The sequence below is a fragment of the Rhamphochromis longiceps genome, linkage group LG13, assembly GCF_057381845.1.
Source record: "Rhamphochromis longiceps isolate RC_006_pf linkage group LG13, R_longiceps_female_GT1.1, whole genome shotgun sequence".
NCBI lineage: Eukaryota > Metazoa > Chordata > Actinopteri > Cichliformes > Cichlidae > Rhamphochromis > Rhamphochromis longiceps.
Genome location: NC_140569.1, coordinates 5,801,066 through 6,054,745, shown reverse-complemented (window position 1 = coordinate 6,054,745; position 253,680 = coordinate 5,801,066). Strand labels below are relative to the sequence as shown.

The 253,680-nt window shown below is 39.7% G+C and overlaps 12 protein-coding genes and 2 long non-coding RNA genes across 22 annotated transcripts in view; 6 read left to right on the top strand and 8 right to left on the bottom strand.

Annotated features, from left to right (window-relative positions):
• The first annotated feature begins 16,912 nt into the window (after positions 1–16,912).
• Positions 16,913–19,040, top strand: LOC146655275 (uncharacterized). Its single transcript, XR_014914257.1, has 2 exons — positions 16,913–16,956; positions 17,491–19,040. It is a non-coding gene; the product is annotated as an uncharacterized LOC146655275 (long non-coding RNA).
• Positions 19,041–19,183: 143 nt separating this feature from the next.
• LOC146655274 (dual specificity protein phosphatase 19-like) lies at positions 19,184–41,160 on the bottom strand. Of its 2 annotated transcripts, none has more exons than XM_085427272.1 (5): positions 40,847–41,160; positions 38,832–39,084; positions 31,126–31,172; positions 28,822–28,974; positions 19,184–22,599 (listed from the first exon to the last, which is right to left on the bottom strand). In XM_085427272.1, the coding sequence occupies exons 2-5, from the start codon at positions 39,058–39,060 to the stop codon at positions 22,417–22,419; spliced, it is 612 nt and encodes a 203-aa protein (XP_085283398.1). In that variant the 5' UTR covers positions 39,061–39,084; positions 40,847–41,160; the 3' UTR covers positions 19,184–22,416. The 2 variants fall into 2 exon arrangements, with proteins under 2 accessions (XP_085283398.1, XP_085283399.1); XM_085427273.1 differs by lacking the exon at positions 40,847–41,160 and adding an exon at positions 39,297–40,115.
• Positions 40,312–77,556, top strand: nckap1 (NCK-associated protein 1). Of its 2 annotated transcripts, none has more exons than XM_085427270.1 (31): positions 40,312–40,607; positions 54,095–54,205; positions 57,683–57,775; positions 57,878–57,934; positions 58,988–59,130; positions 59,252–59,342; positions 60,184–60,321; positions 60,490–60,538; positions 60,656–60,812; positions 61,035–61,091; positions 61,547–61,643; positions 62,912–63,018; positions 63,115–63,247; positions 63,565–63,646; positions 63,784–63,842; positions 64,046–64,191; positions 64,289–64,421; positions 65,312–65,431; positions 66,449–66,588; positions 67,097–67,228; positions 67,669–67,887; positions 68,495–68,625; positions 68,862–68,959; positions 69,394–69,487; positions 69,902–69,984; positions 71,079–71,159; positions 71,248–71,341; positions 71,426–71,542; positions 74,079–74,188; positions 75,069–75,158; positions 75,379–77,556. In XM_085427270.1, exons 1-31 carry the CDS (start codon positions 40,500–40,502, stop codon positions 75,493–75,495), a joined length of 3,387 nt encoding a protein of 1,128 aa, XP_085283396.1. In that variant the 5' UTR covers positions 40,312–40,499; the 3' UTR covers positions 75,496–77,556. The 2 variants fall into 2 exon arrangements, with proteins under 2 accessions (XP_085283396.1, XP_085283397.1); XM_085427271.1 differs by having other exon boundaries at positions 40,313–40,607; positions 57,689–57,775.
• Positions 77,557–77,647: 91 nt separating this feature from the next.
• Positions 77,648–99,580, bottom strand: LOC146655272 (protein phosphatase 1 regulatory subunit 1C-like). 2 transcript variants are annotated; one of them, XM_085427276.1, is made up of 6 exons: positions 99,425–99,580; positions 97,788–97,845; positions 88,924–88,961; positions 88,203–88,257; positions 84,501–84,704; positions 82,251–82,541 (listed from the first exon to the last, which is right to left on the bottom strand). In XM_085427276.1, the coding sequence occupies exons 1-6, from the start codon at positions 99,503–99,505 to the stop codon at positions 82,486–82,488; spliced, it is 492 nt and encodes a 163-aa protein (XP_085283402.1). In that variant the 5' UTR covers positions 99,506–99,580; the 3' UTR covers positions 82,251–82,485. The 2 variants fall into 2 exon arrangements, with proteins under 2 accessions (XP_085283400.1, XP_085283402.1); XM_085427274.1 differs by lacking the exons at positions 82,251–82,541; positions 84,501–84,704 and adding an exon at positions 77,648–79,354 and having other exon boundaries at positions 99,425–99,578.
• A 3,121-nt stretch (positions 99,581–102,701) lies between these two features.
• Positions 102,702–106,689, bottom strand: LOC146655271 (uncharacterized). 2 transcript variants are annotated; one of them, XM_085427398.1, is made up of 3 exons: positions 106,562–106,689; positions 105,792–105,868; positions 102,702–103,482 (listed from the first exon to the last, which is right to left on the bottom strand). In XM_085427398.1, exons 1-3 carry the CDS (start codon positions 106,563–106,565, stop codon positions 102,769–102,771), a joined length of 795 nt encoding a protein of 264 aa, XP_085283524.1. In that variant the 5' UTR covers positions 106,566–106,689; the 3' UTR covers positions 102,702–102,768. The 2 variants fall into 2 exon arrangements, with proteins under 2 accessions (XP_085283524.1, XP_085283525.1); XM_085427399.1 differs by lacking the exons at positions 105,792–105,868; positions 106,562–106,689 and adding an exon at positions 103,870–103,960.
• A 990-nt stretch (positions 106,690–107,679) lies between these two features.
• plekha3 (pleckstrin homology domain containing, family A (phosphoinositide binding specific) member 3) lies at positions 107,680–126,726 on the bottom strand. Its single transcript, XM_085427267.1, has 8 exons — positions 126,395–126,726; positions 120,136–120,252; positions 119,893–120,042; positions 117,007–117,128; positions 116,584–116,688; positions 115,488–115,531; positions 111,824–111,918; positions 107,680–111,466 (listed from the first exon to the last, which is right to left on the bottom strand). Exons 1-8 carry the CDS (start codon positions 126,432–126,434, stop codon positions 111,357–111,359), a joined length of 783 nt encoding a protein of 260 aa, XP_085283393.1. The 5' UTR covers positions 126,435–126,726; the 3' UTR covers positions 107,680–111,356.
• Positions 126,727–127,491: 765 nt separating this feature from the next.
• Positions 127,492–132,048, top strand: LOC146655269 (kelch-like protein 10). Its single transcript, XM_085428862.1, has 4 exons — positions 127,492–128,022; positions 129,018–129,611; positions 131,364–131,513; positions 131,749–132,048. The coding sequence occupies exons 1-4, from the start codon at positions 127,492–127,494 to the stop codon at positions 132,046–132,048; spliced, it is 1,575 nt and encodes a 524-aa protein (XP_085284988.1).
• A 2,618-nt stretch (positions 132,049–134,666) lies between these two features.
• On the bottom strand, positions 134,667–137,472 carry lhb (luteinizing hormone subunit beta). The gene is made up of 3 exons (XM_085427268.1): positions 137,369–137,472; positions 136,899–137,017; positions 134,667–134,900 (listed from the first exon to the last, which is right to left on the bottom strand). Exons 1-3 carry the CDS (start codon positions 137,451–137,453, stop codon positions 134,667–134,669), a joined length of 438 nt encoding a protein of 145 aa, XP_085283394.1. The 5' UTR covers positions 137,454–137,472.
• Positions 137,473–139,322: 1,850 nt separating this feature from the next.
• Positions 139,323–142,019, top strand: cox20 (cytochrome c oxidase assembly factor COX20). The gene is made up of 4 exons (XM_085427269.1): positions 139,323–139,481; positions 140,192–140,306; positions 141,034–141,097; positions 141,244–142,019. Exons 1-4 carry the CDS (start codon positions 139,449–139,451, stop codon positions 141,386–141,388), a joined length of 357 nt encoding a protein of 118 aa, XP_085283395.1. The 5' UTR covers positions 139,323–139,448; the 3' UTR covers positions 141,389–142,019.
• A 1,595-nt stretch (positions 142,020–143,614) lies between these two features.
• LOC146655265 (solute carrier family 22 member 7-like) lies at positions 143,615–162,097 on the bottom strand. Of its 4 annotated transcripts, none has more exons than XM_085427393.1 (12): positions 161,968–162,040; positions 159,323–159,389; positions 153,573–153,976; positions 153,269–153,372; positions 152,917–153,071; positions 152,612–152,780; positions 152,341–152,461; positions 151,380–151,489; positions 151,007–151,221; positions 149,714–149,822; positions 149,314–149,520; positions 143,615–149,012 (listed from the first exon to the last, which is right to left on the bottom strand). In XM_085427393.1, the coding sequence occupies exons 3-12, from the start codon at positions 153,957–153,959 to the stop codon at positions 148,949–148,951; spliced, it is 1,641 nt and encodes a 546-aa protein (XP_085283519.1). In that variant the 5' UTR covers positions 153,960–153,976; positions 159,323–159,389; positions 161,968–162,040; the 3' UTR covers positions 143,615–148,948. The 4 variants fall into 4 exon arrangements, with proteins under 4 accessions (XP_085283519.1, XP_085283522.1, XP_085283521.1 ...); XM_085427396.1 differs by lacking the exon at positions 161,968–162,040 and having other exon boundaries at positions 151,007–151,074; positions 151,174–151,221; positions 159,323–161,961; XM_085427395.1 differs by lacking the exon at positions 159,323–159,389 and having other exon boundaries at positions 161,968–162,097.
• On the top strand, positions 144,810–147,604 carry LOC146655266 (uncharacterized). Its single transcript, XM_085428861.1, has 2 exons — positions 144,810–144,972; positions 146,880–147,604. Exons 1-2 carry the CDS (start codon positions 144,810–144,812, stop codon positions 147,602–147,604), a joined length of 888 nt encoding a protein of 295 aa, XP_085284987.1.
• A 21-nt stretch (positions 162,098–162,118) lies between the features above and the next one.
• On the top strand, positions 162,119–164,795 carry LOC146655264 (uncharacterized). Its single transcript, XR_014914270.1, has 4 exons — positions 162,119–162,431; positions 162,634–162,720; positions 163,415–163,454; positions 164,345–164,795. It is a non-coding gene; the product is annotated as an uncharacterized LOC146655264 (long non-coding RNA).
• Positions 164,796–187,545: 22,750 nt separating this feature from the next.
• epas1b (endothelial PAS domain protein 1b) lies at positions 187,546–233,315 on the bottom strand. Of its 2 annotated transcripts, XM_085427265.1 has the most exons (17): positions 233,067–233,315; positions 232,883–232,952; positions 210,920–211,110; positions 206,445–206,596; positions 205,205–205,292; positions 201,623–201,741; positions 200,666–200,868; positions 197,665–197,771; positions 193,570–193,717; positions 193,237–193,442; positions 192,847–193,082; positions 192,387–192,497; positions 191,324–191,856; positions 191,016–191,112; positions 190,719–190,806; positions 190,449–190,625; positions 187,546–190,211 (listed from the first exon to the last, which is right to left on the bottom strand). In XM_085427265.1, the coding sequence occupies exons 2-17, from the start codon at positions 232,906–232,908 to the stop codon at positions 190,060–190,062; spliced, it is 2,634 nt and encodes an 877-aa protein (XP_085283391.1). In that variant the 5' UTR covers positions 232,909–232,952; positions 233,067–233,315; the 3' UTR covers positions 187,546–190,059. The 2 variants fall into 2 exon arrangements, with proteins under 2 accessions (XP_085283391.1, XP_085283392.1); XM_085427266.1 differs by having other exon boundaries at positions 190,455–190,625; positions 232,883–233,315.
• A 2,320-nt stretch (positions 233,316–235,635) lies between these two features.
• The window catches only part of LOC146655262 (protein kinase C epsilon type-like), a 99,006-nt gene continuing 80,961 nt past the window's right edge, over positions 235,636–253,680 (bottom strand). Inside the window, exons 12-15 of the mRNA XM_085427264.1 lie at positions 242,976–243,114; positions 242,542–242,730; positions 240,614–240,760; positions 235,636–240,331 (exon numbers count right to left, since the gene is read on the bottom strand). Of these exons, the coding sequence (XP_085283390.1) occupies positions 240,185–240,331; positions 240,614–240,760; positions 242,542–242,730; positions 242,976–243,114 (622 nt within the window). The 3' untranslated portion in view covers positions 235,636–240,184. The remainder of the gene's footprint in view (positions 240,332–240,613; positions 240,761–242,541; positions 242,731–242,975; positions 243,115–253,680) is intronic.

Here is a 253,680-nt window from a genome sequence, read left to right as displayed (position 1 = left end):
CAGATATTTATAGCAGAAAGCTAATTTTTCCATTAATGACAACTTAAGAGGGGTTAATTAAGGCTTAAATTTATAAAAATAAAATAAAATAAATGAAAGGTACATCATGTTGAGTGGGCATTCACAAGAGACAAGGAGTGATGTGTCTGCCAGAGACATTGGTATGTCAGTTACATCTGATGACATGTAGCAATGCCAAAAGTGAAATAACCATTAAATCAGCAGATAACAAATTATCATGTCAGCTTTGAGGCTGACAATTTAAGCAACTCCCATCTTGGATACAACTTTTGTTTTTTCAATAGGAAGAGGGCCATGTGACACATCAAACTTATTGGTAATGTCACAAGAAAAACAATGGTGTGCTTGCTTTCAATGTAACTTTATTCTTTCATGAGTTATTTACAAGTTTCTGACCACTTATAAAATGTGTTCAATGTGCTGCCCATTGTGTTGGATTGTCAATGCAACCCTCTTCTCCCACTCTTCACACACTGATAGCAACACCGCAGGAGAAATGCCAGCACAGCCATCCAGTATCCGTAGTTTCAGGTGCTGCACATCTCGTATCTTCACACCATATACTAATGTGCCACAAACAGGACTTTAATATCACCAACCATTCCCATTTTATTACGGTGTATCCATATAAATGGCCCACCCTGTATATATGTGTGTATGTTTATATATATATATGGTATAAACCAGGATAAATTTTAAAATCTTACTTCTTACATACAAGTGTATCCATAAATCTGCTCCTTCATATTTGTGTGACCTGCTCCATATCACCACTGTTTCCCTCCCTCTCAGATCATCATCTGCTATTCGTCTTACCGTTCTGTCCTCATGCCTTATTACTATGGGGAACAGAGCTTTCAGTCACTCTGCTCCCCGGCTCTGAAACTCTCTTCCTCCAACCATAAGAAATATTGACTCCCTTTCCGTATTTAAGTCACAGCTCAAAACACATCTGTTTAAACTGGTTTATTCACTTTAGTGCTGATTTTATCTGTTGTCAAGCTCTGTTTTGTAATTTTAACTTATTTTTTGTATTTTATGACTACTGTTCCTTTTATTAATTTTGTTCTTTCTAAGGTGACCATGGGTTTCTGAAAGGCGCCCTCAAATAAAATGCATTATTATTATTATTATTATTATTATACTTCAGCTCCTCCCCTTTGTGAGTGTGGACGCTTCATCTCTTTGCTCTTGAATGCTTTGCTTCTTATATTGATTTTTATTGATTTTTATGCTGATTTTTTCCCTTTTTTCCGTGTGAGCTTACCTGCGATAACTTCTGGACACTTGTAGATCATTAGGACTAGAGTGTTCTTAACAGAAACAGCAACATTTTATGGTTACCTTGTCCTCAGCGCTCCGTGTGTCTGTGGCCTAGACACAGCTGAAGCCTGATTACAGCGTCTGGGCACCGAGCAGCCTCAATAGCCTGGAAAGGTGCTAACCGCTAGGCTAACTAGCAACAAGATGCCTTCCCTCTCCACAGATGACTACCACAGCCTCCTGCAGAAGATTGCAGTACTGGAGACAAAAATTCATCGCTTAGAAGTAAACGTGGAGGTAAATGGACTGTGTGGAAATGAAACAACCTTGCCTTTGATTCAAAACAATGGCGATGAGCAAGCTAGTACACAGCTAAGGAGCACAGATAACATGACCAAGAAAGTAGACTCTGTGCATTATTATAAATCCTCAAGTGATAATCCCCCCTTAGACTGTCTTGGTGCAAAACCAAGACATAAATCATGTCTCCTGGAAGGGGGAGGACGTATCACAGGCAGGGCACAGCGAGCTGAAATCTCTGAAACCGACTGGCCTTCACTTCCTACGAGACAGAGAAGCTCTTCTACCCCTGTATACGGGAGGAAACAGGACTGGACAACCGTGAATAGGAAGGTTAACAACAAACCTCCAAAACAACTGAATGTGAAACTGCAGAACAGATTTGCTCCACTATCAAAGGACCCTGGATCTATATCGGACAACCATCCATCTAAAAGCAGCGAAATAAGGTCTGAAAATCTGTTAAAAAGTGAAAGGCCACAGGGAAAGCTAAAGGCTAGGCCTGAAACTCTGATTGTGGGTGACTCTGCCGTAAAGGATGTACAAAGGATGTGCGGTAAGAACACTAAAGTCCTCTGCTTTCCTAACGATATGGTCAACAACCTGAAGGAGAGAATTCTTCAAATTGCAGATGAATATCCAACTGTGACAAACATTGTTCTGCATACAGGGTCAAACGATGTGTCCAAACAACAGTCGGAGGTTCTGAAACGGGACTTTACTGGATTATTAAACTCTCTGAATGCAGCTGTATTCATCAGTGGACCTGTACCGCCGGTCAGAGGAGGAGACGATTCAGCAGGTTGTTTACACTGAATAAATGGCTTATATCAGCATGTGCTGACCACTCAGTGCACTTTATCGACAACTTTAATATTTTTTGGGAACGCAGGCATCTGTTCAAAGCAAATGGATTTAATTTTAACAAGTCAGGGGTGAAACTGTTCACCTCCAGCTTGTTTTATTTCATACGTCATCCATCCGTGCTTGGTGCCAAGGCTGAGATAAACGAGGAGTTATCTCATAAAGAGGAACAAACAGAACTCCAAGAACAGACAAAGCCCAGCAGAAACCTTGAAGAGGAGCTCCATTTGCCCCCACCCGGGAAGAGCCTCAGAAAGGAGAGACATCCATGGCATCTGAGGAAGAGCCTCAGAAAGGAGAGACATCTAAGGCAAGAAGAGGGGTCCCTATTTGCCTCCAACTCTCTCAACAACACCAACGACCAGGACAAGGGACCACGACCTTCCCCAGTCCCCCAAACCCCTGACAGGCCATCACCCTCCTCCCCCTCCCTTTCTCCCTCCTCCCCACACCTGAAATTCACTGAGGTGATGATGGAGCGGGTCAATGCTGGGCTCAGATCTACCCCCCGTCCCAATCCCTTTTTGTCCCCCATAAACCCCCCACCAGAGCGGCCAAAGGTTCGCCATCGAGCCCCACCCTCAACAGAGCAATCGAAGTCACATTGCCCAGCCTCGCCCCCCTTAGTTCCTCTTCATGCCCTGTCTCCGCAGTCTGATGCGTGATGTGTGAAGGGTCCGGGCTGTGAGGATTATGGCAGTGATGACTTTTCCCAGGAGAAGCTGGGACCCTGTTTACTAGAAGGTTTTAAAATTTCTGTACTTTTAGGTGACAGGAGACATGTGGCCTGGTCAAAACACAGAGAGCTGCACTCTAAAAGATCTTTAAACATAGTAAACATACCTTGTGTGCCACAGACTGCTCCCAAACACGAGGGGACAAGTAATACCTCTAAAACACTTAAGTTGGCTTTATTAAACATTAGATCTCTAGCTGGGAAAACATTTTTAATTAATGATTTAATCACTGAGCACAGCCTTGATTTTATGTTTTTAACTGAAACTTGGTTGGACCAAAGTAACAGTGGAGCTGTTCTCATCGAGACGACCCCTCCTAACTACAGTTTTATCAGTGAGGTCAGGGCGAGCAGGAGAGGAGGAGGGGTTGCTGTCTTATTTAATGAATCATTTCAATGTAAGCAGCTATCTCCTGGAAGTTTTCAGTCTTTTGAATATGTGGCTTTACAGCTGAAGGCCCCATCCAAAGTTGTGTTTCTTAATGTTTACAGGCCTCCCAAATACTGCACAGACTTTTTTAATGACCTCAGTGAACTGCTGTCTGTGATCTGTGTTGATTTTGACTGTGTAATTATTGTTGGGGATTTTAACATTCATGTGGACAACCCTCAGGACAAAGGGACTAAAGACCTGAGTAACACTCTGGGCAACTTTGGGCTGACTCAGCATGTAACAGAGGCCACACATAATAGAGGACACACTCTTGACCTACTGATCTCCAAAGGCCTGAGCATTTCAAAGGTTACTGTGTCTGATGTGGGCCTGTCTGATCATTACTGTGTTTTCTTTGAAAGTAAAATCTCAGCCCACACAAATATATCAACAACAGTGATCACAAAACGGTGTATAACTGAACACAGTAGTGCAATTTTTAACCAGGTCTTCCCATTAACACCTGACCTGCCCAGAGGGTCAGTCAATGAGCTCGTCAATAGCTTCAATGCTAACATGTTAAATGTAATGGACACTATTGCTCCCATTAAGGTGAAGGTTATCTCTGGAAGGAAAAAGTCTCCATGGAGAAACTCCACACTGGTGAAAAATGAAAAAAGAGAGTGTAGGAAAGCTGAGCGCAGATGGAGAAAAACAAACCTCCAGGTTCATTATGACATTTATAAAGAGAAACTTCACAATTATAATTTACAACTGAGGAATGCAAGGAGGTCCTACTTCTCTGACATCATCACTAAAAACAGCCATAATGCTCGGGTCTTATTTTCTACAGTTGACAGGCTAACAAACCCTCCTGTGTCAGTGGCAGCTGAACTTCATTCGACCATGGCCTGCAATGACTTTGCCAAATTCTTCACTGAAAAAATCCAAAAAATTAGACAAGCAATTGGTACATCAACAGCAGATCCAGGATATGTACTGTGTCCACCAAAAAACTGTTTAAACACCATGAAACAGTTTCAACCTATTAACAGCAAAGACCTGGAGGACATCTTAGGTCAACTGAACTCCTCCTCCTGCTGTTTAGATGTCCTGCCAACAAGTTTTTTCAAAAAGGTCTCAAAGACTTTAGAGTCAGACCTGTTACAGATCGTCAACTTTTCTTTATTATCAGGTGTGTTTCCAGAATCACTAAAAACTGCTGTAATCAAACCTATACTGAAAAAGGACAATCTTGACAAGACACAAATGAACAACTACAGGCCGATCTCAAATCTCCCGTTTTTAAGTAAGATCATTGAAAAAGCAGTTTCTCAACAGCTCAGTTACTTCTTAAAACAGAATAATTGCTACGATGCCTTCCAGTCAGGTTTTAGACAGAACCACAGCACTGAAACTGCTCTGACCAAAGTGTTTAATGACATATGTCTGAATACAGACAGTGGAAAAATGTCAGTCCTAGTTTTACTGGATCTCAGTGCAGCATTTGATACAGTTGACCACAACATATTACTCAAACGACTGGAGAACTGGACAGGTCTTTCAGGAACTGTACTAAACTGGTTCAAAACATACTTAGAAAACAGGAAATACTTTGTATCAATAGGTAACTTCACATCTGAGCAGACAAGTATCACATGTGGAGTTCCCCAAGGTTCCATCTTGGGACCCCTTCTGTTTAACATCTACATGCTCCCACTGGCACAGATTATAAACAACAACAAAATAAACTATCACAGCTATGCAGATGACACACAAATATATATCACAATGTCACCAGGAGACCGAGGCCCTGTACAGGCTCTTGGTAAATGCATTGAGGAAATCAATGACTGGTTGTGCCACAATTTTCTCCAGCTAAACAAAAACAAAACTGAGGTAATAGTCTTTGGCGCCAAAGAAAAACGATTACAGGTCACCAGAGAACTTCAATCTATACATCTAAAAACCACAAACCAGACGAGAAATTTGGGTGTAGTGATGGATGCAGACCTAAACTTAGAAAAACACATTAAGACAATAACAAAGTCAGCTTACTATCACCTCAAGAATATATCAAGGATAAAAGATCTGATGTCTCAACAGGACCTGGAAAAACTAGTCCATGCATTCATCTTTAGTAGGCTTGATTACTGTAACAGCATCTTTACAGGTCTACCTAAAAAATCAGTCAGACAACTACAGCTCATTCAGAACTCTGCTGCTCGAGTCCTCACTAAGACCAAAAAAGTGGACCACATCAGTCCAGCTCTGAGGTCCTTACACTGGCTGCCTGTCCGTCAGAGGATAGACTTTAAAGTTCTGATGCTGGCCTATAAAGCTCTGAATGGTTTAGGACCAAAATACATCAATGACCTCCTGACCCAGTATGAACCTTCCAGATCCCTCAGGTCATCTGGATCCGGTCTTTTATGAGTTCCCAGAGTCAGAACCAGACACGGAGAAGCTGCATTCAGCTTTTATGCTCCTTATATCTGGAACAAACTCCCAGAAAGCCTCAGATCAGCTGAAACACTCAGTTTATTTAAATCCAGGTTGAAGACTCACCTGTTCTCAGCTGCATTTGAATAAAGCACCAAATCCACACTTTAAGCTTAAATTTCAAAACTTACATTTAACTACTGATTTTATCTACTGTTCTGATTTTATCTGTTTTGATTTTATATACTGGTTTGTTTGTTTGTTTGTTTGTTTGTTTGTTTGTTAATTAGTTAGTTAGTTTATTTGCTTGTTTTAATCAATTTTAAATCATGCTTTTTATTTGTTCTTGTTTCTAATATCTCTGTAAAGCACTTTGAATCACCTTGTTGTTGAATTGTGCTATACAAATAAACTTGCCTTGCCTTGCCTTATTATTATTATATTAGTTAGCTAACTATGCAGTCAGAGCCTAGAATCTCCACTATTAACTAGTCAGTTACAAAGTGAGTTGTTTTATATGTGAACTGAAGTAAAGGTGGAGGTAATTTCTAGTACTTCTGAATCTGTTTTCCATTAGCCGGAATTAGCCTCCTATTAAATATGACAGATGCTGGCTATAGATCAGTCTTAAATCTAACAGAGTAACATGTGTTATAGCTACTAGCCATAGACTGTATATAAGACACTAGAGGTTCCACCCACAGGCGGAACCTCTAGTGTCTTTGACATTATCGACTAATAATCGATAAAACATCAATCATTGTTTAGGTTCAGTAAAGCACACAAGATTGTATGGGTTTGTACTGAAGTGGCTCTGCTAAGTTAAGCCCCAAAGGGAAAACCTCATTCAGTCAGTCACCAACAGCATAGCTTGAAGCCATTTCTTTCCTCACACTTTGATTTTATAGCAGTATTTAAAATTGTAATACTTCTGTTTATAAAGCTGGCAGTCAGTTTTGTAAAATATAAAAGGATAGTTTAAAATGATCTAAGGTGTCAAAACCCAATATGCAGCTGCCAACAGTTTAGTTGGAGATTTGACTTGGAGGGTTTCTTTGGCTAATGGAAGCTAAGGTAGTCTTAAGTTTATAGCGTCAAGCCTCTTGCAAAGACCATCCACCATACAGTACATCAAACATGGTCAGAGTTGGTTACTGAAGACGTGTAGTGAAGCCTTAAGCTGTGTTTTTCACACATCATGAATATGTGGTGTTTCTCACTGGACTTTTATCTTCCTGACGAGTTATATAGTTTACAAAATTAACTCAACATTTTATTCTTAAAACTAGTTGAGCCCATACCTAACAGCAAATGGCTTCTTCTGAGGTCATAGAGCAAAGGACTTCCGATCTACCAGTACTGGTTTTCCAACCATTCTATATCTTCGATATCTTCCCCTGTTGGTCATTATAACAAATGCAACAAGTCCCTACCACAGCGGTTTAACCTTTTATACCTGGAAACTACATCCATTTTTTTTCATTTACAGTCTAAAGCATAGACAAAAAGCAGATATAGTTGGTTTTAGCAGTAAAACACAACTTTTCCTTTGGGTAGAAATTCTCAATTTTATGGTTTTGGTTTTCAATTTGTAAGTATTATCTGAGTGTGTGCAGACAAGTCAGCATTTTCCATGCAAACTATGGGTAATGGCAGCAATCTTCTCGAGGGGACTTTTGGTGCTGCATCCTCTTCAAGACTAATTTCAACTAGCAACAGCCAGCAACCTCGAGCAACTACTCCCCCACAGGTTGGGGGATGTCCAATTTTCCCTGGCGCCCATAGGTTGCCAGGGGTTAGCTGAGCAGTCTCTAGGACTGTGTGATTAATATTAAGCTGGTTGATATGTTGCCATAATGGATGTACTCCATACTGGGGAGACATTACATTTTCTGATGGTCTTTGATCACATTCTCATTGTATCAGATGTCAAGGGCTTGGACCAGATAAAAGGAATTTAGTTGCTGTACAGCTAATGTAAAATATGAACAGGTGGAACCGAGATTTAAGGTGAGACTTTAAAAAATAAAAAGGAATTGAAACTTTCAGTCAGTTGTGTTTTAGAGGCCAGTGGAAGATTTGGTGCCTCTTCTTCGTGCCAACAAAAAAAAAGCTGGGCAGACAGGCGAGACAGAGCTGAGTCACACAGTGCCTCACAAAAAATCAAGATGATAAGAAATAAAGGCATGTAAAACAGTCTTCATATACCTCTTTCAGTATCAAATAGGTTTATTTGTCTTATCAATCCTACCTTTAATTCAACATTTCCCCTCATACTTTATTTAACATTTTTTCATCTGAAAATGTTGATTCTGAGCCCATGTTGTTAAACAAAACAATCACTGTATTATATTCCAGCATAACTCAATTAAACTTTCATTTATAGCATCACTGACTGGTCTCAAATTGAAAAGACTTACGCTGAATCTTAATAGAGTGTTTCCAAGCACTGAGGACCTTTATCTATTTCTAAATTCCTTACTATTCTCACTTTAAGCTTCCCCCAGGGGGAAAAATTTCATAAAAAGCAATGCAGATGAATTATGGATTTGTGCTTTCTATAGAATCAAATAAAACACTTCATGTGCTACTTTAATAAAAACTTTTCAAAATTTAGACTTACTGATGAAAAAAGAGCAAAAATAAATAAAAATGTTGACAATGATAAACGAAGCAGGCCCCTGCATTTTAACAACGAAAAGGCTATTTGCCTTCTGAAATGATTCATTTGAGTATTTGTTCTGGTGTACCACAGTAAGAGTGGTTAGGTTTAAGTAAGGAAAAGGAGGTCAAATGACCTTTTTTATGTTCAAATGATAAAGCTCTCTTGTAGCTGTTGTGATGGCAGCAAAGGAGAAAGTCAAGTGACATTATTATAGAGCTACAAAGTGTGTGTAAAAAGGATCTTAGACTGTAATTCAGAAACATAAAGAGAGCCGGAGTTGGTGCTGCCACACACTCTCACTGCCAGTTTGCCCCAGTGGCCACTTGTCCAATTCAAAGCTGTCAAATCTTTCATAAACTGCAGCAGAACACAAGCGCTCTTTATGCAGAGATGCTCTTGTGGTTTGGTGTATATTGGATAAACAAAAAGGCCTCAGTTTAGGGCAAAATTTGACTCTGCTGCAGACTCAAAATATGAAATAAGCTACGGCACAAAGTTATGCACAGGTGCACTATGGCTGTGCAACTTTATTAAAGGGCTGAGGAATAAAAAAAAAAGTCACCCTCCTAGTGGAATATTGGATTTATACTCTCAGTGCAGTTGAATCTGCTGTCATGAATGAAAAGCTGAGTCAGCTTTAGTTCATGGTAGAAAATGCATCCTTTCTATATACTTCTATGTATGTTGTGTGAATGTGTATTGCACATTGCAAAGTGGTTATTGGTAATTGTGTCCTGGGAAAATTTGCACCCACAACTATTGTTTCAACTATTCTATTCCATATTGGGACGTTTCCGCCATGCTACCTTTAGTAGTATAGTAATACATAGCAAAACCTTTGGAGGAGAAGTCTTAGACAGCATCACAGTACTGAGTTTACATTTAATAGATCAACAGATATTTTAAGATCTGCTGAATTTTCTATTCTTTGACTTAAGTGCGGCTTTTGCTACAGTAGAGCATAAAATTTTGATTGAGAGACTGCAGCACCAGGCTGGTATTTCTGGGACGACTCCACAGTGGTTAGAATTTGACCAATCAAAATAGTTTTACTTCCATTGCTGAGCTTTGTCTACTCTGCCCTAAATCATAGAGTCCCTCAGGGACTATACTGGGAGCTGTCCTTTTTTTTTCTTATAAATGCTACTTCGTGTCCACATTATATAGAGATCCAACATTTCACTGCTATGCCAATGACACAGAGCTCTTTCTCCCAGTAAGCCGAAAGCCAGTGATTCGACTAACCTCTCCAACCTTCTCCAACCTTCTCGATTGTCTATTGGATATTAAGAAAAAGAGGAAAGTTTTTTTTAAAGTACACTCAAACAAAAGAGAAATTCTTATCATTGGTTCAAGTCCTCCCTTTCCTTTCATCACTTTTAATGTTTTTAAGTTTCTTGAAGACGTTTCACCTCTCACCTGAGAATCTTACATTGGTGTCAATTAGTGTCAATTTTTTTATATATTTTTAGTATTTCTTTTAGCACTATTTATATTATTATATTACTATTTATTACTTTATTGTTAGGGCTGTTTTTGTTGTGCATCTGCACCTTATTGTTAATGTCTAAGCATGGGACAGTGTGAAACGTAATTTCAATTCCTTTGTATGGCAAGTACATTTGAAGAAATTGACAAATAAAAGTATTCTATTCTATTCTATTCTATTCTAGTGGAGAGTCCCAGATTTTAAGCCCTATGGCAGTGTCCCCAAGAGGGTCATGGACCCCCTATTGATCCTCTACCTAATCACACGAGCCAATGTTTGAAAATGGGTGCAGGTCACGATCAGCCATGGTTTCGGATGAACCCATTGTGACAAGATTACTTCGTCTAAATTCAGTAACTACACACACAGCCTATTAAGAAGCATGCACAGCATTGCAGAAACTATGGACTCTATTATATAATGATGCAAGTAGAAAGCAATGACATCACCCTTCAGGTTTAAGAAAGCATTTTTTTTAATGGATTGCATATAAAGTGTTAACACATATTTCTTTGTTCTATATTCAGTGGTCTGTTTACACAGCTAACTGGAAAACAAACCTATATTTGAACACTGATTAAAATGAGCTAATGAACATATTGTGGATAATGTAGTACCCGCAACACTAACAAGTGATGGCTCAAGTCTAATTTATGGTCACTGCATTAGATATATTGCACGCCAACTCTGAGGTCACCACAGGAGTAGAAGAAAATGAAATAGGAAGCACATAATACTGTATCTTTTATCTCATCTTTTTAAGCTGCATATTATAATCTGCATAATCTGAAAATCTCCTGTACACACTAATACACGTGTGTATTCAATCTGGTTGATGCAGGAGCAGCAGACAGAAGAGTGAGTATAAACTAGATGTAAAAGTCATATGGAAGCTGGCACATTTCCTGATTGTCACTATTATCTCAAAATCCTGCCTTAATAACTCAAAATTTCAAGTTATTTTTGAATTTCCAATGTTTTTCTTTGAAGTTTGAGTTAGCAAGTGGAAATATTTAGATACCTAGATATGTTAAAATTTGTAAACGAGAGCCTCCTAGTCTGCCTCATTTTGTCACACCACTAGTTAACACCCGTCACTAAATCCTCCACCGTAAAATGCTTCTTTTTAAGGGTTAATCCACTTCACTGATTTGCCACTAATGCAATGATCAGAAGGAGTGAACTTGGCTTTACTGTGAAAATTAAATGACTGACCTAATGAGGGAAGATGACTGGAGATATTTTTAGTAACCTTCAGTTGTAGTTGACTTGAAGCTACTCGTCTTTTAAGCTCTTGCTGCTTGCTCACAGCATTAGACTGTTTCAGATGTTGAAGGCTGCAAATCAATCAGTGTGTTCCAGTGTTTCCCTCTTTGAAGTTTGCCAAATTAATCTTAAAAGCTCCTGACTCAGCTGCATGTTGCTGAACAGTGTACAAAGAACCTTTCTATCAACTACTACTTTGTTTCATTTTGAATAAAACATTATTTTTCCATGTAGGTTTTACATTTGCAACATTTTCCCAGAGCCTGAAAAAGCGGTTTTAAATTTGAAAATGCAATTTCATCACAAAGTAAATTTCCGTTTCTGAGATGGAACATTCTGCATGTGCGCACAATCCAAAGCAAGGCTTGTTTGTCATTACATATTTGCCATCTTTTTACTTCACATTTATTATTCAACATTTAATCATACTACACAGTGTTCTCCTTGTCAGTTGCTGCATTAGATTAGAAATTTGTACTTTCACAAAATGGTCCAAGAATAAAGTCCAAAAATAGACTCCAAAAAAGAAGATGGAGATTTTTGAGTGTTATAACATAACAAAATGAACAACAATTTACGTGTTAACCAATCCTACATTAGATTATTATAGTGTATTTGAATATGCTTTTAATGCTGTAGATATAGGTATGATCACACACGTATATTTTCGGCTTAAAAGAGGTGTGCGTGTGTGCATATGTGTAAGTGGTAAAATAATCTGCAGCCTGCACCTGCCAAAAAAATAAAAATAAATAAATAAAATAAAAATTGATGTGATGTGCCTCCTGGTGATTGCACATCCCAGCTGGACCTAATTAAGTAAAAGTGCACCTAACGACCTTTGGCAAGTACGCCGACCTGCAGTGCTTCACTGCACATCCTCAGGAAACAAATTTGCAACTTTCTGTTGAAGTGTGCAATTATATACTGTAGATTTATCATGGCAAAATATCACTATAGACAGAAACGTAAATATTACTTTAGTTTTCTAAGTAGAACACGGCCCACGGACAAAAAGCGTTCTGAGGCTCTCATCTTAAACTAGTCCTGCATGTTGAACTGAAACTCATTGCTGATTTCCCAGTTTATGTCTCTCAGTTATTTTGCATTCAGTGAGAAACAAAACAAATCCTTTGTCTTGTTTCTTATTGGATGAGTGAATTACTACTTTTGCACTGGTGTTGTGTGTTGTCTGTGGCTCACAGAAGGATTTTCCTCAACAGGAAATTGTCAAGTCCCCCAGAGTCCCTCTCCTGTTTAGTAACCGAATATTGTCGTTGAGCTTTGAGAAAATAAAGTACACAGTAAGCAGCTTATCTGATAAATTTCCTTCTTCTTTGGGTCCCATGATCCATTGCTGAAATAAGCTTAAAATCCTCCCATCGGCTTCACTAGATTAATTTTACACAAATACAAAAATAAAACAGAGTTTTTAACTCCCTGTCCAATTTTCATTGTGATTTGGGCAATGATTTATCTTGTATATACACATGCTTTTGCTTTTATTTGTATAAATGTGTACATTTATATTTTCCCCTTGCATCACATTGTGCTTTATGTCTATATATATATTTATATATATATATATATATATATATATATATATATATATATATATATATATATATATTTATATATATATATATATATATATATCATGGCATATATGTATGTATATGCACTGGAATAATATTGTGTATTAAATGCATGCCTGGTTTATTTCGCAATATATCACTTTTAGACCCATAGGAGGAAATAAACACAAATGTAGGGCAATTCATTTTTGCTATGTGCATATTTTGGAGGGAGGAAGGAAAAAAAATATTACTTGGTGGAGAACAGTATATGCAATATTTAAAAGTGGATGATTTTAGAATCATATTAGTAATATTTTAGTAGGTGTCCAATGCATTCAGATGAAGGAAAAGTTACATTGAGAACCAATATAAAGTCCAATAAATGTATGAGAGATGCACTGGTACATACTGCAAAAGAAATGTCCATCATATTTAAGTAACTTTCCTCATTGTTGAGCCGTAGACATATTAGACTCTTTCTCAAGTGGAGCTGTTCTACTTTTTCTAGATTTTGAGAATAAAAGTTAATTTTGTAGCTTTTTTGCGATGTCACCATTTGCAAAAAGAAGCTAATTTTCCAAAATGCTTTTTTGACTGGTGTGCAATGATAGCAGAATATGTAATACAGTTTGGCTAGTGCCTATCCCAGTGGCCACGGGGTGCGAGGCAGGATACTTCCTGGACAGATTGTCAATGTGTTGAAGAGCTACCACACAGAGACAGACAACCGTTTAGACTTAGAATGACAATGTGGAGTCATGAGTTACACTAACTGTTCTGACTGTATGTCTTTGGTCTGTGGGAATAAGCCGGAGTGCAGACACAGGGAGAACATGCAAACTCACCCAGAAAAGCCCCAGTTATGGTGGTGGATTTGAACCTAAGACTTTATTGCTGTGAGGCAATGGTGCTAACCACTGCAACACCATGCTCCCTTAAATCTAACATATCATGCAGTAATGTATTACTACATTAGACTAATACACCACCTTACTGTGCAGGATTGTTTGTTGGCTTGGGAACAACAAACTTAATAAAAAGAAAAAAGCGTTCAGGTGAGGGGAAGAACTGAGGAGGGTGCAGCATGACCTAGGGTTGAAACTAAGGAAATGCAAGGACCTCCTACAGAAAGGAGCTGAAGGCTGAGCTCAAGCACAACATGAAGGATGTGTGCAGTGGAGGAAAATCACTGAGTTTAAGGTGACAGTCTACCAGTAGTCAACTTCGAGAGAGCAAATGAGCTTAACGGTTTCTTCAGCAGGTTTAGTTCACTTCCTCTGCTGCCTCCTCTACCTCACACCCTGGCCTCCACACATCCACTACCTTCAACACCTTCATCCTTCCATCCTGGTGAGCTCTGTCTATCACATCCTGATCTGTGAGTCACTCTGACGAGCACCTGATTCTGCAGTTACCGAATGAGTGATGTGCAAGAGGAGGCGTACAGAGCACCAGTGGATGATTTTATGGAGTGGTCTGGGAGGCAGAAATCATCTCCTTATGAATGTAATTAAGGCCAGAAAGATGGTGATTGACTTCAGAAGGAAAACGATGGCTACATGACCCATTAATGTGGCAAAGGAGTACAAGTACTTGGGCAAACCAAGCTTACACAGATGGGTCTTAAGCTTTTAAAAGTAAAAGTATCAACAATATCCACAGATCTTAAGTCCAGTGAAAGTGAGTTCCATAATGTAGACACAATGTCTCCTACAGTCCTTAGGCTCGATGGAGGTACCACCAACAAGCAGCAGACCAGTAGTTCTGTTAGTGTAAGTAAAAGGTAAATAAAATAGGGAAGGATCTGACTATTAGTAATCAATTTATAGTAATCACCAAACTTTTGACTTGAACTCTGAACTTTATGGGGATCCAGAGCAAAGACAACAAGCTGGGTGTCACTTGAGAGATTGTAGGATCTTGTGAATAAAAGCATGCACCATAATTTCCATTTCAGGTTGAAACACTATATATTTATGTCAGTCAGAGATCCACAGATTATAAAAACAAGATCTAACAAGAATCAGCAGGTTTATCAAAATTGAATGCCTGATCACATCTAACACCCAGACTCCTGACTGCTGGGAGACTGAAAGAAGTGATAGTTCAAAATTCCGACCACCATGGGGACAAATCATCAGGGGGATAAATGAGAATGTTTTTTTGTGTATTTAGTAGGGATGGGTATCGAAAACCGGTTCTTGTTGAGAACCGGTTCCCACTGTTTCAATTCCTTGGAATCGTTTGCCACTTTTAAAAACGATTCGCTTATCGATTCCAGTCGCCCCGAATGACGTCATCACGTTGAGTAGCGTCTTTTACCCAGTAGGAAACACGGCGCCTGAGCGGCACAAACGCTCAAAAGTTTGGTTACACTTTATGAGAAAGGATGACAACAGGGCAACGTGCAATACTTGCAAAGTAGAGATTTCATCAAAGGGAGGAAACACTACGAATATGCAAAAGCATTTGCTCAAAAAACACGCGATTGCTTTCAACGAATGTCGTGTTTTTGATCCGCTCCGGACTAGCGAAGCTCAACCCAGCAGCAGCGGTAGCGTTTCCACGTCCTCTCCCGTTAATACTGCAGGTAACTAATCAATTAGCATTGCATATTATGTTAGCGCGATTTACCTTATTACAAAACCTGCTATTACTGTGCGTTGCATTTAGATAACCATGATGAGAGAGACAGAGTCTGGCTGGCTCAGATGCTGGCAGTTCTCGCTGCAGTCTACCGGTAGCGTCTCCTTTCAGGCCAGGATAGACGAATGTCACCCAGCAGTGTCTAAGTTTGTGGTCAAAGGCTTCCACTAGGGGTGGGTTTTTATAATCGATTCATCGATTAAAATCGATTCTGGCTTGGATGACGTAAAATCGATTCATTAAAATCCTGAATCGATTTTTTAATATAAATTTATTTTGCCCAAAATGCCAGAATCTCTGGTGACATCTCACAAAATTTCAAGAACCACCAAACAGTTAAGACAGTAAATGAGAGCAGGTACACGGATTCTGCACATAGACTTAAACACACAGCGGGACCCGCGGATCAGAATCAGTTAGATGTCGCCTTTCTCACGGTCGGGGCTGAAAGCCGACAGCTCGCTGATTCTGATCTGTCGGCGGGTCCGCGCTTTGTGTTCACGCCCTTTATGCGCCGATTCTAAAGCTGTTAGTTTGATCTCTCTCCAAACAATATTGACCGAACCAGCAGCAAAAGAAGATCCAAACGCTTCACATAAAATCGTCATGAATTCACTCAGACTTTTACTGTTTTGCTTCCACTGCGATGCACAGCTCTCTCTCTCTCTCTCTCTCCCTCTCTCTCTCTCTGTACTTCAAGAACAGTTTCCCTTTCTTCATTATTCGCTTGCTTGTTACGCACAAGTCTACTGTTGTTTACAGCGCTGTCGCACACTGTTTTTTTCCCTTTTACATTCTTCCGAAAAGAAAACCTCATTTCTGCTGTTCAATACTGAACAAATTTAAACTTTTTAAAATTATTCAAAATGCAAAACGCTTAACGTGTCTCTAATAAAACTGCTGTAACGTCAGAGGTAATGTTCATATGTTGATTAATGGTTTTCTTTCGTTTTTGATGTACTGCAGAATATTTTTATAAATCCCAGGCCAGGAAAACCTTCATGTTTTTCTGTTTTATCTTCAGCTACTTTGACACAAAGGCATCTGCTGTGACGCTCACACCTTTGATAAAGTCTTGCGTGTGTCAGCTTCCTTTTTATTGATACAAAAATATGTAAATGTACTGATCTGAATTATAATATTTCTGACTGTCAAAATTTCCCAGATTTAAATCGAATCGAATTAAATCGAATCGTGGATCGAATCGATTCGGGACCTTGTGAATCGGAATTGAATCGATTCTAGAAATCAGTGACGATACCCAGCCCTAGCTTCCACCCATTTGCCACAGCAGATGCCCCCGATTTCACTTTGGTAAGTGAATATGTTTAATTGTAGGCAGGGACATTACTGGATATTCTTGTGTAATTGCTACAGAATAATTTATGTTAAACTTTGTTATTGCTACAGGAGAATATTTATTTTATTATTTTACATATACATTTTTTTTCCTGGGGACCCTGTGACACCCCATTGAAGAGCCGTAGGCTGTGAATCTCTTAAGATCTCACTGTTGGGTTTGTAAGGCCATGTTACTCCTAAATTTCTATCTTGTTCAAAGAGAAGATATAAAACAAAGTTCTAAGCTAATCGGCTTTAGTGTTCTCCTTTTTAAAAAAAAAGAATCGATAAGAGAATCGATAAGGAATCGAATCGTTAAACAGAATCGAAAATGGAATCGGAATCGGAATCGTTAAAATCTTTTAGACCCATCCCTAGTATTTAGTGACAATAATTCACTTCTTTATAACATTAATGTAGTCCTGAAAAACAGATTGGGCTACATTTGCATGAAATGTACAACAGGATATCATCTCTGGTATAAAATTGTCTTTATGGTTGGTCTAGGTGGAAGCAGATATAAACCAAAGAAGATGGGCCCCAGGACAGAACCCTGGGGCACGGCACAGGATAGAATGGGAGTATAGGACACAGACACAAAGATCCAATCCAGAGCTTTCGAGGTTAGCATAGAAAAGAAGAAAAGGATTTCCTAAACGATAATAAACACTGCATCTAGTTAAGTAGGTTAAATATTTACATACTGTACATGTGATAAATAAATGCAGATGGCACACTTGCAGCAGAGCTTATATGCATGATTACTTTCTTATAAATAATAAATAGTAATTAGAATTTCCTGCCCTGATTATGGCTTGTTTATGACTGAATTTGTTTTTCGTGCATGCGATGGACGCACGTGGAAACCAAAGAGGAAAAAGCAAACCAGGATTCACCATTGTTCACTTCTGCACTTCATCAAATCTAATGAAAGCCTGCAGGCCTGATAACATTGTACTGCTTCAGGGTAAATTATTCCACATCCTGCGTGAAAGCTACCTCTGCCTGGCTGTTAATATTCTCATATTTAGGCCTGCACAGACTGAGATGGTGGTTGGACCCCATGAGACCCCGCAGATGGGACAGCTTGTGCCATACTGTGTGCCGCCACATCCAGACGGTAAAATGTCACAAAAATGTCAGGGGAAACCCAGTTGGCTTCATAGCTGATACTCCTCAGTGATACACCATTGAACAACACCAAAGAAAAGGCCAAACTGCCCTACACTCAAGTACTGTCACAGACTGTATATTGGCACTGTTGCCATTAGTCAGGCATTGGTTCAATATCTTATTCTCCTGCTTTTCAGCTTGAGATTATAAAAAGCAGACTGGTGTATTTATTGGACAGATGTGTGGATTTATTGGGAACAACAAAGCCATAAGAACCAAACATTTAGTTATTAACTGTGACAGGGGCTCGCTCTTTCCAATCAGTCCACGGCTTTAAAGGGGTGTTAAATAATCTATGACCTTTATAGGACCAGTAGGAATTGCAACCAATTTGGCAGAACTTATCTCCTCCTCCAAGTCTCTGGCACAGAACCAACCTCGACCCCTCCTCTTCCCCTGAGCGACGGCGGCCTGCAACTGACAAAAGCTGTGTTCTCGGAAAAGGGTCAAATAAACTTTCTAATGAGAGCAAAAATCCAATGCAAATGTCTCCTTTGAAGAGGTAATCATGTCAGGATGAAAAATACTGGCAAACCTAGTTGTGTTTTTTTTATGCTTGCTACACGGAGTTTCTAAAAAGTACTGAATAAGCTAGATCCTAATTACAGCACAAGAAATTATGTATTTTACCTTTTTATCTTTACTCAGTTGTATATAGTATTTGTATTTGTATTCTATTTTTATCTTATTGTATATTTATTTTATTTTATTCTACTGTATATAGTATTTTATTTTATTCTATTCTGTACAGTTGTGTACTGTATTTATTCTTATTGTATTCTAATTTTTGCCTCATAACTTTTGCACTGTCCACTTCCTGCTGTGACAAAACAAATTTCCCACGTGTGGGACTAATAAAGGTTATCTTATCTTATCTTATCTTATCTTAAAAAAGAACATTTTCACTAGCAAACTCCAGTCAAAATGACAAAGTTTGAAATGGCACTGCTGATAACAACAAACAAAAACTTCTAATGTTTAATACATATTTTATTGTGTCTTTTTCCCTCCTGCAGATCGTTTTGGAGGTCTTCCACCAGCAACCACAATCTATTTTAATTTGTTCCAGCTCTTCCATTTCCTCTGGATCATTGCACTGATAGAAAACACTATGAATCAATTACACAGCCAAAACTCTGATTTTTGTTTGTTTGTTTATTTTGTGCATGCACACACGTTTCTGTTTACGTATACTAAAATAATACCTATCAGCCTATGATTATCATATAGCATGAATACAGTTGATAGCTAACTGTCACTATGACCAGACTAAACCATAAATCTTAACAAGAGGGAGTTTAAATAAAATAAATAATTTGTTTTAAGCCGCCTGCTTGTGTTTGTGCCAATCTACCCATCTCCTAATCGCAGACATGAAAACTTATTTTAAGAGGAAAACCTTCTATATAACCCCGATAAACACTTACATGGCTCATTTCATGCAGAAAAGTTGGAGCACTCATTGTACATCAGGGACATGAGACTCTGTGAGGCTTTATCCAGTTTTTCATATATATGATTTGTCCCCTTTTTCAAAGCACAAACACAATTTCAGCTCAGTAAAAATTATATTTTGGAAAAGTTTCATTGTAAATGTATTCAGAGACTCTGTAGTGCTGAGGTGTGCACAGGGAGGAACAGACTTCTGAAAATGCTGACGCAGACACGAAGGTTCACGTCCATATTAGGACTTAACAGTCATTTCATGTCCTTCACTCATCCACTATATCCTGTGAATCTGCAAATAAGCAAGCAATCTCCTGCGTCCTCTGTATACCAGCAAGCCCATGCTCAATTTAGGTAAATAAACGGTGACTTTAATGTGCTGCTAAAATGCTCATCTGCACACAGACAGTTTCATAACCAAGTTTAAAATTAAAATTGTATGATGATAGAGCCATTACACAACCTATCATTCTTAACACACTGATAGACTGTATATAAAGGATGGTTATGGTCACATTAGATTACCCATTGTAGTCTAAAAAAGACTTGATGAGCATCTTGATGGTTTGGGAGCAGATTTGTCAATCACATTGTTAGCATACCCTGGTTTATCTCCCTTTTTGATTCTAACTGTGTACATTGTTCACAAATTGAACATTTTGTTTTATTTATTAAGAACTAAAAATAGCAAATAAGATTCTAAACATCATCACAAACACATCAATCCTATAGCGCTTATATTCATGTGATACCAAAACCAGCAATGTTATTGATACGTTCGATATTTGGATCCATCTGCGCACCTCTAACCACCCCTAACTTAACAATAACAATAACTAAAAAGAAGCCTTTAACCCCTCCAGTAGACATTAATCAGTCTGCTGAGGAAGTGTTACAGGATCATGAGTCTGCACAAACTCTATTTGGAGCACTTTTGTTTGGAGTTGGTATCTTCTCCCTGTGCTTGTGCAGGTTTTCCCTGTGAGCTCTGAGCTTCACTATGAAAAACATGCTACATTAGGTCCTGTCACTGTGCACTTGATTAAAACACTGACTTACAGCTGGATTATGTCCTCAGAAACTGTACAATGGCTGCCCACTGCTGCTAATATAATACGGTTAAATGCAGTAAATGAGTTTCCCCGCAGGGATCAACAAATGATACCTTACTCTTACACACCGTAACCTGATGATGATGCTGAATTAAAAGTTAAGAGAATATAATGGTAACTCTTAACAGTTGTCAACATTTTATGCTAAACCATAAATGCAATCCTCAGTGCAACGCTAGAGGAAAAAGCCAAGCAAGCATTCAGGTAATTAGGATTCCTCCTTTGGGTGCAGTCTCGCTCCCATCCATCCAATACCCATTCAGATACTTCATTCTGGACCGCAGCGGTGGACCGAGACATTGAGATTACCATCCTTAGAACTCAATCTGCCTCAGTGCTCTGAGCTAATAGTCTAGCCTTAAAAATTACTTTTTAAAACTAGAGAAATCTGTGAGATAGTGAAGGAAATAAAGCAGTTATAGGGGCATATTCACTTGCTTTTGTGTTAGTTTGAACTCCCTAACATTGCTGATTAAGTTGTCTTACAAATATTACATTATATTTAAACTACACTGAGGTAATTTCAACACTCTGGACATGAATATGTAACAATAATCCGTTGTAAACGTTCTCAGCCAGCTGAACAACAAACACACATCTGGCCTGTAGCCTTTATATCCATTCAAACGGTGAACATTAGGATATAATACTTTTGTGTGCTGTGTGTTTGCAGTGTTAGGAGCTCACCCCAGCGGTATTTGTCGATTAGCATGCGAGCCAACTGGATTCTCCCTCATTATCTAACAAGCTAATTACAAGCTAATTATTTCAGGAGACCGGGGTTAGCACATCAACTTTGCAAAGTTGTGAAATTGATAGAGACAACGCTGCAGTGAGGGCAATCATTATAATTGATGGTGTACTTGTTTGTGTAGTTGAGAAAGGTATCAAGTAGTACCTCAGGAAAACCGGTGCGTCTTTAATTAGAAGACAATCTATACTGCAAAGCAAATAGCTGTGTCTAACATTAACAAATCAAATAGTAAGTCAATTTCCCAGTAGAGCTTTAACCATATTTTTTCAACTGTATTACAAAGAGACAATGCTGAAGTTTAAAAATAACACACTTACTAGCACTAGGCATGCAAATGTTTATTACTTATCGGCAGATTCATTTACATAAAAATCAAAACTGCAATGTTTCAAGGGGAGCCACATGTAAAATCAAATGCTCATGTTCTTCCTCTGCCCTGTAGACATATTTGTCTTTTTAGACTGTTTTAGTGTGAGTCAAACAGTTTGGGAGATACTGACTACAGAAATGTCTGCTGTTTCTTACTATAATGGAATTAAATGGCAGTTGCCATATGGTGTTTTAATGAAGACTTAAAACACTCAGAGGCGATGTCTCGTTCCAGAAATATTGGCCTGGTTAGGCAGGCCATGTCATTTTATAAAGGAACTATCTTGTTTTTGCTTTCTACATCTGCCAACCTAAACAAGCATGCAGCTAGCTAACAGTGCTGCTCAACACAGTAGGACACCCGTCACCCTGTCACAAGCATGAGCGTCATTAGAAGTAGCTGAAAACTATCTCCTGGAAAGTGAAATGGTTGGCGAGTGTAATTGAGTAGAAAGAAAATAGTTCCCACATAAAAATGTTTGTGATGTTATCACAGGGCAAAGACTTCCCATTAGTGCTCCAGTTATAATTTTGATTTTGTCACACAGTTTTAAAAGCAAAAAACAGACTTTTAGACCCTTAGGATTTGTATTTCTGTAACTGCTGATAAAAGCCGGGGTTTGGGCGAATCGATGGCCTCGCCAGCTTAACCTGGCTGTATGCATCATCAAATGAAAGCTCCTCCCTCAGCATCAGATACCCAATCACGATGGAGGAAGAGCGGGACACGCCAGCGTTACAGTGGACCAGCACCACACCGCCCTGTGGAAAGAGAATGTGACTGTAAGACCAAAAACAGACACAGTAAACATTAAGAAAAGTCAGGATTTCACATCTCGACTTCAATCACAACCTGTCCTCATGGTAAATTAAAATTACTAAAGAAAATATATAACACTCTAAACATAAAATTGGTCAGTTTCAAACAACCATTTAGCCATTTACAAGATCAGTTTGAGGCTTTAAGGCATTTAAAAACCATGAAAACTAGTACACAGTTATTCAAAACAATTATCTGTTCCTTAGCAAGTCTTAAAAGTAGAAACAACGTCAGGTGCTGGGTCTGTGACCGAGCATTTTCAGTTTATTTTGTATTTTTGATTTCTTATTCTTCTTAGTCTTATTCTAGTTTAGGTTTCCAGTCTACTCTTGTCTTCTGTGTCAATATGTCATGTGTTTCTTGTCCGCATGTCTCATGTTGTCAAGCCTGTGTTGTCATATCTAAGTCTCTCCATGTTTCCTGTTTTATTTTGAAAGTCTTGTGTTTCTTTGTTCAATGTGTTTAGTTTTACTCTATCCCTGTGACGTTGTTATGTTAATTTGTGTCAGCTGTTTCCTCATGTGTTTCCACTTCCCCTTAACACCTCCTGTGTGTATTTAGTGTGTGTGTTTTCATTCAGTGTTTGTCAGGTTGTCTGTGTTTGCTCCCATCACGTCACATCAAGTTCCATGTACTTCATGATTCTGCTCAGGTTGTGTCCTTGTGTTTTGTTTTGTTTTTTTTCCTCATCACAGTTTCTCGCACGTTCCTGGTCAGAATCATGTTCATATCTGTTGTCATAGTTATTATAGTTGAATTATAGTTACCACAGTTTAATTTCCCCAGTTTAGGTTTTACTTTAGTTTTCGCCCCTGTTCGCTTTTTGCTTTATTTTTGTACTCATGTTTAATCAGCCTGAATAAACGGCTCGTCTTTTATTTGAAACGCAGTTCCGTCTCCTTCCGTGTCTGCAATTGGGTCCCACTATTCACTCAAGACACAGTCAGCTCCTGCTGACAGCGGCAAACAATCTCATATGAACAACAAGACTTAGTATTTTAAACTGTATTCATTTAACAAAAATCAATGCAGATGCCAAAATGCAGGAGTGTGTGAAAAACTAAGACCATCTTTAGCACCATTTGTTTTCTCTAGGACTTGTTGTGGAACAATTTTGTTCTTTGTCCCGTCACAGCATTTCAATTGGGTTGAGGTGTACACTTTGGTTTTAAGCTTCCCTGGGAATTAAAAGGGTGAATAGCCGTCAGCTGCTGGTAATCAGATGCACCTGATGAACTGATGATCAGAAAGTGTGACCACCTCTATAAATGCACGTTTCATCTGCAGCATTCTCGTGTGTGTGTTAACATGATGCAAAGGAGGACAGACATCGGCAATGATGTTAAAGAAGCAACTGTTGCTGCCCATCAATCTGGGAAGGGCTTTAAGGCCATTTCCAAAGAATTTTACGTCCATTATTCCACAATGAACAAGATCATTCTTCTGCAAAGGATCTAATTATTTTTTATTATGTCCTGACATGTGAAACCTTAGAAATGAAAGATATGCTTTCTTAGACATGCTTTCTTTTTCACATGACCGTATGGCTGAGGTTTCTACTCCCCACTTCAGTAAAACAGAGTTAAGTAAAAGCATTACACTGAAGTACAAGGGTGACTCTAAGTTCACAAAGATCACTTTGTCTCTAAAGAAGAAATCTGTCAACTAAAACAAAATTTTAAAAAGAATTTGAATGGTATAAATAAAACTTTGATTCACAAAAGATTTTCATACGACGATTTCTCTTAATGTTAGCGCACAAAGTGAGCTTTTTATGTGGCCACATACCGGTCGTGAGTAAAGGTGAATAAATACGTTTTTATGCTATTTATTAAAGCTTAAAGATAAATTTCACTGTATTTTGTATTTTGTTATTTTCTGATTTCTTAATATTCCTGAAGGAGCATTAGACGGATGATGTAGAGCGAGTTGAGAGAGAGCAAATCTGCATCTGGGACTGTGTGAGAATGTGTCAAAAATTTGCACTGTGATACATATTAATGTTGATGTAATTATTTTACTGCCTAAAGTGCCTTGCTGGAAATATTTTTTAAAAGTCTAGCCACATCTTGCGTGCAGGCCCACGGCTCACTTCTGAAGCTCAGTGTATTGACACTTTTTTGTCTCTTTTATTCACAGCGAAATCTCCCGTCGCACAATGAAGTCTCTTTCCAGGCTGAAATTAAGTGGAACTGAACGTGTGAGTGCAGTTTTGATTTTTACTGTCCATCAGTACCCAGGAAGGAGAGGATATTTAAATGATCTTGCTGCAAGTGGCATGCTATCAGAGTGCTTTCTTTTTTTTTTTTTTTAAATATAACAATATCCAGCAGTTCCACTGGGAAAAATACAATTTATTGAAGTGCACACAGAACAATATCTGTATTGTGCTGTATAAGACCTCTCTTTTATAAGTTTCCATCTTTCAGAATGGTTGATCTGCCCTTATAATATCTGTGCTGGTGTCTTCAGTCAGCATTGTTACATATTAGGTCTTGTTTTCCTTCTTTACAAAAGAAAACTACAGAAAACTTCTGCAGACTGAAAATTGCCTGAGCTACATAATCCATCACAGCAAACACAGAGACTTAATTTGGTTTTGTCAGTGTTTCTTGTTTTGCTGTTATTTCATTGCGCTCCAGTTGAGTGTTTTCATATCAGCGCTCACATCACATTATGTTCTGCTTACGGTCAATACACACACACACACACACACACACACACACACACACACACACACACACACACACACACACACACACACACACACACAAGCAGAAAGAGATGCAAGTCCGTGCCAAATAATCCCTTCAAAAGTATTTCATACAACATGTAAAATCACTGAGGAGAAAATTGAGTTAAAGCACACAAAATGTTACTTTGCAGACTACATTAGATGACCCCAGCATAAGCTTTTAAAAGGTAATCAGGCCTGCTACCTCACCTTTGTGCTGAGTTGCAGATAACTGCCTCCTGTAGATGTGTGTAAATGCATCACAGTGAGGCAGCAGAATAGCTGTGTGCGCACACTGACATGTTAAATTAGCCAGCAGATATGAAAGAAGGCATTTTCAGGCTGCATGAATCTCCTCAGGGAAGGTAGATGCAGGAGTTTTTAAATAGATCAGATTTTCTTTTTTTTATGTTGGTGTTGTTTTTCATTTTCATTTAATCTGGCAAAACCATAAAAGCTGACAAGTTTGTCGTTTATATGTACCAATCAGCCACAACATTAAAACCACCTGCTTAATACTGTGCATCGTTCCCTCTGCCTGCCAAATCAGCTCTGACCTGTTAAGGCATGAACTCCACAGACGTCTGAAGCTGTCAGGCACTGAGACATTAGCAGCAGATCCTTTAATTCCTCTAGGTTGCAAGGTGGGGTTTGAGGCCTGGGAAATAGCAAAGCCAAGTCGACACCATGGGTGCTTTGTCATGTTCCTGAAATCATTTGTAATTTAGTTTTGCAGAACAGTTGCATTATCAAGCTCAGAGAGGCCACAAGAGTCGCAAAAGGGGTGTACATAGACACCAGTGTCCAGGCAGGCGGTAACACACACGGACTGATCGTCTACTTGATAATACAGAAGCTAAAATAATAAATCTTATTTATTACCTGATCTAATAATAAGAGGAAGCTCGTTCAACAGCGGTGCAACTAAAACAGCAACAATGTGGATCCCCTTCATTTTAAGCCTGGACCGTGGAATCAGTGGCAGCCATTGATTCTCTGATCCGAAGGGTTCGGGCGCAGAAACAGGGGGTTAAGAGTTCTGAGATATTAAGTGGAGCCATACCATGTAGTGGTTTAAAAGCAATCAATAAAATCCTAAATTGGATTCTGTAGGAATGGGAAGCCAGGGTAATTCTGCGAGGACTGGAGTAATGTATTCGATGGGTTTGTGAAGAGCTTTGCTGCAGTGTTTTGTACTAACTATAGACGACCAACTGCTGCATCATTGAGGCACGTGCGAATGAACTGTGCTATTTTAATGAGCAGGAATTGATTGTGGGTAAGATGTCCTGTAACATGAAATTTAAAGTTCTTGTCAAAAAAATTTAACAGAGCATTTTCAATTCAGCATTTCTAAGCATACTAATTTTTTTTTTTAATTGTTCTTGGAAAACATCAGTTTTATTTTCACACAATTACAACAACAAAAAATACCAGGGTGAATATTATTACCCCCCTGATAAACTGACCTTTTTATTGAGCCATAGAACAAACCACTGCTGTGCAATGATGTGAACTTTGTAATGCTCAAAGCTTTTAAAATCAAGTTAAAACTTTCATTGTACTCGCAGTATAAAAACTTCAGCAAGGGTTTGAGTTGTCACTTGAGAAAGCACCTTGCCAAAAACAAAAGAAATCAGCTTAGACTTGAGAAAAAGAATTATTGATGCTCACAAAGGAGGAGATGGATATACAAAGTTATCACAGCATTTCCAAGTGCCAAAAACAGGAGTGAGAAGTATCATCACGAAATTCAAAGACAGCCACAAAGTACAGAACAAGCCTGACAGAGGTAGGAAGCAAAATATTTCAAAGACTCTAGAATGAAAACTGGTGAAAGATGTGTCTAAAGACCCCAGAACAACTGCCAAGACTAGTGAATGACTTAGGCAAATCAGGGATTGTAGTCACAGAGAAGACAATCACTAGAACACTTCACAGGAATAGACTGCAAGGCAGCAGACCAACAAAACTCCACTTCTGCACTTCAAGCCAGACTGAAATATGTTAACGATAACCCGGAGAAAGATTATGCTCACTGGAAGCGCGCCCTTTAGTCCGATGAGACGAAACTAGAGCTCTTATGTTTGGAGAAAGAAGGAAGAGGCTTAAGACCCTAGTAACACTGTCCCCACAGTGAAATATGGTGGTGGAAGTATTATGCTGTGGGGATGCTTCAGTGCATCCGGAACTGGGAATCTCATCAAGATGGAAGAAAACATAAAGAAAGAAGAAGATGTGGAGATTTGTAAAGGAAGCTTCAAGCAGTCTGCAGAAAAATTGGGTCTGGTTCATCAGCCTTCATCTTCCAAGTTGTTTTTTCACAATTTAGGAATAATTTAATCAGAAATCAACATTATCTACCCAAAACATGCACCTGGTGAACTCCAAGGTGAATCCTACTGACAAAGTCCTGACTTGTATCCCACTGAAAATAGTTGAGGTAAACTGAAGACCAATGTCCATGCCAGAAGACCATCAAATCTGAAGAAGCTTGAGATATTGGCCAAAGAAAAATGGGTAGGGAAAGCTGAGGATGTGCAACACTCGTTGAAGCAAAAAAGGATACACAATTGACTATTAACATCATCATTAGAAACCATTTTGTTTGTGTGAGGAAGTAAAATAATGTAAGCTGTCAAAATAAAAGTAGCATGTTTGGGAAAAGCTGGTTTAAATATTGCTTGCTTTTTTTAGTCTCTGGGAAGAAAATTAGCCCAACGTCATTTATTCCATGGCCCAGTTCTGATGCTCTTGTGTTCACTGCAGGCATCGTTGGTGATGGACAACGAGAAGCATGGGTGGGCACTGTGACCACTCTGCGGATACACAGGTATCTGTGATCCTGTTGACATTCACCAGCCCTCCCGCCTTGGCCCACTTATGGTAAAGAAAATAAAGAATTAAGGGGCAAGGGGAGTAGGGGTAATATTCCCAGAATAACTCAGATTTTAGATCTAGATTAAAGTTATAAATTCACATGAAAGAAAATGCACATACGTATTGATAAAAAACAACAGCTTTCTTAAGTTTTCTTAAAAGGGATTTTTGGTTAGATGTCTGATATAAAGTTTGTGGATAATAAAGGCTGCAGACATTTAAAGTTATTAAAAGCGTGACATTAAATGCATTAATGTCACGCCTTTTAGCCTAACATCAGTCTTTCATGTCTTGCGATTGCATTTTATGCTTCAAAAAGATATTGGAGAAATTTGTGGAGTTCATCTTGCTGAACACAAAGTGTAAGTGTCAAAAACTTTACATCCCATAGGGCTTATTTCTGTAATAATCATAAGTTTATGGATAGTCAGTTGAGCCAAAGCAATGCCAGGGTTGGCCTGCAAAGAACATCATCTCTGCAGAACTCTGCCGCCATAACTGCCATCCACGTATAGAAGTGGATGACTTTATTCTAACTGTGTGTACGTACCTGTTCCCGAGTCTGATCTATGAAGGACCTGCACTCCTCGAAGTAGGAAGTGATCTCGGTTTCTGGGAGGTCCAGGATCTGGAGCGTCTTATAGACCATCTTATCTGGGAACAGGTTATCGACTCCATATGCAACATTTAGCACATGAGATACCTGACAGAGGGGACATGGGGAAGAGGGAGTGGGTGCAGAGACATGAAACTCCTTGAGCAAATGACCCCTGAGCATTGACTTGCTTTAAAAGCTCTTTTTGCCTTGACGGAAGAGTAAGAGAGATATTCTGTCAGCCATATTGATGACATGACACAAGCTGAATGTGACTGAGAGAGGGCAGAGGCACAGGGAGAAAGAAGGAAAGGGGAGAGAGATGGAGAGGAAAGGGTGAGGAAAGCAAGAGGGAGCGAGTGTAGGCAGGGAAGAAGACAGATGGCTCCAATTCATTTTGCAGTATCTGTCTACTCTCACTTAAATTTAGCTTACCTCAGAGGGCTAAATTCTCTCCTCCGTTACATCTCAGCGTCGCATTAATGTGCTCTGCTTTTAGACTACTTGTATCATCTAACATCCTCTTCCGCGTTAAGAGACAAGTTAGGCGTTACACTATATTTTTTATTATTGACAACAAATCCCATTAAAGGCCAAAATCAACAGTGAAATGATCCTTCTCGGAAGTATTGTGTGTGTATCAAAGTCTGATAAATCTCATTCCAGTATGCCAGAGAGCTATATTATTGCCTAAAAAGTATTAAAAACATATCAAACACACACAGTGTGGTTTATTTTCTGTCCTGCTGCTACAGTAAATACTTTCACACTTAATATATATAAATCTGTAGCTGTAAATAGTCCCAACAGATGTACTTATTCCTCCTATTCAAGTAATGTTGGCTAAAAGTGAAAGTGAGCCTCGTTTTAGAGAAGTTTTGAGTCTTGCCACACAAGGTAAAAAGAAACATTTTTACCTTGTTAATTGATTGAGCTTTTAAAATATCCCTGTATGTTCCGATTAGATAACAATAATTTTTTCATTATTACAGATATTCCTTGGTGGATAAAATGCACTTTTGACAAACCACAGTTAATGTAGTTGCTGCCTACAGTGGATTTTCAAAATAAAGAAAATGACATACGGCACAATGATGATAAATAATAGAATTATGTCTGCATGCTAAATGTCTGGCTTTTGACATCCACGTGGGAGTTTTTTGTAGATGGAAAAGTGAATAGGAAGGCAAACGCAGTTAGACTTCAAGCAGTAGAAAATGTGCCTGCAATAAGCCAGACAACCAGAGAGTTGATCACTATCAAAACCATGACTACAGGAAACCAACCAAGCACCAGATGTCTACTGGGTGCTGTTTTCTTTGGCTAAACCTGCCTGGAGCAACTAGGCCTTTAAAAACACATTACATCAAAATATGACATTTTTAGAGTGTGTCTTTAGTTTTATTGATATTTGATCAACCCAGCATCTAGTACAGACAGACAAACTATTGAAGGATGGCAATAGTTTGACAAAACACGCTTCTGTCATTTATATACATCAACGTGTGACTTGGGGTTCTAACTGGGTAATGGATGGTTTGCAAAGCTGCCTCCTGGCTAAAAGTAGGAATCTGTAGGTTGTTTCATGATTGTCCATAGGAGTTCTAAAAATAAGACTACTCTTCACCTTTCACTTTTTAACCAAATCTGCTATCCAGTATATTCTTGCTGGGTTGGGAAATGGACGTTCTACTCTCTGTAGCATCATATCTATAATATGTCCGTTTTACAGTGAGTAGATCTGACATTCTGCCAGTCTCAATGTGAGATTTACCAACAAAATACTCCACTGCAGTGTTTAAAGGCATTGTTCTACTGGTAAGAGCAGGTTTTTATAAAGTGCCTTTGGGCAGGCTGTCAAATCTCCTGAGTTTAATAGCTATCTAAGAAAACCTGAATTTAGACAGCCAAGGTTTCATCCTAGAAACAGGAAGTGAAGGTATTCGTAATCTCTCCAATTCATCATCCTGAGAGTGCACAGGCAGCAATATGCCCATGCCTGGGAGCAGCCACTGCAGAGAAGGACTAGTCACATTTCACTGATGTGGAGGAGCAGCGCTGAGACTTACTGTAATCATTTACTCCCTCTACTGTGCTAAACTGTCACTGCATGAGTCATGAAGCTCCTCTGGCTATTCGCTGGCTGCTGCTGACCCGCAGGAAAGCTCAGCTACATAGCTGCCTCTAATCTCATGTCACTACACATGCTATCACAACAAAGCAAGGGCATGCCCGCCCTATTGATCCCTCTGCACTGACCTTATATCTCTGCAGGGTGTCAATGTCGTGGGCTGCATCCTGAGAGCCTGAAAAGACAGAAACAACTCGATAAGAAGGCAGACAGATGGGGCATACATCTGCCTACCAAGTGTGTTTAAATAAAGCTTCCTGTAGCATGATGATAATTCCTCAGCCGTAAAACTGCTTAAACCAATTTAATAATAGAAATATTTTCAGCACACTGTGTTTATTTACACCTCTGAGAAGTAAAATGTACCATTTGGTCATATTTCTTTACTGGGGTGCTGCTTTTTTGAGTAAAACTTGAATTTTCACAACTAAAAGCAATGCCAGACACTGTGACTGAATGATCTAAAGAAGTGACTTTGGGTTGTGGGGAAACAAGGCAAGGTATTTCCTGGCATTTAATAGATTACAGATGATCAAACAGACCAGGAAACAGCAACTATCTCATGAAAAGGACACCTTTGACCCTATCGATATGAGGATGTTTTAAAGCGGTGCCAAGTTTTGCAGGGAAAGCAAAAGCTGAAGGATATCAGCAACAATATCACTTCGTAAGAAAACATGCAGACACAAAACCCTTTTTGAACAGCCGCAGTACCAAGCGGGGAAGATATCAGTCAGCAAAAACCAAGAGCAAAACGGCTTAAAGCTACAGAAAAAATCTGGGATAGGAATCAGATGATTTGTGTATGTAGTCACACTCGACTAGGCTTAAAAACTGCTGAAATACAGTAGCTATTCAGAGTTATCTGTCACTGCAGAGAAGGAAGTTCATGATTCTTTTTGCGAGAAGAGACAATTTCATGACAATAAACCTTCATCAGCAAAATTTGAAAAGAAATAATGCAGCATAGAGTGTAGGTGGAAAACTGCATTATTATCATTACTATCATTATCATTATTATTATTATATACATATACATAAATTAGCAGATATATATATTCCCTATCACTCTCCCACTCACAAACCCTTTTAATTGTTACTTTATTATAGCTGCTGCTCACTTGTCCCCACCTAAATCACCTCACTGTATCTAAAATAAATGGAACTGATCATGCTCATCAACTGAACACAGAGAGGGACTGAGAACAAGTCAGGGTGGATCACGGGACATTTGAATATTTAGTGAGAAACAGAACACCGGTCAAGAAATCACTGGCTGCGTATATTTAAGCTTATAAGCAGCGCTGTGGAGTCATCCATATGGAGTTACATGCAAAATAACACAGTGAGCAAGGCTGATAATTGAAAAGCATTGAAACCCATTTTGCTAATTGGGAAACCAAATATTTAGATACTTTACATAAGTAAATGGAATACTACAAAAGTTTTGGCAATCACATACAATGTATGTACTGTGACTGTTTTCATTACTTTATTTGTATATCATGGTAATGGATTCATTAATGTGTATATTACTTTAATGTTGCAGTAGGAGAAGATTTTAATTACTATGTATGTATATTAATTACTGTATATTGCCTGAAACTTTCAACTATAATAACAGAGAATTGTATAGCAGAAGATTTATAGTTTAAAATGAGCAAAATAGTAATTATTTAAAGCTTGAAAATAATGGTATGAAGAACAAAAACAGTATTTGCATCCAAAAACTGTTAAGTAGAATGACCTGGAAATACAAGTACTGTAAAGTACTTGAGTAAATGTAGTCAGTTTACACGTCACTAGTGGCCCTATCTTTACCAGTGGTGATAGCACATGCATGTATGTGACATGTGGGCTACTTTGTGTTTGTGGTGGTGTTGCTTCTTTGTTCCTTTGCGTATGCCACAGGAAATACACACATTCATTTAAAGAATATTTTTGTAGTGCCATTTCTGAGTTTTGTAAATTGTCATGCATACATTTTTCATCATGGTCAGAGGAACTGTAGGAGAAGGGACAGGTAGATTGTTCACAGAGCTGGAGGAAAGGGTAGTGATCAAGGCAGTGGCTTTACCCTTTCCAGGACAAGTCATTCTTTTAACCAGTGAACATTCCACTGACGTGCATAGGAAGGATGTGAGAATAACTGAAAGCAAATTACTCCAGGGTGAACTAAGACCAAAGCAAGAAAGAAATCACAACTAGCTTTCTAAAGCAAACCAAATCAGACAATCAGCATATGAGGGAAGCCTTTATGAGGAACACTTACAAAACCTGCTGAAGTGAAGGCAGTGAAAGAATTCTGTCCCTACTAAACTGGCTCATTCCTCAGGGTCTGGTTTTGAAAGGGAGCAAACCCCCTGGGCCAGCCTCTTCCTATGGAGCTCTGAAGTTGATTCAAAAAGGACCAAAATCAGAGAGAATAAATTAAAATATCTCCACACAAATGACAGCAAGTGGAAAATATGGTGTTAATCACACAGGGGTGATTTTAATAAAGATAATCTTTAATTAAAAAATGATATTCCGCCGCCCTTGGCATTCTAGAGCTCCAGGCGGTGCCCTGTCCCTGCCTCTCTGCCAGTGGCAGGGACCAACACACTACTTACCCCGACTGATTTATTATCATTACTTGTAGCCGTGATGGAGGTGGTAAGAATGATTACTTTGGCATTTTTTCCACCACCTTCCCACCTCTTCTGATGCAACCCCCTGGTCAGACATTGTGGGACACAAGCAGGTATAGATATAATGATTCAGTCTTGTTTGTTTTGTATTTGTTTTGTGTCTCTGCAATATCCTTGACCATGCTTATTGTTTTGCAGGCAATAAAGTAAAAAACAAAAAGGCAACAGCACTCCAGTTTCAACTGAGAAAGGAAATCACGCAGGGAGACAGTTAAAATGGAGCAATGATCTCTTTCCATTTGTCAAATAACTCCTCATGAAGACAGCAGTGGAAGTCTTGAGTAGCAGGAGCTGGGTAATTATGTGAGGGAGACATATGGGCAGGAAGCAGAATATGATGGAAGCACTTGCTCCAGACTTTCCAGGGTGGATTCTCAGCTTACTGTCTTCAAAGTAGCAACATTTGCACTCTTTGCATTAGCCAATCCACTTTTACGTAATGCCAAACTCATGGTGCTGAGATGCACATCTAAAGCCAAAGGATTGAGCGTGTGTTTGGAAATAAGCCTGCTCCGGCCCATATGTCTCATCAGTATAGAAGGAGACGATTTACACTGACACATCTGTGAAAGGATGCCAGGATTTTTAGAGCACTTTTTAAATAAGAGTCTGACAGGGGACCTTGTTCAGCGAGTCTGCTAAAGAAGAGTAGACAGATGTCCATCATATTTTTAGTGGTGTGTGGCAGATGTTATTAAAAAATCAATAGACTCAATGTGCTGGTGTTATTAAAGCAGAGGTAGACATGTTTTTAACTTATAATAAATTATTATTATTGCACAGTATAATAGCCAACTGAATATTAATGTGGTCAACAATTAGACTGGCTCTCACCGAGAAGAGGAAAGCACTTTTATTTCCTGTAGTTTTCCCCACGTAGCTGACATGGTGGAAAGTGGAAACAAAGTAACGGTGGATACAATCCGCCAAAAGAAAACGAGCTCTGTTGTTAAAAGGGAAGGCATAAGGTGAAGTGGTAGAGTCACAGAAACCAAAAGTAAAATAAAAGTGAGTATCAAATTAATGGAGAGAGCTCCCCAACATGAGAGGGTTCAAAAACAGCGTTTAGTTGTTACTGTTTCTGTTGTAACAATTACTGCACAGGGGATGAAGACACATTAAAGTTAGGCCCCAGTCATATAGCCTTAGAGGTAAGTTGAAAACCGCCAGTTGCGAGGTTAAAATGTGTAATGCACGATTATCTGCCAGCTGGTTTTTGGCCACTACTGCAAAATCAATCGCTAAAGCCTCATTTATGCAGACCTAGAGAGTTGTCTGTGAACCCAAAGCAACACAACATGCCACTGGCTAAAGAAACTCGAGAACAGATGAGAACCAAAGTGATCTATCAGTCTGGAACGGGTGACAAAGCCATCAAGGAGAAAACTGATGGTGAACCTTCCCAGGAGAAGTCGGCCTATGAAGATTACAACAAGAACGCACCCACAACTCATCCAGGAGGTCACAAAAGAGCCCAGACCTGCAATAAATGAAATCATCATTGAAAAAATGTATTTTGTATTTACTCGGGTTATCAGTGTCTAATATTAAAATTTGTTTAATGGCCTGAAACATTCTAGTGTGACAAATATGACAAAAAACAAGGAAGTCAGGAAGGAGAGAAATACTTTCTTTCATCACTGTACATTTCCCCCGTAGCAACTGAGGGTGCCAGAGCGTCACCAACTGGTCTCCAGGCCTGTGTGACTGAGGTTTTGCCACTTTCATTTTTTAGTTGGCAGACTTTGCCCCAAAACCTTTAAATTAAGTCGATACTTCTTCTATTGATTTTCACTGCATTTCCATTTAGTTATTTTTGTATATCATTATTACATGTTTCTGCTTATCAGTGAAAATTGTATCTGTGTTATTAATTGGTGAGGGAGAATCCTCCCTTAAAGCGACATGTACCATGAAAAAAACTGCAGATCATCCCAATGAATACCCCGCACACACACAGAGAATAACTTCTCTGCTCTTGCCTGCAGATGTTGTTGTAGATGCATTTGAATCAATAATGGGAAAAAAGAGTCCATTTTTATTCTAAAAATAATGAGATTTGGAAAAAATGTGTCTTAATCGATTGCTATTTTTTATATTTTTATCTCCATCCTGTCTCTTAAAAACTAGAAGAGGAACAATCTTTGCCTCCATAGATCAGATGCACTACACACGGTCATTTTTAGGTCTCCAGATAAAGGAAGGGAATTTCTCCTACAGTATGTGTGTGAGGGATTTTTCTTGAAGACTTTTTTTGGGCGTTTCTTTTCAAAAGATGTTCAAGGCCACGGTCAAAGGAAAATAATGTTAGTTTAAGCCAGTGGCTGTAATACTACTACTACTAATAAAAATGAGAATAATAAATTGCATTTATTGAATTATTTAAAGTAAAATGTTCTGTTTCAAGATTCCAAAGTTGCTCATATGAGATACTTCCTATGTTTTATTACCTTCAGTCAAACACAAATCAGTTCAACATTGCATTTGCTTGAAAGATCAAAAATATTAAGCACCAGCACATAGCTAGACTGGAAACAGGGGGATGCCGTCAGCCTTTCTACACGTTAAAAATAGAAGCTCAACAAATTTTCTACAGCACTAGAGACATTTGGGTTAAATGAAAAACACGCAAACCTGTAGGTTTATTTTAATTTTAGAATGTTGCCAGGCATACTATTATACTATGACTCTTCTTTGGCTATAGCTTCATATTAAATGCATCTAAAAGGGGGAACGAATGTCATTTCCATGACCTGACACTCTGCAAGAAATATAAAATCGTAAAACGTTTTTTTTGTTTACTTTTTTAACTGATATTGTGGAGATATAGGAGCTGGTTTAAATTGGATGATATCTATGTGTATGTCAAAATATAATAACTGTCAGTGGATTGTAGCCAGAGGACAGCAACACATTGTAAATATTAGCAATATCACAGCATCACGCCAAAGACAACTGAGGGAGTCTGCACAAAGCCTTCAGAGAGGAACTCGCCTCCAGCCTGACAGAGCTGTACTGTACTCTATTTACAGAATATACAATGAAAATCTGTCACAAGAGCACTGAAAAAAACAGAGATACTCTCACAGGCAGTTACAAAAATATCAGAGAACTATTAACACATGCCCTATCATCCTGTACAGTGTGATAACAGGTTGATGTGACCACTGAGGTACTTTGGGGAATGAAAACAGGTTTTAATGTTTGAAGCGCATGGATCACTGTATGGAAGAGAGTCACCTCTGTTGAGCCAGACAGATGTAATATTTTATTGATCCCTGCTGAGAAACTCTCTCGTCGATTGTTTCTCGCAGTGAGGTCAAAGCGCAGCGTTAGTTACAGATGTGAACAGCACCTCAGAGCAGGGTGGGAATTCAATGTCAAGCTCAAGGACGCTTCAGGATGGATGCATGCTGACATGTGGAAAGCTGCATCCTCCAGCTAAACGGGCAAGTCAACATTTATCTTTGGACAAATTGAAAATTAACAACAATGATTTATCCATTATTAGGAATTAATAATGTTAAGTCATTGCCACAGTAACTGGATCTGCACAGAGACATTATAAGAGTCCTGAATTTAAATCTGTGGGAAGGTTCAGCAACAGTAAAGATGGTGGTAGAGGTAAAATGTCCATGTGGAAAAAAAAGCTTTTTAAAATCTTGTTTTGGGGCAAAATCACATCAACTTCTTATTTCTGTCCATGTTATACCATTTACTGTATATTGAATCCTGCTATGAAAAGCCTGTGTGCTGTCCAGTTGTATCACTGTGTGAAAAGCATGGCTAATATTCCAGTAAATGTACCATTAGAGAGTGGGTGACATGCATCCTGCATGCTCTGTCCAGGCAGCTTCTTCATGTAAAGTACACAGAGTACTTCCGGAAGTGCATATGCTTCTGAAGTGGACTATTTTCTCCCAAGTGTTAGACGTGACAAAGGAGAAGCGTGGAAAATATCTGCCGCTTATTCTCCTCAAATTGTTTGTTCACGTGTGAAAACTGAGGGACGCTGCATGCTCATACAATAACTTGTCAGTTACAACAGAGCCATGTGACTCAGAGTTATTCAACCCCGCTGCCCTAAAGAACGCTTTATATATATATATATATAAATGTTTGCACAGCTGAAGGCCCTTACTATGCGCCTGTGATGGTTTTACTTTAACTATGTTGTTTTACACAGGTTAGCCTCACAGCAAGGAGGTCCTGGTTTGAATCCACCATCTGACCAGGGCCATTCTGTCTTGATTTTTTTTAAGGCTTTAGCTTTGATAAGGCCAGTGAAGACTGACAGGAAAGTGGAGGGAAGAGAGAGGGGAAGACATGCGGCAAAGGGCCGCAGGTTGGACTCGAACCCGGGTCATCCGCTCTCAGCCTTGTGGCATATGGTCGCCTGCTCGTTCCAGCGATCTCAACCGGCGCACCACACTAGACTCTTTTAAGACTCAGAAGCCAATAGGTGAAATCGACTGAGAAAACTGAGCAATTATGCTTGACAGGATATTGACTTACAAATCACAAGATAGCCACATACCCTGTTTTATCACTAATTTTACGCTAAACTGGATGACAATTTAGAAAATGACCATCATGCTCTGTTAAATGAGTCTTGAACCTAGCGACTGAGACCACAAACCCATCAGGAAAGGGTTTACTGAGCTTACAGAAAAAGTGAGAAGTAGGGCTGTTTTTCCATAGACTTCTAGACAACTTGAATTATTTTTGCCCCCTGCCAGCCATGAGAAAGAATACAGGTTTACAACACTTCTGCAGCTACTTTACTTGTTAGACCCAGATACTGTGTCAATTTCTGTTGAACCTATGCATATTCCCAGATTCACTGTTTTCTGTTGAGGGTTCCTAAAATAGATTTGCATGCTTTAATATTCAAAATGCAAAACTGCTGACACTCTATGTGTAATCAGCAGACAGCGATGAGAGATTTCTGTGTTATGTTTTGTGAAAATATTGGTGCATATCAGACAATCTATATGCAGATATATACGTGTGATAGGCCAATAGGTCAACTGCTAATAATGCCCAACAGATATATCGATCTGGTTCTAGAATAGTGCAATCATGTGGTGGGATTAGCACTGAAAAAAAAAAAGCATTTGTAAGAATGGTGCTACAGAGATTACCCAGCAGGAGGAACGGTCTGATGACACCAACTTGGAGGTCCAGGCTGTTATCTTCTACAAATCCACACCCATTTCCATCCTCCAGCTCTTCAACCAGCTCCACATCTCCCTCTCCTCCATCACTCCTCCTCTCCAGTAGCTTTTTGCCTGTCACTGTGGTAACACGCGTGCACTGTTTCTTCAGTCGGTCTTTCGCGAAGCCGTGGATCTCCTGAGCCAGTGAATGCATCTCAACAAAGTTTACAAGACTGGCCTGAAACATGCAAACGTATATTTAGCTGAAGCATTAAGTTTGTAATTGATTTGTTAAGTATTGGTAATGTATAGTTACACAAACTGGGCTAAAACTGTGTATGCCACAAGAAATGTTAAACTGAAAAGGGAAGGCACTGATGTCTGTAACAAGTGAAGCTGATGTCTGAATGTAAACACATCACACGTTAGTTTCTCTACTTTTGTACTAACCTGGTTTAAATGGACTGGATTCAATCAAATTTCCGCAAAAGATTAGACCGCTGTTGCCTTAAAAGGGCTTTATGCCATCGCTGCAGTAGAATCTCACATTATCACAGCTTTATTTTTTTTAATACAAGATAAAAAAAAAATTTAAAAAACGAAACAATCTGTGAGAAAGTGTAAGCTCCTGCGACTGACAGCTGAATCGGAAGCTACGTCACAATGTGATACGTTCAAATGCTCAAAATAAAATAGTAAATTTGTTAGATTTTTAAAGGCCCGGTTTGACTGCTAGAAAATTATACTTCTACTTAATATTTTTTTTTATCTCTGTTTATTGCATTTATTTTGATTTTGAACTATTTTTCATCTTTTTTTTTTGCCCTGTCATATTCTATTTGGTTTTATTGAGTCATATACTCTTCTACTTATTTTTTAATAGCTGCAATGAGCAGAGGTAGTGATAGTGAAACCTGCTATGACATATGATTAGGAGATGATGGCACAAACAGAAAGGACAGGAGGTTGAGCTGGAGGTGGCAGAGTTGAAGATGCTAAGATTTTCATTGGGTGTGACCAGGATGATCAGGATTTTATTTTATTTTTTTAAACGAGTACATCTCAGGGACAGCTCTGGTTGAAGGGTTTGGAGACAAAGTTAGAAAGGCAAGGATGAGATGGTTTTGATATGTACAGAGGAGGAGGAGTGGATATAATGGAAAAAGGATGTTGAAGATAAGATAAGAAGAAAAGGAAGAGCCCAGGGAAGGGAACATACAGACGGTTGATGTGACAGACCCCTATTCTACTTATTTAAACTACTTTGTTATGAGCTGTTAATGTTTAGGTGGTGTACCAAATGAATTTGCCAACTTCTGTTATAAAAACAAATCTTAGCATCATCTGGAAGTATACGCTAAGTCTTTAAAATAAAAAAATTAACGAGGGTCCGTGAACGCAGCATTAGCCAGCCTCGTTGTGAAAACCAGGACAACTCCTCATCCAGGGAACGAAAAAAAAAAAAAAAGAAAAACAGGCAGGGAGACGGTGGGGTGGAGTACAGGAAGCTGGTTGAACATGGGCGAAATTTAATCTAATAACGACATAAATCATAGTTTCCATTTCTTCCCTATTTTTACGGAACAAGACTGCGGAGATTTGTGGAATTTTTACTGGATTGCTTTGGAGATTTAGGCGAACAGCGAGGAGAAGATGTCTCGGGGAGTGATCCAGCCCAGCCAGCAGAAACTGGCAGAAAAACTCACCATCCTCAACGACAGAGGCATCGGGATGCTGACCCGTGTTTACAATATTAAAAAGGTTCGCACACACACGCAAGGCTGTGCCCCCCATTGATCGCATACAAGTCTTTGAACAGATTATTTATTTATTTTTTACGGACATCCCAAATTAACATCAGGGAGATATATGGGATTAGCTAGCACTGATTGCTACTCTCACGGCATGAGCAGTTAGAAGACTTTTAGGTCTCATTTTAGACATTAGGCATTATTATTATTTTACTAACTGCGTGTTTATGTGCGTCAAACGACACTTACGTTATCCCTTTGGTATCCCTGGAAGCAGGTTGTGGGCACAGCTAGCCACTAGCTGTCGCGTTAGCTTGCGGTAAAGCTGGCCATTGGATTTACGACGTGAACTGATTTTCGGTTAGATTAATCAAAATGGGAGTTGATTGTAATGGGTAGCGCGATAAACAAAAAGAACCGAAACAGCCAAACAAGCCCCTTAAATCCCTGGGCCTGCGTTAGTGGTGGAAGCTAGCTGCCGTCGTTGGCCGCTATAATGGCGGCTGCTGCTAGTTAAGCTAACTGCTAATGAAGCTAGGAGTCGGGCGTCGTCTCCCCTCCACCAAGAGCTAAAACGCCAAACTCCAGCTGCAGGCAGCCTGTTAGTTCACCCCAGTCACTGACATATACATAACCGAACTCGATGCTTTTTTCAGACCTAGCTGGCAGGTACCTAGTTTAGCTGGGTACACTAATTGTGGAAAAAAATGAAGCGAAAGTAACGAGTAAAGTCGGTTAATTGGACGTTCGATTGTTATTTTCAACTGATTACCGAACAAATATTTATGATACAACCAGAATCTAATTTTTTATATATATGCTGGCCAATGATAAACGAATGGTTTCATTTGCACCCTAGCTGTATCCAGCAGGCGTTTTGCTTGACTGCATAAATGCTATGCAGTTTGACATCTGTCCAATAAGCTTTTCATGGGTTAATGTTAATCTTTAAAGGCACGTAATGCAAAATTATGTATTTAAAATGAGCTAAAAAACACAAAGGTAAATAAAGCTATCAAGAGATCATTTAGAAACCATCAGCATGACTTCATGTCAAAAACGGCTGTGTGTTGTGATAGAGAGGTATCAGCTGAAACTAAGCTAGGGTAAAGCCTTACTTTCACATAATATCAGTTTTTACCTGGCATTTATTTAACCAGGCAAGTTATTAAAAATTTTTCTTATTCATCTGGTTAAATGGCAGCTTGGAAAAAGTAAAGCCTCTTGAGGAAATTGGGGTCTGTATAGAGAAATTTCAGGGCTGCATTTTCCTGATCACCTTGAGAAAAGGGCTTTAGCCCTCTCCTGAAAGATAATTTATAAGGAGTTAGGGAAAGAGAAGAGAATCTGGCTGCGCTTATAAAATGTCCTTAATAACTTGATGTGGGCTGGTGTGGTGACAGTATAATATCCCAAAGATGAATTACAAGAACCTTATCTGAGATACTTTGCCCCCCTTTGCTTTTCAGTGTTCAATACATAGGAATAAATGGCTTATAGAGTGAAATGAAGTGTCTCATTGAGTTGACACTGCTGGAGAGATGGCCCAGTGTAACTCCTGCCTTTATTAAAGCTTTCTGAGCCTGAACCTTAAGAACCTTAAGGCTGAAAATGCAGTATTGGACAGAAATGATGCAAAAATGAATTATGGCAACCCTTCAGTTAACTGTAAAGATTTGAACATGCTAAAAATGCATAGAGCTCCTTGAAGCAGATTTTATCACAACAGCCTGCTTTTGATCATTTTCCTTGTTGGTATAACACGACTGATAACATATCAGGCGGTTATCAAATTAAAAGAAAAACAAACTTAATTAATGTTTACCCCATCAGCTTTGTTTCACAATCATAATGATTGATTGCTGGATAGTGCATTTCTATGAGTTATGGCATGGTATTATCTCTTTTCCTTTGATACAGGATGCTTTATCCTCTGCTAAAAGGAGGTGACAAGGGACATGCTGATCTCCTTTCCTTCATATTTAGAGGATCAGAATCTCACCAGCTCTTTTTATGGCTGTCATGCAGGTGCCTCCTGATCGACTTTGTGCAGTTGCAAATTAAACTAAGCAAAACTGACATTTTTTGACCATAGCCTTAAAGTTTCATAGCAGAACACACCCAAAAGCATCAAAAACACACCCTACTTGCATGTTTGTGGTAAGTGCCCTAAGGCTATTACAGTTGACTACAAACACACTTAAAAACCAAGACTAGATCAGAAGTAAAAAACAAACAAACTGCATTTTAGTTAACTAATATAAAAAACTAGAAATCATTCTTTGATTGTTTTAAATTTTCCAAGGCAGAAATTATGAGGATGCTTTAGACTGGGATGTCTGTCGAATTATGAGCCATTAGTGTGCTGATGAATAAACATCAGCACACATAATAATTCAGTAAAATAAAAATAGATACAATAAAACTAGTAAACTCATGCGGAAGCTAAAGTGACGTGGTGGGAAAATAAATTCAGTGCCCACATTGATACTACATCTGCTTCTTATTGCAATAGGCTCAGTTATATAAGACACATTTACTAATGTTAACTGACTCTTGCTCAAGTTTTACACTAATGCTTTGTGTGTGTGGGAGGGAAAAAAAGAGTAGTGGGTCTGTTTGTGTGGGATGAGCCTTTGTTGCTTGAGTATGTATGATGAATAGAAAAAGAGGGAGCGAGTGAAAGAGGCCAGTCATATCTTAGCCAGTTTTAACAAGTGAAGAGTAGAGTGTTAAACTGTCTGAAAGCCCATACTGTTTCCCATGTGTAGTTTGGAGGTGTCTTTCTACAGCATTTAATTTTCAAAGCATTATTTTGTTTTGGTCTGAAGGCACCCTCATTGTGTAAAACACTCAGCTAAAATGCCACTGTAGTAATAAATTTGCTTTGAGCATGTCTGTTAAAGTTATAACACAGTATGAGCAGTCAGACACTAAGATTTTGCTGCTGATTACTCTTCTTAATACGCCCTTCCTTTCCTCCCTCCCTTCTTCCTTCCTTCCTTTTTTCTTTCTGTCTGTCCCATCATCTTCATATCTATCTATATTCAAACCTGCCCCACCATAAATCCTCTGAACATATCCACTCTGACCTGTTCATATGTTATTTTAATGCTTCATTTTACCTTGTAATATTAGAAAACGTCCTAGCATCCAGTATTAGCTGCATCCCAAAGCTAGGAATGAAAGAACTGGGGCAGAAATTTGTACCAAAATCCATGGGCTCAATCTTTTGATTTGGTTCTTTAATCTTGCAAACCCTATCAAAGTTTCCTATAATATTTAATCAGTGGAGATAATTGTGTTTGCTTTGTTGTTTGGTTTCTACCTTTGGGAGATAGTAATTCATCTAAGATCACAGCAATGTTCCTATCCATTTTAAGCATATTCACTCATCACACCATCGACTATCTGCAGAAACCCTAAAATCTTTTCCTTAATTAATCTTGGCTGAGCTGGCATTAAAGTTTTTCTTTGCTGTGCTTATCTTTCAGCCAGTAGACCTTCTAACATCATTTTACTTCTTCGGGGTATCTGTTCTTCTTAACCTCACTCACACTCAGCTAACCCCTCGTGCCCCTCACCCCAAAGCTAGTGTTAAGAATATTCAGTCAGTTTCCCACAAATGAATTAAGCTTAGTCCTAAAATAAGAGAAACATTCACTGAAGCATTGAAAAAACACATTTAGTCCAAGACTACAACTTAATCCATGTCTGAGGAACTTGAGTCAAAGGCCTTTAGTTTATTGTGACTAAAATCAAAACTGGCCAATATGTAAGAATGCAGTTGTGTTGCTGAAATGTATAGAAAAGTCTTTAAACTGCTTTTCAGATGTCATGTTTAAATTCAGGATGCACCAATCAGATATCTGGATCCTGTGCAGTTCTTTGTGCACGGAAGAAGCTAACATCTAAGCGCTTGGACAGGATCGATGCGTTGGCTTCTCTCTCATATTTACTTTTATTCAGGTACTCTTATTTACTTTCCTTTGATTATGTTCTGTCAGAGACATCAGGTAAGCTAGGAGCTGGAGGGATGTTGGTTTCACTGTGGGCTGAAATCAGACTAGTACAAATAAATTAAACAGATAATGCTAATGTATTTATTTATTTTTTTAATTCTGTTGTATTCATCTTTGGCATGTAGTATAGTGAATTTGTCCTTTGATGTATTTGTTATTTTTAGTCAAGTTAGAATGAAAGTTGTTTCATTAAACTTTGCTCATAAAATGATGGTTTTCAGTCATTTTCTCACAGTGAGACATTAACTCTGATATCAGATTGGTACTCTGTATTGGAAAACCTTTAAAGCCAAGGATTCCTCATCATGTTGGAAGTGGAAAAAGCTGGATTGGTGCATCCCTAGTTTAAAGTTCTTCAAAGGTCTCTTAAGTTATACCTACACATCTGTGACACCATCACAATTAAACAGCATCTCTGAAACGTTACTAATTTGGTGATTCTTGCAGTACTTTTGCTTTCAAGTTCAAGTTTCAAGTTTATTCATTTATATAGCACTTTTAAAAACAACAATTGTTGACCAAAGTTCTGTACAATAACATAGTCAAAACAGAAGATATACCAAAGTTTGATGAAATGAAGCAGTTTTTGGGAAGATAATCTGAAATAATTGTTCCTTTATGATTCAGGTTCATTTGGGGATATGGATATATATATATATATATATATAAAATTTTCTTTTCTTTTTTTTTTTTTTTTTAATTGTATATTGGTAAAATATCAAATATTTGTAAATTTATTGAAAGTGTTATCACTTTTACCTTCCAGAAACTTAATGCCCCTTCTTCTGTCTTTTACCACCAGCCTTTTTTTCTTCCCCTGAGCTTCAAAACCTTTTTTCGGCATCACTCTGCATTCTGATCCACAAAATGTGGTTGCTTTCCTTTTGTTGCGGAGAAAATACTGAAAAGTATCGCCTGGCCATTAGCTTACCTATTGTATGGTGGCGCAGAGGGGACATTAACACATTAATGAATAACTGCTGGGGTGAAAATTTGCAGGTTGACATTTATTAAAGGGCACACCTGATTACCAGGGGCATTTTTACTCCTCATTTTTAATTTCAAGGCTACTTTATGAGATGGATAAGGCCCAAGACCTCCATAAATTTTACATGGTTTCAGTGGCATGTTGCCCCAAAGAAAATGCAGTGCAAAGTGAATTTCATCAGAGTGCTGGCAAATTTAATATTTTTTTAAATTAATTCTGTTTGATTTGAAGATATAAAATCGGCTAGGGTGAGTTCGCCATTAAGGGAAGAGCCGGCAGTTTTTCAGGTGCTTCTTTTTGCTGACATGTGCTCAATAAGTGAAATTAGCTGTTTGATTTGGATGAAAACCTGCTGACTTTCATCCCTTCATGGCATCACCTTCACGTCTGTCACCACAGACCTCAAATGCCTGGTGTCACTAAAATGTTTCCTGAGGGATTCCCCATTTCCTTTATGTAATAGATGCTACCGGAAATAAAATCTGAACTTGTGAAAACAGAGCCCAGTATTCATTTTAAGTTTGCTTATAGGGCCATGGCTTTGTAGCCAAGCTTTGATACATAAAGACAAAAACAAACAAATCATAAATCCTTAACATTTTTAATTGACTGGCTAACTGATCAATTGATTGACACCATGCAGTTGAATATACTGCATGGTGTGTGTGTGTAAGAAAAGACTCATAATATATATAGATTTAAAAAGAAATGCCATATTTGGCAACATATTCATCATGAATAGAATTAAATACTAATTGAGCAGTGTATTTACTCTAAGCTTTAAACATGTGCAAAGATTAATTCCGAGTGTCTTGTCTTGTTGTTTTCTTGTTAACACTAAGAAAACAACAAACTTGTTTATAAACGCTTTATTAAAATTGTAATTGAAAAATGAGACCCGGGATCTTGGCATGGGCTTTGTATGGTGGTTGGTAGAGATGCCATAGATTATAGCTGCAGGAAAGCCAATAAAAAGTCAAAGTTAGTGAGTAGCATTAGTTAACATAGTGCATGTATTAAACAAATGACATGTATATAATGTAATGTGTTTAAAAAGTGTTGGAAGAAGGTTTGGAGCTGGTGCTATCATGGAAATATTTACAGAGCGTGTACTCAAATTTGGAAACTTCGTACAGAACCAAAGATTGCATATAGGCTAAGTTACACCCATACTTTCCCTATTACCCAGATAACATGATCAAAGGATGAACTGACATGATACAGATTTCACGTCTTAATTTATTGTGCACCAGTATCTTTCAGACAAGGACAAAACAGGCATTACACAGCTTTTCCTGGCTCAGATTTGGCCTTTGTGTTGTTATCTTATTTAACAGAATCAATTCCTTTAGCTGTAATTTGTATTATTTAAATGTGTTTCATGTGGAAATACTGTAACAGATATTTGTGCCTTTGAATGTTAAGTTAGCACATCAGTTGTCACAGATTGCTTGGAAATGCTGGTGGAGAGGGAAAAAAAAAAAAGAAAAAGGATACACTGCATTTAATGTGTATTTGTCAAATCCAGCCCCAGAACTGCTTAGTAGTTGTTGGAACTTGTTTGTTACAACTAACAAATATGTTTTCCTTATATTAATATATCTAAACCAGTTTGAACAAACTCACAGTTTCAGGTGTTTCAATTTTTTGTAGCTAAAACAGCACCAGAGCCATTGGTGTCCAGAAATAAGTGGATTGTCTCACATGTATCAGAGCACCACGGATGCAGTCAGGAAACACTGCATCGTCAGTTACTAAGCAACAGCCAGAACACGAATGTGGAGCAACATTATAAAACTGCAAGGCCCAACTTCAACTTCACACTTTTCTGTGCAAGACAAAAAGGCTTTCCATGCTCTTAAAATGGATGTTATTTTCAATGTGCTGAAGAGCGTAGGTAGAATTACTACACATTGTGTTACTTTCAAGACAGCGTGCGTTAAAATAAGTGTTAATGTGATAACATGTTGGCGCGGCATGATTTTTGTGTTTTTATGTGCTGTATTGAAACGAAATGCCAGAAGGGCTATCCTTAACAAACTCTCCAGCACGCAGGAAACACCTCAGCTGTTGTTTTTAAAACGTGTGTGTGTGTGTCTGACATGGAGAGAGCGTGAGTGAGTGTATGGATGAGTGATCCAGCAGTTTGCCTGGGTGGGCTCTTTGTTTTGATTTCTTCTCTTCTTCTCTCCGTTCCAATGCTTCCCCCCTCTCCTATGCAGCAAGGACAAGTTTGGAAGGTTTGCAAAATTTATCACCTTCCACTGATGAAACCCCTCCCCTTGTCACCCTTCCTCAACTCCTTCCTCTCCCTCCTCTCCCCTGTTCCCCGTCCTCCTCCTGGCTACCTGTACTGATCTGTTGGTCCTCTCCTTTGTGCCTCACTCCTCTTCATCTGTAGTGCTGAAAGTAAGGCTGGGCTCCATTCCCTGTCAATTTTACCAACCCACAATGTTAATTCATTGTGTTATTCATTTGCTTATGATAAAGCATTCAGACATCAACTACATTTTTTCCCCATAAAATAAAGCCTTTTAATTTTAGTTCACATAGACAGTCTTTGAAGCAGTCCCCAAACTAGATTTTTGTCGCTGGAAAAATAGTTAACAGGTGTTTAAATCTTCACCTATGGTGTGTAAAAGTCCAGTATACATGATAAAATAACAACATAGTCCTGTATTAAATTTAATAATACACACAGTGAAAACATTTCTTTAAAAAGGTTTAAAAATATACATTATGATGGGTTATGGATGTGTTTCATATGCAATAATAGTTGTGTATATAATGTGTCAGTAATAGTAGCTATATGTTTTTTTTTTCTGTTTATTAATAGCAACAAATTGAGATTCATGCCAGTAGGTAGGCGTGCCTTCTTCTGTTTATTTGGTATAATTGTAGATGGCAATATCTTGAAAGTACCACCTAAAAAGGGTTAGGTGAAATATACTGTTTAGGACCAAAAAACCCTCTTCTATTATTGTTTTTCTTTCTTTCTAACTAAATGACTATTTAGATAATATATAATATAAAATAAAAATAAGATGTGTATATATAAAATAAAAAACAATAAAATATAAATATAATAATTTTTAAATCTTTGAATGGTAAACAATTAGCTATTGCCATCTTCCACAGTTCATAAAGACTGCTTACCAGCAGAAGTGCCCTCTGGAGCCCCGTTTGTGCAGTGCACTTAGTACAGCATCGTTATATCAGTTTGATAGAAGGATATCATGGCAACCACTGGTCGCTAAGGAAAAATTATTCCCCAACCTGTTGGCAAATGGTTGCTGGCGGTTGTAAAGATGCTGCACTAAAACATTCACTAACTACTGGTTAAGCGGTAGTGAAAATTGGAAAAAGTGCAATACAAACTGGAATGGGCCACCATTTACCTTCAAAGTAAAAGTTGCTTCATTTGAAACATGTTGGTTAAAGCAGTTACTTTGAAGGTGAATGTTCTCCAAGTTTTCTCAGACAAGTCTGCATCTTATATACAACCGCGACAGTCTGCCAGTAACCAGAGCAATCATAAGGAGGATTTTTATGCAGCACCATCTTCACGATTGATTTCACTTGCCAACCAGTCAAGAAATACACCAGTCATAGCAGGTTGGAGTAGTGCTTTAGTGGTTTCATATCACATGAGACCATCCATCCATTCTTTGGGGAACTTTCTGTTTCTTTTTTTTCCCCAGCAGTTAATCCCTCCTTGTGAAAATGAAGGCGCTCACACTGAGAGCAATGACAGACAAAAATGAAATCATCTCAGGGAGGAGGTAGTTTTCACAGATTCTGAAGGGTCACTCAGTAGGTGCCAAGCAGCGTTCAAATATTGCATCCAGTAATTAGCAACTGTAATTAGTCCTCAGATGTGTGCTTCCTTGGCCCGCTGCTAAGTATCCCATGGTCCCCTGCCATATGTCGGTCAGTGTGGGGACCCTTTGAGAAGCTCAGCTGTTTAATTGCTGCCCGGAGTGGAGAAACGATGGTGGAGGCGAGACTGAGGTCTGTTCTGGTATCCAGGCAACAGCTCCCTTACTCCTTCCTGACCACTACTGATTCTCAGCTTATTCCCATGCCCTGTCCCTTCATTCACTGCGCCCCTCCTTCCATCCATATCGCCATCAGCCCCCACCCCACCCCACCCAAACCCAGCCAACCAGCTTATTGCACTAGCCACCACCAGCACTAACAGACAGTCCCATGCCATATGAACTCTGTCAAATTTTAACTAGTATTCATGTCTTTGATCTGTGATGCTAAGATGTTAGTTATCCAATTATGGTCTGTTCTTCTGAAAATAAAATGGTCAATAATACCCAAAGAGTTATCCTAACTGAACCCAAATAAGAAAAAATTCAAGAAAATTCAAGAAATCTCTTTAATATACTATTATACAATTTGAAAAATAATCAGAATTGGGGTTTTGCATGTTTTAGCCCATTAATTGCAACTCACTCGACTTGATATTAGTGGCAAACTATCATTCAAGTAATAGGAGTTTGTATGAAATTTTTCAGTGTGTGTTTCCTCCCTATTTTAGAGCTTTCGAAGGGTTGTGGAAATGTTTTTTGTTTTTTTGATTAATATTTAACTTTAGAGAATCAGTAGAAATGCTATATAGAATCACATGTATGAGCTCTGAAGGTGAAAAGTCAAACCGGAAGCACATAATTAAATTAAGTATATTTTTTTTATTGTGTGTTTAAAAACTTAGCAGTATGTCGCTAACAGACTGGCTGAATATCCATATCAGGCAGCATTGGTCCTGTTGATTGATAAAGTGGCATTTAAACACACTGGGGACTGATGTTTGTCTGTTGTGTCAAATTACTTTTGTGTGCTAAACATTCAAAATTGTGACTTTAAAAATACACAGGCTATCACTAAATGCATAAATAATACATAATTACACACATAATTCTTCTAATAACTGTTACACTCAGTTTAAAACTGTTGAAGTTGCTGACTATGTAGAGTTGTTAATGTAATTTACAACAACTATAAATGAATTGTCTTATGCTTTGAATTTGGGCTAAAACATGATAAAACACTGCGTTTAGCATATCAATGTGATGTAGTAACTGAACAATGTCTTTTCTGCAGTTCCCCGGTGTGAGTCAGAGGGTAACTACATTACAGTTGCAGACATAGTGACTAGTCTGTTGTTGGGTGAACCTAGTGGTGCTGTCACCAGATGAGTGCTGTGTTAGCAAAGCCAGGCTTGTGCTTTTTGCAGTTGCATGGATTTAACAGTCACATCTTGGTTCCTTGTTCTTAACCTAGTTAAAATTCAGCCTGCCTCTCGTACACTTGAGCAGATTTTCACTTAGCCTTTGAACATTGTCTGGCTGCTGTCTGACCTGGTGTGAGAGAGGTGGGCATAAGGAAACAAGCTGAGACTCTAGGTCCATTCTGTCATTGATGGGTCTTGAAACCTTGTTGGTGTTGTGTGTTTGTGTCCAATCCCTTCATAGTGTCCACATGTGTTATGTGTTTCAGATCCAGCAGTAGTGAGTGCGTTTCAGCTATAGAACTGTAAGAGCTAAGCATGCAGAGCAGAACTGGGTTTTGGCTTTGTCTCTAGCAAAATGCATATACTGTAGTTGATTATGCTCGCTGGGTAGACTGGATTTTCTTTTTCATGTCATAGTTTTAGGGAATTAAAATTGTGTCTGCACCATTCTGCATTCCAAGTTGAATTTTAGCAGATACATAATGGTAGCAGCTGCTTATCACTGTTTCCTCTTTAACCGGGGTTAAACCAGCCACAAGCTTTGACATGATTCTATAGTAGCTATTGCCATTTTTTTAAATTTAAAGCGTGATTAAACTTTAAATCCTAAAAGAGAGGGCACTAATTGCCATTGTTTAAAGGCTTCAGAGTCTTAAGGCCAAACCCATTGTCAGTGATGCGGTATATTACAACACAGCTTTAAATGGAGCTACTGCTCGCTGTCTTGTGGGAGTGTCAACAAAATCTGAATCTCCAGCCTGCATTTCATCATGTTTTGATACCGAGGTTGTCAGTGTGAATTAGCATGTGTTGTTGTGTTGCGGGTTCATTTTGTACTGGCTGATGCTGGAAACCTTTCAGCGCCATGCAAACTGAAATCCAGGTTTTATGCTTGTGTTGCTGTTTGCAGGCCTGATGGGCCACTAGCTATGATTTGTTCCTGCAGTGTAGAAAACAGTTCATTTATAGTACAGCTAAGTGTTGCAGTTCTCATTATGGTAACTTCATGTTACTTTTTCTGGCCTTTCTAAATGTGTACTTCCACTTTCTAAACTTGAACATTAACCACGAGGAAGTGAATCCTCAGAACAAAGGGTCTGACCTCTTCTAGGATTGTTCCTCGGTGTTGGCAGCCAATAAACTTTACACATTCACTCTGTTTATGGCACATGCATGGACCACATCTTCCTCACCATTTGCTACTACACTACCCATAATGCATGAGAGCTGTTGCTTCCTGCCAGGCAGTCAGGGCAGACAATTCAACACCTGCAGAGTAAAAGATTAGAATATGAATAAGCAGAAATGTGCAGGTGCAGTGAATTAATTCTGCTCATGTAGGATAGAAAACACTCAACTAAGAAAAGGCTTTCTCTCTGAACACTTATCTCTATCTCTCTCTCGTTCTGTGCCCTACTTTGCCATTTCTCACTTGAAGCCTCCATGTGCCTTTAATTTCTCCCTCCTTCCCATTTTCTACCTATTTTTCTTTCTCTCTTCTGTTTCATTCCCTCTACCTGCTCATTGCTCTTCCCGTCATGTAGTGGTGTTACTAACCACTCAGAGACACAGTTTGACACTGAAACCATTGTAACCTGGGACTCTCAGTGGTTCTCAGCCTCATTTGTGTTGTTGACAACAAAGCTAAACTTTCAGGATTAATTGTTTGTAAACCATCACTAAACAATATTTAACAAAAGTCTTAAAAACTAGTAATTTAACCAAATTGTAATTTCCTAAGGAACCGCCACCAATTGCTTTCTGAAATAGTTAATCATTTATTAAAATACTGTGGTTTGTCTTGAAGGAGGCTTTAGAGGGCTGTTTAATTCATCAAATATTCATTTCAGTTAAAGTTTTAGCTTCAAAAACTATTAAAACAAGATAGATGATTATTATGCCGCATTCTGTTTTGCATCAATGCTTTTGTTTTGTGTTTCAGCCCACCAAATTTACTTTTGTCACTCCAACAAGCTCAAATTGACTCCCTGCCAGGCGTTCAGCTCTTTCCTTCTTATTTATTTTCATTGGAATTAGAATTAAATTTCAAGGAAGTTCACTCAGAGGAAGTTTAAAACGTCTGTTTAGGTAAACGTCTTGAGTAATCGTGTGGAATAATAATAATCTCGTTACTGATCATAATAACACAATAATGCAGATTTTAACTGTAACCAACCATGGTATTTATTATTATAATTTACCCTTTTAAAAACATTTTTTTCATGAAAATGCGTAAATAATTAGGTCATAATGTGTAAAAGTAATCTGTAAGTCAAAATCCCCACTTCATACCTTTCATATGATGTCATAGAATGGACCCTAATATCTTCAGTCATAAGTTGTCATATTTAACTCAAGACAGAATTATTTTTCTAGACTTAAGTCTGGTTGTCATTTAGTTATCAGTGAGGAAAAACATGACATGAGGTTCATAAAGAGGTTTTTAATCTCAATGGGATCTTCCTGGTTAAATAAAGGTTAATAAATAAATAAATAAATAAATAAAATAAAGCCTGGTGAATTATGCTACCACCACCCTGACTGCCGAGTTATATGTAATTTCATATGTACTAAAACAGATATTAAAATATTACCAGTTGGTGCATATTATCAGTTTTAATACCAGAACTAAAATAACCAAGAACTAAATTTCAATTAAAATTCTGTCAGTTATTGGTTATAGGGTTATTATTCACAAAAAGCAACTGTCTAATCAGTAGAAATGAGCAATTTTAAGTATTTATTCTATTTAAAATCTCTAATCTCTACAGCTCAGCAGCTGAGAACCACTGATAAGTTCAGGCTCTTGCTCAGTTGAACCTGGTTTATCCAAACATGAAAACCGCAGACTTCCAAACTTTGTTCAGCCTGGTGGAAATCTACCCTGTCAATCCTTTTTTTGGCATGTGCATCTTAATGGAAAATAAGACTGCACATGCCACTGCATCAAGTTTGTGTGTGTGTTCGTTTTCATGTCTTAAACATGCCTCTGGTTTGGAAACACCACTGAATATATGCAGTGCTGATATTTCATTCACTCAAACGCCTCTTCTGATATCAGTCCTGGGATAAACCAGGTTTCACTATGAGCACTAAATCCAACCCCAGTAAATACAACAAATTTAACATGCCATACTATGAGAAAGTGAGAAAAGGGTAAAAAAGCCAGATGTTTCAGTAGCAGCACTGTACTTGTCATATTTTTTTTCCTCTCTCCTCACGTCCTCTTCTCTTTTCCTCCACAGGCATGTGGCGATCCCAAGGCTAAGCCCTCCTATCTCGTCGATAAGAACTTGGAGTCTGCGGTTAAATTTATTGTCAGGAAGTTTCCTGCAGTGGAGACGCGGAATAACAACGTGAGTATTCCTACGTATACGTCTATTATGCAAAGAGAAGTGGAAGGAAAAAGTGTCTTTTTAGCAGGATAGATGATTTGATTTGTCTTCGTTACTACACACTTTGAATCAAGGGTGCAGCTCTATTTTTATGCTCTCCATATCTTCTGATTGTTGCATTTATAATTTGCTATCTTATTGAAAATAAATAAATAAAAAAGCTCCTGCACTACAAATATAGGGCAGAAATAGACCCAGACACTGAACAGCATGTAAAAGCAGCTGCTAATCAGTTGAGATATAAAAAAAATAAAGTAAAATTTGTATTAGAAGTATTAGTTTACAAACGAAATACTTTGAAACATGACACGTATTTTTGCTAATTTAATTCTATATAATGTTTAGCGAGATATTCACTTGCATTACTAACTTGTTTATATAAACTCTGTCTGGCAATTGCCAAATGATGTTGTTTCTGAATGTGATTTATACTTTTCTTTTTTTCTTTTTTTTTATTGGACTTGTTTATTTGTTTTTTCATTAAGCTTACTTCCCACTCAGGAAGCTACATCACTCTGATTTGGTGCTTCAGTAAATGTTAAGACCATTTTTAGGTGCCTAGCAGTCAGTGTGGGAGATTCCTGTAAGGTAACAAACCATTGTCCTCCCTGACACCATGTGTCAGGCAAATTACTTTTCCATTTATTAATTAAGCCCGCGTGCACTTTAATCTTGCATTGGATTGCTCAGCTAGCCCCAAAAAACTGCTGGAGTATTGTTGACTGCCCGTGAATCGAGTAGGGTTTCCATGTGGCTGGTTGATCTGGTTGTTTGGTTGGCTGCCTGTTTGTTTCCTTGCTTTTGGAAGCTTTGATCTTATGTTGAAGATCTGAGGATTTATTTATTTATTTAAGTTTTTCTCTATTAGAGGGTGCCTGATAATTTTACAATATTACAAAATTTTACAAAAGACATCCCCACTTTTCCTCGGGTGGCCCTAATCCTCTTCCATAGTCATGTGACCATGTAATGCAATTTGAGTTGGGTTTAATTCTAAAAAGAAATGGGTCAACATAGCTGAGAAGATGGTTTCCCACAGGTTTAGTTTTGTGTGTGTGCTTGTGTGTGCACATTTTCTTAAAAGACTTATTTGGTGACAAAGAAACTGAGAAATATAATCAGCTACCTCACAATTATCACAGCTTTCTCCAGAGCATAGAAAAGACTTCCATCATTGGTTCCAGCTCAAACAGCAAGTTCAGTTCGTCCGATGGCGAGACTCTAACCTTTCTACAGAGGCAGCCAAGTTAAATTAAAGACGGCGGCCCAGCCAGGGAATCAAAATATTGAGTAGAGTAGGGCAGTGACTAAACTTTCAAAATAAGAGCAAGGGGAATAACTGCTGATTACCGAGGACTTTGTTCTTTCAGACAAGTTAAAAAAAAATTGAAATAAAAATGAGACAGAATATGCATGAGGATCTGTTCATTTCCAGTGGTGGCTGGAAATAGGCTGGCCAGGTAAAGACTACACTGGTGTGATGGCGTTGGGTATCCAGCATCTCTTACACCTTTGTCAGGTGTGCGTGTGTGTGTGTGTGTGTGCGCATGTGTGTCAAGTGAACTAAAGTCATTGCTCATCAGATTTTTCTTTTTAGCTTTACTTGTTAGCATATGGCGTTTGTGTCAGAGCACCATTTAGCAAAAAGCTGTTTGCGTGTGTGTGTGTGTGTGTGTGTGTGTGTGTGTGTGTGTGTGTGTGCGCGCGTGCGCGTATGTGTGTTTATACTGTGTGTGTAGCTAACTGCTTTATTCAGTATAACTGTGCTTAAAAATGTGTCTCTTATGTTGTTTTTCTGCTTTGTTTCTGTGTTTGTTTGTGTTCTGCATGCTAAACTTGGCTTAATCCGGACTTGTGCTTTTTGGTAAGTTTTTGTATCTAAGTTTCTGTAACTTTTTGAGTTTAATTTAAGCACTTAAGTTTTGTAATATTATGTATTTTTATTTGTACCTGTGTTTGTTTTTGCAGGGGGGGGATTTATTTATTTATTTTGGTTTTGTTTCTTTTTGGTTTTTTTAAAGCTCTTTTGGAGTGTGTTTTGCTTTGCTCAGCTTTCTCTGGCAGCATTTTTATTTTCTCTTCTTCATCCTGTGAATGACTGCGTGGCTAGTTACCCACCTGGCTAGTTGGTTAGGTTTGCTTGATGACTGATCAGCTGGTGTTTGAATGACTTGCTGACTGCATGCAATAAGGAGTGTCACTCAGCAGGTAATCGAAATTGTGCAAGAAAAACTGTTTTGTTATTTTTTTTTTTTTTTAGGAATTAAAAAATAAACAGTGATTGTTCCACTTTTAGTTGACTTGAGCCAAATACCAGATGTTTGAACTCCTTGTTGCAGCAGCAGTGTTTCACACGTCCTACACTTGTCATGTTTTGACCTTTTTCCACCTTTGCCTATTAGGCCAGTTCTGGTTTAGGGTGCGGTTCTGACCTCAGATTGCTCTGGAGCTGGGTTCAATTTACATACAGTATGCTTCAGTCATTTCTAGCATGTTAATACACTGCTTCTCAGGTGCTGAAGTCAGATACTTCATGTTGATTTTTAGACTTTAAAAGATTGATGCAGTAATCTTTTAAAGGTAAACTGGGATTTGAAAACACTTTGTATCCACAGCTAAAGACTCGTATTGACAGTGTTTTATTTTTTGAGGTGCTGTTGGGTTAATGGTTTCTGCTTTGCTTATATAGGCAGATTTTACTTTGGTGAAACATTTCATTACAGCTTCTGGAAAACCGCCACACGGAAAACGAGTTATTCAAAACTTTATTTAACATACAACAAGGTGCAAAAGAAGAAAATTGATAACCAAGTTCTCCTGTATGCAAAGTGTTCCAGAAAATCATTAAATGAAATAAGTTCTTCACCAAAGTAAAATAACTTTCATGTATCTACATGGAATAGAAAGTCATTTTTTAAAATTGTCTTAAGAATAGTTTAGCTCCAATAACTGAATTATTTAGCAGCTGTGTGTGGTTTCTGCCGCTTTGCTGTTGATTAAGTTTCAATTAATTAACTTCAAAATGAAGAAACTCAAGACCTGATGATCTCTGCGGATCCCTGAAGGGAAACCTGATAATTACATCTTTTTAGCTGGGTGGGATAGGAATATGCAGATATTTCTCTTCAGAGTTAATAAAAATCAAATTGTCAAAGAAACATATTTCCAGAGTTAAATAGAACTTAACCAGAGTTTCTTTTTTATTTAAAAGATGATTTTGATGATTCATTTAAGAAATGTCCAAAGTCAGTCCCATCTTTTAATCATACCAGCTGTAAAAGAGTAAACGGTCCTGAGTTGCTGTATGACGTTTCTCTGTGACTACTCTGAAGGGAACACAGTGAAAGCAGTACTTAGTTACTGGAAAACCTAAGCCTCAGGTTCACGCAGCACTTCTAAAATTCACAACTTTGTGTTCTTTGCCATGTGGTTTTATAGCAACAGCTGGCCCAGCTGCAGAAGGAGAAGTCAGAGATTCTGAAGAACCTGGCTCTCTATTATTTTACCTTCGTCGATGTCATGGAATTCAAGGTGGGGAAAAACACACAGTGGCACTCAGGTGAAGCACACGAGGACGTGTTTCTTTTACTTTGGTGGTTCTAATGAAAACATTTCTCTTCGCTCTATTAATAGGATCATGTGTGTGAGCTGCTGAACACCATCGATGCCTGCCAGGTCTTCTTTGACATTGTAAGCAAATATATTTTATTTATCTTTTTTAAAGAATGTGTATCACATGTAACAGGACAATGTTTTAACGCTTCAGAAAACATAGAAAGAAGCCTAAAAAGGAAGAATTACCCACCAGAACCTGCAAAGTTCTGTTGTGGGTCAAAGACTCCCTTTTCCTAGAGACTGAAAACGAGGCCCAAAGGAGGAGCAAGAGTCTAGATCCCACTCAGAAGTCTTGAACTACAATAAGCTGTAAAGTTATTGAAGATTTTTTTTCCCCCCTGACGACTTCTAGACTTAATCCTTTCTTTTATTAGAACCATTAAGTGAGATCTTTCTCCTGTGCTTACCTCATCATGTTTCAGAACCGAAGAATCCTAAAGAGATTCTCTCCTCCCCTTTCTTTCCTCTATTTTTTTTTCATTCTTCCTCATTCCCTGAGCATTCCAGAGCCACAGAAGTATTTATGAATATGTTTTACCTCCAGCAAGGAAGTTAAATGGTTGGTTCAGTTTTTCTGTTTGCATGAAAATGTTACCACAGGGTGGGTTTAGTCTGGGACAAATCCTGGGAGTTAACCTGCACTGAAGTTTAGGATCTTTGAAAAGGATTCTTTATCTTTGTGAATTAGAGCATAATTGCACATTTTGTGTCATACTTTAAAAGATACGCCAAAGTGATAGAATTTGGAAGGTATCATCTTGATGTCCTTGAAAATATTACAGACTAAACTGGATCCAGATCACCTCCGCATGTATAAACTCAATTTATACATATTTCAGAGCAGGAGTGGGTAATTAAAATTCCCCAGGGCCTGTTGGGGCTGTTGTGGGGCTACTCCAGTAAGCTGAACTCAATTCTGCTCAATTTTATCTCTTTAAAAACTTATTGGTGGTGTTCTCCACAACAGTCCCAGTATCTCATATGGCCTCTTGGGAACATTAATTGCCTGCCCCTCCTTTAGAGGAAGTGTTCAGCCTTGATGGAGGTATATAGTCTCTTGTTTCTGTGTAATCGCTGCCTTTCTTGTTGTTTGCTTCATGTAATGACACACCTGTGTTCCCCCATCAGACGGTGAATTTTGACCTGACTAAGAACTACCTGGATCTGGTGGTAACATACACTACTCTGATGATAATACTTTCTCGCATAGAGGAGAGGAAAGCCATCATAGGGCTTTACAACTATGCCCATGAGATGACGCATGGAGCCAGGTAACTGAGAGTTAGATTGATGTGAGAAGTTTGCACACTATTACAGACATCATAGCAGCATAAACTGTTAGTAGAAACAGTTACTTAGACACTACGTCACTACCTCTGTGTGTTGCTGCAGTGACCGGGAGTACCCCAGGTTGGGCCAAATGATTGTGGATTATGAGAACCCTTTGAAGAAGATGATGGAGGAGTTTGTTCCACATGGAAAGGTGGGAGAATTGTTTGTGCATTGTGAAATGTAGGTTTTTAACATTGTACAAATGCAAGATAGTTGATGCAGAGAGCTTTTGGTTTGCAACATCTATACTAAAACTAGGAAAAAGGTTTCTGTAAAGGAACCCGTCTGTTCTGTTCATCCATGTAGATCACTTGTGTATACACCTGTAGCTGTACTGAATAAAAATGTGATGTCAGTACTGATCAAAATAATCACTGGTTTGATTTTCCTTGATCAATAGCCCTGGTATATGCACCATGATCTACAGTGTTTACAGATACTTCTGCTTTTATTGGTTAGTGTTGTTTTTGAATGAGGTTCAGTTGTCATAGCATTTCAAGTGCCTCACTGAGCTTATGTGGCATATTGTCCACAAACACACAGACTTCTACTTTTCAAATCATGCATGACTTATGCTTGCGTGGGAAATCTACGTTGTGACTTCCGTCATAACTGGAAACTCGGTTTTTGCCCTACTCTGTAACATTTTCCGTAACCTGACATGCGCCTCATGTTGGGTCGACACAGCTCGCAGCGACTCGAATGGTGTAGAAGGTTACAGCATAGGGTTGGGGAGAGTTTCCGGTTACGATAAAAAATGAGGACATTTATTTCCTGCAGAAGTCTAAATCAGGCTTGATACTTCAAATAAACTTAATTGAAAACAAAGAGGATGGTTTAACAACTTTCATGACTTTAACAACACTATAAAGGGTTTTGGGGTTTGTTTGTTTTTTCCAAGTTTGCGTACAGTGGCTCTGAAATTGCTGCTTATTTAGTTTCAAAAGTCAGTTTTATACCGGAAGAATTTAGTCCTGTCTCTCCTCCTGCAGTCCCTGTCAGATGCGTTGGTCAGCCTTCAGATGGTCTATCCCAGGAGGAATCTGTCAGCTGACCAGTGGAGGAACGCCCAGCTGCTTTCTCTCATCTCTGCTCCCTCCACAATGCTCAATCCTGCTCAGTCTGACACTGTTAGTATCCCGATTGACTGTCTTAAAATAATCTGTATGATCTGAATGATCATTTAAAGCTTCTCAATAATCTATTAACCTGTTCTGTGCAGGCTTTTGATGTCAGAGCTTCTTTGTGCCAAGTGATACAACTGGAAAAACTGAATTCAACTGTGTCTTTGTCTTTAGATGCCCTGTGAATACCTGTCACTGGACACAATGGAAAAGTGGATTGTTTGTAAGTAGTGTAGAAGCAGAGTCGAATCTAGTGCTCTGATCATGTGAATTGGGTGCCAGATGATCAAAAGGCTTCAGTCTGCAGTTAGCTCTGTATTTCTCTCCGTTCTCTCTGCAGTTGGTTTCATCCTGTGTCATGTGGCGCTGAATAGCGACGCAGCAGCGCTGTCTTTGTGGAAGTTGGCTCTGCAGAGCTCCACCTGTCTCTGTCTGTTCAGGGATGAAGTTTTCCACATCCACAAGGCTGCTGAGGACCTTTTTGTGAACATCAGAGGGTATGAGAATGTGTCTATGTGGACACAGGCAGGCGCTCTTTAACTGGTGCACAATCACACAAACTGTGATCATGTCTCCTTTTTTTTACTTTGATATGATTGTTGAATATCTTTGTGGTTTGAATTTTTATTGAGGAATTTGAAGATTTGATTGTCATTTTCTGTCCCAGTTTTCCCATTTTGCTCTTTTTAAAGCATCCTTTCCTCTTGTGTGTTTTGCAGGTACAACAAACGCATCAATGACATCAGGGAGTGCAAAGAACAGGCCCTGTCTCATGCGTATGTATAACCTTGTTTCATACTATCTCATGCAAACATAAAATACACTCACATTTTATTTATTTTTTTTTCTAATGCCCCCATTTTCTATATTATTAATTTATATTCCTGGTCTTTTATTTAAAGATTTTAACTGTCATTTTAGCATATGCGTCTACCCTCTCTCGGGAAGCTTCACTGTGAAACATCACCCTTTTCTCTGTATCCTTTTTCATGTTTTCCTCCCGTTTTATCCTCCATTCGTCGTCTTCCCCCCATGCCTCATCTCTGCTTTTATCCTCATTACTTATTCCGTCTTCCCCTTTCATCTTTATTCTTCTGCTGTCACTGTCATCTACTTACTTTTTGTCCTCCTGCGGGATTGTCCTAAAAGTGTCAGAATACCATTTAATCACATTGCCTTGTATGTTTTGATGCACTGCTCTGACTTCCTCGGTCTCTTTGGCTGCCTACAGAGGCTCCATGCACAGAGAGAGGCGCAAGTTCCTCAGATCAGCTCTGAAAGAGCTGGCCACTGTTTTAGCTGACCAACCTGGACTGCTTGGTCCAAAGGTAATATAAAAAAACACTGCAAATAACACTCTGTTCAGTTGTAATCATAGACTTTCTGTTTCTTCCTGTTTCAGGTTTAAACCTTCTTTCTTTCAGCAGGACATAACTTTGTTTTTGTTACAAAAACAAGTTGGGTTTTATGCAAGTCCAGGGGGAAATATCCTCTAATTCATTTGATCTATGACCTTATCGCTGGTGTTTATCGTCTCAATCTCTATTTTCAAGTTGTGTGGAATACAACATGATCTTTATATTTTAAATCATGGTCCATATTACTGTCATGACTGATTATAAGGCAGCACATGATTAAGGCCAGGCCTGCCTTATGATTTGTGTTGAACTTCAGTTTCACAATCAGATCTGCCCAGTTTCCAGTGAGGCTTCAAAAACACTAAGCTGCCGAACACATTCAGCTCAAAACTTCAAAAAGTGGTCTTTGCAAAACAATGGTTCATTTCACAGTGGCTCACATAACTTGAAAACAACATGTCAAATGAAAGCGGCTGCAACCTGATGAATTATAAAAAGCTGCCTTAAATACTACAGTATCACCTGTTTAGTTGCTTTTTGTTGCTCGGGATGTTTGCTATTGTTTAAATTGACCAAAACCCATTAGATAGACCTAAACTAATTTCAAATTCATTTATTTTAATTAATTAATTTAACCAGATCTTGTGTACAGAGCCTGAGAGGGAGCTCAGGCAAGCTACAAAGCCACCCTCATTCAGCCATTTTAATGTTCTCTACAGAGCAGGTTGGCGTTTACAGAGATCAATGCAATTCTACAAGTTGCTTTGCCATCATCCTTTCCATGCTCTTAGACTTTAGTGGTATCATTCCTGCTGCCATTGATGTTTATAGTTCTGTACAGGGTGGTTTTCCTGTTGCTTTACCTTTCTTCAGCTTTTCATGTATGTGCGTGGGAGAGCACACAGATCCCAGAACAGGTCCCAGTAAATATAAAACTAACATGGATTGAAATAACCTTTTGTTTTCATTATAGCTGAAATTCAGTCAGGATAAACGGAATAGGTAAAAGAGTGCAACAGATTATATAAAATATGCAGTAAACTACCACAATAACATGTCTTTTAAATTATGCATCATTTAGAGTCTTTACCAGCCCAATTCTTCTAGTGGAACTTGATATACGGCACCAATAGCTGCAAAGCCATTCATAAAGTCTCAGATTGCATTTAGAGATTCTGAGAACGCAGATGCTGCGAGCTTCTCTCTCACCACTTCCCTCCAAATTTCTGGTCTGCTAGGCGCTGTTTGTGTTCATGGCGCTGTCATTCGCCCGTGATGAGATCATCTGGCTGCTTCGACACGCAGACAACATCCAGAAGAAAAGCACAGATGATTTCATAGACAAGTAAGCGTGGACAATTGTGTTTGTGTACACGCGTCATGCCTGTATAAACACACTTGCGTCTTCACACCTGCTGATGTGTGTATGTGTGTTTTGCAGACACATAGCTGAGCTGATCTTCTACATGGAGGAGCTCAGAGCTCATGTCAGGAAGTATGGGCCTGTGATGCAGCGATACTACGTCCAGTACCTGTCTGGGTTTGATGCTGTGGTGCTGAATGAACTGGTTCAGGTGGGAACATTTAAAAAAAAAAATACAAACTCCTGAGACTAAGCATGGTGTTATTGAGCTGGTGTCACCATCCAGCACGGCTGTGAGGCTGCTTATGTCAGGTGTCAGATTACAGGTCTTACATTTACTGTAACGCAATTTTAAAAGCATGTTTTGTTTTTAATATTAATATAAAAATTCAACTTTTTTGTTTCTATAATGCTCTTCAAACTTTTAATGTACTGTATTATTTATTAACATTTTTGTCATATTTAAAAGATGAATCTACAGTGAATACAGTCCTGTCTAATCAGCCTCATTTCCGTTTTATTTTACAGAACCTGTCTGTGTGTCCAGAGGATGAATCTATAATCATGTCTTCATTTGTCAACACCATGACTTCTCTCAGTGTTAAACAAGGTAAGACTGTTAAATGGAAGATCAGAGAAATACCAGGACGAGTCGTTATTTTTGCATTTGCACTGGCAGTATTGATCGTAGTACAGTTATTAATAATTAAAGTTACTAAAATACTGAGTGTGATTTGTGTGTTTCAGTGGAGGATGGAGAAGTGTTTGACTTCAGAGGCATGAGACTGGATTGGTTCAGACTGCAGGTATATACACAACTTTCATGCTTAAATTCTTTTGAAATAAGTCTTTCAAGGAAACTATGTTATCCTTGAAAACTAAAACATAATAAAATATTTAATGTGATATTAACGATCCTGTTCAGTAAGTCGGGGTAGTGCAATATGTAACAATAAAGAACTTGGATTTGTCTTTTATGCCCTGCTTGTGCTGTTATTCCTCTCTCTAGGCCTACACAAGTGTCTCTAAAGCCAGTCTCGGTTTAGCCGATCACAAAGAGCTCGGTAAAATGATGAACACCATCATCTTCCACACAAAGATGGTGGACTCTCTGGTGGAGATGCTTGTGGAGACATCAGACCTGTCTATTTTCTGGTGAGACACTCATGTGAAACTCTGGTAAGTCCTGTGCATAATTCAGACATAAGTTTAAATATGTATATTTTCCTTTTTTCTCTGTTCTTGTGTGTAGCTTCTACAGCCGTGCATTTGAGAAGATGTTTCAGCAGTGCTTGGAGCTTCCCTCCCAGAGCCGCCACTCAGTCTGTTTCCCTCTGCTTTGTACACACTTCATGTCCTGTACACATGAGCTCTGTCCCGAGGAGGTAAATACACACATGCATACAAAAACCCAGTTTGTGTGATATTCTTTTTAATTTTACATAATGGCGCCTGTAGATGGGGAGATGAGGACATTTGAAAGTTTCCCAAGAATAGATATCTGTGGGTTGAACGGAAGGTACAGAGGAAGGAGGATAGATGGGGAGATGTAATGAAGGGAAATGCGTAGAGGTCTAAAATCAACCGAGACACATTTTCTTCTTTTTAAACGTAATCGAGGACGTTATCAGCACGTGTTGCTGCACTTCAAATAGGATCTCCTAATGGCCAATTCTGTGTATGTTTGATGGTATCAGTTGGTCAAAATGTCAGCAGCAAATGTTACAAAAATGTGCCCATTTGGTCAACTTTTAGTGAATTTTCCAAATATAAAAATGTGGAGTCTTTGACTTCCCAGTTTTAATCCAATTTCACACTCCGATGATTTAAATGTTTAAAAATTAAAGGGGAAAAAGGAAAAACATGGAAGAAGAAGAAGAAACTTTCCATGTGAAAAAACTCACAATACAGTTCAGGGATGTTCAGCCAGTCGAGTGTGGCTTTAATCAATGCTGGTTGGAAGTGAAAAGCAAAAATTGACTCAGTATAGGCATAAACTGAAGGACACTGATAAACACACTTGTTATTGGAACCAGCAGACAGTTGGGCTTTCTTTTTTTATACCCATCTAAAATGCATCTAAACAGGCACCCCGCAGTAACTGTTTTGGTCTTTTTGAAACAGATTCTACAAAATTCAATACAATTTTTATCATTGACTGACAGCCGCTTTCCCCTCTGAGCCTGGGCATCAGGCGTGATATGTGTGATGATTATGCTGTTTTGATAATGATTTCACTTTGAGTCTTTTTGTCTCTTCCTACTCTCCTCCTCAGCGTCACCACATAGGGGATCGAAGCCTGTCGTTGTGCAACATGTTTTTGGACGAAATGGCCAAACAGGCCAGAAACCTGATCACTGACATCTGCACCGAGCAGTGTACACTTAGTGACCAGGTAGGAACACAAAGCCAACTGTTTACAGGGACAGTTTGACATTTCTAGCTTGAATACAAATGCTACAAATTACTGATCAGACTGACAGTGATACAGGTTAACAATCTGCGTCAGCCAACCCCTCCAACACCCTCTGTTTGAACGCTGGTTAGACGCTGACAGACTTTATTGAGAATAAAATCAATCCAAAGATAAACTGACCAGTTCATCTGGTTTAATCTATACTTAAACTACTGTCAGGGTTTCCACTAGGAACAAAACAGCAGGGCTACAGTTGTGCAGACTTCCACACAAGAGGAGAAATACATCCGGGAGTTTATTTCCTTCTTCCAGTATGAAAAAAATACTTTATTTCAAGGTAGAATCAGGCTTTGTAAAATATTTTGCCACATGTAATTGCTACATGTCGATTCAGTTGTAAATTATCCCTTTTTTGGGCATTAAGAAATTAATTGCTGGCTTATTAATGTAGAAACAATAATACATGGTATTGATAATTTTGCTATTATGCAAGTTTGACCCAGTACTGAAATAGATTCTCAGATCGACCAACACTTTGCCATCAATACCCAGAGCATAAAATGATGTTTGTCCATATAAATATTTAGTCATTTGTTGAAGCTTGTTGTTGTTAAAAGCTCCTTAAATATGTCTGTCAGTCTCCTGGTTTAACTGCCTAAGAAAGATTACTACTGCTTTTCTTTTGTCTTCAACATGAGATGAAATATACCTCATTTATCCCAAACGTTCAAAAAATCCACAACCTTACTTAAATAAAATACAATAGCTAAAAAAAATGAGAGCAAGGCAAAACAAAATCAATCAATAAGTTAAATGAGGAAAAAAGGAGCTTAATAAGTAAAATTTTTAATAAATTGTAAAAATCATAATATAAAACAATAATGATTCTTTAAACAAGTAAAAAGGTCTCATGTAAATCTGAAGAGCACTTTAAAACAAAATATCAGTGGCTTAATAATTGTAGTGAAATGTTGTACCTTTTTATTTTTACCTTAGCTGCTTCCCAAGCACTGCGCAAAAACCATCAGCCAAGCTGTGAACAAGAAGAGCAAGAAGGCGACGGGGAAGAAAGGCGAGCCGGAGAGGGAGAAACCAGGCGTGGAGAGCATGAGGAAGAACAGACTGCTGGTCACCAAGTTAGTACAAAAAGAGGGAACGTGAAGATCTGAATGTTTTTGAAGGATCTGCAGAGCCACAGTCTGCCTCTGTCTGTTCTCAGGCTCAGCTTATTCTTTATGCTTCTTTTAAAAACTCATTACTGTTGAGTGTGTTTTAATTATAGTGATCTGTAATTGTTTATAGATTAATAAGTATTCATCTTTGCTCATGCAGTAAAAATGAAAATGGTAATATTTAGCTGTTTCTTTCTCCTATAAATAGTTGAAATATTATTTTTTTAACACATCAAATCTGGCTGGTATTGTTTTGAACCCTCCACCGTGTTGTTATCACCGTTTCCCAGACGTGTCAGCGCTTTCCAATTAAGTTTTTATATTTTCACCTACATATATCTATACTTCCTTCATTTTAAGTCTCATAGTTTTGCTCTCTTTTATTGGTTTTATTGGTATTGTTGCTTGTTTTCTCTGCACAGATCAGGTTTTAATCATATCTGTTGTTTATGTGTCTCCTCCCGCCCCCCAGTCTGGATAAACTCCACACCGCCTTATCTGAACTCTGCTTCTCCATCAACTACGTTCCCAACCTGATTGTGTGGGAGCACACTTTCACACCGAGGGAGTACCTCACCTCGCACCTGGAGATCCGATTTACCAAGTAAATAAGCACGCACGCATGCTTTCATAGTGAAGGTGTATAATTACAGATACATTTGTCCAATTTAGAGTTGCATCTGTCGACCTCGCAGCCCAGCTAACGCTGCTCTTCACCACCTCTGTGTTAATTAAATACTACATGTACAGCTTTCAGTGAATAGGAAAAAGTACAAATTACTACCTCATCATGACATGACAGTAATTATTAAGCAGTGCACAGTCCAGAGGTTGTGCTTTAAGCTGTTATTTAAAAGCAGATTAATTGAGCAGTTTAGGTGTAAACCGCTTTGGTGTTTCAGAATGAAAAGTTAAGGGATTGCAGCTTTATGATCGTTAAAATTAAGGTAATTAAAGTAAGTTGTGCAACTTTGAGGTTTAAAAGTGCTCTTACTAAATGTACTTTAACTTAGGCATGTCTTATTGACCTCTGATCGTGTCCAGGTCCATAGTGGGGATGACCATGTACAACCAGGCTACTCAGGAGATAGCCAAGCCCAGCGAGCTGCTGACGAGCGTCCGAGCATACATGACCGTGCTGCAGTCCATAGAGAACTACGTCACCATCGACATCACACGAGTTTTCAACAACGTCCTCCTGCAGCAGACGCAGCACCTGGACAGCCACGGAGAGCCCACCATCACCAGTTTATACACAAACTGGTGTGTTGATTTTTAGCACTTCTGCAATTCTCCAAAAACATTGTTAATAAAATACCAAAAAATGACACAGCAAAGGAAGCAGAAGTGTAATTTGAGGAGGAAATAAACAACAAACAACGCAAATAACTCACTAGACTTTTCTCAGTAGTTTTAGATGATTGTTTTTTTTAATCAGAGCAATTTCTATTCTCCTCACATCCAGCTCCATGTCTTTATTCTTGGGCTCTACTACAGTAGCTTTTTTCGGGGCCTTAATTCAGCCTCTCTGTTTACCTTCTGTCTGAAACGAACAGTTTTGAGTGCACCCTACCTTAACTTTCTTCTGAAAAGTTAGTTTAGTTAGTTTAACATTTAATTTATTATAACATTTAGGAAGATGCACTATTTAACTAGAGGACCAAATAAGCACATCCACACCAGTGAGGGGTAAATCCTGAACCCAAAACAAGCAGAAAACCAAATAAAAAATTTAATAGTTTGCAAGCTCAGTGGCTACAGTTTTACTTATTTATTATACCCGACAGACCTTAATGGAGCCCAGCTTGTTTTTCTTTTGAGGACCAAGCATGTAACCTATACTGAGACAGCATCCTGTGTGTGTTTGTAGGTACTTGGAAACGTTGCTCCGCCAGGTCAGTAACGGACACATCGCCTACTTCCCCGCCATGAAGGCTTTCGTCAACCTGCCCACTGAGAACGAACTAACTTTCAATGCTGAAGAATACTCTGATATCTCGGGTACAATCACTCAAAAGATTGTTTACTCATACAAACACACTTTGTGCATGAAAATGTTAGTAACTTGGTATTTATGACGACAAACAATAAATCAGCTATAGAAAAACTTTAATGTGGGGTTTTGTGTATTAATATAAGTTTAGAGTTTAGCCATCTTGTTTTTTTTCTGTTCCTCGTCTTTTTTTTTTTCTGCTGAAAGTTTATTGAAAGTGTTTATTTTTTTGCTTTTTCCACAGAGATGCGTTCCCTGTCAGAGCTCTTGGGCCCGTATGGTATGAAGTTTCTAAGTGAGAGCCTGATGTGGCACATCTCATCTCAGGTTGCTGAGCTGAAGGTATAAACATGTCCACAATCATAAAGATATACTCACATATTGAATAATAATAATATAAACTGTTATACCAAGTTGTACAGGTGATATTATTAGTCAGTGAGTTTTATTCAGATGAGTGATTTCTTTTTCCTTACCTGATGCGTCTCTGATTCTTTCTTTTTTTAAAATATAATATTCAGAAAACTGATTCATATATTTGTAATCTTTTGTGAGAAGTCCGAGCAGTGTGCCTGGCCTAATTGGGGATATCCCTTCTTCCTTACATCAGAGAGAGCCAAAAATAGGGAAACAAATTGGTTGATGTTGAGTGTTTAGTGTAGTCTGACGCCTTCCATGGTTTCATTCATAACCAGGCTTTTTTTTTTCTTTTTTAAAAACTTTGACAAAATGTTCTTACATATATTTATGTTTTGTTTATTTGCGTTTCTCTGTAGAAACTGGTGGTAGAAAACATGGAGGTGTTGACCCAGATGAGGACGAGCTTTGACAAACCAGACCACATGGCTGCGCTCTTCAAGAAACTCACCTGTAATTACTAACACTAACGCTAATACTTGTGCTTACACTTACTTGGCACAGATCTTTGCAGCTGCAGTTTCATCATGGTGCCAAACAATAAGTGATTATCCAAACACGATGGGAGTACTTATGCCACTTTTTGTGTGTGTGATATTTAGCTGTTTACAATCAGCAGCCTTGGCTTGTTTCATGTCAGTGTCTCAGTGTCAGTCTCTTATTTGAGATTCGATTACATCTGTGTTAAACTTGCCATCGTATTGAAAGTGGTTGGTTAGAAATGACTTCAAGTTAGTACACTTGAAGTACAAATTGATACACCTCCTTGCAAGTTTATTTTTGTGACTGGTGAACTCCTGAATTAACACTGATCACTGTGACAGCTGCTGTAATTCCACTCACTCGCTGTGTTTTCTGTTTTTGTAGCTGTGGACAGTGTTTTGAAGAGAATGACCATCATTGGGGTCATTTTGTCCTTCCGCTCGCTCGCTCAGGAGGCTCTGAGAGACGTAAGGCACACATAATCATATACCACTTTGAGGTGATAGATACTGGCAACTTGTGTCAATCAAGGTTATTATAATTAACTAAAACTAAAGCTGGATGTGGAAAAAAATACTGAAAAAAAATTAACTCAAACAATTTTGTGAACTTGAATAGAATAAAATGAAAATGTAAAGGAAAGTTTGACTATTTACGATACTGTGACACACCGTGGGTCAGCTGCGTTTGAAAAATTAGTTTTTATTGTATTAATTTTCTCTGAGACATTCAGAGTAGTAGCATGCAGTAATAATTAAAAAGACTAAGATGAACACGGAAACTAACAAGAACTAAACCGAAATAAGAAAATCCACTCTGGAAACTAACTGAAGCTAAACTTCATTTAAAACAAAAAGTCAAAACTAAAACTAGAAAATACAAAACTATAATAATGTGCATTTCTTTATTCAGCTTTGGGGCATATTCATGGCATTAAAATACAGTCATTTAAAAATGTTTTCATTTAGAAAGGTACAGTAGATGTTGTAGGCATTTTAATATTGAACCTCATCATCTTTTATACTGTAAATGGCCAAAATCAGTCTTACTAGACTGTCTCATCGACAATCACAATAGCTTGCATTATGTCCCTGTCAGGTTAAAGCTGAGTTATAAGCTGAGTTACATCAAATATGAATTAAACCTGGCTCTGATTCCAGCTACTCCCCTCTTGTCTTTTTAATGATAAATATCATGGTTTATACTTACAAGCTTTCATGTTCTTTGGTCCTCTGGATTTAGCAATTTAGAAGTTGGAGTTGGACCAAGTTCCAGAACTGGATTAACTGACCTAAGCCTTCTAAGACTGACATTTAGCTGGTTTCCGGAAACGCTGCTTATTAAAAGTGAAAGGATAAAAATATCAGGCAGCACTCTGAAATCACACATTAAATTAAGACATTCAGTGTAAGTGTTGAGGTACACGTTTATTGGCCCTTGCTCATTCAGTCTGAGATTTCCTGATAGTGGCTGCTGAAAAGCACACTTATAAATATTTTAGAGTATTTCCTCTTCCATCTTTCTCCGTCTTAGTGGTCTGTGTCGGTTTTGCTTTTTCCAGGTTTTGTCCTGTCACATTCCTTTCCTGGTCAGCTCAGTGGAGGATTTCAAGGACCACATTCCCCGAGAGACGGACATGAAGGTAAAACACACTGACGGGCTTGTCGAGGTAGATGCGCTTCCGGATGTCCCGCTCTTTGCGTTCATGTGGATGTTTTGTCTGTTTCCAGGTGGCCATGAACGTTTACGAGCTGTCCTCAGCAGCAGGTTTACCCTGTGAGATCGACCCAGCTCTGGTGGTGGCTCTGTCCTCTCAAAAGAGCGGTGAGTCGCAAACACGGTCACACACAACCACCATCCAGGAGCCACGCAATTCATCTGTATGACCATCACGATGTTTGTCTGCAGAGAACATCAGCCCAGAGGAGGAGTATAAGATCGCCTGTCTGCTGATGGTCTTTGTGGCAGTTTCGTTGCCAACACTTGCCAGCAACGTGATGTCGCAGTACAGCCCAGCCATCGAAGGTAGGACACCATGCTCTGTAGATTTGTTAAGAAGATCTAGTTAAAGTGACTCTCTCTCACACAGATTTTATGTTTGCAGTATGAAGTGCAATAAAGAGAAGGCACGAAACTTCAAAGACTCAAAGTGGCGGTTCATCCTAAAATCACATTTCTATATTTTTCCTGTGGCCTGCAGTGCTGTGTCTCCATCTAGACTGTTTTGGTGTGAGTCAGCCAGCTCTGTAGATATTATTAGCAGAGATGTCTGCTTTCTCTTGATTCTAATAGAAAGAAACGCTTCTCCCATTTTGGTATTTAAGGTGCCAAAAAGTTCATTTGGAAAAACTCAGCATTAATGTCTCTTTCCACAAATTGTGACCCAGTTACTCGGAATAAACACACCAACCTTGCAGCGAGCATTTTCATGCAGGGACTACTTTCTGCCTTGCAAACTATATCTGCCAGTCGTATCTGTGTGCAGAAAGAAGTCTGTCGTGCGCCAGTGATAGCGAGACAGGATGTAAAATTAATGGCATCCCCCCCCTCAAGCTGAGCGGTAATGATAGCTCGCTGCTTGCTTCATTTATATGGAGGATGTAGGCAGTGGAAAGAAAACGTGTAAAAGGCTGGTATTGTTTAAAAATGTTTTCCTTTTCCTTTTTTTTTTTCTTGTTGTTGTTTGAGAACCACAAAGGAAGTGCCACCTAGTAGACTGATTTTTAAAACACTACAGGCCAGAGGTGAAGAGTGTGGGCAGGGTGGAGTTGGCAGCCTCCCTCAAGATGCTCAGATTTGTTTGGTTGGGAGTGACCAGAAGGGACATGACTAGAAATGAGTGTATCGGAGAGACGGCACAAGTGGAGCTGTTTGAGGACAAAGTTAGAGAGGTAGGATGAGATGGTTTGAATAGTGGAGTTGAATATGGAGCTGCCAGACAGGAAGGAGAAGAAAAGACCGCTGAGAAGATTCATGGACGTAGTGGTTGGCGAGACAGAAAAGCATGCTAGACACTAGAGTCGAGAGGAAAAACATGTACATCTGATTACTGGGTTAAAAACAGTAACATGACGGTGATGCCTTCAGGTCAGGGGTGTGGAATAATGAGTCCCGGAGGCCAGAAGCCAGTTGGGTCCACTGGATCTGTATTTTCAAAAGTTTTCCAGCTTTTTCTGTTGGTAAATATTGATCTTCCCCACTGCCATTCACACTACATGAAATACTTATGTAATAGATTAATAATTAAGTGAGAGAAAAGTTTCTGTTTTTCCAGTATCTCCACATTTCTAATGCTGAACACTCAGTTTTCTTATATTAGGATAAGTCAGGGATTAAATGTTTAGTTGAATGCGTTTCCACCAACAGAAAGGGGAGTTTCACTGGTTCAGCCCACTTAAGATCAGAGTGGGGCATTTGTGATCCACGATGTAAAATTAGTTTGACATCTCTGCTTTAGGTTTCTTTGTTTGTTTAACCCACATTACAAATCTTTATGTTCACTTTTGCTGTTAGCCTAACAAGCAGCAGTTACCTTCTGGAAATTACAGATGCCATGCATGCATTCTGCTGCACTCCAGGTGTGTTCTTTTAAAAAAGTGTTTGGCTTAATGACTTGACTTTGGTTTGAGGCCGGCTGAGACTCTATGGGAGGAAAGATTCTGGAGTAATTGTTGTGACTCAAATGATTACGGAACAGAAATTATAATACATGATGCACTTAAGTATATTTGTGATACGAATTGATTCCTCTCCATCATTTTGCCCTCCATTTCCTGCTCTAATATTCATTAATAAAGGGGATAATAAGCCCGTCTTGTGACTCACTGCTGGGGGAAAGAAATTCCACTTTGTAAGAAACAAAATTTACCACGTTCAACGCGCGAGACAGTTTCTGCATGCAAATGACGTCGACCTTGTGCCCCAAGATTGATTTATGTGTGTTCATTAGAGCCATATTATCATCTTCATTATGTGTACTTTTTAAATAATTAATCAGTTTTAAATGTCTGTTTAGCCCATGTGACCCGTGTTTGTTTTTATTTATTTGCCTGAAAGATTCATTCAGTTATACAGACTTGATATTTAGATCCACGGAGGGGCATCGCTGCAGATACATGAGGCCTTTTGATGAGGTATCGAAGAGAGTTATAACTCAAGGTCGCGAATTATCAAGACAGTGCCACTTAACAACCTTGAAATGAAAGGCGCCATTGTTAATAAGGTACATTTGAAAAGGATAATGAGTTGTAATGGGCTCCACCATTGTTAGTATGCAGACTGTGTCCCGACGAGTGATTGGTTTTGCCGGGAGCAGGTCTTAACACGTCGCACCGGTCCAGCCACACTAACCGTTCTCTAACCTTACGATTACACGCGCGTTTTATATTCATGTGCTTGTCATCCATGTCACATGCGATACAGAAATGAAGCCCAGGATTGACAGATCCATGTTTTATAAGCCTGAAATTTCCTCTGCTGTGAAAGTCACATGTGAGAAATTAAACCGAGTCAATAATCTCTCCTTCTTCAGCTAATCGTGTGTGTTTGCTGCCTCCTACAGGCCACTGTAACAACATCCACTGCCTGGCCAAAGCAATCAACCAGATCGCTGCTGCTCTCTTCACCATCCACAAGGGAAGCATAGAGGACCGCCTCAAAGAGTTCCTGGCTGTAAGACACTGCATTTCTGTTACTCTTAGAGAACTTTACATTATAACTGGGGTTTCTCTAGTGTAGCACTGCGCTGTGATGGCAGCTCTTTAGGGCATCATGTCTGCATTCTGACGTAGAAGATACGCAGAATAATTAGATTCATTTAAACTTATAGGGGGATATACAATCTCTCATCATAATGTCAACATCAAACACGCAATGTAACAAATTAAAGGAAAAACCTACAACTGAGGTATCCGGTGACTATTATATGGCTTGGAGCCGTTATTCGGGTCCCCTTTCGAAGTTATCCTGATCAGCTCTGTCCTTTGATGAAACCTTTTTATCCTAAAGGGAATGGTCTCTTTGAGGATGACAGTGTCCCAAACCTTGGGTCATGGACTCGCTGAATGGTTTGATGTGTATGAAAATTATGTGATGTAAGCAATGACCTTCATAGTCTTTGGATCTGAGTCCAGCTGAACATCTATGTGAGCTTTTTGGTCGTCACCCTTATCAAAATACCAGGTATCTTTCAGACAAATGAGTTTCATCCCTCGAGTTACAGCAGCTTACAGAATCTATTTCAAGGAGAACTGAAGGGCTTATGGAAGGAAACTGTTATCCCTAGAAGACTTTGTATTGTGGCTCATTATTACCAACAGTCTGTGTTATAAGAAGTACAGAGTAGACAAGCAGTCATGAAGTGCTTACATGTCTTTGAAGCTCCAGTAGTTATGCAGTTAAGTCAGATTTTCTTTGATAAATTTGGAAATGGTGTGTAATTTCCCAATTTTTGTCAAGAAATTCTAAAGTTTAGTTAAAACTGATACGAAAACAAAACCGAAGCTTGACTTGAGAGACTCTTAACATCAGTCTGTAACATGTTTCTGTGTAGCTGGCCTCATCCAGCCTGCTGAAGATCGGTCAGGAAACGGACAAGATGACGACACGTAACAGAGAATCTGTCTACCTGCTGCTGGACATGGTAAGAAAACTACGTACAGGAGACTTTATCTGTCGACACTTGTTCCTCTTTTAAAAGTAAAACATCCTAAAAAGCAACTATCAAAGCTATATCAGGATGTGAAAAAAAAATGGATTCAAGTTGAAGTGCAGAACTATTTTTAACATTCAAGTTTACTTCTGAGTATTACCGTATATTTCCAATCGTCTAAGAGTTGTTCTGCATTTCGTTTCTGCTTCAGATTGTGCAGGAGTCTCCCTTCCTCACCATGGACCTGCTGGAGTCCTGTTTCCCTTACGTCCTGTTGCGAAACGCCTACCACGCCGTCTACAAACAGAGCATCAGCGCTAATGCATAGACACACACAGACACTAACCACACAAAGGCATACCTTATAGTCTGCTATTGAATGGGGGTACAGACAAAACAAATACACACTACCAGAGTACACTAAATCCAAACTAAACACACTAATCTATGCCTACAAAGCCTCAGCGTGTTCGGACAAAAAAGCAACACTGTCGGCATTTAACACTAAACGCGTAGCATTGAAAACAAATCCACTCAAAATATAAGAAGAGCGTATGAAACACAAGTGCTCAAATTAAAAAGAGGAGGGAAAAAACACAACATATGAACAGAAACACGAGCTGGATGAAGTTGGGGGATCAGTGTCTTTATTTTAATCGTACCGTTTCCATGATGTTGCCAGGGACCACGACCATAGCAACACAAAAAATACATAATGTTTGGTTGGTATAAAGAACAAAAGTATAAATATATAGTATATATATATAGTTGACACTAAAATATTTTTTTTCTCCTTTGTTTTTTTTAGTTTTTTTAATTTTGCAATGAAAGTTTTGAGAACTTTAGTGGCCAGCTGATAACTACTATGTGGTGATGGATTTTTGGATGCTTACTTTGAGAATGCAAATGATTCTGATGTTTTTGTGGGGTTTATTATTATTCTTATTATATTTCTTTTATGGATGCGGGGTGAGGATTCCTGTGTTGATACTGAAAGACATGTTGCTCGTTAATCTGAGTTTACACACGCGTACAGATACACAATCCTGAGCAGATCTACGGTTCCAAACACTAATCTTCGACCATTTCCTAGCAAACAAACACACACACACACACACACACATATTCAGACGGACACACACTTGTATAACATGGTGATGTTTTCTTTCTTTTTTTTCTAGCTAGTCGTAACATGAACATTTTGTGGGTAAAGATATAATATCTGTATTCTACTTTGATGTGAAGCTGTCTGTTTTTAATGTTTATGTTTTGTTATTTTTATGACGACGACAATGACGATTTGCCAAATGTGTTGACACTAAAAAAAAGAAAAGTGTGTATCAGGGCTTGGAAGGATTGGAGTGTTGACAAGTGGTGAGAAATGCCGGTTTTTTTGGGCGTTTTCAGTGTTTGACGCCAGCTCTGCGGCAGCTCTGTTAAACTCTTACAGTGGGATCAAGCAAAAGAAAACACTTGCAAGTATTCCCCTCAGCTCCCCTGACTGACGCTGCAGTAGGTGCTACATGTTGTCTGCGGTAGAGTAAAACTACAAAATAACCCCTAATCAGAACGAGTCCACTCGTGGCTCCTGGAAAGGAGCTTCGTTGTTCTTTTGAAGCCCTACTGAAGCAGCTGGGGGAAGCACGCCTTACTCAAAGGCACCTTAGCAGCAGCTGATGATAGCTGACCATCTATAGTCCAGTTATATAACTGTTTAACTTTAATACTAAGGTCATTTTAACCACCTAACACTAATAAAAAAACATAAGATGAACTGGAGCTGCAATAAGAATAAAAAACAATTATTATTCACCCTCAGTGCCGCTTTCACTGGATTTGCAAATTCTGGTCGAAGGGGCATCCACCAATGACTCTTACATATTTGCGACGGTTGTGTGGGACCTTAAAGGACAGATGGACAACTTTTACAAAGTGCAGTCTGATTTTTATTTTCTTCCTCAATCAGAGCACAGCAGGGGCTACGTAATGAGACACAAACCTTACTCTCCTTAAGTTAGCCCTTTGCTAGTGTAATACTAACCCCAGGGCTCTGTCTGAAGGTTCATTCTGCATACTACTCATGACTTTTAACCACTGCTGGAGTTATTCTGCAAGTGGCTGCAAAGTGAAGTCATATTTACAGAACGTAGCAGGAACACAGAAAAAAAAATGTTCAAAAAGGTGTTTCTTCTGTGGCGAGTCAGTAGTTTGCATTATGAGCTTGTAAGGACAGCTCCGTGGACACATTCTGCCATTTGATGTGGAATGGTTGCTGTTTTACTTTATAACTTCTTTTTTTTTTCTTCTCTTTTTTTTTGTGTTTCTGATTCCAACTTGTAACTTAAAATGACATGAATAAAATAAACTTTAGGGCTGTGTCAGACCTGAACTCTGAGTGTGTGCCACTACCTGCGATGAATGAGGTAAAAACCAGTAAGTATGAACACACAAGGGTAATTCACAGTCAGGTGACAAGTTAGACTTTACGCAGCAGGTAACCAATCTACTCAGGACTCCTGCAATGATCTACAAGTAAACAACTGTTCAAAAAAATCAATAATAAGATGTTGCTTTTTGTTACTTCATGTTATTTTATTCAATTATTCAAGATTTTATGGCATTCCTAACAAAACTACTTTGGTAGCCTTGCTGTGTCATAGAAAAGCCACCAGGAGGCATCCAAGATGAAGACAAAAAGTATACAGTAAATTCCTGGTGGCTGAGGGTGTAGCATATATGTCGTCAAATTTGACAAGTTATTGCAGTTATTTATAAGTGCCGGTGATGCCGATCACGTACGCAGAAGAAGAAAAGCATATGGTAATGAAAAAACATAACTCATCTTCAAAGTAATCCATTATAATAATACGTGGTACATTTAGTAATTCCTCATCAAATCCAGTTTATTTGAAGAAAAACAAAAGTAGATGTAGACAAATGTATCATGATGCAGAATTGCAGCAAATTAAAGTGGCAGTTTCCAGTGCTTGGATGCAGATTTTTGAAACCATTCAGTGAGTAAAATGATGAAAAGCTATAATAAGTGATTTGATTCCTGCAGCAACAAACTGCAGGAATCAAATCTCAAGAACACTTTTAAAATTAAATGCAACACAGAACTTTTACATGGTGTGCAGTTCAATAAGACACAAAAAGAAGGGGGAGGGACAATGACCTTTGCACCTGAGTGTAGCCAGTAATATTTGTGCTTTTCCAGTTAGATGGCAGAATGTTTGAGGAATGTCTTATAAACCTTTAGGGTCAACCCGACAATCAATGCAACCTTCGATCAAAATACTGCAATATTTATTGCAGTATTTTGTGTGTTTAAGATATGCTTTGCCTACAAGCTGCAATCTCACGGTGGACATTTTGAAAACTTCTGGTGGGAAATGTATGCAAATTAAAAATAATACATGTATAAATACATATTTGAAAATCCTCCTAATCACGTAGAAGAGAAGTTGGATGATAACATTTTTGCTATATTTTCATTTATCCTATATTTTTGAAATTTGCCAACTGTGTATTAGATCCCATGTTATATCTAGTTGCTATCCATTGTAGTTAATGTAATTAGGTAGAATTAAATGTACCTAGATTAATTTCCTCCTTGATATTTAAAAACTTTAAAATGATATAAAATGTATAAACAAACAATTGTATAAACAATTTTCCTTCATATATTAAGACAAGCTTGAGATGATAATGTTTCGTTTCCCACCAGAAGCATTTAAAAATCTGGGGCAGTTTAAGGTTCTTTTTTTAATCACTTCTGTTTAAGGAAAAAACATATTTCTGCCCTTATTTATGAACTAAATCTGAGCTCATTTTAATTGTTATGTACTTGGGTGTTAGTTGTGGTCAGGTGACTGTCAGCTGGGCTGTTCCCCTTTTGTTTAAAGTGAAGGAGATGCTGGTTGAACACGTTTCTTTACCTACTGTGATTAAAACCTTAACTGAGCTTTCTATAACCTCCACACAGGTCAGCTTTCCCAACAAGCCCGGACATGCACAGTAGGTGCTTGACTTGGATGGAGATGGATGTTTGAATCCGTCTTGGGGTTTGTCCAGAATATCCACAAATAAATTTGGCCGCCTGTTCAGTGCTGAGGTTTCTCTGCTGGACTAGTCGTCCTGAGCGCTGCCTTCCTCCTCTTCCTCTGGCACAGAGCTTTCCAGCTTACCTGCACAGACACACGCGACAAATGTACCAAAGTCTGCTGAGTGAATTTCAGTTTCTACTGTATTTGAATGATTCTCATACACCTTGAAGGTGTATGCATTTGATTACCTATGCAATGAAAAGAAACCATTACATGATCATAATATTGTCATATAATTAACTTGAGTGTAGCACTTCAATCTTTTGAAAAGCTTTCTGTCGTGTTGTCAAAACACTAGAGAAGCTCGTGTTTTGACAAAACAAGAGAAGCTTTATATATTAAATACTTAATGAACGACAGCTTTACAATGTTATTGTTATAAAGTCGATGTCTTTGGCTTCTGACTACTGAAATACATTCATGTTCAGTAGCACAAACGACTCAGAAACATATTTAGAAATGGTAAATGGCCTGTATTTGTATAGCACTTTACTAGTCCCTAAGGACCCCAAAGCGCTTTACACATCCAGTCATCCACCCATTCACACACACTGGTGATGACAGCTACATTGTAGCCACAGCCACCCTGGGGCACACTGACAGAGGCGAGGCTGCCGGACACTGGCGCCACCAGGCACTCTGACCACCACCAGTAGGCAACGGGTGAAGTGTCTTGCCCAAGGAGACAACGACCGAGACTGTCCAACCCGGGGCTCGAACCGGCAACCTTCCGATTACAAGGCGAACTCCCAACTCTTGAGCCACGATCTCCCTTAGTGGATCAAAAAGGCAAAGATGTCCAAGTATTTTCTGTTTAAACTATTTTTTCATGCCTGTTATGCAGTTATTCCTCAGCCCTGTAAGCTCCCACCCGACTCCTCCATGAGCTGCACGAGTAGAGTTAGAGCTCAGTCAGACTTTTATGTTTATTTCTTAGCATTTTTACTCTTCTCTCATTTTAAAATATTTTTTTCTCAAATCAATAGAATAATAACATAAATTAATTCTTGTTTGAGTCTTATCAAGGCAGTGGTTTAAATGACACTGAGCCAGCTGTAAGGTCACATGTCTGACATCAGCTCAACTTTTGAACTGTAAATCAACCAAGATAAACTTTGAGAAAAGCTGATGGTTATTCAGAGTTGAAATGTTTGCCCAGAACAGGAAGAGACCTCTGGCAGAATCAGGAGGGGCAGCTGTCAGCTGCAGCTGGAGGGTGAGGAGACGGAGCTGAAAAGAGAAGCACGGCGAGATGACCAAACCCAAACTACAGGTGAGAGCAGGAAAGGTAATGACACTGCAATTATGGCTTATAATGAAACACCCTGCTGTCCACGCAGAATCTGAAATAGTTATTTGTGTTCATGGACATGAATTGTCAACACAAATTTGTAGATAATGTGTTGGGTTTCAGTAGTAATCAGAAACATCTGTGACACATACTTTTTCTAGATAAAGCTTTGCAACAGTAACCAAGAAACCAGGTTTTAAAAACGTGACAGACACTGTGGTCAGTGCCTCCAAAAAAGTCAGTACATTAAAAAAAAAAAAAAAAAGGTCTTACAATGATACAAAAATCTGCTTGTAAACTCCTCCTACATGATCTGGCGCACAGGTACATCTTCCACCCCATATGATGACATCATCATGCTTCCCAAAATTACACATTTGTAGCTCGTGCTCCTATAACACCTTGTAAAAGCATATTATGATTTTAATTGCATGACTGTAACATGCACTTATATCAACAAGCCTTTTATATACACAGTATATCGTGACGTTAACTATTTGACTACTTCACAATCCGCCTAGCAACCACCTAACGATGGACTGTGTATTAATAACACAAATGAAGTGTGAAAATCTGAGATGTGTGTGCCACATTGGGCTGCTTTTGTGAGAGTGAAGTGATTTGTTCCACCATCAACCTTTCCAAACACCAAATGGGAATTCTTAGATTTTTAAAAGTGGAAAATATGAATTTTGCCATTATGTCCATGAATAAGAAGTGCAAGGAAAGAGTTAACCTGGTGAGATCACAGTAATTGATGAAGACCTCCTAATTCTCATTAACTGGAGGACAAAAAATAAAAATAATGAACACACAAAAGTATTTGGTAGCGCTTGCTGATACCGTACAGTTATCATAGTCCTCCTTAGTATTCCAAATACAGATTTGTTTATCCATCTGTTACTGTTACACCGTGTAAAGGCATCACTACTAATAATAATCATAACCATTGTCATAATGATATATCTGTACTTATAATACTGCATAATTCTTAATAGTGTGACATTATTATAAGATGCTAAGTATTTATATATAAAAAGTCCTTTATTTCTCTTGTTCTTTTTTCCATCCATGAGTCAAAATGTCAGGTTTTCTGGAAATTTTGACTTTCGAACTAAAACTCCTAACTCAGTTTTGCATTATGAAGGCAGTTTTAAGCTGCCTAACCTGAACTTTTGCCACTTTTGACAGGATGCAGTTTTAAGCAGGATTCAAAGATAAACCAGATAACGATGCATTTAACCACTTGTGATAGTAAAGCCACTTCTTCTCACAGCACATCCTGTCTGTGGATTGTTTTTATTTCCCCCCTCTCACGGCCTTGGGATTTAAAAACACCAGGACTCGTGCTGCATAAACCAAGCACTCCTTTACAACTCCACATGTTAATGCAGTGATGTGCAGATGCTGATCTCCAGATAGTCACGCCGCTGCAGATATAAATGCTTTAATCTCTTAATGGTTGTCTCAGTCTGCTCTGCTCTATCCCACATGGCTTCATATTTAAAGGAGAGACAATAAGACATCGTCAGACATTTTGTTTTTTGTTTTTTTGTTGAGGAAGGAAAAAAATGTGCTGTTGCTTAAAACCACACTCAACATGAAGCCAAACCCCAAATGCAAAAATGTTTCAGCCTAAACGTATGTTTCTTTAAACGGTCTTGAGAAAGTAGGACAAAGACGTGCTTGAATATAATCTTTATTTTTACAGCCAAAGTTTTTAAAGTTGGTACATCCAGCTAAAATCTTTTATGTGCATGTGTGTGCGCATGAAAGCGCGTGAGAGCTGCTACCAAATCAAATCATACTGCATATAGGTGTAGCATAAGAGTGAAGCAGAGTGTTAATAGGATGTGATGAACACCAGTGAGAAAGATGAAGGGGAAAGTCTGTTACTGAGAGACGAGGAGATGAAAGGCGGCTATCGGGAGACAGAGTCCGGACTGGACACTTCCTTTTTGTGGTCACATGACAAATCTGAGAAATGGGAAGAGAAGAGGAAGGATGGAAGAAGGCACAAGAGTGGAATATCATGCAAAGCCACAGGAAGATAAGAGAGGGAGACACAGGAGTTGTGCTGTTAGTAGTCTCTTCTCAACAAATTTCAAATCACAGACTGTTAGTATGGAAATGTGAGCATACAGTGAAGGTTAGAGGATGTGCATCAGTGATTATTTTAGAGAAATAGCAGATTTTGGACACTCAGGATTTGAGTAAAAGCAGCAGCTGTTTACAGTCGCAGTTCTTCCTTTCTAATAGACTAGCTAAGAAAAATATCTGCTTCTTTAGCTGCTCGATGTTCAGCTTTCCTCACCTGCTCGTATCTGACTTTCTGTTTGCTGTGCGTTGCTGGGAGGTGGTTTTCTCAGGACTAGGCTGCGGTGGCTGATAAGAGCAGGCAGCTGAGAGACTAGAGCTTAATTTATAGTACTGCATTGAATCTTTGCTGTAGTGATCGATGTCGTTTGAATTTATACACTGGTGTGTCTGCATAACTCTGCTGTCAGAAGCAAAACTCCGCTAATAAATCCTGAACAACAGTTAATTTCATGGCTATACAGGAAGGAGAGAAGACTTAAAGCTGAGTGCAAACACAACTTTGAAATGTTTTTGCACTGGCAAAATGCGAGCTTGTTTATTATTTTAATGAGAAAACTCGATGCAACTACATCCCATTACAGTTTGTTTCATGGAAATATTGTCCTTGGGCTAATCAGTAAACTGTTTGCACTGCATCTATGCACTCATTATCGTCTATCCAAGGTTCAGTTTCAGTGTACTTTAGTGCACAGTACTGTAAATGTCTTTCTCCAACACTGTAATATTCCTCATAGTGGATCCTGTGGCCTTTCTGTTGGGACACGTAATCTCTCCAGCTATACCTGAGTCTTCTCTCCAAGGCAGGAGGCGCCAGTCTTATTAAAAAAAGGCACTTCAACAGTCTGCTTTCAGCATGAATCCCCCCCCTTTTCTAACTATGCTGTCTGTGGCCCCTGGAGGATCTCCTGAGGATAATGGGTCATGCTTGCTCAGAAGATAATTACCCCCTTCAGCCTGACCTTGGAGAGGAGCTTGCTCACAAGTGTCTGACCAGGCCTGAATACATGGGTCCTAATTTAGAAAGGAAAATAACATGGATCTGCTGGCCTGTAGGCCCATACCTATTATTATATTCAATGCAGTACTATAAATGACACTGATATAGTTTCTGCGTATGCAAGCATAGCTAGATCTGCACGGGTTCAAGTGACACAACTTTCTTCACCGGTGTTGGCCAAATGTTTGTGCTGTTTAATATCCCTACACCTGAAGGTACAAAAGTCATAACAAACAATTACTTTGTAGTGAAGTGAGCGTTAAAAACAGTGGAAAGTGTTCAGGTTAGCAATTTAAATAGCATCATCACTGATGGGCTATTTAATGTTAGGTCTTTTAGAGGACTGCACAAGCATGTCTGCACTGGCTGTTTCCATATAGTCCAAAAGGTAATACCGTGCATCAATGCAAATATAATTTTGTTTCTTGTTATTTTATTTTATGACACTTTATCTGCAGTACTTGCATGCAACTTAATCTGGCTTTTGCTGCTGGCAACTTCACAATATCATAATTTAGTCTTGAAATGAACGTGTGTGTGTGTGTGTGTGTGTGTGTGTGTGTGTGTGTGTGTGTGTGTGTGTGTGTGTGTGTGTGTGTGTGTGTGTAAGGCCAACTGTTTACTCCAAAAAGTCAGATTATGGTATGAGAACTGTGTTTTGGGTTTCAATTTTCCTCTGCCAACATTTAGTTGGCATGGAAGTCACTAAACTAGCTGACCTTGAAGTCAAAGTAAGTCATTATTGTGTAACAACTAGACAAAAGTGATTGGTTTGGGGTTTTTTTGGAGTACACTGCTGACCAGTTGGTGTTATGTATGCCCAGCTAAAAATATTTTACCCCCTGAACTGTTGCTCTCTGCCATTCCTCTCTCTTGATTGGCTAACAGCAGACTCGCCTCATTCCCATTGGCTTCCTCTGGCCCATTGTGATTACCCCACATTGCAGCGGTAACATAGAGCTCTGCTGTGACTGGGCTGAGCTCGCTGTCTGTCTCACAGAGCCCTGCCCCCAGAAGGTGTTGCTCCACCCCCAGCTGAAGCTCTGAGGAGAGAAGAGCACCTCTAGTGGAGATACACTTCAACTACAGGCACATCACTTTAGCGCAGGAACGGCTCAAGATAGCAAACGTAAAAAGGAATTTGTAGAATGAAAATGAAAGGGACCAAATTAGAAGACCAAAAAGTTAAACTGAAGGAGAGCAAAACAAATTGGGCTTCTAGTAACATCAGAGTTAAACCAGAGGAATATGTATCACTTGTAGAAGAAGTCTGTGAAGGTTCTCAGTCATCCAGTTGAATGTAGTCTAAGGAGCTTGGAAACAAAAGCATCTGGACCTTTTTAGGTTTCTTGAAGATCATCCGAGAAGCTTCTTTAGTTCTAAAAGCAATTGGTAGAGACATCTCTAAAGGACTGATTGTGACCCACACCCATTTTCACACCTTGGCTCATGTGATTAGGTAGAGGATCAATAGGGGGTCCATGACCCTCCTGGGAACATTCACATAGGTCTTCAAATCTGGGACTCTCCACCAATTGCTCTCAGATTTGAAGAAGCTTCTCGGGTGAGAGGTAAAAAGTCTTCAAGAAACCTAAAAAAATCCATACGCTTTTTCTTTTCAAGCTCCTTAAACTATCACTTGTAGATTTTTTGCAGTTGCTGATATACTGTAAAAGTTTAGGCTGTTAAGGAAGAACTTTTGTATTTTATAAGTTTGTCAAATATAATACTGAATCACACACAGATCAAGGTTAATATAGTTGGAACTAAACTTAAAAACTTAAAAGTGTATTAATAATAATTGTTTATTGTTTGAATTAAAGGTTTTTGTTTTGTCAACAGTGTGTGCCTGATGAGGCTTTAATGAAATATAATATTTTTTAAAAAAAAGTACGACAGTGAGAGAAAACATATTAAACACCGCGCTGGGACAGTAGATTTATAAATAAAAAAAATTTCCTTATCCAACAAAATGTAAATGCTTGCTATGGATTTAGGGCATAGGCAGTTACTCAAGAGACTATTAGCCACACACACACACACACACACACACACACACACACACACACACACACACACACACACACACACACACACACACACACACACACACACACACACTCCCTCTTTCACTTAGTCTTACATACACACTCACTCAGCTGGGATCAATAAAAGAAAAGCTTTTACAGTCTCCACTTCCCGGAATCAAGTCAGTGCTGCACTCTCTGCCCAGACGTATATGTGCTGCGTTCTTTTTCTTTCCTCTTTATAATTTCCCCCCTAAAACACACACCTTTTTCTGCGTACTCCTAAAGCAGAGTTGTCCGTGCTCCCCGGATATAAAAAAATCACCAGTGTGTTTTTTTCCCCCTCTTTTTTCTCAATCAGCCTCTCCTGTTCTGCAGCAGTTGCATCACTTCCTCTGATTCCTGCTTTCCATGTGGAATCTCTATAATAGTTTCATCAATTATTCAGCTCCAGCGACGATAACAAAATGACAAAAACTGCTACAGGAAAGTCATGCTAAAAGACATCAGACGGGTGCTTTTTGCATTGTTTTGCTGGCGACAGCTGAGACGCTGCCTGAGTTGACAAATGAATCTGTTCAAACAATTAAGTCCCTGCAAATCTGTGCTTCTGATCAAAGTATTCATCAGACCATTATTCACAGCCGATTATGAAGCGGCAGGAATGAATGGGCACCTCACAATCTGAGGCCATGGTTCTCAGTTGGAAAAGGGTGGAGTGAAATGGTAAATGGCCTGTATTTGTACACACACACACTGGTGATGGCAGCTACATTGTAGCCACAGCCACCCTGGGGCGCACTGACAGAGCCGAGGCTGCCGGACACTGGCGCCACCAGGCCCTCTGACCACCACCAGTAGGCAACGGGTGAAGTGTCTTGCCCAAGGAGACAACGACCGGGACTGTCCAAGCCGGGGCTTGAACTGGCAACCTTCCGATTACAAGGCGAACTCCCAACTCTTGAGCCACGATCGCCCAGAGTGGGACAAGTTGCTGCCCTAAGTAGACGAGTTTAGGTCGTATCTCTGAGTCCTGTTCATGAGTGAGGAGAGAGCAGAGTGAGGAGCTGATGGAGGGATTATTATTAGGCCTAGAGTACAGCATTTCTATGAACTATATTTGACATAAGTGGTTATTAATCCATCCATACTTTAAAGAGGACCTCTTCTGCTCAGTTCCACCTTCATAATTTTGTAATCTTGGACTCTAGAATTCCATGATTAACAGTTCAGAATCATTTTTATTCATGTTATGCTGGGGCCCTTACTTCATCGTCTTCTGTCTGAACCAGGTTCTTTTGCCTTTCTTTGCTTTTAAAGCCACCCTTCCTCTAGATTTTGTCATTGGCTTCTCCTCATAAGTAGAAGTTTGAACGCCCAGAGCCGTGTCCATCTTCCTGAGGACATGTGCTCTCATCCCGAACCAAGACTAGAAAAAGCTGTCTGAAAATGAGCCTACAGAGGATTCTTCTTTTTTAAAAAACATTTGCTTGATTCCCTTTAATATAAACACCCACCGCTGTGGTAGGATATATATGTGAGCGATAATAAAGGAAAAAAGACGAGCCATTAGAAGTAACCCTGACTATCTTCTCTCTGTCACGCTGCCAGCTGGAAATCAGATCACAGGCTGGGAAAAACAGGGCCAGAGGCTAAAGAACAAACAAGGCTAAAACTCAGACTAAAGAAAGGAAATCTTAAGAACAACAAATATGTGAAGCAAAACAAGCAGAGCTTCCATCCTAAAGGCAGAACATACAGATACCACAAAACTTAAGAGAGGAGGGAAGAGACTAGTGTGTACACAGCTGCAAGCAATGACACTGCAGACATTAGAGGGTATCGTATCAAAATTTTGTAGAAAAAAAAATCAATAGACTGAACGAAAATACACGCATAAGGACAAGTTTGTAGCTTTTATTCTGACTATAAATCATGTGTTAGTTATTGAATATTGCTGGTTGGATAACATTTTCTAACAACATGCGGATTGTCGGCTCGGTCTCCCTCAAATCAGACTGATTTTGATGATGCCAAAGAGATACAATAAAGAGTCTGTTGCTAATTATCCAAAACTTTAAGCTCGTCTGAGTCAAAGATGTGTAATTGATTTATAAAAAAAAACATCAACAGTAGATGCTTTTATTTCTGTTTCTGTGCCTTTTCATAGACTACAAAGACAAACGCTGTCGCAGCTCCTTAAACATGTAGAATCTTTGCTTTTCTATCAGTGATGCTACATGTCTTTCATTATTGTTTTAATGCACATTTTGGTGTCTTTGTTGTTTCTGGTGCATCTCGTTGGTGTTTTAATTATAGGAAAAATGTGGCTTTTAAAACAATAGATAACATTTGGGCTTGTGATGCACCACATAAATCCTCATAATCCTCTCCTCGAGGGAAAACTGAGCTTTTATGCTTTTTATAGACATTGTACACATTTGGGGTTTTTTTTTGTTGTTGTTGTTTTTTTTAATTAAATGGAGACGAGGCTGGAACCAGCTGTGCATTTACCTTTCATGGAGGGTGGGGCATAGGTGCTCTGCTTCCTCTGAGAGGACTCTGAAGCCTGCAGAGCAAAAGAAAAGAAAATCATCTTTGTGACAAAAGTTCAAAATGAAAATTCTCCTCTAACCGTCAAATGACTGAGTGGAGTCCAAACATATCTATTTATCTGCTGTTGTGAATCTTTAATCATAAAAATCTTCCAATAATTGTTTTTCATTCAATAATCAATACATTATTTTTTGCAGTGAACCATGGCTAACAGTCAAATGGTTTGAAACATGAATATGTTTTTAAAAGGATGAAAAAAACACTTCATTATAATGGGTGGTTGCCTCCAGTTCATCTACACTATGATGTTAAAGTGATAGTTGGATACAGTAATACAAAATCAAAATTTGATTTTTTTTCTAGATTTATTAAAGATTGTCTAATTTTTATAGTTAGTATTTTTAAATTCCTTTTTTTCATAAAATGACTGAAAACCTTAAAGATATTTTGCATTTCTGTCATAGATGAGACTGATTACAGTCATGTGAAAAAGAAATGTAACTAAAAGGTTGTTTTGCAGTACTTTATCAGTCGCTAACATCGTGGAGGTCTTTTTTTTTTTTTTTTTTTTAATTTGCTTATACAGAGAAGATTATTATTTTCATCTGACAAATGTTTACCTGTTGCTGAGTTTCTCTTTTCCCTGTATCTGTGTGCATTTACAACTATATATACAAACCTGTGAGTCTCCACTGGCATTGTTCTGATCTCCAACATCTGCAGGAGAGATAAAACAACAGAAATTGAGCTTTATCCTTAAATCCATTTGCCATAACCTCACCTCTTTCTTTTGATTCTTTGCTTTCTTATTATCAGGTTTCCAGCTCAGTAGTGTGAATGCTGGCATTAAGAGTTCTCATGGGGGGCGGGGTCTGCCAGCTAGTTCACACCACATGGGTAATGGGTAGCGGGTTTTTAGTAATTTGGCTTCCTCTGTGGCCTGAAGCCATGCTGTGATCCACTTCAAAAACAGCACAGCTGCAGTTTGTACGCTTCCCAGTGCAACATGTACTGGTGCTGGTCGTGTTAATCAGTATTGATCGCCCATACAGGCATGGAGGGATTATGAGAGAACAGGCCCCTGGTCATGTAAAAAGCCCCTCACCAGTATGCATGCAGTAACAATACACCCACACGGTGTAACAGTTGCTATCGTAATGCAGTGTATCACCACATGGCGGCGCCTCCTGTCTCACGACTGGTGTCACCCCCTTTTTTGTTCTTCTTCGCACTCCTGTAATGGATGCTCCCGTGTGTACGCGGACTAGTGTGCTCTTCAGTAATGTGTGGTAGAGGTAGCACTTATTTTTGATATTGTAAATAAATGAGTACTTTTTGGAAAGTCAGAAGCTGTTGCTCATTCGCTATCCACCTGCACACCTCCGCGGCTGGCTTCATCTCCACCGCATGTTACAACTGGCGCCCGAACTTTTTCCCCTTGGACTTCAGACGATTTTTGCATCCCGCCGAGGATTCTTCTCTTCTAGCACGTGAACTGTCTCGGAAATCCCCCAAGTTTTGCGGACGCTCGGACGTTTTCTCCAGCCATGGCCGCAGCCTCAGCTCAGGTGGGACCCGACTAATTTCTGGATACCGCGGTGTGCCGCTGCTCTGCTTGGGAGAAAGAAAAAGAGAGAAGCTGACTCCGCGACGCGAATGGACTCCGTGGATTTGTTATTTGGACGTGCTGTTGGTTTCGTCTTCTAAGGATTAATTCTTCTGTGGAGAGCCTGGACATGGACATTTCTGCTGGCTTTCCATTCCCCTTTCCCTCTGCTGAGACTGACTGTAGCACATGTAAGTGAGAACTTGGCCGACTACAACCGTTGGTGCTGGTCTTCGGCTCAGTATAACGAAACGATTTAAAATTAATCTTTGCATTTTTGTCTTTCTAGTCTGATCTGACTCTTTTACTACTATATCAATAACTACACTGTGCCCTGGAGCGGCTTAATTTTTTTGAAATCACAATGGCACACTGCCCAGACGACTCTGACTCAGACATGGAACTTACCTCGTTACGCCAGATAGTTGAAAATGTGACTCCTAGCCTTAGCCAACAAGTGGTGGAGTTAAGAACTGAGGTGAATAAGCTTAGTGATTGTTTACGTGACTCACTGAACATACAGCAGAGTTTACTAAGGCAGTGGGACCAACTCACAATGGGGAGCTCTCCCCCTCCTGCAGTCCCACAGTCTCCTGTTTTCCCAATGGCCACATCGACACCTCATGTTCCTGCGAGAGACAAAACTGAACCCACCAACAGTACCAATCCGTTCCTGCCCAGCAACCCATTTCAACCTACAAATCCTTTTCTCCCATCTCACTCACTTGAGCTCAGCAGCACTTCCAGAGTGATTGCGGCAGCTTTACATCACGCAAAACTGGAGCCTCCTGTGTATGCTGGGGACGGCAAAGTGCAACCTGAGGACTGGTTAAATGCAGTTGGCACATACAAAGCCTCATTGAACCTAACCGATGGGCAATTGCTAAACGAACTGCCACACTTTCTTGCAAAAGAGCCCGGGAAATGGTTCAAGGCATTGAGCTCCCACATCACATCATGGGCTCAATTCTGTCAACTGTTTAAGACAGTTTTTCTGCCCTCCGACAACCAAGAACGCATCCTGAGAGGAATTTTGGATCGTGTTCAGGCTCAGGACGAACCACTCCCAACCTTTGTTGCCCACATGTTGAGTGAGTTTGACAAACTGAAGAGTCCTCCACCTGAAAAAGACAGAATCGACCTAATTAGTAAACATGCTCTTGAAAAATACAGAGTTGCCCTGTATGGCGCTAATGTCACTTCTGTAATGGACCTGCTGCTACGTGCTCATGAGCTTCACTCAGTGCTTGGACCACAAAGACCACAGCCTGCTTTATGTAGCAAAGACAACTATAAGCCTGAACCTTACTGCTTCAAATGCTCTCAGCCAGGGTTCACCACACGCACCTGCCCAAACTGTAACACCCAACCTCATTTGCCACAACGAGCCTCGAACACCACTAGGCATGGCCCAGTCCAGCCATTGCCGGCACCTGGCCCCTCTGACCCTGGCCATGAAAAGGTGGAATTAAGCAGCACCACATCCCAGCCACAATACAGGCAGTCGGGAAACTACAGGGGGGGGAGGACATTTCACAGAGGCCAACCTTCCCCCAGTTACTAACGGAGCCTCACACGCCCGATTCACTACAGGGTGGACACAGTCTTGGACACTTGGAAGACAATTTTTCACAAGTCCACTGGAATACCCCACTAAGAACGAAAGTGAACTTCAATGCTTCATCTGTGGATGCTACCCTCGACACGGGTGCTTCCCTCTCGGCTGTACGAACAGATCTCATTCAAGTAAATGACTCTCACCCTAGAAACACAAGTGAGTGGAATGGTCCTGCAGTTAACCTTGCCAATAATGCTCCCTGTATCCCTGACGGTGTTATTTGGCTCAATATTGGATTCATGAACAAGAACTTTTACCAGCGTTTTGCAATAATACCAGATTTGTCCTCTCCTTTCATTCTGGGAATGGATTTTATGGCAAGAGCTTCTGTTTCTATTCACATTCCCACTAGAACCGTCTACATTGAGGACATCCCCTGCCCACTCGCAGACGATGAAGAGGACCTTCAAAATGATTACTCACATTCACCTGGAACACTGATGTCTTTGGACTTGGTTCGCTCAGACTTAACAGCCAAACTGTCTGAAGCAAGTCTCTCAGAGAACAACAAGGATGCTTTACTCAATCTGCTCAGCAAGTTTAGCTCCTTGTTTGATGGTCAACTTGGTCGAACGGCTCTCACTGAGCACGCCATAGAGACTGGCAATGCAACACCTGTCAATCTCCCACCCTATCGCACGTCACCTGCTAAGAAACGTGTGATTGAAGAACAAGTACAACAAATGTTGAAGGACAACATCATTGAACCTTCCACAAGCCCTTGGGCAGCTCCTGTAGTCATTGTAAATAGAGCGGCCACGGAACCAAGGTTTTGTGTGGACTTTCGAGGGCTCAACCAAGTTACCCGAAAAGACTCTTATCCCCTGCCTCGTGTAGATGAGTCTTTGGACTTTCTGGCAAGAGGAAAGTTTGTCTCGACATTGGACTTAGCGCGAGGCTATTGGCAGGTTGCTGTAGCAGAGGACTCGAAGCCTAAAACTGCCTTCATCTCTCACTGCGGTCTCTTCCAGTTTCGGGTGCTGCCCTTTGGGCTCTGCAACGCACCTGCAACTTTTCAGAGACTCATGAACTCTGTGCTTGCTGGCCTCATTTACAAAACGTGCGCAGTCTACCTGGATGACATTGTTATTGCCTCACCTACCTTTGAACAGCACTTAGTGGATCTTGAGGAGGTGCTGGGCAGACTCCAGGCTGCTGGCTTGTCATTGAAGCTCAAAAAGTGCCAATTCTGCCTCGATGAATTCACCTTTCTCGGGTACCGCATCACATCATCAGGTGTTAAGCCCGATCCAGACAAAGTAAAGGCGGTTAAGGAGTTTGATACCCCAACCTCAGTGAAACACGTCCGTCAGTTCCTTGGCTTGACTGGCTATTATCGACGCTTCATTCAGAATTATGCCCGCCATGCCGAACCTCTTCACGCCATCACCAGAAAGGACAATGCTTTCCACTGGGACGACAGCTGTCGAAGGGCCATGGACACTTTGAAGGATCATGTCACATCAGCCCCGATCCTGTCATTTCCAGACTTCAACCGTCCCTTTTCCATTCACGCCGATGCATGTGACATTGGTCTTGGGGCAGTGTTGATGCAAAAGGATGACAAGGGTCGTGAGTACGTTGTGGCTTTTGCTAGTCGCTCCCTTCACAAAGCTGAACTCCCCTACTGCACTTCAGAGAAGGAGTGCCTCGCTGTGATATGGGCTCTGGAACACTTCCGCCCGTATGTTGAAGGTGTTCATGTTACTATCTTCACTGACCACAACAGTCTCAGGTGGCTCATGTCTCGTCAAAACCCAACGGGCCGACTCGCCCGCTGGTCACTTCGTTTGCAGGACTTTGATTTCACAATAGTGCACAAACCTGGTGCACAGAACAAAGTTCCCGACGCACTGTCACGCAACCCTTTGCCTCTGACCTGTGACAGGCCGACTGATCTTTTACCAGATCATGCTGTTATGGGCAGCCTGGACATTCGTACTCTGCCCCCCGTCATTCTGGCTGACCGTTCACAATTGAGACAGCTGCAGTTAGACGATCATGTCACAGGTCCACTCCTCAGAGACATTGAAGCAGACTCTCTGAACAGCTCGGACAATGCCACCTTGTTACAGTATGTTGTGTATGACTCTCTTTTGTATCACAGAGAACCCAAGTCCACATGTGCTTTGCACCCTTTGAAAGAGCTGAAACTGTTTGCCCCTACTTCCATTAGAGGCACCTTGCTGGACTATTACCACGACCACCCCACAGCAGGTCACTTGGGTGTTTCTAAGACATTGGCTAGACTGCGTTTTAGGTTTTTCTGGCCCAAAATGGCAGCTGATGTGAAACACTATGTGATTTCATGCTCAGTGTGCCAACTCACCAAGCCAAGTCAAAAAAAAGCAGCCGGTCTTATGGTTCCCATTGTCCCCCAGAAACCCTGGGAGTATGTGGGTGTGGATTTTGTTGGGCCACTTCCCCGCACCCCCACTGGTAATGCTTATTTGATCGTGTTTGTTGACTATTTGACTAAATGGGTTGAAGCCAGTGCTGTCAAAGAAGCTACATCTCAGGTAGCAGCTGGTAAATTCGTCACTGACATTTTTGCTAGACATGGTACACCCACTTACCTGATTTCTGACAGAGGGTCTCCTTTTGTGAGTGAGCTTTTTGAACATGTTGTTTCTGCATTAGGCTCGGTGCACAGACTCACTACGGCATATCACCCTCAGACAAATGCTACTGAACGCGTCAACCGGACTCTGAAAACTGCAATCCGCGCTTATGTAGGTGATAAGCACACATCATGGGACAAGTTTCTCCCTCAGATTTGCTTTGCTCTGCGCACCGCCCCTCATGACAGTACAGGTTTGACTCCTGCCATGATGCTTTATGGTCGTGAGTTAGACACCCCGCTTGACCTTATCACTCAGCCTTCTACAGCAGGTGTTGATGAACCGGGTGTGCCTTACCCTGAGACTCTGAGAGCCTCCCTGCAGGAAGCTCACGACCACGCCAAAGCAGCTTTGGACTATAGCCATGACAGACAAAAACATTACTATGACTTGAGACATCGACATGCCACGTTTCGTGTTGGTGACCTTGTGAGAGTTAAGACACACCCCAGGTCAGATGCTCAGTCTAACTTTACTGCTAAACTTGCACCACTGTTTCAGGGACCATTGTGTGTATCTCAGAGACTCAGTGATGTTAATTACAGGCTCACTTGGGTGGACTCCGGTGTGGATGCAGGTGTTTATCATGTTGTGAACATGCAACCGTTCCATACCTGGGACTCTCTCACTTCCAAAGAACATTCTGTTTCATCGCCTGCCGAGAGAGAGACCGCAGAGGGTCTGAACTCTGACTCTCAGGCCCACCCTGGCCCCCCTGCAGACACTGACATTGGCTCTGAGCCATTCCCCTTTGATTTACCGGACATTGACTCTTCTTCTGGTGTGGGCGCTGTTCCAGAGAGTGTTTCACCCAGATCTGTCCAGCACCCAGCTGCTGGTGGACATTACAATCTCAGGCTCAGACGTTGCCCCAGAGTTACGTCTGGCTGGAGCAACAAAAGGTGGACTAATGATTTTCACACAACCAGGCTTGATCTGAAGTGAAATGTTCTGGTTAAACCTGTTTGATGCTGTCTTGTTGCATTGCTACTTTGAGTCATGATATGTAGATGTTTCTGTTTGCTCTACTTAATCCAGTTTTATGGCTCTTTAGTGCGTTAAGGTTCATTCTTGGCATTTACTTTAAAAACAAAAAAAAGGAAAAAGTGAAAAAACTAAGAAGACTGATTTTCCACTGTACATGTTCGTCTTATTTTCACCAATTTCATTTTTAAATGGTCTTTTGCCCTGTGTGTGCACTAATCTTAGCTGTAACCTCTATGTATAGGGTACTGTTAGGTGTGGTGTGTGCTTTTCCAGCTGTGTATGGCTGAGGACAGCCTTTTTCTCACCAGGGGGGACTATGTAACAGTTGCTATCGTAATGCAGTGTATCACCACATGGCGGCGCCTCCTGTCTCACGACTGGTGTCACCCCCTTTTTTGTTCTTCTTCGCACTCCTGTAATGGATGCTCCCGTGTGTACGCGGACTAGTGTGCTCTTCAGTAATGTGTGGTAGAGGTAGCACTTATTTTTGATATTGTAAATAAATGAGTACTTTTTGGAAAGTCAGAAGCTGTTGCTCATTCGCTATCCACCTGCACACCTCCGCGGCTGGCTTCATCTCCACCGCATGTTACAACGGGAGGAGGTGCAAAACAATTCAGTTTTGAGTCTCTGTGGTTGTTTCTTCACCATCTGCTCGGATCTTTTTCTATTATTTCTGCACCTACTTTTGGCTGTCAGATTTTTACTGTGGTCAAAACATGTCATTGCTATCTATAGAAGATTTTGTCTGTAGAGAAATGAATTAGTTATTTTATTTCATTCTTTATTTTTGGCAAACACATAAAACCTAAATCACAAATTAACAAAAAGAACAGTTACCGTTATGATATTATTGATGAGTTGAAATATCAATATAGTATAAATACATTTTTAAGCATAATTTTTATTTGTCAATAATGGGATCTGTATTTTTTTTATTGCTTTACATCTGTTTCTGTTGTGCATCTTGTTTTGCTTGATTTGCATCTCTTGGCAGTTTTTCATGTTATTCTTCCAACTTTTCTGCTTTTTGTATTTCTGTGTCTGCTTTGATTTAACAGCCTTAATCCCACTCAAAGCACCAAAAGCTTTTAGTGCCAGGAACCTGTTACAAGAAGCTAAAGGGTTCCTATTCTGCTGTTTGCCTGTGTTTCCACTGCACTCGTAAAGCCTGAAAAGGTTTATTCGGCTAAAATAGTAATGACTCTTTCTACATGTGTGTTGCATCTCAGCTGACTCCATCTCTGTCCTCAGTCTGTGTCAGGGCTGCAGGTCTGTGCAGTTTAGAAAATAACATTTTATTTCTCCAGGTGGCCACCACTGCTTACTCGTCCTCGTGCTCATTGAAACCACAGACTGTATACAAAAGATGGATGTAGTATCCAGATCTTAAATTATGGCCTGACTGTTACGATGGCCACTGTGACAGATTTGGTATAAACACAGAAAGTGCAAAAGTAGCTTCTGGATTGCAGCGCTTTTAACCTGCATCCCTATTAATGACCAGTAGGGGGCGATTTCTCTGTTTGCAAAAACAAGACTGGCTGTATAAAAGTTTGTGAGAAAACACAGTAGAGCTGCAATCGCCACTCCTAAAGTTCCTAAATTTTTATAAAATATTAGTGACTCTTCTGAAACTTGTGGGTTAAATAATTCACTGTAAAATAATAACACTCTGAATGCATCAGGAGTAACTCAGGGTCGGGTGCCTTGCGTAAGAACACTTTGGCTTGCAGACCGCAGCCACAGTAATGTTTTGGGGTTTTTTTTTTAACTTAATGTGAAACATATCTGCCATCATTTCAAAGAGTGGAAAAATATTGAAACTAATTAGCAAATTTAGAACATTGGGTCTGCAGTTCCTGTCCCAGTGACCTTATTTGAAACCATGTGGTTGCTTCTTGCTTTCACAGCTGCCAGCTGCTTCTCCTCCTACAGACCGTCGGGTGAACTGACTGAAAATTAGGAAGAACTACAAATTTAAAGTGGTTTTAGGTCATAATTGGTTAATGGAAATGGTGAGATTAAAAAGAATATTCATGTTTATACCACAGACGATAAAACATTTAGATTTATGTGCAGCCTCTCTCAAGACTCTCACTGTTGTGTTTTGAGTGTCATTTGCTAGATAAAGAGGAAGGAGTGAAAAATAACCAAGGTTTAAAAATGAAAACAGTCCTTTCTTTAACTAAGACTTGAAAATCATGAGCTTTAGATTCTTTTTGTGCATAGCATAGCCAATCATGCACAGAAAGATCGAGATGATTTGTGGCTGCCCTCTGCTGAGAATATTTCTCTCTGTGTGTTGAAGATACTGAAGTTGTTTCTGTCTGTCTCGCTCTCTGGCTTTTTTTTTCCCTTTTAAGCAACATTTTTGGGATTTTTCTTTCTTTAGAAATGGACAAAATGGCAGCTTAAAACCAAATCGGGCGCCTGCAGAGCTCAGTGCAGTTGTAATGGGACCAGCCTCAGAGCTGAGCTCACAGAATGGAATCAGCGTGATTATTCAATCAGTCGGTTCCCATGTAGAGGGATTTATAACAGCTTAGAGCACAAACACACACTCTGCAGGCATCCATCAGCCCGCTCTAAACACTCAGATCACTTACCAAAAGTAATCTAATAAAGGTTCCATTACAGCTGCTGCTTTTCAGCAGCCCGTCTCCCACTCTACCTCTCACCCTTTCTCATTTCCTCTTTCCCTGTCTCACCTGTGCCAGGTTGTCTGTAGATCTGCAGAGTGGCAGGAGTTGGTCTTCTGCGGCGGATCTGAGGTAAACACACACACATTTTCATCATTAACCCTTGAAATCATTCGTTGGCTTTGGGAACACTAACTTCAGTCCATTGTCCAAATAAACCTTTATGAAAAATACCAGCTGGAACAAACTGTCCCGACTATCGCAGTGTAAAGAAACACAACGCTGTGCATCTGTGTAAATGTAACAGTGTACTCTTATTAGCAGGGTGAGGTTTATGGGTTTATGATCCCCAGTGCATATTAAAAATACAGTCTGCTACTTAAACTTTTATTACTTGATTCAAGGTTTAAAAGCACATCTTTCCCACAAACCACGCTGTGATAAAGTAACTAACTAAAGTAAACTAACAACTGCCTGACTTAATATTTATTTTTCTACCTCATTCTTTGGAAGAGTGTAATATTGAGGACATTTCAAATCCAAATTTCTAATTTTTAAATGCAACTCGTAGTCTATATTCCCAAAGATTTAATGCGCAGACACTTTGGCAACAGTCCCTAACCCTTGCAGTGCATGTTTTCTGGGTTTTCCTGGCTCAGAACCAGCCTGTGGGTGTACAACTGCACATTGAAGTAAACACTATACAGTAAGGGCATTCAGTCTATAATCATATATGACTAAAAAGATCACTTGACCCTTACTGGAAGGTGGCTTTTCAGGAAAAGAAAAAAATGATAGCCAGTAGTAAAAAATGCACACTGTCGTTCATTGTTTATTTGACAGGGAGAGGTTGGTGCGATGGTATCTCTTAAAACCATCTGTGAAATTTATCTGTGATTTGTGGGAATGCTGACACTTTCTGAGGCAGTCACTCCCCCAACATTAGATGCAGGGGGCCCTAATCAGTCACTGTTCATCACCAACTTCCTCAAACAGTCCATAAAGATGTCAGGAAAAAGCAAAGAGCAGCAACTCCCTGATATATGACGGTTAAGCTTGTTTGTAAAAGCAGCTTATGCTTCTTCCTCTTAGAGCCACTCAGGATCAGCTAAAGAAAAAATGTGCCTCTGCCAGGCTTCTCCACATTTGAGGAAACGGTCAGTTAGTAAGAATTATCCCATTTTACCATGAATGCCTTTGAACCAAAGTAACCTAGAAGAAAAGGTGAGCAAGATTTCTTGGGATTTCCGTCATCAGCTACTTGTAAAACAAACAAGGAAAAGCATTTCTGATTCCTGGAAGAGATGGGAGTAAATACACTATGTAAAAGTTTATGGAAGTTACAGTAAATAAGTCACTGTTAAATTATTTAAATGGTATTTCAGTGTGTATTTTTTTCTGTAATTCTTCATATCATTTATTCAAAGTCACATAAATCTCCTGCACTTAAACGCCTGACCAACAGATGTGAAAACAAAGCACTTAAAAGTGTCACATGCACTGCAGCTCAAACACAGCGTACCCATTAAATACACATGCTGTCAGCCAGATACACAAACGGCCGTTTTCATAATGCCGACTTGCGCACATGCTCTGCACCCACACACCGAAAATTCCTGATAACACACGCAGGACATAAAAGCCCCATTCAGCTCTCACATGCATGAGCCAAACTCTTTGGCCCACACATGCTCGGATACACTCACATGTTCGGCAGCCTGTGGGTCAAGCTGTCCCTGCAGCGGAGGCACAGCGAACTGGATCTTCTTTGGACTGCTGGGCTCCATTATTACTGACTGAGAGATAGAAAGAAAGACAGAGGAGAGAGAGAGAGAGTGGATGTGTGTGTGTGTGTGTGTGTGTGTGTGTGTGTTTGTGTGTCAAGGAGGGAGGGAATAGAGAGGGAGTGTGGGAGTGGTCTCCTCTTGGCCGATGTGGTCCATTATCACTAATTGACAGATGTGACGAGCTAGAGAGAAAATGAGGGGGGAGCAGCCAAGACAGTGCAGTGTTTTCCGAAACAACATCTGATATTTACTGAAATAGTAAATTTACTCAATTATTTCCAATCTCATGATATTATTCTGTTCATAGAGTGCAGATGTGCCTGGCCTGATCTCACATGTTCACTTGAGCTGCTTCAATTTACAGCTTTCACTTCACCACTAGAAGCCACATTTAGCCCCAGATCAATGCTATTTGAGGTCTGTTACGCTTGAAAGTTATAAGAGTATGGCATTGATTTTATGATGGAAAAAGACCATGTGACCAAAGATGGCAACAACAGGCCTCCATCGTAACTTTTTCTCAATTTAGCAACATGAGTAGGAATCTGCAGCCGTGCTCTGCTTAGGCATGGTGGAGGAAAATACTAGCACTGAGGTTTTGCAGGTATATCATGGCCACCTTATTAGTTTAGAATGCTTGTATACAGGTAGATGACAACTTAAAGGGAAAGCCTGAAACCCTTGACCCCTGCAGGGAGGATATCTGGTGAATCTGTTATGCTACATTTGGTTTGGGTGCTCTAGAGTGAAGGTTTGCTGTAAATCGATGCAAAGCTGCTCTGAGGGATCACATTTATTCCATAATGAAATATTTTTGCCCTGATGGGAGTCGTCTCTTTCAGGATGACATCCATGGGAAACGAGGATGAGGATGAAAACGGTGTGAATCATCTGCCGTGACCTTCACAATCACCAGATCTCAGCCCAGCAGAACACCCGTGGGAGATTTTGGACCAATTTTATTTTAAACCATCACCGAAACACAAAACGACAAGCTGTGCTTTATGCCTCCACAGAATTGATGCCAAGCTGCACTGAAGCTGTTCTGGTGTTACATGTTTATTTTATAAAGCTGCTACAATAGTTATTCCGTTTATTTTGTCACCTGTCTGCATCTTTTCATTTAGAAACCAAGAAAAGAAAATCTTAATGAGATGCTAACGTTTTGCTGCATACAGAGTTTTGCCACCAATGAAAGATTTCATTAGTTTGTGTAATTTTTAAATGGTGAAATATAAGAGGAAAATGCACGAGTTTAAATAATACATTTAATGTGTGGTGAAGTTATAGTTTTGGTGTTTGATTATAGAAGCACGTATAAAATCATTTTGTATGTACTGAGGGAAGTTAAGAGTAAAAAAAAAAAGGAAGAACGGGAATGAAGAAAAGTCATCCTCCCCTTTGGTTCTCTGCAGATCTGCAGCATTTACATGTTCTACCCCTAACTCTGAAAAAACGCCATCCTTTACCATCAATGACATCAGTGCATGTTTGTGCGTGTGCTGGCAGCCATAGTGGAAACAGTGTGTCGCAGTGGAGACATCTGGAAACTTGGTGGCTACTGTAGGTGGAACAAACCACACACGCATCATACAAAGAGCCTCTTGTTAGTTTTTTCATGCACTTGGAAACCGTCCAATGCTGTTCTGTGAAGGTGAGACAGAAAAGACTGTTGTGTTATCTGCAGCGTACAAGCACCTGCATTTTACCCTCGTAACAGTCGAGTTCCTCTGTGCGGGGCATGACGTGAGATCACGGGTAACATGTTCTACCAGAATTGCTGTGAGTACTTGAGAGGATAATGGAATACATTAAGGAAAAAGGAAAGAAATGAGAACATCTGACAGATCGCTAAGAGCCGATCTTATCTTGGTCTTTTTAGCCATTTAAGCAATGCAGTATCCATCAGTCAACTCGTTTTGGTCCAAAGTAAAAAAAACAACAAAATTTTAGATGATATTATCCACTGTAAAAATAATAATAATAAATATCCAAGATAGATGTAGAATAAAATAATCAAATATGCTAAAAACCCTCAGTCTCACTCTCACCCACAAAACACCATACACATTACAAAACCTTTGGTAACCACACCAACCCAAATAATGTATATATAGATAGATATAGAATAGCGGTAGGACTACATGCCTTTAGAGCCAGAGTCTTAAGTTCGAGTCCCAGTATATCCAGTAAGGGGCAGAAACAAGAAGGCATTGGTAGGCAAGAGATGAAAATAGGGTGCTCTTGAAATGGGTTGCAAATGTTGTCTATAGGCATCTTTCATACCCAACAGCCGCATTAATGACAAAAACTATTAGCAATAGTCTTCTTCTGACATTTGTAAGAAGGGACTGCTGTCACGACTGGACAAGGTACAACACAGGTTGGGGGGAGAGAGATATAATCACTCCCACCTGAGATGTTATTTATCAAGACTACCATAATAAACCCAACATAAAAATCAGAATAAAGGATAAAACAAATGTTGACTGATGCCGATGAAAGAAATTTCGTAAGAATGTGTTGTGGTGTATCTAGAAACTTTAGACCAGAAGGAGACACAGCGAGAAAATATTACTGGATCCAGGCATATCATTAATGCTCGATGTGTAAATGTCTTTAATAAAAATCTATACAGCATTCCAGGAGATGACACGAATTCTTCAGGGGTTGCTTCAGAGCGAGAGTCCAGCATTAAAATCTGCCAGATACAGAGGCACTGGCTTTGGTGAAATCTTGTGAATGCAGCTGAAAGTAGCAGAATTCTTCATGCAGGTCATCAGAATTCAGATTTACAGCTTCATCACGAACACTTTCACCTCAAGACAGAACAATTTATTACAAGCTGGTACTTTCTGAACCCTGGTGTTTGAAAAGGCCTCCCACCTACAACTGATAAAAAGTAACTCATTTCGTCGCCGTTTTGACGGATACTTTACTCAAGGACAGACTTCCCAAAATGACATTTAACTAAAACTGTAATATAAAAAAAAATACAAATTTGATGATCGAGCAGTCCTTATGTGACTCTCTCTTGTTTATAAGCCCCTCCTACTAGATGAGGTTTCCACGCAGGATTCAAACAAAACTGTCCTTTACGATTGCATGCATGTGATGTATGCAGGGGAGGTCCACTCTCCCAGACAGGATTATTGCATTATTGTTTACAATGACAAAACATTAATTTAATGCCTTATATTCACATTTCTTTATTGGTTTTTTCACATGCTTAAGGGCTGTATACAACACTGCAGGGCACTGTATTACCAGGGCAGCTGTGTACTGCTGTAATGACTCCAGTGTGTGTGAGGAAAGTACATACAGTAATAACACTGGCATGGTTGTGCAGTAAGTGTTTGCAGATGTGTGCAGGATGCATTTGGAGCCTGAAGAGGTGCATATAACATAGGAAACGTGTGCAGAGGTGGAGGTATATATTGACCCTGACGTACGAGAGGAGGAATATAGTCAGGCTGAAGATGTGGTGGCTGCCGCGGGCATGGGAATGGTACAGAGGGAGGGATATTGTCTCTTCTTCCTAAGGTTCCCCCTCTCTCTGGTCGGCAGATGGTGTAGGTGGTGTCATTCTTGTGTTTTTGGGGCAGCACCTGGAGGTGAAGGGTGGAGGTGACTTGGCGAGGGTGGGGCAGGAGACTGACAGACTTGGTTAGCCGAGGTCTTTTGAGCATCCCCTTCATCCTTCCCTTATCCTCTGGAGTCTCAGATGTCTCCGCTCGCCTGTCACCATCCTGCCCTCCAGAATCAGGTTCAGCAGTGTCTTCACACACAGGCCTCACTGGTGTCTCTTCTACGACGTTCCCAGTAAAGCAACTGCTGCTGGAACTGGACTCTGCTTCTGAGTCGGACTTAACCTCTGATCCAAAGTCTTCGTCAGATGAGCTGGACTCACTCCTGCCCCCCCACCGAGACCTGAAGTGTGCCTTGTGGTTGTAGCAGTCAGGGCAGCGAGATAGACTCTGGAGTTAGAATAGAATAGAATAATCCTTTAATTGTCCCACAAGGGGAAATTTGGTTGTATCAGCTCACTTTGGAGTAGAATCAGCAGGAGATAAGGACATGCATGCAGGTCCTCCTCCTACAACACTGAAACAATGCTGGCAATTCCCCAGATTTACACAAATATTGTAGAAAAGAAAAAACATTAAACCTGTTAAACTGGACTTATAGCCTCAGTATTAACATTTTGACTGCTGCCATGTTTGTTAGGATCCAGAAGCGACCATATTTTGACTAGTTGGAAACATCCAGGACTTAAAAATGAAGCCGAATTTGGCCCTAAAAGTGAGTCAATCCCAACAGAAAATACAAGGCCCACCTTTTCTGGATTGATAAACTCTGCTTACCTGTGTTACTGAACTTGAGCTCGCATACGATAATATGGTTTGTAAGAGCATGGAAAAGTCGCTGATGAAATGAACTCAGGCTTCATAGATACAGAAGGAAAATTCCTATTATGGTTAAGCCCCACCCCTTCATTTTCAAACCTGTTGTTTACAGGAGCAGCCAATCAGAGGACACTGACTTAAGGGAATTGAGGGCTGAAACAAACCTTTGTCTGACAGATGCAGAATATTTTGAGCTGTGAGTCACACAAACTCTACCCGGATACAGTCTAAGAATTTAAAAACCAACAGATCTCTTTCAAGCGGCAATTTCTCACATCATTTAAAAACAGTCAAATGTCACATGTCTGAACGATTTCAGACCTGTGGCACTCACCCCCATTCCCGCCAAATGCCTGGAGAGACTGGTCATTAAACACATCAGAGCTGCTTTTCCACCATCCCTGGACTCGCACCAGTTTGCATACAGGGAGAACCGGTCAACCGAGGATGCGATCGCCACAGTGCTGCACACATTACTGAAGCACTTGGAACACAGGAACACCTATGCACGGCTCCTCTTTGTAGACTACAGCTCGGCTTTTAATACCATCCGGCCATACAAACTCCGTCCCAAACTCCACCAACTGGGACTTAACTCCTCTCTGTGCAACTGGATTGTGGACTTCCTCACTAACCGTAGACAGAGTGTCAGAGTGGGTAAGAACACCTCTTCCACCCTTGTGGTCAACACCGGTGCCCCTCAGGGGTGTGTTCTGAGCCCTCTGCTATACACTCTCTTCACCCATGACTGTATTTCCTCCTGCGCGTCCAATCTCATTGTTAAGTTTGCAGATGACACTACAGTGCTCGGACTTATATCCAACAATGATGAGACAAACTATAGGACAGAGGTGCAACAACTAGAGTCATGGTGCCACGACAATAACTTGGTCTTAAACACCAAAAAGACCAAGGAGATCATTGTAGATTTCCGGAAGAGGGGTCATAACAACCATCTGCCTCTCTTCATTGGCAGTGAGGCGGTGGAGAGGGTGAGCAGTTTTAAATTCTTGGGGGTAACTGTGACCGAGGACCTGTTCTGGGGCAACCATATCACCTCAGTTGTACGGAAGGCCCAACAGCGCCTCTACTACCTGAGGAGACTGCGGAGCGCACACATTCCCAGATCTCTGATGTTGAACTTCTACAACTGTGCCATCAGCAGCGTTCTGACGTATGGATTTCTAGTGTGGTTCCCCAGCTGCACCAAGGCCGATCAGCAAGCACTCCAGCGGGTGGTGAAAGAAGCTGGCAGAATTATTGGAACAAGTCTGCCAGAGATCAGTAATATCTTCCCCACTCGCTGTCTGAGGAGGGTGCACAGTATCCTGCGGGACCAACATCACCCTGCGCGCCACCTTTTCCATCTGCTGCCCTCAGGGAGAAGGTACAGGTCTATACAGGCCAGAACATCCAGACTGGCCAACAGCCTGTATCCACAGGCTGTGAGGCTCCTGAACTCTCTGCCCCCCTCTCACGGACAATAACCATATCCAACTTCTTAATAGCAATGAACTGGTCTGCATTGGTGCATCATATCTTTATTCTCTTCCCCCTCCTGCCCCCCCCCCCCCTCTTTCTTAAATAGATAACTATCATATCTGATATCATATCTCACAGTACAATAATATTGAATGGGTTGCATTGTTGTATTTTGTCATGTTTCTCAGGTCTTTGTCTGAATTTCTACGAACATTATTGCTAAGGATTGTCTTATTGCATTGGAGTCACACTGGGTTAAATATGTACACTTGGGTTTTAAGGGGTATTTATTATTTTCTTCTTTTTTTTTGGGTTGTATGGAAGCCCCAAACGCAATTTCATTGTTCTTGACAATGACAATAAATAAATAAATACTAAATACTAACATAAGTTAATACCTTTGATTGTTTTTGACGATGTGCTTGATTGTCCTCAGTGTTTTGTTCAGAATCTGAGTGAAGTCCTCCAGACTCGTCTAGAAATCAGATGGAGAAGAAAACGTGAAGGAAATAAGATGCACAACTACACGCATAACAAAAAAGAAAGACAGGTGGTTATTTGTGTTAGGGTTTTTTTGAAGCTACAGTTTGTTGAATTCTAGATTCTACATGAATATACAAACGCACAATCACCTGTGGCCTCTCATTACACAACATTTGAAAACACCTGTCCTACTTCAACACACTAGCAAGAAGTTGAATGGTTACATTTTCTTAGCTGACAATAAAAAAAAAAATACTACCAACCCATTAATAATCCGTATTAAAACTGAACCCAGTTGGAAAACAAACCAGAGAAATTACACTTATTTACTAGTGTTTGAGCAAAATGTTACAAATCACATTTAAGTGACTGAGTCTGGGCTCAAGTACTTTGAGATTAACAGGAATTCACATTTGCTATTTGAGAACATATGAGGTCATGTTCATTTTGATTTAAAGTCGTTTTGATAACTAATGAATGATTTCAGGCTCAGGATTTTTTCTGTCAAAGAACAAAATATGTCCTCACTCAGTTTGCAGCAGTACAGACTGAGCAGATTAATTGGTGAGAAAAACAGTCCTAACCAATTTCAGCTGTTAACCCTGCGTAATGTGTGGCATAGTAAAGTTTGTACTTGCTACTTCTTAAGATAACAAGTTATTCATTTATCACAAAGCGCACTCACCCATGCTTCCCCGTTCTCTGCCTCAGGTCCGGGATACTTCTGCTTCACACACCTGCGTGTCTTTGTGCAAATGAGTGTCAGGTGAGGGCGTTTTGATATGTGCTGTTTGAGGAAGAGACACACTGAGCTCATCGCTGTCAGAAAATAAATAAAATAAAGAGCCGACTTCCAACCACAGATCGACACACACAAGCACATATGCATACACACACCTTTTGTAAACACGCAACAGGATCATCGTCCAGGCCCCTCCACAACCTCCCACCAGCTGAATAAACACAAAGCTCCTATTAAAAGTCTTAAACTGCTGTTGATTTATGGGCAGGTAGTATATGCATGCGTGTTAAAGGTCTATATAAACCCTTAAATATGAAAGGAAAAAAAAACCACCTTCAGTTTCAAACATTTCTTTATTCAGACAATGAAAATCTGATCTGATACAACCACTTACGTCACTCAGAGACAGTTAAGGCATGAAAATCTCTGCTGGTTTGGCCACAACAAATACAAAATAATCCGCAAGAAGAAAAAAAGAGATTTGGGAGTAACTCAGGAGTGTAATATTTAAGCTTCGATCTCTCACATCAGAGCTTGTTGACTGAGGTGTTTAAGGGCAGGATATTTATTTATTTATTTATTTGGGGGGGGTTCCAAAGAATCCTGAACACATGAATCTACAGCTAAACAGTTCGCTTAGCATGGAAATGTGGAAAGGGCGGCTTACACGTAACACAGTCAGCCTCCCCGTACTTGCAAAGATGACTCATTAAGATATGGGCGGGATCTCAATATCTGGATGCAAAAGAACAGCAAGAAAAACATCTTTATATTTATTTTAAAATTCATATATCTAGAGTTTGTAATATTCTTCTTACATAGCTCAGCAAATATATTCTGATGAGTTCTCTCCCCTGCATTCATCAGCTCATTGTTTATGCATGGTCTACGGCTTCTCTGGGCACAGGGGCATGGATGCTCCCACCTCCTGCTCTTTGAGAAATTCCCAAACCAGCCGAGAGCCACAATCTCTCCTGAGTGTGCTGGATCTGCCCCTGGAAGTCCGAACTATGTCAGCTGGCTCTTTCAATTCAGAGAAGCGGTGTCAACTGTATTCTGTCGGTCATTAACTGAAGCTCACGACCATAGGTAAAGGTAAATCTAAAACTTTTTTTTAAAATTCACTGTATTAATAAGTGATTCAATAATAAAAAAATTAAAAAAAAGTCCAGTTTTTGATCGATTTAATCTATCATCTGTGTTATTGGACAGAAAATGGATCATATATGAGGCCCAAATATGTCCCGAACCAGCCGGTGGACCACGTCAGTAGTCAGAGAAGCAAAAGCTCATTAAGCGTTGTTGTCGTGCTATCAAGTCTGAAAATTTGGCAAAATGTAGACTTTATTTTATATGGGCCCACACAATGATCAAATACAGATCTACCAGCTCTCTGCAGATGAGAGTAACATCACAGGTCAGTGACAGGACATGAAGCTAACATCCAAAGTTTAAACTGTGTGCAGCTCTGATTATACACAGGAAATGCACCTCTGGGTCTTCATCACAGAGAGTGAACAGACATTCGAGTAGAATAATACACAGAAGAAAAGTTTCAAGAAGTTTTCATATATTTAAGGCTGCAGCTTTCAAAGTTTCACAGCCATCACTGTTTCCAACACGCAGTACCATTGTCACTATAATCCACTTATTTAGTTCTCAAATATTTTTTTAAAAAAAGACTCTGGAGTGCAAAAGTCACCACATGAAAGAAAAATGGATGTTAAGGGAAAGTACTGTAAAGTTACCAGGAAAACTGTCTGTTTCAAAACACCCACAAAATTCACAAAGCTTAGGATACAACAGACGTGGTCCATCTAAATTGGCACGAGTGACGTTAAGGTAAACACAAACGCACTACGGCATCAAATATTTGGGGGGTTTTTTCAGTTCAGTATTCTGCCGGGAACGTTGGTGAGCATCACTGTGTTTGCTTTGTTTTCACATGACTACTTTTTCTGTGTTTGAACAACAACGCAAGCGTGGCGTGACGTGACACGACACTGTGCAGACTTCAAAGGTGATGTGTGAAGATTTGGGACAGCCTTCCTCGTCTCTCACACACGCACACAAATCTAAATGTCTTCTTCCACTCAATGTGTCACTTTGACCTTTAGAGTGTCTGAGCCACAGAAAATTATATATCTTGTGTTTTTTTTTTTATTTTCTGGTGGTGAACACTGTTTATCCTGCTGTGGATACTATCTGAAGGCAGTTTTTCAAATGGCACAAACACGTTTTTTCCTCCTTGCAGCTCCTCAGAAAGAAATTTACAAAGACAACACTTTGCAAACAATACATCATCGTCTGAAACGTTAAGCTTTACATATTTTTAAAGTTTGATAAGGTTTTGGGAATCAACATGTGAAAATCAAACACTGTAAACGTTTGATCACCAGTGTGGCTGCAGTTTTTAGATGACTGCTGCTGTCTCCTTGCACTCGCTCCTCTGCGACGCCGCTTGATCGCCTCTCGTGTGTCTGAACAGTTATACTTCTCATGATTTTATACTTTCAGGAAGTGAACACAGTCACAGGGAGGCAAATCTGGGGAGTTAGACAGGTGGTGAGCGAAGCCTGAATGTCTGTGGCTGAAAATCCCCACAGTTCAGATCGTTGCATCTGAATCTCCTCCCTCAGACACCTCAGGATGTTACAGCAGAACTCTGTATCCACAGCCTTGTGCTGGGGAACGAATCCATGATGCACAACCAGATAAATGTTGAAAAAAATGCAGAGCGTTCTTCTAAGTTTCCTCAACCTGATGTGCTGCCTTTGGACTTGGAAACTCTGGTCTTTGACTGGAAACTGCTTGGTCATAGCTAAAGATTCAGCTCTCATCACCAACGATGATCATCCACAAACTCTGGATCAGTTTAAAGTAAAAGTTGATGTTCGTTCTTTGCACTAATGTGAGGTCCATGGTGAAGTCACACAGTGAGAGTGGTCAGAATGGAGGAAAGAAAAAGACATGCTGAAAATGACCTTAAAGAGGAGATCAGATCACAGTAAGGTTCAGATAAGGTTTTTGATTTTTACGCTTCAGTTTCCGGAACCTTCTCCAGTTTTCCGTGAAGCTGAAAATGACAAAAACAAAAGAGAAACGATGTTGCCAGTGTTGGAAACGCAGGACTGTAAAACAGACTATATGTCAGTTTATACACAACACTTTGGTTCTCTCATTTGAAAAGGCTGGATAACAAGTGTGACTGACTGGGATGTGGCATCTGTGGTGACTCTCATTCTCAAAAGGCAAAGTTTTTATCCGCCACCATTCGGTTGTTTTGAAGAGAATTTTGATGAACAAGTGATGAATGTGACCAAGAAACAGAGGACAAATAACTGAAAAGTCATAAGTCTACGAGTGCACCTGGATGATTCTCCTTTCTGACTTTAGTAAATTACAAAACGACCTTCACAGTTCCACAAAGACTAGGCAGCACAAAGAGTCGCCCCCTGCTGGCAATCAAAAGGAATGCAGCTTGAAGGCACTTCCGCCTCAATTAAATCCCAAAACTGAATCCATCTTCTAAAACATCTCCTAATCTGACACAGTGACCACACACACAAATATAATATGATCTGAGCTAGCATTAATGCTTCAGTCATGTCAGTGACCGATTGCTAAAAAGCTCAGTTTTCATATTCACCCTAAAATGAGTGGTGTCAGGGTCACATCTTCAAGGAAATAATTAAGAAATTCAAAGATTTGCTCACATTCCCAGCTAGATTATCTGAAATTTAGTATTTCTGTTCACTTGTCTTAAGAGTTTAGGTGAAACTCGGCTCAAAACGAGGACAAGCTGCAAAGAGCGTAACACGGTCCAGGCTGAGCATGACCGCCTGGAAAAAGAAAGGTGGCAGCTTTAATGCAGGTGATTATGTTTTGGCAAACATCTGAAGACACAAGCAGACTCGTTAAAGCAGGGACGGAGAGTGATGGAGAACGTTTTTTTTTTTTTTGCCTTTGCTTTCGGCAATGAGCTCAGCTGGAGGCCTGGAAGAAGAACACAGAAGACGGGAGGAAAGAAGTAATTTGGGGCTCTTTAGGAAAAGCCAGAAAAATAGATGCTTTTGCGTCACAGTTGCTGGATTTCAACATCCTGTCTAAGTGCCACTGAACAAAACTTTTGGCTCTGCGGTCAGTTTTTGGATGCACAAACAAACCTCAGAACACAACAAACCTTCAGTACATTCTGATTAAAGCAGCCCTGGCATCTAATTGTTCCAGAAACCAGGAATTCATAGTTCATCGTGTCCACACTGCGTCATGGAGCTGCCTGATACAATCATCTGGTTCCAGCTGAGGAAATTCGCTGGATCGACTGGGGATACTTACAATTTTCCTTGAATCCAGGATGTGGACTTCAAGTACAACTACATGACTACAAAAGTATCCATGGTTAAATCTGAAAGGTTAACAGTGTGGAGTCCTCTCACCTCATCAGGTTAAAGCTTCATATAATTCATACTCTCAATTTCTCGAACTTCAGCTTGGGACTGAATTTCCGTCAGTCTAGTGTATACTGTGCAACTGAAAGACTTCATGAAATGAAAGCTAATGAATCCAAAGTGCTTTTGTTTGGCAATTAGCTGAGAAACAGCTTGTGAAGGACGTTCCTACAACGAAAATGTTCATCCTTGGTGTAATGGTGTCAGTATCTCAGCAAATAATGATCTGGTGGCGTTTGTGACATCTTCTAGAGTTTATCAGGGTTTGGATGGGCATCTTGGGGTCTTCAGATGGAAAGGTCAGTGTCTGTGTCAGTGGGCGTGGTCTTTGGGCTCACACTGCCTGCCCTCTCCTCGGGAATGGAGGACGAGTCACCGTTGAGAGCAGGCAGCAAACCTGGAAAACAAAACAAATATATTAACAGGTGGGTCGCTTTCATTCAGGATTCTCAAAATCGAGTTACACAGCGGAAAGTGCAGAAAGCTACAAAGAACGTAGTTAAACCACTCACTGAAACAGCCATTGGTAAACTCAACCAAGGGTCATACAGGCTTTAACTCTCAGTACTGAATACAAAACATGTTTTCAGCTCAGTTGTAAGAATTCATATTGAATGTAACTATACCTACTTATACTAATTAGCTCATATAATATCACTTAAAAACTTAATGTGTTTAAGTCTCTCTACTATTTTCTCTTTATTTAGTTCTGAAGTGTCACTTATGCAGACTATAAAAAGATGTTATGTCTTACGTTCAGTATCATAAACCGAGCTGTCAGAGTTGGTACGGTTTCTCCGCTGAGTTGACCTTTGACCTCCACTCACGTACTCCTTCAGTACACCTGACCTGAGGAGGAGGAGTAATGAAAAAGATTGAGAGAAACTGAAAACTTTCTCACCGCAGTAGTGTTATTTAACAAGTGTGTCTTACAGCTGTAATTTAATGGGGAGGTTTTGTGAACAGTAAAAAAAAAAAGTCATCCACAAATATTTACCCCTATTAGCCAGAAGGAGAACAAAACTACCAAGAAGTAAAAGGAAGAGATGTTTGGACATCTCTGCTCAGACTGCTGCCCACAGGACCCTGACCCTGACAAGCAACAATGCAAGCTTTAGCTGCCCTCAAACAACAACAACGGAGAATCTCAGCTGATAGGATTTAGCAACACAGTGTCAAACAAATTCTTCTCCAAACTTGAAATATTTTCAACTATTGTGTGTTTGTCTGACTTCCCAATACTGTGGTCCCCGCCAACCTTGACAGAAACATGGTTAGGCGGTTAGCCACCGCATACAGCATTTGCTTCAGTATTGTTTAATTTCAGTCATGGCATCTAGTGTCTGCTTTATTTCCAAATCTAAGAAATGGACATTTATACAGAAACTTCTTTTTTCCCCAAATCATTATGTTTTGAAATTATAGAACTACACTGCTGATGCAGCACAGCCTGTCACGCATCTGCACTGCAGTCAAATGAGCCTTTGTGTGGCAAATGTTTATGTCTAGATTGGAAATAAGGCAGACACTAGGTGCCATGGTCATTAGAATTATGGAAAGGCAGCTTATTAGGTGCTTTTCCATAATACTAAGACTGCCTTATTTCAGCAATTACCAATCACATTTGATATAACAAGCAAAAGTGACATCGGACTCGACAGTCCTGTCCAGTTAGAGATCAAACTGCAATCAGAATCGTGCTAAATTATATAAATAAACATTTCTAATGCTAAAGAAGTCCTGAACATGTGAGAAGAACTCTTACATATTTATACGAAGCTTCCAACTGATTCCAGCTTAATTATCAGTTGTTGAAACAATAACAAAATCTGTAAAAATAAATGAACTATCTAGACTGTCAACTGCTCCTTTACAGAAAGCAAGTTTATTAAACTGATAACTGAGTTAGTTATCAGCTGATCAGAGTTAGTTCAGTTATTATTAATTATTATTGTGTTTTTTCTTCTTATTATTATTATTATTATCAATAAATAATATCATTACTATATTCAGGGTTTGTTGAAGAAAAGCAGCCAGTGAGTGAGTTATGTGACCTGGGATTTCTGCAGTCCAACTACAACAGAAAACCCAGAGTTGCCTCCAGTTTTCCATTAAACCTGCTTCTGGAGCAAAGCCCCGCTTCCATCTGAGACGATGCAGGAGCATTTGCTCATCACACAATCAGACTCCAAAACACAAGAACATAAACAAGCTGTCGTTACTCATTAAATAAATGCAATATATAATCTTCATAATACTGTACAATTTCCACTCAGACCACTGGGCTGCTTCATAGCCACTCACTGTCGTAAACATTATTACTGCACTCATATTAATCTGTCAGTCTTGTGACTCAGCACTATCACACTGGACTTTACAGGTTGTGCTGTAAATATTTAGTTTCATCCTGATGTCTCATGTGTTCAATTGCACATCAAATCTCACATAAAACCTTTTTTTTTTTCCACAATCATGAGTTTAAATTTTATCGCTTGCTTTGCTTTTTGTCCTCTTTACAGAGAATGACATCCTCTGAAAGTTAAATGAACCAGCAACAAAAATGAAGGGACCTTTAAATCCTCACAGTCATTTTCATTCAACAGATTTGAGAAAACCTAAAGAACTAGTTTGGTTTCTGAGAAACTGGTGAAGAGCCGTTACATTTGATTTGTAAAGGTCAACAACAACAAAAATTAAAATATTCAGTTTATTTTTTGCATGGTGTGTGAACAGCTTCCCCCCCAAAAGATCCAAGACACAAGTACAGAAGGAGTAGAAACTGTTGTAAAGCGGAGTGACGTATGAACACTTAACCTTGAAGTAACCAAGTGAGGTGTTACAACTTTTCACAGGTGTGACAGGGTTAATGGGTAGTTAGGTGGGTCATTTATTTTTTGTTTTAACACTGTGGACAAATTTTTGGTGTAATTTTCTATGTGCAAAGTGATGTTTCGCAGTGAAGTGGTGCTCACGAGAACTAGCAGACACCTGAGACCCAAACTCACGATGAAAACAACTAAACTGACATTTTGTGAGGTTGATGCTTTTGTGCCCAAAACATATTACTGATAAACAATAACTGAATATTGTCATGGGAAAAGTAAATAGTATAGGCATCATTAACACATAAAGCTGTAAGGAAAAAGGAAAAAGGTTTCCTGTACAAAATCTAATGGAGTCATAAATGAACCCACTCAGTCATTTCAGTGGCTAAAATAGCAGTCACTTGAGGGTTTAACAGGTTTTATTTGCTTTAATAATACCTGCTGTCTATGCTAGGCATTAATGTCAGCAGATTTTAAATCACTAAAGTGAACAAATGAAGTTGAGTCTGATAAATATCCTAACATCTATTTCATTCTTATGTGATGCAGCAGTCATCAGCAATTGAAAAAGCACTTACTTTATAATTTTAACATCTCCCAGTAACAGATGTATGTAACACCATTACTTTAAAAAGTGTCCTGCCATGCATCTCAGTCCAACCATTGGAACGAGACTTTTTACAGAATCCATCAACAAAACATGATTTATTTATTTTTTTAAAAAGGCAATCATGCTACACACAAAACAAGTCACTTTGTTGAATTAGCTCTCAGGTAGATGGTGACTCTGCTGTCAGAAGGTGACGTGTGTGCAAAGCACTGCACACGGACTATAAAATGCCAATATGTGACAATAATAATTAGTGTGTGACGTGTCCATCCTCCAGTACTCTTCAGTACCTGCTGTAGTAAAGTCTACACTGAGTTGTGCCAGTTCAGATTGACATATTTAAAATACTACATTTCTGCCTCCTGGAGGCCAAAATCAGCATTCCAGTAATTCCTTTCTTATTTGGAGAACAGGGTCAGATTGAAAGCTTGTACAAATTCAAAAACTTTCACGTAAAAGTCTGCTTCCTGTCCAGGATGATTTTTCAGTGTCTGTACTGAATAATTTTACTTTAAGTAGTAATACTGAAACAATGCTGTGCATGTTTGTATCTACTTTATTGTTCTTTAACTTCCTCCTAAAAATTCTAGTTTGAAAACTCTGATCGAGTCTTTGCCTCAGACTAAACGATCCACCCTAAAACCAGCTTATTACTTTTAAATCTGTGAAAACACATTGAATTGAATTGCTTTTAAAGGCAAGTTGTAACACAATGCTGTAACTGCAAGGCATTGTGTGCATGACATTATGATTGGAGGCTGAGCCTGCATAAAAGTTTGAAGCTAGAATCGCCCCTGGTGCATCCAAGGGTTTTTTTTCCCACGTAAAGATCTTTGAACAACATGTTTGTAATAAATATGCTTCATAAACAAACTTGAGTATAGTCTACAAGAAACTTTAAATGTGACTTTGAATGAATTTAAGTCACCTCTTTTTTGTTACAACTTTAAATTCATGATGGTTTGTGTACGTGTTTCACTCACCTGTCAAAGCTGTATGTTCCAGGGTGACTGATTGACCGCTTCATCTGTACAGAAAGTGACACATTTGGTCATTTAGATTTTTTTTAAGTTCAATTAAAACCTGATAACAATTTCAAGACCTTCACTTTTGTTTTTGTTCTAAATATCTCTGATCCCTCGATGAGCTGTAAAATGAGAAAACATTTAGACTTTAAGCCATTTTGTTAACTTTTTATTTCCATCTGGCACGTCTAAATAAAGACCTGCGTCTTGAGCATTATTGGAATTATTCTGTTGCAGATTAAGATTTTTTTTTATTATGCCTGTAGGTATTGGTATTACAATGTTCAAAGTACAGTGAAAAGAATACAAAATAAGTAAAAGGAAATGAAAAGTGTCTGAGACTAAAAATGGAAATTGACTGAACAGTTTGATCATTTTTGTGCATTGTGTGAGGGTAACCTGAGTGACTGGTGCACCTTTCAAAATACAAAACAGAGTCATCACCTTATAAAAAAAAGTATTGGTCTGTTTATAAATGAAACAAGTAAAAGATCAAAGTAACATTTTTATTGAATTCTGTTCGATTTCTTTCTTACTGTAAAAATATAGTAAACTAATCAGTGAAGATAACATTTTGCTCGAGGTCAAGTGTTTTCTTTACCTCTCCTGTCACGTCTGCTTCAATGTTTTACCCTGAGTGTATGAGTACAAAATAAAATCTACAATAAAACAATTATGCCACACTGTTATTTGCCAAGTCTACAACTACACAATATTTCTATCCAATTACAGAACGCCTAATGACTCTGGTTTTGTGCACCAGAGCACTCTGTACTGCTGAACATCACGGGCACATTGTGAAACTCGAACAAACCATAGGAATATAAATGAAAAAAATCGGTCGTGTCAACAAAGATACAAAATTGTATTTTATTTTACGGAGGATGTTTCTTCTTGAATATTATTACTCATGTTGTATTAAACATCTTTTATCTACTGTAACTGAATAATTAAACAACTTTTGAGTTAGAGAAAATAGATATTATTGACCTTTTTTTTTATTAATCTAAACCTAAATTACAGGCTTTTGATTAGCTAGAGAAGGTGAAATTACCCTTTCAGGAGGTCGGAGGTCAGGAGTCAAACTGTGATTGGCCAAGGTCATACACTCCTCCAGAGTCCTGATGAAAGTGGCACATGTGGCACTGAGGAGCGAGGCCTGAAGACACACAGACGAATAACCAATCATCTTTTTTTTTTTTTTTACTCACATACCTTCAAGCTTCAAACTGAGAAATAATTTTGATTTAATTTTAGACATCTTTCTGCCTGATGGGTCTTTTGTGTGCACTAAAGGTTCCTTTTTTTTTTTTTTTAAATGGTAAAATGCCTCCTTTTTAAATAATTTCTTTCACATATACACAATAAAGCAAAATAATATCATTTAAGTACTGAAAAAAGAAACTCTTATAATTTGAGTCTAACTTTGAAATATTGTAAAGATAAGTTTGAGGTAAAAAGAACCCCCGTTTCTTACCTCAGAAGTCGGCGCGGTCTCTGAGTCAGCGCTGTACTGTGATTGGATTGTTTGGACCTGCTGGACGAGGAGGTCACAGTACAGGCGGAGTTCAGACATTTTTGTCTTCAGACAGTCTGGACCTGACAGACAGAAGTGTTGGGTTCAGGAAACTAATAAATGTGTACCTGAATCAACTAAATGATGCCACTGTTCACTTCTGTTTTATGTTAAAATATTTAAACAACTAGATTTCCATGATAATGTACATGGAAGGGTTGCAGAGTTGGACGACCCTTCTCCATGTCTTATTCGATTTTGAGATGACCAATAGTAGGGCTGCCACAAACGATTATTTTGATAGTCGACTAGTCACCGATTATTTATGCGATTAGTCGACTAATCAGATCATCATCCACTGGACGTAAAACTACAGCTTATTGCACCAGCAGCATCTGCTCTTATATAACTATCATTAGCTTACAGCTTTAAGCTTTTAAGGTGCTAACTAAAAATAAAGACAAGATGATAGTTTATTCAATTTTAATGAAATTTGCAGATTGTTTCGGTAAAGTTTAATAAACTCCTTGCTATCTAAAATATAACAGGACACCGGAGTATATTCTCCAGCATCTCACACTTCTGATAATCAGCTGTCTGCTTGACATTTATTCAGCTGTGTAAAAACTATAACTTTAATCTGAGACAAACCGATTTACTCAGGAACAAATAAAATACAAAAAAAAAAAAAAAAAAAAAAAAGCCAAACAACAACATTTTTAATTTATCTAAGTGACTCATATATATTTAACCTGAGTCGCGAAAGACGGCGGTGGGTTTGAAAACAATTTGCCGGGAGTCCGGTGTTCTCACGGCGCTAGTGACCTAGCCCCCGGCTAGCTATCGAGCTAGTGGGTAACAGACGTCTCCGAAAACGTCGGAGCGCTTTTGAAAATATGTGGTGTCCTGATAAACTGAGCCGATATTTGAGGTTTACACAGCTACATTCTCGCCTGAAAATATGTTAAACGTTTATTTTGTGACCCAGAAAGAATAATAAGAGTAATATTAAAACTAACTAGCTACCGCCATTGTTGGAAACTAAGCTGGGCCGCGCTATGAATTCTGGGACACAGCTGCTTCTTCTTCTTCGGGGTTTAACGGCAGCTGGCATCCTTGTACATGCTGTGCTGCTATCTTCTGTTTCAGTCCGTTATTACACTCTTAAATCCTGCTATTATTCCTGCGTCTTTTGCGATCTTACAAAGCTTCAAACGACACGTCGACTATTAAATCAGTCGTCGACGATTTTGATAGTCGACGTAATCGTGACTAGTCGACAAATCGTGGCAGCCCTAACCAATAGTCAATATCACTATCCACACTCCGTAATGCATATTGTGTCAAAATAAAATCAAAAAACACAACAGTAGTCTCTCACAGGATGAAAGACACTGAGCAGCTTATTTTGCAATTCCAGAATGAAATAAAGTAATATCAACAGGAGAATCATGTTCACATACAATAATGAATGGTTAAGTCTGTAATTAATGACCACAGGTGGACAGCTAAATGGCTAAAATGATAAGTCATAGCTGAGGATGCACCAAGGAACCTGGGAATCATTCCTTACAGTGTTTAAGGTAGACCTGAGCATTGTATGGCCCTGGCCTCATGTGGCCTTTACCACACAGCTGTCAAATAGCTCAACCTGGGCAAAGCGTTAAAAAGCGTCTGGGGCCTGAGGGCAGAAATTTATGAGATTTTATGAGAAGAAATGTGAGGACATTCCAGAGCTCTCAGATGCAAAAAGACAGCTCTTTGATTTGCTGTTGATGCAACTGTCCTTCATTTTTCCACCTCATACTTTGATCCTGACTGAGTAAAATAGTAAAGCATTTTGTATAAAGTTAAAGGTCTTTAAATTTTTTCAAAAACAATACAATTTGTTCGGTTTGTTTTGGGAATGTTGATTAAACAGTTATGAAAGGCTGGAGTTTTTATTATGTCTATATCATGTTTTTATTGCCTAATTGTAAAAGCCACTGCTACTGCTACCAGCAGCAGTTTATAAAGAGATAAAATTAATATTGAGCACAACTAAATTTAACTCATTGGTGTAGCCCTTCACAACAAAACCAGTTTCTTGGGGAAAATAATTGTCCATCCTGGTTTAAGGCAACATCAGGCTTGACCTAAATATTGCTTTCCTAACTTTAAAAAATAAAATAAAACTAAATATAAAACAAGACAATACATGCAATACAAACATTACTAATCTAGTTTGTAAGATAAAAAAATAACACCAGGACCAGGTTATATAAAACAATCTCATTAACATGCTGCATACTGCTGTCATCTGCAGTTGCTGTTTCTCCTTTTTATAAACCTCCTCATTTAGCAAACAAATCATATACAGAGCTGCCAATAGATAGCAGAAGTGAAATATTTAATCAAGCTGTTTATAAGGTGCTGTTACTGTAAATGTAACAAAAAGTGTAATAAAACTCTCACTTTATATATTGTCTCTGACCAAACACAATGACCGAGCGCGAGAGATAAGCCAAAGAATTACGGTGGTCTGAGTCTTTCAATGGTGTCGGCTCACCTGACCTCAGCTTGCAGTCTTTGTAAACACACAGATAAAACTGCTGGTGTAGCAGCTGTTAAATATCTCTGAACTGCTAACCATTTCCTCTTAAGTCTCTCTATGCCACATCAGCTGTCCCGTGGCTGACATGTGGTGAAGTACGCACAGAATAACATTGAACTAGCAGACTGGGCTGCTTGTTCTTTTACTTTGTAATTTATTCTAAATTGTTGCTGACTGAAATGGTTTCCAGTTTTTGTTAGGTAATTTTCCCACGGATCAATCCTGAGAAAAAAGAGCAGACATTGCAGACTTACCTTTGTGTTTGTTACTGTCCAGTGTCCCAGCTTTGGATGACCCCAAAGCCACGAGCCACCTCTGCCTCTCTGCAGCGTTCACAGCTCGTACGTAGAAATGCTGTTCACCAGGGATTATCAACTCTAGACGGGTCGTATCTGTCGGATGAACTGAGACATAAAATATGAGGAGCGTTAGTGTGATGGATATGTTTGCTTTTGTGGCACCATGAGAGAGAATGGGTGAGATATAGAGGAGCTAACCTTTAATGTCACATACGGACATCTTGATGGATCCTTTGCTTCCTTTGCCAACATCGTCCTCGCTGTCGTAATAAGAGATGACTCCGTTCTCTAAGACGAACCAGCGAGGCTGCCATCCTGAAGATAAAAAAACTTACATGTTTAATACAAAAAAAATCAATGACAACACTGACTTTATAATTCCATGATTTTTTAGGTTTTATATATTCTCAAAATTGCACCCGAGTTTTGTTTATTTTAAAATGATATTTAGTTTCAATTTTACAGTTTAACATTTGTTTTTTGTTTTTTTTTATTTTAATTAAAAAAACATGATGTAGCAAAAAAAGGTTGGTTATGGAACAAAAACATGCATAACAAAAAACAAAACAAAAACCTAAACAAATTTTTTTTAAAGATTCTGGCACTAGATTGTGACACAGAGTAAAATTAATTTAGTTGCAGTTTTAAACAAGTAAAATGTGTCTTTCGCAAACCTGGAAATTTCATGTACAGCCTGGACAGTCAGAATTTTCAAGGCCAATATTGATATCTGGTGATCTAAAAATCTGCTATATATGCTGATATTTTTCCCCTTTTTAGACATTTTCCCACTAGTGGGCAAACTATGCACCATCAACATCAATATTTCTCCCGTCACTTCCTTCCTTACTTTTTAAACTTTCATTTTTTGGCTGTTATCAGTGCTGATAAGGATATAATGGCCAATAATCATCTGTTGTAAACATGAAGTTATGATGGCTCAAAAAAATGAAAAAAAAAAAAAAGAACATAAAAAGACTGACCTTGATATTTGCATCTGCTATCAGCCACATTCCTATTTTAAACATTGTAATTTAGTAAGTGGTACATCCCTATTTATTATTGCCCAGTAGGTTTTCTTGATTTGACTGGTCAACAACAAGAGAAGATAGTGATCAAACTCATGAAAGCCACTTTCTGAATTTTCCAACTCTACAAGGCAGAGGACGTTGCTGAATATACTCTATCTTATCACCTTAACCCGATTGTTTAACATCCACAGATATTCAGTTTACCATTAAATATGACAAAGACAGGGGCCCATACTTAGAGGTTGAATCAGTGCATTTTGAAGCCAAAAATCTTGACCATTTCCTGCTTCAAGTGTCTGAACTCTAACTCTGACTATAACCGTTTTTGGCAAGGGATCATACAATGAAGTGAAAAGGGAAATTTAAGTCTCTTTAGAAATGTCCCTTCAGAGGAGATTGTTCTGATGACATTCAGTTTCCAACTGACAAAAAGCAGATGACAGTGGGAGTGTTTGAGGTCACAAGCAGTGTATAGTTTGTCCTCCGCCACTATTATTAATAGACATGTTATGCTGGCATCATTAAGGTCAAACACCACTTCAGGTCCTGTTACCATGCAGCTGGTTTACATCAGAAGATACGTCCCTCAGTGGTTGTGTGTGGCTGTCAGTTCTCCTCTGAGCAACATTTAAGTTAATGCTATAAATACCTGGCTCCGCCCTGGAGCCAGGCCCGGGGAGGGTGCCCGAGGGCGAGCGTCTGGTGGCCGGGCCTTAGTCCATGGGGCCCGGCCGGGCACAGCCCGAAGAGGAGACATGGACCCATCCTCCCGCAGGCCCACCACCCGCAGGAGGTGCCATAGGGGTCGGGTGCATTGTGTGCCGGGTGGCGGCCAGGAGCGGAGGCCCTGGCGGACTGACCCCCGGCTGCCAAGACTGGCAATAGGGACATGGAATGTCACCTCTCTGGTGGGGAAGGAGCCTGAGTTAGTGCGTGAGGTTGAGAGGTACCGGCTAGATATAGTCGGGCTCACCTCCACACATGGCTTGGGCTCTGGAACCAGTCTCCTGGAGAGGGGCTGGACTCTGTCTCAGTCTGGAGTTGCCCCTGGTGAGAGGCGGCGGGCTGGGGTGGGTATTCTAATATCCCCTCGGCTTGCTGCCGGTACGTTGGGGTTTTTCCCGGTGGACGAGAGGGTTTGTTCCCTGCGCCTTAGGGTCGGGGAACGGGTCCTGACTGTCATCTGCACTTATGCGCCGAGTGGCAGTTCAGAGTACCCAGCCTTCTTAGAGTCCCTGGGGGGGGGGGGGGGGGGGGTGCTGGAGGGTGCTCCACCTGGAGACTCTGTTGTCCTGCTGGGAGACTTCAATGCTCACGTGGGTAACGCGTGGGTAACGACAGCGAGACCTGGAGGGGCGTGATTGGGAGGAACGGCCTCCCTGATCTGAACCCGAGCGGTGCTTTGTTATTGGACTTCTGTGCTAATCACAGTTTGGCCATAACGAACACCCTGTTCGAACATAAGAGTGTCCATAAGTGCACGTGGCACCAGGACGCTCTAGGCCGTAGGTCGATGATCGATTTTGTAATCGTATCAGCAGACCTGCGACCATATGTTCTGGACACTCGGGTAAAGAGAGGGGCTGAGCTGTCAACTGATCACCACCTGGTGGTGAGTTGGATCAGGTGGCGGGGGAGGACGCTGGACAGACCTGGTGCACCTAAACGCGTAGTGAGGGTGTGCTGGGAACGTCTAGCAGAGGCCACAGTCCGCGAGATCTTCAACGCACACCTCCGGCAGAGCTTCAACAGCATTCCGAGGGAGACTGGGGACATTGAGTCCGAATGGACCATGTTCAGCGTCTCCATTGCCGAAGCTGCTGCATTGAGCTGCGGCCGCAAGGTGGTTGGTGCCTGCCGCGGTGGTAATCCCCGAACCAAATGGTGGACACCAGAGGTGAAGGGAGCCACCAGGCTGAAGAAGGAGTCCTATCGGGCTTGGTTAGCCTGTGGGACTCCGGAGGCAGCGGACAGGTATCGACAGGCCAAGCGGAATGCGGCTCGGGCAGTGGCTGAAGCAAAAACTCGGGTGTGGGAGGAGTTCGGAGAGGCCATGGAAAAAGACTTTCGGACTGCCTCGAAGAGATTCTGGCAAACCGTCAGGCGTCTCAGGAGGGGAAAGCGGTGCTCTACCTGCACTGTGTATAGTGCTGGCGGAGCGCTACTGACGTCGACTGAGAAAATTGTCAGGCGGTGGAAGGAATACTTCGAGGACCTCCTTAATCCTACTGACACGTCTTCCGAGGAGGAAGCAGAGTCTGGGGATGAGGGGAATGACCCGCCAATTTCCGGGGGCGAGGTCACTGAGGCAGTTAAACAACTCCTTGGTGGCAGAGCCCCTGGTGTTGATGAGGTCCGCCCCGAGTTCCTGAAGGCTCTGGACGTTGTAGGGCTGTCCTGGTTGACACGCCTCTGCAATGTTGCGTGGAGATCAGGGGCAGTACCTGTGGACTGGCAGACCGGGGTGGTGGTCCCCATCTTTAAGAAGGGGGACCGGAGGGTGTGTTCCAACTACAGGGGGATCACACTCCTCAGCCTCCCTGGGAAAGTCTATGCCAGGGTGCTGGAATGGAGAGTTCGTCCGCTAGTCGAACCTCGGATACAGGAGGAACAATGCGGTTTTCGTCCTGGTCGCGGAACACTGGACCAGCTCTTTATCCTCTCCAGGATACTTGAGGGTGCATGGGAGTTTGCCCAACCAGTCTACATGTGTTTTGTGGACTTGGAGAAGGCATTCGACCGTGTCCCTCGGGGTGTCCTGTGGGAGGTGTTGCGGGAGTATGGGGTGTCTGGCCCATTGCTACGGGCCATTCGATCCCTATACAACCGTTGCAAGAGCTTGGTTCGCATTGCCGGCAATAAGTCGGACTCGTTCCTGGTGGGTGATGGGCTCCGCCAGGGCTGCCCTTTGTCTCCGGTTCTGTTCATAATTTTTATGGACAGGATTTCTAGGCGCAGCCAAGTGGCGGAGGGCTTTCGCTTCGGTGGCCTCAGAATCTCATCTCTGATTTTTGCAGATGATGTGGTTCTGTTGGCTTCATCGGGTGAGGGCCTCCAGCTCGCACTGGAACGGTTCGCAGCCGAGTGTGAAGCAGCGGGAATGAGGATCAGCACCTCCAAATCTGAGGCCATGGTTCTCAGCCGGAAAAGGGTGGAGTGCCCACTCCGGGTCGGGGATGAGTTCCTGCCCCAAGTGGAGGAGTTCAAGTATCTCGGGGTCTTGTTCGCGAGTGATGGGAGAAGGGAGCCGGAGATCGACAGACGGATTGGGGCTGCGGCTGCAGTAATGCGGACGCTGCACCGGTCCGTCGTGGTGAAGAGGGAGCTGAGTGTAAAAGCGAAGCTCTCAATTTACCGGTCGATCTACGTCCCTACCCTCACCTATGGCCACGAGCTGTGGGTAGTGACCGAAAGAACGAGATCGCGGATACAAGCGGCGGAAATGAGCTTCCTCCGAAGGGTGGCTGGCCTCTCCCTTAGAGATAGGGTGAGAAGTTCGGCCATCCGGGAGGGGCTCAGAGTAGAGCAGCTGCTGCTCCACATCGAAAGGAGCCAGCTGAGGTGGTTCGGGCATCTGACAAGGATGCCCCCTGGGCGCCTCCTGGGTGAGGTGTTCCAGGCATGTCCCACCGGGAGGAGGCCCCGGGGCAGACCCAGGACACGCTGGAGAGATTATATCTCTCGGCTGGCCTGGGAACGCCTTGGTGTTCCCCCGGATGAGCTGGAGGAGGTGGCTGGGGAGAGGGAGGTCTGGGTGAGGTGTTCCAGGCATGTCCCACCGGGAGGAGGCCCCGGGGCAGACCCAGGACACGCTGGAGAGATTATATCTCTCGGCTGGCCTGGGAACGCCTTGGTGTTCCCCCGGATGAGCTGGAGGAGGTGGCTGGGGAGAGGGAGGTCTGGGCCTCTTTGCTTAGGCTGCTGCCCCCGCGACCCGGCTCCGGATAAAGCGGATGAAGATGGATGGATGGATGGATGGATGGCTATAAATACATTCACTCAAGTCCTGTATTTAAGTAGCTCATTTGCTACTTTAAACTCTACTCTATTACATTTTAGAGTTTACAGTGATAAACATTTACTACATTTATAGTTCCTTTGCTCTAAACTGGGAGCTCCATTTCTGGCATCCTTGGTGTGATATATCCACTAATATTTCCTTCTTAGGTTTAGACACACAAATGTATTTAATTTTATTTACTCTGTGAAGACCCACTCGACCCCACCTTCTTTTCAGTCTATGTGTGTGTTTATTTCCATTGAGCAACACCGGCAACATCTCGGCCTTCTGTGCAGGTCCGCTATTAAAGCTCTTAGAGCTTAGTTGATGTGTAGTTCTCTTCCCTGAGAAACATCCTTTGGATTTTGGTTTCTTGCACTAAACAAGATTCCATACACAAGCACTTTAGTCATCGATTCACTTACACCACTGACCATAACAGCTATACACAGCAATTAGCTCACCTACCTACTTTGTCATTTGATTTGACAAATATAATGCTTTTTATTGGTATTTGTATGCATCTACCTTTCTGTCAAGCCTGCACAGCCCAGTTTGTGCAACCATGACAACAGGGAAAACTACTGGCTCCAGCAAATATGAAATCTACCAAAGCTGAGTTTCATATAATCTAACTTGAGGCCTTTGGATCTGAGGAACGGCTAAGATGCCTTAAAAGCACGTTGGTGCACCGCAAAGAACTAAATGCACTTTCCAAGAAGAAGGTGAATAATTTTAAGACAGCAGCATTCACCAAAATGACCTTGTTTTGTTTGATTTGCAAACATACACCACCACTACCACCAACAACAACTTTAGTTTAATGAAGATATTCAAAACATACTTGTAATTTGTGTAATGTGGCTATTGTAAATTGCTGAATTATTATGACTTTTGCCAGTAAACCTGGCATGCAGTGGAGATTGAATAACTCTGCTTCCAACTGTCTCTAAAGATCATGACAAACTGACTTTTAAATTCTTCAATGCTTTAATTTAATTAAGCGCTAAAGACCCATGTGTAGGTAAAACGGTGAACATAATAAATGCCGAAACTTGTATTTACTGTTTCTCCACGTCTAATTACTTGGAATACTTTGATAGCTCAGCATTTACAATCTAGTGATGTCTTACATTTCACCATGTCGACAAGGTATATCATGACTTTTAATGCTTTAACTAAGTTTTTGCAGCAGTACCTTGGCATTGGCATGACGCTGATTAGCAACATAATTCTGACAAAATAAATCCAACATTACATTAATTTACAACCAAAAACAGCAGCCGCACAGTAACATGTACAGTTTTAATTTAATATTAGCTTGTTAGCTAACCTGCTAATTTAGAAACTTGTAACATATATAAAATTGGCTGACATTATTCAATACTAACACGGCTAGTTCAAATCAGTTTTTAGAAAGACTCACCTGTCATGTAGTTCGTCCATTTGTAAAGTATCCCCTCCATGTCTTCGTTTCACATCGGCTAACGTCGCTAGCCTTTTCCGTAGCCAGGCTAGCTGCAGCCGAACACTAGCTATATGTAGCTAACGGTCGCAGTAACCCTTGGTTTTCTGTGTAGCACCGCTGGTTATGTAAAACATGAATGAAGCGTTTGTGGTTTGTGACAGCTGAATGACAGCGTCAGCGGGTAAAAATAAAGCTGAGGTGTTGATTTGTTCTGAGCTGCTCGGAAACTCGACGGCTAACTTCTGGCCACTCAGCTGATGGAGAAAAATATCAACAAACCACCAGCTTCTCTACGGAGTCCCGGAGCAGCCATTCCACATGAACGCAAAAATACAAAAAGGAAATTTGCTTTGAATTTACGCAAATATTTATTTTTTTCAATTTTATGGTCGTTTCAGTTAAAATATATAATTTTTTCTTCTACATTTATTTAATATCTGTTTTTGTCGCTGATATTTTTTATAAATATTTTATTTGGCAAAATATATTTATGTACGTTCCTAAAAAATGCAAGGCTTGCAAAATGTCATACATACAATTGAATTTACTAAGGTAGAAATTGTGATTTTGTAATACAATTTGGTTTATTTGTAATCCTTTCCCCGATTAATTAACGGAAGAACAGAATGAAGCACTATGATTTTCAAATATAAACAGACTAGTGACACTTTCCAGGCAGCATAAGTTAACGTAATCGGTAATTTAGAATTTGATAATGTGAAATTCAGTTATTATATTTGCAGCTATTTAATGCCTGCTGTCCCCTGTCGCCCTAACCCTGTTACTGTATAGGAATATTTGCTACAATGCCTAGACAACTCTATATCCTTCTGTCTGTCTAAACATAGCAGCAATGCTGAATGTTTTTCTGGACATGTCTGAATAGATGACCTTAAATAGGAGACTGCCCATTTGAAATCAAGTCATTTTAGATTTTTGTTACTTTAATTTCATATCTCTTTGATCACAGCTTGCTCAAGTAAGCATGCAGCTGAAAAATTCTACAAATGCTATTTAACTATGAGCTGCATGACATCAGGTACTTTTTAAGTTCCATGACAGAGAGACAATGTGAAAATGTTGATCTGAATCTGCACAGGGATCTCTTCTGCTACAAACCACTACCATCAAACAAGGTCTACAACTTCCCCACTGTGTCTCCAAAAGTAATGAGCCTCATTTTGGAATATGCCTATACCCAATCTGTTGTGGTGACGGAGGACAATGTACTGGAGCTGTTGGTGGAAGCAGACAACTTTATCGTGACTGGCGTCATTCAAGCCTGCTGCGACTTCCTGGAGAGGAAGCTTTGTGTAAATAACTGCGTCAGTATCTGCAATCTGGCACACTTACACAACTGTCCTGACCTCAGGGGAAAGGCCTATCTCTATATCCTCCATCACTTTGAAGAGGTTGGTGCACTCTCCTTGGAGTTCCTGCAGCTCTCTGTGCAGCAACTATCAGATCTTATCGAGAAGGATGAGCTCAATGTGAAGCAGGAGAGCACTGTGTTTGAGGCCATTCTCAGATGGATCAACTATTCCCCTGTGGAACGTGGGTGTGACATGCCCGCACTGCTCAAGCAGGTAACTGAAAATGGGATATCAATTTAATTCCTCCTCTAAGTGCATTTATTTTGTTTATTACTCAGTGAGGGGCTGTTGAATGAATGGTAAAGTTTGAAAGTATAGAAAGTAACTTCCGCTGTAGCACTTTGAATTAGGAATAAAAAATAAAGCATAAGCTTGATGCCTGATGCAAAAAAAGAAGTTTGATTGTACACTATTGTGTTTACAGAGTTGGGTGTCCAGGCCGCCCACCTGCTCACCCATCAGCCTTTTACGGCTGACGTGTAAAAAGCTAAAATTGCAATGGCAAAATTACTCAAACTTAAGGCTTGGTAATAGAGTTAATGTAGGAAAATCATTCTTCTTCATTCTTAATCACATTGGGGGGGGGGGGGGGGGGGGGGGGCTATTTCTAATTCACTTGGGAGTGTGCATCAGAAGGTGCTCATCATTTAGTCCTTAATAAATTGTCAAAGTATTATTTACACTTGCATCCAGATAAAACTGGCCGTTGTTTTGTAGTTTCAGAAGTGCATTATTGATAATCTGTCTGAACTGCACTTTAGCTTTTCTGACAGAAAAGTTGACTATGCCCATAGTGTTCTGCCAGAACTTACTGACTGGTCCTTAGGCATTTACAACAGGACACACCCTCATTGTGGGACCTGTTTCCACAGCAGGAGGTTACTCAGTGCTTAGATAATGGCATTGACACTTGACTGTGGCACCCCTGCTTGTTTGGAGCTAATGCCATGACCTGCCATTGCTGTTTGGCAGGTGATGCTGTGGCTCTTTACAGGTAATGTTAGGGTCTTTAAGGGCAATGCCACAGCTGATTGGAGGCGATGCCAGGAGCTACCATAGCTATCTGGGTGATTCCATGACATTTTGATTATAGAGATAGTGCTATACTTCACTAATGTGTGGTGGCATGGTGGCTACGTCCAACTCTTATATACAGTCTAATGTTGTATTTCTTGCCTTTTTCCCTTATGATTCTTGTTTTCATCCAGGTCCGCTTACTATTAATGCCCACTGAGTACTTGGTTGACACTGTGAGCAGAAATGATCTGGTGAGTAGTAGTCCGGCATACATGAATATGGTAACCACTGCCATACAGATGCTAAATGAGTCCAATATGGAGAGACCTCTGACCCAAACACGCCTGCCGTCTGAAGTCTTATTGGCCGTTGGTGGATGGGTGAGTCATTTCCCAAGTGACAAGATTGAGTTGTACAATGTCCGAGCTGACCACTGGGTGCCGCTGAGCTGGAGACACAATGCTTCTCTGGGATTCTACGGTTGTGCTTACCTCAATGGATGTATTTATTGCATCGGAGGTTTTGATTTCATAAGCTATTCAAGTCATGTGAGAAGGTTCAGCCTCACCAGCCAAACCTGGACAGAGGTGGGCTCAATGCATGAAGAGCGGGGCTTTCTCAGTGTGGCCACACTGAATGGCTGCATATATGCTATGGGAGGGTGCCGAAAACAAAAGAAACTGAAAACTGCAGAACGATATGAGCCTGACACCAACCAGTGGACTATGATTGCATCGATGCACAAGCCCAGGACAGAAGCTGGTGCTGCAACACTACACGGTAAGGTAAGTGGAATTGAGGTAGTGGAAGATCTCTGCCATGTTGGTTTTGTGGAGAAAGTGATGGACAAAGTTAACTGGTAATGCTAACAACCTTGGTTAACAAGCTGTGTCAATAAAATGTACAGTCAAATAATTCCATTAGAAATGCACCAAAAGATGCCAATGCCTTAATCTGTCAGTACACTTCCCAAAGCAGTCACAAACCCAAATTTTAGCTAGGACGCTATCCATATGGATTAGTTTTTTTTTTTTTTTTGTCTTTTGTGTCTGGCTGTAAAAATGATTTTTAAGGCTATGTAGTTGGATTTACAACATATGGGGATTTATTATCTTTTGGAGCCAGCCAACCAACGAATTTATGCACTGGAACATGAGAGCACAGTAAAATATTACTTTTCTGTGAGCTTCTGTGCAAAAAAACATTTTTTAATAGTCTTATAAATCTGGCCAATGGGAGTAATTTTTAAAAAATGATTTTTTTTTTTTAGAATAATGTCATGAGTATTGAGAAAGACATTCTTTCCTTGGTTGGTACTTTTTTTCTTGCAAACTTATAACAATCCTGCAAAGGATTGTTTTGGTTTTCTTGGTTTGGTTGGGATCTTTTTGTTAATTTAATCTCAGTAAATATATGTTTTTTAAAAAGAATATTATGGCTCGGCAATTTCTTTATTCCTGTTTTATTTGTTTTGCTTAACATGGCACTGATTTGCAAATGTACTTTTCGGCTTGAGGGCTTAATCATCACTGGACCTTTCTGTGGAAAATATGAATAGTTTATGAATTGTATCAGTTTTATAATATTTTTTAAAACTAAATATGTCTATTACCATTAATCCAACAGCTCAGGGAGAAGGTTAAGGTTACTTCACCCTCAGATCGTGAAAAATAGTAATTTTACAATTTCTGCATCCATATTTTCCAAGTCTGCAAAATACAGAAAATAAATGCAGCAAACCTCTGCTAAAACTAAATGTTTTAGGATAACACCATCATTTTTAGATTTTTACTACTATTATGCAAAGTAGCTACACAGAAATCTGATGAAAACATTTTTTGTTTTTCACAAGCGCATGGCACAACATAGAAGAGCCACCTCCACGGGACAAGACTCAGCAGTCCATCTGCATCTTAAGGATAAAGGACACTCTTTCGAGGATGCCAATGTTCACATTTTGGACAGAGAGGACAGATGGTTTGAAAGAGGAGTGAAAGAAGCCATTTATGACCACTGTGAGCGACCATCTTTTAACAGAGGCGGTGGTTTACGACACCAACTGTCTGCCATCTATAATCCAGTTTTGAGTTCGCTTCCCAGACGCCTTAATGCCCACTCACACCCTGGGCCATCTGACCTCAGGAAATCACATGATAGGGTGGGGCCAGGTTTCACAATGAGCTCACCTGAAACCCTGGCTGATTGTGACCCACACCCTCTTTCACACCTTGGCTCATGTAATTAGGTAGAGGATCATCAGGGGGTCCTTTGTCTCTTTTGGGGGGACACTCCCACAGGGCTTAAATCTGGGACTCTCCACCATTTGACTCTTAGAACTGAAGAAGCTTCTCGGATGAGAGGTGAAACGTCTTCAAGCAACTTAAAGAAATCCAGATGCTTTTCTTTCCAAGCTCCTTAGAATACGATGACATGGATGACTGAGAACCTTCAGACATTTTTAGTGTTTTTAAGTATTTTCTGGAAGCTGAAACATTTAATTCTATTAATTTTGACTTAAACATGATTTTAATTTCTAGGTGTACATTTGTGGTGGTCTTACTGGAGATGAACCTCTGTCATGTGCTGAGTCCTACAACCCTGACACCAACCAGTGGACACTGATCACACCCATGGAAACCGGGAGGACTGGGGGAGCCGTGGTCGCCTACAATGACGAAATCTATGTAGTAAGAAGAGCTTAAAACATACTCTTACTACGGACAGAAATTCAAACATGGAATGTTTACTGTACCTGTATTTGGGAGTCTGTATTATTTTCCAAGTACCATGTACTGGATTATTGGAATGTGATTTCTATAATTACCCTAGAATCAGATATTTTGGAATCTGGAGACCTATTTACTTTTTTTACAACAGAACATTTTTACGTTACAGACTGTAACAAGTCCTTTGTCTGCACAGGTTGGTGGCTTTAACGGTATCACTCAGTTGCGTAGTGTCATCGCATATGACCCAAGAACAAGACACTGGCGCAACGTTGCTCCCATGTTACACCCTCGCAAAAACTTCGGCATTGCAGTGCTGGAGGACCAGCTGTATGTGGTTGGAGGTTTCCACAATGGCGGCTCATTCTGCAATGTGGAGTGCTATGATGAAAAGACCAACAGGTGGTACATTGTCAGCGACAAAGGGATGACCCAAGGTGCTGTCAGTTGTTGCGTTCTGAAGCGACACCCTGATCTGACTGCTTATCTTTCATAATTATTTCACATAAAGAAATAAAGAAATACATTTTTCATCAATAAAAAACTGGCTGTTTTTCTGCTTAAGATCCTGAGGTCTGACATCCCAGTGAAAAAGTCTCTTTTAGCTGAACAGAGAACTTGAACTTTCTTTTCAACATGATGGGCATTGCAGCTTCCACGTTTTATGGCCACAAGGGAGGTTAACAGCTATGATATTAAGATCCCATTGGTAAAAGTCAAATCGTTTCTTCACTAATAGGTGATCCATTCAAGCCGCCATCTTCATCTCTACCACCAGCGTCTAGACTCCGGGGGGTCCTGCCCTAATCCCTATCACTGCTCCGATTCCATTCTGCCAGGATGGACTATCAGAGTCTAACTGGCAAATACCTCAAATTGAATTCTGCACATTAATAAATCATGTTCAGTTCCTTTGATTGATCTCTCCTTATTAAAATAAAGCTGATGTGTTTTCTGAAACCCAGTCTGTAGAATATATTCTGGCATTTAAATTTATAGCGTTTGAAATTATTTTGAAACACAGGAATTTACAATAGGAACCTGTAAATGAAATGCCCTTTATTTTGTTTGAAGTCGTTATGGCAGCATGAGAGGGCTCAACATCTCACTAAGGCCTTGATCACATGCCCAGACATCAGTCAGTGATCCTCTGGCAGCCCCAGCTCATGAAGAAAAATGTGTATTCCCAAATCAGTTGGTGAGTGGTTCCTGGAGGTTGCTACGTGAAATACTGTAGGGCACAAAAGGATATGCTTCATTTAAAGCCTCCTTGTGATTGCTGTAATTGCAGGCAGATTGTTGCCCATAGGGGAAAAAGTGGAAGCATGGAAAAAAGTAACTTCTTTGCAAATACTTGCCAATTACCAAAAAAACTGATAAAAATATGAAAAATGTAATGTAACCTGGAAATCACTGCAGTACCAGTGAACGGTCTTCATTTCCAGTTTACATAAACTTTTTCAACTTTCACTGCCACTTTGTGACTTGTTGGAGAGTGTTTGCAGAAAAGTTGGATACTTTTATCTAAATTACAAGAGACAATCAGTGGCAATCTGCTGGCAAGCCAAGCAATAACAAGGTTTTTTGTCCAAAATCCTCTTAGCGACCATTTTTATCAACAGCTAGCAACCACTCACCAACCAGTCAAGGAATATACATTTTCTCTTTAGACACCACTGTTTAGCTTGAGATAAATGCTTGTAATAAAACTAGAAGTTTAACAACATATTATAGCTTTGGTACAAAAAAGTGTTTGTTAATTCTTTTGTCTTATTATTGCTTCTGTTCTTTAACACTACTCACCTTTTTCCATGACATGGTCATAGGCTGTTTATAAAACATGGACATAGTCAGCATGATGTTGTCCACTGGTTTGTGAAATCCCATTTCTGAAACCACAAAATGAGCATTTGGACCAATTCATCTTTGATGAAGGATGATGCATTTTATCTAGCTTTATCTAGCATTCTGTGGCCTTTCGACATCTTTACCAGCAGAGAGAGGACAAAGAACTAAGTTAAAAAAAAGACTCTGGGGTTTCAATTGACAGTACAGTCACCTCTGACTTAATTAATGTTGCTGCACAGAGTTATCTGGATAAATTTAAGTAATGCTACCCCCATTTGCACAGTCCCCTAACTAAAGTGCTTCTCCAAAGTAAAACCACACATCTGCATTGGATCTGACTCTAGGTCCTTCTCAGACCTAGAGAAAAGCTTCAGCATGGAACTAAGAGAGCACAGCGTTGTCCTTACTGCCACAGTAAGGACAACACTGGGATGGGCATTATAACATCTCTTGGTGAGTCACCTGAGCCACTTCTATTCACTGTAATCACAAAACAACCCGCAGGAAGAAAAATACACATTGAACATTTTTGTCAAGTTGATACCCTTATCTTCAGATATGAAAGTGTGATTACTCAAAGCAATATAAGCAGGCAACGGAGCTCTTACGGGCAAAGACCATACAAGTAGATGTACATGGTGCACCACCCATCCACTTAATCATCCATCCATTAAGAACACCAAATCCTGATTAATTGACACAGACAAACCTTTTGGAATGGACTTCTGGATCTTGTGTTTAAATGTGCACATCACATCATTTACTGTGAGCCAGCTCAACCGTCTTCAATGTAGTTTTCTCGCCTACTTTAATGTCCAATTAAAGTAGATAAAATTCAATTAGAGTCACAAATTAGAGTTACTAAGGCTGACTGTAATCGGATCTACAGTTTATGAAGTGAATGCATCATGTCACATCAGTAAGACTTGAAACTAGCAATGGGACATAAATTCTTCATAAACTGTTGAATTGGGTTATATATCACTTTACAGAAAGAACTTTTTTCCATGTAAATTTTACACAGATGTCATTTTGAATGTCTGCTGGCCTTAAGATATGAGGAACGTTAAAGTTACTCCAGCTGTGGAGTCAATTTTCAGATGTCAGGCGTCAGTTACCTTTTATCTTTTTTTAAGACACTGTTTGAGAGAAATATTCATCATGTGTTTATTTCGATAGCAGAAACATATTTTACTGGTTGATTCTAAACAACAGGGCAGCTTCCGTATACTCTGTATAATGTGTTTAAATATGATTGAGCTTCTTTTAATAGTAGAAAGGGATGTCATTCATGCAGAAGTCAGGTTGCAGACTCTCAAAGGTGCAGTCAGATGTGTCCATGGCACAGCGACCGCAGTGGCAATTCAAAGCCACAGGGTAGGTGACGATCGGGTCTACACCAGGTGGGCAGTCAGGAAGCTCAAATGTTTTATAGTACAGGTCCCGGTATGTGCACACATGCTGGTACACATTGCTGAATGGTATCTTGATGACAGGGTCCTAAAGGGAGGGGAAATGAAAACAGTGTCCTTACAAAAATGTTGTTATAACACTACAGAAGCAACTGTTTTTAAAGGAGCTTGCAAAAGAAAAGCGTCTGGACTTCTTTAAGTTAAAGAAGTTAAAGTTAAAGCTTTTCTTTTGCAAGCTCCTTTGACTACGATGACCTGGATGACTGAGAACCTTCACAGACAACTGTTTTTAAACAAGAAATTCACCTAAAATGTTAAATGAAGTTTCAAAGTCCTGGTTTTAGGCATAAAGTCTTACTGTTAAACTGTTGTGCATCACAGTGAGGGAAAGTTGATGCTTTCAATGAACCATGTGCCAACACAGTGCAGGGGAGCTACCTAAACGCTACTCCCACAGAGGTTGATTATCTTGTTAATAGTGTTACATCTTCGGTGCGTTCAAGTCTGCATGTGCTCCTCAAATTTAGAACCAATGGACTCCCTGGTATAACTCACAAATGTACACCATAAAGTCGTAAAATTTACTTTTGGTTCTGAGGGATTTTTAAAAGTAGAAAGGGAGGCAGAGCCTTCAGCTTTCGGGGCCCTCTTCTGTGCAACCAGAGTCAGACACACTCTCTACTTTTAAGGCTTAAACCTTTTGGGTTTTTTCTTTTCATAAAGCATATAGTTAGGCTGGATCAGGTGACTGAATCCTTCCTTAGTTACACTACAATAGGTCTAGCCTGCCAGAGAGGCTTCCCATGATGTGGTTTTATTGGATTTATTTTCTTATGCTCCACTCTGCTTTTAATCATTATTTATTATTAATCTTTGGCTCTTTTCCACAGTGTGTCTTTTTTCCTGTCTTCCTCCCCTCACCCCAAACCAGTCACAGCAGATCGCTGTCCCTCCCTGAGCCTGGAACTCCTGGAGTTTTATTCCTGTTAAAAGGGAGTTCTTTCTCCCCACTGTCACTAAGTGCTTGCTCTAAGGGGGGGTCATCTAATTGGTGGAATTTTGTCTGTATTATTATTGGGGTTTTTGCCTTATTATATAAAGCACCTTGGGGTGACTGTTTCTTGTGATTTGTTGCTATATAAATTAAATAGAATTGAAATTTAATATATTCCTTTACTTTTGCTGAGAAACCAGAAAGTTTTTAGTATCTGTGACACAGATACAGGTGAAATACACTGACTTTCTTCCCAGTTTAGTCACTTACATGTTTATAATAAAGGTCTGGAGTCACATGGCAAATATACTAGACACACAGCTTGACTTTACTGCAAACAGCAGCTGGCAGCATGTTTGTGACTTCAGGAGTACTTAAACTTAACCTTCCTGATTTCACCACAATAAAATCCACAGACACATCAATTGAAATTGAAAATAGCTTGAAGCGGCAGCTAACACATTCTTAATAGCACGTATTTTTTTAAACCACAGATTATGCAGTTATACAGGTATTAGTTTTTGCTGACTGATAAGCTTTAGAGGCACCATGACTGACTTGCTCAGAATATTTTCCCAATTTGTATACGCATGAAGTGGAAGTTTTGCATAATGTGTATCAGTGCATAGCATGTGGACTGTAACACCAGTCAGTATAGGTGGTGTCTGTAACCAGCAGCTGAAAATGTAGAAAAAAGAAAAGAGTCTGATATTAATATGTGGTAACACTTGTAAGTACCCTGTACTTTCTGGGGTGCACGTTATGTTATGGAGTGACTACGGTGCAAGTACCCTACACTTGCAATTTGTAGGCAAGTGCGGGGTACTTACAGTGTACATGTTTCATTGTTTCTTGCAAAAACCTGACTTGTTGCCTTCAAGATGCACATAAGTACAGAACACTTGTGCCTTATTTGCAGGTCGGGGTATAAAGTGTTACCTCATATGTTTTTGTAAAGAATCAAATAAGCCCTGATTGTATTATTTTTTGGTTTTGGGCCTCCAAATGATTTGTTTTTATCTCCTGATTTTTGCAGCTTTGAAATTCTTTTTGGTTTATATTTCTCTCCTTTACACTCATGAACCACATTACCTTGGTGATGCAGTGTCCACTGCAGATGGTTGTCTCCACTGGATGACAGCTGGGACAGCCCTCCTTCTCCAGAGACACTGTCTGGTTGATGAGCTGACAGGGCGGCAGCTGGAAGGCCGCTGATGGTGGAATAAGTTTTTATTTGGTTCCAAAAATAAAAGCCTAAAACTTGTTACAGATTTTGGTGTTTGTGATGTTTGTGGTAATACAGGATGTCATGTAGCTTTTAAATTTGTTTTTATGTACAAAACTGGAACAACACAACTGGAACAAAACCATTAATTCTATATTTTTGTTTGTTTGTTTTCTATTATTATACATTTCCTTTATAAAAGCCTTGCACACATATAAATATATGTTATCAGCATTTTTAATATAAGAATGAGAGAATCCTCCGCCTTTTTCACAATATTTCCAATAACATCTTAGATCAATATAAGCTTCCTACAATAATCATACAGTTCTCTTACCTGCAGGAGATAAGATGAAAGTTGAAGCTCCAACAAACAAACTCAACATCAGTGCAAGGAGCATTCTGCTAATCTGTGCCATCATTCTGTAGGCGTCAAGTTGCATTAGTTAGTCACTTAGTTAATTATTCCTTAAGACTTTTCAGCTAGCAAACATAATGATGGGGGGCATTGTACAAAATAATTTTTAGACTATATTGGGTGTAATTCTAGTTTCAGTGAGAAAATTAAAAGGTATTGTCCCCTTATTGTGTTCATGTTTCAGATTAAATAAAGAATAAGCCTTTAATTGGGTGTTACACCACTATCCCTGGTGTAAATCTGTGTCACTAACATATCTATACATAAGTAAAACATAAAATATATGCACATAAATCATTAATAACTCATCTAATATCTATTAATTAGGTCAGCATATACTGCAAAAACACCAGCTTTTCTATTAACAATTTCAATTTCTTGAGCTCCGTGTTTATAATACTGGAGCAGGAATACAGAATAAAGTTTTAAAGCTAATAATATAGATATGTAAATATCTATATAGCCCTCCACATTTAAACAGCATTCATATAAATCATCTGTCTGCTAGTAAGAGCAGCATGTCTTACCTCTCCGGTGGCTGCAGGCAGTGTCTGGAGGTAAGCTGCCCAGCTTTATAAAGGACACAGGAGTCAAGTATCTAGTACCAAACAAACTCGTATAGGATATCAGTGTTAATCCCTACTACCTGTTTTTATTAGAAGGATAAAACATTTAAACCTTTTTTTTTTTTACTCACAAGCTGGCAGAAATATAATTTTAAGAGGAAAATTTATTTTTAAAACCTTTTTTGACACAGAAGCACCAAAAATGTAAATGGTTTTCACCCAGTTCTAAACATGCAGTCTTCGCTTTAACTATTAAAAATAAAAGTCGGTTCAGAGAATGCTTAAAAATCTGTTCAAATAACTTTTATAATATATTTGACACAAACTTTAAACAATGTTTTACACTGTTTATTAGTCTACACCTCTTCTTTCTAGTCACTCCCCCTGTTATAGGTACAGTGCTCAAGTCTTTAATCTTCCTCTTTCATTTTTGTGATATTCAATCAGACTCCTAAAGTGATGTAATAATAATAATTACCAACAAAACAGGATGACTGCTAATCTGTTGCGGATGTAGTGAAATAACCTTGTTTTTAAATGGGGGATCATTGTGACATGCAGGCTTCCTGTTTGATGTTGTTTAATGGAAACGTTTACCCTGTCACATAATTCCCGTCAGGATTAATGTTTGTGATAGGTTAGGATGACACAGCAGTGTGACTTCAGTTTCTTTTTCATTTAACTAATTAACCATTTATTTACTGTATCCATTTTCTATAACACATAAAACAAGGCAGCACAGTCTGTATTTAGAACACATTGTCTTCAACCAGTTTACTGGAGTTTTTTTTTCCTTAAAGCAAATAGGCACATCTACAAGCTGAAAAGTGATTGCAAATGTCAATGTTCTCTGTTTATTTATTTTTTTAGTTTTATATATATATATATATATATATATATATCTGCTTATATTGGCAAATAGCCTGTAGTAAACACTACTGCAATCATTTTTTGTCAGTCAGTTTTATATATCTTTCATTTATCATGGGAAAAAAATTCAAAAAATTGGCAAAGAGGGCAACAGAAATAGTAGAAAATAAATAAATAAATAAAACAAATAACATCACAGTTCATATTTTAAGTGACCGAAAAGGCCTGGGTTGATTACAATGTAGGCACAGTAATGAAGAGTCATAAAGATACTTGCTAAACATGTCATTACTGACGTTTTATATCTAACCCCTTTATAAATCCTGTTCACTACTAAGTAGCGATATTAGACGTGAAAAACACAGAAAAACAACAGGAAATCATTTTTTGCAGACGCCGGAACCACACATCTTTAGTACGTTTGAGTCGGCGACTTATAGGGAACGGACCATTCGACAGGTACGACGCATGCGTATAGAGGCAATGTTGTTACGAAAGTGATTATATGTTTTTAATATAAATTGAACTTGCACGTTGAAGAAGGACACAAATACGGCGGCTATATGGCAGGAGAAGATAGGGAGACTCAGACCAAGGTGAGAACTCGAAGGGACTCGATGGAATCGCGGCGGAAACGCATTGGTGTTTGCAGAAGGTCAACATCAGCCGATTTGATTTAGCTTGTTTAATTTGAACTGTAGGAGAAAATGAGGAAAATATAAGTTAACAAAGAGCTCAATTCGAGTAATGACAACAGGCCAAACGTTTAAATTAAGCAGCAGTTAAAGAGGACAGCTGGATGATACATAACCTTCGTGAGACAAGACGCTTCAGACAAGACCCGATTTGGAAATTTGGTGCTTAAAGATTAACTTTAAGTAGCAGACATGAAACCAGCATCCCTGTTAGTGAGGCAACGATTTTCTTAAACAGTATGGCAATCCGAAAACTTCGGCTTACGGATTATTGACCCTATTATTCAATATTTCTGTAAAACGCCTGTCTGTGTTCACAACAACACATTTAAATGAATAAAAAACAATGGACTGTGAGTGGTGTGACTGTGAGTACTGGAAAACATTAACGTGCAATAAACTGTAAAGATATTCTTTTTGGCATCAATGGATTTCTACCCAGTGTGGGGAAAATGTTGTAGGTGCCCGTTGGTCACCATGAACATCTGATTATTTCCTAACTGACAAACACAGTGTTCACACAACATTGTAAAGCATTTATAGACAAAGATGGAATTCGTTTTTGGAAGAAATTAAGATCAATGTGTATGTCTTTACTGTCTGTTCTTCAGGGTCTGAGGCTGCTGGGGATCCTGGATGTCCAGAACACTCCTTGTGCCAGGGAGGCCATCCTGCATGGAGCTGGAGGCTCAGTAGCTGCTGGGCTGCTTTATTTTCTGGCTACTAGTGAGTCTTGAGTCTGAAATGTCTCTGAATTTACTGCTTGATTGTTTTTATTACTGTCACTCAAATGTTAAAGTACAGATACTTTTGGATGCTCCCTTGCCACAAGAGGTCGCTACAGCAGGTAACTGTAGTCAACAGGGTTTATAAAGGGGATATGCACAAAATAAAGAAAGGATGTGTTTTGTAATTATTTTTATGACGCTGCATTACTGTATCTACATTATAATCAATACAGTACTTTAAAAAATACTTTTTGATAACAATGTGACTTTATCTGGATAAAAACAGAAAATCTAATAATCACTTTACCAAAATCTGATCGCAGCTTCCACCTTGTGAGAGGGATGCTGTTTGCGACTCAAAATGACTTTATATGTTTCACGAGTAATCTATTTGGCAAACATATCACGGATTATAGGCCAACAAGTCACTTAGAACAGTTTAAATACAGGCAATCATTTTTTTGGCAAATAACGTAAATCACCTTTTGGCACAACATGCAGTACCCTTCCTGACGCAGCATCAGAGGGGACGTGTGTCACGGTTCGCATGTGGAGTAATTTACTATAATTTTCTTGTACAGTTCATCATGCAAAGCCAAAACCTCTTGATGTATCCAAACCTTAATACACATTTTATGGTAGTCCCTTTAAACAGAAATGCAAGTAAACAAAAGTTATTCCAGTTCGTCTTATAGTTATCTGACTCGTTTTCTTGTTTTCCTCAGGTCGGGTGAAGAGGTCTTTTGATGTGGGATTTGCGGGTTTTATGGTCACCACACTCGGGTCCTGGTAGGTCTTAAGGACACAATTTTTCTTCAGTGCCTTTCACGTTTTAGTCAGAATAAACATTTCTGTTTTGGCTCTTTCTCGCCTGTCTAGCTTGTTTACTACTTTGTTGTGTAACTGGAATGCTCCTGTTTCTTCCCACTGTTAAGGTTTTATTGCAGGATGAACAATGCTAAGCTCCGTGTGCAGCAGAGGCTGATACAGGAAGGCATCAAAAACAAGGTCGCGTATGAAGGAACTGTTATGGACCCCACAAAAAAAGGCAAAGCAGAAGCACCTTCAGGCCCCTCGTGACCTCTAGCTCTTTTCCTCTCGGAGGACAAAAGAGAATGCAGCTAGGCTAAACAGACCTAACTGCGTTTCTCTGAATTGATGGACAACATTATTAGAAACATTTCATGGATGTTTTTCTGTGTTGGATTGTTAAGGAGCTCCTTCTCTGTTATTGAAATTCCTTCATAATCTGAAAGCGCCAAAGCAAGTTAGTTTCATTTTCCAGTCCCTGACATGATGAGTTTGACTCATTTTCACTGTATCCTAATGCTAAACTAATAAAAGAAGTACTGATTTTGTTTTAAAATGATGATCAGGTTAAGTTATTACTGAGGTTTTCTACACATCAGCCTCTACATAATGTAAAATGGAAACTGCTAGTGTGAATCTGTTGTTTTATGTTATTAAAGCAACAAAATCAAAAGGTGTATCAGAAATGAAGGAAAATCAGGATGTACTGGAGTCTTTTCAGTGGTGTTTATCTGAATGTGCTGAATGAAGCGTCTGTGGGAGAAAGTACAGAGCAGCAGGATTTGTGACTCAGTCTTTAAATCCACTGTATCCCTGAAGGTTTGATTATTTAATGTAACAGTTACATGCTTTCGAAATTAAGATTAAAATTAAAAATCAAAACAAAGGCCTCATATAGAAATTGTAATTGATCTTTTTTTTATTATAAACTTTTCTGTGATTCAACTATTAATAAAATTACTGTGAGCCTTAAATTTAGGTTTAGCTTACATTTTGAGTCTGTTACCAGGGTAACAGTTTCTGTGATCCTAGCTTACTGGCAGGTTTTCTTTATTAAACAGAACTTCTCTCTGACTCCTCTTCTGAAGCTGCAACTGAACCAGCTGACCGAGGCTCTTTTTCATTTCTGCAGTCACAAAGTTGCCATTTTGATATTAATTTGTTACTTTTGTTTGTTTAGTTTGCATCAGGCTGTCAGCCTCTTACTGTAGTGATCACGTATGTATGAAATTTCAAACATATACGATCTACGAACAAGGTCATCTCAAGTTACAGCTGAATTCAACTCAAGAATCACATGAAAAATTTGGTTGACTCCTGCTTTATTTATAGAGTTAAATTGAGTGCAGATAAATGCTGACTGAGTGGAGAATGCTGATTACGATGACTCATTTTCCCTTGTGTATTATTTATTTGTTTCTATGGGGCTCATGGTCCACACTCAAACACATTTATTTGCCCTTTACAGCTGAATTAAAACTGAGGTTCTGCAAGCTGATCAGTTTTTCTGGAAATTCAGTTTCTCATTTCTAGTCAGGATTTTTTAAACCTGCTCTCTGGAATATAGCCCCAGATCCTAGCTGGATAAATGTGTTTGCTACATGTTCAAGTGGTTTTATATTCTTGGCACACTGTTATAAAATGTTGGCTAGCAAGTGTCTATCTGTCCTTCCTGTTTGTAGTACTGCAGGCCATTGTAGGTCCATTCTAATATCAAAACGGCCTCTTTAAAAAATATTTAGTATGTTTTACGACACATATTACACTATTTCAAATGCTTTTGGTGCCAGAAAATGTTAGTATGCCCTCCTGTATGAAATCAGCTTGCTTTTTGTCCTTAGTGAGTTCCTGGTACCAGCTACAGGACATGCAACAGGAGTGTAAAAGTAGTTTTATATCTCAGCTGCCTTAAAAAGGAAAAACTGGAAAATGAAATCTAAAACATTGTGCAGAAGAAGTAAGATATGCAAGGCTACATCAAACAGATCAAATTAAGAAGGGAATCATTGTTCAGTCCAGGTTCCTGTTCAGCTCCTGTATATTTTACTCTGATGCACAATGTACAAAGAATTTCTGCTCACATTCTTCATTTACATTTTTTCTCCTGCATAGTCACATAAAGTAAAAACCTTTATCAGGTTGTGTAGCTAATACTAATCTAATGAACATGAGATTCCATTTATTGTTATTTAGCGCATGTGAAAAGTTTTGTTTTAGGTTTTCTATCCGATCAGTTTTAGAAAGAGAAAAATCATTATTTACCACTTTAGCAAGTTAATAATTTGTTCTGTCTGATCACTTTTGACCATTTATAGCCCTGAGCCTTGGAACTTCAAAGAAAAAGACAAAAACAACAACAACAAAAAGAACATTTAGAAAAACAAAGCAGAAAATATGGCAGCATTTTAAACAAACAAAAATAAAAACAACTACCATTTTAGGAATTACAGTATTTAATTTAAAAAAAAAAAACGGAATAATTTGAGGGTTTTTTGATTTGTTTTTGTTGCGTTTCCTGTTTTTTGGTCTGTTTTGCCCTTGTGAGTCATATATTTGATATAAAACAACTCTTTAAGGCAAATAATCCTCCTGGGTAAAAATAAAATCTAAGCCCCTCCCTTTAGAAATAAAAAATAGTGCGACACAAACATACAGAAATAAAGTTTACATACAGGCTGTTAAATTATACTGATATCAGTTTTTAATGCAAATCTTCTCATCCTGCTGTGTCACAGACACGAACACCAACAGAGGCTGAGCACATCCACGCCTCATTCAAAGCAGCTTTCTGAGCGCTGTTGAGATCATGAGGCTCAGCACAGCAGCAATAAACAGCTTTGTAAAAGTTCCATGACACGTAGTTTCACAAGAAGACTTAATTCACACACCAGACATGTTACTCAGACACATGGTGTCTGACATTTTAAGACGGAACTGACATATTTGAACAGTTTTTGAATTTAATCTGGAAAAAAGGCTGGGATCACACCTGAAGTGGTTTTGACGCATGGCAGTAAACACGACATACACCACAGGTAGGACATGAAGAAAGTTATTAAAAATGATAAAAATACAGTCTGTCCTTTCTCTGAATTCAGGATTGCAATGGATGTTTTTAGGATGCACCATTTAGTTCCATTATAATCTAGACCTCAAAAACGGGTAACTCTCACTCAGACGTTCTGGATGGACAAGTAGCACTGCAGGGAAGCAGAAAATTATGTAAATGTGGGGATGAATTGTCTCTTAAACGATCTCTAAACTTAACTCGCTTCTCTGCTGCTGTCATGTTGGTATGTTCCGTCAGTTTGATGACAAATATATATTTATTTAGAAAAAAAAATAACCATGTTAACAAAAAAACATTTTTTTTCTTAAAAGGAAATGTGCTTATATTGAAATAGAGTTCAAAGGTCTCATATTAAATTAAATGGGAGCTCAGTGCATAGTTTAGACAGAATCGTGGATAGCTAAGCACTGTTATTCGTCTATATTGAGGTTTGTGTTTAAGGGCTCACGTGTACATATCGGATGTGTTTATCTGGCACATTAAAAATGATTTTGTCCTTGTGTTTTTGCATACTGCAGTAGGTGGTCACTACAGCCTGCTGCCTTCACAGCATCACCTCTTTGATCATCTAAACAGCTGAACACATAAAGAGCTGCTGTGCAGCCTCTTATAGCTGACAACATGGTGACAATAGCTGTCCCTGACCTCGTCATTTCCACTTTTAATGCCACTAATAACACCGCCACCAATGTCCACTTAGCCAAAGTGATGAATTGGCTGACCTTCAGCCTTGGGCTGCCCGCCATTGGACTCGCTCTTTACATCCTCAAGAATCTCTCCAAAGGTTTGTCTTCTCTGTGTTTAAATATGTCTTGTGATTAGAGTACAGCCTTTCAGAGCTAAAGATGCAGAGGTTTGAGTTAGACATTTTGGCTAAATCTGGGACAAAGTTGGCACTAGCAGTGTGTGCAGCACAGTATATGTTTTTTGTTTTGTTTCATTCTTGGGATTTTATCACTGTGCATCACTTTAACCCCCACTTCTAACTGCTTGTCACCACTGAACACCTTTTTCAAGTGTGGCTAATGGAAACCAAAGAAAATAGCCCCTTCGATCTAACATGAATTGTCTTTGATTACTTTTACCTCAAAAACTGGGCAGATAACAGCTTCTGGGCACCTCCTGTGCATCCTGCTGGACACTAGGAGGCAGTCAAATTTCATGTAAAAGTAAAATTTCATGTCTTGCTTTCAGCAGTTGTAAATTTACACACAAGGTAACAGCTAAATGTAGACAATACAAATTTGTTTCTTCACCCTGAATATATAGCCACTATTATAAATCTACTGAGCCACTAAACAGGTAAACCAAAGACAGTGGAGACGATTGTATCATATCATCAAAGAGGGATAAGGAGGCTGACATTTGTCTTCAGGAATGCAGCGTATGCTCCCGACAGGTTGATATCACAGCTAATGTGATGGCAGCAGCAGAATACACTGATCTAAATGGGACTGCTTACTGATGGCACCAAAAAGACCTGAAACAAAATTCAACACAGACACATGGAGATAAACTCTGGGTCTCTGGCATCATAACAGCCTGGCTGATAACCTTCAGGAATACTTCTTGTACCAGAAACCTTCAAACTGTTAGGTGTAGAACACATGCCTCACAGAATGTAAAAAGAAATGAGAAGAAAAGCAACAAGCCACTGAACCACAGCAAAGGAATCGTAGGCACAGATATGTAGTGGCTCTTAACACACTTTAAACAAATAGCCCAAATTACTGGTGACTGTGGTCTACGACATGCACATTCAGTGGAGAAGGGGTGATTAAATGCTGCCTCCTAAAAGTAAAAGACTTTCAGACAGGTTGTTAAAGCACAAATACGATGAATGTGATATTTTGCGCTGTGCCGCATACATTTAGAGAGGAAGCGTTAAACCTTGTTTAAGCCTGCTGACGGCTAACTGTTATCAGATGTCCACAGGCAAAGTTTTGTTTAAGCTACTCAGCCTGTGCATCTGTTTCAAATAACTATGTATTTTTTTCATTGGGATGAATTTGATAAACTATTTGAAGATCATCTGAAATTACTCAGAAATCTGATTGTGACCCACACCCAGTTTCACACCTTGGCTCAGGCGATTAGAGGATCATCAGGGGGTCCTTTTGTCCCTCTGTGGGGGGACACTCCCACTAGGTTTAAATCTGGGACTCTCCACCATTTGACCTTAGAACTGAAGAAGCTTCTCGGATGAGAGGTGAAACGTCTTCAAGCAACTTAAAGAAGTCCAGACGCTTTTCTTTGCAAGCTCCTTTGACTACGATGACCTGGATGACTGAGAACCTTCACAGACATACTCAGAAATCTATGCTTATAACAGCAAACATCAATCTTCTTTTCCCTTCATCCCCCAATGACCTTGGCCACGTCTCATAAGTAATCTGCAGCTATACAGTAAAATACAAGAAAGTAATGTGAACCCTTTTGAACAAAAATATCGAGTATCTGTGGGACGTGCTGGACAAACAGTCGCCAACTGCTAGTGATCAGGGACTTCTGCGCTTCTGAATAAATATCTGAATATCTTCAGCACTTCTGTTGGATCAGCAAATAATGGATAAGCACCTGTTTCTAACAACATGTCATCATCTTGATAGGTTTTAGTATTTCCTGAGTACAAGTGAAGTATTTAATAGCAATAGCTCAGCAATTCATTTAATTTCTGTGTTTGTTTTCCAGGTGGGAATAAAGTTCCCATGCACGTCATCTTCCTCCTGGTTTCTGACATCATCAGTTTCTTCGGACGTCCTGATGCGAGTCAGAAAGTGGACAGCGGGTCCACGTTCTCTGCCAATCCCACCGACTTCATCTTATATTTTGGTGTCGTCTCCAATATCACCCTCATGCTGTTCATAGCTCAGGAGCGCCATCTCCAGGTGGCCTACCCACAATGCCTTGCCTGCTGCACCAGTATCAGGAGGCATCCCGTAGTGGCCTTGGTAGCATGGGCTGCCCCATTCGCCATCCTGGCTCTCGCTGTGCTACAGTACAACCTCTGGTTCGCTGTGGCTCTCCTTGCTCCTTTCCCCTTTCTCCTCTTCTTTGCTGTGGACTCATGGAGGGCTCTGAATTGCTCCAGATCTAATCCTTCATCACCAGAGAGGAGAAGGACAGTGGTGGGTATCGGTGCAATCTGGGCCAACTACACTGTCCTCTATGTCCCTTTCATCCTCAACCTCCTTCTTGAAGCTCTGTCCTTGACAGAGGTGGTGAGCTATCTGGGGCTAGTGTCTCACTTGCTGCTCTACCTCAGCCCTCTGGTGGACCCTTTCATCTATATATTCATGAATAAGGGTCCCAAAGAGGTGCTGCAGGCACTGCCCTGCTGCCAAAGGTGTAATCAGAAAGAAAACACGACACCCACAGTGAACACTGTGTCTGAGACAGTAGAAACAAGACTTTGAAGAGGAAATACAGGAAATACACAAATCTGGCATGGGACAGTTCATAAGTCTGTCAGATTTCTGGAAGAGATTTTTAGTCTGAGGCATTTTACACAGGAATGATTCTGTTACTCTAAACTTGTAAAACTATAAACTACTGTAAACACATAAGACTGCAGTTATGTGCGGGCAAGGAGAAGAGAAATCTGATAGCAATTAGCTTTGGCAAGACCACACAAGTAGTGTCAATGAAAAGTGTCAGGTTGAATATAATTGGATGTTACAGGTCAGCTGGTAACAAGGTGGTTGATGAGATGGTAAACAGAATGAGAGGCTCCATTCCAACACTGAAATAATGCATATAGAGAAATCTGGCTCTCAAATCCTTCCTCAGCCATACGAGCACATATGCACAATCAAAATAAGGGTCACTGGATTATCCATTGTCCATCATAACTGCAAAGCTACCAACACGGTCTACTCATCTATTTTAGCTTATCATAACGTCTCTCTCTATATCTGAAATGCTTTGTATTTGTTTGTATTAACACTTGCTTTCTTTCATTGTCAATTTCTTTTTATAAGTTAGCGTTCCTTTTTAAGTATATTTACAATTGTAGGAAATTGTTACCAGTGCTGGAAAATCAACTTTTCTTGCAGGAATGTGCACACACACACACACCTGCATCTAAAGGGCAGCCTAAAAAGCGAGCTGATGGCTGTTCCCTTCAGGATCTTGCTGGATACATTTATTTTTGCTGTGTTCTCATATTTTAGTTAATGCAAAGCTCAGTATTGCTGGATAACTGTAAAAAGTACAAGTTGAAATGTAATGAATTGTCTGTGTTTACACTGAGCAGTAAGGTCACTTTTGATCACCTGACAGGTTGTTCTAATATTAGAACTGCCTCACATACATTAAAAATAACACGGTGAAGCTCTTCCATACATCTTGCATACGTTTTTTTTTTATTTAAAAAAAACAACTGTGAAAATGTAAATTCCTGCTGATTTGTACAGTTTTTAAGATCTCACAATACTTCTTGCTTCATGTACTTTATTAAACCTATAAATTTTATTGTACTTAGATTTGAATGCAGTTACACATCTATATTTCTTTTGTTTTCCTTTTTTCATTTTGTTTTTCTTTTCTTTTTTTCAATTGTGTAAATATCAGTGGGAAACTGTCTCGGTATTTAAAGAAAAAGGTCCACATATAAAGTCTAATACAGTGCATCATCTTTTAGATCAAATGTAACTGAACATTGGTCAGTGCAATTTTTTAATGTTATAAAAAATGACATTTATTCTTTCTTTTTTTACATTTTTGGTCAAAATCTCTTTTGATTTTGAATTCATTCTTCGTTAACCTAATTGTGACTTAACTTCTAGGAAAATAAGCGAGGATTCCTTGGATACATCTTTCTTTCTGAAATTAAAAAGAATGGAAAAAAATGAATACAGACCAACATAATATTTAAAATAAGTTAAATAAAACATCAGTAGCTCAACAAAAGGCTTAAAAGTCTTTAAAAAAAATCACACAGCTTATATTTTAAATAACTTCATATATATATATATATATATATATATATATATATATATATATATATATATATATATATATATATATATATATATATATATATATATATATTTATTTATTTATTTATTTATTTTTACACATTTAATGTATTAATTTAATATATGTATTGTATTATGTCACCAACCTTGGATTTTCTATGTCATCAATTGTCTCAGGCAGCTTCACATTCAGTGTTTCTGGAAGAAGCAGAGCCACTAGGCCAGAAATAATGGCTAAAGAGCAGAGGATGATCTGAGGAAGAAGAGTCCACACATCCTCCAGCAGCAGGATGAGTGGAGCAATTGATACTCCCAGACGACTCACGAAACTAGTATAGCCCAAACCATTCTGCCTGATAAGACAGAAAATAAGTCAGAGGAAGTGAAACCTCTGTAACCCTGCTGAAGGCAGACGAGTTTATAGACCTTAGGTGATCTTTACTCAAATAATAATTAACATCCAATGCCGGAATAATGCATAATAATCCTACCAAATAAAAACTAACTGGCATGGGTCAAGGGATTGGAAGTAAGTGAATCACTGACCTGGTCACGGTAGGGTAAAGCTCAGTGGTGTAGAGGAAGATGGTTGTAAATGAAGCTTCTGAAAGGCCTTTTCCAAGTGTGGCAACAATGGCACGCACGTGCCACAGATCTAAAGAAAAAAAAAGGAAATAAATAAATAATCATTTACATTTAGTTACTGTGAAACAAAAGGGAAAACTGATCACTGCAGTATAAGCTGCAGTATTTATTCTACAGCAGTGGTCTGGTAATCTAAGGATATAACATCTGTAAATAAAAGTGGAGCATGGTTTTAAAGTCTTACCAAAAAAGTGCCCTAAAAACCTGCATTCTTTCTAATGGCCAGCAGAAGGCTTTTGTGAAAAAGAAATCAAGTAGTGATTGCTTGTAAGTTATTACTTGACTAAAAACTTAAGTGATGACTAAACAGTCTCAGTCACAAAAATCTTTAAAAAAGTCTAATTTACAGTAAAAAAAAAAAGATAGTAATCCTTCAGGTAATGGCTACATTGTGATTGACAGGTACCATTAAATACAATTTCGATGCCAAAACTAGCATACAAATTAATATCATAGTAAATGAACAATGTATGCTGGGAAAAAAACAGGCTAGCAGAAACTAGCAAGCTTGGTTAGCCGGGTCCTGTATGTGTGGAGTTTACATGTTCTCCCTCCCGCTGTGTGGATTCTCTTTGTGTACTCAGGGCAAATCCCAGAGCTTAAAGACAAGCATTTCAGATTAATTAGTGACTCTAAATTGGCCATAGATGTGAGTGTAAGTCAAAGGTTATCATTCTTCGTGTGTTAGCCCTGCGATAGACTGGTGACCTGTCCAAGGTCTACCCCCCTTCTCCCAAATATGACAACAGGGATACGCTCCAGCCCTGCGATGACCCTAAACTGGATGTGTTTTCAAAAAACAGAATGGATGGATGGCTGGATGGACAAATAGATGGATGTATATCTTCACAAAATGCCAACAGGCAAAACTCCCAACTCAAGCCTTCAAATCAGTGATCCACAAACGACTGGCTGTAAAAACTGCATACACAAGAAAAACTGCATTCTTCCTCTTCCTGTAAAAGAGAGCACATTAAAATCTCACGGTATGATTTTATTGTGCTCTCTTTTACAGTGACCCTGTTTGGGTGAATGAATGCACCTGAAGTGAGAAGTTATTGGTTTCACAAAGATACCTCTGCTAATAAAATGAGTGCACTTTAGTTTTCACAGTATTACAAATAAACAAACCAGCCTGCAGTCTGTGCGGTTACAAAACTTCTGGAAAACAGGTAACAAAAAGCTCTCAGTGACCTTTGGGAATAAAGATGTTTATCCCGATGCAGATCCCGGTCAGTAGCAGCGTGCCTGATTGGCATTTCCTTCGTCCAATGATGTTGAGAAAACAATAAATTGTGAGCTTGGCAGGAACTTCAATGGCTCCATAGATAAAGTGTGTGAGGTACATATTCAAACCAAACCCAGTGATGTTCAAGCTGATTCCATAGTATGTTGAGGCGACTCCATACCTGCAGAATATAAAAAAGTATTTTTATAAAACCTACAGCATTCAAAATTCAACTATTGAAAAGAGATTTCTGATTAATTCAAAATCTCAGAGTAGTAGATAGAGGTAGTTTATGATTTATATAATTGTTGTTGGTATTGTCTTCATGCTGATACACACCAAACAATTCCAAGTAAAAAAGTTAACCATCTCATTCTCGGTGTTTTGACTAGGTGGAAGTACGTATAGTTTTTTGCCTGGTTTTCCTGGACTTCTATGTTGGAAAGAGTCTGTAGAAAAACAGAAATAATAAGCAGTTAAACATGGATATTGATTTCTGGGCTAAATCGAAATTTTTATTGTTTTTTTTTGTTGCTATTTTAATATGTTGGTTCGAAACAGGTCTCTCTTGTAAATGATACACAGAGTCTCAATGTTTTGTCCTTCAGAATGCTGAGGCACAAAACTCATATTGTATTGTATTGAAGAAGGTGATGAAACAGGAGGAATGACTGCAGTTTTAAGCGGTCTTTCAAGAAAAGTTCATTCAAGAACTCTGGAGTTTCACAAAGTGTGGACTAAGGCTGATGTCACTGTTTCAAGAGCCACAATCCACATCAAACCACCCCTGAACCAGAGACAAAGTCAGAAACATGTAACTTAGGCTAAGGAGAAAAAGAATTGAATTGTTGATCATTGATAAAAAGTCCATTGAACATCAAAGTTAAAGAGTGTGGATGAAGAGTGCACAGTATCCAAAGTGTGTGAAGTCCAATGTGAAGTTTCTGCTGTCTGTGATGATTATACAACTGTCTACCAAGAGATTTCAGAGCATTTCTTTAGTCTGCTCACAAGCTTTGTACAGATCCTGAATCTCTTTTCCAGTAGGAGCTGGCGCCTTCTCACAGTGCAAAACTTTTTGCTTGATTAACCCATGCAACTTAACTTATGTACTTAAGTAGAATTGTCAGGTATCTGTACTTTACTTGAGCAGTTTTTTTCTGACAACTTTTTACTTTTACTCCCTACATTTTTAAACGATTATCTTTACTTTCGACTCATTTTCTTACATTTTCAAAATGGGCTTGTTAGTTTTGGTTTGACGTATTTGAGGGAAGTTATAAACGAAGCCCAGCCTTACCTCTAGTTTTTCTCTGGAAAGTTTTTGTCTTCTGTTGATGTTTGCACATTTGTCAAGATAAAACTGGGCCCTTTCCACTTTACCATTTGCTAAAAGCCAGCGAGCAGATTCAGGAATCCACCTACAATTATAATCATACAAAATAATCAACCATTAATTACAACGATTATAAGTCAGATGTGGGAAATACACTTCCAAAAAATGTCATGAATTAATGTTGTTATGAATAAAAAACATCTGTTTTGTTCCCCTGCTGTTGTACTTCACTTACCACCAGGTTAGAACTGCGAATCCTAACGGGGCTGTAACTGTCATGGTCAACGTCCGCCAGTCAGTGAGAAGAAAGGCCATCCCAGCCAGCAGCATGTAACCTACAGACCAGGCCAGGCTGCCAATCACCCCAATAGTTGACCTATGACTTATGTCAGCCCACTCAATGGCTGAAAGGTATGAAAAGTACCAAAATGAATGATTATTAGTTTATTGTTAATTATGAATTTTAAACCTACAACAACTGATTTTAGGGGCGCAACATGTGATGTGTTAACATTTTTTGAAGGCAAAAAAGTCATTTACTGAGAACTATTGAGATGATGCTGATTCCTGTCAGTGAAAATCCAGTGAAAAATCTCAGCACTGCAAACAGTATGTAGGAGTTTGCAAATGTGCTGGAGAAGCCGAACACGATCGACAAAATGTAAGAGACCAGAAGCATGGTTTTTCTCCCATACCTGGAAACAGCACAGGAAGTACATTTTCCCATAACAACCTACAAAGGCCTCAAAGGGGTTTCACAAATGTAAAAGTACAGTCATGTTTTTTAAGTGTGGTTTTGACCAAAGAATTATCACAACTATTATTCCTTGTGCACGATAAATTGAACAATGGAAAAACAAATGCATATCCAGCATAAAGTGAACTGCCTTACTTATCACAGAAGAATCCAAAAGCTAGGGCTCCGATCATAACTCCAACGAAGAATATTGTGTTTGTGGTTTTTGTCAGGCTCTTTTTATCACAGACAAGGTTCCACTGGGAAAGAAACCCACAGAGGAAAGCATCATTTAATTTGATCCATTTAGGTACTAGTTTCTTCTATTCAGGCCAATGTAAGGGTCAATATTTTTTTAAATAAAATTTGAATTTCATGACAGTCAATTTATGTCACACACTGTGCATGTTTTTTGTTTTTTGCAATATTAGTTTTTAGTCGTACACTATTTTTACTGTACCTCTGTGGCCAGCGTGGAAATGAAGGTGGAATTGTCATAAACCCATCCACTCTGACACCAAACTGTGGGCAGGTCAGTGCGGTTGGAGTTGTTGGATAAAAGCTGAAACTGAGGCTCTGCGAACATCTCACAGGATTTCGGCTCCCCATCTTCTCGTACAGGAAGGCTGACAGTCAGTTTCTGCTCCTGAGTTAAATTTCTGAAGAGTTCTTCTGAAGACTTCTCCAGCGTGCTAATGTCACAGTGGTGAGGGGGCACAGCAGCAATGAAGTTATTTAGTAAGAAGTGACAGGGGAGAACCATCCGCGAGGTGCACAGCAGGATGAGGATGGCGATTTGGAAACGCCCAAACCCATCGATTTCCTCGAGGATGGTCTCAAACTTCATCTTTGCTCTGCTTATGACTGCAAAAGTAAGAGGTTTAGAGTTAGGCAAGGCAAGGCAAGGCAAGTTTATTTGTATAGCACAATTCAACAACAAGGTGATTCAAAGTGCTTTACAGAGATATTAGAAACAAGAACAAATAAAAAGCATGATTTAAAATTGATTAAAACAAGCAAATAAACTAACTAACTAATTAACAAACAAACAAACAAAACAGTATATAAAATCAAAACAGATAAAATCAGAACAGTAGATAAAATCAGTAGTTAAATGTAAGTTTTGAAATTTAAGCTTAAAGTGTGGATTTGGTGCTTTATTCAAATGCAGCTGAGAACAGGTGAGTCTTCAACCTGGATTTAAATAAACTGAGTGTTTCAGCTGATCTGAGGCTTTCTGGGAGTTTGTTCCAGATATAAGGAGCATAAAAGCTGAATGCAGCTTCTCCGTGTCTGGTTCTGACTCTGGGAACTCATAAAAGACCGGATCCAGATGACCTGAGGGATCTGGAAGGTTCATACTGGGTCAGGAGGTCATTGATGTATTTTGGTCCTAAACCATTCAGAGCTTTATAGGCCAGCATCAGAACTTTAAAGTCTATCCTCTGACGGACAGGCAGCCAGTGTAAGGACCTCAGAGCTGGACTGATGTGGTCCACTTTTTTGGTCTTAGTGAGGACTCGAGCAGCAGAGTTCTGAATGAGCTGTAGTTGTCTGACTGATTTTTTAGGTAGACCTGTAAAGATGCTGTTACAGTAATCAAGCCTACTAAAGATGAATGCATGGACTAGTTTTTCCAGGTCCTGTTGAGACATCAGATCTTTTATCCTTGATATATTCTTGAGGTGATAGTAAGCTGACTTTGTTATTGTCTTAATGTGTTTTTCTAAGTTTAGGTCTGCATCCATCACTACACCCAAATTTCTCGCCTGGTTTGTGGTTTTTAGATGTATAGATTGAAGTTCTCTGGTGACCTGTAATCGTTTTTCTTTGGCGCCAAAGACTATTACCTCAGTTTTGTTTTTGTTTAGCTGGAGAAAATTGTGGCACAACCAGTCATTGATTTCCTCAATGCATTTACCAAGAGCCTGTACAGGGCCTCGGTCTCCTGGTGACATTGTGATATATATTTGTGTGTCATCTGCATAGCTGTGATAGTTTATTTTGTTGTTGTTTATAATCTGTGCCAGTGGGAGCATGTAGATGTTAAACAGAAGGGGTCCCAAGATGGAACCTTGGGGAACTCCACATGTGATACTTGTCTGCTCAGATGTGAAGTTACCTATTGATACAAAGTATTTCCTGTTTTCTACGTATGTTTTGAACCAGTTTAGTACAGTTCCTGAAAGACCTGTCCAGTTCTCCAGTCGTTTGAGTAATATGTTGTGGTCAACTGTGTCAAATGCTGCACTGAGATCCAGTAAAACTAGGACTGACATTTTTCCACTGTCTGTATTCAGACATATGTCATTAAACACTTTGGTCAGAGCAGTTTCAGTGCTGTGGTTCTGTCTAAAACCTGACTGGAAGGCATCGTAGCAATTATTCTGTTTTAAGAAGTAACTGAGCTGTTGAGAAACTGCTTTTTCAATGATCTTACTTAAAAACGGGAGATTTGAGATCAGCCTGTAGTTGTTCATTTGTGTCTTGTCAAGATTGTCCTTTTTCAGTATAGGTTTGATTACAGCAGTTTTTAGTGATTCTGGAAACACACCTGATAATAAAGAAAAGTTGACGATCTGTAACAGGTCTGACTCTAAAGTCTTTGAGACCTTTTTGAAAAAACTTGTTGGCAGGACATCTAAACAGCAGGAGGAGGAGTTCAGTTGACCTAAGATGTCCTCCAGGTCTTTGCTGTTAATAGGTTGAAACTGTTTCATGGTGTTTAAACAGTTTTTTTGGTGGACACAGTACATATCCTGGATCTGCTGTTGATGTACCAATTGCTTGTCTAATTTTTTGGATTTTTTCAGTGAAGAATTTGGCAAAGTCATTGCAGGCCATGGTCGAATGAAGTTCAGCTGCCACTGACACAGGAGGGTTTGTTAGCCTGTCAACTGTAGAAAATAAGACCCGAGCATTATGGCTGTTTTTAGTGATGATGTCAGAGAAGTAGGACCTCCTTGCATTCCTCAGTTGTAAATTATAATTGTGAAGTTTCTCTTTATAAATGTCATAATGAACCTGGAGGTTTGTTTTTCTCCATCTGCGCTCAGCTTTCCTACACTCTCTTTTTTCATTTTTCACCAGTGTGGAGTTTCTCCATGGAGACTTTTTCCTTCCAGAGATAACCTTCACCTTAATGGGAGAAATAGTGTCCATTACATTTAACATGTTAGCATTGAAGCTATTGACGAGCTCATTGACTGACCATCTGGGCAGGTCAGGTGTTAATGGGAAGACCTGGTTAAAAATTGCACTACTGTGTTCAGTTATACACCGTTTTGTGATCACTGTTGTTGATATATTTGTGTGGGCTGAGATTTTACTTTCAAAGAAAACACAGTAATGATCAGACAGGCCCACATCAGACACAGTAACCTTTGAAATGCTCAGGCCTTTGGAGATCAGTAGGTCAAGAGTGTGTCCTCTATTATGTGTGGCCTCTGTTACATGCTGAGTCAGCCCAAAGTTGCCCAGAGTGTTACTCAGGTCTTTAGTCCCTTTGTCCTGAGGGTTGTCCACATGAATGTTAAAATCCCCAGCAATAATTACACAGTCAAAATCAACACAGATCACAGACAGCAGTTCACTGAGGTCATTAAAAAAGTCTGTGCAGTATTTGGGAGGCCTGTAAACATTAAGAAACACAACTTTGGATGGGGCCTTCAGCTGTAAAGCCACATATTCAAAAGACTGAAAACTTCCAGGAGATAGCTGCTTACATTGAAATGATTCATTAAATAAGACAGCAACCCCTCCTCCTCTCCTGCTCGCCCTGACCTCACTGATAAAACTGTAGTTAGGAGGGGTCGTCTCGATGAGAACAGCTCCACTGTTACTTTGGTCCAACCAAGTTTCAGTTAAAAACATAAAATCAAGGCTGTGCTCAGTGATTAAATCATTAATTAAAAATGTTTTCCCAGCTAGAGATCTAATGTTTAATAAAGCCAACTTAAGTGTTTTAGAGGTATTACTTGTCCCCTCGTGTTTGGGAGCAGTCTGTGGCACACAAGGTATGTTTACTATGTTTAAAGATCTTTTAGAGTGCAGCTCTCTGTGTTTTGACCAGGCCACATGTCTCCTGTCACCTAAAAGTACAGAAATTTTAAAACCTTCTAGTAAACAGGGTCCCAGCTTCTCCTGGGAAAAGTCATCACTGCCATAATCCTCACAGCCCGGACCCTTCACACATCAGACTGCGGAGACAGGGCATGAAGAGGAACTAAGGGGGGCGAGGCTGGGCAATGTGACTTCGATTGCTCTGTTGAGGGTGGGGCTCGATGGCGAACCTTTGGCCGCTCTGGTGGGGGGTTTATGGGGGACAAAAAGGGATTGGGACGGGGGGTAGATCTGAGCCCAGCATTGACCCGCTCCATCATCACCTCAGTGAATTTCAGGTGTGGGGAGGAGGGAGAAAGGGAGGGGGAGGAGGGTGATGGCCTGTCAGGGGTTTGGGGGACTGGGGAAGGTCGTGGTCCCTTGTCCTGGTCGTTGGTGTTGTTGAGAGAGTTGGAGGCAAATAGGGACCCCTCTTCTTGCCTTAGATGTCTCTCCTTTCTGAGGCTCTTCCTCAGATGCCATGGATGTCTCTCCTTTCTGAGGCTCTTCCCGGGTGGGGGCAAATGGAGCTCCTCTTCAAGGTTTCTGCTGGGCTTTGTCTGTTCTTGGAGTTCTGTTTGTTCCTCTTTATGAGATAACTCCTCGTTTATCTCAGCCTTGGCACCAAGCACGGATGGATGACGTATGAAATAAAACAAGTTGGAGGTGAACAGTTTCACCCCTGACTTGTTAAAATTAAATCCATTTGCTTTGAACAGATGCCTGCGTTCCCAAAAAACATTAAAGTTGTCGATAAAGTGCACTGAGTGGTCAGCACATGCTGATACAAGCCATTTATTCAGTGTAAACAACCTGCTGAATCTCTCGTCTCCTCCTCTGACCGGCGGTACAGGTCCACTGATGAATACAGCTGCATTCAGAGAGTTTACAGTATTTAATAATCCAGTAAAGTCCCGTTTCAGAACCTCCGACTGTTGTTTGGACACATCGTTTGACCCTGTATGCAGAACAATGTTTGTCACAGTTGGATATTCATCTGCAATTTGAAGAATTCTCTCCTTCAGGTTGTTGACCATATCCTTAGGAAAGCAGAGGACTTTAGTGTTCTTACCGCACATCCTTTGTACATCCTTTACGGCAGAGTCACCCACAATCAGAGTTTCAGGCCTAGCCTTTAGCTTTCCCTGTGGCCTTTCACTTTTTAACAGATTTTCAGACCTTATTTCGCTGCTTTTAGATGGATGGTTGTCCGATATAGATCCAGGGTCCTTTGATAGTGGAGCAAATCTGTTCTGCAGTTTCACATTCAGTTGTTTTGGAGGTTTGTTGTTAACCTTCCTATTCACGGTTGTCCAGTCCTGTTTCCTCCCGTATACAGGGGTAGAAGAGCTTCTCTGTCTCGTAGGAAGTGAAGGCCAGTCGGTTTCAGAGATTTCAGCTCGCTGTGCCCTGCCTGTGATACGTCCTCCCCCTTCCAGGAGACATGATTTATGTCTTGGTTTTGCACCAAGACAGTCTAAGGGGGGATTATCACTTGAGGATTTATAATAATGCACAGAGTCTACTTTCTTGGTCATGTTATCTGTGCTCCTTAGCTGTGTACTAGCTTGCTCATCGCCCTTGTTTTGAATCAAAGGCAAGGTTGTTTCATTTCCACACAGTCCATTTACCTCCACGTTTACTTCTAAGCGATGAATTTTTGTCTCCAGTACTGCAATCTTCTGCAGGAGGCTGTGGTAGTCATCTGTGGAGAGGGAAGGCATCTTGTTGCTAGTTAGCCTAGCGGTTAGCACCTTTCCAGGCTATTGAGGCTGCTCGGTGCCCAGACGCTGTAATCAGGCTTCAGCTGTGTCTAGGCCACAGACACACGGAGCGCTGAGGACAAGGTAACCATAAAATGTTGCTGTTTCTGTTAAGAACACTCTAGTCCTAATGATCTACAAGTGTCCAGAAGTTATCGCAGGTAAGCTCACACGGAAAAAAGGGAAAAAATCAGCATAAAAATCAATAAAAATCAATATAAGAAGCAAAGCATTCAAGAGCAAAGAGATGAAGCGTCCACACTCACAAAGGGGAGGAGCTGAAGTTTAAAATGTCAGAAAGTTAAAGATGTGAACATGTATCAATACAAAGACTGAGATTACTCACCTGCATAAAAAGCTGCATAGGGTGCATGCACTCGAGCTGCAATGTCCTCTTCTGAGTTCTCTGCCCCCTTTTATATGATAGGTTTGGATTTAAGCTCTTCAGAAATTTGCCTGGCAAACTGACTTGATCATTAACTTCAGGGTGACTTTTGAACATCATTACATTGCAAAATATGTCAAAGTCCAAGTTGGTACTCCAAGTTACACATTGGAGAAGCTAGTACAAATGTCAAATGCCCCTTAACCCTCCTGCTACATGAATGTAAGGACAATAAAATTTAAATAATGCAAACCGCAAAACCAAGCAAACAAATGATCTCCATAAAAAGCTTGTGACATTTCCCTTCATAAAAATCAGTAAGCGAAAGTGACTCTGGGAAAGGACAAAATGTTCTTACTCTGATCTCCGTGTCTCGGGGTCTCTGTGTGGGTACCTTCTACAAAGTTCACAGTTCAATAGAATGCAGATTTTAAGGCAAATGCCTCAAACAAGCTAGGCTGGTTAGTAACCCATCCACTGATAACCCTCAGCCACATTTTAACTTACAAGTGTTAGTCCTTCTTCCAGGAACAATTGAGCTTCAGACACGCCGCACTCTGCATACGTTTAGGAGAGAAATGATGTAATGCTCGAGGGTCACTAGTCAGCAAATATGACAATTAAAATAACTGATTGGATAGCACTTCTAAGATATTAATTCTCTCACAGTTTACACCTGTGTACATTATTAAATTAAGATTTAGTCATGAACTGTTTTACTTCACATCTGTTTCTAATGTATTGATGTAAAGTAAAGTAAGTAAAGTAAAAATTTATTTATATAGCACCTTTCAAGATAAAAATCACAAAGTGCTTCACAGAAGCTAAAACCTAAAAATAAAAATCAACCAAAAGCAAGTTTAAAACCATGGTCGGCAGCGGCAAAGCCAAACACAGGCGCCATCATACCGGAAGATGTTTCACCTTTAACAATAACAATGTAAAAATCAGAAACAGATACAAAAGAGTTAAGAAATACTACTTTAATTCACACAGATAAACGAAACATGTCAGTTTAATCAATTACACAGAATAGTACAACATGTATACATGTTTTTTTTACTTGGCTACATGTGTGTCAGTGGATGTTTCAACCATCCATCCATCCATTCGCTACCGCTTATCCTTTTCAGGGTCGCGGGGGGTGCTGGAGCCAATCCCAGCTGTCATAGGGCGAGAGGCGGGGTACACCCTGGACAGGTCGCCAGTCTGTCGCAGGGCCAACACACAGGGACAGACAACCATTCACACTCACATTCACACCTAGTGGCAATTTGGATTATCCAATTAACCTATCCCCACAAACTGCATGTCTTTGGACGGTGGGAGGAAGCCGGAGTACCCGGAGAGAACCCACGCAAACACGGGGAGAACATGCAAACTCCACACAGAAAGACCCCGGCCTGATGGTGGAATTGAACTCAGGACCTTCTTGCTGTGCAGCAACAGTGCTAACCACCGTGCCGCCCTATGTTTCAACCAACCAAGCTTATTTAATTATTTAAGTGTGTAGAGCAGGGGTGGCAATTCCAGGCCTCGAGGGCCGGTGTCCTGCAGGTTTTAGATCTCACCTTGGGTCAACACACCTGAATCACATGATCAGTTCATTACCAGGCCTCTGGAGAACTATAAGACATGTTGAGGAGCTAATTTAGCCATTTAAATCACCCGAGGCCTGGAGTTGCTCACCCCTGGTGAAGAGCAACAATAGAGGAACTGCAAATGTTACAAGCAATTCCATTGAAGAACCATCTGCACACTGCACAAAAATTACTTTTCAGGTTTACAATTTCCTGCTACTTGGAAAATTAAAGAGTAGAGGCCAAAAGGTCAAATATCATGCAATTTGAATTTGAAAATTGCATTTTATGCTGGATACTATTACAGATCATCGAATCCTCACTGAATCAAAATTAAATTAATATTTAAGAAAGAGGGGGCCTCTGAAAATTAGCATCTACTTCACCATTTTTGAAAATAGTCAGAGGTTAAAATGTATTTGAGTTATTTCTGGTTTTAGTAAACAACTTTTGATCAAATAGCTGAACCACTTTTTGTAGCATTTTATATGTTTTTTTTCCCCAGCTACAGATGTGAGAGACAGAATGTAAAAGTTAGCAGTGCCATGCTATCATGGTGCTTTTGTGATTTTTGTTTGGGAGTTGACCTGCGCAAATACGCATGATGATAAAACACTGTAATTTGGAAGTTCAAAGTTGCATCAGCAAGATATTTCCTCATGTTCAAAACATTCTCCTCATTGAAATCATATCACAAACATCTGTGATGATTTTAAGCAATCTGGCAGGACAACATTTGGCTATGATCACTTGCAAACCTGTAAAAATCATTCTAAATTTGGGAATAAACATGTCTTCAAGCATGAGATTGTGTGGGTGTTTTTATGGGGCAAAAAAGTCCATCAGAGGCACAGTTCTTAAGTGGAGTAACGCACATGTTCTAAATATTGGGATATATGTAAATACACTGTAGATATTTTCCACATCAAGTAGTAATAGATGAAAAAAGGGAAAAACGCATAATTTTGTTTTGAATAACTTTTTGTAAGAAGAATTTAAACCATTAACTTACATTACTCAACTTACCTGCAAAAGTCTTGAGCCACTTTCTTCTTTGCTTCCAAGGAGCCAGAGTTTCTTGCGTGTTTTTAAAGTGTTCTTGAGAAATGATTCTTCAAACTTTCTGAAGGTTTTTTTGTTTGCTTCTCAGTTAAGCCACTTACCACTGACCCAGGGGCGGAGCGTGGGGGTGGCTTACTGGGCTTAAGCCCGGGTTGTTTTGTCAGAAGCCCGGGGTATTTTGGAGTGCAATTTTTTCATAGTTAGATGCCTGGCTGACAACTGTATAAAACAAAAAGTACACACAATATTCGAAGCACATAGTGCACACTGTGGGAATTTACGACTGTGCGTGAATCCCCCCCTGATATTGGTATGATCCAAGCTCAGGCACTAAGCGACTGAGCGAGGGGGCGGGGCAGCTGCTGCCCGTCAGTGCGCTGTTGGAGAGACGGAGCCAGCCATACTAAGGAGAGCTTAAGTTTGACCAGGTACCAAAGCAAATCATTCGTACCGTACAAATAATGTAAATATGACGGTGCATCACGAAAGATTGATATCAAACTGATCACTTGACCAATATTACGTTACTTGCTCTTCAAGTGAATCAACAAATGGCGAAATGAAAAGCCGAACAAATGCTATTTTTTTTTAGAGATTCTTAGCTTACGTGTGTTTATTTCATATTTTCAGTTCTTACCCTCCCCGACTAAATCGGTTTCAGTTATGTACTGAAATATAAGAATGGACATTAGAGGGTTCTTTCAAAGAAAAACTCAGGTAAATGTTATTTTATATATTATGCTTTGTATGTTGTTCAGTATATTTGTATGCAAAACAAGAGGAATTTCAGTACACAGCAGGATATTCACATTTGTAACCAGATATTTACACTTTAGGGAGAAAACATAAAACATTTTTACTGCACAACATCAATTTAGAGTAAACTTTTGTTTTAGATAAATATTGAAATATCTTTTGAATTAGTTAAATGTCACAATAAAGAGAGACAGAGCTTTCTGTTTTTTATCACTTTCATCAAATTTAGGAGTACATGTACACTAAGTTTATTGTTAATTAATAAGAAAACTCCAGACGATTCCATTCTGAAGAAGCTTCTGATAGGTTAGTAGAGTCCATGTGAGTAAACAGGTGGCACAGCTGTGGATGCATATAAGGCAAAACACAGAGCCTGTTTCTGTGACATGGGAAAATCAAGAGATGTCAACCAAAACACCAGGAAAAGAACTGTGGAGCTCCATAAGTGTGGCTCAATTTTGAATACAATTTGGTGCCATTTGCAATTAAGAAATACAGACGATTTCTCTCTTTACTCTTAAAGTTAACAAATATGTTTTTTATATTTATCAATCTAAAAAAATAAACATTTAGTCTGATTTGATGTTACAATTAAAAAGTGTTTGTGTTTTTATCTGAAGAGTTTGTAAATATCTGTATATTTGATGATTGTCAGCACAAAGAGGGAGAGAGGAACAGAGAGGGAACAAGAGCAGGTGAGACACACATGTTAGTCAAATGGTTGTTTACCAAAAGTATCACCGTATCATAGGTACTCATGTATCTCATACCTAGTGTTTCTTTTTAGGTTTGTTATTTTTCAAATTCTATATTTATTAAGTTATGCAGGCTTGTTTGCACAACAAGGCTAAATAATTATATAAACCTTTCTCAATCTAAATATTGTACTTTGGTAAAATTAAAAAATAAATGTAGTGCAGGTCTATGATGATTTTTAGTGCTACTATCATCTAGTTCTGATTCTGGTTCTGTCTTGGTTAAGTCCCAAGTAGTCCTGATTTTGAACTGTTGTAGTCCTGTTTTAATTCTGGATCAGTTCTTGGTCTGGTTGAATTGGGGTTTAGTCCCTGTGTCTTGATACAGCCCTGATTTTGTTCTGCCTTGCTGCTTAATTAAAAAACTAGTTTAAGGTGTTCTGCACATGTGATATATATTTTTCCCTATATGAAGTCATTCTTTTTTGAACAAAACTCAAAACAGAGCCAATTAATCTTTCAGTCATTTCTACCCCCCCCCCCCCAGGGAAAAAAAAATCCCACATGCATACTATCCTTTTGGGCTAAGCCCCGGGTGTTTCAAATGTCTGGCTCCGCCTCTGCACTGACCTATCAATCAATCAATCAATCAAGCATAAAAAGGCACCTAAACTCAACAGACAAACCAATGTTGAGAAGTAGAGCAGAGCAAATAAAGAATTATGCCTATTTTTTCTTCAACAAAACATATAAAAGTGACCATAGTGGCTTTTTTCATAAGAATGCATTGGGTTTTTCTTTTTTACTCACCTTTTTTACTCACTATGTGTTAATAGACCTCTCTGCATTGAATTGTACTTCTTATTAATCTCTGTCTCTCTCTTCCACAGCATGTCTTTATCCCGTCTTCCTTCTCTCACCTGAACTGGTCACGGCAGTTGGCCGCCCCTCCCTGAGCCTGGTTCTGCCGGAGGTTTCTTCCTGTTCAAAGGGAGTTTTTTCTTCCCACTGTCACCAAAGTGCTTGCTCATTGTTGGAATTTTCTCTGTATGTATTATTGTAGGGTCTACCTTACAATATGAGGCGACTGTTGTTGTGATTTGGCGCTGTATAAATAAATTTGAATTTAAAAAAATTACATTAAAGGTATATAAATGTATAAATTATAACTGTTGGCTAAATTTGACAATCTGTATTTATTAACTGAGCAAGTGTTTTGTTTTAGTCATCTGAAACTGATTGAAGTCATGCTCAAGTACAATGGGTATTCGTTACGGTAGTGACCATATTTGGACACTAGGTGGTGGTGTAGCCTCTTCTTATAAAGATAAATTAAACTCAGCATGCTACAGCAGGTGAAATGACAGGATTAACACACTGAATAAGTAATAAGCTAGTTTGTCTTCCGTATTTAACATTATTTTCTCATAATTTCAGAGTGTCTAGTGCACTGGTCAAACGCACAGGACATAAAAAGGAAAAAAAGGGATACAAGTCCTTTTGGACTTTGTTTGCGGTTCACTATTTTGTTAATCAAGCATTAAACAGAATAAACCAGCAGCCCACACTAAAAGCAATTAATGTGACTGATACACAGCAGCAAGAGTTGTAAGAAAGCAAAGAGTCTCTACGATACTATATAAAAGTCCTCAAGCAAACCCTTTTAAAAGGGAAAAAAAATCGCAGAAATAAAGGGTTGGCACAAATGTCACGTGCAAAAAAAACGTCAACAGCTCATTCTGGACAGTGGGTGACGGATTGACCGTGAATATATAGTAACTGTATCCGCACAAAACTGGAAAAATAAGGCCCTTAAAAACTTTTATTATCTTACATTCTTTCTGTGTGTAAACGACTGTTGATTAAATGCATCTATACTGAAACTGGAGAAATATGTCCCTTTGGTTTCAATTTAACAGGTAAACCTTGTTATCAGTGCATTTCACTTCAACCCATTTCAAAGGATGAATTAGAGTGGAAACTGTGAGCCGGGCCTGCTCGGATCACTTCTGAAAGAATGGTCAAAAATTCCCATAAACACACACTTAAACCCTGTGGAAAGCCTTCCCAGAAGAGCTGAATGTCAGGAGATCCTGAAGCCTCAGAACATGAAGAAAGGAAAATATTTACATTTCATTTTAACATCATTTGTTATTTAATATTTTTTATCGCTTTGTTCTAAAATTCAGAAATTGGAAAAAAAAAAACAAGAAAAAGTCAATTAATTTATATATTTTTAATGTTTCCTAGTTAAGACAATACCAAAACTTAAACACACTGTTTTGAATAATCATACATGTTCATTTATTTTAAAGAACATGTGAAGATTTGTGTCAACTCAGAGAGGAAAGCTTTCTGAATGTATATACACGGAGAAGTGCTTTCTAAATGACAATCTTTTATTTTTTACATAAAGTTCAATATTGAGTACACATACAGACAAATACACACATGAAAAGCATCTAAGCAGTCAAAGAGAGAAGCGTTCTCATGAGAAAGCTGATGTTTACCCTGCGGAAGCTATACAGTCTGCACCGTCTGTGGCTTTCACTTAAACACACACACTGACGGATGAAACGTCTCCCCGGCCATATGTCTGTGTGCTTCCCCTACGCACAGGAAGTGCCCTCGAGGGCGCCGAGAGGTTAATGACGCCACACTAACACAAGGTCAGAAAATGTAGCACATTGAATAACAAAATAACTGGAATGTAAGATTTTTTGCTTATAACTTTTCATTTCTGAATATAAAGATGAATAAGTAATAATAGTATTAAATTAACTAAAACTCAGCATTTAAATTGTGACAATTTACTTAGAAGACAGAGCTTTGTATTGAGCGCCTCTTTGGGCCATCGAAACCACAAAACCACAACTTTGCTATTCTGGTTTATTCTGTCTGCTGAGACACTGCCATTTTTGGCCAAAGGCATTTATTTTCATTGCTTGAGCTCGGCGACATACAGCAGACAGATGTGGTTGTGCAGTAATTGGTGCACATAATAAAGCACTTAGTAGTTAAAGAGCAAGATATTTCTGTAAGGAACTAGTAGACACCATCTGCTACAATAAGCAGCTTTATTTATACAGCACAGCTCTTCAACAAGTTAGTTCAAAGGTCTTTACAAACACAGGGGTGACAAAAAAGCCAGAAACAATATTAACTGCTTTAGCGTAGTGTTGGGCCAACTCATTGTACCAGAACAGAGTCAGTGCACCCTAGCAGGTGTCTGAACTCAGCTGGACAGATGAACATCAATATTCTAAAAGGTTTACAGTGGAGGTGGAGTGCTTTCTCTAACAAGTCACTCCAAAATGTCACATTATTGTTGAATTTGGGTGAGATCTGGTAACTGTAATTATATTATTCACACCATTTTTTAAACCATTCACTTTCTCCCATGGGGCTTAAAAAAGAATCATAAAGTAAAGGTTATCGCTCATAACAACTTTGTATTATTTGCAAAGGATCCATTATTTTTCCTTATACTTGTTGTTTGCCACCTGTCTGTAGGTGGAGCAGCAACCTCTAGTGCTGAAAAGCTATGAAACTCTAATATAAAAGTACCTTTTAATGTTGGCAGTAATCCATTCGTTTTTTATATTGAAGCTATTCTGCTTATTCTCAGCTTCATATTTTAATTCTTGGAATCCACTACAGTTGATTTGAATAAATCCCAGTTTAGAAATGAAGCATTTTTATGTTATACTTGGCCATGATGCAGTCCTTCAGCTCATTTTGCATGAAATAAGCCATTTTTGCTACCCTCCCTTTAAATCAACTTTCTTCTGATTGGCTCTCCCTTGCAAATAGAAGGTGTGAAGAGCATGTAGGCAGGGTTTTCTGTGCTCAAAGCCAGAGCTGTGTCTGGTGAAAGTGAGGCTGATCTGGACAGCACACCACCTGCGGGCCCCGACCTCCGACCCCAGCTAGGTAGATCTCTCCTGCACGTTGTCCACCACCCCAGGCCGAGCACATCTTTCCAACGCTTCAACCTCCGGCTCCAGCTGGGCAGGACCTGCTGGCTCTTCAACCTCTGAGCAGGTGAATGCACAGGTGGTGGGGGTGGAAGTTGTTCAGCTGAGCTCCTCCAGGGAACAGGCACGGGTGCAGGCTCTTGCCGGGCACTAGCTGCTCCCACCCATGGAGTGTGTACAGGTGCAGAGGGAGGCTGTGCCTTGGGTGCCCTCACCCTGGGAACCGGCACAGGTGTCAGAGTAGACCAGACCTCAGCCACTCGCACACATTTGGGAGACGCCGGTGGGGATGGCCGCGGTGCCAGATCCTCAATCACCTGCATCTGGTGCTCGGTCCGCTTCTGCGGCTCCTCCTGGTGAGGGTGTGCCACAGCTGCCTGTTCCTTCTGCATGGCCTCTAGGTCAGCCAACATTTCAGCCAATCTTGGGTTTTGTCACCACTGTAATAAATCCACGGCAGACCTGACCAAGTTTCCATGATTTTCAGCATGGCAGCAGTCGAACGCACACAGGAACAGCAACACAAATTCAGGACCTAATACAGACTTTAAAGCCGCGCTGCAGACCACGCTCTGCCACACACTGCCTTGTAGTTGTTTTGCCTCAGCCAAACAGTTAAGTTGTGGTTTACATCCTTGTCTGTCCACCTATGATGCAGTATACATATGTAGTCAGTAGTGGCCAAAAACTCACCTTTGATTACCATATTGCATTTACTTCATCAATGAATCCAAGTGAACATTTATCCTAGATTAGCACTGCGGGGTCTTTACCTTACTGGTAAGTGGTGCTATAGGAATAAAACTGAACAGATCTAAAGAAATTGTTCCTGACATTTGGGTTTGTTAGAACAGGACGGCTGGGTGACCACAGCCCTTTCAACACAGGGCTGACAGAACTTTTCCTCCATATATTAAAAAATACAATACCCAAAATAAAACATTAAAATAAAAATACATCAAGGCAGATTACTATACTAAAAATAAAGATAAAAGTACATTTATTGGGTTTGTTTTGTCAAACTTTGCTACTCAAAGACAATGAGGAGCAAAGCACAATTAAAAGTGCTTGTTCTGATGGCAACTTTAAACTGTAAATAGTAGCTAAGTGTCCACACTTGGGGTTTTGTGTTTTCTAAACAATGTGAGGACGCTTAAACTCCATGGTTCCAGGACATCTTTTTTCTCTGCTGCCATTTACACAACTACATTCACGCCTCAAAATATCTTAAAAGTGTATTTTGTGACCCAGAAAGAGTAATATTACAACTAAGTAGCTGCCGCCATTGTTGGAATTCAACTTTTGCGAGATCTCGCAAAAGTTTTGCGAGATCCCGAGTTTGTTTTGCGAGATCCCGAGTTTGTTTTGCGAGATCCCGAGTTTGTTTTGCGAGATCCCGAGTTAGTTTTGCGAGATCCCGAGTTAGTTTTGCGAGATCTCGCAAAACTTTTGCGAGATCCCGAGTTAGTTTTGCGAGATCTCGCAAAACTTTTGCGAGATCCCGAGTTAGTTTTGCGAGATCTCGCAAAACTTTTGCGAGATCCCGAGTTAGTTTTGCGAGATCTCGCAAAAGTCCGTCTTAATTTTTTTTTCTCCCATGTCCCCTGTGGGGCTCCGTAATAAAGCAATAAAGAGGACTGAAAAACAGGGACAATGAAAAGATAAGGGAAGAGTAAAAAAAACACCATTTCGGTCAGGCTAAAGTTTGGTGATGTATTTTAATGATCCAATCTGTTTGATTGCAACAGATTTCTAGAACAAAATAAAAGCCTGAATCTTACCGTAGCCTTGTATCATCTGTTGTTAGACTGCAGCACAGTGTAAAACTAAGAAATTACTTTACAGTCTCATTTTATGGTAATTCCTCTGTAAAATCACAACTCAACACTATTGTTTCCTACTTCTGAGGTACTTGTCTAAGTAAGAAACAGAAGAAAAACTTTTTCTTAAATCTCTCACCAATTATTTCTTTATTTACAGTGTGTGAAGGATGTGTTACAAATGTAGCGTTTTTATGTTTATTAATAGGGAATTACCCCTGACCGCTTTGCCACCCTGTCCCATCAAAAGGCTTATTTTTGTCGCCTTTCCTGATCAGGCAAACTGGGCTCTGCTGGGGTCAAACAGTAGAATGATTAAATAATCATTGCATAAGCTCTTTGTCTTTGTGCTTCCCAGATCAGAACAGTTCCTGAAAACAAAATTCTAGACTGGAAATGGTTTGATTTGGCCAAGCATTGTATGAATGCTGAGTAACTGTATTCCCACAGAAAACAGATTGTCAGAACTTATGTGATGTCAGATAGCCATTGTCTTACTATGTCACAGTAAAAAATAGCTGGGTTCCAGTGTAGCAAACATTGCTGATTATTAATAAAGAATTAATTGTTTTGAATAGCCATTTCCCCGAATGGGGAGGAGGGAGAGATAATAAAATTACACAGAAAGCTGAGACTTCTCACTTCAACAAATATCTGCTGTTAGTCAGTTTTACTGTTTTACTTACCATCAAGGCAAAAGGTTTTGGCAATGGCACAAATTTTGTGTTTCATTTTACTGCTTCAGTTTTTATTTGGTTTATATTTGTTGATGACATTCACACAATGCTAGCATCACAGGCTAAACACAGAAATGTCACCAGCATCGCTAAGGGGTCAAATTTCGCTAGCTGACTGGTCAGGTCCCACCCCCAGGTGTGTGTAGCTGTACTGAGCAGGGATTTTTCCTCAGCAACGTTTGCTGGACAAGGATTTGGGTAAAGTAAATGTTTATTGGATATTTATATGGTCTGAAGTCAGAAACAGTTAAATAAATAAAAATTTTCAGACACCGTTTTGAGAGAGATAATGAAGTTCATATAAACACTGAATTCTTTGGAAAGTATTCGATTGTGTTGATGTTTGGCTGTTTTTGTGTGCAGCCAAGATTTTCAGTCTCATCTTTGGTCAGCTCAGCTTTTCTTGTACTGCATCTCAACTATTATCTAGAATTGTGGCATGGTTAAAATCACTTGCTAATAATGACAATTCTCATATAAGCACTTTTCCAGTAACGCTGTTCTGAGTACCGACATTGTTCCTTATATTTCTATCACAAAGACAGGTGCTAATAGCAGCAAAAAGTAGCACTGACCTGGTACCAAAACTGCCTGTGCCAAAGTCAAAGGAAAAATGGACATCTGTGAATATAGGAGGGGCTAGCACAAGATAACTGACCTATTATCAGCATATGCCCCCAGCATATTCTACCTGCTATGACTATTACTTCAGTGTATGCTAGTAATGCAATGTAAACTTTGGCCTGTTGAAATGTTGCCAGTATGTGATACCCTGATGGAAACTTCCAGTCATGCAGAATGGAAATCAGACACCAAGCTCCTCTTAAAGGAACTACGTGTCTTTTAAGTACATTTTGTCGTCTTTAATTTTTACTTGGGATTTAGCAGAAAGCAGTTCCAAAGTATTACTGTCCAAGCATTGGACACATGCTCCTCCAGGGAGCCTATGTGTGCACAGCAGAATTTATTCTCTCCACTATATTTACACCAGAGCAATCTCTGCTGTAGAGATAGCAGAGATCCTTAAACTATAATTTCAGCATCCTTTAAAGGAACAGTCTAAGGAGCTTGGAAAGAAAAGCATCTGGACTTCTTTGAGTTACTTGAAGACGTTTCACCTCTCATCCGAGAAGCTTCTTCAGTTCTAAGGGTCAAATGGTGGAGTGTCCCAGATTCAAACCCAGTGGGAGTTTCCCCCCAAAGAGGGACAAAAGGACCCCCTGATGATCCTCTACCTAATCACATGAGCCAAGGTGTGAAAGCGGGTGTGGGTCACAATCAGCCAGGGTTTCTGGTGAGCTCATTGTGAAACCTAGCCCCACCCTATCATGTGATTTCCTGAGGTCAGATGGCCCAGGATGTGAGTGGGCGTTAAGGCGTCTGGGAAGGGATCTCAAAACTGGATTATAGATGGCAGACAGTTGGTGTCGTAAACCAGCGCCTCTATTCAAAGATGGTCGCTCACAGTGGACGTAAATGGCTTCTTTCACTCTCTTTCAAACCACACCCGCTTTCACACCTTGGCTCATGTGATTAGGTAGAGGATCATCAGGGGGTCCTTTGTCCCTCTTTGGGGGGAAACTCCCACTGGGTTTAAATCTGGGACTCTCCACCATTTGACCTTAGAACTGAAGAAGCTTCTCGGATGAGAGGTGAAACGTCTTCAAGTAACTTAAAGAAGTCCAGACGCTTTTCTTTCCAAGCTCCTTAGACTACGATGACCTGGATGACTGAGAACCTTCACAGACTTTAAAGGAACATATAATGAGAAAATTAATTCTAACCGCTGTTGGGATCCAGTAACTTGGTTGTCAAAACAAGATGTAAGGTATACCACGACTCTCTTTCTATCTCTCTCATGTTATAATCTAAAAGTGCTCTCTGATTTTAACATGGGAAAGTGCCTGTTTGTTTACAGCGTGATTCGAGCTATACTGGGGGGGGTCAGTCCCAGCTGAAGCAACGCAGTGTCTTGGGACTGAATCGGAAAAAAACAAACTGTTCCTGGATCAGCTTGTTGGAAAACAAGCTGAGTCCCCACTGCATTAGGCTAATATAAGAGTGGACAGAGAAAGGTTTTGACAGAAAAAAATGACTGAGTCAGGTCACACCCTTACAAAAGTTAGTTTCCTCTTTTTATCAGCTTATCTGTTGACGCTTCTCATAAGTAAAATAACTTGTTTTTGAGGGTAATATGAAGCTTTGAGAAGCTCATAATATTATTAGCAAATATTGATTTGATCCGAATAATAAATAAATATATATAAATTACTGACAGATGAATGGTAAAAATGGTAAATGGCCTGTATTTGTATAGCGCTTTACTAGTCCCTAAGGACCCCAAAGCGCTTTACACAACCAGTCATCCACCCATTTACACACACTGGTGATGGCAAGCTACATTGTAGCCACAGCCACCCTGGGGCGCACTGACAGAGGCGAGGCTGCCGGACACTGGCGCCACCGGGCCCTCTGACCACCACCAGTAGGCAACAGGTGAAGGACACAACGACCGAGACTGTCCAAGCCGGCGCTCGAACCCGCAACCTTCCGATTACAAGGCGAACTCCCAACTCTTAAGCCACGATCGCCCAATCTTTGAATCTATTTCATATCAACTCACCTAAATGACAATATATAACCTGATGAGACTGAAGAAGTCACTTGGATGATGACGAAACATTTCTCCCACTGAAAACGCTACGTCCAGATGAAGCGAATCAACTTTTGGAGATATCATGGCTTGGTGCATTAACTCCACTGGTTGCAAACTGAGTCACAGTGAGTTTAAAACCTTACTAAACACTTTTCTGGTGTGATACAAACTACAGATTGACAAGTTGGTACTGTATGAGCATGCACACCAAGAATGCAGTGCTTGGCTCAATGGTCCCAGTTTGGTTGCAGTAAAAGTTAATCAAGACATTAAGCTCAAATCTTTGTTTAGGTAAAAAGAAAAAAGATCTACTAGCGCTGCTATCAATCCATATTTTTAATGTTGTAAAGCATTCAGTGAAACTTCCGAGTTTCAGCCTTTTACTTTTACTTTTTCTGGATGTTCAAAAGAAATTTCAAACCAGTCCGTTGCAAAAAAAGATCAAATTTAACTCCCCGTGTAATTAACTAACACATATTTGGAGTTAAGCTTTAGGTAAGGTTTTCAAATAATTTTTTCCCCAAGAAAATATATTGTTTAAAATGGTGAGCTGGCATTTAATGACCCCAAGTCGGTTACCTTGCACCGAAAAATAGGAGAATTTTAGTGATTGATGCTTGAATTAATGCTGGTTTCACTTGAGTTGATGAACAGCCATGCCCAGACAATGCAAGTAGCACCTCCTGGCTTCCAGCAAACCTGACAGGTGATGATTCATCTCTTCAGATAACACCTTTCCACAACCCCAGAGTCAAGTGGGTTGGTGTTATTCATTTCCCATGGTGTTCCAGGCAGTTCACTGCCAGAAAAGCATGGCATGCAGCTTTAACTGAAGCTATTTTTGATGCACGTAATAAAAGCCACAGCCCTTCAAGGCATGGTGGCATAGATAAAGGGACTTGTTGACTGTGTTGAAAATGTGGTTTGCCAGAACAAGCAATGTAGTGCCTGCCATTTGTCCTTCTTCATCTCTCTCTCATTGGCTGCTCACTTGTTTCTGCTTGTGCTACTTTTCCAGACACTTTTTAATATAGATTTGGAGACCCATCTCACTTGTACACCCATTATATCATGCTAATGTGGTAAGAAATATGCTGTTTGGTGTCTTCAAAATAAAAGCCTCATCCTGGTTTGATAATCTAATTTATTATAGTCAAGCAGCATTACATTTTTGTTTTTTCACCAGTATGACTAAAAGTGATTAATTGTAGTAAAGCTAAAAGAATAAAGTGATACCATAGATATGAAAGTGAACTCAACAGACCAGTGGCAGACTGCCATCTGAATCACTGGGTCTGGTGGCCTGAGATTCATATTAACCTGTTGTTAACATTTAACTTGTCCAACTTGTCCAAAAAAAGCAAGAATGAGATACTCTCTTGCTCATCTGCCTACAGGCTTTCTGCTTTTGTGGCAGTATCTGTGGTGCACCGTAGTGCACACCAAACATGCACTTTAGTGCATGTATGCAGCCTTGCGGTACAAGCCATACATACCAGCTTCTCGTGCAGTAAATTTTAGTTTGCCACATGAAATGGGCAGAGTGAGAGATGCACAAAGCTGCAACCTGATGCTGAATACTTTACCTGATTTACATTGTTTCAACCTAAACTTATATTAAGTGTGTTTGTGTGTGCATGTGTGATTTAACTTTGCTTACCTGCTGAATATAGATATTCATTTTACCTTTGTAGCCTCTGATTAAATGGAATGATCCTTTTCAAAAAGTGCTGAAAGACACCACAAAAACTCTTGTTGTAGAGAAAGTCGGACACGCTTTTACTTTTTAAAAATTATATTAAATTATATCACTACATTGACAAGAGGAGTTGCCCTCAGCTGGCCAGTGGGCCAATGGGTCAACTGGTCCTACAAGCACTGACAGCAGCTCATTCATCCATTCTTATTGCTGACACTGTATTACCCAATCAAATCTCTTAACGCAAACACCCCACCCCTACCTTCGTTGTGTAGAACAGAGTTTAGTGTGAAAGAAGTGGTGAAAAGGTGGAACTGAAAAGATAAGAGATAAAAAGAAACTAAAAATAAATGCAGCACAAGGTGTCAAGTTAACTGACATGTTACCTGAGATTGTTGCTAGCACCAGCAGTGGAAAAGTGCAGGAGGAGGGGCCACGACCGCAACCCTAGAGACGAAGAGACGGAGAAGTTTGACCTGCTTTGACCTTGAGCCACTGCTAAAGTGTAGTTTTTAATTGTCACATGATGCAGTGCAGTGCAACTGAACTAACCCAACACCACCTGGACTTGTTAAGTCCAGTAGAAGAACTATTTTGAGATGAACTTTTTTCTTTTTTTTAAGTCAGCCTCAGCTGGTCATTACAGGAATTGCTGTTTCTTGACACTTCCTTCTACTCATTTTTCAATCCACAAAGTTTGGCAGTTTAAGAACATCATGATTGATAATTACATTAATTACAATAAATTCTGTACCGTGACACGCATATTTCACAGGCAGCTGTCTAATAATTTAACACAAACAACAACAAAACAATTCCAAAATATTAGGCACTAGTAGAGAAATGATACTAAGTATAATTTGGAAAAGATTTGGTGCCATTAAATGTTCTGCAGAAAGCACTGGATAAAGACTTGCATTGGAAACCTGAAATGAAAGGAAGCTGGTTGGTCTGCGTCGCCGGTTCCGCCCATTTTTACCTCCACCGTGTTTTCCTGGCTCCCTACCTGAAGGAAACAAAACACTCTGAATCAGCATGGAACAAAGGGATGCAAGATGTGTGTGTTGTTTACCTGCAGTCCTCTCTGAATGGCCCATGCATGCATTTGTATGGCCAAAAAGTTTGGGTTCCTGTCTTGATGCAAAGGAAGGAAGAGGTACAAAACATTAAAAGTTGAATGTATTTTGGCTGATAAGCCATCAGGATGTGCTGGCATAACACTTTACAAGAGCCTCTGCCGTCAGCTCCCATTGCTTTAATGACTGGGAAAAATTCTGTCATCATTTGTTTGAATTATGGGAAAACACTGAGCTAACTAAATGCAACAGGAATACTCCAAAGACTTTTGTTTGGTAATGGTTGTTTAAGTATATAATCTGCTTGTGAATCAGATTATCCTGTGGAGTTCATGTAAAAAAGATGGACATAGCTAGCAGGTTTGAAAAGAGAGGCCAACATGGAAATTTCCCCAAACCTGCAAAGTCAGTGAGAAAAGGATCCCACTTCTTAATTACTTCCCCAATGAGGTGTTGTCTCAGTTATTTGCACTATCAGATTATGTCTGGTTATTGAAGCCTTAGAGGGTACAGCAGAAACATTCAGTCAAGGCTCAAAAAACTCACATCACCACAAGCGTGACATGTGAATCATACATCTGCGTCAGATCTACACCATAACCAGAACCCCATTTTAACCCTACACCACAACCTTCTACATAATCTTATGTGCACCTCCCAAGAAATGTAACTACATGGTTGACACAACAACTTGAATGGTGCGGAATATATGTATTCATAGCTGCTATAGTCAGCTGCTGTGTAGGTGTAGCACTTAGAGGAAGCTGAATATGTGGTGGTGTTTGTCTCATCCTACCTGAAAAACTTCCATTACTTGTGGCTTTGTGGTTTAGTTTATCCTCAGCATTGTGACCTGAATGTGGCAGAACCACTCTCACCAGGGAAGCAAAAATGTGGCGAGACAATAAGTCTATAATTGCCTTTCTGTACCCGTTTTGGTCTGTTTGTGTGGATCTCTCAGTATTTCCCAGTCAAATAGAGGATGTGCGTCATAATGCAGCATAAAAACACAGCAACAAAAGCACAACAACAAAGGTAAAGCTTTGAAAAAGGCTTTCCATGCAACAGGAAAGTAGATCAGACTGTCATCAAAAGGTTTTTAATAGCATGTGGAACATTAATGGTGGAAAGTATGCCCATCTTGAGTTTGCATTTAAAATCAGGTGGAACAAAGCCAAGTATATTAAAATGATAAAGTACAATTCATTACAGTTCATTTGTTAAACTGTACAGACAGATAGAAAACAAAAGACACAAAAAACACCAGCTGTCTTAATGAAACTGGGCCACCACATTCCTCCACAACAGGCAAACTGGTGTTCTGGTGATGGTGATGTTCACTTTGTTTCTGTTTTGATAATTGTGGTGCTGGTGTACAGCACGGTCAGTCTTCTACATTTGTGCTGACGTTAATGCCCGAGAAGGTTTAAAACTCTGCAGAGTTACTGATTTTGGTGACTTTTACTTACTATGCACATTCACACTCCGGGACCTCACTTTGTAACTTCAGTCTGTCACTTCACGCCTGAGATTCCTAAATGCTTCCACCTTACAATGTAAGTCCCAGATCTTCTATTGGTGAGTTTCAATCTAGTGATTCAAGATCACTAGATTGAAACTCAGTCAGATCACAGCATATACTTCAACAATCCATACATTTTCTGATGTTTATCTGGGTATGGGTCGCGGGGCAACACTTTAAACAGCCACGTACTCCAGCTATTTTGGTGAGACATTGAGGCGTTCCCAAGCAATCTCAGAGAGATAATCTGTCCAGCATGTCCTGGGTCTACCCTGAGGCGTACTTTCAGTTGAACATACCTAAGACACCCTTACCTAGGAAGCGCCTGGGAAACACCCTAGGCATCCCAGACAGATACCTAAATCACCTCAACAGCCCCTCCCAAATTACCAAATTCCTTGTCCTATGTTTAAGGGAAGAAATGCGGTGAGGAAAAGGATTGATATCCCTTTTTTTAACGATACCATTCATTGGCCATGCAAGTAAAGTTTCTGCAACAGCACAAAGAAAGCTGCCAGGTGCTCCTAGTGTAGGATTAGAGTTTTTCCTTTAATTTTTCACCTGGTGTGTGTTGCCTCAGCTTGGCCAAAAGTTAGAGTTAAGTAGGAGTTAAGACGACTTTGTCTCAAACAGAACACTTTTTAAAAAAAAAACTTTTATGCAAATGTTAGTATTGTGTAATTATTGATTTCAAAGTGTGTGTGTGTGTGTGTGTGTGTGTGTGTGTGTGTGTGTGTGTGTGTGTGTGTGTGTGTGTGTGTGTGTGTGTGTGTGTGTGTGTGTGTGTGTGTGTGTTTAACAGGAACAGCAGTCTTGTTATTTATTTATTTTAAGTAAATGTTAATAGTCAGACGATTAATCATTTTCATGAGGTAATCACATGGAAAACAGTCTGCAAATATTAAGATTGAGTAGAAACACTTACTTTTAAGCTAACCTGAACTATGACAACAGAACGCTTAATTCCAAACTTTAACATTAGACTAAACCTGAATCCCCAAAACAAACTGAAACCCGCAGATTTACCTTGTAACATTTCTCCTTTGATCCCGTGCTCACAAAGATGGCGCTGCAAGAGTACACACAGCGAGCGAGGAAGACGGAGGGACCAGCAGCACAGAACAGGCTGTTACAGAATGTTCTTTAATTAAAATGTTTGAAACTGCTAAATGGTCTTGAACTGAGCACTCGATTGGCTCCAGACCAACTCAAACACAAGAATACACACGTGAGCGCGCACAAAGTTGCTTGTGCAAACTCAAATCATCTGGTAAACAGTCCCGCCTGCCACAGTAACATTTTAACAAGGATGAGTACACTACATGATAAAAGTACACCAGCTTTGAAAAATGTGACACAGCTGGCTGTCAACCAGACGTGGAATGTAAGCAACTTTATTTAATGTGGTGGGTATTTACAATGCAGTTTTAATGTGCAAAACACACCATTATTTATAGTTTTGGAGCTTTACTTGTTTTTAGATGAAGTGAACATTAATTCCACATTATAATCTTTCAACTGATCTGAGAGGATGATGTTTAAATATGTCAGGTTGAAGTTCAGCAAAGCTGTGCCACATGTACCTCTGTGACATGTCATATTTTTGAACCGTTAAATACATTTGAGATGGTTTTCACTAGCTGGGACCACATCCTCATTTTAGGTTTGACAGCATTTCTAGTGGACAATGGCAGATGGCTTGAGCATGAGTTGAGGCTGTGGTTTGGGGAAGGCCTCAGAGGGGACTGGCAGCGTCTACTGGGCCGGGCAGATCCCCATGTACTAATGAGAAGTGAATATATTAAAAAAGTGAGGTAGGGTGGGGCATGAAAATGAGAGCAGCTTGTTGTGCCAAGGAGGGGGACACATATAGACAGTTCTCTGTCTACAGGAAAAAGCCATTTGCCTGCACTGTCCTTATGATACAGTTGAATAGCATATGATTTGTTTGGTTTTTTTTTTTTTTTGTTTTGTTTTGTTTTTTTTTTTATTTAGGACAGTTCTGATTTCTATTACTTTTCAAACATTATGACAGTCAAAAGGAATATTCTTCAAAAAAAGAAATTCAGACATAACTATGTGTTATCCTCAGTTATCTGACTTGACACCACAGGTCAGCCCACAGCAGCAGTGCTCCAAGCTTCAGACTCAGACATTCTGAACCACACCAGCGTAAGGGAGTGCTTTAACAGTCATTAGCAGGATGTGGTTAAGGGATAAGGGTAAGGGATATTGTCATGTCTATTTTTGCTGAGGTCATGGTGGTTTGAATGTTTTGTAAAAACCGGTATGAGATAGATATCTAGAGAATACATCAAAAATAATTACATCGAAAAGGTAGGTTTTATCTAAAAAGATGTTTAACTGGGGGGGATCACATTTTTATCATGTACTCCAACAAAAACAAAAAAGATGATTCAGTTGGTGAAGAATGTCAAACTTATCTATATCACACGTACTAGGTTTCAGCTTCTGTTAACTATTTATAGATGTAAGCTTGTCACTTTTTTTAGGTACACCTCTTCAACTGCAAATATCTAACCAGCCAATCATATGGCAGAAACTCAGTGCAATTAGGTATGTCGATTTGGGCAAAACGATCTGCTGAAATTCAAACCAACCATCAGAATGGGGAAGAAGGCTGAATTAAGTGATTCTGAATGGGGCATGGATGTTGGTGCCAGACAGAGTGGCCTGAGTTTCAGAGAAGGTGATTTCCTGCACAACTACCTTTAATATTTACAGAGATCAGTCTGAAAAGGAGAAAATATCCGGTAAGCAGCAGTTCTGTGGGTGAAAATATGTTGTTGATGTCAGAAGAGAATGGCCAGATTGCTATAAACAGATAGGAAGGCAACAGTAACAGAAATACCACCTCCTGCTACCAGGATGTGTAGAAAAGAATCCCTGAATGCACAATAGCAAACACATGGCAGCAGCAGAAGACCATACCGGTGCAGCTGATCATAGGAAACCGAGACTGAATATCAAATGTGGACCACAGACGATTGGGCAATCACTGTCTGGTTTCATGAGTTTCAATTTCTCCTACAAAATTTGGATGATCAGAATATTTCATAAATGTGAAAGAATGAATCCATCCTGCCTTGTGTGAACAGCTCAGCCTAGTTGTGGTGTTGTAGTGGGGTGGAGGATATTTTCTTGACACACTTTGGGCAACAGCCTGAGTATTGTTGCTAACCATATCTCTTTATGACAACACTGTACCCACCTTCAGCAGGATAACACCCCATGTCAAAGTTCAGATCATCTCAATCTGGTTTCTTGATCATAACAATGCGCTCACTGTACTCTAATAGCATCCATGGTGAGCACATTTCAATCCGATTCAAAACCTTTGGTCTTGAGGTGACTGTTGCAGTGCGATGCCATATAAATAAAAGTGGACATGCATCATGACTGCAGCCCACAAATCAGCAACTGTGTGATGCCATATCAAAATGGAACAAAATCTGAGGAATGTTTCCATCATCGTGTTGAATCTATGACATCAAAGAAAATAAGTATAACCTTGCAGCATGGTGTACCTAACAAAGTGGCTGTGTTTCTGCTAGTTGCATACAATTCTTGTACAGTGGGGCAAAAAAGTATTTAGTCAGCCACCGATTGTGCAAGTTCCCCCACCTAAAATGATGACAGAGGTCAGTAATTTGCACCAGAGGTACACTTCAACTGTGAGAGACAGAATGTGAAAAAAAAATCCATGAATCCACATGGTAGGATTTGTAAAGAATTTATTCGTAAATCAGGGTGGAAAATAAGTATTTGGTCAATAACAAAAATACAACTCAATACTTTGTAACATAACCTTTGTTGGCAATAACAGAGGTCAAACGTTTACTATAGGTCTTTACCAGGTTTGCACACACAGTAGCTGGTATTTTGGCCCATTCCTCCATGCAGATCTTCTCGAGAGCAGTGATGTTTTGGGGCTGTCGCCACAGATTGTCTATGGGGTTGAGGTCTGGAGACTGGCTAGGCCACTCCAGGACTTTCAAATGCTTCTTACGGAGCCACTCCTTTGTTGCCCGGGCGGTGTGTTTTGGATCATTGTCATGTTGGAAGACCCAGCCTCGTTTCATCTTCAAAGTTCTCACTGATGGAAGGAGGTTTTGGCTCAAAATCTCACGATACATGGCCCCATTCATTCTGTCCTTAACACGGATCAGTCGTCCTGTCCCCTTGGCAGAAAAACAGCCCCATAGCATGATGTTTCCACCCCCATGCTTCACAGTAGGTATGGTGTTCTTGGGATGCAACTCACTATTCTTCTTCCTCCAAACACGACGAGTTGAGTTTATACCAAAAAGTTCTACTTTGGTTTCATCTGACCACATGACATTCTCCCAATCCTCTGCTGTATCATCCATGTGCTCTCTGGCAAACTTCAGACGGGCCTGGACATGCACTGGCTTCAGCAGCGGAACACGTCTGGCACTGCGGGATTTGATTCCCTGCCGTTGTAGTGTGTTACTGATGGTGACCTTTGTTACTTTGGTCCCAGCTCTCTGCAGGTCATTCACCAGGTCCCCCCGTGTGGTTCTGGGATCTTTGCTCACCGTTCTCATGATCATTTTGACCCCACGGGATGAGATCTTGCGTGGAGCCCCAGATCGAGGGAGATTAGCAGTGGTCTTGTATGTCTTCCATTTTCTGATGATTGCTCCCACAGTTGATTTTTTCACACCAAGCTGCTTGCCTATTGTAGATTCACTCTTCCCAGTCTGGTGCAGGTCTACAATACTTTTCCTGGTGTCCTTCGAAAGCTCTTTGGTCTTGGCCATGGCGGAGTTTGGAGTCTGACTGTTTGAGGCTGTGGACAGGTGTCTTTTATACAGATGATGAGTTCAAACAGGTGCCATTCATACAGGTAACGAGTGGGGGACAGAAAAGCTTCTTACAGAAGACGTTACAGGTCTGTGAGAGCCAGAGATTTTCCTTGTTTGAGGTGACCAAATACTTATTTTCCACCCTAATTTACGAATAAATTCTTTACAAATCCTACCATGTGAATTCATGGATTTTTTTTTTCACATTCTGTCTCTCACAGTTGAAGTGTACCTCTGGTGCAAATTACTGACCTCTGTCATCATTTTAAGTGGGGGAACTTGCACAATCGGTGGCTGACTAAATACTTTTTTGCCCCACTGTATGCAACTAGCAGAAAGACTAACTCCCAGGTATTATTCAAAGCAGGGTTTTCTTTAGAGAAGTTATCATTTAAGGTATTTTTGTAACACCAAAGCTGCACATGTATATATTATATTATAAATATGTTCATTATTATTACAGCAGATTATATCAGTAAGAAAGCTGAAAAGATATTCATTGATAATTTATGGCAAAGAGGTGGGATTAAATAAGTGCACTTCTTCCTGCCCCTTTTCCATATGTAACTGACTCAGAACAGGTGAAGCGATATTGAAATTTATTTTTGCTTTATTTTGTTAGCATTTTTTTCTTTTCTTTGCTAAATGAACTTCTGTGTATTGTTTACATGATCAAAATAAATTGAACACAAACAAACATAATGGAATATCTTTGGATTTTGATGAAGAAAAAAAAAAAGAATCCTCAATTTTTTATTTAGAGATATATACAGGGAGTGCAGAATTATTAGGCAAGTTGTATTTTTGAGGAATAATTTTATTATTGAACAACAACCATGTTCTCAATGAACCCAAAAAACTCATTAATATCAAAGCTGAATGTTTTTGGAAGTAGTTTTTAGTTTGTTTTTAGTTTTAGCTATTTTAGGGGGATATCTGTGTGTGCAGGTGACTATTACTGTGCATAATTATTAGGCAACTTAGCAAAAAACAAATATATACCCATTTCAATTATTTATTTTTACCAGTGAAACCAATATAACATCTCCACATTCACAAATATACATTTCTGACATTCAAAAACAAAACAAAAACAAATCAGCGACCAATATAGCCACCTTTCTTTGCAAGGACACTCAAAAGCCTGCCATCCATGGATTCTGTCAGTGTTTTGATCTGTTCACCATCAACATTGCGTGCAGCAGCAACCACAGCCTCCCAGACACTGTTCAGAGAGGTGTACTGTTTTCCCTCCTTGTAAATCTCACATTTGATGATGGACCACAGGTTCTCAATGGGGTTCAGATCAGGTGAACAAGGTGGCCATGTCATTAGTTTTTCTTCTTTTATACCCTTTCTTGCCAGCCACGCTGTGGAGTACTTGGACGCGTGTGATGGAGCATTGTCCTGCATGAAAATCATGTTTTTCTTGAAGGATGCAGACTTCTTCCTGTACCACTGCTTGAAGAAGGTGTCTTCCAGAAACTGGCAGTAGGACTGACAGTTGAGCTTGACTCCATCCTCAACCCGAAAAGGTCCCACAAGCTCATCTTTGATGATACCAGCCCAAACCAGTACTCCACCTCCACCTTGCTGGCGTCTGAGTCGGACTGGAGCTCTCTGCCCTTTACCAATCCAGCCACGGGCCCATCCATCTGGCCCATCAAGACTCACTCATTTCATCAGTCCATAAAACCTTAGAAAAACCAGTCTTGAGATATTTCTTGGCCCAGTCTTGACGTTTCAGCTTGTGGGTCTTGTTCAGTGGTGGTCGTCTTTCAGCCTTTCTTACCTTGGCCATGTCTCTGAGTATTGCACACCTTGTGCTTTTGGGCACTCCAGTGATGTTGCAGCTCTGAAATATGGCCGAACTGGTGGCAAGTGGCATCTTGGCAGCTGCACGCTTGACTTTTCTCAGTTCATGGGCAGTTATTTTGCGCCTTGGTTTTTCCACACGCTTCTTGCGACCCTGTTGACTATTTTGAATGAAACGCTTGATTGGTTGATGATCACGCTTTAGAAGCTTTGCAATTTTGAGACTGCTGCATCCCTCTGCAAGATATCTCACTATTTTTGACTTTTCTGAGCCTGTCAAGTCCTTCTTTTGACCCATTTTGCCAAAGGAAAGGACGTTGCCTAACAATTATGCACACCTGATATAGGGTGTTGATGTCATTAGACCACACCCCTTCTCATTACAGAGATGCACATCACCTGGGGGCAGGGATAGCTCAGTAGGTAGAGTGGTGGCCCCATGATCGGAAGGTCGGGGGTTCGACTCCACTGAACGGCTACCCTGAGGTACCCCTGAGCAAGGTACCGTCCCTACACACTGCTCCCCGGGCGCTGCACTGGTGGCTGCCCACTGCTTCACTGGGTGAATGGGTTAAATGCAGAGGAACTATTTCCCTATGGGGACTAACAAGCTCACTTTACACTTTACTTTACACTTTACACCTAATATGCTTAATTGGTAGTAGGCTTTCGAGCCTATACAGCTTGGAGTAAGACAACATGCATGAAGAGGATGATGTGGACAAAATACTCATTTGCCTAATAATTCTGCACTCTGTGTATATTACTATCTCTATCTCCAAATAAAACATACACACATATAGTTGATGAATAAGGGTAAGATCAGTATGCTTTAATAAGATATCAGTGCAGAAACACAAACTTCTTATTGGGTTACATTCCCCACATTGTTGTAATAATAATAATAATAATAATAATAATAATAATAATAATAATAATCATCAACATAGATTTTAAGCATATTTTTTTAAAAAAAATCAAAATGGTATTGTATGACATTGACAGAACAGAATACAAGTAGCTTAACATGGATCCCATAAGGAAAAACAAAAACCCTGTTACACAAGCCAAAGATAAAATGCGGATATCTTTTTAAAGAGGAAGCGCGATGAGTGAGTGGATTAACTCCTGAATGATTTGTCACTTTACCCTTCAAGCAGCACAGTATGTTGCGCACTGGTGATAAGCCTCCTAGAGTTAAAACACAAAGCTAAAGACCCAATGATTTTTTTTTGGGTTAGCGTCACTAATGCTCGTGTCTCTTCGACATTTCTTCAGGGAAGGAGTTTTTGTTTGTTTGTTTTTTGCTTTTACCCCCTTTAATTTCCGACTTTGCAACATATCTTAGTTGTTGTTTTATTTCAACACTGGACATACATTTCACCTATTTGGCATTCAACAAGTTTCATGGTAGCTGCTGAATGCTAACAACATAATAGCTTTTAATTTTCTGACCAAAGCTAGTGGAGTTTTTTTTTCCTTCTTTTTAAATCAACTTCCGTGTAGCCAACTTTTTCCACATGCATTACCACAGTTTCTTTCTTATCTGATGAGGTCATTTAAACTCATCTGAGGTGCTGTTCTTTGTCGCTGTGCATATTTCCTCACACTAAATACATCTTTGGTTTGTAATATTTCACTTACCACTGAGATTCTTTACTAGTTTATATTGCACATAAAATTTGCAATTAAAAAACGATAACATGCTTCAAACATGCTGTAAGGTGCTTTTCTGGAAACCAATGTTTCTATATTTTTATATATTTCAAACACTGTACATAATCCTACAAACATTATTAGCATTTAATTGAAGCCTCTTTTTACTCCAAATATGAAAAACTTCCAATTTAATCAAGGGTATAAATGGCCTCTTCTTTTGGGTTGAAAAGAAACATTTTGGTAAAGTGAAAGGAGTGAAGAGGAGAGGAGAAACAAAGAAGTGATTTATCAAATTGGCAAGTGGAGAAATATGGCGCAGGTAGGCAGGCTGAACAGGAAGTCTGTCATTTCATTTGTCCTTCAACTGAACTTCACTTCTTTACATCTCCTCTTATTTGAGATTGTTGCAAATTTTGATCAAGTTTTGGTTGCAATTTTACTGTTAAAACTCTTCCTCCTGACAGATTTGGCCTAATTATATGCGGTTAACTAGAGGAAATTTAGAGGTAATTAATTTAGAAGTAATTGCCCATTTTCATTGTGTAATTACCTACTGCATTTTTTTTTTTTTTTTAATTGTTATCAGGACTGTCCCCTTCCTCTTTTTTGGCACAGTTTCAACATAATCTTTTGATATTTTACAAAATTATGCTTGTAACAGACACCTTTAGCACCACTCAGTACCAGAAAACCCTTATAGGCACATGAGCGCTGACTGAAGCAGCATGTTGAGACACTATATATTAAAATATAAGAGCTTAACATTACAGTCAAATCTTTTTTCCCCCACCCAACTAATTCTAAAAACCCACAAGCAGCCTCATTAGCAAACAGGTCATCTGATAAGCCTCACACAAAGCTTAATTTGTTATCAAAAGGAAGGATTGGTTCTAATGGGATTCTACTCAAATCCAAGAGACTGGCTCATCACTGCTGATCAATTAGGATCGAAATAGATCCCAAAAGCTCTATTAGGTTTGGGTATATTTAAGGAATAAGTGAAAGAAAGCTACAGTGGCGCAAAATCTGAAGAGTTATCATCAAAATCATTCCAACTGTGAATGTTTTCTCCAAATATTATAAAACACATGACAAATTTGTATTTAACAATAATCTATATTTCTTTAAAAAAAAAAAAAAAACTTTTGGGGGTTTTATTTTTAGATTGATATCTTCTACTTGGCTGCGAGAAAATATCTCAATTTCATATCCAAATTTAGATTCATGCAGCAAACAGGAGAAAAGAATTTACCTTTAACTTAAGATGCAATGTCAAGTTAAGATTGCATTTGATAATCATCCCCCGCAGACCTACAGTATGCCATCTACAGAGCTAAAGGAACAAACTGTGCACTTGAAGGGTGACCTCGGTATGTTGAGACAACCATAAAGTCATAAGGCACATCATAATGATTAAAATGAACTTGAAAGAAGTTGAGCACATCAGGCGGAGAACATCAAAATACAGTGTTAGTGGATCCAAGAGATGTAATAAAAGTTCTACAAATGACAATGATACAATGTCTATGAAGCACCTTTTGCTTTTATATATGCAACTGGAAAACTATGTGATTAACAATGTGGCAACTTCACCTTCCTTACAATATTCAAAATGCTACATATCTGAAAAGTGAAACTTAGAAAACTGATATTTACCTCTTGTTTTGTTGTTGTTGTTTTTTTTATCTGATTTTTTTTCTTGTTATTTTTAAAGCAAGAACAACAACAGTACTGGCCAGCCAACAGATTCCATGGATATTTTAGGATAGAATAAAAAAAAAAAAAATGCCACCACAACACAGAAACAGCACAAGAAGAAACAGCACTGTGAGGGACTGGCTCTAACTGCATCTATGGGGGGGTAAGGTAAGGACAAAGTACCAGGACACAAACACGAAAAACACCATCTTTAACATTAGTTCTGTTTTAAATACATAACATATGTGTACAAAGCTCAAAGTGGTCACCACACAGAGACAATTACCTCAAAAATATAGACTGAGCTTAAGAAAATACTTTGAGAGGAAAGAACAGAAAAACTGTATTTCACTGAAGACATACTGACAATGTTTGGATGAAAAATTAGTTTCAAAATCTGCTCTTATGGCAAGTAATAATCAAAGCCTTAAAGCTTTCTGTAACTGGCAGCCACTTGGTTTGTGAGTAAAGAAAAACTGGCCTTGTCCTAATCTTTAAGAAAATTATATAAACTCCACTTTCAAGTCATGTCACAGGCTGCTGTACTGCATTAAAACCATGGCTGCTGCTATGTACATATGCATTGTCTGAATGAGTAAGTGATCATGTCAACGCTGCCGTCTTTACCCCGTCTGTTATGTGCAGCGGTGTGCACAGGAGGTCGGGGCGGGGGACGACATCCAATCATGATCTTTTGCCCTAATAAAACACCAAGGGGCAACAGAGGTTACTAGAGCCGCTTAAGCTAAGCGCTATTTCGGCTCTACTGGGTCCCCCAAAAAAACACCCCTCAGCTGCCCGTCTAGACAGCTCAAGTGCCCACCTGATCAGCTAAAGTGCCCTTTTGATCCCTCCCACGGCACTTGTGATTAGCCCAAGTGCCCCCTGTGTTGGGCTCAAATGCTCTCCAGTTGGCTTAAAAGAGCATACCAGTGACAAATCTCACATACTTTACCACCTGACCATTCTCTAAGCATTCTGCAAACCACATTTCTTTTTCAAGCTGTGCTTCCTACAATGATTGTACAGCTTGTCTGCTAACAATTTTGTTGTGTACTGTACATAATTCAAACCAATAAGTGTCTCAAACTAAATGTAAAACTGTGGCACGACAGGATTCAGCAAATCATGCAAACTTTTTCTTAAAGCTTCCCCAAGTACAGGTGCAGGACAATAACGAAACCAAAACACCCCCACCACCACACAAAGGTGTCCCCCTTTTTCAAACAGTCCCTGGTCCCCTCATAGTCTGTGCACACCACTGGTCTGGTCTTTATGGTTTCCTGTATTGCATAAAATGTGTGTTAGCTAATAACATTTAATCATATGAACTCTTACAGTGTGTGCATGTCACATTCCTTTGTGCAGGCTATTGATTATGTACATAAAGTCTAGCTTTGTTACTGACAATCTAAGTTTTAGCTCAATGAAATAATTGCACAATAAGAAAATAACCCTGTATCCACACAAGCTACACACCTGACTGAGACACTAAAGTGAGGAAAGCGTGTTTAGACAGATTTAAGATGAAGATGTTAAATCTTAAATGTTCAGATTACATATATTGCAATATGTTTATTACAGTGTCAGAGAGAGAGTGAGAGACAGAGAAAATAAGAGAATGTAGAACGTTGAGTAAGAACTAAAGAAGAAAAAAAAAGGCAGTGTTAATGTGGTGAAGTGTCCGGTCAGTTTGGATTGAATAAACTGGGGGAATTTCATAAAAGCTTCAATATCTCAATTCAGAAAAAGAAGAAAAGACTATTTACAATAATGATATGTCATTTGAAACATACAGATCTAATGCTACTAGTTTATCTACTAAAGCAGCAGAGATATGCTACAGTGATTTATGGGATGGATTCAGACAAAATGAGGCAGGCTGATGAATGTGAATATGTGGAAAAAGGCTTGAGCAAGGCTGGGTATCACTTTTACTGCTTCCGATTCTGCTCGGCAGTTCTGGTTCTGGTCATAGCCTTTCAAATAAAGCAACCTTTAATTCTCTAAAGATTAAAATAATACTTAAATTGGAGTATATTTTAAGTCTTGGGCATAGAGGAAATGAAATTAATACAGATTACCGCAAAGTTACAACATTACATCTGGCCGCACTGTAAAGTACTCCAGTCCAGCATATTGCACCACTATGATTAAAAAGAAATCATCTTTGGGTGTCCGTAATGAGAATACAATAGTGTAAAGGATTCTTAAGAAATCTTTAAAATGGCTACAATTTACCACAGTTCATGATACCCAACTCTTGCTTGAAGCTTCAACTGCGCTGTGTCTACAAGTTGCTGGTAAAACATGCAAATGTGAAAGAAGACCGTGTCTCTGTTCATGTGTAGGTAGTATAATATCATCTCTTCTGAGCCAAATGCTTTAGCTAGAAGAGCAGTAGGGCTGGGATCTGAGCTGCATAGAGTCCATATCAGGACGTAGGTCAGAGACCCACTGCTCACAGATTCCCGCTTTGCTAAACCTAAGCAGGAATCGGCTGGTAGTCAGGGTGATGTGGCTGTAGATGTTTGAGCAGAGCTGGCCTTTGAGGCAGGTTTTCTTCCACACCACTAACACCCCTTTACACCAGAGACCCGAGTTCAGGATGTGTTTTCAAACATAGCTTTGCCACCCTGTTGGCATCTATACCAAACCCGGTGAGATCCCAGTGTCAAAACTCTTAATTAATGTGATGGTGTGACCATTGTCATGTATTAAATGTGCAGCATTGACCTTTTTTTTTGACCAGTGATCGTTTGTTATACATGCGGGTCATTTGATGTTTGGCTCAATGGTGGTCAACCTGCATCTGATATGAGTCAAGAGCTTGGCAGGGAAAGGGGTGCATGTGGCTTGACCCTGATAACTCAGCTTGGTCTACACAGAGAACTTAAAAAGGGATGGGGAAAAGAGTGTGGGGCTAAATAAGGCAGGATGTGGCCATTAATACCATTCTCTATAGTTAGCTGAGCTTTAGGGCTCATAGAAGGCCTAGAGGTACAAAGGTAAAGAAAGGCTTAAGTCTCGTGCTGCAGGTTGAGGCTCAGGGCAGGGAGTAAGTCCAGGTTTATGTCGGTGTTTGAATCTGGGGCTCTAGGTGGCCTGGTCCAGGGCTCTCAGCAGGTCACAGCCCTGGAGGAGGTGCAGGTTGCCCTGCAGCGGGACATTGACCTCGCAGTCATAGCGGGTCAACTCCGGCAGAAAGGAGGGTTCAAATGAAGGCCCCAGCAAACGACTGGCTATGCCTAGAAAATGACAGAAATAAAGAAAATCCCTGTGTGTCAGTGATTTACTTGTTTATTTGAATTAGAAGACCACTTGACATGAGTAGATTTAGTCAGAGCAAGATGTTAATGGCCGAGTCATATATTCTGCAACGTAAAAGTACTTTAAATTAAACAGAAGACTAAATGAGTGCTTTAACTGTCCACACAGTGATATTAGCTGACTAAAATCTGTAAATGTTAGTAATTCCAGCTCACCCTCACACTTGTTAGAAGGCAGCATGTTATACTCTCTGTAGTCACAGCTCTTTTGGGGAAAGCCTTTTTCATTTCGACCACTTATCCCATTTCCTGCGTACAGTGACTTCCTGTGTTGTTGCAGCGAGTTGAGACATGGAGCCATGTTCCCTGGCATCATTCTCGCCATCTCCGACTCTGAGAGGAGAGAGCGAGAGGTTAAAAAGGTGCAGCTGATGCGTGGAAGAGATGATAAAACATGGTTTCCATCCATTTGCTGCACAAGCATACCTGCCAGTGATCCTGCACAGAGGGAACGATCCATGCAACTGTCACTCCTTATCTTCTTCCATATGAACTCTGGCAGCTTGCTTTCACCCTGAAACAGTCATACTCAATTGATTAGCAGGTTGTGCATGCAGATATTTTTTTAGGCAAACTATCAAACTCAAGAATTTAAATCGTGGTTTGGAAACTAACATGCAACCTTGCGTGGAACACTAATGCCTCAAAATAATGCACTGTTACACTGAATACTTTAAGTTGCAGTGGAACTTTTGCTGTACGGTAGGAGTCGGAGGAACTCACCACAGCCATCTGGCTGAAGGAGCGCTTCATACTGTTGGCCATGGCCACTCTGGCTGGACTCATGTCTCTGTAAGCTTGTACAAAGTTGTCGATGGACCTGCATACATAAAGTGGATGAAAAAAATAATATTAATAATAAATAATTGCGGCAATAATAAAGAGAATTTGGTGGTCAACACCCTTTTTTATTTAAATCATGTTGTTAAGGTTTTTATTCCTTATTCCTTTTAGTCTTATATTTTCACAGTTATATGCATCAAGTTAAATTTTCCTTGAGCACTAAAATAAGAGACTCATAGTTAAGTCACCTCTGTTTCTGCATGCCATGTGGCATGTTCTGCTTGCAGGATGGCCGTTCTTCCAACATCGTGTCCATCAGACAGGCTTTGGTGGGCCGTGGTTGTTGTTGGTAAGTCAACAGCGGGTCTGGTGGCCACTGCAGATTCTGACTGCCACCCATGGAGGACAGCGGGGAGCTGGCCGGGGCCTGGTATGGGGAATTGTGCAGATGCCCCATCATGTATGACCTTCCATGGGGATCTGCATTCCCCTGGCTGGAGACTCTCTTTTCCCCTCCAGCCCAGGATGAAGATGTCGCACGCTGGTAGTGGCCTGGGGATTGGGAGGAGGTGGACAGGGGCTGTAAGAGGCTGGCCACATTGTTGAAACTCTGCTGGGTGGTCTGGTTAATTTGGGGCAGGCTGGTGTTGCTCCCCATGGATCCTGCTGGAGCTGCCTCCAGGGGCTCTGACTCTGTGACAATGGGATTGAGCTGGAAGTCCTCTCCATCCATAGGGATATAAGGAGCCAGAGTCTCCAGGTCCAAATCATTCAAGTCCCTCTGGATAGCAGAAATAATTTTTGTTTTGTTTTTTCAACACAAATATTTAAGAAAAGAGATCCTTTTAAGCATTTGGTGAAAACTATAAATTATTGCTTTAGACATGTGAGTATTTGTGGCTGAGATAATGCTGCAGTGTTCATAAACTGCCACTCAGTTTAGACTAACAGGATTATGATGATTACATTAGGAACTCAATAATAAAAACATCATTGTGAGCACTAATATTTTATCAGCAGCCACTCAAATATGTAAACCACTGATTTATAGTTTTGTTTAATCCAGTACTCGTTAAATTGAAGAAATACTAACATAAAATGGAAAATGTCCTGGATGCTTTTCTCACAGATTTATAAGCTAAAGGTCAAAGACACTATAGCAGTAAATTAAAAAGCTAATGATACAGAATACATATGTTGAGCTGGTTAATTCAGGCTTTTTTCTTTGTTTGTCTGAGTTAACATAAAATTCACTAACTCTACACAACTTTGGTCACACACACACACACACACACACACACACACACCTACCTCAGTGTTTGCAGAACTGTCTCCCTTTGTGTCCAGAGCAAACAGCTTCTCTGTGAGCTCCACCCTCAGGTCACTCTCCACTGAGCTGTAGTAATCATCTGGGCTGCTGGGCTGCAGAGGTGAAGGACAGAGGGAAGGATGAACAAAAGGAAGAAATTAGATTTGGATGAGAGAAGTGGAGAGAAAGAAAATGATAAACACAGACAAAAAGGACTAATACATAAGAGAAACAAGAGAGATGAGTTTTGACAAAGGCACTATTCACTGCTACGAGCCTATTCCATCCAAATAACCACCCCCGTTATTCTCACACACTCTGCCCAGTTTTAGTGACCTCATCGCACACTGAAAGAATAAACCATGGAACAAGTGTAACCAACCAGTCACTCGCTCACTAACTAATTACTCTTTTCAATTTCACAAACTGGCTCTCAGTCGTGCCCTGTCGCGCTGTCCTCACCGTGGAGCAGCTGCTGAGGCTCGGAGTGGCGCTGCCCGGTGGAGGATTCTGCTGCACAGTGAACGAACCACCGGCCATTTTACCCACGTCCCCTGGAGCTGCAGTTGGGGGTCCAGAGGCATTGGAGGCAGACTTGTGGCTCTCACTGGCCCAGGACGGTGGTCCCGGAGGGGCCATGGCTGAAACAGACACCTGGGAGTATGCTGGCTGCTGGGGCTCTTCAAACTGAACACGACCTGCGAAAAAGAATCACAAATTTGAGCCAATTTTTTAAAAAAGACAAAAGGAAACTGTATTAAAAAGTTGTTTCTGCTATATTGTTTTTGCCAAAGTAAGGTGGAAGAATACTGTGACCATAACAGACACAGTTTTACAGAAGTAAATACTGACTGAAGTCGAGGGAAACGATCGCGTCTCCAGGTGTTGGAGCAAGCTGAGCGAGATCTTCCGGCTCCTCTTTGAATTCACTGAAGAGGGCATCTCCAGGCTCTCCGCTCATGCCCACTCCAGGACTGAAGAAGCTGCTCATGTGTCGTGGCTTGAACAGGGACTCCGTCTGCCCCAGGGACAAAATCATCGACTTCTCCTCAATGTCACTACGGATTGGAGAAAACACAGCAAATTTGAACTTTGAGATATAGAAATCTGAATATTTTATGATTAAATCCAGGCAAAGATGGCATTTAATTGAGGGAAACTTGGATTAAAAATGAAGACTCTTACCTGAGGACATAGTTGATGCACACGATGCACTGCGGCTGAGAGTTGCGGCTGTTATAAATGACAGTTCCCTGGGTTTCTACCCAGACGTAACCCCCGTTCTTAGCCAGCATACGATACTGACCGCTTACTGCCTGACCCTTGGTACACACTGCATAAGGAAGAGAAGAAGAAACAAAAAAGAAGCTATGAATAACATTGGCGTTATTGCTTGCAAGTTTAAAGCAGATATAAAACAATTTTCCTGAAACTGTGAGCATACTTCCTTTATTCTTCAAAAGTGGCACACTGATTTGACTCGAAAGTGAATGACACTGAAACAATAATGTCAGGATCTGGAACATTACATGTCTTTAGTTTTAAAAGTCTCCATCTTTTACTGGTCAGGGTTTTATTAAGTCATTTCTCCATGTTCACCTTTTGTTGTCATTTTTATTAGAGTCTTTACATAACGATTTAAAATGCCATGAGATGACTGTTGACTGGCACTAAATAAAACTGCGCTGAATTTGATTTCAGCTACTGTCCTCAAGTGTACAGGACTGCTTTAAACAGGGCCAATGTAATCAGTGTTCTTCCTTATTACTCAGAAATTACTCACCGAGAGTACTTGTTGAGTTTTTGTTGTTCATGCGTAAAATTGTGACGCGTTCACATTGTTGTATAACCCAGTGAGTAATCTTCTGATGAGGAAACAAAACCAAAGAGAAAATAAACTGACAGTTCTTTTCAGTCTGTCGATGTCAGTGACAGATGGACTGTTTAATCTTCTGTGTTGCAACTTTCCAATCAAAGGTCACATCAGTAGTAAAGTTCATAAGCCTCAGGCCAGTCAAATTAGAAGACGGTGTAAACCTTCAGTACTACTTATTAAAAGATTTATGTGAGTTTATGTATATATTGGAGCTTGCATGTGTACTTTTGACCATGTGTGTATTAGAGGAAATCCAAATAAAGTCAATTTTTGCTTTTTAAGGTTATTAAAAGATCTATTCTAGGAAGAGAACAGATCAAAGAAAGTATTAAATTCATGCCCATTTGGAGTGCCTGTAAAATCTTGACCACAACTGTATGTGGTGGATTTTTATACTTTGTTTTTATTTAGGTGTTTAAAGTCCAGATTGGCTAATTATTTGTTAAATATTTGCATAATCCTTTAAAAATCAAGCAAATATTTGTAAGCGGGATAAGGCGGGATGTTTGACTTTGACTCGAGAAGGAAATGTTCTGGCTACAGTCCAAAGTTCAGCACTGGCGTGGGAAAGGCGTAGGAATGGTCACAAAGCGTACATAAGGCCAGTGACTCCCTGTGTGTGTGTGTGTGTGTGTGTGTGTGTGTGTGTGTGTGTGTGTGTGTGTGTGTGTGTGTGTGCGCGCGCGCAAGTAAGACTGTTGAGAAAGCTTGGAGGGGACAACACTGCATGTAGCAGAGAACACTGTTAGCATGTGCTGATCGACAGGCTGGTCACGTTGGCCGTGAGAGCGGCTCGTCTGTGTTTGTGAGACGTTCAGATGGATAGAGAGTCCTTTATCTTGGCAAATGTCAGACAGCTAAGGGCTGCGGATGCAGATGACTTAAGATCAGTGGAAAGAGAACATGGCTAAAAGAAAAAAAATTCACATGCAGCACACTAAACAAAAACCCGAGGACTACAATCCTCTTTCAAGTCACTTTTTTGGTTTTTGTTGACATGCAAAATTAAAGTGCAGCGAGACCAAAAGAACATGTCTAAAAGGTCAACTTTGGAAGTGCAAAACTTCAAAAGACAACTTGGTATCAAACAATCCCAATATGTGCTGAAATATTTCTGTTTCAAGCACAATGGATCTGTTTTTTAAGCCTATTGTTTTTTTGTTTTTTGAGCCAACCTTTCAAAGTAAGTCTTTGATTTAAAAAGTCATAATAATTTGACTTTTGTGAATGTGAGTTACTTTGTTTTTTGTTTTTTTATTTAAAAAGAATGCACTTATTACCCCAGATGCTTTTAGATATTATTACTTTGGGCCTGCGGTGTTTTTTAATCCATCCAGACCGTTTCAGTGTGAATTACCATTTTCGGAAATATTGTCCATGTTCTCTTTAATACTAAAATATGACAGCCATATTCTATACTTCTTATGGTTATTGAAGTATCAAAAACAGAATTTAAAAATTTGCATTTAAAATTGCACAAAATAAATCGATCTTTAATTGTAAGCAGTTTCCCCCATAAACTATTTTCATTCAGTTAAACTACACCCATAAACTGCATGATTGTGGAGAAAGACCCAACTGTGATGAGAGGCTCGTGCTTGGCTGTATGCATTAATGTCATCCAGTCTCTATTGAGGGTAATGTTAGCTAGCGGCATGTTTTATCTGACTAGTGAATGGAGAAAATTGTAAAACCACAATTTGTCTTTATGATTTTGGACTAATTGAGTGTGGAAAAAGTTGTTGGTTTATTTTATTTTTTACTTCATGGTAAGACAGGGAGAGTGCTTTTAGTTTAATGAAACAGGCAGCAAAGACCTGTACAGCTCTGAAACTCACACCATTACAATCTAGACTGAAACACACCACTACAGGCTACAGGGGGAAGTATTTGGGTTGTACTGCTTCTTTAAGTTTCTGCTTGACATCTTTTTAAATGATGAAAGTTTTGGATGAAAATATTATTTTCTGTGAAAAGTAAAATATCAAATTAGGTACAGTTTTGTGTCTTGATGCATACTCAATCATCCAAGTAAGGAAAGTTGATTCTGGTCATCTGGATGTAGCGAATCAACTTTTTGGAAAGTACAGTTTTACTTTTCAAAGAAAATATCAGGATTAGTGTTGGCCCAGATATGCCAGGAGGGAAAAAAAGAAAAAGAAAAGCATAATCCTCTTTGTAACAAGAGCATTTTTTGCTGTGTACACACAGACACACACACACACACACACACACACACACACACATTATGTTGCAGGGGTGGTTTTAAGGAACTAAATTACCACTTTCCCTCGTGCACTGTCAAAGCCTCTAATGATACAGTACTGTCAGTGAAGAGAATAGCCATGACACTTCAGAGCCTTGTCCGCACACACACACACACACACACACACTTATTAGATTGTAATAGAGGCCACCTGGTCCCCTGTCCACTGTGTTTGTGGCATCAGATGTGCAAACCTCATCAGGCCATCAGTGGATGCACCTAATTTAATAACAGACATCTTAATACCATGTTGCTGCTCTTTACATACACACAGACATCCACATATGTCTAAACAAGGATAAATGTATTTGTCTACCTAAAACATAAATAAAGAAAATAAAAATAAAATTTAATGAAACAAAAATGTCTGACAAGAAAAACCCCAATATCGTCACTCAAACTTTAGGCTGTATTACCAGCTGACTACAAGCTTGAAGCGTTTAGCTGATCTGGCTAGTGATTATGCAGTTTTTACATCCTGATCACTAAAATTAGAGTTCATTTAGGGAATCCTTCAAAGTAAGTTTGGGTGACCATGGCTCAGGGGGTTGGGAAGTGCATCTGTAACCGGAAGGTCGCCGGTTCGATCCCTGGGCTCTCTGTCCTGGTCGTTGTGTCCTTGGGCAAGACACTTTACCCTACCGCCTACTGGTGTTGGCCAGAGGGGCCGATGGTGCGATATGGCAGCCTCGCTTCTGTCAGTCTGCCCCAGGGCAGCTGTGGCTACAACCGTAGCTTGCCTCCACCAGTGTATGAATGCGAGAGTGAATGAATAGTGGCATTGTAAAGCGCTTTGGGTGCCTTGAAAAGCGCTATATAAATCCAATCCATTATTATTATTATTATTATTATTATTATTAAGTGCCTCGAATGTGCCATTTCAAGATGGCTGCCAATACTGGCAACCATGCAGAAAGGCTCTAATTATTGTTTAAGAGTTGCTCCATATTTCATCAGGTTTTTGAACCAATCGCTTACTGCTACGAGCAAAATCTGAGGACACGCAGGCTTAGATCTTAGCTAAAGGCTAACTACACGTGCAGATTGTGTTCATAGCTGAATCACCGTGGCTTGTTTTGCTTCATATTTGATGTTTGAGGCGTTCAAAGTCTTTTTTAAGGTCCGAGCATGTACTTACAGTTTTGATGACTCTTGGTGACACTGTCTGAGTCCAAGGCATGGTAGAAGTCGTAGATGGAACGACCCAGCAGATCCTCGGGAGTGTAACCCATCAACTCTGTTACCCTGGAACACAGACACAGACATCTAATAAGACACGGGCTTTTACTTATTATTTGAACTTTTCTCACATGTACGACTCAAAACACAAATCCTGCACTTCATCCTGAACTTAAAAAGACATCATGTACCACTTGGAAATCAAACTGAGCGGTGGATAGATTTCCAAAAATAAGAATTGCTCGTTCTGTCTCCAACCTCCCGGTGCTTCTGGGAACAGCTAATCTCTCGTCTCTCATCACAAGTTCACGTTGTTAATCAGGATTTTGTTGCTGGCTTTCAATAACCACGTTTATAAAACTCCCTTTTATTTCTCTCCAACTCTTTCGCCAGTAAGTAGAGGTTTTGAGAATAAATAACAGGATTACTGTAATCTGATTACAGGTGCACTAATTTAAATGAAGTTTTTGAGTGCTGAAAATAATTACATACTTAGCTTCAGGCTGTTTTGACAGCAAATAAACTCAAGTTAATAACGTATATAAATAAGTGTAATTTTGACTTCACTGAGAAGCCAACAATTAGGCTAAGGGTCAAAAGCAGAGCCTCTTCCAAACAAACTGTGCTGTGAGAACATGATCCAAACCTACAACAGGAAATGGGCCCCTGAAAACAAGGTTTTATCAGGATAAGGAGACCGGGGAGGGTAAACTGGGACAGAGAATGAAGATAAGTTGTACTTAACCCAAATTAAAGTGCTAGGAATGTGATTTTACTCCAACTGCCACCAAAATGTTTTCACTCTGGCATGAGGATAGACTCCAGAGTTTAGGGATAGGATACACTGCAGCATAAAAAAACGTTTCAAATTTCCAGTAGGTATAAATGTACTCTTTCACTCCGTTTCATCCTATTTGTACCTCTGATCATCACTCTCAACATTTTTTGATGTCAAATCAGTTAAAATACAGTTTTCATCATCTATATTGCCCTTTGGATAGCTTTGGAGGTGTGAAGCCAAAGTTTCATTGAGATGAACAGTCAGCGGATGATGATGATGATGATGCGGTGGATTTATTGTGTGAGGGACAGAGTGAGAGGTCTGGTGATGCAGACCCTCAGATTGCATAACGCTGACAGATGTAGTGAGGAAAGGGAGGGAAGGGAGGAAAGGGAGGGGATGAATGTCTGGAGGGAAGAGGAGTACATAGGCACAATGGGTTTAAAAAAAAAGAAAAAAAAAAAGAGACACATGAAAAAAGGAAGAAATGCATTAAGGCCAGAGAGGAGAGTCAGAGTGGGGAAAGAGACGAAACAAAAGCATTAATAAAACATGGTCACAACTAAAATAGCTTCAAATTATAACAATGATGATTACGATGGTGATTGCTTTCTTTTCTTTCCTTCCATTCATTTCCTCCATGTTAAGTAAGTACAAGCGTTTCACTGTTATTTTTATGTTATTTTGTATCACGGTGTACTTTACATTATTACAGATATAAAAGTAACAAATGACAGGAAGACCAAAGCAGAGGAGCACATTACCCTGCGGGCTATCGTCTGCATACAAATGATTTTATACAAATGTTTGAATTAAAACTCTAAAATTAATTAATGCAGGAATCAACGCTACACAAATTGTATCTAATTTAGTGTAATATTTGGGTCAATGTCCCTGTATTACTGATAAATCTACAACATGCACTGTAATAAGTAGTGATTACTTGCATGACGTTTCTGACTGACACTTAAAAGTAACATAGTACACACAGAAGTGTTGTCCACGTCTAAATTATCCAAGTTGTATAACTTTAGAACTTCCCTTTGTGTCCTTTTGTGTTTGTATTCCTTATACTGTAGAATTGAGAATATAGCCAATAGCCATACGTCATTTATAAAGCTGGTATTTAATCATAAAATGGACTTTCTTACTGTACTTAGTAAATTATAAAGAATCAACAGGGATATTGAGGGGAGGAAATAATTGTTCTTCTTAGGTCAAGCAGAGTTTAAGCAAACTAGAAGGTTAAACTTCTGATTGTTACCCCTCTTGAAGAACTAATTATTCCTAAGTGATAAGTCTCTGTTCTTTCCCCCTCTCTCTCCTTCTTTGTTTCCTCCATCTCTCACACTGCCAGGCATGAGCTGAAGAAACTTTCCGTCCCTCCTCTAATGAGTGTAAGTCTCTGCTGAGCCAGGAGGGTCGACCCACCTACAATAAACTCATTTGCGTAATTGGAGAGAAGATTTAGGCGGCTATTAAATTGCACTAAAAAGGGTGAAAAAGAAAATGGGCTCTTGTTTGTAGTGCGGTCACGCACAGACCTGTGCATGCAATACACAAAAGGAACATTTCTCTTGCATGAGAGGCTTGATAAGATTACAGATTTGCGTGCATGCGATTGTGTAACACCAATCTGAAAATGCATTGTGTTCCCTTCTCGTGCCAGTGGGAAAGAAATATCTGGGCGCAAACTATGAGGTTCTTTGGGTTTAAGATAGCCGCTTTTCATGCTAACCTACAAGTGACGAATGATAACTGACACAATGTCAGATGTCATTTTGTTTGGCAGCTTTAAAAATGTTTCAGCTTTAGGCTTGTTCACGATCTAATCCAGGGTCATTAACACTTGGCACGCTCTGACAACGTCATGACAGCGCCTTATTAATTTATGTTTCATCACCAACTTCTATTTTCTTACCTGCTAAGTCAACACACTGCAATCGCTCAAATCTTCTGTGTGTGTGTGTGTGTGTGTGTGTGTGTGTGTGTGTGTGTGTGTGTGTGTGTGTGTGTGTGTGACAGACTTTAAGGGTTGTGTTTTAATTGGCAGCAATGTGAATCTGCTGCTCTACTGAACTCTGCTGAGGTTCAAACCAAATATAGGTGCATAAAAATATATTCACCGAAGCATATATTATCATTTAATACAAAATCTAAAAAATATGTTTCTGCCTACCTCTCGTCACAGTAGGTGAATTTCATGTCCATGCTGTGTCTGCTCAGGAAGGTCTTGCTGTCCAGCGGCGTGTCGATGTTGGACGGGTGTGGTATCGGTTCGCACATCAGGACAGCGCATGTGAGCGGAGGCTCTTTGAAGCCGCACAGCACTCGCGGAGGGCAGCTGTTGTACATCCTCAGTTGTCCAGTGCAGTGAAGCACCTGAGGAAGAGCAGCAGGAGTGTAAATGGAGTTTACACAGTGTCAGAGTTACCCCTGTGGTGAATAACATGCAGCCATAGCGCGATTATTACAGTTTTCCCTATCTGAGTGTTCATATTTACCATGACGCAGACACCTATTGTAGTGGTCATGTCTTTTTTGGCCCCACATTAGTCGATATTAATGGCCAGGGCTGCAATAGGTTCTTCAAAAAACGGTAAAGTACTTCTTACCTTTGAAAATAATGCTTTGCATTACTGCTATACAACCCAGAGAAAGCATTTCTCTACACTATTTGTTACACTACTTGTGTTGCTGCACAAGATTGCTTGTGGAATTGCTATTTAAGGATATAACATTAAACTTTTAATATGGGCTTCTAGACTCCTACCAGCATCATGAATTGCTCTGGATGATGGAACTCCAGGCCTCAAGGGCCAGTGTCCTGCAGGTTTTAGATCTCATGCTGGGTCAACACCTGAATCAAATGATTAGTTCATTACCAGGCCTCTGGAGAACTTCAAGACATGTTGAGGAGGTAATTTAGCCATTTAAATCAGCTGTGTTGGATCAAGAACACATCTAAAACCTGCAGGACACCGGCCCTTGAGGCCTGGAGTTCCCCCAACCCTGTTCTAAAATCTAAACCCTACTTGTGTCCAATATGTGGCTAAATCTATTCACAATGTAATAATCTCATTTTGTGTGTGCAGTTGCTGCAGATGTGATGCTTTGTAGATGTAGCAGTTGTTACCTTCCAGCTGGCTGACTTGAGGTTGACAGTGCGTCCTCTGTTGGTCACCGTGCATTTCATCCTCATGAAGAAATCTCTCTCTGTGCTCAGCTCTTTGCATTTTTTACCAAAGCCACTTCCTGGAAGACACAAAAAAACAGTGTGTCAGAATTCATCATCTGAATCATCATACAATAATACAATGTCACTGAGCAGGGGCAAACATAAGCATTTAAATGATTCAGATCCTGCTCTTGTGAACAGCTTTTTAGCTTTTTGCACAGTATATAAAATTCGCTTGACATTAAAGCATAATAATATATGGATCCTATAAGTATGAGGAGATTTAAAACAAAGTTCAGTGTCTTTTGTTTTTTTTTTGCAATATAATAAACTGGAAGTTCACTCCCTTTATCTCCCTTCCAGCTTAGTCACAGAGGACTTGGAAAAATAGGCCAAGTTGTTACATCATAAGGTCAGAGTTCAGCCCCGGAGCTGCAGCCACAAAGCAAAGAGAAGTGTGTCTTTTGTCAAACTCCACGCTTAAAAGTGTGTCTCTAACTCCATATGGTTACACTTGAGCAAAACAAACACCACATAAATGTTTCCCCGACACTTACAAGCACGTTCATGTTCAGATGTGAATGAGTGTGGAGTGAAAGTGCGTTAAATAGAAAAGGTCTATAAATCAGAAGGTATTGTTCTGCTGGTGTGCTTTGTGGCCACTGCTGATAAGAGTTATCAACCACAGCACAGCGAGTGTGACCCTGTGTGTGTGCAGGAGAGAGGGATGGAGTAGAAAGTGGATTCACAGACAGAAAACATGTAGTATGGGTGTACTTCTGGCTCTGCTTTGCACTGCGTGTGTAACATACTAAGGTCATTATCTCTACCCCATAATGCCTTGTTCCTCTCTCAGCGCCTTTCCTCGTCTGCTCTTCCTCACGGTAGCAGCTCTTATCTGCTTTCCTTTGCACATGTCCTTTACAACTCTACTTTATCTGTTTATAGGTTCATCTCTGTATGACCTTTGAACTTTTGTTCTCATGTTTTTTCCCCCCTTGTGGACCCATCAGATATAGAATATTAATAACCACACTGTTCATGTTTTGAATTGTTTTGCATAGATCATTTCTGTCCCACAAGTAAAAGCAGGAGAGTTGAATGGCTCTGTAACAGTAAGAGCTGCAAGGCTGTACAAAGCATGTGGAAGATAGTAAATCTGTGTAACACCTGACAATTTCAGAAGAATGATTTTTCATCCTCAAGTAAACTCAGAGGATATAGATGTCTGAGGGTCCATTAAATACTTTGGTCACTCCTAGATAAGACAGCTGCTGACAACAAGCTGACAGTACTGTGGAATATTATCGTCCTGTAGGAATGATAGGATTTACAGGCCCCTGAACTTTCCCCTAGCACCAAAGCCAGCCAAACACTTCTAACTAATCTACATTGGCCTCAATATTGAGCCACAGGTACATGAAGTGAAGAACCTGTCCAGGCTATATTAGACCAAAGGTAAAGTGCACATGTCTGCAAGTATGCACGGTGTGTTTAAGTCAGTGTTGACATCACCCACACTACACTACAACACAGCAACCACGCTTGAATCTTCCATATGGACAGCTGTCTATTCACAGCTGTCTGCATAAGTATCTGCAAAAGCATATCAGCAACTGTGCATTCAGTTTTCGGAAGTTCAAAGGTTTTTAGGAAGAAAATGGGCAGGGATTTCAATAACTCCTGAATAATCATTTAAGTTAATTTAAATTCCTTAGATCCTAAAAAGTGAGCATTTATCTGATGGAATTAGCCACTGACATCAAATCGAGTCAACGCCCGGACCAGTGAGACGTTTTTGGGCAGCACAAGGGATTTTGTTAATTATGTGTATCCGGGAATAAAGGGCATAAAAGGAAAATTTAAAAAAAAATCAATTAAAAAAAAAAAAAAAAAATCACACTATTAAGAAGAAGAAAACATGCTTATTATGACTTAATGTCATTAAAAAAAAAAAAAAAGTCAAGGTTAACACAGTCATTACATCTCTCGGCCCACATGACAGGAGCTGGAAAGTAAGCCAAGCTGTTACATGACAAGTGAGAGTTCAGCCTTGGAGCGATGCCTCAGAGCCAAGAAATTAAGTGTCTCTTGTGTCAAACTCCAAACTCACAAGTCTTTATCTCCGTATAGCTAAGGTTGAGCAAAACAAACACCAGACGAACATCTCTTCAGGCCAAAAACAACTGCGTACGTTAATATGTGAGTGACTGAGTGAAAGATTTAAATAGAAACAGGCCTATAAAATATAAAGTATTGTTCTACTTGCAAGTTTTGCGGCCAGTGCTGATAAGCGTTATCAACACTCTGTGTGTGCTTATATTCTATATATACATGCAGGGGAAAGAGTTCGAATTCTCAACAAAAAATAAATAAATAAAATAAAAATCACAAAATCCTGCCTCAGAGTTTGTTTGCGTTAACATCAGCTGATGACATTTTATTTCACTGGAGTCACGCTGCAGATACGCAACACCAGTGCGACCACACATACTGAAGTAAAGAAGTCACACCGGTGTTACTTGTCCACAGAAATGTCCAGAAAGCAGCAAACTAACACAAGATTGGTTTATTGTCTTTTATAATTGAGGCGACTGTTGTTGTGATTTGGCACTACATAAAAAAATTTTTTATTTGAAATCAGAAACAACTAGAATTAAAATACAAACTCTCACATGATTGGGGGAAGTTTACTTAGATTATGCCTCCAGTTATCCAGCATGGCTGCATGACTTCACACTTACATAATCTCAAAATGCTGTGAGTGGACCTAATGAACCACTGCCACGATTTCAAATAAGGAAGTCAGAGTATGTACAGGCAATTAATATGAGGCACACTCTCGGGCTTAGATAATACACAGTTTAACACAGTTTCTTTTGCTCTTGTTACTGTATGATGTCATTGTGAGTAGATTTCCCAATATGGTCATGAAAGCCGACTCAATACGGAGGGTGACCATAAATGAGGAGGAGCTGATTTCAGACAGAGTGAACTGAAAGGCGAATTGTTCCTTTACTAACAATATGAAGCTGGTAATGAGTATTACAGGTGACCTTTAAATGTTTCCAGTCTGAATCAAAGCTTAGGAATCTTGTCTTCTTCGAAGACTTAACTATTTGTATTGTGAGCATCTTTTAAGTGTATTTGTTTTTTTAATTTTTTTTTTAATTTGCGTGGTATTAATGCTCTCCAGTGAGTTGCTTAATTTGTTTTCTGTTACATACATTCTATGATCTCCTCATGGTGACGTGGGTGGGACAAAACATCAACTTTGTACACAGGATATCCTATTATCTAATGGGCAGCATAGCTTGTGAATTGCTGAGCAAATTTATTCTTTTATTGAGTAGATAAGACTCCACAGACATTCCTCTACTTTATTTCAGGGGGCATTTTCTGATAAGGAGGAGAATGAAAAGATCACTTGTCATGTCAGAATGACTGCATATTTTTTTTTAATCAGTAAACCATAATCAGGTGAATGTAACAGTTGTCATAGGTGGATAGAAGATAATGCGTATGAGACTGTGTACTAACCAGTCGTCTTCAGACTGAGGTTTTCTCTGATCTCCTCATGGTCGCATGGGTGGGTGAAGTCAAAGATGCTGTGACCAGTAAGCTCCACCTGAAAAACAAAAAGCAAACAAATAAATAAAAATCCTGAAATAAGGAATGTTAAATAAAGATATACAATTGCCTTTCTGTTACAGTTTTCTCTACATTTTACAGTAGTTGTTCCATCAGTTAGACATGCTGCATATTTCTTTTTCTGGCACCAGCACCAGTAGTTTTGTTTGGGATAAATAGATGAAGAGGGGGTAGTGAGCGTGAGTAATGGCGGCCACCATGAATGAACAAATGCACAAAAGTGTGTCACCTCCAGAAACACAGAATGCTTCAACACTAAACAAACAAAACTTTAGCAGCTTGTGATTGTAATCCTCCGATAACCAGTCAAGCTGCACTTTCTATGCAGTTTATATTTGCCCCATATAATATAAAATATGTAATGAACACACTAAAAGAATAAAATTTGGACATCAAAGACAAGTGTCCAACCAGAAGTGAAATGTGTTCTCCTTCTGTTCCACAGCAACGGTGTAAGGAGTGAAGGAAGACCACTAAGTTTTTGGACAAATCTTCTACCACAAATGATTTTCTTCCAGAAAATCCACTTAAGGGACATAAAGTTCAGGCAAATGGGTCACAAGGAAAGCCTGAAATCAGAAAGCTGAGGGCAGCGTAGGGTCGCAAAGCAGAGCTTTTGTTTCAGCGTTTACAGTAAACTTCTCCTTTACGATTTGCTGTTTAAGTTGGTGCCAGAGAGGGTGGGGAAAGAAAATGCACAATGTGTTTATAGTTGAACCTCACCGTCTTGACTGAACACACACTGCTGGCATAACAGGCATTTCACATAAACACACCCCTCTCTCTCTCCTGAGTACCCGTTAACATCCACATCTGCGTCCTGTCTGACTGGGTTAATGTCTTTCTTCCAATCTTCTTGAGAAGTTAAAGAAAATTAAAAAAAATCTATCCACATGTCACGTGCAAAGATGTTAGATGTTGGTGATGTTTATGACCTCTCAAAGCACTTTAAACTACAAGCCAAATTCACCTGTATTTATATAGCACTTTATTCTGTGTCTGTGGACGCCCCCCCGCAAAAACAAAAAATAGCATCAACTATGACTGCGTGCAAATAAACAGGAACTGATCACATTTAGAAGTGTCTGCACTTGTCTGTTTATTTAAGTGTTCTTTAATGGCTGTGTACCTGCGTGAGTCCCATGAATTTGTTGATGTTCTCGGACAGGAAGATCATGTCACCATCTGATGTTACTACGGTGATGAAGCCCTCCAGAGACTTCAGGTACAGGCTGTCCATCTGTCCGTTGTCCTCGCCGTCGCTGCTGCTGCTGCTGCAGCCTGGAGGGAGAGGCAGCAAACAGGAGACGCTTACAAATTGTTTCTCATTCAGTGCTGATTATAAATGGATATCATTGTGAATCTGTGTGTGTTTGTGTGCACGCATCAGGCTTGTTTTCCCTCTTGAAGCTTTGGCTCGGGGACAAAACAAACCACTGTAGCTTCTTCCTGCATCTCCGGCCACCCCTGATGCTCGACCCTGACAAACTGCAGGCAAACTGCTCAAGCGGTGCCCGCTTTTAGGACATAACTTGCAATTATGCTCAAATACACTCAGCGCAGTATCCAAACATTTACACACAGTGACTCCAGTCTGTCCACAGTGTCTTGTTTCAGCTAATTGATAGAAAAAACACCTCTAGCCTCGAGCTGGCCCCAACTCAAGAGGCGTATGTGTTTGCAGACGCTGGCTTCACGCTGAACAAAGCCCAGTAGTTGATGGGGGTGGAGGGTGGGAAGCTTGCAATTCCTCTAGTGTGTTTCCCTGAGATAAGAGAGAGCAACTCTCAAGGCTTCCAACAAGGCCTGGGGCTCGAGTTTGGAGCTGGGCCCAGATAGCATTAGCCCCTGGAGGACCCGGAGCTTTCACATGGGCCCCAGGGAGCTGGGGAGACTCTCAAGGCTCTATCCAAAGACCAGCGCCACCTTTGGCCTAAATACTAAGCTGTGATTACCAGTCATTTGGACTGAGTTGCACTTTTCTTCTCTGTGCTGTTCTTTGGTTGCGTAACTGCCCTCGTTTCAGAATAATGGGGAGCAGAACAGAGCGTTTGATAGGGACAGCTGCTGCTAAGAGAATCATTTCCCCTCTATTTTCTGACATTTGTCCGGTCATACTGGACAGAATGAAGGGACAGAGCAGTGAGGCAAAATGAGTTTCTCATAATATGAACTCAGAACATTATGTGACTGTCATAGTGGGAATTCTTTTTCCACCATTTTCCTGTTCATCACGTTTGTAAAGACAGAATATCTGGTGCATGCTTTCACATGCCAAACAAAAGAGATAGTATTCAGGGTGTGCTACACATTAGGACGCCACAAGAGAAAACCTTGACAATGTCACCTACCCGATGTGGGCTTCAGGGACTGAGGCTCAAATGAGCATCTATTTTTGGGGTTAGGATTTGATTTTAAAACGAGGAGAAGAAAACGTGAAACTGAACAAAAACAAATATTTTCTTTCTTTCTTGTTGATAGAGCCTAAACTGTCAGAATAGTTTTGTTAGGTCAGTAAATGCCTGAAGGGAACCAGTACCAAATATTTAGACATAAATCTAAAAGTAAGGCACAATTTCGATAAGTACCATTAAAAAAACAAAACAAATGCATGACACACAAATTGTGTTCTGAAAAGATGAGAAATATTCAGTAATGAACGCAACCAAGAATAGAAAAAAAAATAAAAAAAAATCCATATGCAGTTGGAGAGTTGTCTGTCATTTATGCACATGTTACTAAAGCAGTAACTTAATATAAAAGCACTCTACTGAAAACATCTGTTATAATAGTTGTTTGGAAATTTCTATATTTTTCCCCTTATTTTGGTCAATCTGCTTTTTATTCTACTCCTTATCCAATCGTTAGGGTTGCTGGAATGCTGAGCATAATAATTTACGTTTTTAAAAAAAAGTAATATATTATGAACTCAATTGAGGGAACTTGCAATTTGCCAGAGAACAAATGGCGTACAGATGAAAACAAAATATTTGGCCGCCTGATCAAAGGGCAGTAAATCAGTATATTTCCCAAAATGTAGGACTCTACTTCAAACACAGCTGGGACCTCTGCAATTAGGAACGCATATGTTTCACAGTATTTTGATCCAAGTTAAGTCAAAGTCAAGACAAAAATACAGCTGAATCCTTTGAGGTATCTCCTAATCAGTACATCAAAGTTCATCAGGTCCCAACTGAGCGTAAGTTACTTAAGGGAGGTGTTCCCTACAGCGGCTCTTGGGTGCATATACAGTATGTTTGTGTGTTTGTGAGGGTGCATTCCAGCATGTTTGGCGCCAAGGCAGTCGGCTGTTATGGCTAGCAGGGGTAATGCCAGCACCAGCCGAACGATGGGCAGAGCTCTTCGTTTCCTCCGCAATCTCTCCTTCCATCACGGAGCAATCAGACCGGCCTGATAATGCTGTATCTGCAGCTGCATCTCACGGATCTCCTTGTGCTCTCCTCCCCTCTCACCCGCTGCTTTCCTACCCTCATTACCTTTACAGCTCCTCCCCGTGCACGCCTCCTCCTCCTCCTCTCGTTCGCACTTGTTAACCTCTCCTTTACATACATCTCATACATACTCCCCCCCTTTAACACTTCTTTATCTATGCGAGCACGTCTGACAACCGCTACTGGAATTTCAGGAAATGTTAATTACCCTAAATTGGTTGTATCACCCAAATGACTTTTGAACCCTGCTTTTGAGTGCTTTGAGAAAGTTTCAGTAGCTACCATTGTGTTTGGATAGAGGCAGATGTTTTACAGGTGGATATCTCAAAATCTTGGAATTTGAAACTGAAACCATTTGCATTTTTATCTCTTTTTGTGGTTAACTAACCCTTTAACCTCAGGCAAACGCGCAACGAATGTGCTGCTGGATTGCTTTTTTTTTTTTAATCTTTGTAAAACACCCTGATTAATTGTTCTTTTTTTAGTGGAAACGCAGCCCATATTCCACATCTTTATCAAGCATCGATTTCATTTGTGTAATTTGTGCGCTAAAATCCTACTTGAGATGCTAAATGAATAAAGAAACGACACATAAATGCTCTGATTAATGATAGTCTACAAAGAAGAAATGGGAAGTAGTCATCATTGTTGTTTAAGGAAGCACTGGTTGAATGCATGGCTATTTCCTCTGCGAACAATGAAAGTAGTCAATCATAAATAAAGAGCAATAAATAGAAAAATCAAAAGTTACATAAGAATAGACTAATGGCAGTCTAAAGATTTACAGATAAGTCTAAGGTATGGCATTAATCACAGTGCTTTCCTGTGTTTTATTACTATGGTGTCGTAGAGCTGACAGCTTTTATTAATTGCTATAAAAATGGTTTTAAAGAAATTATAAATCAGGTCAGCTCACAAAGTGTGAATGATGGGAATTATTTAAATTACATGCCAACATTTTTTTTCTCCTCCGTGTGTTATAATGACACAGTCAATAAAACAAAAACCAAAAACAAAGACAGTCATTTAAATCAGCGACAACATGAATATTGCTCATCTATACACAAACAGCTTTGACTTTAAAGATATCGTGGGGAAGTTTACCAGCATACAGGTGTCAAAGGTTAAAACCTCACTTTACCGCCTCCTCCCCTGTGTGAACTCAAGTTTTCTAGCTCTATTAAGGAAAAATAAACATTTTTTAACAAGCTGCAGTGCTGACAATTGACGTTGGTTGTTAAATTTTGTGGTTCTCTGATCTCACTTCGAGACACGGACGCAGTGGAGGAATTCCAGAACAATAGGTCTGATTCTTTGTTAAGCTTCCTCGGCTTCTAATTTTAACTAAGACGAGAGGAAGGAGGAGAAGTGCAAAGAAAGACGCCAGCAAATACTTTCCTGCTTTACTGGACAACTCGACATAGCAACAGACACACACACGAACGTGCCGACGCAAATCTGTGATCACACGTCAAAGAAGCTGCTGGAGGGAGGTGGTGTGCCGTTTGAATTTTTTCTCCTTTGTGTAACGAATTAAGATTCACTGCACGGAAGCTTGCACCGATTTGCATTTAGAGGTGTGTGAAAAATTAAAGGAAAAAAATACATATGGGCTTGGTAAAGAGCTGATGTGCTGTAAGAACAGCACATCTTCAGAGCACCTTGGTATTGACACACTAAGAACTCTACTGAAGGGATGGCCAATTCTCCCAAGTTCATTCTGTTCTCCTAGAGGTAGGGAGTCCTGTCTGAAGGACCAAAATCGTACATATTTGACAGCAAAGACCAATCACAGCATTGGTGGCAACAAAAGTTGCCTCAAGGTGCTTTATATTGTAAGGTAGATCCTACAATAATACATACAGAGAAAATTCCAACAATGAACAAGCACTTTGGCGACAGTGGGAAGGAAAAACTTGCTTTTAACAGGAAGAAACCTCCAGCAGAACCAGGTTCAGGGAGGGGCGGGGCCATCTGCAGCGACCGGTTGGGGTGAGAGGAGGATAAAAGACATGCTATGGACATGCATATGCCTATGACTATGTTCATAACTGAAACCAAGTCAGGAGTCTCAATTTCTCCCTTTAGTTTGTCACCCATGTGCATATTTGTGTGAGTCTGTGTGTATCTGCCTGTGGTGTAGCGTTCGTACTTATGGCGAGCAGCTTGCGTGTACGGAGGAAGCTGATAGCGAGCCTCATGATGGATGCCTTGTCCAGGTGAGCGCTGACGCTGTGGGATAAAGGCAGCTGGTGGGCCAGCTCGTAGAACACCTCCGTCTCTTTGCTGCGCCTGCAGCGCGCTGCATCGCGAGACTTCTCCTTACGTCTCTCTGAGCTGCTCCTGCGCCACAAAACAGACAAATGGTCATTTAAACATGAACAATGACACATAATCATACGGTTACTCTGGAAGTCGGTTGGCTTAATGAGACAGTCGGTCTTCGTTAATAATTATATTTCAGGTTCTTCTGTATCATTCAGCAGTTAATCTTCCATGAATGCACTCACTGTCTGGGGTCTTTAAAATTTCCTACTCAACCTTGCTGCGGGCACACCACAGCATAAAGAAACCAATCTCATAAATCCCCATGTGATTCGACAAGCACCAAATGTGCCCGTTTCAAAGGGGGTTCGCTCACAAGTTCGAATACAATGCATCATTCAGTATAAATACAAAGAAGTGGTTGGTTTATAAAGCTTTTCTGCAGCCCTGAGGTACAATAATTGCTCTTTTGTTTTTTTCCCCCCTGAAAAACTAGGACTTACATATTTCCACATCAGAAACAAACTGGGCCATGTTGAAATATCAGCAATATCAGAAATTCACATCAATGATACAACAAATAGAGCTGCAGAAATGTTATTGCGCTGCCTTTGTTTTTGCAACCCAACACACATGAATTCACTTTTTTGATAAAGTTATGCAAACATATTCAGTATTCAAAAATTGCTTGACTTGCTTCTTAAAGGACTACGATTGAACCTGAATTTCACTTTGTGTGAGCTTGACACCAGTTATTGATCATCATACACAGAAACATACACCTCAGCAGCTCCTGCTTTTGGTATCGCTTCAAAGCCTATCAGTGTCTGTCAGTACAGAAGGGGACGTCCCTGTTTGAGATGCAGAAAGCCAGTTCAGTTCAGCAGTTGGCAGTCAGGCTGGTTTAAGTTGCAGAAACAGTTTCCGTGTAATGGAAAGAAATAACTTGTATAACGAGTAAAGACACTGCAAGGCAGAACTACAGAAGGAACACAAAAAAGATGTATTTAGAGATAAGAAAACAATAACTTCTTATGACGCGACACCATTTCCTTCACTTCCTGCATGAAGAGATCAGTCACCAGGTCACTAACACAAACACTGTATATCTATGAAAAACACACATATGTACTCGCTGAAACAGCACACTTCAAAAATGATCAAAAGATCCTTTTATGAGAAAAGTGAAATGTGGAAAAAAATGCATTAAACTTGTTATAAAAGATGTTCATCCTGGCTTCTGATTTGAATACTCACTAAAATTCAGTCCCTAACCAACTAAAGACTGGCTTTTCTCAACCTTTTCCTCTTGATGTTAAAAGAACAATTACAATATCTTAAAAATAACCATCCCACTGGTAACTCATTCACCTCCTGTGTCCACTTTCATGCATATTTTTGTTCAACTTTCTCATTCGTATTTGGATTTAGTGAAACCTATTGAGCAAAATTCAATTTGAACTTTGCCAACAGGAGGATTATACAGCGTGTTTGGAGTCTGTGTTCCATGCGAGGAAAATGGGTTTTAATAGATGTAAATTGGTCTTTAAAAATAAAATTTAAATTGGAAACCTGGTTAAAGACGTGTAGGCAGGTGATTATTTTAATTTCCTCTGGTTAATGCATTTGTTGTTTGAGGGAGAGAGCTTTTGCTCACAGCACCGAGGTTCCAAGATAAAAGCGTTTACTTCAACAATCAAATTGCAATCTGAAAATCTTTTCATGGCGGTCAAGCTATAGCAAAAATGCCGCCAACAAAGCCTACACAAGAGCGGGCCAAATTATGTCAGCAAGCAGAACTCTGGGTAATTTTCCATGGATATGGTTTCTTTTTTTTGGCTCCAGGCTCTGAAAAAGAAATGCATCAGATTTGGACGTGAAAGCTCAAATAGGCAAACAGTCCTAGTTTAATCGCTGATCCAAGACATCAGCACAACAATCCATATTAGGACATCACACGTGGAGTTTGGCTTTATCTGGGCTCCCTCGTATGCTCAAATTCAACTCTTAGTCACTGGATACCGTCTGCACAACATGGGACTGGTAAGGTTGCGCAACAGGGTTCAGATTTATATGAAAAAGCTGCAAAGCAACAGCAGCAGGGGAAGAAACTGACAGAAGAATGCTGCCGGATGGAATAAGAAAACTGTGGTAACATCATAATAGCAGACTCATCATGCTCCATTTAAATCCACTGAATCACCTCTGCTGAAATACCTGGACAGGAACAGCATGATTATGCAACAGGTGTGACTATAAATAAGACAGTGACCAATATGTGTTTTTTTTGCAGTTACTGCAGTTTCTCACTCAACCACCTGGGGATTACTCCAAAAGAGACAATTGTCATAGACTTTCATATTATTTAGAGTCTGTTACAAAAATCAGTTTTCATCTGTATAGCTGTTCAGAATTACTTGGAGGACTTTTTTGTTTTTCTAATTTATTCGTTAAAACATTTTTAAGGCTTAAAAGTTATACTCTCTTTTGCTAGTTTATTGTAGTTTATTGTATAAATACCCATCTATAAAGTCTTGGCTCCAGTTCTGGTGGTGTAGTACTTTATTTGGGCATTAAAAAGCAGGTATCTGCACCTTAAGTTCATAAAAGTGTATTAGCTTGGCTCTGGGATATCAATTCTCAGGTAAAACAGCATTTAATTCATTTTTTTAAGTAACAAAATTCACTTTAAAATTTCTTGAGTAACAAGACAGAAACATTTTTACAATCTCCATCCTAAAATGCAGAAAAGAAAAAAATAAAATAAAAGTTCCGATACAATTAAGTGGGACCTTTCCTCATACAGATTTAAATTGAGCATTTTGTTCTTTAACAAGAGCCAAAAACAGGTTAAGTTAAAAAAAAAAAAAAAAAGTGCTGTGAACAAAAAGCTTTTTTACCCTCAGATCTGTGAGCAGCCTCTACGGAAAATATAACTTTACAAACCACAACAGGCGAGGTGAAGCTCTGCTGAACTTCACATGCCCTCTGTCAGTGGTGACACGATGTGGTTTATCAGACTTGATCACATCTGTGGCAGAACTGCAACATGCAGGGCCAGAAAGAAAATGTAACAGTGCAGAAGAAACAAATATTTTGGCACCAAGGTTAAAAGGTAAAGAAGCCAGATGCCTTCACACCGTAAAAGATCTCTTCTGAAGCGGAGACTTACAACCCACTGAGATAAGAGAATAAAGTGCCAAATTAAACACCTGATGAAATACTGAACCAAGTGAGACGACTATAGAAGTGTTTTCTTGCTATGACAAGGTCGAACAACAGAAAACGTCCTGCATGCCCATATAGAAAGTGTACATTGAACCATTCAACCGTTGTGCATACCGATGCTTTACACAACACAGCAGCTAAATGCCAGGAAAAATGGCAGTCGTGTGTGTTCTGGACGCGTTTACATTATTCCATACAGCGGAAAGTACATATAAGAGGACATTTTATCACCACTTGGATCAGATTTACAGTCTCGGTGAAGGAACTCTGATGGGGGTGGGATCACTGCTGTTTTAGGACACTGTGGGGCTTAAAGTGTTTTTACTGACTCTTGTAGATTTCAATATATTACTGGTTTCCAATATTCAGCTTACACTTTATTTAAGATACTTTAGATGACTCTTGGTGAAAAACACTTGCTACCTTTGCATGTGTATTGAGTGGTTTTCACATTTCCATGAGCCCTGGCTCGATGACACATATCCCTTTACCTCAGGAAGGGCATCCAGGGTAAAAAAAATTATTTAAAAAAAAAAAAAAAAAAAAAAAAAAAAAAAAATCTGCCAAATCAAAGATGTGGAGTTGCTCACCGTCATGACCCTTTGTGATTAAGTGTACTGCCAAAAGTGGCTTTTGTTGTGCTGCAATGAAGGGATACTTCAGAAAAACTAAGTTATGATAATACTCAACAGGTGCTGAATGTGTTCATGACCTTCCCACTGGAGACTACAAGACATAAATGCTTGTGCATTAACATAAGATCGCTATGATGTACATTTATCAATTTATGTAAATAAATGTTCTGAAAATATATATCCAAAATCAAAGTAGAAATAAAAAGGGTAAATTGGCATTTTATTTTCTATTATCAGAATTATTTTGTCACATCGTTTCTATGGAGAGCAAAAACTGCCAAAAAGTAAATAATCATAAATTATTTTATTTTTTGTAACTTAACTAAAACAAATTCTAGAAAGTTTATAACATAAATTTATAGTATTTCTGATTTGATTTGCACTTCTGTTAAATGACCATAATGTTAATTCCTTATATCTGTTTATGCTCCAGAGACAAATCCCCTCCTTTTAACAGACAAGATTTTTAAAAACATTTTTTTTTTTTTTTTAAACAAAAACAGGACCAAATCATCTCTTTTACTTAAACATAAAGCAAGAGCGTTTTCAGTGGTTCGCATTACAAAATTAAACTTTTCCCTGCAGCCAAAATCTGGAGTCCACAAAGCGCACAAACTAGAAAATCCAACATGCAAACACACATTAAGGACAATATAGCATACAATTAACAGGAAAGGCAGAGCACAGAAGCACCATTATCTTATCTCATCGAGTGTTATGTCCCATCAGTGCGTCTCCCTGCTCGTCTCTGAGGTTTAAACTCATTAACCCCGACTGTCAGTCACTCAAAGTCTCATTACTGATGAGCCAGCAGACTGCTTCCACTCAATCAAGCCAACTGAGAGAACAAACTTCAACTAGCTCCTTGATGTGTGAATGTGTGTTCTTTTGTCTTTGTGTGTGTGTGTGTGTGTGTGTGTGTGTGTGTAGTGTGCCACTCTTTGATTGTCCAGGGCCATTGTTGCTGAAGATCCCAGCAGACTATTTCAGTACAGAAAACAATGGGAGTCACAGCGCTTCACCAGGGCATTGCAGCCTTCCGATGTACTCACTGACCCCTCGCTCATATTCACAAACGTGCATGCAAACACACGCACCCACCTGCGCGTGCATGTGCATACCAGAGGTTAGAGGTCAGGTGCATCTACTCAAGTAAAACTTTAAAAAATTTCCAGTATTTTTCTTCTTCCTACCTTCTCTTTCCTTCATTCCTCAAATCGTTCCCACAACGATTTACTGCAGAAAATGTGTTCACTTTGACCTGCAGTAAAAGATAAATCTGGTCTGACAGATTTATTTCATCTTGTGCTTCAGTGACTCAAATCAAACAAAACCAATGCTGGTAATCAAGTAATGCCGTTTCTAGAAGAAAAGAGTCTTGTCAGATACCTCATATTCAATTATTTTCCACTTACGTTTATTATATATGTATATGGGTTTGTTTGTTTTTTTACCTTCCCTTATGTCATTCTTTGAATATATTTAGGCAGTAAAACTACGTGACTAAGTTTGCAATCATGGCTCGGGTTAAAGCACAATGCATTTATGACAGTATTGACTCAAATGCATCACATCCATTTCAGACCATAAAGCACTCCTACTGAACTCTATAAATGCTTACAAAGTGTTTTACAATGTGGCGTCTGAGTCCTGAGCGAATTGTTGTTCCAGTAGTAAAAATACATCAAGTGGAATGTCTCGTCTTAAGAGAGAGGGCCATATTGGACAATTTGCCAACCAAATTTACTCAATACTATCTCAAGTTCTTGTGTGGAATTGCCTCACTTGAGTGAGACAGGAAGTTTCCTCTTCTGAAGCCTGATTTCTGGACATTGAAAGTTACTGCGCAAACTTGAAGTGGCTTAGATATTGACCCAGATTGGTAAATGGAGGTAAATGGAGTCTTTCCTGTTTGCTCCATCTCTTTTTAGGGTTAACCCCAGCTCTTAGACTTTGCACCCTACTCATGCAGGACTCCTGATCTGATACATTTATTTAAAAAGAAAGTCTTCGGCCTACAGTACCTGCTCAGACTTGCCTTTGCATTGCTGCATTTTGTATGTTTTGTCTTGTTTTGATACAGTTTGAGATGCTGCATAAAAAAGGAAAAAAGATAGTTGGTAGTTGCTGCTCGATACAGACGCATATTTGAGAAGACAGTCTGGCTGCAGAGGGTACCGAGTTCATGCAATCAAGCCATGTGGAAAATTCTGTACGATCAGCCAGTCGCTGCCCTCCTCAGACTCTCAGCTCATCCCGAAAAGTTGGATCAAACATGAAAAACACATTAAAAGGGCTACTAAAGGACATTATACCGTTTGCGCCACCCTCTCAGCTCCTACTGGCAGGGCCTCATCTTTTAACCTTGGGCTACGCACACTAAAGCAAACAAGCCAAAGGTTAAACATACCACAAACCAACATACCACAAGTTTCTGCCACTTCAGAATGACACACTAAACTCGCAACCACAATATATAGGTACACATACATGTACAGCAAGGTGACCTCCAGCAAGCTGACAATGATGATCCGTCAGTGCTGCAGTCATAAATACTATTTTGAAAGCTGAAACACACCTAAAAGAAAAACCCAAAACAGCACACTCACTCACCTCAGGCCAAAACATGAATCTGTTTGTTAAAGCTTCTGAAATGAAAACATCCCACAAGTTTCAGCTCCAACTTCTATTCTTGCCATAAAATGATGTAAAACGCGGAGATAACATTCTTTGTTCTGCTCCGATTCATTGGCACATCCAAAAGCTGCTTTTAAAAAGGCCTACGAGAGTTGCAACCAAAGCTGAGAGGGGGGAGATGCGGGTCACCAGCTATTTTAATCATCAAGAACTCACGCAAACGTGGTATGAGTAGCTCCAAAAGGATTTCTGTTTGTGTTGCGTTTGTGATGGAACAGATGATTTGGTTTCGTCTGTTTCTCCTCTCTAAGAGGGCGACGTGGTGTGAGATCTGGGTATTAAAACAAGTAGAAAACACATATCTGGCATTCTGAAACCTCTGCGAGAGAAGTGAGACTGTCACTCTAAACCACAGCCAGTCACATGCTCAGGTACATGCAAAAGGTACACGAACACGAGAGGCAGAGAGAAACATCAGCCTGACTCACACTGAATGTAGAGCCCTGAATGTGACAATACTAATTGTGGTTGAAAGGCTGAAGATGGAAATAGTACTTTAGCAGCAGATACCACTCAGAGATACTCAGTCCCTGGAAAAGCCAACCTTCATACTGAAGTATTTTCATACCTGCAAGGCCATCAACTTTCCTTTGTTTGCTTGCAGTAGTTGTGACTTAACTGGAAGTTGTGGTCAAGTCGGCGCCACTGAAGCAGACGTCATTTTATGCAACTCGTCAGCCTCGCACACTCACCAGTACTCTGTGTTGTGTTCAGATGCAACACTTGCTGGGAAGCTTTCGGCGCCAATTATCTTTGTCACATTGTCATTCCGAATACCAGTTGAGCCAATTCTTTTAAATCCGTCTCAGCATATTTTCTGTTTCACTCACATTGCAAAATAATGACGTCAAACTCGTTGCAGAGCAGGGGAGCGTTTTCACATGCAGGCCGCTTATCCTACTCTGTTTGCACATTGTTCATACACAGATAAGAAAGCAGCTTCTTCAATTTACCCTCCTCCCCTCGACACACAAAACAGCAGAAGAAGTCATTACTTTAACTGACAGCAGCGTAACACTAATCAAAACAGTGGAGGAAATAAAATTAATCACAGTGAAATAAGAATAGTAGAATACAAATCACGTCTATTTTGATTTGTGAAATTAACTTGTGTATTTTTAAAATGACTTTTAATGGTTTTTAAAAAAAAAAAAAAAAATCTATAAATCATTTGGCTCTGGCAGTAATTTGTCATCCAACAGATCCACACTTGCTTTTATTGAATAGACTTCAAATGACCAAATTTGCTGCTCTAATTATGTGTAAGTCATGTTTATAACTTTCACTTGGCTCTCAAATCGTTTTACAAGCATCAATCAGAATTATGAGCCGACAGGCAGCTTCGGAATCGAACAATGCAGCAGAGCCAGATGTTTTTCAACCTGAAGCGTTGCTACTTGGAAAGCAAACCTGAAATCTGAATGTGGTACAACAGTCCACACCCTCGGTCCTCATTCATTATTTTTCTCCCCCTTACCCGCAAGCTTTTTTCAATCACTTTTGGTACTCTCGCTGCGATAAACTTGCCATTGGACGCCTGCAGCCTGGAGCGTAAGGAGGAACATGTGCACGTACACTCACATGTTGCCCAGTCGCGAGATTATTTTCAGGCCTAATCGGAACAAAAACAAAGAGGGCAGAGCTGCTGCCGCTGCTGCTCTCGGACATATTGTGTCTGTTCCCCTCTCTGCTGGCAGTAATGAGGCCGTTAATACAGTTTTCCCCTGCAGCCCTCTCTGTCTGCACAGCACAAAGCTTCATCTGTTCAGATCTGCATTCAAACATGAACAGATAGAGAGCGTGGTGTTCAGGGTGATCTGACACTGCATCATATCTCATGCACTAACGTATGACAATCTTATGTAGATTCATGTACAGTAATAAGCATAACAATCTCTCTCACACACACACACACACGTTAACATTTAATTGAATCTGTCCAATTCTTATTTTTAGGTGGTTAAAGATTTATTTTTGTATCTTTGGAAGGAGGTTTTAAGGTTTCCTGCGACAGAGATTTGATTTAAAGGATCATTTCAGCAAATGTGAAGATCCAAGTGAAATTAAGCTTTAAAAAAAAAAAAAAAAAAAACTCCTTTTTTTAATTAAAAAAAAATTTAAGGCAAATCTTCCATTTAAGAATGGAAAACTTTCATCTCGTTACACATTTATTTCTTAATTTTTACTTACACAGAACATCAATGCCCATTCTTTGGACATAATGTAATGGTGTGTTATTACAACAAGGCCGAGGTTTCCATCACTTAAAAGATGCAAACAGATACAGCTGGAATTAAACGCATCAACAGCAGGCGAAAAGAATTCCACAAAAGCCTTTAATCTGAGTAAGCAGAGTTTAAAAGACACGAGCTCATTGCAGGTTTATGATTCATGACTTATGTAAAGACACAACAACAAAAATAAAAAAGGTGGATAAGGGAAAGGGGAGGCAAGAGGAGGAGAGACCCGAGGCGGCCGCCGGTCATAGTGGCAGAGGAACTGAACTTCAGGTAAGAAGTTATGACCTGCTGTCTATCTGTGTCAGATATAAACCAAGTTTAGTTGTAGTTTGTTTAAGTTGTGCTGACTTTTTACAGGCGCTTAGAATAACTGGTACTGCGTACTAGCTAGCATGACGGAGTTTATATACTGCTGGGCGGGTGCTATGAAGTTACTGATAGTAAATTTTATTTTATGCTTAAGGTTAGTTTCTCAAACTCCTCAAAATCTTAACAAATTGTGCCAATCCTTACATGTTGCACCAGGCTGATTTATCATCAAAAGTGGAGAAGTCTGTGACAGAGGAGACAGAAGAGCAGCAGAGAGAGAAATAAAAGAGCAGGAGAGAGAGATGGAGATGGAGAGATGACTTTATGTCATCCATGAGGGATGCATTTGGCATATGTTTCACATATTATAGCCCAACAAGTTACTTATAGCAATTTAAATACGAGCAATCAGTTTTTGGCAAATACCGGCTATTTTTGTGTTTCTTTTTATCGCTGTGTAACTGAGTTCAATTGAAAGCCTGCATGCGCTAGTACCTCTTGCCACGAGTTCCCAGAATCCTTTGCGGTTTTACCCCTAATGACGTCACATTTTTGGTGGGCCGGTGTCTGGTCAAAATGCCCGGGCCGATTTTTTGTCCCAGTCCAGCCCTGCATATTGGTACCATTTAACCTCCCAAATCTTTACTTAAACTGAAATATACATACATATAAATATATTCCTGCTGTCTGGGAGATGTGTCTTTCTGTTGACACCAGAAACTACAACATGCAGGTGCTGTTAACTGAAGAGACACTAATCTACGAGTTTGTTATTCAAGTTCTGGATTGAATCTTCAGGTTGTTCAACAAGCAGCCCCATAAACACACGAACACAAATGCCCAGAAAACAGGTCCTGACTCCTGCTGTGATTGTTGTGATAACAAGCCAAAAGGTGCTTATAGGAAACAGATCCTGTAACCAGAGCAGGTGTCAGGCTGTGTTAGTGCGAGCAAGAGTGTGCACGTGAGTTTGTGTGCGCATGTGAGTGTGCTTCATGGACCATTTGCTCTTTTGCCCAGTAACTAAAACTGTTCTAATCAGTTTGTTGTCATTTCCATCACTCTCGCCGAGTACAGATCGACAGATTTCGTTGACTCTGAGGCTTGAACTTTTGTACCATTCCTTCACCTCTTCTTTAAAGATCAGTACAGCTGTATGAAGATCGCTATCAATTCCACTAAAACTAGATGAAGTGTGAACTAGATGAAGTCTTGTTGTGCGCAGCTTTGCTGAAAAGTACGCCGTTTACATGTCTGTCTTTGGTCTGAATTTAAAATAAAAAAAAGAAAAAGAAAAAAAATATTTATATAATTAATATATACATACACACACACACACACACACACACACACACATATATTAGTTCTGATTTTAAAATTAAATTTTCATTATTTAACGATGAATAATTAATCTTTGTTTAAAAAAACAAAAATATATTATGTTGATCAATCAGAAGAGGGAGACTAATAGATTTAAAAGTAACCAAGTATTTTTTTTAGTGTGTTACTAAAACTATAACTGATGAAGTAGTCTTTGGAGGAATGTTACAAAACAAGAATACTACTACTACTATCATCATTATTTCTTAGTCATTTATTTCCCCGGGCAAAAGGGAGAATACACACTAAAGTCTCACACAGGCATATTGGCACTTATTTTTTTAAGTGTACTTTAAAGAATGTTGAAGTCTGTTTGGATATTTTTAGATTGTGCTTATGGAAAACATGCTGCTTTCCACTATAAAGGTGGTCTAGAGTCAGAAAAGGCCTACCCACACCCATAATGCACACACAAACAACTTAGCAGACACACACACACACACACCTTTCCTTGCTTACAGTGGGTCTTCCTGTAGTTGTGGCGCCTCGCCGAACAAACACAGAGCAACAATACAGTACTGGCTAATCTGTGATCCTAAGGAACATCAAGTTCTGGAAACACAGCCAAACAGGCATTTGTCTGTGTGTGCATGCGCACACACACACACACAGGCGAACAAACAGCTATCCCAGACAGGGGCCCCGACTTCGCCTCAATCAAGGGAAGAACGATGCAGGAGATTGCTGATGATTCCGATAGTCCATGAAAGAGAGCAGCGCGCGCGCGCGCACACACACACACACACACACACACACACACACACACACACACAGTCACTCTGGCACAAACAAACCCGCCCACAGCACGCTGATGGTTGGGATAGACTGGCTGATTGAAAGAAGCACAGAGGGGATGGAGAAAGGGAAAAGGCGAAAGAGAGGGAGGCCACAGGTGGTGTGAGGGAGGTCAGCTGACCAGACTAGAAACCCCGCTGAGAATACCAAATGAGCTGAATGGCACAAATCTAAACATTTAGATAGAGAAGGCAAACTAAAAGTAAAAAGATTTACATGGTGAGTTCAAAATCATTTATTTCAGCTCATCAGAGAAAGTTAAAAAAAAAAGTTTTAAATTTTAAAATGAATGGGTTATTTTGTTGCTGTCTTTTTTATTATCATTGTCATTGTTACTGTATCCAGATTCTCCAAGACCTAATTTATGTTTTAATTAGTGTTCTATATAATCACAATAACTATGTCAACAATGTCATTTTACACAGTGAATTGTACTATTTTACAGTAAGAAACTGCTGTTGTACATGAGAGTAAGTGCACTGTTAAAGTCTTGTTCATGGCTCTGTAGAACCAACACATTTACAACAACAGCAATCAATAACCTAAACACTTAAATCAGTAGAGCACTAAAAAGTTTGGGACGCGGTCCATTTTCTTATTATAACTACAGATGAAAAGGGATGAGCTGACTGCTGACTCAGTTAATGTGGTGGGGCAGATACAGATGGCACCTGAGAGAAGCTTTGGTGGGTAAATCTGTAGTTTCCTGTACTTTATTGGAATTTAAGTGTTATTATATAAATAAATATTTAAAAAAAATCAGTACTGTTGGGGGGAAAAAACAGCACCCTTAGTCATGATGAACAAAGTTTTTCCCCATGTGATCTGAATTATTGCCCCCTGATGAGATAATAGCCGACCTGAAGTGATTAACTGCTACAGGTATTTGTGGTTTAAGGGTCTCGCATGGAAAAACTGAAGAAAATCCAGTTCCTAGCAATGATAAAACTGTTTCATTACTCAAAGTTTCTGAAGAAAGATAAAGAGATGATTAAAAAGAGAACGTAAGGAGAAAACAGACTGTCTTTACTTTGCATGTTTTTAAACGCAAACCCAATGAACAGAGGACTGACTACAGCAAGATTACAGCGACAGGATTACAGGAGGAATGTGAGTGTGTTACTGGTTTTCACTTTATTATTGCTTTCACTCAAGTTTCTGACATAGTTGTCAAGTCAAGGTTACTCGACTTCAAAAGCTGCGAAACTCATTTTGGGGCATTTTTAAGTGTTTGCAAAATGTTTTTCTGGCAGAAAAAAAATGCACCAGGTGAAGGTCAAAAACAAGCCCTGATTTACTGTTCCGTCCTGGTTATCGGCTCTTGACCTCCGGTCCCGTTTTGCAAATTCACCTTGAACAGTAAAAGTGTCGAGAGAGCTGAAAAGGACATTCAAGGAAAAAGCTTTTAACACACAGGAGGGGGAAACAAAAGGGAACAGTAATCTCTTTCAACACAAAAACTTTTCAAATGACAAAAGTGAAATAATGACAACTGTTGTTCTGGAGAGATATACAAGTTTCCTGAATTTTTTATTTATTTATTTTTTTTTAAAACAGCATAAACTCCACTGTGAAATTAAAAAAATATATATACAATCTTACAGAGCACTACAAAGTGACTTTTGCTAAAGTGCATTGTATTCCAGACTAAGAGGACGGTGTCTGGACTTCTAAATTTGTGAATGCGCTCTAAAGCTCCAGAACAGTGAAGCACGAGGGAGCATGTGGAGGCTTTTTCTGTGTTTGCTTTTAATGAGTGCATGAGGTGTGATCAAAAAATCCCCATAAAAAGAAATAATCTAATCTGATTTCTATTAGGCCGATCTCCCTATGAGGCCATCTCTTTGTGCACATACGTTCTGTTCTGACATGCAAATCTGCACAATGGATGTGGGTGGTGACTGAAGACCGTTTTTCCACTGCACCTGCTCACATACAATGATACACCAAATCTTAGACACCTGTGGACATGGCAGTAGAACTCTATATTGATGTCCTGATCCTGGAAGATGATTGGTGCATAAACTGGTTAATGTGGAAATGTGGGATAAGAGTCTTAACTGGAGATATAGCTCTCATCAGCACTGATGACCCCCCCAACATGAAACTCGGGTCACTTTACAGGGTGAGGTTTTCCTCTAAGAGCAAGTTTGAGGTGAAATTGTAGATGCATACGTACAAGTCTTCAACATGAACACTTGAATACATATAAATGTAAAAGTTTATGCAGCTGCACTGTGTTTAAGGAGCATGAATCCAGTCTTTATGCAGTGCAGTTAAAATGACTCTTCTGTTGAAGTTAAGGGAACTTTATCATTGGTTACAATAACAGAAACAAGGCTGCGGATATGGAATGATTGCGGTCAAGCAGATGTTTCGGTGTGAAATAGAACAACAGAGGTCCCTTTTTAAAATTCCCTGTTTTGCTGACATTTCCTTCCACCCTGACTTCTTGCTACATGGACTTTTTACTTGTGTTTTTTGTGGGAAATGCAAATATGTTTACAATAAAACTCCACAGGGCATCTTTAAAGTTAAGGAAAATGTGGCTACAGTTAGTTACGATGAGTTTCAGAAATTGGTAAATAAAGCAAAATCCCTTCTGCACACAACTTTCTATGTCCAGCTTCTGACTTTGAAGAGCAAACATTTCACAGTCACTCTTGAGGTGAAACGGGAAGTCTACAGGGAGATGGAGCTCAGCCAGGTGACATACAGGGGATCGTGGATCTCAGCCAATTTGGTAGCAGAGGAAAAGGAAGAAGGGGAGCTGGCGGACGGGAAAAAGGAAATGGCAAGGAGACACAGTTCTGAAAAAGAGGAGAATGTGGCGAAGCAGAAGAGGCAAAGAACAGAAGTGTGGTGGGGAGGCCGTGGCAACAACAACAAAGTGAGCGGGGTAAACAGCGCTGTCGGGTGTCCAGAATAAATGTGAGACAATGTGATACGAGCGAAAAGCAAAAAAGAAAGAGGTTAAAGACAGGAGGAGGTAGCGTAGGCGGGTGAGAATGAATGAGATAAAAATAACAATGGAAAGATATAGAGAGGTTTCCCAGACCGACTTCTCGCCTCCCCTGCTGTTTCCCCCTCACTGCGCAAGGGTCTGATGGCCAAATGGGACGCTGGACTGTACGTACGGCTGACCAGGGCCCTCAGCAGTTAGCAGGGTCTCAGGTTTACCAGTTTGTTTATTGCACACACTCACTTTTGAGCTCTTTTTGCCATTGAAAACAGAAACATTCTTTCTTTATTTAATGCTTGATATTTACAGCTCGTTGGTGCACTCACTCACAGACTGCATCTCTAGCTGAAGAAACTTACAGTTTAATTACAGAAAGAAGTGCAATCTAATTTGTTTAAACACTCAGAGTGTTTGTGAAAAATTCCCCAACACTAAAAACCTGCAGATAAGATAGTTGATCGTTTTATGTCTAATTATGGTTGATGAGTTTTCTCATTTAACTAATGGTTATGATAGCCAAAAACAACAACCGTTCCAACAGTCTGAGTACTTATAAAGAAAAGAAACTCATTTTTAATCATTTAAAAAATAAATAAAAAACAGCCAGTTCCCTTTTACCAAGGCTGTGTCATGCTGATTGTTCCAACGAGGGAACAACACCGTTTTTTTTTTTTTAAAGCTGTCCAGTGAATTCACAGCAGGTGAGTGCTCATCATTGTCCTCCTTTACTCAGGCAGCTCCCTCTGCTAAACCAAACCAGCGCGCTTCCAGTAGTGAGAACACGTCTGACACAAACCATCCCCTGCGGCGTGATACATGTGAGAAAGAGAAACCTTCAGATAATTCAGAACTGATTCTCCCAGCATTTTCCATGGCTCATGTGTAAAAACAGCTTGTGTCAATAAGATCATGTTCAGTAAAAAGCAACAAAGTAAAACAAGCACTCTGTTCACAGGCATTCCCACTCAATTCACAGCACTGTATAGAAAAAATGAAATAAATCCACACCTGTTGCTGGAAAGTAACAATCACTGACATGCACTTTTATTAACTTGTAAATTCTGTCCTTCCTGCTCTGTAAGTGCTCTCAGCGCTGATGTGTTAAATAGCTGTTGGCCAGCCGCCTCTTTCTGAATCCACACATGCTTCTAAAGCTTCAAGTCCACCGCTGTCCGTAAGCAGCAGCAGGAGAAGCAGCGGGCTCGCTTAAAACCGTTCACCCAGAAAGAATCACTCACGGTAAACCACACAAGTCACACAGCTGGCAAATGTAGCGTAGCTGTGTTTGTATCACTTTGCTACTTAATAACCCCAAGCCTCTCTCTCTCCCCACTCAATCTTTCACTCGCTCTACCTCGCTTTAGTTTCTCTTTTTGTTTGGCCTCTATTGTTTCGGTCCTCATCTTCCTCTCAAATTGTTTACCCAGAGTAAAACACTGAATAAGAGCTTGACAAACACAAACAGTGGACTCTCAAAATAAATGGACACATTCCTAACCACAGAGACTCAAAAACTGACAAACAGACTGAAGTGTCTTCTAATGTTGCTGCTGGTACCAAGCTTTTGTTTGTTTATTGAGATTCTAACTGAAAATAACTCACAATGGCAGAGCCAGCGAGCAGCTCATACTGTAGCACCCCCCTCCCCTCCACCCCCTTCTTAAGGGAAGCAATAAATTCTGCCCATACTTGATATTGAAGACAAAGTTCAGTCGAGGTCTGGGAATCATTGCGAGTTGTTAAGAGGCGCTTCTTGTAAGTCATCAAACCAAAAGTGTAACATTACCGGTAGTATTATTTAAGGTCACGTTTCCAGCTTTGTCACACTCCGGGAAAACCGTTTTGGGAAATCCCAACACAACTTAAAAAGAACCAAAAAAAAGGAAAGGTAAAGCTTTCCTTCTTTAGACTGGGCAGTAAGGAAGATAGATTTTAGACATATTGTTCCCAATATGAATTATTTTAAAGAACTGAGGATTTAGAGTTTCAAACCTCACTAAAGCACTCTACTTGAGTTAATGTACTTAATCACTTCCCATCTCTGAATACAACAAACAAGCTCCAATTTTAAGCATTTGGGCTTCACCCTCTCCGTCTTTCCTTTCACTCCTCTGTCTTGCAGCGGGCAGGTTGCACGCCTTCTGTAAGTGGCGTGATGTTTGGGTCGGGAGGCCGGGTTTGCCCGAGGTTAGCACACAAAAGAGGCACGAAGGCTCTGTGCCAACCAAGCCCTCGGCCCACTGTGGAGCACTGCGAGGATGGGAGGCACTGAGTTGACGGGCTTCTGTAATCTGACGCAACGCCACAGCTGCTCCTTCTGCACTTTACTCATTGGTCTTTAAATGCCTCATTGATTTACGCTCATCTATAATCACCTTTGCATCCACTTGATTATTCTTGATTATTTCTGTCCTCCCTTTTGTGTGCTCTCTGTCTTATCTTTGGCAACTTGCTCACCTCCCTCACCCTCCCCTCTCCTTCCCGTGGATGAGCATAAGAAAGCAGGACACAAAGATGTAACAACAGCAAGAATATGTTGCCAAACTGGTGTGTTTAGGAGATCATTAAAACCACAAATCAGGCTTTTAAACTACTCGCTCCACAGCACCAACACCACTCAGGATAAGGTTCAACATGACCAATATGATGAATGTGAGCAGTTCTAGCTTAAAAGCACTGCAGCACTGACAGCTCAAACAAGCTGCCAGAATTATTCAGCAAGCATTAACACTGCCTGATGTCAGATCATCAAAAGGTGAGTCCAGCCCACTGCATCAAAACTGCATTTTACACTTTTCATTATATATTACTCTAATAATCAAGTTGCAGGTTATACTTGGAGCAAATCATAAAACTGTTGCTTGTTAATTTCGTCCAAACCAGAAGTTTTTCAGCCTCCTGACAGGAAAAAACAAACACGACCTGTGGCCGCTGTGACGATCTGCTTCTTTGATTTACGATAAGTTGTTTAAATGACACTTGTTTTTACAAAGTCATTTGAGCCGGCCCATATATTTTATAAATGGATGGTTCATTAAATGTCAATGTTTTCCATATGTACCTCTTAAAACAAACAAAGGGAAAATTTGGAGGCATTTCTTTTTAAGTTATTACAGTTCAACTGGTCTGAGGTTTAAACTGGGCTACATGCGGTCCATAAAATAAAGTGATTCTAGCTCAGCATATATTCCCTCAAAAAGAAAAACTTTTCAGACATTTTCCCGTTGAGTCTTTGGAGTGAGTGAAAGGTTACAGACAGACAGCTTAGTATGTACCATCTCCTATAAAACAGTCATTAAGAGAAACTAAACTCAAAGTCATTAAAGGTCTTAAATTCATTCAGCTATGTTTTGGTGTGGAGATTAGAAGAAAAAGAACCCCACAGCTGTCATATAAACACCTCAAAGACACCATAAAATGTGGTTCTTGTTAAGATGACTTAACATGCACATGGCTACTAGTTGTTTTTCCTCCTAGAATTAAAACCAAATCATCTCCTCAATAAATGCAAAAGTTTTATACCTAGAAACTGCTATGATAAGGTTCTTAATATATTTTTTTAACATCCACAATTTAAATTGGCCCATTTTGTTATTGCTAGAATATACAGCTACACCCCCACCAACTATGATAACGGTAAAATGTCCTCCAAAGAGACAGAAAATACACCCGAATGGCTCAATCTCTCAGCAGTCATGTAATGTATATCTGCCTGGCAGCTGCCCTGGACTCTGACCTTTGAGCATTGTTTCCAATGGGATCACATGCTGAAAGAAGCGAGAGGAGTTCCTCACAAGCCCACAACTTATTTCTGGTATCAGTAGACCAACATGTAAAAAAAAAAAAAAAAAAAAAAAAAAGGAGAAAAGAAGCTATTCAATGTATTCAGTAGCGTGACAAACACTGCTGGTGTGTTACGGAGTCAGGTTGTGGTAACGGCTTTCTGAAGTTGTTACAAACCAAAGTAAACATACAAGTGTACACTATGTCAACCACTGTTATACATAACAAGAAAAATACTAGTAATGTAACATTACTTGTGAATCCAGTTGAGCAATGTAAACACTCGGGTCTAAGAAATGAATAAAAGAAAGCTACAAAGCAATACAGTGAAGATTTTTTTGGCTTAAATGATGGAGAACATTTTGAACTTATTGCCGATTATAGTAGTCACACTAACATAACAGGAAAAGTTCACGATGTGAACGTGGCGCAGACATAAGAATATAACAGATCAGGTGACTTGGACTTACAGCGTTGTAATAATCATCATCGCAACTCAACAAGTAACAAAATCCAAATTATTGTCGCAAGAAAATTATGTTTATATTATTGATAACACAAAATATGAGATGCAATTCAAAAATAAGAGAGAGCTTTACTTTCCCACTGATGTACGGCCGACACCCTTGCAGTCATTGTTATTTTGGGAATTTCAGCTTGCCTGGAGGACATTTTGGGGTTTTGGGAGCACTGCTGGCTGCTTATACAAACTCAGGAAGTGTTTCTTTGCTCCAAATCAGAAAGGTGTGGTAACTCTACCAGCAACTAATATCATCAAGACTCAGAAAAGATTGCAGTGACAGTTCAAATCAGCGTTGACTCAGTGGATGACAAGACACAAAGCTGGCCTTACGCACACAGACTTTATCAGATGTTTTTCACCCAGTTCAAGGCTCTTGTAACATTTTCGGGCTCCTCTTTTCGGGCTCTTGTGAAAAGGTACTCCTGAGAGGCTATCCTGAATTTATTTGTGCCTTTAGTTTGAACTTTTTTTTTTTTTTTTTCTTATTAACCGATTTATCTGATTACGTTTCTTCTGTTTTTCTAAGAACTTGTGCGACTGCTTTAACTTGCCGAAACTCGTAATGGCAATGTAGAAAAACCTAAAAAGTACCCAGTTTCCTCCAATTTTGCTTTACTGCATTCTCAGTTTTGCTTCAAGGGGGAATGCATTTTCTCTCTGACAAAACATCTTCCAAGCAAAAAAAAAAAAAAAAAGGCAAAGCCCGCATAAGGTGGAAGCTTGATCCAAAAGATCCAAGATAGTACATGTAGGAGACAAGAGGGTTCAACTACAGTGTGAAATCACTACTTTTCCCCCTCATCAAGTCTGTTTGTTGATTTGTGCATTTTCTTTTTTAACTTTCAGTTACTGATGAAGTCCCAACCCATCAAATTTTTGAATATTTGCCTTTAAAGTTCCAACTGCAGAAACATAAATGATTAATCAGTTATTAAAAAACACTTATTATTTTCTCCATTTGCAGATATCTGACAGTTCATTTTTCCTTCTTCCATGAACATGTTGGGCTTTTACAAAACAATAAGCAAAAAAAAAAACATCAAATACGTTCCAGCTGTAGCTTTAAAATAGACACGCACACCAACATATAAAGAAAAATCAGTGACTCTGTGATGAAAATCTTCTGAAATCTTTTTGTGTATCAGGATACAGAAAATATGTACCTGCCGGACAAGAAGTCAGTTCATCACATCCACATGATTATTATTAATAAAACCAGTGAGAGACACCGGATCTCAAATAAACACTGGCAGCTGTCATGAATCAAAACTTACCAAACCAATTATGACTTCCAGGCAGCAGCAGTGACAACATACTACTGTGTGACACAAAGACAAACACACACAGAGCACACCAGCGAGAGGACAAACACCAGTGAACTCTCACACACTTACACACACACGCTTTTCATGTGCAGCCTGACAGAGACACACTTGCAGAGATCCTTTTCCCTAAAATGGCCGATAGGTCTTCAGTGGGAGCACAGAGGCGTTGACCAGTCAGAGGAAATGCCCTATACTCATCTCACTTTCCATCTCCCCAAGTCATTTTCTCCCTCTTTCTCTGAATGTTTTCACCCCTGGCACAGTTATCCTGCCTTAGTCCCCTGCTTTGTTCACCTTTACGCTTGATCTGACAGACAAGAGTCAGAGAAAAGAGTCCGAGGTGCACAGGACATACAAGCAGGTGTCAAGCGAAAACAGCTGCACTGGTTGAAATCAGTTTTCTTCTCCAGGTAGTGTGAAAGATTAATTTGCAGAAAATCTCTGGGAATCTCTTAATTAAATATTAAGTTGAGCATCGTTTCACGCTCTCACCAGGAATCAACCAGGAAACCTAATTTAGAATTTCCCACAGGTAAGATGTTAAAGCTAACTGGCCTGTTGTGACCACACAAACCAAGACAGGCTGAGACGAGTAAAGCATTATTACTAAGCCTGAGGCTTCATGGCTACTGATGAACAATTAACAACCAGAAAAAAGGGAATAAAGCCAGGGAAACTGAAGAAACCTGAAATATTACAATACATAATTAGAGCCAAATTATAAACAACTTCACTGGTCAGATCAATGCTGGGATACACTGACCTAGATAAAACATGCACAATTATCTCCTGTTTGACTAGTTACAGGACAAGATTATCATGCTGTGTGATATGACTAAGTTAAGAAAAAAAAAAAGATGTCACAGCTCTATGAATGCTGCCAGTCATGCCGCCAAATATCAGTTTTTGAGATTTTGGCTAAACATCAGGTGGTTAGAGCAAGAGCAAGGTACTGCAATATATCTGCAGGTCTAGAACTTTCCTGATCAGGCAGTCTGATATCTGCTGTAATGACTGATTATCCTTTACTGATGCCCAGCTTCTGTTAAAAGGAGGTTAAAGGTTAAGAGCTTGGATTCTCTCCAGAAAGTGCTGCCTTACTTAAAAAAAAAAAAGAAAAAAAAAGTGTGGTGTCTTTTTTTTTTCTTCTTGTTACCACTTGTTCAAAAGTCCATGTAGATCTTGTTAATATTTATACATTCATAATGACATGCACCTTTCTATAGTAAGCTGCTACTTCGCATGCAAGTTGAGCCTTCTCTGTGTCTGCTCTGCATCCTGTGTGCAGGATCAAAGTGTTTTATGTGGGTTTAATTATGCAAGAAAAATTTTCTTCATATGAAACTTCATAACTTCCATTTAAAAAGATTACAAGTGTTGTGCATAGAGGTATTTACACACATCCTTTTTTAAAAGTTAATGGTTTGTTTACAGGACCACTTAATGTGGAAATTAGTCAGTAGTGGGGTTTAACCTTAGAATGAGCGAGAAGCAGATCAGAAATTGTATTAAATTTCAAATTTGAATATATTTAGAAAGTATTTTAAAGTCCTTTAAAGTTCATTCGGGGTTTTAAAATATGCACAATTCAATGTGACTGCGGCTTCTCGCAGTGAAAGCCAAATCAGCTCATTTCCAAAACAAACGCTCGGTTCAGTTACAGGCTAAACCGGCCACTTGCCTTCCAGCCCCGGTGCATCAGAATTAATGCAATGCTAAGATTAAAGCTGTGTGAAACCACCGCCTGTCGCTGCCTTCCAAACAAGCAGAGAGCGCAAAGCTAGGCCAAGTCACATGCAGCACTGCAGCAACAGGTCCCTCTCTGTGCCACAGCAGCCAACTGTCAGGCAATTTCTGCACTAAATAAACAGCCTCTGTTATTAAATCCGCGAATTAATAAAGTCACATCCAAGCGGAAGGCAATTAAAACCGCAGAGAGGCTGAAGGAGAGGAGTGAATCCAGTATCTCTTACCTCTTTTTCTCCTTTTCGGCTGTCATATTTTCGCAATGCTGTTTCCACGACAGTCTTGAGTAAAGTCCAACTTTAGAGTTAAAACAAAATTATATTAAAAAAAAATAGGGAGACGAGAAAAAGCAGGTTTAAGACCGAAGTGCGCAGGTCACAAGGAGCCCGCTGACAGATGAAGTCATTAAACCTGTGAAGCGTTCAGTTAGTCCAGGCTGGCGGTGATTGAGCTGGGGGATTGGGGCCGTACAGTCTCAGAACACTGCCGAGGATTGTACAACCTCTCACCCGCTGAGAAAAGACTCCACACAGGCTGAACGCTGAGCTGCTGCTGCTGACAGAAGCCGCCCGCAGGTCCGCTTGTCAAAACTTTTCTTCGCTTGCTGATATGCAAACTCCCAGAGCTGCTCTGCCTCTGACCTGAGGCTCAGCTGAAGCTCAGTCCCGAACAGCTGATTGGCTGGAAATGCCACCGGGAGACCACCCCGCCCCTTTATTCAGCCCCGCCCCTCCCACTGTGGCCGCTGAGCTCCTTACCTGTTTTGTGCAGGTTGATCTTGTTCCTACAGGTGAGGACGTTATAAAGCTCCAGTGCGGACAATCTGTAGATAAAGTCGCTTTTTGGCCTAAAAACTAGCCTACAGTAACCAGACTAGAAGTATAATGTAGTCACCTCTCACTTTAATGTAAGCTTATGAAGCTTTACATGAAACCATGATTACGACTGTTCTGAGAATTTATCTTTATGCCATAAACACACAGGATCAGATTGTCTCAAAAGTGAGTTTTAACTCTTTAACAGTGTATCCTAGTTCTGCTCCTTTAAAGGCACAGTTTAACTACTCGTGCGACCTTTCTAGGAGAAACTAAACTTTTACTGGAGGAAATGCTGTGTCAACTTAGACTAAGAAGTTTAAAAAACAGTCTTAAGTTTGCCAGAGTTTGCCCATCATTTATAGTTCATGTATTAAACTTAGGAAATCCTAATCAGGTAACGCTCAACCTCCAAGTTCAGTAAAATTATGTCTTACTTGAAAGTGAATTGACATTTTGAGACCCTTGGTCAGTAAATTCAGATTTTGAGTCAGGTAACTCATTTTTTTTTTACCATTTCTGCTTTTCTAGTGGTGAAAAGCCTCCACAGAGTGGGATGATTTTCTTTATTTAACAACTGGATGCATCTGGATACTGGAATCAGGGCGACGGCCGCGGTGATTATTCCACCGTCTCCACGCTCGCTCAAAAAACACGACGACACTCAAAATGCTATTGTTGAAACTTTAAAATGTGGAATTCAAAACCAGTGAGTGATGTCATGGTCATAGTCTGCATGTCATAGGTGTGTCATGACTATGATACATCTACAATCTGTTGTTTGAAACACACTAATGTCACCATTGCACAATACAACCAAAATCTATAGTGTTGTAGTTTGTAGTACTGTAAGTACTGTTACACAACCTGTTACACAACCATTATTGTGTGCTTTAATTATTTAACCATTGTCAGCATTTTTTCTTTACAATGTTTGCAACCTAAGGTTGCTTCACACACGAGCACGTGCGCGCGCGCGCGCGCGCGCGCACACACACACACACACACACACACACACACACACACACACACACATATATATATATACACATTCCATGGTTCCAACTTCCAACCATGGAATTCTTGACATTTTCAGTGTCTTGTGTCAGATTAAAATGCCGCGGCATGCAACGTCAGCCTAACGTCATTGAATGACCTGTGGTCTTAGTTAACTTGAAAAGTATAAAATGTACTAAATGTTTTTACTAGAGTTTTAAGTTGGATTAAGTAGGACAGGAGTCAGTCCCGAGGCCCGTGCACGAGAAGCAGCCTCGCGTGTCGTCTTCTCTTTGCCTTTCTTATCACTGATCTGCTGTCAGTCTTCACAGCAGTGTTTCCATCGGCGACGCTCCAGAACGTTCAAAAAATGTCAAAAACATGGAAAGTATATTCATCCAAACTCATTTCTTCCACTCATTCTTTAATAGAATAATGAAAACAGCCTGCTGCCCTGCTTTTAGCCTCAGTTAAAATGGAAATCTTGTTCTGGGTTTTACGTAAAACTTAGATTTTCTATATTGAATCTCTTATCATGAAAATTTTTACCATTAAAGTCCATACAAGTTCACCATTTGCACTTTTCTGGCGGTTGCCGTTTGGGAGTCATTTACTGGCATTGTCCGCTGAACTAGAAAACAGATTTCTATCTATGCTGCAGGTTGTCAGGTGTAGATGTAACACAACTGTATCAATTTGTGTTTATGTGTAAGCACCTGCAGAACAGACCAAGAGCTGGCTTTAAATATTCACTTTTTCTAATTATGATATGTAAGGTGTACAACTAAAAACCAAAGTAGACAGCAATAAACAGCCTGCGTCACAGCTATTGTTGCTATTCTCAGCGAAACATCAAAGATGAGCTGTCGTTTTAAGAGCAGGTTGCACCGCATTGTTCAGAAACACATGCTTTGTGTGTTTAACATTGTCCTCCTGAGTCAACATCTCAAATATTTCAGATGGAAAAGATACACATACAGTAGCTTCTGCTTTTTGCTCACTGTGATGTAATATGGGGAGCAAATTATAAAACATATTTTCATCTGTTTTTTTTGACACATCTGAAATCAGTGCAAAGTGAGCATTAAAAATCATAGGAGCTGAAATGATACACCAAACAAACAGCCGTCTCTCTTTGACATCATGATATTTAATTCATTTCAAAAAAATTAAAATACACCTTCACATCCTTTTAAAATACAGTACATTTGGCACGTAGCGCAAAAGGGCGAAAAGAAAAAATCAACATAAACACACATGAAGGGCATGGAAATAATTCATCAATGAACAAAATGTACAGACAGAGCTTCACAAATACAGGGACTGCGAACAAACCGCATAAACATACAGTAACACTCTGCGGGAAGATGAACGTTTGACACTGTATGCATCATAATACTGTATCCACTGTTTGAAATCAACATCATGCCTCCTTGTTTTACATTTATCTCCAACCGCCTCCATCGCTGATGTGACAACGAGTGAAGATGAGCTTCCTACATGAAGGATGTTTTTGTTGGAAATGGCATTTAACATGGAGGACTAGGCATCCCTTTCTAGTTGTAGTGGGACAAATAGTTTGACTTTTTTTTTTTCAAATGAAAGACTAAAGCAACAGGAGACACGAGAGAAGAAGAAAAGTTGGACAACGTTAATCGATAGATCCGCTGTATTTACAGTAACGCATCTTCAGCTCTTTAAACTGCTGCTACAGCATGGGTTTTACTGCTACATGAACGGTGCTGCTTGTTGTGCTATTCTTGGACTTTAATGAAAGCTCATTTAAATGTTATCTGCATGTGAATAAAATTAGATCACAACTCCCACAAATTACCACATATGTAACTGTTTTAGCACGATTTGAAACCAGTTTCGCAGTAACGGTCTTATGTTGTCATCTTTTGGCTGATATTAGCCAATCACAGCTGTATGTTGTCAGATTTCTTTCTTTTACACAATAAAAAGAAAAAGCATAAAAGATGCTTGATGACATTTATAAATGCTGTCATCACACAGTTTGTTCAGCTTTAACTGACTGGCGCTGGTACCGGTCCAAAAAATGCAGTATCACCCTTGAAATGTTTGAGCACTTCGTAAGCAGAGGCTTTATGGGAATGGATGGGGAATCATTTTGGAAATTGAACATTTATTCTATGCCGTTAACATCCCTGACACCCTGCCTTCTTCCTCTACTCTGTGCTACCTTAAAGGGACCAAAAGTAGCTTCTGAGATACTTCTGAAATGTGCTGCTACATGTCTGGTGGAAGTATTGTGCTCAGTGGACACAAGCAGCTCTGGTGTATTACCGGGACCAGTCTTGCTCCAATCATAATGCTTTTTTACACACAGCACTCAAAATCTTCAGATCTGAGAATGGCGTGTCTGAAAAACACTCATCGTGTATCCCTGTAATTTCAGGGTGATATCTTGAGGTTAGGCAGCTAAAACGTGGAGATGAATCGGATTTTAATTGTAACTGCATTTTCTTTCTGTTTGTTTCAACAAATACAAAAACATGATAATCAGCTGTTATTGATTTTAAGTTGTTATTTTGTGAGTTGTAAATTAAATGCAACCCATCAGTGCCAGTGCAGTAGTTTTGTCCTTGTCTAATTCAAAATCAAAGTCTTTGGCCAGCATCATCCATCCAATTCAGGGTCAAGGCGAGCTGGAGCCTATCCCAGCTGCCATAGGATGAAATTGGCATTTTGGACAGGGCTAACACGTAGACATCCACACCTACGGCCAATTTAGAATCACCAGTTCACCTAACATCTACTATCTGCATGTCTTTGGACGGTTGGAAGAAGTACCTGGAGCGAACCCATGCAGATGCAGGAAGAACATGCAAACTCCACCCAGAAAAGCCATAGCCAGATGGTGGATTTGAACCTGGGACCTTCCTGCTCTGAGGCTGTGTGCCCCATGATCTGTCAAGAAGATCTAACATGTTCCAGATATTTTAACAGATTACCTGCAACTGCTTCTGCCCCCAGATAACCAAGGATTTCTCAGCACAGAACCGGGGTGTTGTCTCCCTTGTGGCTACCGTGTTGGTCTATGTCCTCTCCTACTGGAGCTGTTGTTGCCTCTTCGTGATGGGGTGTCACACATATGGGTGGAGGCTGCCCCTGTCAGACAGGCTTTAAGGTAACAGCCCAGCATCCCTCACACCGTTCGATTAATTTTGTCATTTATTTGTTTTGTAAGAATCATTCTAAGTAAGAATTAAAACTACAAATGACCAAACTAAATGGTCACCATGACGAGTTAAGAAAGGTGTTGATGTCCACAACCTGCATGGGACAGGTTAAGAATACCAACTCCTGTGACCTCCAAGCACTCCAGTGTTGCACATTTCCTTAAAATTGAATTTGAAGTTTGCACATTTACTCACATAGCAGCTCAACATGAAACGTGCACTTGTGTTTGAGCATCAAGGAGAGTTTAGATTTGCTCCAACTAGTGGTGCATGAGCCCATCGCGGTACAGAGACTACTTCCTGTTTAGCTATTTGGGAACTGTGACCATTATTTACACAGTTCTTTCTGAAAAAGTACAAGGAAATTAAAGAGCACATACGCTTTAGGTATTAGTCTATTAAATAGGCTCCCAGTAAACTTACGGTCATGTTTGTGTTTATTAGTGCCCTTATCATCATAATTTCTGTTAAATATGCCCTCAGGGGCACTTATTGATATGTTTACATAAATGATTATTTTTTATAGGATCTGAAGGCAGATTTCAAAGCTTCAATCTACTTTAAAGTGTAGCCATTGTTTTTCTTATAATAGCACGCTACTTTCTGCGCTGGCTGCTCTTGACAATATTAATTTTTGGCAAATATCTTTCATCAGTGTGTGGCAATTACATATGAATGTGAGAGAAATGGTGCTGAAATGCTTATTTGATGGTTTCTGAGAGAACGTGGTGAATACTTGTCACTTCTCTCTGTGAGCTGAACCTACTGTACTTCTCTTCAAATGCAGGAACAACGGAAGAAAAAAGAGCAAAAAAGATAGAAAACCCCCCAAAACTCCTATTTCAGAGTATTGCACATGGAGTTTTCTTTAACATTTCTGGATTCTTTTCAGCTCCCTATAAAGGTATCAACCTGCAACATGGAGCAAAATCGGTCCAATTTCTTCCTTATTTGAAGCTTATTTTACTTCCATGTTTAGGCCGTACAAGAGAGGGGAGGAAGAGGAGGGTCTGATCACGTGAGTTTCACTGAAATCTACAACATGAAATTTAAAGATTTCTAAAAACACAAAAAGAACAAGACAATCCAGTAAAAACTACTCAACAAAAACCAAAAGAAATGTATCAAATTAAAAAAAATAAGTACAACTTGATGGGAAAACGGGCTCTCCTCGTATGTACACACACACACAGACACACAGACACACACACACACACACACACACACACGCACACACTGCAGAGCAAATACATTCAGTTGAACACATTCTCCTCTGTGTACGATCCTCGACTTTCCTGTGGAATCACGGGGGTTTGGTTTGTCATGTTAGAGACAGTAGGTCCAGTACATTCACTGGTAACACAGTTACTGTACACACACGCGCGCACACAAGGCATTTCAAGAATAAACTGGTCAAAAAGGTGTTTAAGGAGCTGACCCAGGAAGATTTCGCTCCACAAGGTGCATCGAGAGAGTCAGTAACAAGCACTTCAGCTAAAATGAATCGTGTTTTTAAAGGGCACCTCGGACGTTTCCGATTCAGCTTGTTCCAGCTTGTTATTTGGCTTTACTAGACTAGTGTCTCCGTGTCAAGTATCGTGTTATATGCAAAACAGCTTGTTAACACTGTAAGCAAACCTCATCCCCATAATGGACACTCCCAGTAGTAAGCTACAGTAGTACCATTTGTTTTTGTTTGTATTTTTTAACGAGGAACTGGAATGTCGATGTTGAGAAGCTAAAAGAAAGTTAGTAACGGAGCACAGCAGAACTACTGACATAATGCTAAACTCAAATTTAAAATGCCAAAGTGTCACTCCAGTGATGCCTCTTCTCGAGTTATTATTTAAGGTAATGACGCACTGACGAATACTGAGACTAAACTTTTAACGTCAGAAAAATCTCTGATTTCTCACACCTCCTTTCCACACTTCTTTCCATAACGAATAAAACAGTTTTCAAGATATTTCTTGTTTAAATACAATCATTGGTTCAATGATTTTTTTTTTTCATTTACATACACGTAGGAAGGAAAAACACTGTTTAAACACTGAGACACAGGACGCAGCACATCATGTAAAGAAACGACTCTCTCTCTAGAAGAGGTGTGCAACAACACATGCATGCACACTTGTACACACATGATCTTATTTCTCTCTCACTCTCACACACAGAGAACATGTATCGCCTTTGTATCTACTTCAGTTTGGTTTTGTCCGCCGCGCTGCCTGCTTTTACAACACATCCGAACCAGCCGAAGGAGCATCGGGTCATTTCTTACAGTAACTGACCTGAACTTGCATGCTGCTTGAGGTCCATGGGATATGCACAAATGGACAAACGACAAGAGCACAGAAACCATAATGAGTAATACAAATGGTCTAGTATATTTCCTGGAGTGGTCAGAACCTGGAACAGCTCAGGAGGCCGTGTTTCTTTAAATACGGTGTCTTTGAAAGTTTTTCAGGTGTGGTGTGGTGTTTGTGGTTAATGTTACACATCGGCATGTACGTGTCTAGGCTTTGGTCTCATCGCCAAAATAGGAGAATCCTTTGAACTCGTCTTGGTTGATCTGCTTGATGATGCTCTCTTCAACAGGCGTCAGAACGGGTTCCTCACGGGTGAAGTCCTGGTCAAAGTTATTGACGTCCCTTTTGGTTTTCTGGAAGGAAAGGAAGAAGAGATAAGGTCTTCTTTTGGTGGATTTAGCCTTTGGACATGAAGTAACTGGGTGTGCAGCAGTGTCAGCAGTCTTCAACAAGTAAGATCAGTGTTTGGTCATTCAAAGAAATTGCATTTTTGCAACAAAGGCTTAACTTTAACTTCTTCTCTCTACCTTTGAACAGAATAGTAATAATCTTCACATTTTTGCATCATCCTCTGCAAACAGTCTACAGATGCTTTCCCCCACAGTTGCTTAGTTACTTAGCGTGTGTGTACTCACGATGCGAGGTTTGAACGGTGGTCTGATCTTCCTCTGCTCCAGCAGCGTCCAGTCAATCTCTCTAAAGAACGGGTGGAGTTTAATGGCCTCCTCCAGACCCTGAGCCATCACGCAGCCCAGACGCTTGTTAGGGCTCTTAGTCATAAACTGACAAGTGCCAGAGAGAAAGAGGAGAAACAAAGACGAAAAGAAAAAGAGTGAGAACATTTTAAAGGATATGATTTAAAGAGGGAGATTCACTGCTGAACAAGAATGTCTTTGTGAAGGAAAGAAAAAACTAAGACAGGGTTTTAAGTCTGTTTCACTATTCATTTCTATTTCATTTCCTGATTCTAGTCTTGTAAGAAGCAATTAACAGGTATCATTTTCAGAGATCTCAGACTGAGTCAGAGGAAGATTCGCACAATAAGGCCAAAAACACCAAACATCTAAAAAAGACAAAGTTTTGTTTCAGAACAGAAAGTAAAATTAAAAATCTTTCATTTTTTTCTGACTCTTCAGGGTCTTGCTGCTGCTCCCCAGAACACACTACCAAATATAAATTACCACTGATGGAAATAATCTTCTTCTAATATTGTGTTCCTACCTGAAATTAATTTTTGGCATTACAGTTTGCTCTTTTTCTAATGCAATCTTTTACGTATAAAGGCAAAAAAAGGGCTCAGGATGGGTTCAGATCCAAAGGTTTCTAAAACAGCATGTGAAGAATCACCATATTTTCAAGCAGAAAAGGGGAAATTCTGGGACTATTAGTTGCTTATTCGTATAAACGATACATAAGAGCCATTGCTTTTTATTAAAATGCCTTCAGGATATTTCGCATGTATGTTAATTAAAAACTAGTGGGGCAGTAGCGCACAAGCTGTTCATGTGACTTGAAGTCCTTCAGCTGGATGACATGTCCAATCAGAGCCCATAGCACCGGTCAAGTGACCGGTCAGAGTCCAAGACACTGTCCAACATAAACACACACTTTCCCACAAGGCTTTGCAGTCAAACTGTACCCACAGCCAAGGTAAACGCAAAGCTTGTGATGGAAAAACTGGATGAACAAATACACAAATGGACAAGTGGTGCTGCACACACAACCAGTAACACACAGAGACAAAAGTAATAGAGAGGGAATTATCTTATGTTGCTTTAGTGGAGGAACAGGAAACATGGATCAACAAATGACACTGAGAAAAAAGCAGCATCCTCACTCACATGTGAAAAAGAGACAAAAGCAGGGAAACACGAGGACAATTGTGATACACTCTACTTGAATCCTTTATAAAGTGAAAGTTTTAGTGCTAAAACAAACAAACAAAAAGTAAGAATTATATAAGATATACACAAGATCTAATTATATATCTTATGTAGCATAAGGAAAAACACAAGAAAAATCATGAAAGACTCAGAAGACGGTAGTAAAAAGGGTGATTTGATTATGTTAATTTGTGTTCTTACTAAATATCCAAAAATGTCACCACTGGAATTATCATGATATGTGGAAACCATTTCTTTCTGTCTTTGTGGAATCTAAAATTGGTTCAGAATCTTCAGAATAATCCCCAAAGTCTGGACGCCGCATTATCCACATAGCAGACTGCGTAAGTCAGGAGTGTCCAACTCCAGGCCTCGAGGGCCGGTGTCCTGCAGGTTTTAGATCTCACCCTGGGTCAACATACCTGAATCAAATGATCAGTTCATTACCAGGCTTCTGGAGAACTTCAAGACATGTTGAAGAGGTAATTTAGTCATTTAAATCAGCTGTGTTGGATCAAGGACACATCTAAAACCTGCAGCACACCGACTCTCGAAGCCTGGAGTTGGACACCCTTGGTGTAGGTGAACTGTTTCTATTTAATCTGTACGAAACTACTTAAATAACTCATTTGCTGGATGTCGACAACAGCGCAAACAACACAGTGCCACAACTAACTGACCGCTCTTAGAATGGACACGGCCTCCTTGCTGAGCCAGACCGGATAGAGCACGTCATCGTGGAGGATGGACTCAAACAGGTCGTCTTCGTTATCGGCCTCAAACGGTGGCTGTCCTGCCATCATCTCGTACATCAGCACCCCTAGCGCCCACCAGTCCACTGAAGGACCATAATCCAGCTCCTGGAGGATCTAAAAAAAAAAAACAGAAATACTCCTCTCAAGCCCAAATTGCTTTTATATACAGTTTATGAAGACGAGCATTGGTCCCCCTATTTAGTCTATCTTAATAAACTGTCAGGGATGGCGTGCTTGGTTATAAAAATACCTGTCTAATCACAGCTTAGTGTTTAATACTCAAGTGACAAACTCAAGTGTTAAGAAGATGTTATGTCTGTTGCTCTGTTTATGCATTGTTTGAGTGTTTCTGGGGTTACCTCAGGTGCTATGTAGTCCGGTGTCCCACAGAAGGTGGTGGTGGTGACTCCATTGAGAATTCCTTCCTTGCACATCCCAAAGTCTGCCAGCTTACAGTGACCCTCAGCATCCAACAGTATATTGTCCAGCTTCAAGTCTCTGCAGAGCGGAGAGGTTGTACGGATAAATAATGACAGACATCTGTGTTGTATAGCTACAGCGTGTTTCCATATTCAGAAAGATGAGTCAAATATAGGCATAGTAAAAGCTTTTCAGGAACAGGGGAAGAAAATATTTGTTTGCAATGACTCGGAAAGCAAACATGTTAGTTAAAGCTACAGTTATATCATGCACTTTATTTCACACAAGAGTATATATTTGAGAAATCAAAGATATAGCCACAGTTTTATAGTCACAAGAAAAAATAATACAGGGAACGGCAGGAGGACGGGGGGCAAAGAGAGAAAGTTAAGGGTTGAACAGGAGAAGCACGTAAAGGCAAAAGAGAGAAAATGAGAGTCACAGAGATAAGAGCAGCAGTGTTGAAAGATGACAAGGTTGGTCATGAATGCAGCCGCTCTGGGCTTGATGGTTGATCGCTACAAAAATGTCAACATGTCCTCGATGCAGCCACTGCAGCCATTCAGCCCGAGGTGTTTTCATAAATACAGTCGCCCTGACAAGCCAAAAAGGAGACGGAGCGTGCGTGCTTCAGGTCGAGAGCTTATGCAAGTGTTCTGTTTTTGTAAGCTCCAAAAATAAAAAAGGGAGTTGCACAATCCCGTGCTGTTGAAAAGTTTGTTCTTTTCTGTCCCACCGTGTTTTTGTCTGACGGAGCGTTAAAAAAAAAACCCTACGAAAAATTCAGATATGCTAAAAATGTCTATCTGGTTCCTGTCCATTATATTTCATAACTACACTTATATAATTTTTTGTCATGTGATGTATTTCGCAGTCATCTAACAGGTCCGAGCAGTTAGGAGATGCATCTGGATCTCGTGCAAAGTTAAGCCGCGAATGCTATGCTAATGGGAAAACTAGCGTGACATGTTAGATGCAGCAAAGCCTGACAGCTGGGTTTGACCACGTTTTTGCATAACAGTTACACTTGGAGTCAGGCTCAGGTCACAAAAAATACTGAACGTTTTCGTGCTTTTTTTCAAGTTGGAGTGATTTTCAATTGAGGAGGGGAATGTAGTGCACGAGAAGATGATGTTTAATGTTGCGCTGTTTTCACATTCATTCGGTGATTAAAGAACATTCAGCTTCGCCTGCCAAGAAATCAATTTTTTTGTGCTTTTTGTTGTTGATGAATGTTTGCTTTCATTTCTCTGAAATCCACTGGAAACCCTAAACTCTCATCAATCCGAGCTGAGCTGCCCAGAACAACCATGGTTTTGTCCCGCTGAAGAGCTGGACGCTGTGCCTTGCCAAAAGGCACACTGGCACAGCAAAGAGCAGCACTTGTTCTGTACTTTCCCAGATGAAAAATTACAACTGCGACCCCCCCGGCTGCCTGTTTGCATATCTCACCCCAAGGCGACTCCCTGCACATTAATTCTGCGCTGCCTGTGGAAAGGTACAAAAATCACATATGAATTTAATGCATTTTTGATTGAATTTAAAGGCATGCTGACGTTAATCTTTGTATTACACATCACCTCGGTGCAGGAAATTCAATATTAAGTGGCTGCAGGTGTTCAGCAGCACTAATGGAATGATATTTATTAATGTGAAAATGCTTTGTGGGCTCAGAAGTGGGTGTAAACAAGAGCTAATAATCTATGTTGCAAACCAGAAAACAGACAAAATTTATATAATCTTTGTGAGTATAGTTATGTCTTTAATTAATATACTGTAGATTAAGAATCCGTTTTCATCATCAAACTTAGATTCTCTGCACAAATCTTCACTGCTATTATCACAAGTGATGAAGTCTTTCTGTTAATAATTGGTAGGATTATGGTGTTATGACAGTCAATGGATGCACGGCAGCCTGGATCGGAATGAAAAAATAAAAAAGGTCTCTGGGCTTTGAACCAACTTCTTTATTAAGATTAACGATCAGTACAGCCTATAAATGTATTAGTTTTTTATTTGCAGGAACAACTTTCAATAGAGATTTCACATTAACATGTCTTTATTACTTTACTAATAAATGCTATGGTTTGCTCGTTTCATTCGTACAGTGTGCTCCTTAATATCAAGTCTGAAAAACATGTTCGTTGTGTTCAAACAACACAATAATCAAAACCATAAAGCATTATTAACTTATGTCATAAAGATTCAGGATCAAAAGTTGCAGTATCAGAGTCTAACATTCAGTTAATGCTTAAGTACGATGGCTTGTATTTCAGTCTTTTATTAAGTCCAATGAAAGCAAATGATAAAATGTATCATCAGTAGATGGTCAGGGTGTACGAGATATACAAATCTAATTGTTTGAGTTTCGCAGCTTCAAAGTCGATTGAATCAAACGGTGCGGAAGGTGGGGAGGGGGTCAGTGCATGCAAGGTAGTAAAAAAAAGAATAAAGCCAAGACAGAAGTGCAAAACACTACAGCTACTCAAACGGACACTTCAGGGTAGCTCGCAGAGATTGTGTTTAATGTCTCCAATCTCCAAAGCTCCGTATTGAAGCAAATATAAACGTGTTTGCAGACATTTAAGTTGCATTGCGACTTAAAGGTATACATCTTTAGAAATAAGGTTGCTCCATATCACACTGCCCAATGACAGAAATACAAAGCAGGACCAACATGTAAGCCGCCAATGATGATTCAATAAAAAGGGAAGATAAAAAGGGACCTACATGAAGGTTCAATATTAACGTTTTTGTATTCAGGTACCTCCGTCTGTTTGATAATATGCATTCAGTGCACTGGATCCAAAAATCAACATCTATGATATTATCCCTTTGCAAACTCTGAGGTCAATAAACAAAATTCTTACTTTAGGCAGCAGGTGAGCTTTTACTCAAATGTTCAAATACAAACTATTATTTATTATATTTATTTATTTATTCATTTCTAATGAATAAAGCATTACGAAAAACTGAAATTTTACTTCATAGAATCTCCTGGGATGGAATTTTGTAGAAGATTGTATCTTATTGTATCCAAATCAGTATCAAGTCATTTTCTTTCTGCAGGGAATTCACAGCTGTAGTTTCTTTTAGAGGAGCTGCAATAATGCTCAAAAAGTTGTGCCAATAAACAGGAGCTGCTCTGCTCACACTGTCAGGGGCTCTATTTGGAGTTCACACACACACACACACACACACACACACACACACACACACACACACACACACACACACACACGGCAATCAGGCCCAATTGAGAGCATTTCCTGTGTTTCATGGTAATCTTGAGTGATTTTTCCATTACGTCCCCAGCGGCAGGGCCTATGCTCTATGACAGCTAACCCTTCTCTCCCAACTCTCTTACCCCCATCCTTCCATCCCTCCATCTCCTCATCTGTGTGACTATATGTTCCAAACACACATCTGGTCAAACATACAAACACACACAGACTGTTGCCACTGTATATTTTCTCTTTGTGGAATCACTGCATGAGAGGCACATCAGGCTGGGAGGATATTAAAGTCCATAAACTTGAGGATTAATTTGAAAAACTATAATATTGATGTCAGTGAGTGTGAATATTAGGTTTTGCAACTATACTTTAAATAAGCAACCATGCCATATGTGACAGAGTAGCACTCAAATACTTAAGTTAGATATTAAGGATGGAGTTTTATTACTTTTAAGCAGAATTTAAAACTTGCAAATTCTTCATAAGAAAAAAAAACCCTTATCTAATTACCTATTATAAAAGAAAACAACTTACCTAATTTCAGTTACTACTACTGCTTATTTTTTTGGATTCCTCTCAGATTGTCATATCTTTACTACTTGTTTTTGTGCATGTGCAATAATCGCTACTAGTAAAAGATCTGGGTCTTGAGGTTTGACCCAGACACCCAACAGCAGAGTTCAAAACAAGATTTTGTGATGACCAAGTGTTGCATCAGGACAGGAATGTGATCAATTGGGAGACAACAATATAATCGTCACTCAAATTGAAGACAAGCTGTTTTGACACAGATAAAAAGGCACATGTGCAGGAGAGCATGTGCAAATGTAAGAGGGTGCACCGAACAAGTGGAATGAGTGGTCCGAGTAGGAATTTGACTGTGGTGTGGAAAGAGTCTAGAACTATAGAAAAAGATGATCCAGAAAGAGCAATGTTATTACATCTTGTGGATGGTGTTCCTTTTTAGCATCAGGGCAAGCAATTTCGATCAAATGCTACACTGTAAACGACTGAGTAGCATTAGTTGTTTTGACGTATTCATATTCACGTTCCTAAGTTAATAGCATATTAATTATTAATTAACTTAATAAACTTCATTTATTGCATTTAATAATTAATAGATTTATTATCCCATTGTCTTTTATTTGGATGTAATGTTTCCCAGATTTCCTCTAACTTCCCTACTGTGATACTGTCCAAAAGAGGCACATTTGTTTGTCAATTTCATTTAAGCAAGGGGTCTAGAACTCCAGGCCTCGAGGGCCAGTGTCCTGCAGATTTTAGATCTCACCCTGGGTCAACACACCTGAATCAAATTATTAGTTCGTTACCAGGCCTCTGGAAAACTTCAAGACACGTTGAGGAGCTAATTTAGCCATTTAAATCAGCTGTGTTGGATCAAGGACACATCTAAAACCTGCAGGACACCGGCCCTTGAGGTTTGGAGTTCGAGACCGCTGATTTAAGCTATCCAGATAGAAGATAGCAATAGCTATCTGCTATTCTACAGGACAGATTTAACAAGTGTTGGATACATTCCTGAGAAATTTTGGTCCATACTGGCATGATAGCATCACACAGAGGTTGCTGCAGATTTGTCGGCTGCACATCCACAATGTGAATCTCTCATTCCACCACATTCCAAACATGCTATTGGATGGAGATCTGGTGACTATGGAGGCCATTTGACTACAGTGAACTCATTGTTATGTTCAAGAAATGATTTGTGAGATTATTGAGCTTTGAAACATGTGATCTACTGGAAACAACCATAAGAAGATGGGTACACTGTGGTCATGAAGGGATGGAAACTGTCCGCAACAATACTCAAGTATGCTCAGTTGGTGCTAAAGGGCCAAGAAGATATCCCTCACCCCATTACACTACACAAGGCACAGTTCATCCGCGCTTTCATGTTCTTCACACCAAATTCTGACCCCACCGCCCCAATGTGGCAACACAACATAAGAGACACATCAGACTAAAATTTTATTTTCTACAATTTCGGCGTGAACTGTAGCCTCAGCTTCCTGTTATTAAATGACAGGCGAGGCATCTGGTGTGGTCTTCTGCTGCAGCAGCTCATCTGCTTCAAGAATCAATGTGTTGTGCTTACAGAAATGCTTTTCTGCACACCTTAGTTGTAACTAACACTCATTTGAGCTACTGTTGCCTTCCTGTCATCTTGAAACAGTCTGGCCTCTTTCCTCTGACCTCTGGCATAAACAAGACATTTTTGCCAGAGAAGTGCCGCTCACTGTCGCTATTTTCGCTTATTTGGAACATTCTCTGTAAACTCCAGAGATGGTTGCGTGGGAAAATCCCAGTAGATCAGCAGTTTCTGAAATAGCCAGAACAGCCCGTCTGGTACCAAAACTACGGCACGTTCGCTTAAGTCATCTTTCTTCCTCATTGTGATGCTCGGTTTAAACTTCAGCAGTTTATCGTGATCATGTCTACATGCTTAAATGCACTGAGTTGCTGCCATGTGATTGTCCACTCAGATACTGGCATTAATTCAATTCAATTAATTTTTTGCAAATGGTGCAAAAGTTACTTTATATTGTAAGTTAAAGACCCTAAACTATTAAAAAGGAACCCCAACTACATCTGACTCGTATAAGCAAGCACTTTGGCGACAGCGGGAAGGAAAACTCCCTTTTAACAGGAAGAAACCTCCAGAAGAACCAGGCACGGGGAGGGCAGGCATCTGCCATGACTAGTTGGGAGATTAGAAGGAGACAGGAAAAAAGGCTACACCTCTTCAACTGCATTAACAAGCAGCTGAAGAGGTGTCTCTAACAAAATGTACAATACTAAAATAGGATATAACTAATATTACTAACCATATAACTAGCAGCAATCACAGAACTGATTCAACTATAATACAGGTTAAAATGAACAAAATGGCTGAACTCGAAAGACAGACTATCTCATTGAATAGTGGTATTGTAAAGCGCTTTGGGTGCCTTGAAAAGCGCTATATAAATCCAATCCATTATTATCATTATTATTATTATTATCATTATTATCATTATTATTATTATTATCATTAGGTCAGGCATTCAATCCTAATAACATTATGCTGACTGTGACTCAAAAGACTGTGAGGTGCGACATCTAGGTCTTTGTTCCCACTATTGTATGATGCCGTGTGATGGTGTTTTACTAAAGACTGCGGTGTATATTCATAGGTTTACTTTACACAGATACATATCTACTCTTAAACCAGTCTCAACCTGCTCTGACAACAGTATCACCTCTAAACATTACCTTTCATTTGGTCACATAACAAAGTTGAAAAGAAGGGAGCTTGAGCTGCAGTCTAAAAATATTTCTTTACGAGGAGTGCGGGGTGGTGGTGGTGGTGATGGGAGCATAGATGAGAGGCTTATGGGAGAAAAGACGAGATGGTGAGGAGAGGGAGGGAGCAGAGGAAGAGAGCCGGGACGTAATGTTCCCAAAACACTTGTTGTTCATCTTCCTCTGTTCAATAAAGTGGGTCAGGGACAAGAGAGAGTGAGAGGAATAGGTGGCGAGAAAGACACAGTGGTAGCTTAGTCAACTCAGCCATCATGAATTAACACGCATGTGTGCGCATCCTAGCCAACCTCTGACAGAGTAATATTCACTATCAAAACAGCATGACTGAGAAAACACTGTTGAAAGACTGAACCATTAATCTCAATGTTCGCGAACGCCAAGTGGAGTCAGTTTGACCTGGGAATGGGAATGAATTCTTTCTGGAGGTGAGCCAGGAACTTAAAAAAAATTTCTCCATTATGGTGCATTTCAATATGCTCATGCTCTAAACTCAGTGGAAAATTACCTTCTATGATACATGAAACTGAGCTGGAGCAGTCAACAAAGCCTTGGAAGCCCTTTCTCCCCAAAAATGCAGAATTCAGATACAGAGCAACAATCCTGCTAACTAAAGCAAGTATTATTCTGACAACCTACTTAAAAATGTCCAAACATGGACATAAATCTTATTGTCAAGTGATGCTCTACAGCGATTAGTATACTAGAAAAAAAAAAGGTGCATCTTTTAGAAGTATTTCTGTTTTTACAAGATTATACCCCATTCATGAGGTGGACTTCGGGTGGAGTTTCACTTTAATGCGTGATTATGAGGCCAAAAGCAACAAAAACTAAACGCGGGACAATAAAGCTTAGAGCTCTTGGTTAGGACTTTGATGACTGATTTGGATACCATTGTGCCAACCAAAAGAAACACAGACATGTTCACACAGTTGAAATTGTATGATTAGACCCTCCCCCTTCATTAATAAAACCATTGTAACACAAGCTGTGTGAAACAATGAGTCCTGTTCGAGCAGGCACCAACAGGACGGGACATTTGTTTGTCTGAGATCACGTATCCAAAACAACCACGTAACAAAACAGAATTATGAAAAACTGTAGATCTGTATTTGACATCCTCTGTTTGTAAATTATGTAAATATGTTACACAAGTGTTTTTTATAAAAGTTTTTTATCCTTCTTCTTTTTTATGTAATAGCTTGTTGCTCTTTCTTCATATTTAGTTTTCCACTATGTTTAACAGTTCTGCTCTTTGCCCTTGTTCTGACGGTATTTCTACATATTCTGAATTTGATGTTCAACCAACCATAACGTACTATTTCAGGCATTCACTCTGTAGCTGCTACTCAATTTAACAGCTATATGTTTCATAAGTAACTAGTTTAGTTTGTTTACCCATTATAGTCAGCTTTACATTTTTAATACTGTTAGTAATAAAAACTGTAACTTAGATATCTTTTTAACAATACCAAGTCGTTGGCATAGTTTTGGCAAAACACTTTAATTAACATTCATATTAATTAATATTGATATTTTAATATTTTAGCTTACTGAGAAAAACATATATCAACTGTTGTATCTATTATATGTAGCTAGCAATGTAACTTTCCAAAGCATGAAGTACTGGTAACTATTTAAAAACTTTTAGACCATTATTGTGTGCTTTAATTATTTAACCATTGTCAGCATTTTTTCTTTACAATGTTTGCAACCTAAGGTTGCTTCACACACGAGCACGTGCGTGCGCGCATGCGCACGCACGCACGCACGCACGCACGCACGCACGCACGCACGCACGCACGCACGCACGCACACAGAGCAAAAGGTCAAAGGCTTCAGTGAATAGGTGACATAATCCATTTAATCCATTACTGGTTAAACTTGTTCAAATATACACAATTATTCTCCGTGTACCCCTGGTTGGGAAACACAGCTGTAACTGGCTTATCTTTAGCACCCAGCAGGTACTGTTATATTTTTTGTTGTATTTCAATGTAAAAAAAGACTGCATAAGAGATGGATGTAGCTTCCAGGTTTTAAAAAGGGATGTTAGTGTTCAAGTGCCTTACATTAGCTTTTTTTTTTTAATGGCTATAAAAAGACTTTCAGTCCTGAGTCGAACACACACTTTCCTGGTGAGTTGAGGTTCTCAGTCACTGGGTTACAATCAATTTTTTTAAGTTTTCTTCATATCATGTCTTAGAGATGCTTATTTGTGGTATGCTTATTGCTTATTGGCTAATGATTTATTTCTTGTTCTTTTTTATCCTATTCTTTCATTTGAAATGAATATTTTTCCTTCAAAGCACATCTGATTTTACATTTTCAACTAAAATCTTCTATATTTAGTTTTATTAATGCTTTACTGACACATAAAATACTGTAAATATAAACTAAATAACACGTCAGACACTAAGATTTGTTAGGATTTCAAGGGAAAAAAGTTTTATTTCAGTAGATGCACTAAAAGTGACAAAAAAGGTTTCTGTTCTATTGCTCCTTTGACTCAGTCATATTTCATCCTGTCTGTCTGAAGAGCAAAACAAAGAAAACATACCTGGCAATATTGTGATCAGCTAAAACAAAATGAGACTTTATTAAACCCTCTGGCAGAAATGAGCTGTTGGAGCAACAAAAAAACAGGATTCATACAAAGTAAGCATGTTTAAAGCAGTTTCCTGCAACCATTATTATCCTGCACATATTCATCTGATAGTTATGACTTTTTGAGTAATTTTTAGAGGGGTGTTGAAGAAGAACTTCCCCAAAAAACACATGCTTGGTAGGTTTCTGGAAATGAAACCAAAAGACTGAAAGGGCAGATAACAAGAATTTTAGGTGGGTGATTGCAGGAAGAATGTGCATTGTGCAAATGGAGTTTACCATCATCTCTGGCGTGAACTGACCTTTAATTTCTGGGCAAACGAGCAAATTCCCAGCCGTGTTCTGCTCACACTGTGTTTTTGTGTGTTTGTGCATGAGGATTTCATCCCATCACTTTGTATTCATGGCTTTGAAGGGCAGACACATGGACAATAAAAAGTCACAACAGTAAACGTGCACATACACACAACCAGCAGCCCCGGGATAAGCTGCAACCAAAACAGCCACATCTCATGTTAATGCAGTATTTGTTATTGTAATAACTGATATATCATTTTAACAGAGGCATTTTTTTATTTTAGGGACATGTTTTGGAACAACTCAGAGACATTTCCAAAACAGTGGTGGTTCTTTTTGCTCTTAAAAATAGGCCCAATGTTTAATGCCAAGACTGGAACCAGTTAATTAGACTATTAAAGGCTTAGAGTTTTTGGAGGTTCTCACATCATAACCAGCCAGGGTACCTGCTTATTTGTGAACAACTGCTGTATTTATCAGGTATCATTAACAATATCAAAAAGTTTGGGTTCAATGAGAAGTTTTTTTTAGAGTAAGCTGAAAGTGCATCACCAGGCTGCTATTTTAGTTTAGACTGGCATTAGCTCATGTTCATCCCTTTGATAGGCTTAGAAGTTACGGTAACTTTGTAGAGCTGCACCGATTACTGGATAGTCACTGGTCTCATTGACTGTTAATTTACATAAAACTGTTGTGTCTGCTCTGACATGATGCTTACAGGTTTAAATACTTTCACGTCGTGAGAAAGAAGGTTTTCACAGGACTCTATGCAGTCCTTTGAAAAGTCGTCGTGGAGGACTTTTGGCCCACTCTTCTTTGCAACAGTTAACCAACATTTGCAGCCATTCATTTATATACAGCTCACTTAAGGTCGACCCACAATATTTCAGTCGGGTTGAGGTCTGGACTTTGACTGGGCCACAGGGACAACTTTTCTTTTTTGGCCATTCTGTTATAAATTTGCTGCTGTGCTTGGGACCATTGTTGTGTTGCTTGAGCCAATTTGAGCCAAGCATTTAGCTATCAGACAGATAATCTCACATTTGACTCTAGAACACTCTGGAGTTTGGAGTGCATGGTCAACTTAATTGCAAGGTCCCCAGGTCCTGTGGCTAGAAAGTGAGCCCAAATCATCACCCGAGGTGTCGACACGAGGTGTTTATCCTGATATGCTGTGTTGAGT

Excerpts from the sequence above, each read along its gene's own strand:
- LOC146655274 (XM_085427272.1), bottom strand. The coding sequence starts at position 39,060 with ATGCATTCACTGGCTCAGGAGATCCACGGCTTCGCGAAAGACCGACTG. Across the intron at positions 31,173-38,831 it reads CAGACCGTTCCTCCTGCTGG|GCTCTCAGGATGCAGCCCAC; the intron begins GTAATCTCTGTA and ends CTGTCTTTTCAG. Across the intron at positions 22,600-28,821 it reads TAGATCAGACTCGGGAACAG|GGCGGTGTGGTGCTGGTCCA; the intron begins GTACGTACACAC and ends CTCTTTCCACAG.
- nckap1 (XM_085427270.1), top strand. The coding sequence starts at position 40,500 with ATGTCTCGGGGAGTGATCCAGCCCAGCCAGCAGAAACTGGCAGAAAAA. Across the intron at positions 57,935-58,987 it reads GCCAGGTCTTCTTTGACATT|ACGGTGAATTTTGACCTGAC; the intron begins GTAAGCAAATAT and ends TTCCCCCATCAG. Across the intron at positions 71,342-71,425 it reads TCTGTCCTCTCAAAAGAGCG|AGAACATCAGCCCAGAGGAG; the intron begins GTGAGTCGCAAA and ends GTTTGTCTGCAG.
- LOC146655272 (XM_085427276.1), bottom strand. The coding sequence starts at position 99,505 with ATGGAGCCCAGCAGTCCAAAGAAGATCCAGTTCGCTGTGCCTCCGCTG. Across the intron at positions 88,962-97,787 it reads CTACAGACAACCTGGCACAG|ATGTTGGAGATCAGAACAAT; the intron begins GTGAGACAGGGA and ends TCTCTCCTGCAG. Across the intron at positions 88,258-88,923 it reads ATGCCAGTGGAGACTCACAG|GCTTCAGAGTCCTCTCAGAG; the intron begins GTTTGTATATAT and ends TTTGCTCTGCAG.
- LOC146655271 (XM_085427398.1), bottom strand. Across the intron at positions 103,483-105,791 it reads ATCGTCAAAAACAATCAAAG|AGTCTATCTCGCTGCCCTGA; the intron begins GTATTAACTTAT and ends TTCTAACTCCAG.
- plekha3 (XM_085427267.1), bottom strand. The coding sequence starts at position 126,434 with ATGGAGGGGATACTTTACAAATGGACGAACTACATGACAG. Across the intron at positions 120,253-126,394 it reads ATGGACGAACTACATGACAG|GATGGCAGCCTCGCTGGTTC; the intron begins GTGAGTCTTTCT and ends TTTTATCTTCAG. Across the intron at positions 116,689-117,006 it reads AGACCGCGCCGACTTCTGAG|GCCTCGCTCCTCAGTGCCAC; the intron begins GTAAGAAACGGG and ends GTGTGTCTTCAG.
- LOC146655269 (XM_085428862.1), top strand. The coding sequence starts at position 127,492 with ATGACAGAGAGACAATGTGAAAATGTTGATCTGAATCTGCACAGGGAT. Across the intron at positions 129,612-131,363 it reads CTGCAACACTACACGGTAAG|GTGTACATTTGTGGTGGTCT; the intron begins GTAAGTGGAATT and ends TTTAATTTCTAG. Across the intron at positions 131,514-131,748 it reads ACAATGACGAAATCTATGTA|GTTGGTGGCTTTAACGGTAT; the intron begins GTAAGAAGAGCT and ends TTGTCTGCACAG.
- lhb (XM_085427268.1), bottom strand. The coding sequence starts at position 137,453 with ATGATGGCACAGATTAGCAGAATGCTCCTTGCACTGATGTTGAGTTTG. Across the intron at positions 137,018-137,368 it reads TTTCATCTTATCTCCTGCAG|CGGCCTTCCAGCTGCCGCCC; the intron begins GTAAGAGAACTG and ends TTCCACCATCAG. Across the intron at positions 134,901-136,898 it reads GTGGACACTGCATCACCAAG|GACCCTGTCATCAAGATACC; the intron begins GTAATGTGGTTC and ends CCCTCCCTTTAG.
- cox20 (XM_085427269.1), top strand. The coding sequence starts at position 139,449 with ATGGCAGGAGAAGATAGGGAGACTCAGACCAAG. Across the intron at positions 139,482-140,191 it reads ATAGGGAGACTCAGACCAAG|GGTCTGAGGCTGCTGGGGAT; the intron begins GTGAGAACTCGA and ends TCTGTTCTTCAG. Across the intron at positions 141,098-141,243 it reads GTCACCACACTCGGGTCCTG|GTTTTATTGCAGGATGAACA; the intron begins GTAGGTCTTAAG and ends CCCACTGTTAAG.
- LOC146655266 (XM_085428861.1), top strand. The coding sequence starts at position 144,810 with ATGGTGACAATAGCTGTCCCTGACCTCGTCATTTCCACTTTTAATGCC. Across the intron at positions 144,973-146,879 it reads CCTCAAGAATCTCTCCAAAG|GTGGGAATAAAGTTCCCATG; the intron begins GTTTGTCTTCTC and ends TTTGTTTTCCAG.
- LOC146655265 (XM_085427395.1), bottom strand. The coding sequence starts at position 153,959 with ATGAAGTTTGAGACCATCCTCGAGGAAATCGATGGGTTTGGGCGTTTC. Across the intron at positions 149,823-151,006 it reads AAACATCTTTATTCCCAAAG|ATCTGTGGCACGTGCGTGCC; the intron begins GTCACTGAGAGC and ends TTTTTTCTTTAG. Across the intron at positions 149,521-149,713 it reads CTTTACCCTACCGTGACCAG|GCAGAATGGTTTGGGCTATA; the intron begins GTCAGTGATTCA and ends CTGTCTTATCAG.
- epas1b (XM_085427265.1), bottom strand. The coding sequence starts at position 232,908 with ATGACAGCCGAAAAGGAGAAAAAGAG. Across the intron at positions 193,443-193,569 it reads TGCATCAACTATGTCCTCAG|TGACATTGAGGAGAAGTCGA; the intron begins GTAAGAGTCTTC and ends TCCAATCCGTAG. Across the intron at positions 190,807-191,015 it reads CCTTCAGCCAGATGGCTGTG|GGTGAAAGCAAGCTGCCAGA; the intron begins GTGAGTTCCTCC and ends TGACTGTTTCAG.